This window comes from Melopsittacus undulatus, chromosome 1 (genome assembly GCF_012275295.1).
Source record: "Melopsittacus undulatus isolate bMelUnd1 chromosome 1, bMelUnd1.mat.Z, whole genome shotgun sequence".
NCBI lineage: Eukaryota > Metazoa > Chordata > Aves > Psittaciformes > Psittaculidae > Melopsittacus > Melopsittacus undulatus.
This window is the reverse complement of record NC_047527.1, coordinates 123,026,972-123,234,527: the sequence shown is the minus strand read 5'-3', so window position 1 is coordinate 123,234,527 and position 207,556 is coordinate 123,026,972. Positions and strand designations below refer to the sequence as shown.

The window sequence follows — 207,556 nt, the reverse complement described above, 5'->3', positions numbered from 1 at the left end:
GCTTGGCAGGGGGTGGAATAGATGATCTCCAGAGGTCTGTTCCAACCCTAACAATTCTGGGACTCTGTGACCTTCACTTCTGGGGGGAGGTTGATGTGTTATGAACGGTCTGACTACCTGGTCAGTTGAAAACAATGCTGGGTGTCTCCTGTGATACCTCTTACAACCAGGAAGAATTTGGTTTTGCTGGTCTTCTTGCAGTGAGTGGTGGGTGCCTTCAGCAGTGGCTATAAACTGAGGGAATGGATAGATGCAGTGTCTTTGCAGAAGAATGAGTGAGGTATGCAGTGTCGAATTGTTGTACTATGACTTGTAGAAATACTGAAGTGGAAATCCCTGTGTTACTCTATTTGTGTTTGGCTCATCATGAAAATGATTCCCTTGGGCCAGTTCACATTTTGAAGTTACGAGTGAAGTGGAATCGTGGCAGGATTAGCATCTGCGGAACATGAGTGCAAGGGGAGAAGATGACATCTGCCTGCAGCTGCATCTTGGGTCTGTCTAAGCCAGTGTGCAGAAGCTGTGCCAGGCTCTGACAGCTGCTGGCTTCCACCTCCCAACCTTGTATATCTGAATCTCCCTAGATGACAGCTCCTTCGTTTCAGAAATAAGGAAAAAAAGCCGACCCTTATATTACTCCAGAATTAACTCAGATTTTTGGTTTTGGCTTGTCATAAAAGTTAAGCTTTCTGACTAGGAGATGCCTGTGCTTGACACCTGAAATTTCAGGCTATTTAAGAGCTGGTTTTACACTTCTTCCCTCACTTTTGCCTGATGTGCCTTGTCAGGGGTTTCTGTGGCAGCTCAGGGAAGTCATCAGAGTGCTGTGCCACACATCCGGGGTTGCCGCACATCCTCCCCGACCTGAGACAGGAGGTTCCTGGCCATAAGCATGGGTTCAGCCAGCAGCTGCTACCTCCGTCAGAGCAGGACACCGGCCATCCTGGCTAGAGCAAGCTCCAGTGCTACCGGACCACAGCACATCTGATGCCTCACAGCCACCAACAGGACAGGGAGTGGAGCTGGGTTATTGTCAGACTTGCACAACTTCTTGGCTCATGTGACAAAGACCATTACTTACCAAAGACAGAAGAAATCACAACTCAGTGCAGTTCATTCCCTGCTTACCAGTGCCCTCTCTTTCCCAGGCCTTGCAGTATGCCTGTGATTTATCCTTTGTTCTAGGGGTGAAGGGACAACGCTGTCAGCACAGAGAGAAATCTCTCCTGTGGCAGGTCCACTTCAGAAGGCCACACAGCCTTTATCTTCTCCCTGGCAGGCAAGATGAGCAAGGCCAGACTGACATCCCCCACCACAACCCATGGTGGATCTCCTCTCCCCATTAACTGTCTTCTGGGGGGTGGTTCTGTCCTTCTGCCCTCCTTTTCAGGGCCAGCAGATGATGGAGGCAGGGGCAGAACAGTTGAAGAGCCAGTGACTGCTTTATTATCATGCAACTCAAGTTTAAAATGTTTCAAAGCACGCTACAGCACTGCCCAGAGATCTTGGAGATGATCTGTGCCCACAGTCGGCTTCCTCCAGACACAAAAGGATGCATTCCTGCTCTGAAAAGCTCACAGGCCAAGAAGTTGTCAGATTGCCTTGCAAACAAACAAAAGGCCCCAAGGACAATGTTCAGTGTTTAGATGTTTGTCATCTTCGTGTTTCTGGGCAAGTTATGCAAGTGTGGGAGGACTGGTATAAAATGTAACTGTGCTTGCTTCCTGCAGGCCAGATAAGTCCCCATGACAGCACTTCCAGGCAAAAGAAATGTTCCAGTATTGGTGATGTTACCTACTGCCATAAGAAGCAGGGTAGGGGGGGTGCCTCTGAAGCAGTTACCCGCTGCTTGTTTTTCTCAGCCCAGCAGAAGCTGAGGGATGCTTTTCTGCCTGGTCCCTGGGGAATGGGTTGGGTTTAAGCTGACTTTATATTGACAGTTTTCAGGGACGTGTTTGTGAGCAAACATACCACAGGCTTCAAAAATAACACAGGCAGGTTTTACTAAACCTGCTAAAAATACAAAACCTGACAGACTGCTCTGCATCTTCCTCAGGAGGGGACAGCCTGCTCAGGAGTGACCTGCTGCACACCCATGGTGTGCACACACATCACGCTGCTTGCTACTGAGCCGCTCGGCTCACCAGTGCACACGTGGCAGAGGGACGAGCAGGAATCTGCCAATCTGCATGTTCGAACACCACTGTGAAATTCAAACTTTGCGGTTCAAATATTTCAGGGATCGGTGTTGGGACTGGTCTTGTTCAAGATGTTTGTTGGTGACATGGACAGTGGGATTGAGTGTGCCCTCAGCAAGTTTGCCGATGACACCAAGCTGTGTGGTTCGGTTGATACGCTGGAGGGAAGGAATGCCATTCAGAGGGACCTTGACATGCCTGTGAGGTGGGCTGATGCCAACCTTATGAAGTTTAACCATGCCAAGTGTAAGGTGCTACACAAACATAAGTATATGCTGGGCAGAGACTGCACTGAGAGCAGCCCTGTGGAAAAGGACTTGGGGATGTTGGTTAATGAGAAAATGAACATGAGCCGGCTTCAATGTGTGCTCGCAACCCAGAAAGCCAACCATATCAAGGGCTGCATTAAAAGAATGACCAGCAGGTCAAAGGAGGTGATTCCTCCCCTCTACTCTGGTAAGACCCCACCTGCAGAACTGTGCTCAGCTTTGGGCCCTCAATACAAGAGGAATGTGGACCTGTTGGAGCGAGTCCAGAGGAGGCCACAAAGAAGCTCCAAGGGTTGGAGCACCTCACCCATGAAGTCAGGCAGAGAGAGTTGGGTTGTTCAGCCTGGAGGCTGAAGGCTGTAGGGAGACCTTAGAGCAACCTTCCAGTGCTTAAAGGGAGCCTACAAGAATTCTGAAGAGGGACTTTTGACAAGGGTATGTAGTGATAGAACCGGGGGTCATGGCTTTACACTGAAGGAGGGGAGATTTAGATCAGACATTAAGAAGTTCTTCCCTGTGAGGGTGATAAGGCACTGGCACAAGTTGCCTAGAGAAGCTGTGGCTGCCCCACCCCTGGCAGTGTTAAAGGCCAGGTTGGATGGGGCTTCCAGTATCAAGACTTTGCTGAAAAAACAAGATTTCCTGAAAATAGAGGGTAATTTTGTCTTTACTTCCCTACCGGGCAGATCTTGAGGAACATCTGTCATGCAGGCTCTTTTGGAAAGCCAGTGATGGGGGAGCGATTTGTTTAGCAGGGGGAAAATCAATCATGCAAACAAAAACTGCTGGAGATTCCTGGGAAGGTGCAACAAGGGCTGGTCAGAAACTGCGCTGAAGAGCAGCCACGACCAACAGAAGGGGAGTAAGTGCCTCTTGTTCTTATTGGGTGCTCTTCCCTCTGCTTCAGCTGCTTGTAATGATTCTTTCATATTGTTTTCTGTGGAAATATGGATCTTTTCATTGTTCCTTCTGTGTACTGCTGAACCGCTCTCAAAAAGGAGAGAATAAAAAGAGGGACTTAGTCGTATTCATTTGCACACAGCAGCAAATGCTGAAGGTCTTCTGAGGCTGCTCTTAAAACCATTTTACAAGCTGTTAATTCCATAAAATAGGGAGAATTGGAAGGCGAACATGCAGAACATGCAATCCCCCCCTTAGGTTCCAAAACCTGAACGGCAATATGGAAAAAGTGGAAGCACATTTGCCAACCATTTCCACTGCACTGGTTATAGTGTATGGGAGACACCGTAAGTCAAACACCCTTCCCTTTACAACCCTCAGTGTCCCCGCATTTTCAGATGTGTGTGTACCATAGGGGCAGAAGGGCAGCAAGTGTCCCACCCCTCCTCATCAGCCACATGAGTTTGCTGTGTGTGCATCTGCACTCTGTGTGTTCCTAACCTTGTGTTCCATTAATGGCCAATGTGCATCTCCCACCCCCTTCCCCTTTGTGCTATGGTGCCTGCATACATAGATGACACTTACATGTGCCTTTGGAAAGGAAAACAGATAGAAATTGCACAAAAACAACCCAGAGATGATGTCTAAGCTGCTGCTTCACAAGTGTCTCACCTGGTTGCTGCTTAGCATTCACTTTTAAGATACAACAGTGCTGAGTGCTACATTGGTTTTTCAGGACAGCTCCCAAAGTACCCAGGGAAGCAGGAGGAACACAAGGCTCCCTCGTGTGTGGCTCTGCTCTCAGAGCTACCAATGACAAAGGTACCTATGCTCTGTAAACTAGTTCATCTGATGGAAGACACCGCATACCATAACCTCTGTCCACAGGCACTGGGATGTATCTTCAGGTCCCACTATGAAGAAGAAATTAGCCTGTACCCTCTCACTGGGAGTTATTCCTAACCATTGAGAGGATAGGAGAAATCCACCTTCTCCATAGGATTGATTTTCTTAGCCTACTCTGGCTTTTGGCAATGGAGAAGTTTGGCCATAGCTCTGAAGAGCATTAGATGAGACATTCCTGAGCATGACTGCCCAAAGACGAGATGTGGTTCCCTCCAGATTTACGTACAAAATCTTTGCTGCTGTCTGACTTCCATATGTCTTGCCGTAATGGTTCACCTGCCTGCCAAGGGACTGTGAGCCACTGCCTAACCCATGTGCCAGAGCCATGCTCTACCTCAGCACAATGGTGAGATGTGAACACAACCAGCAGCCTCACCACCAAGGTGTGCCTCTGGGCACTTGGTGAGGTTAGGCTGCACACGTTTCTTTGCTCAAGCCACAAGAGTTTGTCATAAAGGAGAATATCCCCTTGTTCCCTGCCCCAGCCTGTCTCTTCATACAGTTTAGGAGGTCTTGTCCTTCCCATTCCTTTTCTTTTAGTGCATATGGTAGCTTGGTGCTGCTTTGCATGTGCACAGCCAATGATAGAGGGAAAAGCCAGACATGAATCTAGCCTGGAAGCTGACGTGGATCACTGTCTGCTCATGTAAGATCTGTAGCAGGATCCAATGTATTTGAGGCCATTGCTGAGCAGTCCCTGTAGCAAAGGTATCTATTCCCATGGCAGCTGCATGAGCATTCTGTGAGTCAGGGCAGTCACATTATCCCAGTGACCAGTAATAAACACGCTGAGTGCTAGTGGCAAGGAAAGATGAACCACACTGCAACAGGATGGGCTCCATACATTTTATTGGCAATACTAGTGTCATACTTGGGAACCACAACCCTTTGTCAGACTGTTAGTGTTAACTTGCATGACAAGTATCAGTGACCAACTGTATTTGAAATATAGTTAAAGTGCCTAGAAATAATAGGCATCTTGAAAGAAAAAAAAGGAAAGGAAACTCATTCCATCCACTCAAGCCAACCTTTATAGATCTTACATCTTAAGCACAACTGATGTACTGTAATTGTTATGTGGACTTTAACGTAACCTCTACAGCAGCACACAGACAATGCAGTTCTCTCATTACGCACATGCTTTAGGATCATTTATTTTAATGCTTTCAAATAAATATGTTCCATGCAGCACACCGCAATAAATAAGGAGCAGCAACTTTCGCATAGTACATCCATTCATAATGTAAGTCACCATGTGAAACACCACATCTAAAGTCTTTGGCCCAGTCCCATACAGTGAAGCACACCACATCTGCACATAATCATATCTGGCTTCATATGGATTTAATAGGACTATGCCAGAAGGGCAATGTGAGCACAAGTTTAACCAGGGGTTCCTAGCTATTAAATACAGCTACTAAGTAGTTAAAAGGCAACAACTAAACCCATAAAGGGTTGATTTGTCTTTTCTTTCTTACTTTTCAGACAGAAATATAAAGTATGAAAATGCTCTGGATATTTTCAGCCTCGTGTAAAGCAGTGTGATTAATACGGAATGCTTTGAGCAATACTGGCACAGACACTGGCATCGAAAGCCACAGCAGGACTGACTCTGACACTGAACACCGGTGTACTCAGCGGGGGGAAGCTGCTGTTCTGGTGGTGGCGGACGCTGCTCCTTGTCCTCCTCTAGGCAGACAGCTCCACTGCGCCTTCCTCCTCGCTGTCTGCCCGGTTGGCACGGATCTCCACCAGGGTCCGGGCGAAGCGGGTCCACTCATCATTGTGTGGGACAGCCAGCTGAGGAGAGACCACAGGGAATTAGGGTACATGGGGAGGCTGCTCAGCATCTCCCCAGCCCCAAACTGAGGCACCTCCATGAGCAGGGCTCCTACTGCAGTCAGTGTGGTTGTGCTTGGTGAGGGACAGGCATGGGCCTCCCAAACCCAGCTCCAGGATAAACCCGGCAGCTTCCAATTCAGCACCAGCCAGGAGCTTCTGCATCAGTGCTGCACAAAAAAGCTCTATCATCTGCTTGATTTTGAAGCAAAGTTTCTCTCTGGCGTGCTGTTGCAAAACCTGCCTCTTGGTTAAAGTATTTCAGATTTAAGGTGAGGCCTTGATCTCTACAAGCATACACCCGTCTGTTTAACCTTCAAATGTGAGCTGGCCATTTGAAGTCAGCGAGGCTGTGCCCAAGTGTAATTGTTTGCAGGACCAAGGTCAAGGTGCAGAAGGTAACAGCTTTTACAGCTCTGTATTGAAACTGTTTTCCTGAAGTACATGAAAGTTCTTACTAGTAAAATAAATAAATATGTTATTTTAGTTACCCTCCTCTATGGGAAGGAATTAACAATTACAAGAATGCATTACAGCGGAAATGTTATACCAACTGGGTACTGCATTACTGGTCTGATTTTTTATATCATCATGCAAAATCCATTTCCATTTAATACCACTGATGTTTCTAATGAAGAGCTCTTGAACATTAGGCTTCAAGAGGGATGTGTAATATAAATAGCTAAACTTCCAGACAAAATGCTTTAGTGCTATGGCAAAATAGTACTGCAGTCATTTCCAGCTGGATTCAATACTGCAATTTCTGGAAGATAAAGCAAGCTGGGATTCAGATCATTAAAACAAACCAAAAAAGAAAAAAAAAAGGCAGTTTTCTCAAAGTTTGTTTTCATTAACTCAGATTCCAGAAAACAGCAACAAGCACCCAGATGAATGATGCCCATTTTTACTGCCCCACTGAAGCCCTGTCATCATGTCCTGAATACAGTATGAAAAAATAGCTGTTCCAATATATTGTGCAGTGCTTGGTACTGAAGAAGGCAACTGTTTGGTAACTACAGGGCAGATAATAAATTAGCAAATGAATGCCTTTAGACTGAACAGTGAGCATGACTTTAGCTAATCCAGTTTGTGGTACCTGATATCCAGCCTTACTGACTTACTTCTTTTAAAACACTGCCAAAATGCAATGCAGATGGCTGGCTGCCTATGTCCCTTTGGCACTAGCAGGTTAGAGCTGCACACAAGGCTGTATGGTACACTGTACTGGAATACAGTGCATATTCTCCTCTCCTTCCATCTCCACAGTGATACATGTAACTGGAGACCAAGAGGAGGATTCATTACATGAACTAGCAAGCCCAGCTGGGGAAAGAGCCTGCACATATGCCCAGTGTTAACCACGTGTGAAAGCTCCATGCTCACTGCTCCAAGTCCAGTGTTAATTATATGGACAGGAATTCATAATATTGGATCTAAACATCTCCTCCAAATTTCAATGGCATCGAACAGTTTTTCAACTATTTTGTACCTGGTTTTACCTCTACGTCCAATATTTTGGGGAATGTAGCACACTTCAAGCTTCCCATGTACAGTGCATTTATCAGTGACTCGGTTACATTATGAAGGGCTGAGGTATAACAAGTTTGGGGTTTTGCCTGTTGGAATACTGAATATAACATAGTTCAGCACTTACTGAGGCTACAGACTGAGAAATGCAACCTGTGTGAAAGCCATCTCAGCCCCCCACAACGAGTGTCGCTGCTGCATTTTGATCCTTTACTTTTCCCAGGAACAGAGACCAGACTTTGAGGAGTAAAACATTGGGACAGCTGCCTCTCACACTCACATGCGCTGATGTGGATCTGTTGTGCCCTTTATCTGAACGACAGCTCAGTTCTCTCAAAAACCTTCAGCAGAAGGAAATGTAACACCAGACTGGAGGTCGGTGCACCAACACGCACGTACCCGTAGCACAGGTTTTCGGATAGCCACACACCTACACAAGCTACTGTACATTACCTTAAGGGGCAGCACAGAGATCCTTCTATCACAGACACAACCAAAACCAACTGTATTGCAATTTCCCTGTTACTATTGCTTGTGTCCTAAAAGATTTTTTTTGTTGCTATATCTACAGCACTATTGTTAATCAAGCTCTAGAATAGAAACATAAAATGATATTCACTTATTTCAAGTAGTGAAATAAGTGATTTTAATGACTTTAAAATCACTAAAGTGCAACAACATCCTAGGCAAAGAATTTATTGAAGGTTCATTTCTCCTTGTCTTTTAAAGCCCTAAACTGCATTACATTGTATTAAATAGCTAAAGAAGCAGTATGTCATTCTAAAGAAAAAAATGAAGTAAATTTGTGACACTGAGATAATTTCATTTCCTTTACTCCACAGCATGGACACAGACAAATAAAATCAAGGTCCAGCCTATTAAAATAAATGGTATTTCAAACTTGAATAGTCTCCCCACAAATGCATGCATTAAGGGCATTATTGTCAGCTGACAGAGCTAGCAAGGCCTGGTTTTTATTGACTCAGTTCACAAACCAATTAATAATTGAAGTGAATACCTTCAGCACAGATATGAAAACATTCAGTGCCCACACATGATTTAATTCTTTAGAATTTCATCTGATTTTACCTTATTTAATCTCATGGACTGCATCATGCTTTCAATGAGGGGCCAATCCTGCTAATAGACTGTTAGTAGAATAAACCTCTCTAATGGAAATTCCTCAGAGAAGCAGAGGGAAACCTTGGCAATAATGAAGTCAAAGGAAAAACTGAGCTTTATTCCCCCTCCCCTTCTTCCTGTGAAGGCCCTAGTACTACAACAGTTATACAGCAAAAGGCCTCAAATAAAAACAAAAGTATCCACCAACTCCAATTCAAATTCTCTGAATTAATGCTCCCCTTCCAGTCATTTTCCGTTAGAGTTCCTTCAGCCGGGCACACGGATACCCCCACATGCTGGAGGCCTGGCTCTGCCTGTGCAATCTCCCTTTCAGCTTCCCCACACAAGTTTTTTCTGTGAATAGTAGGGCAGGGATGGAAGCAGCCAAGGGACACTTCATAGAGGAAGGGCAGAGGTTTAGTGTTATCCGGATGTTCCTCATCTGTTCAACGTTTTTGCCATTTTTCTGTCCACTTCCAGACACCATAAAGCAGCACCTGTGGAGCTCCAGCAGTCACGATCTTGATGCAGGTTAGAAACGTTCACCAAAGCGTAATAAGTTGATGTAATAACTTGCAGTAACATTTGGGTCAGAAGGTTATTTGAATAAACTGACACTAAGGTATGGAGTCCAACAAGACAATAAATGCTATTGTGTTCTCCTTTGATCCCTTGACAATGGAAGGTAAGTGCTACCCACATCTAATTAATTGACTGAATTACTCACACTGCTTTAAATTAAATACCATGGAACATTTAGGTTGCATCAGATAGCAATTCTAATGGGGAGAACCAGTATTATCAAAGCAAGGTGGTGACTTCAGCTAAACTTTGTCTGTTAAGCTGTTGGAAGAAGGGTACTTTTGTCTTCTGTCTGGCTTTTAAAATATCAAAAGAGTTCAGTTTGCAAGCTGCTGACCTGCAAGTGTGACTACAAGTTTACGCATCCACAGAAACCTGCTTCAGCTTGTAAAGTTACACATGCTCAGCTGGTTACAGGAGTGAGAATTTAGCATAGAAAAACATCTTCTCCAGATGTTAGAATGGTCATCCATTGTTAACTGGGGAATACATTTAAGTCAGGACAACTGGGGTCTCCTCTTTCTCAAGAAACCCAATAATAATAAAAGTTTTCTTGATATCATCCTTTTAGATCTTCTCCCATAATTCACTTTCATAAAATATTGCTCAAAAATCACCCATTATCTGTAAGGGCCTCCTGCATGATCAGTAATGTACACAAATAGCAAAGGCATGTAACATACTAAATACTAGACATCTGTGAGATTTTACCTAGCTCACAAGCCCTTTTTCTTGCTTATTAAAAAAATGATTTACGTGATGCAAACTCTCAGAATCATTTTTCCCACGACCTCCATTACTATGATCTTATAAACAGATTTTGGATAAGAAAAGGTAACTCACCAGCGCACGCCTCCTGACAGAAAAGTGCAGCACAAGTAAAGTGGCTGGAAAGGGAAGCCCCCTTGGGCAGCACTGTCCAGCCAGCAGCCTTCAGAACCCCAGGCAAAATGGGTTTAGCTGAGCCCCAAGACTGCGACTGGCTGTGTGCTGCACAAAAGGGGGGATACACATCAACCACAATTAATAGGCACTAGAGAGGTGGATTAATAATGTCAACAAGCGCAGAGCAGCCTCAGATAGTAACATGAAATAGATTTCTGCCTATTCCTGCAAGGCATTACAGTTATCAGTTAATCTTATTATAGATAAAAGACATTACACATACGCTAATCTTTCCCAGCCTGTGCTTCCCCAGTCCACCGTCTACATGCATATACCAAGGGGAGGCAATGTTTGATTGAACAGAAGAGAATACAAAGGGCCTAAAAACTGAGACAATGGGATGCAACAGCAAAAGGATTGTAAATTAGGAGCTGAGATCTCTTTGTCCCCTTGTTCTTCTCCTTCCTATCTGCTAGAGGTAGCTGGTTCCTGGCCAGCTAGAAGCCACTTGCCCGTAGTAACATTCTCACCCTCTTCTGTTTTGGGTGATAATGTATTGAGCTGTACTTTCAAGACTGGAGAGGATCTAAACAACATTTGGATTTGAAAAGAAGGGATTTGTCTAGCTGTGTGGCATAGGTCAACCACAGTAGGTCATCTGGTTCATTTTTCAGTCATGGGGTTACAGCAGACTTTGAAGGAACAGGGCTTGTGAAGTTTTAAGGTAAGATTGTTCCAACTTGTGCCTATTTGCCACTGTAGATAAAGAAAACCACCAGACCCAACAGAAATGACTGCTAGGATCTTCCTGAGCTTCCACTTGGCTTTGTCCTGTTGATGTGTCACAATTCTACACAATTTAAGTAGTGATAAGATTATATCTTGTGGTTCCACCACAGAGCCCTTGGATTTCTGAACCTTCTGAAGCTTCTCTGTTTCCTGGGTGATCACTCTGGCCAAGCACTTCACTTACCTGTTAGCTTTCCAGCCCTGAAGCACAAACATGTGCCCCCCTTGATGCTTGTACTGACCAAGGAGAAGGTTTATGTGTATCTGCTAAGAGAGAAGAGCCCACTGCCCCAAGGCTTACCAGGCCAGCCACAGGCAGCAGCGTGAAGGGGAGTTTCACCAGGAGCAGCCTCCTCCATCTTCTTGTCTAGGCACAGATTTCCTCTGTGTCCAGAGATTCCAATCCATACACCAGAGATCTTACAAATACACACTATTTCCCATGTTTTCCCACAAACTGTGCTGTTAGCAACTGCACTGAACACTGCTATTCTTAAAACTGCAAGAAAGAACTCATGAAAAGGAGGCGCTCTGATCAGACAATTCTTGATGCTGACAGTTGTGTCTGCTTGTGGTGGGCTCTCCAAGCACGCAGAAAAAGCAACAAAAACCAATGCCTGAAGACATAAATCAACATAAATTTATCTTCATGATAAATGTATGATTTTCAGATCACTTAATACCTCCTGGTAACATTTGCTCTTTTAAGTTAGGTCTACTGAAAAAAGAAAAAAAGGAAGGAAAAATAAAGAATTGAGAAAAAAATCCAAAAGCTTTGAATGTGCCTTTTAAAGGAATCTATCCAGAAGGTTGAAATGACATATTACAATGTATTTCAAGATTTTTGTATATTCCCCTCCTATCCATCTTTTTTATGGCTGAGAGTGTTTCAGCTCAATTTGTCCAAATCTCTGTATAGCTTCAGTTTCCCTGAAAACCACTTTCCAGCAAATGAATTATTCATTGAGGATATTCCACTTTATTCCTGGCTGCTCGCCTTCCCTGGAGCCTGTAAATCTTTGGGATGGAAGTGAACAAACTCTTCCTGCCTTCATCCCTCCATGCTCTTCTCTAGCACAGCTCTACTCTGAGGGCTGGGCATTCTTGAGAAGGAGATAAATGCAATTTCAGCAGCAGCCTTCACTTTGGAAGAATGAATGTCCCATAGGCTCAAAGCAAGCACAGTCGTAGAATCACAGACTGGTTTGGGTTGGAAGTGACCTTAAAGCTCATCCAGTTCCAGCCCCCTGCCATGGGCAGGGACACCTTCCACTAGAACAGGTTGCTCAAAGCCTGTCCAGCCTTGAACACTGCCAGGGATGGAGCTGCCACTTCTCTGAGCAACCTGGTCCAGTGCCTCACCACCCTCACAGGGAAAAGCGTTTTCCTAATGTCAAATCTAAATCTACCCTGTTTCAGTTTAAAGCCATTCCCCCTTGTCCTGTTGTTGAAAAAAATCCTCTCCAGATTTCTTGTAGGTCCCCTTTAGATACTGGGAGGCTGTCACAAGGTCTCCCTGAAGCCTTCTTTTCTCCAGGATACCAAGCCCAACTCTCAGCCTGTCTCCATGGGAGAGGTGCTCCAGCTCTCGGATCACCTTCGTGGCCCTCCTCTGGACTCATCCACATTCAGCCTATTGTGTTTCCTTTCAGTGACTGTACCTCAGAGGCCACTCTACCTGGCACCAGTTCATAACCTGCAGCACTGATGCCTGGTGAAAGCATTGTGTAATCCCAAACACCAGGTAAATAATCACTTTTTTTCCTCATCTTCACCTAGATTTCAGATGTTTCAAAGCAAAGCCAGCCATGGGAAGAACCTCCTCAGTGCCGTCTCTGACCGAGGGGCTGTTGAGAAGGGTGAATTTTTCCAACCAGAAGGGTCTATAATCGCTTCTAACACACATGTCCCATGGACACAGGTGTAAAAAGAGAATCTGAAAATGAACCGTTACACCACGACTTGGAATGAGCTGCCGGAGTATGTGGTCTGCAGTTGGCCTACGCAACTGTGCTGGCACACACTGTTTTCAATTAGATGGCTGCAGACGAGCCTGCATGGTGGTCCAAGATACGCTCTAGGGGTGACAGCAGTTCCCCATTCAAAAACCTGTGGCTCTTTCAAACATTTCGAAGAAGCAGAATGCTTTCTTATTTTTGTATATAGAAAACCTTGTTCTGACCTAAGCTGATGGGTTTCTAAAGCTACTCACCATGCTCCTATGATCAGAAACTTTCTGATTAATGCACACCTTCTATTAGCTGCATTTGGGTCTGTTGCTGTTAAGAGGCAAAGGCTGATCTTATTTTAGACAATCATGTTTACTTGTCTCCGCTTCAGCACAGCTGTATTTGTAAAAAAAGCTTTATATCCAGCAGGGAAAAGAAAAACTGTATGAAAATTGATATTCCCTTAATCTCTAAAATACTCTGTTGCTTTCGAGAAGGGCAAGACAAACACTCTTTGAAGAGATAGCTAATTAGAGCTTAGGAAATATACAGATTAACTTGAGTTTGTAGGAAACAGCAAGTCTGGTAAACTAATGACTAAAATCTCAGACTTCACACCAAGTTATTTGTGTATGTGGTTTATCGCCATTTTTATATTCTTTCAATTTAACAGCATCATCAAATAAATGTAGCTTCAGGCAAATTTCATTTTAGCTATTTTCTCTAAGCAGAAGTTTTGTCAACCTATATTGTCCATATCACCCTCAAAAATTAAGCACTGTATTGAAATCTGCTGCAAATACTTTGTGCAATGGATTAACATCTGAATGCACTAATGACATTGTAGATATAAATATTTTTAATTATGATAAAACATAACTACTTCAGCTCAATGTTCTCTCAGAAGTAGAACAGACAACCAGTCTCATTTTCTGGGTGAAAAAGAGCACTTGCAGAATGAGGACTGTAATACTTGCAAGTGAAAACCAAGAAATACAGTTCTGCTTTAAGCCACTGATCCTATCTTCTGGAGTGCAACAGATGTCTTATCACTATCACTGAGGTGAAAACAGATAGGTAAATGTAAATATTAAGTATCTTGATATGCACACACAAAGCAGGCAGGCATGCACCTATTCTGGCTCTGGTCTTGCCCCCCAGAATCAATTACAGACCGCCTTTGATATTTTTCTCAACCTATATGGATTTTTTTTCCTGAAAAAGCCTGTATTTTTCCAGGCAACACCCTATGCCACACACATGGATGGAAACAAAGTGGGAGGTAATATGCAACGAAATGGCCACCAAAGTAACCAAGAGCACCCTTTCCACATAACTATAGTACCACTGTATTTAACTCTTGGGAGAGCCGAGCATCACTGTGAACAATGGATGAAACCACTGGCAGGAACTCAAACCCCACATACTGCATGCAGATGATTTTAATAAGATACAGTGTTTAGACCACAAAGGATACACTCCAGAGTAGCTCTATATATATTTGTTTACTTAATTGAAGGGGTGGAATACCATAGGCAGCCTAAATACTGCATTTATTCTACGCACAGCAGTCAGTCTAGTGTCACAGACACAGTATACACCACCCTTCTATGAAGTTAATTACTTAGCCCTCATCTAGATTAATGTCTGTTGTGATTTATTTCTTTGCAATTCACCAGCAGGGTCTGATTTAACTAGTGCTGCCATAGTAAAAAGAAGACAAAATATTAGCTTATATGACAAAAAAAAACCTCTTAATCTCAAACAGAAACTGAATCCATTTTCAGCAAACTTTGACTTTTTCTCCTAAGGAGAACAGTAGCTGCTGAATTGTTACACATTTGATGGTAAATTATGTTTTGAATACCAAGCAAACAATGGTGTTATTTTAATAATTTATAAGTAATGTGCAAAGATACACTGTATAAATGGCCTACATAGGAACTCAAGCATTTGAATGCCCATTAATTCTTTTCTAAACTTAGTCCTCTTTGTCTGCAGCAGTCATCTTGATGCCAGTCTAACAAGAGAACAGACCAAAATGTAGTCCATAAATTACACATGCATGACACACAAATGCATGTTAACAGAACATTAAGATTGCAGACTGTAACACTTCAAAGATAGGAAATTTCAGAGTTGAGGCTAACTCCCTCAATTTGAGCATGTTACTCATTTTGTGTTATGATATTGTCTTTAATCTTTAAAGGAAAAAAAGAAAAAAGTAAGAAAGAACAAAACCTGTTCTGGAAGCAAACACCAGTAATGGAAACTTCAGCCTGAGGATTAAAACTTGATGGGACATATGGAAAAGAAAACAAGGAAGTTGAAAGTATCTTAAATTGTAGACAGTGTTACAGTTCCACCTATAATATCAGAGTTGGCTCAGGCTCTCCTCAATTAACCAGAAAAAATGATGTCCGAGCTATCAAACACATTAACCTTCCCTCAATTAATGTGTACTATTGCTGCACTTGATATTGACTACAGAGGATAAAATAATAATTACCAGTCATCTTGAAAGAGATAACTGAAAATTGAAATGTAGGTTACTTTTGCTTCCTTAGATCATCTCTTATTTTTAAATTACAAATGTTAAGCTTTAATCTTCTATCCTGTGCTTTAAGCACACCAGAATGCTTTTCACAAGCCATGTTATGGGGATCCTCTCCTACATATCCCCTTGAGCTTCAGAAAAGCTCACAATTTTGTTTCAAAAAAGGTGGTGCCCTATGCGGCATCTTGCGGCTCCTAACTTCCCACCGCTTCTGCAATGCCATCAGTTTATGGGTTAAGACAAACATTGATGCATTCTGCCTGCTATTTGTCTCCCATGAGGATCTCAGTCCTGCTCAGTCCTGCTTTGATTGCCATTTCTCAAGGTCATTGAAAACTCCTGGATTTTTTTTTTGCACGAGTTTCAGGACATTTAACACGTGGAGGTAAGGGATCAGGAGAATTCTTCCTCTACTAAATTATGTTATCAGCTCTCACCATTGAACTAGAAAGCCTAAATATACCAAATGGAACAAAACTAGAAGGTAAGGAGCCTTTAACCTAGTGTTCCTGCCCATATCTACGTTTTCTTTCTTTTTTTACTGACAGCTACATGGACTGGAAGAACTGTCCCACCACTTCCACTTGAAATAGCAGATATTCAGCCTCTGACACTGGCAAAGGTGCTTCCCTGAAAGTCCAGCTGAGTGAAGGATTGTTGCCTCAGGGAAGAAATAAATCATGGTGTCTTCAGCTCAGACTGCTTCGTTTCCAAACCAAGTCAGTCATGTCCACGCTGTGATTCATGCCCAGAAACGTGGCAGAACAAGAACTGTACAGGACTTTTGTCACAGCTTTCCGGCTTCCAGCTGGCAAGTGGACACTGACCAAAAGTAGCATATGAACTGCTCAAAGATTTTGGTTTGCGGGACAGTTGCTGCCTTTCCTGAGATTTTGCACACATTCCATTACCTGCAAAAGCTCATCCATGGAACAGCAGCTTGGCTGTTGTCTTTTTAAATTACAGACATGGTCTTTTCCCTTGCTCTATACACTGAAGGATTACCTTTCACATTTAAATTAAACACTGAAGATGGAATTTTAGCTGCTTAACAGGATGTATTAAGGCCCAGAGTTCTCCTCAATTGATCTTTTAGGTTCAACTGTTACTTTCCAAGTCAAATTAAATAAATTAGATATTTTTTCTTGTGTTCAAATACAGACCACTTTGCAAACCATAAAAAAAGACTGAAAACATAGTTCAGGATTCTCAACATGAAAACTGCTACTGAATGTGGCAGGTTGAAACCACAGAAGCGTCATGAAGAAAATTAATTATACAAAGCATCTGTAACACCACAATGATAACACATGAATTTCAATGGAATTTGCAAACTGCTGCACACAGACTAAGGTTAAACTGAATTTTGCATTTGGTACTTTTTTTCCTTCCATACTTTCTGTATTTAAAAGCAATGAACATTTTTCAGTAACACATCTTTTTGTGTATCTTTTTGGGATAAAAACTATCAGAGAAAATACCACCCAACAAGCTTAACTAGTGTTAGTCTGGGACTTTTATACATACATTGACATACTCTGGGACTTTATTACATGCATTGACTTCAGTTTTGTCTCTCACTGGTGTTCCAGGTTGCAGGGCCAGAATGGGGAAGACTAGCTAAAACACTCGCTCAGCTTCTGCTGCCTCACCTTCAACTTCCACGGAAAGCCTGGACTCAGATTACCTTTTCCACTAAAACTCTTGAAAGGTTTGCAGGAGAAGCAGTAACCGACAAGCTGGTAATGAAGCCATTGGTAGTGCTGATGTGCTAAACACAAAGTGGATGGACAAGTATGTCCTATCTGGAGCCTGCCTTTCTCCTTTCTTGCCCTTTACCATGTTGCCCAGCCCAGCAGGAAAAAAAGTGCAGGAAGATTGTCACAGACAGCTCTCCCTCCTCCCCCTCCTGCACGCTTTACTATGTAGAAAGGGAATGATCTCTTACAGCTTCTCTTCTGCCACTCTCATCACTTTGTTATCTGAGTGCCTTCTAATAGTGCATTAAGCTACATGATTAACTCCTGTCACATGTGGCTTGTTCTCTCTGATCCTCTCCGCAGGGGGAGGATCCAGGCCTTCGCAAGGGAAAAGGAAACATACATTCGCTTTAAAAGTAGTGTGTAAATGAATAAAAAAGGACTGGAGCCAGATTTTTGTTGGTTGGTTGACCGGCTTTCTTCAGCTTTTTATTTCATGTGAGGAGGAGATGAGGAATCCTCATAAAAGATATTTGTATCATATTGGAAGCTCATGTCGTTTTACCCCATGAAATTCTCTGGGGAGCTAGTAAGCCATCTCAGGAGAACTACTGAAATATTTCACCATAAGCAACTGGAAGGTAAGGATAAAGAATCAACTGAATTTTTATGATGACTATTTAACCCACCCTCTCTACCTTGCTTTCTGTCTGTTTTCACTAATTCCCATTTAATTCCACTGTCTATCAACAACAGAAAGTTTTTTTTGTTACAAATCTGGTACTTCCTCCCTTAGTTTTAACAAGTAATATTCTGGCAGTAAAATTATAGTGGAATTTGATGTTCATATATATGTATATATACACACATACATACATATATATGTAAAAACAGAAGAAACTCTGTTGTTACCAAGAACAAGCATACAACAGCAGCCTTCCAGTATCTGAAGGGAGCCTACAAGGATGCCAGAGAGGAACTCTTCATCAGGGACTGTAGAAACAGGACAAGGGATAATGGGTTCAAACTTAAACAGAGGAAGTTTAGATTGGATATAAGGAAGAAGTTTTTTACTGTGAGGGTGGCGAGGCACTGAAACATGGTGCCCAAGGAAGCTGTGAATGTTCCATCCCTGGCAGTGTTCAAGGACAGGTTGGACGCAGTTTTGGTCTAGCATGAGGTGTCCCTGCCATGGGCTGGAACTGGATAATCTTAGGTCCTTTCCAACCTAAAAGATTCTGTTATTTTATGATTCTATGATCATGGCATAGGCAGGAGTATGCCAGGTGTGACCCATTGCTGTATCACACAGAAGCACATCACAAAATCCTGTTGTCAGGCTCCACTTCAAGAGGCTGTTTGTTCCACTGTTCTATCTGTTCTGTAACTTATGCCTTCTGATAGTTAAAAATAGTCTTCTAATTTTTGACTCGGATAGATGGCCGACTTGCTGCTACATGTGCTGGTGGCAGCATGTCCTCAGCTCCACTAGTTTTCCCTCTCTGGCTCCAAGCACTCCTACTTCTGCAAATACATGAACCATCTATGTTGCCACCAGACTTCCTTGGATAGTCATACCAAGTTCTTCAGCCTCTTTCTACAGGCTACTCTTCTCTCCCAGTAGCCTAGGTCCACATCTCTCTCTGATACACTTCAAGTGTTCTTTTTTTTCAAAAAAAAAGAGGGGAAATGATTTAGAAGTAGTTTTTTAAATAACATTGATTTTATGAAGCTACTTTGAAGTCAAAAGGCCACAACGAAGGACGGAGAAGGGCAGAGAGGTAGTGGTGCCACATGATATGCAAGACGTGGCAGGGAAAGGGAAGTGCAAAGCCCAGGACTGGCACTGGAGATAAACAGCTCCAACCCACAACAACCAGCCTTGGGTAAATCAGATTAGTTAGATCATGGCCCAGTCTTCCCTCTTGAAATGTACTTCTCTAATAAAGATTGTTATTAGTAACACAAGCCTCCAATCCAGCTTATTTATGTACCAAAACAGACTGAAAGAAAAAGGTAACTCATACCCTTTTCCATTCCTTATCAGACTAGTACAACCTTACTAACAAGTACACAGCCAGGGATAGGAGTGTATAGGAGTACTCACAGACATAAATGTATATATTTCTATGCCTATATGTAGCCAAGCCTTCCTTTAAACCATAAAAGTATATAAATGCTTGATTTTAACTTATCAACATGAACAACATTGTTTTTCTAACAGAAGAATAAACCAGTGCTTACATAAAGCCCTCAAAGCATTCACAATAACCTAAAGTAATGAATATTGTAATGAGAAACACAAGTATTTAGGGTGATAATGACTGGACTTTGCTCTACTTAGATCGGCTCACCCCCTATGGAGGCTACCAAAGCTTAAAGATTTTATCACCCTAGTAATCAGCAATGGGTAATGGCCTTCATAAAACACAGTAATTAAATTGACTGATTTCAAACTAGTGCATTTTTTTCATTAGGGAGTTCTTATTTAACCTACTTCAAAAATCCCTTTGTGAATACTGGCTGTATTAGTCAAAATTCAAATGACAAGGGACGAAGAGCTTGTTCTGCTCAGTGTTTCAGAAGCAGAGGGGAAGCAAATCAAAACCTTAGCTCTTGACATTTTCCAACAACGCAAGAGATTCTGCTTTGTTAAAACATGCTTTTAAAATTCTCTGAGGCCAGTGTTCCAACCTCCCTAGCAAAAAATATCAATGCTGAAATTCAGGCACCGCCTCACAATCCATTTAATTATCCTTTATGCCTGGATTGTGCATGTTCTTGTAACTACTGTATCTTTGTAACTTGTATCTTGTAACTACTTGATCTTTGAATGCTTTTGAATAAAACTGGGTTGTATGTACAGCCCCTTATTATTGCTCAAATTTGCCTTCACGATACGTGCGTGAGCCATTTATCTGTGTTCCAAAAATACTTGTAACTCAACACAGATTTTAAGTAAAGTATTTTACAGCGAGTCTCAACTCTGCTTTTGTTGCAAAAACATTTCCTAGCTGAATATACGCTCTACAGGAGCTTTATGATAGCAAAAGTAAACCTACTGGAAAATCTACCTGGATAACTACATGACACAAAACCTAGTTTCATGTTTCTCTCTCTGGCTTACAGCAGCTTTTGACTGCATGAAAGAGATGCTGGATATATTTTCTGTATGAAATCTACAGTGGAACACAGGGATCTGAAGATAGGAGCACAAGTACCAACCCTTCCCTACTTTACCCAGAAAACAAAGTAACTCAGTGGCTATGCTGAAATGTGAGAGGTGGTCACAAGTACTCATTTTTCTCTGTCTATAACCCTAAGAATCTCAGAGCAGCTGTTAAAGGCTGTTGAAATCCAAGGTAATTATTTTATAGGCATCAGTGGGATATTCCTTACTGTACTACTTAATCTACATATTTCAGGCTCTTGCCAGCTCTTCCATCACTGGTCACGTACTTGAAAATGTGATACAGGACTAACATCCAACATGGAGTAAATGGGGAAGTACACAAACAACCTAATGCAGCAGCCGTGAAACAGCTTAAGGAGATACTAACTCCAAAACATAACAAAGTCACAAAAAGATCAATATGATTCCAATCCTACTGTAAGGAAACATGGAAAGAGGTAGCAACTGTGTAAAGAATTCCAGGTAACTGCTTTCTTTGGCAGAGCCATCTTTCCTGAGTGGTGTAGGTAACAATCATTCCATACTTCTCTCCAGTTCCACCTGTCCTTCTAGTTGCCCTTTAAAAGCATGACCAAAATCAACCATCTGAAAGATCAACAAACAGATACAATCGTTTGTCCTGTAAACTAGTTTAACAAAATAACGGAGAGTAATCAGCTCCTTGTGACTACAGCTTCAAACTCTTCAATCTTGTGCTGCAAAACTTACTTTACATTTTATTACAATCAAAGAATAAATAATTGAATTACAATTTCTATCTATTTATTCACAGTGCAAGCAGAATATGACCTGGAAGAGATTAATGGAAAACAAAATAAACAATGGAAGGTGGATGAGAAGCTGCTTCTTTCACAAAGGTGCAAATAGCATTCTCAATAAGCCGGGTAAGCAACAAACGTGGTTGTTAGAGAATATTTATGACAGCGGCAACTGTGTAACATCACTGAAGCATGCACAATGGGAGCAAGCTTTCTAGAAAATATATCTACAAAAGAGACATGCAGTTATGTCTAACTATCAATCATCCAGACATGTGAATAAATCTATAGTCAGTGGTCCATGTTCTGTTAAAATCAACTTCTACCGTACAGAAAACTTTCTGACCAGTAATTAAGACATATGACCACAGAAGCTAAAATATGTTATACATACTATCCCACTATCCCAACTACTAGACCAACAAAGGTTTGAATATTTAGGTCTCACAGAAAGTAAAGTGTATTTACGACTCATTCTATTCTCTGGATAAGTTCTATAGGTTTAAGATCCCATCACACTCAAACAATCAGATTTTTGTGTGCTTGTTTGGAGTTTTATCTCATTTTATAATTCACGTTCTTTAAATCAAGGGTTACTGATCCACAAGAGCACATCTATACGGACTATTTAAGTCTCCTCTCCCCTGGAAGTGTGTGTATAACTCCCATTAATGCTAATGGGCATAAAGCACACGCATTGAGGAGAAAATAGACCCCTCACTGTGAAAATAAATGTGTTCAGTTATTTTCAGACACGATGCTGAAATCAAACAACTAAAAGTACATACTGTAAGGAGATAACATTATATAGCCTAACTGAAAATGTCACCATTATTTTTAACACCTTGGTTATAGACCCTGACACATTCTTCATGTTTCTGCCATTTCTCATGTCATAAAGACTATGACTGGCCAACACAGCAAAAAGGGTCAAATTCTAAATACTTATGCAAGCAAAACCAGACCTGATCTCACTCTCCTTACCTTCACAAAGGATGCAAGGTTAGGCCTTGTGTCTTATGTTTTTACCTAGGCAATAAAATGTTTTATTTTTACACCATGGGTTAATAGCAGCAGTAAACTTTACTGTTGTCTAGTTTCATAAAACTGTGATGAACCTAACAAAGTAAAAATCATTATTACTTCAATTGTTTCCTTAATGATTTGATACTCGGTGTTTTCTGCTTTGATCAAAATTCATGGAGTCAATTCTGTGCTCAAACAGGTGAGAAGAACTGCCTATACAGCAGTGTGAAATTCAGAGACACTGTGCTTTATTATAACACAAATATAATCACAATTTTTTAATGATGAATCCAATGTTTTATGAATTTACAGCTGACCTAATGTGATACTTAGAACAGTCATGAGAGAAGAAAGGTTTTAAAAAGGGTGCAGTATAAGTGGAGCATTAATGGTTTCAGTGAGTATATTTAGGGTCTTTACAAAGTGTCCTGCCAACTTTCTAATGCGAGTAATCACACTCATCTTCCCAAATCAGAGAGATGCACCTTCAAACAAGTGAATGCTACTGAGTTATCAGCCAGGCAGGGGTGAATTCTTCCAGTGACGTGACCTTTTCAGAAGTTGATGCTGTAGGAGAGGGGTTGAGTGCTATTGCTGAAAAGTCAACTGTTGCTGGGTCAAATATGAAAGTGAGGTGCTGCCAGGCGCTTATGGCCTGGCTCCCAACCCCTCGCCCCCAGCCACATGCTCACTCATCTATTCTCACACTGAGTTAGTCCATGGAGAAAAATACCCCTAGGAAAACAAAACCAAACAATGACTAAAACAATACATCTCTGCTGATCTATCTCCCTCTCACAATGTGGGTGGTGACAAGTACTGCTACCACCACAAAAACTGGGTAGTGAGGGGTTTGGCTGGGGATGGCTGGCAGACGGGGGGAGAAAGACTGCCGCTTTTAAACTGTCAGCCCAGCTCCATCATATCCCAGAATCAAACCATACAAAAAGAACAGTCAAAGGAGGACCCCAGCCAAGCCATGGAACTGTCTGGTGTCTGCACACTGAAGTAAAGAGAGAGCCTTAAAGGCTGCCACATTTCTGAAAGACACTTCCAAAAGTGCATGGGCATGCTGTGAATCCCCCATGTGTCATGCCTGAGGACAGCCAAGCATGGAATAACTCATCAGAGAGTTCTTTACGGGCAGGCACAGAGGGTTAATGACTGAAGAGGCTGCTATTCACTTTACGAGCCCTCGATTCCAGGCTCTTGAGCTGCAAAGTATTTCTGCATCTCACATAAGGCTTTATAGTGAGAAGAATTGTGCTGGAGGATATATGAGCACTCTTCTTTTTTAAAGCAGAAAAAGCCACTAACAACACAGCAGCCCTGCTAGCATCTGAAGCTGTTGCAGCCCAGACCAGCTCTCCTAAATTCGGTATAGGATTTACTGCAGCCTGCCAAAATGATCCAGCCAACAAATTAATTAGCTCCTTCATTCGTTACTGAAGAGGAGGAGCAATGGCAATGGCCTGTGACCTGTCAGCAACTGTGTGGATGGACACCCATCTGTCTGTGTAAGTGTGTACGGAGCTGGAGCTGGAGGCACTGGGACTCTGCACGGGCAGGGCATGCAACATCCATGGCAGAACACTTTATATAACACTGATCTGGACTCACACAAATAAATACTGTTGAATGACTCTCTTTTTTTCCTTTTCAAGTAATAGAAGCCTGTCTTTCTTTTTGATCCAAGTCTATCACTGTGACTCATTTTGCAAGCTGAAGATTATACAGAGGAAAGGCCAAAACCTTACACGTTACTGCTTCTGCACAGAACACTAAATCTATGTCTTCTGGGTGAGCTTGCAGGGATAAACAATCCTAAGAATGATTTGGTGCATGATATGCAAAAAGAGTCAATTCTACAGCCTGTCTAGACTCCCAGACAAGATCAGACTGTGCTGTCATCAAAGACATTTCCACAGCTTGTTGCATTATTTGTAAGACAGAAAAACCACCTTTTCGGAACTGGCATGCAAAAATGAAAAATAAGTAAAAACAGCCTGACCTGCCAGTGTCATAGTGGGAATCTGCATGTGGTAACCTTAGAGAATTTAGAGATTATGTTAACAATACGGCAAGAAGTTTCAGCAAACATTTGTGAGGAAAGGCAACTCCTGCACAAGTGAATGCAATCCAAAAACATGAGTCATGCACAAGCAATTTTGCTATGGGCCATAAAATCACTTTATGGGAGTTACAGATAATTCTGTATGTATTCTATAATGTTTCCCTACTGTGTAGAGATGTATATCTCAGTATCCTATCACAGATAATGATGGAAAACAAATTCTCTACATAAAAGCTGATTGCTCAGAGATTCACCCTTAACTGTTCCAAGGGATTGTAATACCGACAGAACACTTTATACCATATTCATCAACAAAGAAGTAGATTCCATCAGTGCCAAACACACTGCAGTTTGAATGGTTTTTATAAGATGTAGCAGGGTGAATTCAGAGCAGCCTTAGACACAGAATATGCACCCTGCTATTTCTCAGCACCTACATACTCTTTATCACACATGCACTTACCATCATCCACAATGACACCTCTCACTTCCTGGCTTATTCTTTGGAATAAGCCAGGTCCTATTAATGTGTAAAAATACATGATCTTTTTCCAAACTTGGATGTAGCATTCTCCAGAAGCCAAGCTTTAAGAAAACCCCAAATCAATAATAATACCTCTCCAACATCATAGATCCATATGCGGCCTTCTGAATCACCAACAGCTACCTCCTTCCCAGCCTGGGCCCAGCGGACACGGTTGAGGGCAGAAGCTCCTTCTATGGTGACACTGGCTGTGGGAACCTGTTGAAACAATAGGAACAGGAAGGACAATACAATCACACTGCCTGCGAACGCGGGGGTCAGTTCTGAATGTCCTGTGTAGCTGGGTGAGTCATAAGTCCCTTGGCATTGCTGGAAGTAACATACAACCCTCATGGTAGGGGGAGGAAAAAAAAAGGGTTCATTGTTTCTTCAATCACATGTGCTAAAAAGAGGAAAGAATAAGAGATTGCTTGGAATGAGCAGGGAAGACTTTTCTGCACTAATGGGCAGTAAATGAAACAGATTTTTCCCTTTAACCTCAGTGCCATGTGAAACCACACTCCTTCTTTCTCAAAAGTCACAGACTTATGACCAAGAACCAATTGAGGGTAGGCTTTGGCTTCAGTCCTGCCCTGCCTTCTGGCCTCTGACTTGGGCCCAGATAACCTGATGGTCAGCAGACACATCCTTGTATTCATGCTGACACAGCCTTTAAATCCATACTCACCTCTGTGGCTAGATGCAGAGGCTGAAACTTAGGTACTATGTCAGAAAAGTCCTGAGGTAATCACTTCAGAGTGAGGACACTGCAGCAGTGAGAAGAGCTGAACTGACATTTAGGAACTCCTACAGCATGTTCCCACAATTCTCTTTTACATCCCCAGGAGACTTCTTCTGTTTTAAATACAGCTGGATGCTGTCTAATTTCCAAACCCCCTCCCTGCTCCAAGTCAACCAACTTAACAGGTGATCCACAAAATACATGAAGATTCTGGTTAATGTGTGGGACGAATAAAGCAATGAACACGATCTTAGGAGAAGTATTTGTAATCTACGCTGGAATGAGGGCATCAAAAGATGCTGCAGGAGGAAGGAACTGTGTGGGTGTTTGTCCCACATAGGTAGATCACTCAGCTGATTTAGGTCACCTCACAAGACCAGGGATGGCAACCTGCAAGTCTGCTGGTGCTCCACCCTGCCGCCTTTAATAGGAGAACCTGCCTGAGCAAGGAGCCTGTAGCTTGGCATGAAGGTCTTCCAGAAAAGGCTTTTTTTGGCTTTAATACTTTTTAGCGCTAATGCTTTCTACGTCAGGGCAAATGGGACAGGATAGGTGCAAAAACAGCTCCTCCACCAGATCCATCTGCGGGAACAGGTCTCAGTCACCGGGTGTGATGGGGACAAGGGGGTGTCCCAGGATCTATAAATGGACATTGAATTGGAGAGCAGTTCTGGCAAGAAGAGTTAGCTGGACAGGAACTAGGGTCACTGCCTCTGAGGGAGTGACAGGTACTCCTGTCCTCGCTGTGGGCACAATATCACAGAAGCAGGAAGAAGGCATTTTGAAGGTGGTATTAAAGCCTGGTCTGAACATGGACAAACTGACAAACTAACAAAACCAGTATTTTGCTGACTTCATCTCAGTTTTCCAGCTGCAGATTTATACTGTAATTGCAAGATCGGTCAGAAGATACAGGAGAAAAATAACTTTAAAACACTGTATATCTCCCATGCCAATCTCCTCCTCTGCTCTAACACCTTCATTGTGTCCCATAAGATGAGGGACAGTGGGAAGCTGAACCTTTGCAGACCTCCCAAGACCCCTGTTATGGCTGCAGCATGTGCACAGCCATGTCAGCAGCAGGACCAGGATGGGGAAGCAGGCCTGCTTGCCTTGCCTCTCTCCCCATGGAGACTCCCTGATCCTCCTCACTGACCCTGACACAAGGCTGCAAAACCAAATTGGCACCTCTAGCATAAGCCTGCAAAGCTAAAGTGTCACCTCCACAAAGGACTTCATGGTAGTGTCCTGAGCCCAGCATGTGAAACACAAGAGGATTTTGTTTGCAGAATGATGTAGAAATAATGCTGGATAACAGTCACAAAGGAGATACCATCCTCCCTCCTCCTTTAAGAAATCATTCAAATGCAAATAAGTTACTGGACTCAAGGCCTAGGTCCTGTCCAAGGCAGTGTTATCCAAAAAAGCTGGCATACTGTAACTCTTAGACCCAAGCCTGTTACTGCTTGGCTGGGCAAGAGTTAAAGGCCTAATTCTGACATAGGTTCATTGATCCATGATAAAATCACAGTAGAAAACAAACAAGTTTTGCTCCTGTGATCACTGATTTCTAAAAAAAAAAAAGAAAAAGAAAGGAGAGAAAAAAATTAAAAAAAGGAAAACAAAAAATTATCTTAATTCCAGGCAAAACTAATTTCATACCATTTGGAAATGGGTTTCTTCAAAGAACAACTAAATGCCACATTTTAAAGAACTAATCCACTAACCAGCTATGTTTCTCAGAAAAATGTAGATCAAAGATATTTGTTTCATATACAAATATACACAACGTATATTTATGGCACTGAATTTTCACTATGTCTTTCAGAGGGCTGAAATACATAACTCTAGAGCTGCTTTTTTTGTTAATACAGCATTCTTCCAGTGTTTCACATAAAAGCAAGCAGTGTGCATGCCACACACGGCACAACCCATGCTTTATTTCAAAACCCGATGGTTTTGTAAAATCCTGCTACTATTCCACAAAGCTATCTAACATAATAAAATGCAATAATGAAACAGTCCTTAAAAATCTAAATAAAAAAACTTTTCTCTGGTGATATGGAGAGAAGTATAGTCAAACTATAGTATTTTAAAATAGATTTGTCTGCTCTCAGTAGTGATAGGTTAAATTACACATGCTTATTTTAGATTTCAAAGATAAGAGTTTATTTTATAATGGTAGCATTATGTTTTTAAAATCACATTTGAAATACTATATAAATTCTCTGAGGTCGGTGCTTGTCAGATTTTTCAAGATTTAAAATGAGATTTTAGCAGGTAACAGATTAAGAAAGGTGCAGTCAGAAAAACCTGCATGGTTAGAATACACTTTTTATTTTTCTACTTTTATTGCTTATGTACTGTCAAAACCTGCTTGCAAATACATCTGTTAGCTGTTTCAAGAAACAGACACCATCCTCATACTTTCAGAGCTGAGGTACGGCATGCAAAAAAAAAAAAAACACCCCAAAACATCTGAATGGGGTATAACACAGCAGGAATAAGCAGTTTTGTAAGTCAGTTTAATATCAGTCCATAGGTAAGTAAGATTCATCAACAAACTAGAGACCTCCAATCTTGATGAGAAATGTTATGGACATGTTGGTAGGAAATCGGCTTTTGGTATCTGAAACTATCTTCAAACCCCACTGTATTAATCCCTAAAAAATAATAATCAGTTTGCAAAAGAATGAAGGAGTGGATAGGATTTTTTTCTTTTCTTTTTAAAAACAGGTTTTTTTTTTATTCATTTATCAAATGTAAAATAAAATGTGATGACTTTCATTATTCTTACAAGAACAATTTCTGGTATCCACAGATCAACATGAAGCACACAAATACCCTTGTTACTTTACAGTGAGATTTTGAGAATATTTAGATTGGTTAAATCTGTGGTGGTCAAATGATCTTAGTTATTTTGATCAGAAAGCATCTAGCTCTCAGAAGAAATGTCTTTAATAAATACGGGGAGCAACACTAGTGGAAACTGTGTTAGAGTTCAGAAATTTAAAGATAGAATACTGTAACTCAATCCAGGTATTTTCCTAATTGGCTTCACAAAATACCTAAATAATAATGTGGCTTATTTCCCAAATTAAACAAAACCAGCCCTCATTAATAACAATCATATCTACCTCTTACACAGAGATTTTTATCAATAGCTAGCAGTTCAACACATTAATATACCTGTCACTTTCTGCCGTCTTCACAAATACTTTGACATCATGTATCTGACATCTGAAAGTAATAAAGTTCTAAAAAATAGGTGCTTCGAGATTCCTTATTACAAAGGCAAAAGTGCTGACAAGGACTTTTCTGAGCAAACGGCAGTGACGACTACAGCGGTGTAATCGATGGCAGGAATCTTGGAAATTATAAACTAATTATGAGCTACCAGATAGAGGGTAACAGCAAACAGACAATCACTTTCAGTTTAAAAGAAGTGCTCACAGTTCTCTTTCAGAGGTACTTTTGCTGCTGTTCGTGCATACCAAAACCTCACATCTATCCAGAATCTGATGGTTTATCACTTATCGAGATTTTTTAATTTGTTTCCTCAGTGCTCAGTAAGGAAACCAAATGGTATTTCTGCCTCCAGAGACCCAAATTTGATTTGCATAAAAATACAAAGCTCGGGAATAATTCCAGTCTGATCCTTACATGAGAACTGATTTTGACTTCTCAGAATGGAAATCATTTGTGAAGTCAGGGGTGGCCTTGCACACAGAAGAAAAGCAGGATTGAGCTTGAAATTATTTTTTTTCTGATGTTCCTTTGTATTTATATGTAAACACGCTGAAAATATATCAGCAGTTTTCCATGTACAGCCTTATTATTGATGGGAATGGGATCAAGCGGTCCATACTAATTTTTTGGAAACAAATTATGGTCTCATTGAGTCAAATGGCAAAACATCAGTTGATTTCAAACAGAGCAGGATTTCAGCCCTAAAATTAGGGGGGAAAGGGTTATTTTTTTTTCTTCTTAAAATGCTGGGTTTTATGCTCTGTGTTTAAGCCTGCATTAATGAGAACACCTGAAGGATATGTCCCTCCCTTCCCAAAATAAATTCCGAGAAGACTCCTCCTGTATATCCTCCAGCTGTATGTGCTCTAATTAAAAAGGCTGCACTACTTCCTGCTCAGAGCACTTCAAAAGGCCTTGCTACTCCCCTTGACAATGCAGTGCCCGGTGCTGGTTCCTCTTACCTGTCCATGCTTATTTATGGCAAGCACCACTCACTAGAAGCCATAAACTGTTCCTGTATTTTACTCTGTCTGAAATGTACAGCATGTTTATGGGAAAGGGGTATTAATGGTCAACTAGTCCTAAGAAAAAAGTAAATAAATAGGGTACATGGGGGAAATCCTGCTGCTTCTCTTTGGTCTTCTTTTTTGGAAATAAAAATAAACCATGAGTTAATATGTGACCTTTTGTTTTACAGTCTGTTTGTTCTTAATTTCACATGGAATTAAGTAAAAATATGCAAGATGTCAGTTGTGAAGAAGATGTTGTCGACTCATTGTGATTCCTTCGTGCTGAATACTGGTTGTTGGCCATCTGCAACTGACCTCAAGTGACCTGACAGGTTTGCTCAAAACCATTTTAGGAGGAAACTCAAATCCAGAAAAACCCCAGTACCAGCAACAGTCTGCAGCATTTTTAAAAATATAGTAAGAGGAAAAAGGGGTTTTTGGCATGTTTAGAAAATGACTTTTAAAAAAATATTTACAACTCTCGATCTTTGCAGAAAGGTCTTTGATTAATCCTTTCTTGTCAGCAAAATACAAAGTTGCAATGCTTCCTCCCCAGTGGTCCGCAATGTTTACTTAATAGCAATGTAAGGAAAAGTAGTTACTTTTCATTTGGATTTGTTCCCTTAAGTTTCACAGCAAATATTTAAAAAAGAAAAAAAGGTGAGGTATAAAACCACAAATACCATGTGACACAGATGCCTTGTGCTTCGAAGACTGAAGCTGGATACCCAGCAGCTCAGTGAGGTGAGGGCAGGCACAGTGGCACGCAGGGTTTCCAGCACGCTGGTGGCACTAGTACCGGGCTGGCAAGTTATCATCTCCAGAGGATGTGGAGCGGTGCAGAAGCAAGAAGGGAAGTGAGGACTCCCACCCGAACACGAAGCACCTCCGTACCGGGGAAGGCAAGCAAAGAGCTGCCCGACAGGCCTGTGGCCCCCGTGCCCAAGTTGTGACCACCTCAGTGAGGGCATGCTGCTGTTTCTGTGTGCCAGAAACGGGGGCGGGGATGATAAAAACACTATGGAACGGGAGCGGTTTCGGAGCGCACCTTAAAATAACATTGATGGGAAGGAGTCTCCTTCCCGAGCCGGCACCGCGGCTACGTATTTGCGTTGGCTTCCCGCCGGGGTGCTGCAGCGGGCCCTACCCACCCGTGGCAGGTACCCGAGAGCAGCAGCCCCGCCGCAGGGGAGGGAGGCGGGCGGGGAGGAGGGCGGTCAGGAGCCCCCAGCAGCGGGACCCGCCCGCCCCACGCACCCCCAGGGCTTGGGCGGCGGCCGACGCCGGGCTCCCCGCACCCCGGGGAGGGCCCTGCACCCCCGCAGACCCCCGTTGGAGGACGGGGGGTGCTCGGCAGCGCCGCGCCGCCGGCTCTCACAGGGTTAAGGACCCGCACGGCGCCCCGCCGCCCGCCCGTCCGCCCGCCCTCGCGTTCCCAGCGCAGGCCGCCGTCGAGCCGCCGCGCCGCCTCACCTCGGTGTCGTTATTCAGGTTCCACAGATCCAGGCGCCCCATCCCGTCCACACAGGCGAAGAGAGCGGGATGCACTGGCGACCACATGACATCGTAGACATAGTCGGCATTGTCTTCAAAGGAGTAGAGCGGCTTGTTGTGCTGTAAAGCAGAGAGCAGCATGAAGACTTCGTGGCGCTAGTGCTGCCTGGGGCTGTCTGGCGAGTCTAATTAAAAACTTTGCACATTTACAAACTGTCATAAAACTTCCCCAGATGAAAGGTCCTCGCGAAGGGTGGGACTGCGCTTTAATGGGGCAACAACTGTCCGGTGGGATAAATGAGATGCCCGGCGTGAGGGGTGCGGGACGCGCGGGTGACGGGGCGGGGGGAGCGCCCGCGGCCTCTCCCGCTCCCGGCCGGCACCCCGGCGGGGGGTGCGGGAGGCGGTGGGCAGGCACCGGGCAGGCATCGGGCAGGCATCGTCGCGCCCGCCCGAGCCAACCACGTTTGCGGTCGCACCCGATAATAAGGATGGTGAGATCGGCGCGGAGCCGCGCGGCACCCTCCGCGCTCCTCCGCGCACCGCGGGTGGCGCCTGCCACCTAGCGGCAGGCGGGGCGAGCGCACGCACCGCACCCGCCGCCCCGAGAGCCGGGTGGGCCGGGAGGGAAGGCTGCCGTCTGCGGCAGGCGGGAAGTCGAGGGGGAAGTTAGGAAGTGCACCAGGAATAAAGTGTAATTGTCCGTCATGAATTATTCATCGCATCTGGCTTGTCTAATTTTTGCATAATGGCTCCGCTAATCCCCGATCAATTAATGGAAAATGAAATTTGAATGATAATGAAAACTCCAGAGATGAAAGAAATTAAGTATTCTCATGGCTGGTGACAGGAATCTCAACAATGGGACTGCTCTGAGGGTCTCCCTCCCTCCCCTGCCAGCTGCCTGCGGCGGCCCCCCTGCTGCTCACGAACACTTCTGCGGGAAATGAGGTGTCACACGGGGTGCCTCGGTCAATGTCTGAACCTCATCCATAGGGTGTCTGGGTCACATCCCTCTAGAACACACCCCAGTCCCCTTTACAAAGGAAACCATCTCGTGAACAACGCAGTACATAGCCCTGTGATATTTTCCGAACAGCAAAGCGGCTGATTGTAATATTATATCAATTTCATTTAGTGTTTTATTACTTTGGAACCATGAAGCAGGCGGTTTAATCTCTATGTGCAGCTGGGTCCCTGCCAGTTTTGGTTCTGGTCCTCCTGTGCTACATGGTGCTTCTTTGGGTGTGGGGCTGGAAGCACACAGATCTCTATACTGTTGCGCTTGTGAGTATTCACATGGCATGTTGCTATTGCAGTACTGTATGGTAAAGAATTCAGAAATACTTCTGTTCATCACAGGTGTTAAAAAAATATGAGATGTAATTACATGAGTTTGTTTTTTTAAAAAAATACTGGAAATACAAAGGGATTGATTCTATAGGTTAGTTTTAACTCTGCTTAAATTCATGAAAGACACTTGGAATGATTACAGGATCAGGGCCCAGATTTCCACGAGCGACCTAATGTTTTTGTGCATTTCATAAGATTAGTAAACATACTCGTTTTGTGTGGAAATAAAATGAAATTAGAGCCTAGGCTTTAGTACCTCAAATTTATACAACATTTTTATTGCTTTTCCAAAGCTGGAGTCTTGCAAAAAGAAAAGGAAAAAAATTACAAGAATATTTTCTTACCTAAAGAAGGTCTTGTTCTCCAAACACATATATATCTCCTTCATACATTATCAGTACCAGTGAAATTACTTACATGTGTTAACGGAATTACTTACATGCTTGTGCTAAAGCATTTTGAGGGGTTGAGGGCCAAATGAAGACAGCTTATTTCTAGAGGAAATATCAAAGTGAATCTACAGCTGTGAGCTGGGAAATAGTATTTAGAGTAGGCCATGTAGATCCACAATGTCTACCTGCTGTATTTTGTATTTTCACTGGAAACATCTAATTTAGTTTCAAATACATCAACCATCTAAATGCAAGAAAAATGGGCTTTGAACACAATAGTATTGTTGAAGGGAAAGGAAATCTGGTCAACTGCTAGGTGGCTGGTATTTTTCTTATTCCTGGCAAATGTACTGCACATGTAGCACTTTAACATTTAATGTCACAGGAGAAGTAATAAAATTCCACAGAAGAGGACTATTAAGGTATCAGTCAATTCAGGGCGTATTTCAATCAGCATTTTCTTTTTGTCAACAAATTCTTAGAGTGTGACAGTTTTTTAATGCTCTTTTTAGTTCTACCAGTTTATCTATCTTCCAATTCATGCCTATAGACCAAGGCGTTAGAAGGAAGGGCCAGGAGTTTTGAGTCTAGTCTGTATCTTGCTGTTTACATGCTGTATAGTCTCTGGCAAATAGCTTTAGCTGATGTGCCTCAGTTTCCCTGTTTGGAGTGCTGGAATTTGAAATGAAAAGCATATGCAGCATATATTGCCTTTACCGTAACAGTGGAAATATTCAGTTAGATCCAAAGTCAGAGGGAAAATCTGGACAACAGGAATAACAAGTCTTGAGAAAGATCTCCAACATGTAAGGAATGACACACAAATGAATGTCAATGAACAGGGAGTGGAGCACTGGAAGGAGTGAAAAGGAAGTGAGAAACTGCAGCCATGTCAGCAGCCCAACCAAAAGGCAAGATCAACTGCTGTGCAGTTGGGAAAACCAGGCGGTGGTAGTGGAGCTGAGCTACAGCCTTCATATTGCCCCCAGTATCTCTGTCCTCCCAGCCTGACTAGCCCCAGTGGAGAAAACAAAAGTATTTCCCATACTGTGTCTTGTTGTCTTGCACTGTTTAACTAGGGAAGAGCCTAACAACTGCATCAGGTCGGGCTGGAGGTCCATGTTGCTTAGCATCCTGTCTTAATAGTCAGAGCAAGTGGCCCTTTCGTAAAAGCTGATATTTCATCCTGGTATGATTTTCCCCACTGAGTGCAGTTATGTTAATTTCATTGCTGTATTTGTAAGGTTAAGTGTGTATATAAATGTTTGCAGGACTTATTTACTGTAAGCCTGTTAACCAAGGACCTGGGCCTACAGATTCTTTTAATGTAAGGATTTATGAGTAAGGACCAATACCACCCACTTTTAGAAAATGTTGAAATGTGGAACCCTGTAAAGGTCACTTTAAAGCAGTTTTAAATTACCAAAACTTCAGACTTACACAACCTATAACCAACATATGGCTATTATTATAAAACAACTGAAATTTAAACTTGATGAGCTTTCATTCTTAAATATCAGCCCATACTGTTATTCAATAGAACTGAAAAAATAGTTTAAAGCAGTATCTTCAGACAAACTTGGGCCAAATCTACTTATTACTGAAAATAAAATGGGGTGAAAAAATAAATTGGGGTGAAAACGTGGCCCTGCTGAATTGATGGAGTTCTGTCATTGATTTCAACAGGACAGAATTTGAGCATTTAGTGGAAAAAGCCAATTCCAAGACACGTGGTTTTGTCTCATTTATTTAAGCATGTCTTCAAAATCTATTGTTCATCCTCAGTGTTTGTATACAAGGCATTGTTTAAAAGAACAATGCAGAGTGAACATTTCAAATACCTGGGAGCTGTCTAGGAATTAGCACTTGTCTATGAAATAAGAAACTCACCTAAATAAATACTACATATTTATATAGAACAGGTCTTTTTTTTCCACATATAAATCTGACCAGTCTATTCCACTTCTTATTTACATAGAAGAATTTTCTTTAATCCAGGAGGCGCCACACATAAAGTAGTTAATTATCCATACAGCTAATTATCCATATAAAGGAATGTATACATATTCACAGGTTTTAACTAGCATCTGACTTCTGAAAAGCCATGGAGAAAGCTACTGGCTTTGCCTCTTTCATGAAGGGAGCATTTTACACGTTGGCACAATTTCTGTGGGTGTCAGCTCCACTTAAAGGTACTTCCCTAGACTGTACCTTCCCCAGCACAGCTGTATGGTGACACTACATACTCTCTTCTCTCCCCTTCTTTCTTCCCACTCCATTGTCTTCCGTTCCAAAACCAATAAGCCAAACCTGTACTTCTGGCTCACGCTGGATTAACAGCAGCCATGTGTGTTGTGCGGTATTATAAGCTGATTCAAGCTAATTTGATTTTTCTAGGTGTGCAGCAAATATGACAGATTAGTCTTTGGCATAGAAACTTTCCGAACAAGCTGATGTGTTTGTTTAGGCTCAAGCTCTGGCTTTTGAGCACTTGGAAAGAGCAGAGCCAGGGCGGTCCTGAGCAGAGTGGCTGCTCGTGTGTCTGGCAATTGAACAAACCAGGGGATAAGGGGTTGGAACTAGATGATGTTTAAGGTCCTTTCCAACCTAAACCATTCTATGACTATGAATTTGCCCCCTATGGGACCAAATATTGTATAAGTAGCCTTTTCATTAAAAAAAAACAAACCCAAACTTACAAAATGGTGTCACAGAAAAACATCTGGCATAGGTAACACACAGGGAAGTGAAACTCTTCTGCCTTTATTTAAAGCAAGTATTACAGTACCATATTGAGCAGAGGGATACAAAAAAACCACAGTAATCCCACATAGCTTGTGGGACTTCCACTCAGGTTAGGATCTGAGCTCTTTCACTGTTTTATAAACCCCAGCTGCCAGGCCTACTCTTCACCTTGAGGGAGACCTCTTACTGCTTTTCTGAATCCAGGCTCTTCCTTTCCATTCTGACTCTGCCAAGGGTTAGACAGGCCAACCCAAAAGATGCAGACAGCATATGTAGAAACTAAAAGCTGTTAGGAATTTTGAGGCAAATACTCCTCAAATCAGCTTTACTCTGATCTTGACCTTTCCTTCTTCAGTTGTGTCCTTCCCAGGATACCAGGTGATAGCTATTTGGGGTTACTTGCATATACTTTTTGTACTGGTGAGTATGTCTTCCACTGTGTATAAGGCTCTACTACTCTTCTAAGCCTTCACATTCTCCATTTGTATGGGATCAAAGAGGCCCATTTTTTTAATCAGGCTGATTGATCTCCATGGGATTTTTGCCAATTATGAACTACTGTGTTTCTCTCAAATCTGTTTTCTAGCAGTTCAGGTAATTTAGGATAATCCAATAGTTCCTACTTTAATACTATAGTTACGGGACTTGACTTAGTTCAGATTATGCTAGTTTTTAAAAGCTACAGCAATCCCAGGAACTGTTATGAAATGCCATAAATCAGAGGTGCTAGTTACAGGTACATCCCTGATGCCTCAGCAAAGCCTGCCTGCATTCTTCCTGAAGGGTATCATTATCCCACGGACCCCAATACTATACAATTAACAACTTGTAGTCTGCTCCACCTTTTCCAGGGCTAGCCTGACCTTCAAGGATGGCAATGGGAAAGCGAAAGGGGGATGTTTGTGCTCTTCAACTTTATTCAGACAGTGTCACTGCTTAACCAAGGTGCCCTAGATTGAATTACAGGAATAATAGCCCCTCTACCTGTCTTTAAATTCCTTCTGTCAGTCAGATTCAGTGTTGAATCACAGATGAGCCTCTAGGGCTCAATGGACATTTCACTGGGCTATGACCTATGAACATGTTGTGTCATCTCACTGTCAGATGACTACTAGAAAACTGAATCTAGTCTAAACTACATTTCTGGGCAAGGGAACAGGCTTCATTTTTAGATTCAGTAGCAACAGGGTGAAAGAAATGAGTGTGGAAATAACCCCTACACTCTTCAGAGCCCTGTTTTAAGTGCTGTAGTTCTACGCTGATTGGTTTTTGGCATCCTAGAAGTTTCAGACTGTCAAGGCATAACACTGTTTCCTTTTAGAAATGATTGCTCTTGCAGAGATGCTGAACTGTTGCCTTTCTTAATTGCCAATAATAAAATAAAGTCCAATATTTTTTGCATAAACATGTGGGAATTATTATAGATGGAGGAGGGGACAAGGGTGAGACAGAAAGGAAAGGGGCTGTGAGAGCAGACCAAGTCTGGAGATAACATGATGATTACATTTTTGTGGTTTCCTTCAAAGTCAAAGCGTCACGGGTGAGCATACAAGAAGGAAGCAAAGGAAAAAAGGTTTAATGATGGGCACAGGCGGTTTTAATGGGAACTGTTCTTAATGTCCAATACTGTGGCATGAAGGAAAAAAACCCCAAAAGATACCACTTGACTTTCAGAAGCATCAGAAAGTCAAACAGCAGAGCTGCTGGTGTCTGTGGAGATAGCCTGGAAGCTATACTGACAGGTGAACTGTTTATATGGTTAATCCTCCATAGCTATTTTAAGTCCTCTGTAGAGGTGTGACACATTCAGGCTGTGCTGCTAGACTTCAGCTGTTCTCTTCTATCCTGCCTTTTCACTTACTCAATGGAAAAAGACCTTTCTATTTTCTGAAGGAAAAAAGCAAAAAGCATGGCATTCCTCTTCACCACTGCATATAGCTGAGGAACTAATTTCTGTTTTTATATAAATCACAGAATCATAGAATAGTTAGGGTTGGAAAGGACCTTAAGATCATCTAGTTCCAACCCCCCTGCCATGTGCAGGGACACCTCACACTAAACCATGTCACCCAAGGCTCTGTCCAACCTGGCCTTGGACACTGTCAGGGATAGAGCATTCACAGCTTCCCTGGGCAGCCCATTCCAGTGTCTCACCACCTTTACAGTAAAGAACTTCCTCCTTATATCCAACCTGAACTTCCCCCATTTAAATAAATAACAAATGTGTGTTACTTGATGTCTGTGGTAAATTTAAATGAATTACTGATATCTGCTTTCAGTGGATGAACTTTACAAACATCAGAATGTGTTGAAACATCACATTACAACACTAGCAGGCTTTGAAACTCTACAAAACAGACTTAAGAAAGATTTTATGAAGAAGCTAATGCAGACTGGGTTATAGTGAGGCACCAGGGAGAGATGTGTTCTGCAGCTCACTTTTGTCCCTATTTCCTACTGGCATACTGGTGTATGCTTTTCACTGCATTTTAGATCATCCAGTTTCATTCCCATTCTGGAACCTCTCTTACTCCACACTTACAAGAGTTTTGCCTATAGGTTTCCACTGCTTGAGGTTTAATACCTTCTGCTCCACTTGCCCACATCAAGCTGGATGGAGTGTGGATGGCAACAGTGGAGAAGCCTGTACAGGTATTTGCCATTTGTACTGTATTTCCTCAGACTGCTGACTTCACCGTTAAATGTTAATCGAGTTTTCCACCTTTTATTTAAAACATGCTTTAACCAAGCCAGCACTTTTTCCTGTGCTACTAACTATGCATTTCAATCATGAAATGCCTTTATTATAAATACTTTCATTGTCTTTTGGAATTTCTACTTACTTCTAAAGGTGGCTCAACTTCTTCTTTTAAGAAGCTCAAAACACTAAAGTTCTTATTGTCCCTGCCTAGCAAACTGATTCACAGTTTCTGTAGCTCATATTCCTCCCTTCATACTACTGTTTTCCTATTGTTGTTTTATTTTTTTTTTCCAGAGAAGCATCATAGACTGATGGAATCACCAAATCCTGGTCAGAGAAAACACTGAACACAGTAAAACACTGAAGGAGGACAGATTTGGTTTTTACCTCCAGTTTTCACCCTCTGTATGCCACATAGGTGGGATAAGGAAGCCGGGCTGGAGAGTGAGTGGCAGCTTTTGGAAGAAGCTGGATCACTGTGCTAAGTGCTTTCCTGTTGTACAGGAGAAGCAGCAGCACGCATTCAAGTCCTGAACCTGAGTCCTGTTGCAGTCAGTGGAACTGGTCTTTTCAGGCCTCAAGTTGTTAGAGAGGTAGTTCAGCTCAAATTGCGAGGCAAGGAGGCTGAGACGGATAATGTAACTGTGGTTTCAGGGGTTGTTTCCCACTCCTGTGATTCTGATGGAAACATTCAGTATGAGGTCCCTAAAAATTCAATTTTTCTTTTTAATGGAAAATGCTGCTTCATCACAGGGTACCTGGCCTGGCACTGCATGTGGACTTGGTGAATTACAAGGCTTTCAAGGGACTCTGCTGCTGCAGTTCCAGCTGCCAGGAAGCGCAGGCAAGAGCATGAAGAAGATAGAAGGACAGCTGATGCAGTTTGATGTTACAGCACCGTCTGCTGAACAGTCAATATTAGTATTTGTAGCTGCTGCCACCAGGATGCCCACAGAGCTTTCATGGGTCAGCAAACAATGATTTTGAGGCTAATTATTATTGAGGAGAACTCCATCCCAGGATTCTGGATGCAGTTCCTTTTTTCTACTGATAACAAAAGTCCCTCACATAGCAGAGAAAGGACAGCTGCATGAAGCAGGTGGGAGAAAATTTCCATTAGTTCTGGGTTTTACATATTGATAGTTTTCCTGAAGTGTTTAACTATTATACGCAAGCCTGATCCTCCAGTGTAATTCTGCAACAGAACAGTCAGTGGGAGGTTTGCATTTTGATTTCAGGGGGAAAAAGGAATGACAACTTTGTTTTGTACATATTATATAAGCTCCTGAAACCCAGTTCTGCTTTCCACGTGTGAATAAAGCTTTCACTGCTACACCTGGATTCATGTTAGGGCCTTCTGACATAGAGTTTAGCTCACTGAGTTTTTCAGAACAGACTCAGTACTTTAGATTACTTTTATTTTTATGTGTGCCATTCTTCATGAAATGTTTCACAAAGAGGCAGCCCGGTTCACATGAGTAAATGAAGCATGTTGGCCAGCTGAAGGATATTTTCCTATCACTTTCAAATATGGCTAGACTGAAAACCAAAATCATGAGAAACATTTCATGTGAAGAACTTGGGGCTGATTTCAAGCCACCTGACTTCACTTTGGTTTTGCTTTTTAAAACTACCTGGAAAATAGCATAATCTTCTTTTTTGTACAGCTGGATGAGAGCCAGACCTCTGGCTCCAGAGGTAAAGGGCAAAAACTAAAAAAATCCTGTCTGAACAGGCAACTCCACCCTCTTCCCCAAGTCAGCTTGGCCTTCTGACAGAAAGTGAGCTCTGAAGCAAATTCATTCATTGCCTTTTTCTTGGACAAAACTCGGAATTCTGGACTCACACCACAGAGAGACCATTTCCATGAAATCCAGCACACTATTTTATCATCCTTTGTCTTCTCTATAATCAGATGGAATTAGCATTTGGACAGTGATCAATCATTTTAATTGCTTTTATCAAAGAGAAAAGCCTGCACTGGAAATGCAGTTTTGTCAAAGGAAAGTGTCTACCTCATGAGTGGAGTAAAAAAGGAGCTCTGTGTTGTGATGCAGCAGCAAGGGGTACCATCTGAGCCAGGTATGCAAAACATGAGTGAAATTGTCCCCTGACATAGACATTTGAGTGCACAAAATCAGTGGGAGAGAGATGCAGTAAAGGACACAGAGAGAAGAAAATAAGGAGAACTGTCTGTATTTAGTCCACCAACTCGCAAAATAGACTGAAGTGTTGGTCTCCCTCACAGTACGTTGTTTCTTTTCCTCCTTTTCTTCACAATGCTATTTCTTATGCCTCCCTAAACTTTCTGGGCCCTTTTGAGATCACCCACCATGATACTAGAGACAAATGCAGATTTCATCCAGATTCAGTGGGGTGGCAGGTACAGAAAGCCAGAGGTCCTGACACCACTGTAGTTTGACTTAACATCTGGTTAGAACATACCCTGGCTTTCTTCTGCTCGTATCTTAGCTTTTGCAGCTGCAGAATCAAGGTATAGCTCTGTGTGTGGCATGGGATGAAGAGGCAGATTCCTTCCTGACAGTGGTTTGGGGGAAGCCAGAACAAGAAGACAGATGCAGGAGCTCAGAAGTGCTGCACATCTGCTGGTTCAGATATGACCCGAGGCTGTTCAGATGCAGGAAAGCCATCAAAAGCTACAACAATGAACTATCTGCCAGACTTGGCCTCCTGCATTGTCAGTGGTGGGAAGTAATGGTGGTACCTCCAAGAGACGTCTGATGTATGCATTACAAATTCTTCTTTCCAGTAGCTGCATAAGAAACTAAAGTATGGAAACCCTAAATAATAAAGGATCCAGGAGGATCAAACTTCACATGCAGTAAGTCATCTAAAATGCTTCATGTGCTAATGTGAGAAGACTGAATATGGACTAAAGGATTTAGGAAAGTTTAGAAAATAATGTTAAGAATGAACAGGTTCTAGACTGAAAATAATGATACTTTTGAAATTTCATTAAGTCCAGCTCTCATCTGCACTTAGGTGTATGCAAGAGAAGGTACATGAGTAACCCCAGCATTTCATCAGTCCATTTTGCTGTCACAGACCTGTCTGATCCTGTTACAAACTGGAAGAGTAGTGCTGGCCCCAAGTAGACAAAACTGGTTTTCATCAGGTGTCAGCATATTAAAATCAAAGCTTCACTCTGAGAATATCCTACTTTCAGTGAAACCAGAGTTGTTCTTAGGCATAAGATACAGCTCAGAGAAAAACTGTAAGATCATTCCAGCACTTCCTTCACTTAGGGAAGACACATGTCCAAGTCCCACTCAGGAAGACCTTTGCAACATGCCTTGGTGTCCAAACCACTGGCTTAGGGGTTGCTCTCATGGAGTTCCATCACTCTTCATACATAACTGTATATTTGCTGTAATAGCAACATCTTCCATTAGGCATAGAATGCTATATACCATTAACCACTAATATCGGTATCTCTAATCTGTGAGCCACCGATCCACTCTGATCATCTGCCACAGGACTTCACTAAATCAAGTAATTGAGTCCAGCATTTCCAATTGCGGTTAATTTTCATGAGGGAGAATTCACCAAGCTTTTGTAATCATTCACTAGGTTTACTGTCCTTTTATCGTGACTACATGCTTGATTACATTTCTATTTGGATCTTTAACTTCAGGCAATACTATCTATAACACAAGAGGTTCTCACTCATCCACTTAAAGTGATTGAAATCATGCTAGAAAAAAATCTGAGGCAGTAACCAGATACCTTGGTACATGGTATTTGTAATGTAAAAATAGTAATTCTTTATCTTAAAAAAGTGACAACCTGACCCTGTTATTTTAGTAAACTCTAAAAATTGCTCATTTTTAAGTGCTTGTTTTCTTGGTGACTAATCCACACAATCACGCATTGATCTGATTCATTCTACAATACCATTTTCCAACACAGTAAATTTGGTCTATCAATCAAGTTGATGCTATCTGATCCTATCAGCCAGCTTTTGAGGATGAGGATAGGAGGGTAGAGGTACCTATCTTTGGCAACGCCACTACGTGCTTGTTTGCATTGTCCTAGTGCCAGACTTCAGCTTGACCTCTGAGGAGACAGTGTTCAACCTCTAAACTGAATTAAAAACAGTGGAGTTTGAAGTTATACGCTGGTAGGAAGATATGAAAGTGCAAGGTAAAATAATTTACTCCAAGAGTCAAGAGGATTGGGTCATACCAACATAATCAGCAAATGGGGGCATAAGAAACTGAATGTACAGCAATGTACGTGAAGGCACATAGCATAGAAATGTGAATTTTTGCTGTTTAAAATGTGCTTTCCCAAAAAAGCACAACAGATTGCAGCCTAGAACAACACAGGACACCAAAAGAGAAGAGCAGCATGTGAAGAGCATAAGAAAGATAAGACCATTGATGCACACACTAGTGAGGCAAAACAGCATGGTCACAAAAAGTAGTCTTGTCACCAAAAGCACACAGGTCTTTTGGCTCAGTCCTTCCTAATGGTTATGTGGTGGTCCTACTACCAATTTGCCCACCTCTGTCCCTTCTTCTGATTATATCATTCACCACCGCCCACCACCTTTACTTAAACATTAGCCAAAGAGAGAGATAAGCATGCATGGGAATATAGCAGTTATTCTGATCTCTAGTCAGCTGCCCATCTGAGCATGATTTAGGTAAAGGTGCAAGAGAAAAACAGTCAATAGCATCTTCCCTTAATGGAAACATAGGAGATAAAGGAGACATGTGAACGATGAAAGAGCTAACAAAATTTAGCTCTCTATCCAGACCTTTATTTACTCCCTCAGCAGCAAACAAGCCATCTTCTAAGCTTTAGCTGAAACTCACTTGTTTTGCTATGCTTCAACAATTTCAATCTAGCTCCTGTCCCTTGACACAACACGTAAAAATTCACACTCCAAACAGCAATTGCTGTAATAATAACAATACTTACATTTCATTATTTAACCTCATGCTATTTGTTCATGAAGATTAGTGCTTAATTAATTAACAACACTTAGCATTTCCACTTAGCACTTTACCTCTTCAAAGCATCATACAGACAGTACCTTATTAAGGGCACAGCTCCACAGACACTTCACATCAGGACTTCCCTTTGACATCTCTGCACCCAAGACTTGCTCATGTGGCAGCATGAATTTAAGTTGAAAGCCCTGTTGCCTTCACCAGGAATCAGGTAATGCCCTGGTTACAAAGTGACTATCTTTGAAAATTCCTTTTCTTTTAATGCTGATTCTGATTGCTTACTATTCACCCAGGGATCTAATTACTGGCTAATGTGATGGGTGATAATTTGAACCTTCTGTTAGTGTTATCTACAAAACCTTCATTCTTCCTGTTAGTGAAAACCTTATTCTGAGTCACCTGCTTCAACTGCCTTTGGGTAGAAAATGTGTTAACCACAAAAACAGATTATAAAATGTCAAGCCACAGTTTTAAGGGAGATGGTTCTTTCAATCCATCAGTCAAATGTCTGATGCACATATCAAAGCACCTCTCTTGTAAGCACCCCAGGGTGCTACACAACATCAGTAAGCAATATAAACACAGTGCTTTTATGGTTCACTTTAAAATTGGACATTGACTCTGAACGTGTGAAACAGAAAGGAGCTGAATTTCATGACCAAAGAGGATAACGTACACAGGATTAAGTATACAACACTGGTAGAAGCAGGAAAGCAATAAGGCATTGGCTGCTGTTAGAAAGATAAAATTTGCAAATAAGAAACCAAAGGAATGAAACAATTCTGAGTAAATTCTCATAAATCAGCAGTAGCATTCAATGCTTCGTATAAATTCACTATAATTTTTCAGAGAATCAAACATGCTGATGAGTTTATTCAAAGCCCACTGATTGACTGGGCCCTGACTATGGGAACTAAACAGAGAGAGCCCTAAATGTGCAATAGCTCCAGCCAAGAGAATTATCCAGACAGTATGGAAATAAACTTCTGTCAGAGTCAAATGGGAAGAAAAGGAAAACATTCCTTACAGTTCAAGAACTTGTCTAGCGTCTTAGAGGATGTCTCCACAGGGCAGTGGCTGGCATCACAGCAGCCTGGGGCTGCTGCTGCTCAAACCTGCTCCAGAAGCAAGCAAGCGATCCAATACAACAACACAGCTTCCAGCTCTGAGTGGTGCTGTGGTGTCTCACGTGTGCCTCACAGCTCACAGCAGCTAGGTCAAACAGCTTTCTCAGGAAGCCCCTCTTGCCAGATGAGCCACAGCTTGATAGATATTAGAAATTTAAATGGTTTGGTTTGTTGAACACTGACTGTATTGAGCAGAATTTGACCTAACCATTTTGGCACTGAATTACTCCACAAGGATAACTGCGTACTGCTAACTGCAGTGTCTTTGTACCCAAAATATGCTGTTACTGCCAACTTCTAAAATCCTCCAGGAGTTCAAAATAAAACCCAGGCCTTATGATCCCTTAGTATAATTTCATTTAAGCTGACAATGGATGAGACCCTTATTGCCAGATTCAACCTCAAGCTGAGGCTCAGATACTCATCCTAGATTTTTCTGGACATGTATGTTTGGAATTCAGTACCTGTCTTTCATCTTCCTTTTAGTCCCCACAAATTATTTTCACCTTACTTAGCTTCAGCTTCAATGCTCCAATATTCCCTTGACACCAGTTACCACTGCCTAGGCCTCCCTTATCTCAGACACCCATCAGCCTAGCCAGCCCCAACCAGGTAACAACTAAGCTCTCTATCATTTGGTCATCCTGCAGCCCTCTCTAACATCTACCACCTTGGACCTATCCCAGACCCAGCCCAGCCTGTGCATGACCACTCCCCTGAACCACCTCTGCATTGGTTAAGGCTAGGTCCACTGATGTATGTGGTTAAATGTGAATTAGGTAAATCATGTGCCTTTGTATAACCAGTTCCCCAAAATGACAGAAGACAAAACCACCAGCTGTTAGTTATTGCTGATTAGGAAAAGATACCTGTTAATTAGCATGCACATTGGATCAAGCCATTAACAAATGGATTGTGAAGCTACTATAGAAGATGATTCAAGTTATCATCTAGGTAACTGTGCTTCCGTTCCCAGTACAAGGCTGTCACATGAGCCCTTCTGATCACTTCTGTATTTACATTTGTTGTGCATCTGTTTTAGCATCTCCAGGCCCTGATGTTTTGGAGGAACACATGCTGAGATACTTCCTGACAGGGGTGAGCTTCCAGTACTGGAAGCCTGCTGGGTGCAGCTCAAGATGTGAACCCAAAGCAAGCATAAAACCGTGATTAAGACAAAAGCCTGGCATTTGGAAGTCAGTTCTCTACTCTGGTGCATGACAAAAATAACTGTCTAGATGACTCATATAATTAGAATTTTACCTCTCATTCTCCTGCTTTACTCAGCCCGTACAAAGAAATAGGTTGGTCTGTTTAATCTGTCACGAAGTTTCCACTCATGCTGTCATTACCCTATAATGTAATAAAGGGTAATATAGTACTGTTCTATGACAGAAAGCTTCAGAGGAACGTGTATCCATTTCTGTTTTTCATAGTGCTCCCCTGTAAAAGGTCATGGGGACATGTCCGTAGCGCAGTCAGCAACAGATCCATTGTGGTCATGAATGTGAGTTCCAGCATGTATTTCTTCCCTGCTTCCAGTCATCGGTGTCTGATGTCATTGGGACAAATTATACTTTCTGGCTATCACAACCGCCTACAGCAATGAATTTCACAAGTGGTATTGATTGCATTAAGTCATACATGTGCTTCCCCTATTGCTTCATCAGAAGAAAGTGTTCCTGCTGCTGCACCACCATGGTGCATAGTATCAGCCTTACAATTTAGTCTGCACAGGGAGTGCTGAATGGATTGTTTGATGCCTTGCAGTACAAGACATCCTAATCTCCTTGCCTAGTGAAATTGCTCAGCACCACGGTTAATACTGAAGTGCAGGGCAGCTGAAGCTACCTTTAAAGGGCAGGGTACACTCCAAAGTAAATATGGTTGACACAGGTACATATTTTACTTAGAATTTTATCACTATGTCTATTGTAAGCACAACTTTTCTTTAAATAATTCCTAGTATTTGCTATAGACAATATTGAAATGTTTCTAACAGCATTTTCACAGTAGCATTACCCATTCCACCCTGCTTGGATTTCTTACCTTTGTGGTCCACAATTTGACTGTCCAGTCAAACGATGATGTGACAAAGAGATGGGAAAAGTCAATTGGACCCACTGCCATGTGGCAATTGATTCCTGTGACGGGTCCTTGGTGGCCTTCAAAAATTTCACCAATGCCAGCTTTACTACAGGAAGAAGAGACATTTGCAGTTAGTGAGTGATATAACATCTGGTGATTTAACATCAGTTTTCTTTACTCTCAGGTGCCTATTTCCTTTTAAAGTTTCACTTAATCTGTAAGTTTCTCTCCATTCAGTAAGGTCTTTGCCTACAGAGATTTACTCCTTTGGGCACAATTAATGAACAGAATCTAGCACAGGGAGACTTTCTCTTCCTTCAGAAAACTTGTCTTACTCACTTTTACATACACGGTCTACTACTGTAGCTTAAAATAATATTTATGTATAATCATAAAATAATTCTAAATTATAATTATATTATCACTTATGCCTGTGAGTAAGCCATTATCACTAGGAATAACCATTAAAATAAAAATGCAAATACGTTAATGACTTATCATGAGCAATTCTTTTTCTCTTACACATCTAAAATAACTTTCCACAGCAGTCAATCAAGTCACTAGGAAGCAAATCCTTTTTCACAAAAAGTGAAGGAACTGTTCCTGTGATCAGGTATCATAGAGTCATTACTTGGAACAAGGGGAGATGTGCATTTCATCAGCCTGAGGCTAGAATAGCTATTAGGAAAGAAAAATACAATGCTGTGTAAGAGAGAATGTGCGCAGTTTTCTTCTTCCTGGAAGCAAATGACACCAGATCAGTTGTCAGGGCTGTTTCACAGTGTATACAGAAAGGGGGATCATGAAATTACCCTTTTAGTTACATTATATAAAAATTGCCAGTGGAAAAAAATACATTAAAAATAGCCACAGCTGTGACAAGGCCTCCAGCCCTGTGTCAATGTGAGTACAGCATACCCAAAGAGATAGGAGCTGCACTGGAGCAAATTGGTTCCTTATATTGCTAGTGTGGTCCCCTCACCTCTCCTGTTGACCACCATCACAGTGTGGCCTCACTTAGGCTTCCCTGCCAGACCCTGCAGCTTGTGCTGGAGCAGGGACTAAGCTCTGCAGTGCCTCTGCAGTGCTGGGTACAAAGTCCACCTCTTATTTTATCCCCACCTGTCTGTCATATAGTCAGCGGGATAAGGACAGTTCTGGAGCACTGAGAACACCTTGGGTATCTCCTGTGCTTTGAAACACCTTTTTCCAGAATAACATATGGCTCTCCACTGTGCTGGGCTGAAGGACACAGGAGCCTCTGCAAATAAAATGGGGATGATAGCAAAAAGCTCTAGGAAAGGCAGGCAGGAGCAGAAAAGGAGTGCATTTTTTGTTGGTCAGCTGAAGGTTTGCTAAAAGTTGTGCTAACAAGAGGATCTGGCACCTTCCTCCTCTTGTGAGGAATAAACCAGGCATGTCTGAAAGATCAGAAGTGAGAAATGCCCTTGGGCATGCTTCATTTATCCTAGCAGCCTAAGATTAATTCAAACCATCAACTGCCACAGCCTGTAAGTATGCCTAAATAGACACAATTTTGCAATACTGTCAGTGGTCAGGCTAAAATAAAAATAGTTTGAAATAAAAATTATATGGAGAAAAGTATACGTAAAACTATTTATACAATATTAGGAATGTGTAATAGAAGCCTTATAATCTTAGACCGGTGTATTGATGTCTATTTGGTCAACAGAAACACAGAGTATGACAAAATACGAATTCAGAGAATACTGCAAACTATTGGTGGGGGTGAGCTTTAAATCTGTCAGTGAAAAAGGTTTCCTTACAAAAGCCTTTCAGGTATCTCAGAGGATGAAACTACCACCAGAAGCCAGCAGAGCACTCTAGCATCCTGAAGATTTACAGGGTACAAAATAAGGAACTTGCAGTATTAAACTACAGCCTGGGTTATGTGAGGAAGGGATATGACCTGGTATTTCTGAGGTCACACTCATCTGTTCTTCAGGCAGATGTCTTAAAAAGGTAAAGGAAAGCAAACCTAGGAGTAGTCATTCCCCCCTACCCACTATGCAGGGAGCAGTACAACAGGCAGTAGCACAGATGCTCAAAGTCAGGTGACTCCTGTCCTAACCATGCAAAGTAGAACTGTACAGACACTGTGATACACCATTAAAACCATGAAACACTCTCCACACACACTTGACTATCTCGTGCTGACACAGGCACACAGTATCAAAGTACAAAATGCTGAACATCACCTTCCATGACGACAGGCTGTGTAGACTGTTCCCTCTTCACTGCCAACAACAAAGTTATTGACATCTCCAGTTGGGAAAGCCATTCCTGTAACCGCCACTGGTTTGGACTTATTGTAAACCAGCTCCATGCTCTCCTACCAAAACAGGTCTTTGTTATTATTCTGCAAATTTGATATTATTCTGCAACATCCTTTTGGTTGGCTGTTTTTTTTCCTGCTATCTCTGCTGCTGTCTATCACACATCTGAGAGTGGCTGAAAGGCACTGGTCTTTGCTACATCATCTTAAATCAGGCAGAGATGACAGGAGAGAATTTAAAATCTAATGGTGCAGAAATTAAAGATAATACCTTAATGCTTACACTTGCCAGCCCCGGGCTCTAATAAAACATACAATACCCTTCTATTTACAAACATTTTTTATACCAGTTGTCTGTCAAGAAACACATGCAGTATCCTGTGCACCTGAGGCGTTTATCAGACTGTGCTGTTTGTGCCTTTGCAGAACAAAATTAAAAGGTTGGGGTCCTCACTACCACCATTCTAAGCATTGCTTCTGAGGGATTTTCTGAGGTAACCCTAAACACTGCCCCTGGACTCCACCATCAAGCTATCAACCAGCAGTCCTTTGGTAGTGACCTTTTGAAGTAAACCAGCATGCCCATCTTTGCCATTGTAAGTCCAACCAGCATGAACAGATTGCAGCCATTGCAAGATGTGTACTCTTTGAGCAGATCTGGCACAACTTTTTGGTTCTTCAGCCTAAATGCTGTAACCCAAGAATCCACAAAGGAGCTGATTGATTTAACAATTTTCATTTTTATCTATTTAAGTGGGTATGTTTTCTATGTTTAAAATGTCTAAGCTGCTGTTCTTCTAGGGCCAAAACCTGTAGCATTTTTCTCAGAAGGTCTTTTTCTTGCTGTAGCTAAGGAAAGTGGGCATCCCTGTGAGAAGAGAGGGCTGCAAATCCATAGAGAAATACTTCTGCTTGGTTTATACTTTTCTTTGAAATACATTTGGTTCTACCAAAAAGAAGCAGAACTAGATCTGGTAAATGAATTGGCGGGGCACCTATATTTCTGTGAAAAACTTCTGGGGTGAGATCACCATTTAATATCTCTGTGGAGACACAGCCAGATACTGTGGTGGACTCTCTCCTCCCATCGCCTACACCGTGGCTGTATGGCTGTACATGAGTGCTCTGAATCAGTGTCTTTGGAAAGTTTCAGACTGACACACATCAGCAACACTCCTCCGAATGTAAAGCTATGGCTTGACGTCAAATCCTGTGCGTTCATCACCATGATCCACATGCCAAACTTCAGCGTAATGTGGGGTGTGTTCCCATCCTTGTTGAAAGCCAGTTTGGAGCAGGGAAATTCCATCTGAATGATGAAGTACTGGAACTGAGATGTTCACAAATCTCTGCTTCAGAATTTAGCATTTCAGTAAGTGAATACGTAAAGGTGGGATTTATCTTCTTGATTTTTAACTGAGAAACTGGGGAAAGGATTCAGTTGCCTAAACATAGATGTCTGGGGCTTTTTAGATGCCTTCACTTCTGTTCTGGAAGAGCATTGGTTTCCATATTGTTGCCTCAGATGAACACAGTCTAACTGTGAAGTTGGCTGCAATTTGAATAGGAAAATAGATGGGATGACTTCCAAAAGCCCCTTCCATCCTAAGATTTGACAGTTCTGTACCTTAGGGTGGGTATCTGAAATGGTATTTCACACTGGGCTGGGAGAGTCCTCCCAGCCTCCAGAAGTGCCCAGTCTCTCTACATTACCTGTAAAGGGAACTAAAATTACTAGCTTAGACTTGACATGGACCTAGCTTCTAGATAGCTAAGATTGGGACAGAGGATTCCCACCTCCTTTGTAAACCCTGAAAAGTAAATAATTCAATAGTAATTGCACATTAATGCATGATTAATAGATGATTAATGGAATCATGAAGAGGAGTTTCTATGCAGCATTTTGAAACAGGATCAAATCCCAAGATGCTTAGTAAAAATGATATGGGTTTTTTTCCTAAGAAATTACATATTATAAATGAGTGATATGTTAGAATAGAAAATGTACTACTCAAGAAGAAAACACTTAAAAGATGCTTTCAATTGGCCTTTTTCAGCATCATATTCTTTGTTTAGTTTTCATTATTATAATCACTAACGGTTTGGACAATTTTCCTGGATTTCCTTTCATTTCTGATACAAAGCGGGGATTGGTGGGGTGTGTGTGGGGGAAGACAATGGCAGCAAAGATTCCAGAGGGGGGAAATCAGTTTTAAAACTTTTGATTTACATTGTTTGTTCCTTTGGCTACTGAAGGCAGGCAGCAAAGTAAGCTTTCTGTGTGCCTTGGAAACCCATAGTGCCTAGGGTGTGTTCAGCAACAGTGCAATCTAGTCTGTATTTGTTAAACAATGCTGTAGAGTAAGTACAATTTATACCACAGGCGACTTCTGTAATTACCATTATTTAAAATGGATTATTTCATTTTCACTTGAAACTGACCTATGTATTAACGTATTACAATAATTACATGATTTGTGGTAAAGGAAATGGGTTTTGGCTCTTAGCAAAGACTGCTGGAAGCAAGCTGTACTCTTTCAAGTACATCCATTGGTTTTAGTTTGTATAGGACATGAGGTTTTGGCTTTTAGGTTCCATTAAGCAGGTATCCTGCTCTACTGAGGATGTTTTTTTCCCTGTATATGTAAAAGCAAACCCACCTGTGGAGTTGAGAGCATGTCCAGGCTCCAGGAGCACATTTTGCCATCTGTAGAGACGGTAATGAGATTGTGCGCATTCTGTGTTCCAACTACATTCACACAATACACGGGATGCTGAAAACACAGTAACACTGGAAATCAGACAGTCATTCTCACATTGTTATGAACAGATTACTAATGTCATATGTTGTTTTAAAAAATGATTAAGTAGTCACATAATGCCTGGAAAATACAGGAGTCAACTTTTGCCAGATAGGAATTGGTTTTTTTGAGGGGGGGGTTTAGATTTAAATTTAAGAGATATGTTATGGAGGTGGAAATGTTTTCAAAGTTTCATTTTCCTCTTAATAAAATGACCCAGCTGAGTAATGCTGTGAAAATACTGAATTATGTGAATGAGATTTCACCCATGGGGACATGTATCACTCTGCTGATGGCTTTTGACACTGAAAATAACTGGCAAAAAGAGGCAAATGGTCCAAATGGAATGAAAATTAAAACTTTATTCAAGAAAACAGCTGCATAAAACTTGAACTTTTCCAGAATTTGGCTTGCATGCTTAACATTTGCAAATGTACTCCACTTGAAAAACATGAACAAATCCATCAACATTTTCCAGCACTGGCCAATATATCTTTTTCAATCTGTCATCATAAATGTGTAGTGACTAAATTTAGGGTGTTACACCTGGTTCACCATAGAACAGTCATTCCATGGAGGCTGAATTCCACTTTGAATGCAATATGAAACTTGGCCTATTCCTTTTTCGAGGAACCTGGTGATAATTGGAGCCTAAAGTGTCATCTGGTATCTGATGGTGACATATAAGGATGGTTCAAGCTCAGCAATCTCTAGAGTGAAAAGTCAGTCAGACTAAACAATAAGATTTAATTTCTTTTGACCAGTACAAGTGATCCTGCTGAATTAAGTGTAGGACATATACACAAGTCAAGCAAAGAAGTACGGTATTCATCTGCCTCTTTTGCTGATGAATAGAAGACCTGCATCTCCAGGAAGAAAACATACTTTTCACTAATACTTTCAGTACTTAAAGAAAATTAGGACCAACTTAAGAAAAGATCCCTATAGAGCTTCTAAGCCAACTCCATGTAGGGTTAGAAACCTAGCACTTGCTCTTACTGAAACGAATGGCTGAACTACCACTTATTTCAGACAACTTTAAGATCCAGCTGCAGGTCACCTACCCAGTGAGTAGGGAAAGGCAGAAACCTTCAGAACACTGGAAATCTCTGAGGTTTGATACCTGAGAAGACCCATTAAATGCCCCCTGCCTAAGTGCAAAAAGGGCAGCATCTGAAAGCACAGTGTGTGTGCGTGCACCCACACCAAAGATGGACTCGGCCATTGCTGCTGAAATGGTACCTTGTGCTCAGAGGCCACCTGTACACACCAGCAAGTCACAAGGTCTGTTATGATGCTGACTTTTCTCTTTCTCTCAAGCTTGTCAGGCACCTCATTTTCCCCGGATCATCAAAAGGATGCCAAATCTGTCCCTCACACTAGTACCCTTCTATGGTGGACCTTCTTGATGCTTAGTGGTGAGCTAATGAGCCCAGTGCTAAACATGATTAGTGCATGCTGATGTGTGAAATAAGCATAGGCCTGATTTTTCATGGGTGTCTGACCTTTGTCCAAGCAGACAGGGACAGAGTGGGTGGGAGGAAGCTGAAGCAAGCAGTGGAGTAGCTAGAATATTTAGGCTTGAGGGAGAAAGCAAGTCCTGTCTTTCCAGCAGCACCTCAGTGTGACATGCCTGGCTTTAATCAGGGCTACTAGGCATCAATTTCACGCATAATAAAACTCACTACATAAATGAAAAGACGTAAGGAAAATGGATGAAAAAGACAACCAACTGTACACAGAAGAAAGTCTAAACAGGCTACTTCCTTTCAAAGGTTGCTGCCAGCTTGCTTTTATTTATTTTGGAAATTAAATCATCATGCAAAAGGATTTTGTCTTAATTAAAATTTCCTGTTGTCCCAAGTGCAGATGTGTGGTGGGTGTGAAAGGAAATTAGTGAGTAAGCTGTGGGTAAAATTCTCTTCCCTGGTGAATCCAGGCGGTAATCAGTGACACTAAACTTCAGGGAAGGTTTAAGTCAGTGATAACTCTATATCTGTTTCAAATAAGCTAAGTGAGAGAAAGAACAGAGAAAAGTTCTTTTTTCACATCTGGCATAAGTTCAAATTAAAAAATTACTATTAATTTGACTAAAAAAATTACTATTCACGTATGTAGCAGTACATAAAGTAACACTGCTACAGTAGAGTCCTCTTAATTTAATCCTTTTTTCTTTTTTTCTTGGCAGTGAGAATTCAAGCCAGCCTTTTGCAACCAAGATTTATTTACGTTTTATGTGATTCTTATATATGAACATACAGCACCCTTATTGTAAAATCTGATCACTCCTTAAAAACATCATGCTTCCTCATGTTAGACTGTGTAAACACTTATTTATACCAATCCATGACAGCACATAAAGTGCCCATCCACAACTGAAAGTCATTTATTTACGTTTGTTAAAAGCAAAACATCACATATTGTTCTATTGCTATAATAAAACTAGTTTAATATATAATTCCAGGAGGGACAATTTTGTCTTAAACATTTTGTGATTGTAAACAAATTACTTCCCATTAATCTTTTCTTTTCCACTAGATTTTGAGTCCCAGTTGTTCAATTTTCAGTGATAGTCAGCTTTTTGCCACCAGTTTTCTGGTCTGCTACATCTCTAAATTGCACTTCCAAGAGAGAGTGTTTCTCTTCATGCAGATTGAACAACATTAACTGGCGACAAAATGAGCAAAAACATTAGGGAAATGAAAAGCAATATTGAAGTTGTAACCCATGGCACAGATCATTAGATTATTACATCAACATTCATGATAGTGGAAATTTAGGGAACAATATTTGTACTGCCTGGCCCGTTAAGCATGTCTGTGGCACACCTGTCGTTTTTTAATATAAGAGACTTGCTATCATAATACTGGCCTGATGCTGAATCTTTTGCATTAATTCACATGGCATGGCTTCTAGAGCTGTCTTTTAACTTCAAGGATTGTGTTGTCACAGCCAACTAAAAGCTGAACCTTGATCTGCAAATTCCAAAGAGAAGAATCATAGGATCGTAAAAGCTGGAGTTGCAAAAGACCTATGACTTAATCTGATCTTTCTCTCCGCTATAACGAAATTATTATCTCATCTCTCAGAGTGCTTTGTGAAGTTCAGTTTCTTATGTTTCAGGAAATCTGCATTTCTCTGCATTCTTATATCATACTATTACATTTTTCTCTTCCATTTTGCCTGTATTTTCTTTTCTGCTTCCCACTCAAGAATGGTGCCAGGCTCACTCCCAGCATGGGATGTGTTTATCATCCCATGAGTACACCTTCCAGCTCTTATGAACAGGCTGCTTGAGCCCAAACTCTGGAAGAGGAGAGCTCAAGAATGCATAACATTTTAGTGCAGGATGGACTGGAGGTCAGTGCCATAGCAGAGTGAGAACACTTTACCAGGCAATACAGGCTTGTTTCTTCCTCCAGCACAATATGAGTACTTTGAAATGTGAGAGAGTCATCTACCACAGACATCATCTTTGTGGGACAAAGAAACTCTCTTCTTTTTCAGTCATTTTGTGTTGCTGATCTGCCTGTATATCTCCCAGACAACACCAGAACCCCGTGCCACTATCACTGTATCTATCTGCAAGTATTACTGTGTAACAGCAAAATGCTCTTCCACACAGTTCAATTGAAACAAGCTCCCCCTCATTGTGCAAGCTCTGCCTTATGGCCCTGTCCGGATTAGGAAACCATGACAGACATATACATATTCTTGTATGGGAAAACAGAAGCAAACTGCCCCACTCTTTACAAGGGTACCAGTGTCTATTTACAGGACTTCACTGAGACCACTGTGGGTGCCTAATCTGGTTCAAAAGAGAAACTTGTGTAAAAGACAACAATAAGTGATTCAAATTGCCTGCCATGCTGGACTGACAGACACAGTCTCTATATTAACCTGACAGGCAATAAAGAGCAAGAGTTGCAGTGCCACTGTGCTGGCACAAAGGTGCCTTGCTCAAGTGTTGCAATTGATCCTGCTTTCCTTCTTGGAAAGGAGGATAATCTCCTGACCTGACCATACGAAGTGTGATGGTTAAGCACTTACAGGAGGTGGTTGTACATCTTTCTTACTTATTTCTTTCCCTTCAATGACAACACTTATGTTGCCACACACATCTGTGTGGCAACCATTATTGTAGACACACTAGACAGCTTCACTTCCCTGCTGACTGTTTCCCCTAAAAAAACCCAAAGAGGTGATTTTTATCCTTACCGTGTGAGCAGCAGCAGATAACGGAGTTCTCTGAACCGGAGTGCGCCTGTGACTACGATTATCCCACAAGACAATTTGGCCAGAGTATGTTCCACCAACGACCAGGTTTGGGTGAAAGCGGGCAAAACAGACAGACATCACGGAGGACTGGAGTAAAACAGGTAGAGGAGGAGAGAAGGGTTTCATGGTCAAACACCTTCAATTTTTTCCTTAAGGAAGCATATTGTAATTATCATTTTGTATTTTAGAAATCACAACATGAGCTCTATTCATATTCCTTGCACACCAGAAATCCTGCTAAAGCCAACAGGACACATGCGAAGAGATAATTTTGACACTAAAATATGTAGTTCCATTGGTCCTAGGGAAAAAAGGCACCACAGGGTGAGTCTTAGCATGATCCTAAAAATCTGAGATAACCTCTCCATGACAGTGATGGGACATTGCTTAATATCATTTCCAAAACTGAGAACTTCAAGTAACCAAATGCCAGCCCACCAGAGTCTGGCGTCCTGGCCCATGATTTTCCATCAGGGAGAGCTCTTCCCTATTGCACTTGTCCCATAAACCATAACGGAGATGGATATCTATTCCAACTACCACCTTCCAGTCTCTTTAACATAACATACAACATATGAAGTCCTCAAGGGAACAGTCCCCAGAACCTTCATATGCCAACAAGCTACAGTCAACAGAACAAGCTGTAATTCCTCTGGGTCCTTCATCCTCTTTTTAAGGAATTATTTCCCATATTTATATAATTGGTCCTGGATGCTATGTCTTTGTTTCATGCACATTGGAAACCAAAAGTTACAGCATTCATATAATTTCCTGAGAATTCACATAGTAATAAAGACTTTTTGCAAACAGAAGCAAATGTCATTTTTCCACGGGCAGTTTTAGTGATGCTTACAAGCCACAGAGCAAGACTTAAACTGCTGCAGCAATTACAGTCAGAAAGTTAAATTCACTTTTAGTGGCTGCATTCTTAAAAATTGATTTTTTTGGCTCTTTCAGATGAATTTTTGTAACAAACCTTTCTTACAGTTTAATGACTGGGTACTTTGAAGTTGTGATGTTCCCATATGTGAACCCATTATACTCAATGACAAAGGGTTAACTAAATTACCATATTTCAGATGCATAAAAAGCATTGCCGACATTTAAGTAAACTTTGTTGAATTCAAAATATTAGAGTTGCCAAGCTGAACTAGACCCAGTGTCTACCTAGCTGACAACCCTGTCTCTGGCAGGAATGGATCGAGTTTTAAAATCCTTGATGTGGGTAGATACGTTAGTTATCTTTCCTTACTGCTCCTGCTCCTCATCCTGATTTCTACTGGCTAGAGGCTGGTTTGAACTTTCACACCAGAGATTTATAAACCCTTTCTGATAGGGCCTGAATTAATTATGCTAACTCTTGATGTCTATAACTAGGTTAATGAGAATAAAGCAAAATGTGAAGTTTAAATAGTTTTTATAGAATTCATGTGGCTGCCTGCTATTACTGTTTAAAGCCAGATTACATGCTAAGTTAGCTCAGCAGACGTAGCATACAGCAGTACATTCAATATTGGGTTTTTTTACTAAGTAAGATCACCAAGGCAATGAAATAAGCAGCCACTACCTTTTTTTTTCTCCATTCTCTCCAGATTCTCATGGCTGTTCACTTGACATCTTTGATCCCTTCCCTTCTTGACTAAAGCTTTTGCTGATGACTAGATGATTAGTATACATAATTGCCCATCTTAGTCCATATCTATCTAAGTGTTTGAGCATAATAATTACACTATGGTCAGTCATAGCAACAAAAGGTAGGTTTCAAACACCATTTCCAAAGGACCTATTAGCTTTACAGATAAGAAATCCCACTTTTGAGTAACAGGACTTTGGAACTGCTAAGAGGAGCTTAAAACTCAGCTACAATGCAGCTGCCATCCAGTTTCCACAGATCCCCCATACATTATAATTAAAACGATCCTACAGCACATGTTCTATGTTTTATCTCTTTGTTTAATGGCTTCGTGAGTTGTTTTAATCATCCCCTCTCATTCCTTATAACTAAGCTGACAGATATTCTTACATGAAGTGAAATAGACAGAAGATTTTAAAACAGTACAGCTCCACCACTGTGTACACCCTGCAGCAGCTACAAGGCTCCACATGTATTTTAAGAAACCCCAGTTCAAACAGTCAATCCACAACAAAGTTCTCAGTTTGTCCGAAACAAACTTGAGTGACTCTGAAGCAGGGCAAAGCAGCCAAGTGGACAGTGTATTTTTAAATGTTGTGTTTTCATGGTTAGCATGTTTTTGAATTCAGAATGCCAGAACACAGTTGAATGGTCAGGATATAAACTGCTAAAGTGTGTTTTTTCATGAAGTTCAAAAATAACCTACAGACGTGACACGGACTCAAGTCCTTTGCGCTGCTTCTAGTTTTACGTATTGCTCCAAAGCAACTTGTGTTCTTCAGCTGATGAAATGTTCAGATCCTTTTAATTATGTCAATATTATTTTTCTACTGAGAAAAAAACTTCTGTCAAATATTAGATTTTAACAATTTAAGGACTCCACTCCAGAGCACTTAATATAGTGATTATTTTCTTAAAGTTAATGGCAGTACTCAGATGAGTAAGGGCTCTAAGATCCAGCCCATTCATTTAACAACTTTAAAAGCATTCACTTCTTAGCCTTAATGGGAGAGAGCGGCAGACAGGTCTCCAGTCTGTCTGAACAGCTCTCTGCTCAAGGAGAGCAGCAGAAACCATTCCCTGTAAGCCTCTTCTGCCTTCAGGCTGCCTCTTGTTTGCCGATTCAAGCAGTCTTGCTTCTCTAAAACAGTTTTGCCACTGACTTCAAAGGGAGAGGAAAGAACACATGGTCGGGTTTAAAAATAACAGCATATTCCCTCTTTGCACTTCTACCACACCTTTCTAGGGAAATCTCACGGCACTATCCAATAATGATGGCAAAGCTTCCCAGTTTTTCAGTTAGGTACATTTTATATGCTGCAGGTGCATAGTTAAGCATCACAGAGAACAGAAGCAGCTAGTTTCATAGTATATGGCAAGAATGCACAGAGAGGGATCATGTCAGAAGACAATTCCACAGGAAGGTTAGTGTCCATAGCAGAAAAGCAGTATTTAGAATAGGAAGTTCCCAGTGTTATCTTTTTATGGGTGCCACAGAGCATCTGTGTCTGCAAGCTGTCAGGACCCACAAGAGACAGGCAAACCCAAGTGTTCAGTCACCTTCATTTCTCTGCATTGTGCTGTGTGGTGAATCATTTCATTATTCACTTTAACTTAATGCCCTAGTGTTTTCTCCCTCTGTGCAAACACAGTCAACTGATTTAGCTTTCTCTGCCTCTGCCTCTCTTTAGGTTTCTCCCAACCTTACTGAAGTATTTCTGGTACTCCTGGCTTTGAGATCTTCCACCAGATTTTCTGCTCCTCGTGGGTACCACCATGCTGGTGTTGCCGCCTCATCCCTTGTGTTCTGCAGCGATGAAGAGTTAAGGGGCGAGCCCAAAGCAGCTCCAGGTGGGAACACTGCCCAAGCAAATGGGAGAGCCAGGCCCAGGCTGGCAAACCTGAGATCTTTTGTGTGGAAAATGGGCAGTCCCTCTTCCTGAATGCTAAAGCTTCTGCTCCCAGCTGTTACAAGAACTGTGCTGAAAACATAATGAAGAAAAAAAGCATGAAATGTCTGTGCTCTTGTCACGGCCTCAGAAACAGAAGTGCTGCCCAGCCCATGGAGGGGCCTGCAGTCAGAGGGATGAATGCAGAACACACCGGCCCCCCATTTTGGTCGTCTCAGTCCATATGGAAAGATGAGCTACAGGGGTGGGGAGGTGGTGACTTTGCTCAGCTGCCTCTGCCTCCTCCTCCTCCTTCTCCTCCCTCCCTTCCCACTGATGCACTCGATTCAAACAAGCCCCGAGCCCTCTTCAAGTGGCTGGCAGAGCTGTTTTTTATTTTAGATGCTTAATCCAGGCCAGATTTGGAATACTGATGGCATATCCCTTCAACCACAGATACACATGCTAGGGACAGCCAGTCATTTAGATTCTCCTTACTGAGAAGCCTGACCTCAGTACCCACATCTGATGCGTGTAAGGCCTCAGAGACTCAGCTGTCTGTGCTCATGTCCATAGATTTGGATGGCACTCTGCCCAGCCACCAGTCAAACAAGTTCACAAAGACCTGGGTGCTAAACAATAATGACTTTCAATAGGCTATGACTACTGCATTCAGCAAGACCTCTTCTGCAGGAAACCACCTCTATAGGCAGTGCTGCCATACTGGTACCATATGCCTACACTTGACACCAGATGTATCTCAAAACAATACTCTGTCAGTGGGAAGATGCGATCTGAGGAGTTCACAGGCATTTCTAGGCTCCAAAATACCAGGTTATATTGCAGCAGGCACTCAGGAAACTCCTGGGTAGCTTTTCTAGCTGAGCAAACATATGCAAAAAAGCACCAAAGTCTGTGGCATGCTACTATAGGTCAGTCTAAGAGAGACAACAGTGGGCAATAAAATTAACTGCAGCTGAGATGAGGAGGCAGGTCATTCTCCGTGCTTGACAGAATTGACTTAGAGGGACTGACAGCAGCGGGACAGAGCTGTTCTACTGTTGCTTAGCTAGAAACATGAAAAGGTGCCAAATTCTTAGTTCTTTATCCATAGGAACTGAGGAATAGGGACTGGACCTCTGACCAATTATGCCTGCCATCCTGAGAAATAAATAAATAAAGACAAAGGCCAAAAGTATACATGCAGTTTACTTATAACCTTTTGCTCTCAGTCGTGCTCATGAAGAACAGCATTCAAAGAGTCTAAGCACTCCTATTCCCTCTGAGAACTGCCCTACCTTCTTTTGGCCAGTCAATCAGGAGACCATCTTCTCATGCTTGCATTGCTATACACACTTACATGAGGTCCCAGAACACATATGGATGATACTGCTCAACTGCAAGGGTGGATTAAAATCATCATCTAGAAAAAAAACAGCAACTGAGTTACTAAATAAAGCCCTTTTTTTCCCTGCCAGGCCAAGGACTAGTAACTGAGAACCAGCGTGGAAAGTAGTGTATCATATCTGAACAGTAGATTGTCTGGTTTAGTGCCCTATTACATCCTTCTTGCACCATAAAAGAAGGTGTGGGGTACCTTGAAAGAGGCAATTCTAGGGTGACTTTGCCTTGGCTAATGAAATACCTGAAAGAGAGACTATGTTCCTTCCAAGAGTCTTGCTTGCTTTTCTTTCTTTAGTATCAGCTATTATGAACCTGTGTTTCACATAAATGTCTAGGTATAATTAATATTAATAAGCAAACAGCAGAGAAGATAATGACAGAATTACAACTGTTTTTCCCAGCTGAATTTGAAAAGGTACCCAATACACAATTTATCTGTACTGAAACGTTTACCAAAGAGGTTAGCTCTTAATTCTAAAAGCTTTAAATGCCAAGACTTCTGTATTGCGTCCTCAACTGGCTGCCTATTCAACTATGAAACAACATCTGAAAGATTTTGCACTAGAGATTGTGGTACCATACAAAATTCATCTTCTACTAAAAATAAAAGAAAAGCAGTTGACATCCTTCACGTGTTTAGAAAAATAAATAAATCCAAGCAAACACTTCTTCAAAACAAATGTCAGAATCCTGTTTAATTAAAAAAAGGAAGTTTATACTTGGTTATGGTGTGTGTCGACATCTACCCCTTTGATTTACAAGAGTATGGACTGGAAAGAACAGATTGCTTTATTCAAGAGAAAGAAAGGAGGGAGGGGGGCCCAGTGTGACAGGAAAGAGTGTAGGCTGTATTAACTTCAGTGCTTGTTAAAACATGAAGGATTAATGGTAGAAAGGGAGGGAAGAATTGTGAATGTCTCCAGTTTAGGATCTTCAAAAATGTTTGGGGATTCTAAGAATGTCTCACCCGACCACATGAAAGCTGCACAGAGAGACTCAGCCACACGACTGCTCTAAATCCAAAACTGGTATTGCTCCACTTATACCATCAAACCAATGGAGCTGAAATGGAGCCACAAATTAAATTTATTTTTATTGAAAAAGTACTAGAGTCCTTAAAAAGAAGGAAAAGAGTATGTCAGGAAACGCAGCTCTTTCTTAGCCAAGTTTACAGGGTAGGTAACTGACATCTAACCTCAGTGCTGACATCTGAGCATTGCAGCAGAATCAGAAAGCTCTGCCCAAGTCTGCAGAAAGGCAATATCCAGCGTCATGCCTTCATTTTAATCAGGGCAGAAAGCTGAAGCTTTCTACTTTCATCTCTGTAACTGCAGGTTCAGCCCATGTAACTACAAGAGTAAAATAATCAAAAGAAAGTCCACAAGCTGCCTTGCCAGAAGGGAATCTGTACTTCAGCCCTTTTGGAAAGTGCATTTGCTAATATTATTAATTCAGTGGTGTTGTGATGACTCAGAAAAGCAGCAAAACTGCTTGCTCTACAGCAAAACCAGATAAACACGATACTTCACAAATGCAATACAGGGAAATCCTGCCTGCCTTTATCCATGACTGCAACAATCAATCAATTTGGTAACCTTGAATTACTACAGATACATGCAAGCCTAAGAATATAGTCTTTGCTGAATATCACACTTTCTTTGTTAGACTGATGAGGAGAGAATTAAAGCCTGGAGAAATAAGGAGCAATTTCATAACTTCATGCACACCAAAATCAAGTTTTCTTTCCACCCTATTACTTACATGCTAAGTACCCAAATTTGTCTGTTTTCTCTGATTAGGATCTGGCTGCTTATTAAATTGCAGGTACAAATCCTTGTGCCTGCATGTTGGAGAAGCAAGTACTTCCTTTGTTTGTTTGTTTTGTTTAGATCACGACACTCTAACATGAGCACCCTTAATTGTTTTGATTAAATTATTCACAAGCCTAAAGTGACAGATCTGCACCATCCTTGCAGACCAAGAGCCTTGGGGCGTGTGTCTGCAGGAGGAGTGTGGAGACCTTCTGCTATCCCTGCTCATATCACAGGCTGGAGCAGATGGTAGGTGTCATCCTGAGCCTGGCATTCTGGCACTCTGCTTGCATGCAGCAGGGCTCACTAGTTTCAGCACAGTATTAGCCAATGACTTCTGAACCAGAGCTGCTATACACACAGCCAGTTTAGCACATGGGTGATGGTGCTGCTGCCTGCCACCACAAATAACCATAGCTTCAAGTTCTGTGGGACAAAGACTGCATTGTTATGATAGGTTTGTAACCGATTTCTTTCAAAGGTATCTCAGTCTGATGAAGGCTTCTAGAGTTGACCAAATAACATTATATGAAAAATATACTTGGTGGAGTGATCAGAAATGGCTTATGGCAAGAAGCAGTTCTAAAACTGAAGAGTGTTCTGTTGCTTTCTGAAAATACAGGGCTGGTGGCAGGACATCCCTATCAACTATGAGAAATCCTTTAGAAATCAGTCATCCCTACATGAGACGTGGCAAAAAAAGAAGCTGTTTCTACCGACACTTTAGGTTCTGTTAAGTAAAATTAACAGTTTTCATACGGAGGGAAATTCCAAGAGATTTTAGAAGTTACATTTGGTGAATTGTAGCCTGAATAGATTTCTAGTGATGAAACCTCCTTAACATTCTGCACACATTTACCTGCAGTCCCTGTTTTAAGAAGCACTCAAAACCTAAAGCTGCCCATGTATGCATAGCTATCTATGCACCAGCGAGTTGGGTAAACAGAGGTAGTTAGGTACTGCAAAGTGCACTGGTAAATCCATTGCCTGCCTTTCTCTTCTTCTTTAGGAACCTAACCACATCTGTAAATCTAGCTAAAATCATTGGAACATAAATGAATGTCTTAACAGTTTTGGTATGCCAGCAGCCAAAACTCAGATTCAGCAACAATTAATTCCCAACAGAATTTTTTGTTGTTGTTTTTGGGTTTGTTTTGTTTTTAAATTGAATATAGGATGAGTTTCCAAAAGCCATCTCTGTTTGCATAGCCTCCAAGCACTGTTTGTATTCCATGCACTATTATCAATACATGAGGATAGCAGAATAGAGATAAAAAGATTATAGAATCTATAGTAAAAAAAGAAGAGGAAGAGCTCAGTTCAGCCTGTTTTGGTTACTATAATTATCATTGTATCTCTTTGCATTCCCACAGTTTTGGGTTGGCTTTTTTTTTTGGGGGGGGGGGGGGGTGGGTTAATATTATAAGCACTGCCAAATGAAATACAGCTCTTGAGAAGCACATGCTCAAAACATTGCACAAACCAAAGCCTTTTCTAAGTGCTGTGTTAGGCAACTCCAGGCAAAAGCATCTATGAGGGTGAAGCCACTCCTATCCAGCAAATGCTTGTGGAACCTGGCTGGGAAGGAGAAGTTCAGGAGTTCTGGTCACTTTTCCTGAATTACTTCTGCCTATTCTCTGATATTATCAAATATAAAACACAGACCTAGTCTTGGCAGCTCCGCCACATGCTCATAAAGTGCCCCAGCTACTGGGATAAAGACTTAAGCTTCTTGTTGCTGCACATCTCTTCTCCAGGCAGAGTCTGCTTTCTGCTGGAACCATGACCTGGCATCAGCAGCTCAAGAGTCCCTATCCAGGGTGGCTCCCATCTAACACTATGCAAAAGCAGAAGAGATCCCTCAGAGAGGGAGGTATGGGCTAGGCTTGCCTGGCATTTTGGTGCCCTGGTCTCCTCAAAAAGAAAGCACAACTAAGATCACTTAATGGCAAGTTCTGGAAATACTAGAATTAGACTTTACAGAGCATACAGAGATAGCAAATTCCAGACCTGGAGAACAGGAATAGAAACACAAGTTGTTCTTGAGCTGCAGTGGTAGCTTGGTGGTTTCTATGGCAGCAGTTCTTCAAACCACGCATTTGATCAATCAAACTATGTGAAGCCACAGACGAATTAGAAGTCAGTACAGATGCTGCAAGGATAATTATTTACAGCTCAGCCTGTGAAATTGGGCATAGTAGTCACAGTTGCTTATAAGGGAGTTGCAGATATATCTGAAGTGTAGTACTCAGTCCAATCCCCCCCAATAAATGCATGGGCCATGAGAACTCAGGCATGGTCATCAGTTTGAACAAATCAGACCAAGAACACTTTAAAGCCCCAGGTGAGGAAAAAACTTATCTATATGCTTAAGTCCATCTTTTCTCAGAAGTTCATTTGCTTAACTGTAGTTAATTCCCATGACTTCAGAGACTCAAAAGCCTGCTCACAGTCCAGCAAATTGGTAAGTACTTTTCCTCAACAGGCAGTTTCTTTATTCAGGGCTTCTGAGAGCCAGTGATCTCCTTTCAGGGAGGAGGAAAGAAACCCTGATGTTCAGTTAGTCCTGGGAAGCCTCTGTAGAATTAGACAGTCATGGTCCAGCTGACTTCTGCATAACCTCAGAGACAGGGAAGAGAAAAGGAGTATAAAGCGTCAGAGACAGGCTCATTGAACAGCCAAGATTGGAAGGCACATCTAGAGGTTGTCTATTGCAATCCCTGGCTCAGAGCAGGGTCAGGTAGAGCAGATTGCTGTTGACTATGTGTAGTTTGGGTTTTGAGTACCTCCATGAATGAAGACCCCATGATCTCTCTGGGCAACCTGTGCCAGTAGTCAGTCATCCTCACAGTAAAAGAGTTTTTTTCCTATGCTTAAACGCAACTTCCTGTATTTCAGTTTGTGCCCAGTGTCTCATGACCTAGCACTGGATGTCACTGAGAAGAGCCTGACCCCTTCCTCTTTTCTTTCCCGTCAGATAAGACCCCCTTGAGTCTTCTTGACGTCCAGCTCTCTGATCCCTAAATTATCTTAGATATCCTTTGCTGGACTTGCTCTAGGATGTCCAAGTCTCTCTTTCCCTGGTAAGCTCAGAAATTGAGGAATCTCTACTTACTGGACCCCTCTACTTAACAAAGAGCCTACAGGTCCTTGGCTAAATGGAGTTCTGCCTGATCCTGGAGATAGGTCACTTAGTTCCCCAGATTAAGGCTAGGGAGCAAAGGGATGACAGTATATCTTATTTTAATTGTTTCTAAGCAATTGGCTTTTTGTACTCTGTAGTCTTGTGTCACTTGGGCAAACTTCTACCAGTTCACTGTCATAATAATTACAGTAATCTTTTCTTATCTTTTTGATTTAATTGTAGCTTCTAGTGAAGACTGACAGTCTATTATATTTGCCCAAATCCATCACTTTTACTGATGTATCACTTGTAAGTAGTGTCACTATATAATTGGAAATAATTGAAAATTAATTAAACATTGCACATAGATATGAGGATTGAGAGACTGAGAGGCAAAACCAGCTTTCTAGTGTAAATGAAGAATATACCACAGGCAAGCCTGTATTTATGAATGAGGGCGGGAACATGGCTTGCCTCTGCACTGCCTGTCTCCTATCAAAAATTACTGTACAAATTCTGCAAGAGTAGCCTGGCTCCACACGCATAGAGCATTAGGGAGCAGTTAAAGTCATACAGGAATAGACGACTACTTCCCATTACAGACCCAATCTTTTATTCCCCTTTCTCCAAACAAACCTTAATTTCTTGAAATTGCACATCCTGCTTTCCTCAACTGCAAGGTTCTGCTGCTTGGCTTCTGCTATTTTTTTCCATGAGTATTCCGGTAGAGGAGGAAGGAATGAAACAAGTGGTTTTCTAGTCTCAGGGTTAAAGCCTTAGTTAAAATAAATCAGCATAGTTATGCCAGCTTACATTTGCTGACCTCTGGAGTAACATCTTTCTTGAAAAACAGCTTGCCCAGGTCATCCATGGACCTGCACATGTGAGTCCAGGAGGAGGGCCATGAAGATGATCAGAGGGCTAGAGCAGCTCTCCTATGAAGACAGAGAGAGTTGGGCATGTTCAGCCTGGAGAAGAGAAGGCTCCAGGAAGACCTTAGAGCACCCTTCCAATACCTAAAGGGAGCCTACAACAAAGCTGGAGAAGGACTTTTTACAAAGATATGTATTAACAGGACAAGGAGCAATGGATTTAAGCTGAAAGAGGGGAGATTTAGATCAAACATTAGGAAGAAATTTTTACTATGAGGGTGGTGAGGCACTGGCACAGGGTGCTCAGAGAAGCTGTGGGTGCCCCATCCCTGGAAGTGTTCAAGGCCAGGTTGGATGGGGCTTAGAGCAACCTGGTCCAGTGGAAGGTGGCAGGGGGTTGGAACTGGATGGTCTTTAAGGTCTGTTCCAAGTCAAACCATTCTATGATTCTACAATCCACTCCCATCAGTGATGGGACCTTTTCTAATGCATCATCATTCTGAAAGGAAAAGTGGATTTACCTCAGACAACTCATGGCAAACAGCAGTTCTGCACAACTCCTATATGTTTTTAACTCAGTCCAAATTGGGCTTAGTCTATTTATTTACAGATGTAAACATGAGGTAGCAAATGTTAAGTATGTTCTCCCTATGAAAAGACTGGTGGTTCAGTACATGTTCATGGACAACATGGAACTGAAGCAGAATCAGTATTTATCTTTGCTACAAAAAATACTAAATTTTGTTATAAGAGCAATAAAAATGAATTACTCACAGACCCTAATGCACCCTCGCACATTTTATTGTAGAGATAATGAAAACACTCTGATCCCTTCAACATGACAAGTTTTTAAAAGCATATTGCTTCTTGCACATAGGACATTTGCTTGTCATCTCATGCTAAAATAATTGCACTTTTTCTTTCTCTCTGCCCCATGGGAAACACCTTCCAAGGATAATATCAGTATCTCAGCCAGTCAGCATGTGCCTCTGCTTTCCCTTTGTGGGAAGCAGGGAGCTTAAATCATCATTACATCAATGTTGCCCATATACAAAAGTTCTTTTCAGGGAAGTGCTTGTCAGTCATCCAGCCATGGGGGTAGAGGACAACCTAAAGCATGCCCTTTAGGTTAACCTAAAGCAGAGGACAGTTGTATCCTGGAGTGTAGTGATGGATTTCTTGGTTTCTGGGGCCTTTACAGCACTTCAGAAGAGTAACTGTTTCACATTTTATGCCAGGTAACAGAGAAAGAGGCTTCACTCCTCACATAGAGCTCCCACAGAGATGAAAATCATGAGGTGAAATAATTTTCTCGAATTTGGACCAAATGCACTCACCATTGCAAGTAGCTTGCTCTGAGAACAGTTACATAACCCAAACAGAAAAGTCATGCCTGTAGCTGTTTATCCATCATTTTCAGTGCAGCTAGGGAATTGCATGGTTTTATATCTTTTATGGAAAAAAATTCTGTGGAAGAACCCAGTGACTTGTTGATTTCACATCTGATGCCGCATTTCTTGTTCACCCAAAACTCTTTAGCAGTGGGAGTTTCAGATATACAAGAAAAATTATAAAACACAACGTTCACATCAGCAAAGGAAAGTTATATTAGTTTTTCCTTTCCTTCCTCTCTTTCTCTGAAATGCAACCAAATCAGCAACTAGTAAATTACTGAACATGCTCAGGAACAATTGCAGGATTTGGTGCTGTTTTTTCTCTGCAATTTTGGGATAGTGTGACAAATCAGCATTTTTTATCAACACAGTTTTTAAAAATTCTGAGTTGAAAGAATAATGTCATGTGCTTATAAGTATCAATAATCTAAGCCATCTGCAAAGGAATGGTTTTACAAAGGCATCTCTTTCAGGACACTGTGGATTTTGTCACTGCTTGAGGTTTTGGCAAACCATCAATATCACTATAATTTTCTCTTATGAAATATAGTTTTTGACTGAGGTATTTTTTTTCTTAGCTAGCTGAAGTTTAAAAACACTGCATGTCTAATGCCACAAATTCAAATGCTGGGTTTTTTGCAAAATGCATTATTTGCATATTGCTTATTAGATGCCAGCAATGCAGAAAGGTAAAATGAAAGTTATTAGTGAAAACAAAGAAACTTCAAAATAAAAAAGAACGCCTGCCGTATCAGTGGTCAATGTAATATTTATATTTGGTCTGAAAGGAGGACTATGTGAACTTTAAGAAGAGAACAGCGTCAGTAAGTACAGATTCATTACGAATCACAATACCTACAAAAAGCACGTTGCTATTGCTAGTGGTGACAGCATATCATTTAAGTATATAATAATCTACCCCTTCCAAAAAAAGCTTTGAAGCAGGAGCCACCTAAAATTTTCCATGTAAGAAAGACAAGCAAATTTGTCACTTCCTAATTCTTTGATTCATAATTGAAATCTCAGTTTCAAATGAGGAAGATGATCGATGTTAAGCATTGCTCTAAGCAACAGAGCATTATGTTGCTAGCAGACTTTGTTTTTATAAACACAGTCCTCAAGTAATTCAGAATGTTAATTACTAATAGGGAAACTGCACCCACCTACATTTTACAGTCATTTTACAGGCTGATGGGCTATGGCATACAATTATGCTGTTATAATGCACACATTGGCTTTGATGGGTGTGTTGCTCTTCAAGGTTCTGCACAAGACAGCAATAGATCCAAGTCATCACAGAAAAATCTTTGCTAAGCATTGGGAAAGATACAGCTAAATGCAAGGGAAGGCATGCAACTGTGAATCCAACTGACATCCTTTTAGTCTGCATAATGATGCTTAATTTTCTCTCCAACCTTGCCTGGAAGAAGGTTACCTCTCTTACTTTTGCTATGAAAAAATACCATGACTTGATTTTGTGTGGAAATAAGGTCAGTTTTTTAGAGGTTTTAGGACTAAAAGGCTGTGTGGAACATGTAGTTTCTTTTCTTGAACTGCAGATGCTGGCAGATTCCGCATTAACAGCAGTAAAGCAGGCCTTGGGGCATCTCATACTGGTGATCTCAGGACAGGTTAAGACACTGTGGCAGCTAAGACAGAATATGCATTTGCACATTTCCAGTGCCTTTTCTGTCCTCCCTCATTGATGCCTTAAATTTTAGTACTATCTGGGAGACAGGAGGCTCTGCCTCTTCTATATTTTGTTGTCTTTGGCTCCCTGTACAAATCTGATGGATGCAGGTCTCTTCTCTTGCCTAAGACACTGGAAAACTTTTTCCGAATACTACATCCAATCGTTGGGTGTTTGGGTGTAACTTCTACTGACTCATACACAATCTCTCCACAAGTATTAGAGCACTAAATCTAGGCCAAATGATTGTTATTTTTAATCACAAAATGCTAAAAGTGGTATAGGCTCCAATACAAAAAAAAGGAGCAAAAAAAAAGAAGCTGTTATCCACTGGGAACAGGAGGGAGAACCTAAAACAAAGACCTAAGAGGCAAGACATGGGCTCTTGTTTACTGAAATCCTCACAGCACAAACTGCTCTGTGCTTCTATGTTCCAGTCTGGACAAACACAACAGAACAGAGGAAAAAAATGCTAAAAAAAGAACAGGATGAGTATGCCCCTGTCACAAGCCATAGCTTGTGAAACAATTTCAACTGTTCTCTTCCCCCAGTGGCATAGTTACAAGTTCCCCCAAATTTTAATTCAAAATACTGCACCTCTGCATCTGCATGAATTATTACAGTGTGCAAATGACCAGTCACAAACGTCATAGCAACAGTGTGTCCCGGAGAACAGGCACAGCAGAGGTCTACACAGCTGCACAAAGATCATCCTACCAACAACGCACAGCAGGAAATGAAACAGAAATGAAGACAAAACAACCCCTTTATCTCTGAAGAAGCCCTACTTCAGTCAGTTTTACAACATTTTGGTATATGTAACAAAAATTCTGCAACAAATTTGAGTCCCTGGGTAGGTATTGGAGCATTCCCACTATGGGAGCTGCCTCAGCATCTTCACAGGCATCCACAAACATTCAGAGGTCCACTTGCTGAAGAACTACTATGAAAATGGGTAGAATCTGATTCATGTTTACGATCATAGGGTCACAGGATAATTCAAGTTGGAAAAGACTTTCTCTTTCAAATAAAGATTTTGTTTTGTTTTAAATTTGCAGTCAGCTCAGAGCCATGTGTCTTCTCTGAGATTTGCAGTATTTAAAGACTGATCACAGATGTCCTCTCTTACAAGACACCGAGACTGATTTTACTTCGGAAATTCTGGGAAGCTTGGACGGAGTTTAGGGTATGTCACTTCTTCTGTGGCTCTGAAGAACAGGATCCTTATTTGAAGCTTAGATAGCAGCAACAAAGTGAGGAATCCTTTGTGGAGAAGCACCAATATAATTGTCAGAGAAATTTTTCTTTATTATTTAAGTATTCCAGCCATACTTTCTTGAGAATTAAACTTGTTGTAGTACTTCTTTTCTTCTAAAGTTCTGGAGGGACTGAGCTCTGGTCTGGCGTAGAGAAGGAAACTCAAGGACAAGAAGAAAAAGAGGAGAGTAGTCATTCATGCTGTTACCTCAGCCTGTTCTGCACACAAGTCTCATGGATCTGGGTGCTCAGCACCTTCAGAAGACAGGCTGCTGGATCAAAAAGCACATCTGAAGGAATTTATGTTGATTTTGAAAGTGCAGACAACAACAAAGGAACCAAATCAGGAAAAAAAGTCAACTCTGGCCAACATCAGCCACTAAATATAGGCCTTCACTTACCTCAGAGCATCTAATTCTAAGATATGCATTTCTGACTCCATCCATTTAGTTGAAAAGGGAAAGACCACACCAGGATAAGCAATGAAGAGTGGTCAAACACATAACTTAATGGCAGTGTAGAGAAGCCACTACAAAAAAGCTAGGGGAGAATGAAACATTTTGTGGTGTGGCTGAGTGGCTGATTTCTGTACCCAATCCACCAATATTTTCCAAGCATGGACAGCTTTTCTTGAAATTAAAATAGAAAACACAAGTCCCATATCCCACAAAAAAAAACCTGACAGACTGGTAAAGAGATGGAACCAGCCAAGTAAATGTGACTGCATGGCACTTTAGGAAAAGGACAGAAATAGCTGCAGCTATTAAAAGTGATATACTGCTGGAATCTTTTTGTGATTATGCTAAAAGTCATTCTGACTCCTTGAAAGAACTCTTAAATGGTTACTGCTTCCTCAAATAAAAGCTACTTCACATGTGCTCTCCTTCCTTAAAAATACCCTGAATGGTATTACTTCTAAGTGTCAGATCTGTACTTCTCACTGCCCGTTTGAGACAGTTGAAAAAGATGTAGTTGAGAAAGAGGAAATTAATAGATCAGAAATAATCTCTAATAAATCAAAATGCAGTCAATGTAGTCATTCTTTCTGTTGCTGCTATCATTAAATTGGGTGTAGTAAAGCAGAATTCATCAAACTTCTCAAACACAATGCAGAGGCCTCCAAAAAAGAAAGTAACATTCAATTTGGTTTATTTGCATGAAACTAATATCTTTAGCTGTCTTCCCCCATGCCTCCTTTCCTGAAATGATGGATGCTTGAAGCTGAGATCCAGATACCTCAACCAACTTTAATAACCCCTCTTTAGTTCCAGAAGAAAGGAAATGGTTTGTAATATCCCCAAGTCCACTACGTTATCTTTTTCTTGTGACTTCTGTCTTGCAGATCAGCTCTAACCCAAAAGCTATGAGATCTGGTATAAGAGCAGTGCTGCAGCCATGCTAACAGGCCCTGCTGAAAGGAAGGGTATGATAGCTCAGACTTAAACTAGCCAATTTATTGCAAACACAGTCTGAGTTCTCACTTGCCTCACTCAACCAGAAATGTTAGTGCAAAGTTTCACATACTTCTTCAGGTCACTTTGGCTTAGAAAGCTTAGATCATACCACCAGGAAACAGAGGCAATATTGTGAGCAGAGATGATTAGCAGCACATAAACAATGGGCATTGCATTACAAATAATCCTCATAATTAACAGGTAATGTAGATTTTATTTTTTTTGTTCAGCAAAAAAGCACATAATGGACATTTCTTTCTAAGAAAGACTGAGAAATATTGTTGGTGCTACTCTAACAATTAGTAGTTCAGGCCAGCTCCATGCATTGCATAAACTGATATAGGATTGAGCTCATGTTGAGTCATATAATCAATAACCATGCCATACCATTTTAGGTTTTGCCATCCCCACCAAAATGCAGACCAACAGTAGCTGAGAGAAGCAGTGTGAACCACTGCTTAAAATTCTCCCACCAAACCAAGGGAAAGTCAATGTGATTTCCATGTTGTTGCTGGAATTCATTCCCTCTCTGGATACTGCCAAACCAACCCAACCAGGGATGACTCATCCAAGGCCTCATAAAGTACTTCTGAAAGTCTTGGGTTTTCTCTTTGGAATGCACTGGATTACAGCAAGAGTTTGTGATGCTCCAGGGTGCGGGCAGAGGACATCCCTGATTCTTCCCTGCAAAGACATTCCCAGTCTGCACTCTGCAGTATTAACTGCATGCTAAATTTATCCCTCACTACCTAAGGAAAGTATTGAGTGTTCATTCCTTTGGCGAATGGTATCACCTTTCCACTTTGATTTTGCTTGAGACAACATTTTTTTTTTTGCTTGCATAGGAAAATAAATGAGCAAATTGCCCACTATTCTTTGCTTTCCCATTTCTAACCCTGTGGTAAAGAGATGTATGATGAGCTATAGAGGAAAAAATCTGCTAGAGTCCCAGCTAAAATACTGTCAGCACATCACTGAATAAAGCAGAAGTATAAAAACCCAAAGAAGGGCAAAAATAAAACAAGTAGAAGAAAAGAAATATTCCACAGGAGGAAAGAGTAGAAGCCAGTTTTGTTTAGAAAAGACTTGATAGATCACATGGCGGTTCATATGAATTAATAAATAAACAAGTCCACTTGGCTGATAGTTATTTTCTCCTTTAATGGATATTAACTAAAATTGAACCCAGAATTTGTAGCAAAACATATTCTATGAATAAGCTATGAAATTTATTATGACCTACAAAAAAGCAAATAACTTAATATAATTTTAAACTGGGCAAGAATGTCGTATTTCCAGAATGCATAATACCTCATGTTTGAGGACTTAATCAATTGTTTTGCTGACTGAAATTAGGAAAAAACATTGCTGGTAGATATTTGCATCATTATCTACCATGGCTGATAGACAACTTTAGTTGAAGCCTGTGGGTTCTGCCAGCTTTCAATGAAGGCACTGGGAAAGCCTCTTCTGATTATGACAATTTCAATGATCCCGTGTAAGATTACAAAAAGTCATAGAAAGACATAAAGAAAATTAAGACATTCCACCATAATTATCTCACTTAATTCTGTATAATATATCAGGAAAGACAGAAAAACATTACAGTTCTAAGCTTCAAGAATTTACCAGATATGCACAAGAGGTATCTGAAGTTCTGTCTCCTGAAGTTCAGTCAGCTCTTCAGCTGTCCAGAGACGTTTCATGTATCTATTTTTATTGATGTTATCTGAACTTCTGAGGTAAAATTTCTTAGAAGTTCCTCAGAAATGGCTTTTAAACCTATTTATTAATTTGGCTTCTCAGAAGTGGCTTGCATGAGTTCCTTGGCAGTCACATCTGAAATGAGTTTCTACTTGCTTGTATCTCACTCTGTGAGACCACGCATTGAAAGGCAAAAGGTCTGTCAGTCTGCACCATATAGTATTTATTAAGACCCATGTTTTTATAGAAAGTCTTTGGAAAGGAAAAGAGAAGTCTATGAGGAAAAGACCCTCAAAGTACTGTGTGTGTCATATCTGGGCAACCAGGCTGTAAGGATAAGGTGTGTGGTCACCACTAGATACTGGGCTAGACTGTTATAAAGTCATGTATTGCAGAATTAAAACTGGGCCTGTCTTACAGAAGACCTAGAGAACTGACTGAATCAGAACTGAATAAGGGAATGTTTCCCTTGCAAAAATGGTAATAAAAATTACATGAGGCTGACTAATAATAATACACTTGGCTTCCACTAACAGAATAACATGATGATCTACAGAACTGAATCCCAGACTATGAGCTAAGATAATTTTTTTTCTTATTTTCCATCTGAGTCAGGACAAAACCTGTGCTCAAAAGACCAAATCTCATGCTTTTTGCTTCCCTATTTAATCCCATGTGGGTATCCCCATCTGACCTGAGATGCAGAAGATATTCTGCATGTCAGAAGCCCCATAATGGTGGTTCAAACATGGTTCCAACTTGTAATGGACTTATATTGCAAACTATCTGTGGACAGCTTGACCAAGAAAATAAGTACTTCCCATGGACAGAAGAACTGATTTCATTTTACTAGATAATGAGTCCAGGATGCATGTGAAAGCACAATGTTTTATGTGTCTTTCAGTTCCCAGTTTTTAAGATTCCAGTTCTAAAAACGTGGCCATCCAATTTAATGGAAGAATTAGAAGCATAGCCAGGACAAATCTCTCGCCCTGACTTTGTATTTTTCCAATGGAGATTATAGCCTGCCTCAAAACTTCCAATTCAGTGAATGATACCTCCCATGCTTAAGTGTACCTGCTTTTAAAACTAGATAGAATTTTTAGTTAGCAGAGCTCATTGTTACATCTGTAGTCAATCTCCCCTTTGTGTACTCTGAAGGGCTACCATGAATCTGGTTATTATCTTGCAAAATCAATCTAGTTGAAGGACGATGGGCAATCTCTCCTCTTGAGTATTTTTTGTTTAATATTAAGCTGCATGTGCGCCCTAGAAGAATTTGAACATGGGATCTGAGCTAACATTTTAAGCAGGCTGAAAGAACACATCAGTCTGCTGAATATGATATCCAGAAAAATACAAGTTCTCATTTCAAAGGTAGTACACACACACACACATACATATATATGTATATAAATCTGTATGGCATATTTGCTGCGCAGGCCTAGATTCCTTGTGAAGTTGTTTTTCAGTATAGCAAATTAGAAAAACATGCCCAGAATTAAAGGTTACTTAATCGGGTTGAAGCGGTAACTTCAATTCCAGCAACTCCCTCCCACTATGTTACATCTGATAATGTACCCAAGCCCAAACATAAGTTTAGTTCAAAAAGATGTTTGGTCCTTGAATGTAAAATGACACTTAGCTTACACAATTAGCCAGGTAATACATATCCTTCCAAGAGAAGCAATTTTTTACCGCAGAATAATCTGCATTTTACTAATCTCTGATTGTTAAGTTCTACTTGCTGAAACTTTTCCATATGGCTTTTTGAATACCACTTCCTGTATTTAATTACCACAAAAGGATATTAATGAAGAGGTTGGAAATTTGGCCCAAGCTCTGTTCCACAGTTTGGACAGTTTGATGGAGATAGAGCCAATGAGAAACTGACATTTCTGCCAATACAAGGCTCTGCCACTTCACACACAAAAGCAGAGGCAAAAGAGGAGTAAACAGACCTACGGAAATAAAACACCCACCTATTTCTGAGCTGCCCATAAACCTCTAAAATAGCATGATCATAAAGTAGCCCTGAGTCAAGTGAACCACTGGTTTGATAACCTAAAGGACAGTCAAACAGTAACTGGTGGAGTAGTCCTTGTAACAGACCATTTTTATGGTGCTGTTAGTAAGACACATGCCCTGTAATGCAAAGTTTTAAAGGCAAACATGATATTGAGCAGAACCAAAGCAAGGGTAGGCAGCGTGGAGTGCAAAAGGATGCAAGGAAGCTAACGTGGGTGGGAAAGCATATGTTGCTGCCTGGATGAGGAAGTGGTACACCACAGTTACTTCATAAGTGCAAGGGCTTTATAAACTAAATCTCCTAGGGACTGTTTTAAATAGACAAAGAATGACATGCAGCCCTGACAGGCTTTCAGTATTGTTTGAGAAGGCTGGTTGCCTTCTAAAACCATTGGATTGCCACTTGTACTTTTTCCAAAAATGCCAGTTTTTAATCTCAACCCCTTCATATAAACATCGGGAAGATGCACCATGTAGTAAACTGTTTCATCTAGCATGAAATTAATGGCTTCCTCAGGCTTACCTGACAATGGAAAACATATTCTGGTGTGGTCTTCTTGAACTTCATGTTCCATACCAAGGCTACCCCATCAGGCTCATGTGGAGCATCTTCATTATTGTTATAAGATGCAACCATCAACTCAGGGTACTAGAAAGAAAAAGCAAATGGAATAAGATAGATGGCGAAGAATCTATGGAAAATCAGATGAGACAGAAATAATCTACACTAAATGTGCAATATCTGGTTTTAATTATAATACACACTAGTCCAATCATAGTATTCAGCTTCATTTTCATTTCATATTTTACTTGTCCCTGGCATCCTTAAAGGCCCTGCTCCTTGGTTTCTAGCAGTTATTCTCATATACCACAAAGGCAATGTTATTTTCTGCAGGTAATTCTCGGAAAAAACATCAAGCAGGATATTCATAAATAGAATGCAAAGCAAAGAAGAGGAAAAATCTGAAAGCTTGAGTAATTCTAATGTATTTACTTAACCATTTCTTTAGGGACAAACCATCGTCTTAATTGATTTTGATAATGAAAAAAACTATGACCACAGCATTCACTTGCTTTTATTTTGAAATTCACAGGTTTTTTTTCAGCATTCCTGAAAACTATTCTCTCTCATTTCATTATGCACCCTTCCTTTTCGCTTATGCATAGAATAAACTTGAAAGCTCTTCTTGATGATTCAAATAGCAAACAAAACATTTTCTTCACAGAAGCTCAATTTTGCAAGATGCTGAGGTCATCTTGTAAAGCACAAGGTGACCTCAAATTCCACTGACTCAGTAAGATTGATGCAATGAGCACTCTAAAATCAGATCCATATTTTCTTGTACACCCATGATCCACTGTTTAAAAGTTGATATGCAACACACACATGTATTTGTTCTGTTTATACATATATCTATATAGAACCATAGAACAGTTCAGGTTGGAAGGGACCTTCAAAGGTCATCTAGTCCAACCCTCATAACACACAATACCATAAATCAAATATTCACATTCTGTTGATGACCTTATATAATTCCAACACACCATGAGAAGTAACAATTTGCCCACAAAACACAAATTACTTTCTGCCTGTGCAATAGCACACAGTTACCCACACTCTGTGTCTGACACTAGGCACCTCTGTTAGCCTCTGTCCTCTGAACAGTCAAAGTAAGGCAGAGGAGCTGATGGAATTCTTTCCCTCAAAATTTCTCAATGACCTCTGCAAATCGTTGTCATTTTTTTGCCTTTTCCAGGTAAATTCCTGCCAAACCCTTCATCACTTTATATGGGGACAATGCAACTGGTAGATGTAAAAGAAGTGGGACAAAGAAACTGTCAATAGTGCTATTGGGAGCTGTGAATTTGGTCTACAACAGGCATTTTACCAATTATAACCCCCCTGCCTCCCCCTTATTAGTATTGGGGTTTGAACCTCTCTGCTCTCAAAATCAATTTGGAAGAAATAATGTGTGCAGCTATAACTTTTACCATCAGCAGCTGTTCTTCACCACTTTGTGCACACTTCCATGGATAACACATCATGGAGCTGATGATTTTACTATTTAAGTTCACCACTCCAAGTGAGCCTGTACCCACATGTGGGAAAACTAGCAATGACATGTGGCTACCACAGCCACTTCTTTCCCATTCTGAAGCAGCTCTGACTGAGTTGTACCTACAAAGCAGCAGACCCAGGCTGCTAGTACAGCTTGCAAGGGCAGTTTAGTACCTACATCTTGCACAGGATTTAGACCATGCAGCAGACCAACCACCTTTTCTCCCTCTTCAAACACTGAGAGATACCTAAGAGTGGTTTAATGCCACACCTGAGACATCACCTCTCTGGACACAAGCTGTGCTGGCACAGGTTGTGTCAGCCTGCCCTCCACTGCTCTCATCCATCTCACCCACTTCTCTCTCTCATGGCAGAGATTACAACCACCTCTGAACAGTGAGCTCAGCTTCTTCCCTGAACCTTTTCATCCTGTGTTGGTGTAGGTCCAAGTAAACAGCATATGCAGTAGGCTTTTGTCAGGGCATCTTGTTTTGGCTGAACAGGTTTAGGTACCATTCACGTGAGCAGCTAAGCCTGCAGCCATGAAGGTTAGATACCTTGGCAGGTAGAAGCAACAAGCCCTTCCACCAGAATGATTGCAGCCAGGTAGGGTGGGTGACCAAGTCTGAAGCACAAATTTAGAAACATCTTGGGGTTGGTTCTTGCTCCTGGAAATTTAGCAAGCATGTTCTGATTGGCAGCATGTCTGGCCATAAACAAACACTGGCTCAAATCTTGCTGGTCTATACATAGGTTTTGCAATCACAGTTTATGCATCTTACTGTAAATACAGTTTCAAGTTTACACAGATGCTGGGGTCATACCTTGCTGGGCAACACCATTATGAGGTTTTTTGACTTTAAAGAAACCAGAGGTAAGAGCAGCACCCTAATGCCATGCTGGTGTTGCATGCTCACTGCTTCAATCAAGCTACTCGTATTTACAGAGTTTCAGTCCTCACCAGGTGCCTAGCTGTCCTGTGAATACAACTGAAAACAATACGGAAGTGGTGCTGTGGGAAGTGGAATTCAAGGCTGCTGCCTTGAGTATCCCTGAGACTGTGGTTTTCTTAGCTTTAGACAAGCTAAGATTACCTCCTCATGGCCAGAGCAAGGTGATCTCGCTCTCCCTGTTTACACTGTTCAGTCTTTCCCTTAGATCATTATTGAAGCATCTAAGCCATTTTCCCTTTTCTCTGCAAAAGAATCAGGGGGCTAGTGGGTTAGCTTTAACAGTATGAATGATCCCGTAAGTTTGGGAATGTATTTTACATGTGACTGAGAACAGAATAACTTGTTTTATCAACGCATCAAGGTCCTTTGTTTGATCAAGCTTCTATCTGACTCCAGGCTGTTTTGCAGCAACAGCTTTATCACAGACAATTGAGCAATGTGTTCTGCAGTTCCCATGATTATTCAAGTCGTCCTTCAACATATGGGACAGTGCCATGTCCTGAAGCATGGGAGTGAAGCGGTGCTAGCGGTTAGGTGAAATACCTCTGTCCAGCTCCAGCTCCTGCCATGTGATACACCTCAAAGCAGGCAAGAGAGGAGGCTAATCCCTACTCCCAAGCTATCCCAGGGTGACATGCAGAAGCCCCACAGCATAGAGAAGCTGCCGGGGTGGAGGAGCCCCTGCTGGGTGCCAGGGAGCTGAGCATGAGGAGTTAACAGAGGGGAAGGCAGGAGGGGCCACCCTGGAACAAAGAGGTGGTAAGCAGAACATGCCTTTGAGCCCCAGGGGCTGAACAATTACATTTGGCAGTGTTCTTCTGAGGCGGCTTTTTTCTTGCTGCCCTGGGAATACAGTAAGAGCTGCCTGTTAGGAAAATATCAGATAAGAATTCCATGTAATTTCCAGCCCCTGAACAAGTGAACAACCTAAGATAAGTGTTTCCTCAGGCTTATATTTGATTTCCGTGGAAATCCATATGTGCTTAAAGGCCACCCACGTCATGGCAGTGCATACCTGTTGTTAAGCTGATATTGTGTATGAAAGCAAAGATTTAAATCCTTCATTTCGCACATGGGGTGCAAGCTGGATATTATAAGAAGCCTCTCTGTAGCTTACTGTTGTGCACCACACCTGGCCAGACAGCCAGACCTGCCAGTGCCTATCAGTGATGCTTGGTGGGACCCTCCAGCTCCTCTCCTCCCTGCAGCCTGCCATGTCCTGCATGGTCAGTGGCCACCTTACCTGAAAAATACTCAGAGGGATGAAAGCAGCCCTGCTGCCATTTCAAGAGGAAAGAGAGAAGGATGGATGTGAGAGTCAATGCATTCCTTATCCGCTGCCGCTCCAGCCTGCACCCACCATTTACATACTTAGCCTAAAACACAAACTATGCCCACATGCAGATCTAACCTGGTGCAGAAACTGCAGCTACTTCTAAGGTTAGGCTAAGCAAAGCTTGCTGTTAGCACTGGGCTGAGCTACATCTATAACATCTTTGCTACCCACACCAGGGCACACCTCGTGCTGGGCTGGGGACCAACTAATCAGAATGGCTTGAATTCACATTTTTCAAGTCTATGCCCTCCTGCATTGTGGAACTCAGAACAGTCTCCCTGTTTCCTCCCCAGGGAAACCAGCTGCTTTGCTCCAGGCTGGAACCTAGGAATAGGCTAACAGGGACAAAGCAGAGAGGATGACGGGTGCTGGAGCAAAACTGGGACCAAATGAATTTGACAGGACCTGTGATGATCTCTGTGTGTGTGCTAATCACAGCTCTCCAATGGAGTAACTAATTAACCTAGTTTCTGTGCTGTGCTAATGTGGCTGTATTGGTTTTGGGAAGCTTAAGCAAGTCTATCATCAGTTTTATTTTGCAATATGTCAATGGTTTGCTGTGCACAGGAACTGGATCCATTCCAGGCATGCTGCTTTAGCAAGCCCCTTGCCCCCCAGCTGCAGTCTCTTCTTCCATTGCTTAAAGAGAGGACCCAGCATTTTTCTAAAGACCTCTTTTCAAGTTGTTCACATACTTTCACATTTTGAGATTTATTATATTAGAAAAAGAAATTTTATTCCTATTATTAAATTTTACATTATACATTATTATGTGTAATTCTTTATTAAATCAATTGCTACATATTTAATAAATTATTTTAATTAGTTTAATTTTAAACCTTTTGTCCTAAAAAAAATCCATGTGGTGAAGGAGTCGAGGGGGAGGAAAAGTCAAGACTCCATCTTAGTAGGTTGGTTAACCTATAGTTTTAGTACAACATCCTGGCTTTGATACAAAGTAGCATATGCAAAATAATGACAGCTTCATTATTGTCCACGACTCTTCTTCATGGAGAAACACGCATTTGCTCATCCAGGGCCCTGCTGTTAGCTAAAACATAACATCATACTCTGCAGAACAAAGGGCAAACCGAGGCTGGCTGTGTTTTGTTAGGGAGAAGTTGGAAGGGATATGGAAACATATGTCCCACCTTCACATCTTACCTGAAGAGACCAATCCATACAGGTGACAACACGATGCTTTGACCAGTGCTCATCATAAAATTGACGGTTAAAGGAAAGGTTGGCTCCTGCTTGAACATCTCTGTGTGAATGCAAACAAAGTGACAGTTTTTGAAGTACCATGGATCAAATGCTGTGAAAAGCAATGCAAAAGTTTTTGACCACTTCTCAGACCTGTGTCCAGCCTGAGGAATTCTGTCACCTTGATTTAACTGCTCTCACTGGCTGTTCTTCTGGTAACGAATCTGCACCAAGGAACAGATTTTGCATTTGTTTTACAAAAGCACATTTCATAATTTTCCACTTCTTTCCTGACTCTTCTGGATCACCCTGGGCCACCTCTGCCACCTTTGTTTCTTAGAACTGAACCTGGCCCTGGCATTCAGCTCCCCCTTTTCTGAGTTTTTACCTCCAAACTATAACCAAATCTCTCTTATTTCTGACTCCATAAATCTTAAAAGGACAGCACCTCCTCCCAGCAATGGGGATAGTGGATGCCTTCTGGCACCATTAGGTCAGGCTGAAGCTCAGTGCTGATCTACCGCTACCACACTGATGCATTTAGCCAGTCCACAGGGGCGATGTTCTATAGTAACCTCCAGTAAGTAACTTCAGTGTGACACAGCTACTGATTTGCCATGAGGCTCAAACAGATACACAGCTGTTGAAACCTAAATACTTCCTCTCCTACTGACAAGTTTTGCTGCTTCTACTCCCCTATCTATTGCTGGATACACAACCTGTCACCTCTTGTCTTAAGCGTTTAGATTGCAAACACTTTGGGGGATCATTATTTTCATCCACACAATGCACAGTATAGTGGGATCCATTACAGACCTGAGGCAGTAATAGAATATAAACAACAGTAATTTGAATTTGTAAAAATACTATGATATAAGCACACAGATGTACACCACTGGAATGTACGCATACACATGCACATATACATCTGTATACACACATTTATGTATTTCAATTATTTCTTCAGAATTTGAAATTTCATCCCAAAAATGAAACAAAAAAAAAATTTAACCCTCTGCATAATACATCAAAGAAAAAAAAAAACCCAGAGCAATTAAGCATGAAGCTATTTTACAAAATAATTTTGGTTAACAAAGTGATGCAGGCCTTCACAAAGAGATCTTTACCTTTCCATAGCTATAAAAATATTTAATTTAGTTTTAAAATTTACTCTTCCTGGCATTGGAATTCTTTTGTGAAAATTTAATTTACAAAAGAAAAAAAAAACCAAACCCCCCCCCCCCCAAACCAACCACAAACTGACCCATCTTTCTCTTCTACATCTCTGCCACTGTAGTCAAAAAAGATGTCTGAATCTTCAGCCAAAGCTCGCTCAATTACACGTATTGTCCGGTCAAAAAATATCAGGAATTCTTCTGAATGGAGAACTTGCTGTTTTTCTTCTTCTGTCAGTTCTCTAGGAGGAGCTTGGAAAATTAAAAGATGTAGTTAAGAGTATGACATTTCACCCCTTTTCCAATGAATCAACATCTTCAGTGGGTTTCTTTTGACATCAAAGCTTGCCGTAGAAATGTCAGGACAAAAATCAAAGCTTTACTCTTAAAATCATGAGTAAGATTTTTTCAGGATAGCTAAACATACTCTTGTATATTCCCAGGATGTAGTATTTACATAGAAGAGATCCCATATCTTATATATTTATTATTCTGAAATGGAAAATACTTAAACCCCCAAATGAAATAAACTCAGCGTTCCTATTTCAGGAAATGGCTGTGACTGACATTTAGGCAATACCTAACTCAAAAAAGCAGAACACTTATGTAACAGGGGACCTGTCAGAGGAGCCAAAGATAAAATAATCTTCTTAACTTATACTACAGTTCTTTGTATTAAAAGGGCTCACATAATCTCTCCCTTTACTTCTTCCCATTTCTCCTTGGTGTCACTGATAAATTCTGTCATTGTTTTATAGCTTTTGCAAAGAGATGAAATAAATAATCAAAGATACTCTCCGAGGCACCAAAAATGAAAGCAAATGGCCAAACACCAGTCTTTTTAAGGCAGTTTTATTCCTTGCAGAGGAATCCTGACAGACAGAGCAACAAATGCAACTGAGCTGTGGCCAAAGCTGCCCTGAGAGGGGCAGAAGCCATCTCAGGCACCAGTCAGGATAGCCTGGTCATCTTGTTGCTTCTGTAGTCACACACAGATGCTAAACCTTTACTTCCAGACCAGTATTTCCAGGAGAGACTTTCATCTGAAAAATACTGTCTTTGCAGGATCCACCAAAGTTATGTCTCCATCAGTTTAATCACCTGTTGGTAAATTCCAACTCAAACATGAGCACCAGAGGGAAACTGGGATACTGCTGTTCCTACAGTGCAAAATTCTCTTCTTAGTTACACTGTCAGGGTCATATTCATATTGTGGCCAGTGCTGTAATTCAATTATGCCTTTTCCCACATGTACTTTTAAACTATCATTTTAGTTACATTTCAGAATTACTTGTATTTCAAAAAACGCCATTCATAGCTTCACAGTTATACCAAACCAATCTTTCAACTAGCTTAAATTCCCAGGATGAAAAGCTCTGTTGACACCATAGGAGGATGCCAACAGAGAATTTTGTTCCAAATTTACGCACACAAAGAACATATAATAGGCAGATTTACTGCAAAATTTCAGAGGCTCATACTTAGTACTTAACTGGTGATCAAAGGTCTTCTGCATTTGGCTTTACACTACAGATATGAGGTGTTTACTTCTGAAAAGTCTCCCTAGGCCATATTGGGTTAAACTACCAGCAGCCAGAAAAGATATTTCAGCACAGTGCCTCAGAGAACACCCAGTATACATCAAAGTTTAACTCCAAGCCCTGTCATACATATCTGAATGTTTAATTAAACAACAAGTGACACAGGTTAAAGTTGTAGTTCAAAATTATTTTCCAGTTGCTGTGCCACACCACACAGCTTCTTTCAGCTATCAGGGAGATGTAGCCCTTGCTCGCCATCTGATTCGTGAGCTCTTGTGCCCAAGTATGATACTACCACCAGCTGCGGGGGCAAGGATGGACTGAAAGGCACAACAGCAGGCAAGCAGTAGTGACATGGTCAGCGTTACTGCAGTACTCGGCTCACTAATTTTCAGTGTACTTGCTTTCTGAGCACACCCTGTGGCTGGGAGAGGTTGTTATCATCATGCTTAGGTTTGCCTCAACTGGTCAGAGCATTAGCTCTGGAAGACAGAATCTCCGCACCACACCTCAGCTAAATATAGAGGGTAGGAAAAATGCAAAAGGTGAAGGAGCAATTTGGCCCTCGGGAGACAAAGCAGCTAAAAAGTTAGAAACTTTAGCCTTTGATGATCTCCTATAGCCTTGGTCCTAAGCCCCCTACCACCAGGTTAGTGGTCCCTGTGGAGCTCCACACATCTAGAGAATATCTACATCCCCCTGCATGGTTGCCCCTGAATAGCAGAGGGACAATTACCAGGCAGGAGCACAATTTGCCTCTAAGAAGTGCTTTAGACAGAAGCAATGCATGTGAAAAAAAAAGAATGACTAGCAAAAAGTACAGGTTGACCTATTGCAGCGTCCACTGCTGAATAGTAATTGGCACTAAGGGAACTCATCTGGCAAGGAAGCCTGTAATGAGGCAATATCCCACTGTCACCACTAAAGCATTGCTTTCCGAGAATCAAAGACAACAAGCACGACAATGCAGCAAAGCAGCATAAACGGGGAGAAATCAGCTGCAAAAGCAACTGGAAAACTAATTTTAAACTGCTCCAAATGGTAAAAATAATTTTCTAAATCAAATCCTCTCTACAGCTTGGAAATACAAATCTATTACTTGGCCATTTGCTGACTATCACTGGCAAAGAAAATACAACCAAAAATCAATAGAAAGGGAAAAGGCAAAAAATAAACAGCCTGAGAGCTGTGGAGTGTTCACAAGCAGTGGAGACACACATGACTGCCATTCTGCCTCAGCAAAATCTCCCTTGCAGTCAGCAATGATCTGTGGGAGGCCAGCAGTCTATTAAACCATCAGGAACACCTTGGCTAAAGTTTGTAGGGCATAAATCAGCTTACCTCATTCATCTGACTGACACCAGATGCCCCCTGGCGATATTAAGCTTCATATTTTAACCTTATTTTCTTCTTTCATTCGGCTGCCTCTGAAGTTTTATTTGAAGCAATCTTTTCTTACAAGAATGTTAACATCATTACTTTTTTTCCAGTGTAAAACATCACTGTAACTACTGCAAATACACGAAGTATAAGCAAAAAACACCAAACAGACAGGCTTGTTCTTTCAAATATGAAGATTTTCTAACCATGTATCTTTCAGAGCCACTTCCACTTTCCCCTTGTTCCTTTTCACTGGCTGTCCATTACCTCAAATAAAATAAAAAGAACCTATGTCATTTTCTGTGATTTTTTTTCCCCCCTGTCTGGAAGCTTACAGTTACTTTGATCTAAGCTTTCAAGAGACACAGGCTCTCTTCAAGGAAAACTCTGAGAAACTTAAGTAGCTGATCAAAGTATTTTTGTCTTGTTTTGTCACAGACCTGTGCGATGTGACAATACCTTCAGAAATTCCCTGTAAGAACACAACATTTGCCTTCAAGTATCTGCTCTCCCTGGCATAAACCCCAAACAAACCACATCTAACCTTCCATGTCTAACAAAGCCTAGTGTGATGCTTAGCTAGCCCTAAAAATTACGTGCTTATTGCCTGGAGTGCAATGAAAGCTCCTGCAAAGGAAGACCCATACTTCGCTTTTGTTTCTATACCATAGCTTTGTAAAGAACTACTGTGCCTGTGTCTTGCTTTCCAACCAGAAGAGCTGAGCCCATCTGTGAACCTGCACAGCTCACAGCAGGAGGACCCATGGAGCAGCCACCAAGTTCTGCTTAACAGGGTCACTAGGCATGTCCATGAACCCACTGAAACATCAATGGGATTGCGTACCCACAAGCAGAGTGCTGTCTAGGTGGCTCTGGGGTAACGAGATGAACACCATGCATCAAATAAGCCCTGTACTCATGTTAACATATAATACTGTGCAAAATAAAATGAAATTTACATTTAAAATTAAAACATTATGCAGTTATGTATGCACGGAGGACACTGCAGGGGAGGAAAATGCAAGGTATACCTTTAATGAAAGACATTGTACACTTGTGCATGGACAAAAAGGTCTAAAATATGTAACAAAAATTGAATGTGACAGGAAAACAACTGATTTATTCATACTTATGAAAAATAAGAGCATTTATTTCACATGATTTAACATGATCCTCAGCAATACCGTATTTCCCATCAAGTCCTTTGTCCACACATTTCTCTGGACAAGAGGAAAAATAAATTATAAACATTTCCTTGGATCTTGAGGAACTAAGATAAAAAATGCTGCAGACTTGTTATCTAGCAGAGGCAGGTTTGTAGCAAACACAAATAGTTGTGATAACAGCCCAGAATAAAATTCACAAATATGTAAATACTAGGATCCAAGTCTTCACCCAAGAGAGCCAAAAAGATATTAAAAAGAAAAAATCAACACCCCCCCCCCCCCCCCAGAAAAAAAGACCCATATTTAAATAAGTATAATAGAATATTAAATCTATGCTCCCGGAACCTCAGCAAGTGTGAAAACCTGACAAGAGAAATTAATTCTATTAGAGGCAAAAAAAAATGAGAAAAAGGAATAAAAGTAGCAAGTGAATGAAAGAAAGGGTGAACTAATAAAAACAGTAAAGCAGGAAGCAGCCTTGTTATGAGCCCAGAGAGACAGAAGGAGATTAGTAAAACCCTTTTAAGAGCTGCACTATTTCTTTCAATGTATATTTAAAGCCATGTAAACTTTAGACGTGCTGATGACCAAGAATGGTAGAAATGTACAGCATGAAAACCGCAAGGTGCTAAGTGGCTCTCAGCAGCTTTTAGTCCTTGCCTGCTGATAGCTTGTGATCCTCTTCTTTTTGTTGTGTTTCTCACTTCCATGTCAGGCTTGATATATGCCATATCCTGGCTCAAATGCACCATATCATGACTGTGTTGAATTTAAAACGCAAGCCCCAGCATGGCATAATTGCTGAAGATATAAAGGGGAGGTTTCAAGGTACATTTGGGGATTTTTTGGTTCTGGAGTAGCAGGGTCCAAAGCCTTAAATTTGAATCTATGCCAGGCATGGCTGCTCCTATTGATTGTGCTTCTCAGGGCCTGTGCTGAGCACCATCCCTGAGAATGCCTGAGCTGGGCTGCCAGGATGGGTCAGCATACCCAAACTTACTATGGTGTTGGTTGCAGTTAAACCATGGAGTTACAGGCTATTACAAACCGCAGTGCAACCTGTCCTGCTTCCCTGATACTGATGCCTGAGCTGCTGAGAGTTAAACCATTTCTCCCACCACAGCCTACAGTGTGGTCATCCAAGCCCCATGCACAGGGCCAGGGTGAGACTGGGGCAGAGCAGGTCTTTGAAGCTACAGATCCCAGCCTATTCCCCATCACAGTCTTTCATGCAAGTTTCTGTGGATACATCCATGGCTTCAGATAAATGAAGGTTGAGGCCCACTTTCAAGACCCAGCCTGTCCCTCTGTTCATGTGGTTTCTACTGACACAAAGAGGCGCCTTAGGTGGAGCTCCAGAGCTCTTTGGTGATGGAAAGCCCCAACCCACTTGATGCCACAGTTTGGGACCAGTCTCTTGTTTATGTGGTCAGGAGAGGCAGAGCCCAGCCCAGCTCACCGGCAGGTATCCCACACTCGGCTCTTCCAGGAATGATGGGGAGGCTGTGCACCTGAGACATGGGTGATACAGGCAGCCCCATGGAAGACACACAAGAGGCTCCCAAGGCTTCATATGCTTCAACTGGTCAACATGCCAGGTTTTCACCTCCCACTGCAGAAACACTTTGAGGGCTCCAGCTGTTCCTCTGCCCTTAGCATCTCCATGGCATTGAAGTGCTGCAGAAGGTTTTGTGTCAGACAGGCTGCCTTACTACAGGTGCACTGTGTGCCTTATGGTGATGCTGAGACAGCTTGAGAACTAGGATCAGACAAAGAGCCATGACTGCTGAATAATACCCCAAACCCCACAGAGCAACTCTGGGGTGTGTGAGGGCAAGACAAGGAAATTAAGCCTGCAATAAATGTCTAGAATTAAATTGGACTACCTATAAACCACAGAGGGGGGAAAAAAATCACATTTCCTCTTAAAATACCATTATAAAAATAGACCACTCCTGCCCTGTTGGCTTGGGGAGAGGGAGACGGAACAGACTGGATCCAAGCTTTATTTTTTATCCTGACCTATTTTCGAGTTACATTCATGAAAACATTGTCTGCCTTTCTCTCCCTGCACTTCCCTCTCCCATGGGTTTCTTTTTTCTTACACTCCTGTAACTCAAAAAAGGCCACTCTGATTTTTTTTTAATCTGTTAAAAAATGTGCTCCCTGAGCTAAAACCAAATTTCAGCCCAGAGCAAATTTTTACGGTTGGGTTATAAATCCCTGAAAAACAGGATTCATAATGGAAGTGCTGACACAGCCTTAACTACTATATAGCAGTGTGAATGGCGCCACTATAATATCTATTAGAGATTCTTTAAAAAGTTTGCAAAATATTGTCTTGCCTTGCAGAGAAAAAGAAGCCAGAGTACTTAATGCCAACATAAACATGCTTTTAACCCATTATGTGCTAATTTGCAGAAAAGCTATTAATTCTAAGAGCAGCACTGTGCAGCACTGACAGGAAATGTTGTTCTAAACTCCTGTTTGACTTGTAACATGGTTTTAATCACTTCCATGAAACACAGACGATGGCTTCAAACTCTGAATGTTGCTCAGAACATGAAAAGGGTGATTACAACAGAGAAGAAAATAGGATTTTATTGGCAAAAGGGCTAAAGCCAACAGGGAGAGAATGACACCAAAAGCTAAAAAATGGGACTCTGTTCCCTGTCAATTTGGGGACGAATGCTTCATTTGATTTCACAGCATTTAATATCCGTCATCAGCATGCCACTATTTTATCGAACAAAACACATACTGCAGGTGAAGTTCACTTTCTATCAGGTAACGCGAATGTCTTCTTCTTCCTTGAACCAAGTCAAGTGTTAGCACCTCACAAAGCCGGTTCTGCTAAAACAAGCTGTGCCTTGCTGTTTCAGCCTGCAGTTTGTGTGTCTGAGACTAGTGCTATTTTAGCCCAGCTGATCTACTGTTCCTGGGGGTCTGCTAAGCAGGGAAGGGGAACATGGCCCTGGGACTTAAAACACAACAAAGAAATAAAAGATGTTGGCAGTGGTGCTTGCTCAGCAACATACATAAAAGGCTAACTTGAAAGCACACAAAAAAGTGAAGTAAATCAGTTCAGGAATGTGCTTAGATTTTTTTTCTTCTCGTGCAGGAGTTTGTGCTTTCTCCCCATGTATGAGTGCTAGCTTTACTTTTATGGGGAAGTAAATGGGGATGGGATCAGCTCTAAGCTGAATATTAGGGGGACATTCAGCAACTCAGGACAGTGCTTACACATGGGCTACAGTGGTAGTGGATTTTTTTGTTTCTACTGTTGTCATCATTAGAAGAGATACATGCTATGTCCAGTGGCCGCTAGATTATGCAAGCTGGCCCCACAGTTTTTGGGAGGAAATGTAATTTTCAGGAAAAAGTAAGTTTTTCTATGTTGCCATGTTTCTTCATAGAATCATAGAATTTTAGGGTTGGAAAGTCATATCTTCAGTTCTGCTTTTGCAGACTCTTGTGTTATTCCTCTTCCTGCTGCGACCACTGTTCATGCTCTCCCCTCTGTCCATGGCAGTGGTGGCTGGAGGCAGTGGGAGAAAGGATGAGGAGTGGGAGGAGTGAGTTCCTCCCTCGTGTTTCTACAAGGACATAAAGAGCAATGGACACTGCACTGGGTGATTTCTGTGATGCTCTTAAGAGGGAAGAAAGATCAATCTATAATCAAACCAGCATGACTGGTACTGCAACTCACTTCAGTGTGCTAGTTCATGTAGGCACTATACACCAGACTCATATTTTTTTGGCACTGATGTAAATCACACCAGACTCACTTGGATGAGAATGGAGTTAACAAGTCACAGTTAACAATTTCATGTGATTCTCTGTAAAATAACCCTATGTTTTTCCCCTAATGAGATTATCTCGTGAAAAACAAAGCCAGGGTCACAGAATCATCCTGATAATAATCACTATAGCAAGAAAGGACTTAGGTTCCACCTTAGGAAGCAAGTTAACTTTCAAGATGATAAACAGCATTGTGAGCAATCCTGGCAATATAGAGCTAAGAAATGCTGGAGAAGACACTAATTTCCTCTCACACTGGAACTGCTGATGTTTCAGCTCTTTTCCCCCACTTCACATGGGGTAAACACTGACTGTTCAAAGTAACACAGCAGAACAGACAATACTCCAGCAAATTCCAATGAGGAAGATGAAATTTCACATCCCTCTTCTAATTACGAAAGCTAAAAAAGGTCCAAGAGAAGCAAATGAAAGACACTCAGAATATGACATGCAAGACTTTGGCAAATTTGTTATGTCTGCACAAGGAAGAAGCAGTAACCTGAATTTGTGCCTCTTGTAAACCTGGCGAGTCTCAATCCAGAGGAATGGACAGAAGGGCTGGACCTACCCATCTTTCAGTTTTGACCTTAAGTTCCCATGGGGCAGCTGCCACAAGAAGTTTTCATTTTGACAGTCAACATTTTCCAGTGAAATGGTTTTCTGCTAGAGGATTCCTGATCACCACTAGGTTTAAGTTTGGCCTTCTCAAGCAGACAGTTATGGGCTCTAAGTAACTTTGAAGACCAATGAACTTTAAGGAGCCACTGGAATGCCTGGCATTCACACTTTAAATTTTTTACGTAAGCAGGCTATTTGAGCCAGAGAACAAGTAAGCACCAGTCTGGAATCCAAGAATCTCTACTTTGTTCCCAAATTATGAGGACATGTAGCTTCTAAACAGCCAAAGTCTTGTGCCTTTCACAAGCTTCTCAGACCTACCAGCTGGGTTGGTGGGACATAATTTTCTGCTCTTATGCCATTCACATGGTTCTGAATCAGTAAAACTGGTGACTGTTTCAGTTTTGCAGTGTTCTCAATAATCAAATCCACCTATGAAAATAACTAGTTGCAGGATTCAGTCCTTTCAAAGCTGTAGCAAATAAAAATACTTTTCATTTCTTAAAGTACCTTCTTTCACTTCCTGCTTCTGGTCTTGATTTTCCGTCTCCAAGTCATCCTGTTCTTTTGGCTCCACCATCTCTTCATCATCTTCATCCTCTAGAAAAAAAGGAAGAAAAAGATTTGTGAGATTCTCCTCTTTAAAAGGGATGGAAGTTGTATCTTCTTCACAATTATAAACTGGTAGTAAACACAGGTAAAGCAAAGTGCACAATGAATGGAAATGTCTACATTTATTCTCAGGGTGATACTCTCAGACATTTTCCCCCAAGAGAGCAAGATAATCTGTTAACACAGGGCACCTGCCACTTCTGTTCCCTGTAGCAACTTCCCATCTCGGATGTCTGCTGAATATCTCCTGACCTCGGAGATGACTTCTTGGATGGCATAAGAACAGATGCAAACATGTTTCAGCCTGGCAGTTATTCCACGGTTGGGACACCTGCTCTCCAGACACCTCATTTCCAATTCAATTCTCACCAGATTAATTTGTCTTTTGACCTACAGGAAGGGGTTAAATAGAATTCTGACCTCAGGTCAGATGCCACTAGCAAGCAAACAAGCATCGTACAGTTCTGAAAAGTCATCACCATCAGCTGGGGGAATACAGCAACCAAAAGTGGCATTTGGAGCTTAGGAACCATTCTTGCATTAATACAAATTTAATGAACACTAAAATTTGACACATGTCAGTTACCACTACCAGATGTTTTAATGACCTTTCCTGACCTATGCAAATGGCTCTTTCTCTTCCTCTCTCTCCCAACACTCACATGTTCTCATTTTATTCAGGAGGGCAAACCATTCATTCCTTGATGTCTGTCTGAAGTTACAAGGGTTCTGATTGTCCAGACCAAAACATAATACCAGCAGAGATAGAAAGATAGCGATGCTACAAAATGGCTCAGAGCCTACCTAACCCTAATTTCTTGTTCTCAGCTACAGCAATGTTATTCATTTCCAGTGCCCAGGGCCAAGACCCAACCCACTCATACTCTTGAGAGGGCAGTGATGCTAAGCCTTCTAGAGTCAGTGAACTACAGAGACTGAAAATAGAGCTGGTCCTAAAAGAGTGAGTTACAGTAATTAACAATTATGATAAGCAAATCTGTGGTCTATGGTGGAATTATTTTGGAGTGATTCTGGAGTTTGATGTGCCATCAAGGCATAGCAAACACCACTGAGCCCTTGATCAGGCCGTTGCATGACAGAACATAAGTTGTCCTGGCCTAGGGCATTCAGCCATCAGCAAAACCACTTAAGTTCCTTCAGGGCTTCCTGAGCAATCTGCCTGTCACCACACAGCTCCTCATGACAAGGCACTTCTCCAGGCACACTCTCTGCTCTAATACTGCCATGTTAACACGGCCTGGAAGTGGGCAGGGCGCAACATATGCAACATGTCATGCTTCTCCAACTGCTTGGCTACTGGCACCTTCTGAAAACGCTGGCTACAATCAGTCCTGGCTTCTTGGGCAGATGCTGGTGCTGACAGGTTGCAGTAACACGCAGCTGCATTTTGTTTTCAATAATGTAATAGGCCCCATACTATTTCCACTGCATTACCAACCAAAGGACTTCCCTCCCCAGAAGACCAGAGAATGCATGTTGCTAGATGACACCTTGGCTGGAGAGTATGGCTTAGTCACATTCTGTAAAGAAGTATTTCAGCATGGACAAATATGCTTTTCCCTCTTGGGAAAATGAGGAAATTTTGGCTTAAGTTCTGCTTTCGCTTCCCGTACTGCTAGCAACTGCAGCAAGGAGAAAGGGAAAGCTCTGCTTCCCCACCATCAGGGAGGAGTGATAACCACGTATTCCCTGGCTGGGAAGGAAGAAGGAACCCAGCATGGATGGGGAAGCATTTCCAGAATTAAAAGCACTACTAATGAATGCCACCCCTTTATCAGGGCTTTTTCAGACCATGAAACTCAGAGTGGGAAAAGGCAGGGTGTTCACAATGACTTCCTTTCGTGCCTCACTTGATAATTACATTTCCCTAGGCACCTTATACAGAAGGGCTATAGAGAAGAGCTTTTAGAGAGCAAGTGAGGTTGTTTCAGTTCATCAGGGTAACACATTGCCCTGTTCACTGGCTGAAAGGCAGATAACATCTGATGCAGTCAGCATAGAGTCAGTGAGAAGAGCTCTCCCACTGTACATACACAGGAGGGGTAAAAAAGTTCCTTCTGCCATTGGTCTGTGGCACTAGGGGAGATTGGGATGTATGAAAAAGAGAGGCACTCCCAGTTTCAAAGAACAGATGAGAAGTGTGAGAAGAGAGAGAGGAATGACTAGTGCAGCAGGGAGTGAATACTCTGCTAACCTCAGGTACATACGCACACACAGATAGGATCGCAGTGGTGTACAGATGCATGCACATGGACATGCTTATGGTAGATACCTAATGAAGCCAACTCCCACAAGAGTTTTGTGAGTCTTGCATTACAAGTTTTCATTCCCTAGAGCACCAGCTCTTGGAGCCAGCTGTTTACATATGGATTTCAGGTTCCATTTTTAACTGCTTTCCAGCCTGCCAGCGGGTGCAGGGAAGTTTCAGAAAGGGAAGGGTTTGAGAAAACTCACAGGCAGCAAACAAAAAGTAAAACAATACCTAAGTGCAAATCCTGGGATTTTTAAGGCAGTATGCTATGCTTTCTAATGACTCACTTGTAATTTGGTAATGGATAGGGATGTTGTAGCAAAGGTAGAACTTGAGATTTAATAGCGGTTTTCAGATTTAAGCGAAGCCAATTTAACCCTGTCCACTTAACCAATTTAACCAAGTCTTTGACCCTCTTGATTTTGGGTGTCAAATTATTAGCCTTCCTGTAGCCCGTTCCTGTTGCTAAAGCAGAATAGGACTGCATGGCTGAGGTGCAGCTGGAGCAGGGAGATGTGTTGATACTTCAGCACCTATTAAGGTAGATCTCTATTTCCCTTCTTTCCTCTTCTGGGAACAATCAAAGCCAAGTTTCCCTAGATTTCCCTAGATTTGATTGCAGCAGGAAAAATAAGAAAGCTTACAACAACATATATCATGCCTTTTTCCAAGGGCCCACACATCCATAAATTAGTTTTACTGTGAAGGCAGTGCACAAGTTTTTTAGCAGATTAGACACAGTTCAGATGTCCTTATTTATTTACAGAGAAACATACACACATACGCAGAGAAACTCAGCTACAAGAGTAATAGAGTTGTGAGCCAAATGCTAAAATGTTAGCAAATGCCAGAATTTGGATTGCCTGGGCATGATTAGCTCCTTCCCCCTCCCCAAGTGTAGGCATGATGACATCATTCTGGAATTTCCTCCCTCTTGAGTGCTTGGCCTCATTTCTGGGTGCTCAACAAGAGACACCTGGGGCCTGAAATGCAGAAGTGCTGAGAGCTGGAGTCAACTGGCCCCATGCTTTGAGTGGAGAAAGTGCTAGGGAAACGCTATGCATGCGAAAGCTCCCACATGGCTCTCTCAGCTTTCACTGAAAGCTGTCAGTCCAACATTTTTGCCCTTTCTTCCTCTGTGCTTCAGTGCTTTTGCATGATGGCAATAATACTGTGAAGATAATAGTATTCTCTCCCTGCACAGATGTGTTGCAGAGCTATTTTCATCAGGATTTGGTGTATATTAAGATACTGTCATGGAAGCAGCAGAAAAACAAAGGCTTGAAAGGGGATTAATGTTTTCTGTGTTCAGTGTAACACTTGGATCATGTGCATTAACATGAGACTTGAGGCCAGAGCACAAAATGGAAGAAGATAAAAATCAGAAGGGGTAAAAAACTGCCTCCCATTGACTGGATGAAACAAAAATCTGTTAAGGCAAAAACCCCTACACATTACCATGTAATTAAAACTGTATCATCATACATATTCAAAAGAGCTAATTAAGGATGCCCAGGAAACCTGCATTTTGGAATATCCAATGTTGCTTGGCTTTGCAACCTGAATGTTTACTCGACATAGTTATTTTAATATTGCATGCTATTTAATGCCAATGTATGCATACTTACACATGTTCATAAGTATGTTTGCTGTCATGCCTAAGTATGGTTATGGATTTATACATTTGACTGTGCTCATACACATACATTACAGGGTAATGGAAAATGCTTCAGCATTCATTTTCCTGTGTTTTACTTAAGTATGAAAAAGGTAACATTAATTGTACATTTACTAGAGAATCAGTGAGTGTCTACATGGTTACTTGTTTTCATGATGTTTTCCACATCAAGTACCTACTCAATTGAATGTGCCACTGCAGTAGTTGTCCAGGGAGGTTAAGACACTTGTATTTACTGAACAAAAATAGCCTTTCCCTATTTAAAAGCTTATCTGGCATTGGGAAGTTTAGAGAAATAAATTTTTAACTGCTTACATCACAATAGTAGTCTTCTGCAAACATTTGGCAGACGCAGAGGTACTACTAGCACCAGCAGTGCTGCACCTTGTTCAGAAGATCTAAATCAGAACTTAAATGTCTATTAAAGGAACCACATGAAAAAGAGCTAGTAATGAAGAAGTGTATAGCTGCTGTGTAACACTTCTCCTTTGTAGAGCTTAAAGGACTTTGTGAGGAGGCCAGCTGTATTACTCCCATCTACCACACAGAAGCTGATGGACAGACCCACTCAGTAGATCAGAAGCTGAGTGAAGACTAGAGAGCTGGCCTCTGAGTTTCAGGCTAGAGTCATGCCTGCTAAGGCAACCCTCCCTTTTACTGTAAATAAATAATTCCTCAATGAAATGATCATTAAATGTTTAGGTTAAAGATGTTTGATGAAGCCGGTGGAGCCAGCATAGCTGGACCATTTCTTCTTAACTCAGAGCCTGATGACTCTCCAGGCTCTAGGAGATGGTCAATCAGTCCAAACACTGCTTTGTTTAACATGATGAACTAAAAGCAGAGCAATTGTTCTCAGCATGGACTTAGCTTGAAGACTCCTGCTTCTGTTCCAGACCAGAAGTGGTGTTGTCTGTCTAAAAGAAGTTGCTCTAATAAAAAAGTATGACCTCTCCCTACAAACCTGGTTTTGTTTAAGCTGCATGTAAACTACTAATTTTTGAACTTTACCCAACTACTAGCTCCAAATCAGCCTTCTCTATGCCTGGCCTTTGCCCTGGCCTCCACAAGGATGGGTCATCACTTTGCAATCACAATAAATGGAGAGGGAAGCCCTGTAAACACGTGGCTAATTCCCTGGAACCTGCAGAAGAAATACCCAGATGTGCTGAATTGGATCAGATGTTCACAGAGAGCACAGATGATCTCAGAAAGTCAGACCCTGCATTTCTACAGAGCTGGACTATTTATTACCTACTTGGACTTTTGAGGGTTTTACAGCATATAAAAACATACAATGCACATTCAGGACAAACTAGAATACAGTAATTACATTTAAGAGGACTGCACATGACACTGGCATAGGGTTTTAACTTGAGATGAATACTGTTTTGCTTGGGTCAACATTTTCTTTGTTGGTTGTCAGAGTTTTGGATTGCCAGTTTTAGGCAGTTAGCACTGGTGCTGCTCAAATATTTTATTGAATAGCTAATTTTTTTGAGGATATATATGTAATTATAGGCCTCTGCCCTGCTAATATATGTGCCACCAGTTAAACAGCAGGCAGCATGTTGTGCATTCTTCTTGGGTGGAGGATTTACACTTCCTCAGATCTGCACCTCTGAGACTAGCTAAGATGTTGCAGCTTCTGTGTATTGTGTTTAGTATTGACAGCTACACTAAATTAGATTGACAGCTCTGGTTTTAATTACAGGTAGGTACAAACAACCCCTTTATTAAAGACACGTCTTTAAAATAGCAATTTAATTAGCATCACAATGATATATTTTATTGCCTGAGTCACTGATATATGAGAAGCCAGTGGGTTATTATATGGGGTTTTATATCAGCATCAACATCACTGCATGAGAAATATCAGCTGTGCATATGACATATTCAATAAAATCAAGTGTCTTCACAAGACGCAGGCTTGATATTTGCAACTATGAAATACCAGAAACTGTTGTATCAATTTTATATTTACAACTGTTCAAACTAATTTTGCTGTTTCTGTTATGAAAGAATTACAAACTCAGGATGAACAAATGCATAATTTTTATATTGACATAAGCCTGGATCAAACAAGTTGAATATTGTTGGCATTAGCCTGAGAAGGAGTTAAAAGGCTCTCTTTCATTTCTGAATACATTATTTCCATCTCTAGCAAAATATGCAACAAGCAAGAGAACACATGCTTTTTCAAATAGGACTGCTTGACATTTCACATTTTTGAAAATCCATGATTTGCAATTTGGCAGAATGACCTATTTTTCATCTAATGTAATTTTTTGAAATATGTCCAGTTTTTCACTTTCATCTTTTGACTGCCCTTTGAAGCAAGAAGAGAATTAATTCATCAGTGGATTTTTTTTTTGCAGAGTGGGATGTGAAACTGGACGTACACTGGGCACATGTTAGTCATCCCAGATGGAAATATTCTTGCACGCGGGCTCTTCTTGGTAATAGGCAGCTGCCTTCTAAAACGTATTTGGGTACCCCAAATCTGGGATGACTACTCACTGCTGAATACCAAAAATCCCCCAAAAAAACCCAGAAGTGAAAAGATCTTGGCCGAAGCTTTGCGCAACAGGCAACAAATTTCAGATGAGAATTTCATGTGAGCCTGAGCCTGCAAGAATATTTGCATACAAGATTGGTATGTATGCAAGGCATCTCTGCCCCCTATCCAAAAGGATACTTAAATGTGCTTTGCAGGAACATTAAAAAGTTCTGTTTTATCCTTCTAGAGTTCCCCATCCTGATATGGCATATTCCCAACGTATCATCTTGTTCTTATGAACTAATACAGAGAAGTTGTGCCTTCTAATGGCCATCAGGTGAAAAGAGAACATTAGGAAAAGAAAGGGTAAAATTGGATGAATGAATGCCTGGAACTATAATTTGGCCACAACACCACAAAAAGACTTGAACAGAAGCATGTGATTTTCTTCCTTCACTTTCCACCTATACATTTTTTAATCCTCTGAAGAAAATGGTCTGTGTATATTTTTTGACTGACATTCTGCAAGAGCTAGAATAAAGCACAGCACTATAAGAACAGACTGCCTAGCATCTCCAAGCTCCTTTGATTTCATTCTTCTTTTGAAAAGCTGTGATGCTCTCGGAAAAGAGAGGCTTCACATGTTGATAAAATACAGGCTGTATGAGTCATGCTACTTTTACCAGACTCAAGTATATTGACTCACTCTTTCTTTCTGAAGAAAATATTGTTTTAAAATGTAATCATAAAATAATACAATGTTTAACACATATATTGCTTTAATCCAGAAGATTACAGGGCACTCTTCCTGGAATTAACATATTTAGCCTAATATTTTTCAGAGCCAGTAGACTGGTAACAACACACTAGTTTTAAAAGTGCAGGACTAAGAGAAAAAGCACTAAGGTTTCTTGCAAAATGAAGTACTACTCACATCTGCCGGGCACACCTAACAAGCATTTTCTGATCACATCCTTTGTTCCACAACGCAAATCTCTGCAAAGATTCCCCCCTCATCTCATAAGAGGCAGGTGGTGTTGCCAGGCATTACGACCAGATCCCTAGAGTCCTCCTCTCAGGCTTCAGCAACTCCTTTACCAGCGCAATGAAGGAAATACATATTTCACCCCCAAAACAAACACTGTAGCCCAGCTGACTGAGAGCAGTCATTTAGCTCAGAAAATTTATTTTGCCTACAGCATAGGCTGTGCCTGTATTATTGCCACTTAAAAATTTTGTCCTGAAATTTACTACACTTCCCTCTTAAAACAAGCACCCTGTAAGTAATTTTTACTCAACATTTCTTTTTAAAGCTCGCCTTAACAATTACTGCATTCAATTACTTCTGGTAGGGGGATTCTCAGGTCTCCTGGTATATCATTTCTCATAACCATCTCCTGGTCTAGGGTTTCACCACTTTGTTCAGTCCCTATGCCTCTTCCTGACTTGTGTTTGCAGTCAGACTTCTTTTTGGTACAGTATGAAGACAGATCTTATTTTTTCCATTTTGTGACAAATGATAGACTACCATGGCCAAGTGGCAAGAAAATGTCCCAGAAAAAATTGTTTTACTGTAGCATTTCAATAAGCTGCATGTGAAAGTACCCAAATCTCTTCACAGCCCTGATTGCAAACCTTTGCACTGGTTCAAGTGTTCGAATCAGTGCCTCAGAATACAATAATTTCTTTACCAATTAAAATGGAAAGCTGCCTTTGATTCTTCAGGGAAGCATTTCTCTAACCCAAGAAACTGATTTTCCAGTTACTTGGCCTGAGCACAGTTTTCAGTTGTGGTGAGAGTCTCAGAATTCAAAGTGTCCCTTGTTTTTAGTTTCTGGTCGGTCTAGACCAGACATGGATTTTTCTCTCCTCTTTTGGACTGTTGCAACATCTCACTGGTTGAAAGCATTTTTCAGTCCCCAGAGAACTAAACTGCAGAGTACCCCATTGGAGTCATCATCTCTTCTAGCTGATTGACTCCCTTTTCTCCTCTTCCTCCCTCCTCAAAGCTCATGTTCAATTCTACTGTGCTTGAAAATATTCCAGTTGGAAGATATAACACAGAAAGAAAAGTACAGAAGCTTCCTTTTCTTGGCCATGGTTGGGCCTTCACATAAAAATGCCAACATGAAATAATGATTGAACAGCAGAAGCCTTACTGCAGCATTTACAGACCTCTAGCTCCGAAACCAAATAGCATAAATTTAAAATAACCTGTTACAGCATAACTGCTGTGGTATTATCCTTGAGGAATAAAGCCATGGAGACCCTTCATTTTTGTGGATGAAGAAGGCATTGCTAAACCATGCAGGTTTTCACAGCCTCTGAAACTTGTGAGGATTTCTTTCTGCTGTGCTGCTGGAAGAAATCACAGTGTGCCAGCAGTGTGGAACAACTCCTGCCCTGGGAAAGGGCACGGAGACATGTGGCAGACTGTGGATTGTGCCTGCTCAAGTCATTTTCAAGCACTCAGATCATGTAATAGTGTTAAATCACAAAAGCCTAAGTATGTTAATGAAAACCAGTCCCCACAACCTATGGCACTAGCAGCAACTGTAAAACAAAAGCTGCTTTCATATTAAACACACACATACACACACATACACACGGATGATGTATCTGGCATTTACAGAGAGCCTGTTCTGGAGGTCAGTCATGGAAGACAGTTGCCCCAGCTGGGCACTATATACTTAAAACTTTAAGTTCAGTGTAGACCAAGCAAATTCTGTGAGACTTTTACTGCTGACATACAGGCACTGACTTCACTCATATACACCCATTTATTCCAGGTGCAAATGACTTTATACTTCACAGGCCATCTCTCCTATTTTCCACTGTGCTTTTGCTTGAGCAATATTACAAAATCTTGCTACTGTGGAAGAAATCAATTCTCCACAGACACACTGTATCTCTGTATGTGAAGGCACACTAATAGGCTTTAGGTCAAATTCTCCAGCCCTGACTCTGGACTTCAGTTCTCCTGCAGGCATTAGCATGAGTTCTGGCCTTTCAAAGTTTCTCCTTTATTTTTTTGACATAAAATAACATTTTGGCCCTGAAATTAGCTGTATGGCCACATAGCTGTTTGCATGACCGTGGTTTAACTTTTAATTCCATTTTCCCTACAAATCTCTCTCTTGCTGTTCTATGCCACTTTAGGAATAAAAGAACCAGTGCTTAAGATGCAGCATATACTCTTGTAACTTAAACATCTGAGAGCACAAATCCCTACGTTTATACGCAAACCTCAACAGAGAGAAATGGAGACAAAACTGCTGATGCATTACAATTGCAAAGGATAATTGGGAAAAACAACTATAGTCATAAACAATTACCACAGCAAATACACAAAGACTCCCTCTCTTTGTCCCCCTGACACACACATGCATACCCTTCGCTCAGTGCTTTAAACATAACCGTTAGTCATATGGCAAATACATTTTACAGGAGCAAAGGTTCATTTCAACATTTGTCTTAAAAAAGATGAGCAAAAAAATGGTTTATTAAAAAAAATAAACTACAGAAGGATAGTTGGGTCAGGGCTCAGTAAGTGTGTGCTTATTACTTATATAGATGCAGAACAGATTCCGTTTAATTTTGTTTCCCACTGACGCCACTTCACCTTAGTCCCTGATGTTAGCCCTGATTTGCATCAGGGCATGTGAAAAAGGAGTCCTCTCTGACAGTTTAGAACTTGCCATGTTTTAATTTCACTGGTTTTGTCCTACTGCACTGGGAGAGGAGAGGCTTCCGCTTCTAGTGTCTCAGTTTCAGGGGTATCAAGGTGAGCAACACCTTTCGGTGATGGGGAAATCAAGGTGAATGCATATCAGCCTGAAATCACTCCTGAAATAGCTGCAGATGATGGAATAAAATCCTTGTCTCCTGATTCCGAGGCTGATACTTCAGCCACTGCTTCCCCCGAGGCATGCGATTAGGGCTGCTTTGGAGGCTCCTTCATGTCAAACCAGCTGTTAAAAAACACAGCCGGTTTCCCCCAACTGCTTGTTGCAACCTGCCTGGAGAGCACCCAGCTCCGGGGATGCTGTCCCCATTGCTGGGAGCCTCCCTGCCCGCACGCCCTCCTGCCTGACCCTTGCCTTCATTCCCCTGCCTCCACAGCCACTGCACTGTGCTGCCCCTCGCCTCCACTCCCACCCCGGTTCTGCTCAGGGTCACACTTCAAAGCCTCCTGCCCCCCCGAAGGCCTCTTCCTTCCTCCTGGCCCCTCTCCAGCCTCCCTGGCATCAGTCTTCCTGAAGCAGATACTAAAAATCCCCTACTTGCAATGCGGGCGGTTGTGCACGCCGAGAGCCATACCCACCTGCAGATACCTGCTTGACACAGAAATGCCCTCTGGTTTGGATTTTCAGGTGAACACTTCAAGGTTTTTCTGAGAACTCCGGTTGTAAGACACTAATTAAAAAACCCCAAACAACCAAAAAAAAACCAGCCCCCACCCCCAAGTTCCCAATAGCTATGGTTAAGCCCCAGCTTATCCACTGCAGCTCAGAGGATCAGATATGCTTTTCTGTGCTTAAGCTCAACAGACTTCAGTAGCTTCAGATGTCTGAAGAGGCAGACTGCATCTGCAGTTGGGGGTACATGTGAAGATTAAACTGTGCCACAGTTTATGCTTCCCTTTTCCCACTTCACAGTTCAGACTCACCAGGAAAATCATTTCTGTGGCTCATTTATATCTGACACACTTTGGAAAATGGGTGCTTTGAAGTGCTGCACAACAAGCTGTCTGTAAATCAAAATCCGTCTTTTTCTGCTCGAACACCGTAAAGACCCTCTATTCCACCAGCTTTCTGGAGCTCTTGGCTACAGACAGGAGTGTTAAGTCAAGACAGCCACGTGAAAATGAGATAAAATAAACTGGGTTATGTTCCCTCAGTCTTTCACTTGAAGAAGTATCTTTGCACAGACTTTTTTTTTAAGAGGAAAACAAAGAAAGAAGTTGCTGGCTTCATCCCCGACATCCTTTCTATTGTAACACAGCTCACAGCTGCGAAGTTTACATGTGTTAACTTGGGATGCCACAAGCCAACCAGCAATGAGGTTGTCATCCTGATCTGAGGAAACACAACGTGCATACATGCCAATGAATTTACCACAAGTGAAGCGTTTTGCTGAGATAATTCAAAGCACATTCTATTTCATCAGTTGACTCTTCCATCTACAGCCAATCACAAAAGACAGCAACACTGGAGCCATATTCCATCAAAAAGGTGCAGCTCCATAAAACCTTAGTCTTTTGCAAAATGGTGCCACTCTCTTTGTGGACCAGGGAGATAAAAAAAAAACAGATGAAGAAACAGTTCTGGCAATACCAAAATGGCTTGTTTTCATATTTTCTGAATGGATTTTTGGGGGGCTTTCCACTAAAAAATGTTTCTCATCTTTTACCTTCAGACTATTTTTACAATATGAGATGAAGCAAATCAAAACGAAAATATTTCAGTTTTGTTAAAACATACATGTTGTGAGTTGCCAGACTGGAATACAATGCAAAGTTTTACTTGAGGTGGAGTTCCAGTACATTGCAGTCCTCTTTCAACCTGGAATGAAATTGCATTCTGAAATACGCAGTTTCACAGCACTGCATGAAGAAGGGATTATTTCTGCGCCTGACTTTAATGCTGTCACTGCCCAAGGGATACAGTCTTAACTGAGTTGGGATTTTTAAAGCAACACAGAAGCACAAGCTGGGTTGGGGGTAAGGGTGGCTCTCACCACAGCAATGACAAAATCTCTTTTCCTATGATCTGAGGTTCTCTCCTACAACTTCAGGTTAATTTCTTTTAGACAGGACAAACTTAAAGTCATGCTTCCAGTACTGAGTGTCTGAAGGTAAATTTCACAACCGTGTCCTAAGAGCAAGGTAACAGGCACCAGTGACAAATTACTTGGTGCATATTTGAAACACAGCCCAGTACACCAGATGGTGCCAATATTTGGAGGAAATATGCAAACAGGCATTTTTATCAGGCATGATCCTGGTTTTGGCTGGAGTTTCTTTTCGTGCAGAACACCAAGTGAATGGGACAAATGCATTCTGAAGTCAGAGAAGTACTACTGATCTCTCTTGTTTGCCCTTGCACGGAGAAAGAACTGCCCAAGCAACTCTGACGAGCTTCTTGGGAACACTGTCTTAGTGGCCTGTACTGTTATATAGTTGAATAAAAAAGGAAAAATCACCACAGCAGAGGTGTTTTCTTTGGGGGTGAGCACTGGGGTCAGTGCTAAATTCAGCAGCCACAGCAGAACAAATACAAACTGTGAGCTTTCCACCACATTAATGAAACTTCATTCAAAAGGTGGAGTGTAATGTTCTTCAAGATGGATAATTCACATAAGCTGTGTGATTCAAACACTCATGTCTCCACACTGGCTCCATATTACCTCGGGATTTATGTTTTATTTCAGTTTTCATCGGACTGCTCGTGAATGACCGACGACAAAAGAGCATGTGTGTATTTTTCTTTTTCACAGGTCCCCATTAATGAGGACTCTGTTGCATTAAGACAGTCGAGATTGTCTCTGGCAAAACGTGTTGAACTAAGGTGTTTGTGCCTGCATAAAATTAAGCCACAAGTAAAGCACTTATTTCTGACAGCAGATTTATAATAGGAAAATCCCAGCAGGAATGAAGAGTTAGAAACCCCTGTTGTAGCCTTTTTCATAAACTTCACCTTGATTTAGTATCTCAAACAAGTAGCAGGAAAGGCTAACAGCAGAGGTAATCCTATCATCTTTTCTCCAACAGCACCATTCCATCTTCTTGACTTCCTCATGCTGCTAACACGAATTCAAATCATCTGTGTTTAAAGTTAAATGCAGTGATTGACAGATCTTTGTAGTCTCAGTCCATACTGATGATTATTCTAGATACCTATCGGTTATTACTACAAGCCCTGTCTGATATTCAATACCTACAGGGAAAATTGTTTTTAACGGTGTAATGTCTGATCTATTTTGAAAGCTATTTTAAAATAAGAAACTAACTATAACCAGGTGGCTAAAATCCAGACAGGTTTTTTATGGGTTGATTTCTGGGGGGGAGAAGGTGGAAGATAACAGCAAAACTCTGTTATGCTGCAGGAACAACCGTGATTCAGAGCTAAACACGGACAAAGAAAGGAAGCACTTTGCTTTGATTCCATGACATCAATTTCTGTAAAAAACACCTATTGTAATAACATAGGATACAGGGATGTTTAAAGGTTTGCTCCTGGTTCTTAGTACAGACTCATGATAGTATATGCTGCTCTGAAATAATTGCTTGCTTCCATGAACATAAGTCTCTTCAAAGACCAGTTGCTATGCTAGAAAACTGAAATGATGGAATAGACCTCTCGGTGTACTACATTTCTTACTGTGGACACAAATGCAAAATGAAATAGCGAATGTAGTGGTCAGACCATCCACTGTGCTCAAGGGCAAGTAGTGCAGAAAAGCAGAAGGATGTCCTCTTTAATTAATAATCCCTGAGCTCAGCTCTGCAAACCCCACTGCTGTGATGTAGCTAGAGCCTTGCTGCATGCAGAATAGGCTGGCTTTAGGCACAAGAAGATCAGGCAGTTGGATAGGAATGCACTGCAGTCAGTGACCCTGTACTCATGGGGAGTAAAGTGGAATCACTGCCTCCTCACACAGACAGTCCAGGAAAGTTGGAAGATGGAGGAATGATGGTGGGGCAATGCCAGCTGGTGCCTTTCTTCAGTGCCCTGAGCTGATCACCTCACTCTGAGACAAACCCTTCCCTCAGCCAGTCCCACCTTCTCCACCACTTGTTTTTGCTGCTGAAAGATCTTGAATCAGTTCTGACTAACAGACTCATGCTCTCAGTGCTTTCCCCTACAGCGCTGAAATGTTATGGCAGGGAAAGAAGAGAAGCAGCTTGGCATAAACAGCAGGCAGGACATTGCCCTCAAACTCCACCACTTTCCAGAGCTCCTATTAACATGACTGAGATCACACCCAGATCTCTGGGAAATGTGATTAACTTTATGCTTACAGTTAAATGAATCTGAAACTGTTAGACAAGAGCTTAACAGTCCTCTCAGTTCAAGAAAGTCTTTCCTGGTTTTGTGATTGGGATATGAGGAGCAAGCACGGCTAGTGTGTTTTGGCTGTAAATCATGGTACGAAAAGTATAAACAAAACTGGGGAATGAAGCTTGTGTGTCTTGGGTTAGATGGGATGGTTGAGGCTGCTGAATTCCTGGTGGCTTTTTCAAGATTGAATTTATCCCTGGTTGTTACTCTGTGCACTTAGCAATGAAAAAAGCAGTACAAAAGAGATGAAAATACAAACGTTACAAAGCCAGACTCAGCCCCCTAAAATCAAAGGCACTAAAGGCATCAGTAAATGCCAAATTAGAAAGCCATGAAGATGGGCAAATTCCATCAGCAGAATGACAGCTAAAAATAACCTCACACAGAAATGTTCACGGAAGTTCATTTTTCATATGCTGAGCAAATAAAATCTGAACGTTTTTTGCATTCTCAGTATTACCCCATTACATTACATGGGAGCCTGAAAGAAGATGATGATTATTTAAATAAAAAGATCCTCCCCTGTTTGTCAAGTTGTCATTTTTCCATCTGCAAATAATGAAACATAAACTACTCTGAAAGGGAGAGAGATGGAAGGGAATGTGTTCCATGGATCTGTAGAGAACCACATAGAAACACATACAGAAAAAGAAGCTGCAGCACGGAGCACTTCCTGACCTCCTCTTGGCTAGAAGTCTAAAAGAAGTCTCCAAGGCAAGAAGCATGAAAGAGCTTAAACAAGAAACCCTTCAGAAGTACAGCTCTTTGCTGCATGAATACCACAACACAGGGAAAATCTGCTGTGTAGGAGTACAGTCCTCCCACTTGAAAAGAGCTGGTAATGCCATCATGTCACGGAAAGATTTTCTTCATGGCTTTTGTGCATTGAAGGCATTAGCAAAGTGGGAAAAGTGTGCGCTGACAATCGTGTGAAAAGAAGGTTTTCTTAATTACATTGTAAAGCATGTCTCATTTAAAAATGCATCAGAATTAATGTTATAAATACATGTCTTCCCATATAAATGGATGAAAAATCAGTGCAGGTTAATCTAGCAGTTTGTGTGCTCCAGAGCTCTTTACAAATGTTAAGGAGATAAGCTTCCTCAACAGCACATAAATATCATTACCACCCCGACTTCCTCCTGTAGTATTTGCTGCAGTACTCACAGTTACTCACTATACAAGTCGGTACATATACAAGTAATATAAGTCAGTCCATGCCTCAGCATTTGGCCTAATGCTTTGTCTGTCCTGTCTGTTTCTCATTTCCCACTTCATAAATCCCCAGTTCAGGATGTTGTTGACCCTTTCCTATTTAGCCATGTCTGGATGTCTGCTCACATTCCCTGTGCCATGTGGCTTCAACCAGTTACATCTATACGGCTTGTGAAGCTGAGATTTGAGCTCAGATCAGTGTCTTGCTGTGTTACCACCCAACTGAGTTTCTGCACCTGGAGATCACAGCTGGCTCACAGTTGTGCCAGATTGCAAGTCAACAGTCAGGCAATATGCAGCATCAAGGCATTCAGCCTGGAGCAGAGACTCAAACTGTGAATCCTCATGACAACAGAAAGACATAGCCCAAGTGTCAGAGCTGACAATTGAAACCAGGGCTCTGTATTTTCATCTGATACCTTACACAGAAGTCTGTGTAAGTGACCAAATCAAAGTCTTTAGCACCAGGAATGCAAGATCTGCTGGGATTTGAACCAGAACCTTGGCCCAAAGACTACACCAGGATGATGGCAGCTTTGCTGTTAGTGCCAAGCTTCCTGGGAATGCTGAATATGAACATGCTTATTCATGCTATTTCCTCTTGTTACATATTGGTGAACAGCAACCTTCATCTCTATCCATGTCATTTTTCTCATTTCAACTGGTGACTGTTATCAGTCACCCTGCTGAGCCTGACTAACACTGTAAGGACCAAAACATATTCTATACAAATGAGTGACACAAACCACTTGTAGAGTAAGAAATCCTTACATGAAATGAATACCAGAGATACACTTCCCTCCCTGTCCTGTTCATGGAATTCAGAATTAAAGGCCAGACTTGCTTTCTTTCCCAGCCCTTTTAAAACTCTAAATAGCATTATTCTCCTTCTGCTCACTGACCCTTCATTGGCATTTTCTTCAACTGGCATGTTTTTTAATTCAGGAAGCATTTTTTTCTTTTATTTGCCTTGGAAGTCCTCTGTAACACATGGAGCATGGGCTCTGGTTCTTGTGCTATGTTTGCACAAGGTCTAATGTGCATGTGCAAGCATACACATGCACATCCTAACAGACAGTGCTAACATGCACTGGTGCAGCTCAGTACTTCACCTTGCTTTGGGCTATGCTTTAATAGAAAAGGCATCAGGGCCCTGAAGCGTGGCAGTAACAAGCTGTTCCAAACATGCTTTGTGTTTTGTTTTCAGAGGAGGTGTGGTGGGGGCACAAAGGATACTTAATCATAAAAACCCTGAATATCTAAGCCTTTTCCCCCTTCCAGTACTCCATTTAAATCAGCAATGCAGTTGGAATGAAATACAACTCGGCTTTCAAACATTTTCGTATTTAATTCAATTTACTTCTAGATTGATAGGTAAACTCAAAACAGATTTTACCCCTTTTCTCCTCGATGGGGAAATGGAGATGACCAAGTTCCCTTTGAACTTGGTTTAGAATGTTTCTGGGGTTTTTTCCCTGTTAACTAAAAACAAACAAACAAAAGAAAGGAATTATTAGAGTGGTCCATAATCTATTCCCAGCAGAAGATTGCAATGAAATGGGGTGAAGACCTGAGTCTCTCTCCAAGCCTAAGGGACAGGTGTTTCCAGTAGCAGACACATGGGTTGGTTATCTCAGAAAAATAACAAGGTCTTGAATTGGCCTTTTTAGAAGCTAGCTTTTCCTAAAGTTAAGGTGCTTCTGTGGAGTGCTTTGCATGGTAGGAGCTGTGATTTTGGGGGCAGGTGGCTCCAACAACCACCTACATATCTGAGGAGAAGAAGCCATTGGTGTAGATCACGGGAGGTCAGACTGAGAGATGAAACTACTCAGTCACCATGTGTATTGTACCAGTTGACTTCTGGGAGGTATGACACCAAAGTAATAACTCAATCATCTATTTTTGGAAAGACATGAGTCACGGAGAATGGAGTTGATACAAAATCACAATTCCCATTGATGTAAATGAAGCTAGACATTTCTAACACTCTAAACTGGGAATTTTGAGACTTTTTTTGAAGAGATCCATCAGCGGAACGGAAGAATTAAAAGCTTGTGGATATGGGGCACACAGTTCACTTGAGGAAAAGCACTACCTCAGCCCAGCCCCAACTGAACCCATGCTGCCAATAGCTCTGTTCTTAAGCAGAGATCTTTGATCTCCACAGATGTCAATCTTGCCTCTTTCATAAACATACATTGCATTTTAATACTCTCTTTTATTGTTTTAAGTCTGGTTTTGGTGTCTATCCCAGAGTTCAGATGTTTCTCCAAAGTTTGGAGGACTTCATTCCAACATCTATTTTTTTTCTGCAAGTACACTGGAAATTTCACAAGAAAATCTTTTCATTCTCAAATCTCCACATCATTCACGTTTCATCCAAACCTCCAAAGAAAAATTTGCTCAGAGACAAATTTTGCAGCTTGATCACATTTTTGTTTCACATGTTCACTCAAGCCCCAAAAGTAATAGAGGAAAATGATGAGATGATGACCTCCAGATGTCTCTTCCAGCGTCAACCATTCTGTCATTCTCTGAAAACTGACTAAAAATGAGTTAACTGGGTCTTCAAAGTATGAGTTCTTTGAATTTTGGACAGAGGATGAATTTGTGGGACTTTTTATTTGAATATTCCTATTCCCAGTACTTCCTAATAAAATGTGAAATGCATTTCTGAACAAACAACTATCCTCACAGTGTTTGTAGCTGAGATTTCTGTCTCATCCTTTTTGATAGCCTGAGAACAATGTCCTCTCACTGGAGTTGCAGCTACCTGTATCTAGTAGGAGGAAAGTGAAAAGGGCCGTTCAATTACTTCCATAATTCTTCCAGACCCTACAATAATGAAACACATCTAGAACCTTCTTCTACACTTCATTTCCATTCAGAGGCCTATTTTACACACCACAAGCACAGCTCTGTTTCACACCTCTCAATTTCAGTGAGTGCAAGTTCAGGCACAAAGCCAGCCCTGCTTCTGAAGGGCTCAGCTCTGCAAAGTCTGTTCACGCACACATCTCCTCTGATGTTTAAAAGGGCCCAGCCTCCCTTTAAGAAGCCTTTAACAATTAAAAAGTGAGGGTGAACTGTTTTCTGTTCAGAAAACTTTGCTCTGGCCTTGCTAGCTGACACAGACTTTCCATGTGCACAGGAATCCAGTAAACACACAGAAGAAAAAGATCTGTGAGGAAAATCGTTTAGAAATCAAAGGGTCATAATATACTACTTAAAGTATTTTGTGGATTAAATTACTGAATAATAAAGAAAGATCAGAGATTAATGGTAACCTAGTCCCAAAGCCCTCTATTTATTCCCAGAGCAAATAAAATGGTAGGCAGGTGCACTGTATCTCTGACTCTATGGAGGACTTCTGCCTGCTTCTCACTTTTCAACCCGATTACAGTTACTATACACACTTTTGTAAAAAGACAAAAAATATTTCCCGAAGTTATATATTTTATCTTTAGTATTTACCTCCATCAGTTCTATTTTTTTGGCAGTACTATAAAACAATGCTGAGTTTGAACTGAGCAGAGTTCCCTCCAAAATTACTTTCATCTTTGTTTAGAGGCAGTCCAGACAAACTATTAAAATATCTTATTTCTTAAATTATTTTATTTTTTTTCCTGGCACTGGAATTATCTGAGATTTTTTTTAGTCTTTTAAGAATTTCAGGAATTTTTATTTTGTTCTCACTCTTTATTTTGCCACTGCAGTGCCATCATAAAATTGCCAGAACAGAAAACTCTAACACAACAGCAAATGATTTCTAAAGAGAATAAAACATTTATTTCCTTCTTCCAAAGTGCTTTAAAAAGTCAATCCACAGATGAGGTCATGTTAATGCCTTCTATAGCTCCTGCTCCAAAAGCTCTTCCACTTTTACACAACTTTTAGTTGCACATTTGTACTTTGTTCTGTAACAAAAAAAGCTGAACAAACCAATTTTCTTGCAACAAGTTTGCTCATTTATGAAGCCTTTTAAAAAGGGGGGGGGGGAGAAAGATATTCTGTTAGAAGTTTATGGTATCAGATACTTATTTTATTTCCCCTAAGTTAAGGTTCTTTGTGATAAAGAACCACAACAAGCAGCATCAACAAAGATCAGAAGACTGAATATAATGGACTTTTAATGATAAATCATAAAGAACAGAGCATTTATTGCAGTGTTTAAGTTATAAGGAAAAGTAATTACTGGAGAAACAAATGATACAAAGAAATGGTCTTGAGGAACATTCATTTCTCTGGATCAAATTCTGTCTGATGGCAAGAAGGAATGGCTAACTGAAAGCTGTTCATCAGGCTATGCAAAGTAAGAAGGTGAACATAGTCTAATTCCCAACAGACAAACACCAAAAGCATATACCGATTACAAGCTATATATTGAAGGTATAGAATAAGGTACAGACAAAGGGTAGCAGTGGTTTAGCTAAAAAAATGTGGTTGTCAAATAATTTTGCTGAAATGAAGCTTTTGTTACAGAAAGAGCATCATATTCTGGCAGTTGCAGGACACCTGCAATTTCAAACTCTGCATGCAGTGTATTTTAGTGATTCGCTTTGCAAGTGATAGACAGGAAATGCAGCAGACATGACTGCAAAGTGAAGCCCTATAGAGAGGAACACAGTTTAAACCACTAAAAAGTGTGGGAGGAAAGGAAAGAATGGGAGCTCAGCTCTATAAGCCTTTTTTTAGGCCAAACCCTAGAAAATCAACCGGAAAGGCTGAGTGCTCAGCACTTTGGGTAACCAGGCTATTTGTTTAACTGCCTGTATACAGATTTATGAGCCAAAGTTCCAGCTCTTTATAAATCCTTAAGCACAAAGGCAGCAGGTTAATATTTCAGGAGTGCTCAGTCCTTAATTACATTAAAAAAGATTAGGTGCAAATCTGTGTTGTAGAGATTTTCAGAAGACCTCGTTACCAAAGAACTCCCGGTGTGACCACCTTGAGGCTCACAGAAAATCAAAGTCTGCTTATCTTAGACCTAAATAAGGCCTAAATGTATTTACAGACACGACCATAGGTATCTATGCATAAATACACTAAACCAGTTAATTCTTGTGACTAATAGTATTAGACGCACTTTGAAAGATTTGCCCCATCTCTGTGGCCTCAGCTCTGTCCTTTCATCTCCAACAAATTTCCCTGACACACGGTGCTTCTACAATTCTTATTCCACTGCAAAACTTCCATGAGGACGTGAGGGCAGGAAGAGCTGCAGAAGACATGGGTGCATCAAAGGTGACCTGAGTGGGTTGCTCCTCCCCAGATCTGCCACTTGTCCACTAGACTACCCCAACTGTGTGAATCAGTGGTTTCCCACACATCCCCAATTCAGGGCAAAGATCAGAGTGTGGTGCTGCTTCCATGGCATATCTGAGAGGAGGCTGCATCACCATTTTCCTAAGGACCACTACTGCTTTTGAACAACAAATACGTCACTGAAAGAAATCTAGAGGAGAGAGATGGAGAAAGGAACTGAGGGGAAGAAAAAATTAGAAGATGAGGGGAACTGACTAAAACCAACCTAAGGAATATTTTTCTTATTCCAGCATGAAATGTTGACAGAATTAAATGTGGGATTAAAAAAACCAACCTTCTAACGCACAGTTTCATGTTACCTCCGCAAGAGTTTTGATTCCACTTATGAGACTTCCCGAATGAAAATGCTGGCTGTGTGCCTGCCTCAAAAATACATTTTTTCCTCTGCAGAGTGGATATGCCAGTTGTCAATGCCATTTCTTTGCTAGCCAGCAAAATATGTTCATACTCACAGCAGGCAATTACCATTCTTTTCTCTACTGGTAAGGGGCATGACTTCACTCCTAGGCCTAAGATCCCTAGATCCTTTCCTTATTGCATATAGTTATCCAGCGTAATTAACCCTTAAAGCAAAAGGAACAATTATTTCCTTTCTTTTTAAAGTAAGTTTAAATGGTTTCATCTGAGAATGGTTTTGTAAACAGGCAAATATATTCTATACATACACAGCCTGTTCCAAGGGGCATGGGTTGTTGGGAATGCCATTGGAGCTACACTGCCTTGCACCACAGCTTGAAAACTGCACTTACAGTCAGCCCTCTGCAAACAAAAACACTGGGGATCAGATCCAAAAGTTCCTGAAGTTAAAGGGAGCCTTTTAATTAGTTTCAGTGTCTTTAGGGAAGGCCCTTAGGACAAATATTCCTTTTTGAAACTTGTTCTCCAACTCGTGGGGCTGGGAGGTGGTATTTTTTATGCATACACAACAGTGCTGCAAATGCTCCCAAGCGCTCTTATTACAAGCCCCAAACCATACTGGGGAAGAAAAAAAAAGGAAAAAGGAGAACAGGTATCTGGATTATGAATCTGATTTGCTTTCTCTGATAAGAGCAACAATATTCAAGGGAACACTGAATGTAATAGTGCTAACAGATCTGGGCATCTCACTCACTGCAAGCAGACAGGGGAAATTACTCTGTGAGTACAGGATAACACACTAACAACTGAAAGGTGCCACAGTTTAACAGAGAACAAAAAAGATAAAACCCCCAAAGGTCAGGACCCTTATATAAAAGCAGTTGTGAATTCAGCTGTATAAAGCAGTTGCTTAAAAATGCTAAGCACAGAGATTTACTATGGTCAGTGACATCTTCCATAGCACAGCTGGGAAGTTTGGAGACCAATTACTAGACATCTATGTTCATTTCTAGAAAACATGGATTTTCACATTATTCCTTGTCCAATGGAAGCACTATCACTGATTTCTGCCAGTGCACAACACACACTCCAAAGCTGGCATTGCGCTGGAGATAGAAAGACAGCTATTGGTCAGCCTCTGACATGCATGTAACAGCTCCTTGCTCAAAGGAGCAAAGTTAACCTAGCTTTATCCCATGTTTACACCACAAAAAAAGGAATCTGAATCTACACCACAATACATAGGGTGCGACTTCCCAGCCCAAATACGGTCTTGAACCGGAGTTACGTAAAACAACCTGTCTGTACCAGAAAATGCAGACAGCTTCTTAAGGGTTACATTTCCTTTTTACATACTTCTACATCAAAACCATATTGCAGCATAGCCTCAGATTCAAACACATCCTACAAAAACAGGCAGCATAATTCTGATATTGAACTTCAGCCCAGTTTTAATTGACTGCCAGCTTTCAGCCACTTCCTAAAGCTCCAGATAGCCAATACCAATGTTGTAATTTCTCAAATGTGTGCTTCTCTCAGCTGGAGACCAAACTTAAGGGCTTCAGCCCACCTTCTTAAAATACAAGTATGATATCTTAACTCCAACAGTGGACCCCCACGTTAGACACCTTTCTGAAGGGGGAAAAAACCAACTAAGAAGGGTGGCAGGCAAGCAGTTGCTTATTAAGAGGATATTCCTGAAGTGTAAGCAATCCAGTATTTTCATCATTCACTGACAAATAATTCACAGTGCTGCTTGTGAAAGCCCTTAGAAACCTCTTCAGGCACTGGCAACAGGATAGACTGATAAGTATTTTTAATAAAAGCCACTGTAATCATGTGTTCCATGCACACAGGATGGTGTTTTCATGCCAATGGTTAATAGCAAAATGGCTTTTAGTGCATGCTACTGTTCCTAAAACCATGAGTCTACAAAACTTAGAAGTAGCAGTCTTGGGCAAGAGAGTGTTTAATCATGGGAATGTAGGTGAAAACTACACACTGCACAGGACTGGCTGAGAGTGCGGAGATGTTTTGTCCTAGCTAGGCAGCCTCACTAACATTTCTAGGCTTACCATGCCAGATAGTGTTGATGGAGGAAGTCATTTGATGAAGTAATTTGGGGGCTTGTGAGCCCATCCCTTCTTCAGATAGCTACTCCTCATTTTGAATGTCCATATTTTCCCAGTTCTGTTGTATTCACTGTTGCCTCCAAACACCTTCTGAGAAATCATTTCCTCTGCAGAACCTTCCCTGGGGAACAGCCAGTGATGGTTTGTCCTTTCCTTTCAAGTCAGAGTAAATTTTTAGGCAGAGGCCAGGGACTGAGACAGCTATGTCAAGATCTGGAGGGCTCTCATCTTCCTAGCAATAGCCCACAACAAGAAGCAGCACCAGTTTTGTTTATTTATAGCATTGAAAGGTTTCAAAAGTGCAGTGAAAAACATACTGTCACTACCTGAAGCAGGCATAAAGACATATGAAAACGTGTTCTCCAGCCAGCCAGAGAATGTAGTTTGGTAGCAGTAGGAAGGTCATCTCTGTCACTCTGGTAAATGCACTTAAACCAAAGCTGAGTTCCAGCCCTGCCTCCCAGTGCAAGGGGAGGAATGATTTAGTAATTATTTCTCTTGTTCATTATAGCATCTCGTGCCTGCAAAGCTTGCAGAATACTGGCACTATCCCAAAATATCTCCAGCGCTGATACAACATCACAAAGCCCCAGAGTGCGATGATGTATCACCACCTCCCCACACAGCAACATGACACGAACAGCTCTAAAGAACAAGACAGTGACTTTATCACTGAGTAACTTAATTGATGACTTGAGCTCTAAATAGCCACTTCCCTTCACCTCCTCAGCTGCATCCCTCCTTCTAAAGATGTCATCCACACTAAACTAGCATTTACTGTTGTGATCCTGATTGACGCTTCATGGCAGCAAGTAACAGGAAAGCGCTAGCGAAAGTTCATTAACTTTAAGCTAATGCATTTCATGATAAACAAAAACCTGAATCACTAGCGGAGGGAGAACAGCTTTGATTAACATAAGATGACCTGTAAAACACCAGGCATGCCCAAAAGCCAGATGGAGCAAAGGGTGAAACAGAGGCAGATGGAGGAAGCTAGAAGAAGAATGGAAGAGAATACTGTCTCTGAGCATGGACCGGCAATACAAAAACCCCCAAGATGTAGGTTCCCTAAATGTTATTAGACAAAGTAGGATCTCTGTCCCAAAAGATGTTGAGAGAGTTAATTTATTTTATTCTCTTTCAGAAAAAAAATAAAAAAAAATAAAAGGAGAAAATGGATATTAACCCATGTCAGTTGATGACTGATCCACATACTTCAAATGGTCTTTGCTGGACAACAGCAGTTTCAAGATAACTTGAGTGATCAGGTTTCTGTTTGGATTGCAAAGAAGCTGGGAACCCACCTCACAGTTGCACTGAACTCCATGGCTATATTGGAGGCAGGCCAGAGGTTTCTTCAGGAGCACATACACTGATGGAGCTACTCTGCCTTTCCCACTCAGCCCCTTCTTCCTTTTTACTCCAAAACTTCTTTCTCTGCTCATACCTTGAACCCACTATGTCCCTTTGCGTGTATATTGTCTACATCCTGTGTTCAAACAGTTGGTTGTAAGATTCCTGGAGGGTCAAGACAGAAACCAAACTTGTGACCCTCTCTATATTTCTGGTCATCACATAGTAAGACTAAGGTTTCTTAAATCTCCTGGAGCAAAGGGATGCGGGCAAATTCCCGTAGCTGGGCAACTCAGAATTGCACAGGCTTCTAAAATTCCTCCAAATTTCTTCATTCAGCCTCTAAATGGGGTAGGGATGTGGGACATGTCGGTACTTGAAGATTAGAACTACCACTTGGTTAATTATATAGCTGATTATGTAGGGCTCTGTTGGCTGACTTACACACAAAAGCTTGGGCATTTCAGTAAAAAAAAGTAAAATAAATAGAAAGACCTACTGCCACAATGTGGCAGGAGCTAGAAATGATGAGAAACAAGGTCCTCTGGCTTCATGTGTGGCATTTCCAATATGGAAAACTCAATGCCACACATGAAGTACAGTAAAAGTAACAGAAACAACAAAGTAGCTCTTGGTTTCCTTATTTAAACACTTCAACTACAGCTGGAAGTTCCCCTTCTGCAAAAGCAACTCAGTCAGCACAAGCCCTCTGAACTTTTTCACCCAAGTTGCCTTGTAGAAAAAAAATAGCTTCTTGCTTCTCAGTGACTGAATTTTTAAGAGTACATGTGTATATTTAGTGAGGTTGTTGAATTACAGAAACCAGAGCTACACCCGGCAGATACTCCTTGAAAAAATAAAAGCCTTTTGTGCATTTTGATTGGGATGACTGCTAAAAATACTTCAATGCAGCTGTTTAATTTGCTGTAGCTTGACTGCTAGTTTTATACTTTTAATTGCTACTATACAAAATTCTTTGATTGCATTTGATGAAATTAGGATTTTCAGTGTTTAATGATTAAACCTGGGGAAAAAATGTAACCACAAGCTAGTTAAAATGTAAATTGTCTCTGCTGGGAAACCTAGGTAAATCTTTTCAGCTAGTTGTCACAGATCTAGTTATACCTGTCTTGATAAACTTCTCAAAACCTGATCATTCTACAGTCTCCTAAGGGGCAAAAAAGGTGTTCTCATATTAGAAAACCTAGGTACCTCTGCAGTCACATCATTTCTACACTTATTTCTGAGAATAAAACACATCCCTGTAGCAGCAAATGTCACATTTTCAAAGACAGCCTGGTTCAGATACACATAATTTTGTGGGTACGTTTTTTAAAGACTGTCCCTCAGGCATGCAAACACTGGGATTCACCTAGAAGAAATCTATGCACTGGGAGTGTGCAAACACATGTATAAATAAAGGAGATGTTGACAAAAGCACACAGAGCTTAGTGTTTGAGGTGTTTTGCTATGCATATAGAGACACAGGTTTTGAGTTCTTCTGGACTGATGCTGAAAGCCATGCACAATTAACCACATACTCTTTTGTGTGTTGTACCTTGACACTGTCAACACAATGGCCTTCTGGGCAGAAAGCAGAGTTTCTACCTTAAAACATCTGATCCCTCAATACACAATCACTGTTCAACCACTTATTCCTTGTAAAGGATGCATCCCACGGCCCTTTCTCTCTATAAATTTTGGAGTGCTCAGACTGTTTAGTCTTACTGTAAAGCTGCCGTAAGGGCTGTGCACTTCATCTAACGTATTTCCTTTATCTAGGATAGATGACTGTTGGGTCAGCCTCTGGGATAATGAGGCTGATTATCCTCTGGAAATTCAAGTTTACCACCCCAGACAGCATTACTCAAGCATAGCTCTGGCAACAAAATAAATATATATTGTTCTTTTAAACAAGAGCAAGCCATATGAAAGGGAAAGTTGAAGTGTCAAGGAAAAAATACAGTGGGTGTTATTAGAAGCATGTACCACAGAAGCATTTGTTCTCACAAACATTTTAAGAAATACAGCAACTGGTATCTGTACAATATAGCATGCTGGTATCTATTGCAGAATCTGAGTCTTCAGGTAACTGCACCACAGGTACTGGACTTTGCTGCTAAATAAAAATTGTGCACCTACTTGCCAAGCTGCACAGGGACACCAGGAATTTAACAGCAGCCTCTGCTCCTATGCATGTATGCAGTAGGCTGTATTTAATTCAGACACGCCATTTTTTTCTTACGCTGTTACATTTTTACCTAGTAATTATATTACAAAAGCACGTAGGCAAAGGACAAGCACGCAAAGCACACTCTCTTTCCATTTTCTTCCTCCCTGCAGAAAATGCCAGGATTTGAGATTATCTCTCTGCCTGATTCTTACAGTACCAAATTCTGCCTCCATTTAGCAATCTAGTATATTTTCCATCATCAAAATTTTAATTAAGTTAAATATTTGAAGTCAGGTACAATTGGTTATGCCTCCTGGGACAATACACTTTGCTCTGGCACAGTGAACTCTTGTCGTACATATATACTGTAATACTGAAAAAGCTTTATAAAGTCAATTCTTATAGTACCCCAAATGAAAGCAATATGAAATACCATCTTCACGTCAGTTGTGCACCTCCCACAGACTACAGTAAATGTGGCACGTACATGGATGCATCTGGAGTTTTCTGGTTTGGGATTTTTTTTTCTTTGGTGGGGGCGGGGGAGTGTTGGGTTTTTTTTCTTATAGTGGGCAACAAAGGAAAAGCTGTTGTATTAATGGGGTGCAGGAAGAACTGAACTAGTCTTCTAGCCCAGAAATCAAAAGGAGATGCTGTTACAAGGACTTGCAGCAAGATTGGGGTCAAAACAGAAGACAAGTAAACTCTGTCTCTGGCAAGGAGTTGATCATGGTATGCCTACATATTACTAAGGGCAGGCAGGATATAAACGTGGGACGAGAGCTCCTGTGTCTGCCCAAATTCTCTATACAGCCAACTGACCATGCATGATCCATGCTGCAATGTGTGCTTGTGTATGAACCAGAACATGTAAGAGGCGAGACCAGAGGTCCCACAACTCTGTAACATACCTGCCCTAAATATGTCCCATGGTGCACAATATGGACAGTGGGAGCAGAGGTCAGGGAGAGAGCTGTGCTTTTATCTCAGCCTCTGCTCCATGTGCCTACAAAGAGCACACATAGTTTCAGAGAAGTCTCACATTTTATTTCCATTGCTTTCCCTGCTGCAGAGTATACAGGAAAATCTTGACTTGTCTGATTTCTGAGTGTGTAGCCATGGCTAGAGTATTTTCACAACAGAAATATTTCCCCTGTATGTTAATAGAAATGGCACCTGCATTAGGCAGTACATACCCTCACAGTGATTGCGCTACATCCTCTGGCGCTGATGCATTTAGGTCCTTAAAGGCTCATCATGACTTAAGTGAGTCCACTCCTATCCTGCTAAATATATGGTTGCAAAAGTTAAACAAATGTCATTAAGAAAGCTGTGATCTTCCCTCCGTCATCTCAGGCATTTGCTAAATCTGCCCTTTTCTATGGTGTTTTCTGTGATCATTATGATGCCTGCAGCTCCAACAGAGGTAGTAACAACAGGAGCACTTGTTTATACAAGCCACAAAGAGCTGTCTACATTTGAGTACTGTTCTCTTTTGATCTCACACACACTTACAATTTTACCTATTGAGTCCATCTTTTTAGCTATAGCTGCTTTTCCCATTGTTTCCAGAAATCTCAGCTCATGAATGTGAAAATCAAATTTCTTCTAGTAGACTGATTTGTGTGTGTGTGTGCCAATGAATACAGAAAAATTTCATGGTTTTAGTTTCATGTTTCTAGTTTCATGTTTCATGTTTCAAGTCAAATACTAAAGATTGTATTAATGGCACAGGCTTGTTTTAATGACAGACAATATTTTTTGATACAAAGCCAAAATAATAATCTGGCAAGATCCTCTCTCATTACCCAAAAGTCTGAAAACAAGCCAAACTGTAAAGTGGATACTGTGGAACCTAGAAAGATATAGGCCATCTTTTTGTTTACTGATTTTTACCAGAAATAAAGAGTAAAAACTATTCCAGTGTTTTCTCCTAGTCTTTGCATTAAAGATAGAGGCTTATTCAAATTATAGTGAGCAGCAAAACCCATCTACCATGAGGCATGACTCATGTTTTTTTCTTTTGAACTCCCAGCCCAAAAGCAGCACGCGTGGTAAAAGGCATGGGTTCATTTGCCAACGCATGACATTTTTCATGCTGTCACAATATGTCTTATGACAGCTAATCAGCCAGCCAAGAGTGGCACCCACCAGCTGCAAAGGATGCTCATCACCTCCATTCCCAGCTGGTGGGAAAGCACCATGTAGGGAAAAGTTCGGACACATGGAGAAAAGTTGTTTCTAATAAGTAATTTGTAAAAAAGCAAACAAAACCCAAACCCTTATGGCAACGCTGTAAAAGATAATAAAGCAGTGTCACAGAGTCTTTCAGAAACAATTCATTAGACTATAAATATTTATAATTCATAAATATTTAAATATTCTTATTTAAATATAAATATTTAAATATTCTTATGCAAGCTCTGGCACAAAAAGACTGCAAAGTCTGTATAACCAAAGTAAAAGGTGATGAAATATCCTGTACAACCTACAATTCCTCCTCCCTATCCCTCCCCTGAATACTGAAGTTGCCAGGGTTTCACAGATGTTTTGAGATCATAACACAGGGTCAGAGGATAACTGGTAAGGTCAGCTGGAAAAGGGGGAATGTAAACATGTTTTTTTAGACCTCCGTGAATGGGACTCTCAGAATAGGAACTTCAGGCTGAAAGAAAAATGAGATAATCTGACTCCATTGCTCTCCAATACTGCACTTCTCGCTTGGGATTCACAGTGTTTTCTACATGACTCAAAGTTGGCTTACCTGCTGATTTTGTGGGTGACACTCCAGCAAACGTGATGGTAAAGGGATACAAATTCTAATGCGGCAAGAATAATTTTACATTAAGGAATAATAATAAGAAAAGATATTCAGGAGGTTTTAAGTAACTTAAATTATTTTTTCATTTCATCATAAGAGAGCAGCACACTCTACTGGCTGTTTCCTTGCAGTTTTTTAGATAACCCCCTACACATTACTGTAAATCAGTATCTTTTGCTGTTTCACTGATACAATCAGAGACATAGTCTAGTTGGAAAAAAAAAGAAAACTGAAGGACATGGATGGCAAGTTCTGCTTCTGCACCGGCTCATGTTACTCAAGGCAAATGAGTTGATTTGCAGGACTGCATTTTCCATGTTAGAAGAGTAAGGAGAATGACACCAACCACTGCAAAGCACATGAACACTCACAGCTTACAGGCAGAGAGAGAGAGTATTATTACTGATATTACTATATTAACAATGAAAATACAATGACAGAAGTTTAAATTTCATCATGCATACCAGCCCAGTCATTCAAGATTCTTCCATATGTGACTGTGTGCACAGCGGAGTCTCAGGAGAATGCACATCTGTATACTTATCAAGATGTCTGTGGTTAAAGTTTGTCCGTTCTTTAGTTTTGTGTGTCCGTGCAAATACACGATTTTGCCTGAAAGTATACAACTGATGAAACTGAAGACTGCTATTTTGCTGATTTTGCATGGAGCACATTACAAAGAGATGTCATTCACTCTCATGAAAAGCCCATCTCGAAGGCATATGCCCCACATGCCAAGTTGTGTGTTAGACCACAAGAAACAGTTGAACTGATGCTCCAGTGTTGTGTGAGGTTTCTGCTGTTAGCACCCACTGCACAGAATCCAGCTTCATGTAACTCATTGGTTTAACGTGGTTTTCCTTCCAAAATACACCAATTCAGTACGTTCCAAAAATGTTACTCTTAAAAAACCAACTTGCATACTCCAACATCCCTGAATGTCATATACAAGGAACTGTTCTTTCAGGTTAAAATAAACTAGTTTTGTTTTTGTTTTGTTTTTTAAAGAAACCCAGCTCCTAAAGCAAAAACACTGGCTTCACAAACAACTATCAGAAGTCATCAGTGCACTACAATAGTTTGAATAAAACCTGTAACTTGCATTTTATGCAACTATCTGCAGTATTTCACTACTATAGACATTTTCATTTCCTTATCACAGTTCTACACTAGCCTCTCTAACTCAAAAGAACCTATCTGCATTCCCCAACTGCAGCTTTGCAGCTGTATTAAATAAATATGAAATTAATAAGTATTAAAAGAAACTTTCTAACTGGAAACTGGAAACATGGGATTGTGAGAAGAAATAAAAAAACAAAGTAACAAAACCCCAGATCTTAAAAATATTTTTGTTCATATTCATACAGAAGCAGTTTTAAGAATAACCTATTTCTTTAGTATAAATTGACTTAATGTGATTTTTGCCTTTTTTTGGTTTCTGGTAAAGAAATAGAGCCAAACTCTTAAAGAGTCTACAAACATGATTGCATGAGACTTCCAGGTTTTTCTTCTACAGAGAAAGAGATAATTCCCTGGGGTCACTGAAAGTCAAACTGGCTCTTATGTGCAGCTGTAATTTTTAGTTTATATGAAAACAAATCAATACCGCCTCCACAAAACTCTGACTCTTTATAATGGCACTAAACCGAACTCCTCTTTATCAATTTCTCAACACAATTTCAAGTTTATTTGTCTATGTTTACAGGAGATTACATTCAACAAATTGCACCTATGGAGAGAGCACACAGCCCTTTATTGAGAAAACTGAACAAGAGCTTGCTTCATGAAGCTGCTTCACTGTGTACAATAGAATATACAATCATATACAGTATCACAGGAAAACAGGTAAGATAGTTTTCAGAAAATGGCATCTTTGGGGCAGCTGGCACATTTCACACACTTCTTTTTGTCTCACAGCTACAGAGGGATGAAATTTAACCCTGTAAGCGAATCTAAATCCTTCTGGTATTATAATTCAACCAGTCAAACTTCAGTTCCTTCATCCTTAGGGCTTGATTCAAAACCTTTTGAAGTCAATAGAAAGACTTCCCCTGACTGCAGTAACTTTGGCTCAGATCCTAAACCATGTTCCTACACCTTTCACTCACCCTTATGCCTTTCCTCCTTCCCAAACCCTGGAATCAGTGTGCATGTCATTGCTTAGATGAGCCTCGGGGCTGCTTTAAATTACTTCAGCTAATATTATCTCCCAAAGAACTAACACAGGGGGATACAGCATCAATCTATTGTACCTTCTCCTCTGGTGTATCTCCATAATGGGCTCAGAAGAATGGTTGGCTTGAGAGAGCTAAGATTTTTAGTGTGCCAAGGGAATTCATATCCAGAAACTAATTCAGCTGGTTTTATTTTACTGGCAGAAAATAAGGCCAGGTTCTGGCTGGAAATAACTACAATTCATCTCAGAAAACAACTTTCTCCCAGCCCTGCATTCCTTCCCAGCAAAGGGGACCCACTCAGAGCCCTTCACTGCAGGGGAGTGTGCATGGCATAAGGCTCTCCACATCCCAATGGCACCAATTAACAGAACAGACATTTATAAATGTAATAGTAAGGGTCAGATGCACAAGGACTCTCCTTTCATATGGCGATTACAATCAGTCTAAATTTACAAAGGCAGAAGTCACAGTGCCCATTACATGTGTTTTAAGTGTCTCTAAATCTGGCTGAGTCCTAGCAGAATGCCATCCAGAACCCCGGGTTCCTCTCAGAGAGGTGCTGCCTCTCTCTTTTTTTATTCTGTAATCTGCAGCTCCATGGTACTCCAGCAACCATGCATTATTCAGTAGAGCACTGAGTAGTGTGAATGACGTCTGTGGTCCTTTCCCCCTTCATATTCTCACCAGAAAGAATTATATTTCATTGTTATCAGGCCCAATATGACGGTCAGATGGCATAGACTGCTGGCAGAGCCACTTGCTAGAAACAGCTCTCCCATGTCAAGTACATTTGTCAAAGCCATTTTGACCATATAATCACTTCCTGAAATCACACTGCATCTTACTGCTACTGAAATTAAGGTACATTGCTTCAGTCTAAATGACCAACACAAAGGAGCTGACTGCTGAATTCCATAAAAATGCAGTCAATGCTATTATGATTGAGGGTCTAATGATGGAAAAAAAAAAGGATAAAATAATACAGAAGGTTTTTGAAGAACAGAAATAATGTGATAAGGATCAAATGCACTCAGTTTATACATCTGGAGAAAAATTAGCTTTATTAATTTATCGAACTCTTTTTCATATCCAGAAAAAGTGTGCAACTTTCTAGCAAAATAAGAAGTGCAGAGCTGTTGGAAGGAAGATTTTGCATTTGGTTCAGTACTGCAGAGAATGCAATGTGCAAATATATCATTCTCTACAGCAGAACCAGAAGGGTATAACACGCACAGTCACTCTATAAAGCTACACAACCACCAAAGCCACTGTCCTTTTTTTATTTGCTAGTTTCTGCTCACTAATTTTCTTCTTCTAAGTGCAATAATAAATTGCCTGGGTCCATTTTATTTACTTACCTCCTTTAGTATAATGTGACAGCCTAGCAATCTGTCTGCATGCTTATACCTTTTCCATTGTCATTAATGGATGCCTGAACCACATGAAAACGAGAAGCTATGTGCGCTCTGCACTGTTTGTACCTTTTATTGCTTCTTTACCAAATTTGTTCAAATAACTTCTTCTGTAATCACTGAACGAAATTCGGGAATACACACAGTCACAAAACTCCCCTTCAAGACTTTAAAAAATATACCAGTGTAGAGAAGAAATCTAATTATCACATCAGCTCATCATCAAACACACACACACATATTCTTCTAAAATAGATTCAGAATTACATACTATTAGCTGTCTAAAACGTGTGGAGTTATTTCTGTCTTGTGACCTAGTATTTTTGAAAGCTTGATGAAACATAAGCACAGCAAAAGCGAAATGCTGCTCCAACCTGCAATTGTATGAAATAGGAAGTAATCAGGAGGCTCTCTAGCATTACTTGAATCATCAGAATGTGGAAGAAAACTTTGACCACTGGAAATTGATTACTAAGCAAATAGTCAGCTGCACAGATACATTCCTTCTCTTTCCAAAGCATGTTTAAACACTCTGTCTGCTGCAGAGTCTGCCAGAAAATGTGTGACAGATACATGATTGTGTTGGTGGGCCAGTGACCACTGCTGTGTTCTCCACAGTTGCTGCCAGCTGATACAGGTCTGCTCTTACCTAAATTTAGTCCAGGTTAAGCAAGCTATCTGAGCTCTCCATGTGGTCAACAGGCTAAAATAGGGATCTCCTGAAGGCAACTCACCCACTTTAGAGTCTTATGTTACTGCTCTCTAGATACATCCCTGACTATGTAGGCAAACCAAACAAGTAACATAAACAAGGTGCTTCCTAGCAATCTGAGTAAGACGGATGCTGTATCCAGTGAATAGGCTGCAGCTGGGGTCTCAAAGGGGCTAGATCAAAGAGCAATAAACACAGCATCCCTTGAAGTCTTCACCAGGAGCATCCAGAACACCATTAGGAGAGCACATTCTCCTAACTAACCATTGGCCTAGTGAATACTCCCCGCTTGCATCATCATTCTTACTGTCTCCTTATGAGTGTTGGGTTTAATCTCTTGCTGCTTTTATCTACATGGATTTGAACTGATGAATATAAGAAAAGCTTATAATACCTGGAGGGCCAAATGATGATTGGGGCAGGTTTCAGGCACTGGTGTGTCTGCAACACAGAGCTGCTAAGCTGCAGCTTGAAATTCCTATTGCGCTGCACAAGAACAAGAGAACAGTCTGCAACTGAACAGGAGCAAATTCAAGCTTAAAAGGAGGAAATACTTTTTTCAAATAAGGTGTAATTGGACCTTGGAGCTCATTATAACAGGATGTTGCTGGGGTTATGGTCTTACGAGAGTGTAGGCATGTACTGAAACAGTAGTAATATCCAGGGTTGTAATAGCTAATGCTAACAGGAAGAGTATGGGAATAAAAATGAAACCTTATGCTTCAGGATTTAAAGCAATCTCAGTTTACTAAGAGAGATGCCTTCTAAGTGTGATGAAAAGCAGGAAGAATTATCCATCTCTGCCTGCTCTGAGTTGCTGAAACCTTTCTCTGAAATACCTCATTCTGGATGCTGTTGAAAATAAAAGTAGTACACTGGATGGCTCTCAGACTTCATCCAAACTGGCATTTATGTTATCAAATATCTCCTGTATGTTGTATTGTTGATTGTATACTACAATAAGACAGTACTGTAGACAAGGTATTTCTCTTTCAGGGCAGACATGCAGATGGACTAATTATTTGTTTGTTTGTTTGTTTACTTTAGTGTCAGAGATGTATTTTCAAGCCAAGTATATATTAATTTCACACAAAGTGTAATTAGATATTATCACATGATCTCCCTGTGGTATTTGTATGTAAGAAAAGATTCTGCATTTTTAGCTGTCTCTGAGGACCACAGACATCACGGTTCAGACAGTTTAGGCAAGGATATCCCTCTGGGAAAATGGTAGGATGTGAACAACTCCCACTGACACTGGCAGAGACGGCACATACAAAGTAAGGGCACACAAAATGAGCCCAAAAGAAAACGCCAAGGGCAACAAGGGATGGTTGTACATACCCACAGAGAAAGTCTCAGCTATGCTAAAATAAGATGGGTTATTGTTTGTATGAGGTGAGAAATTTTCCCCTCGCCAATTAATAGAAGGCCTGGAATACAGGACATGCTGACTTATGTATTTTTCTGGGGAAATAATTGGAAATATTTTCTTATTGAAAAGGAGACAAGTGGATTTAAAACATATCGTGTTTTCAGATGACTAAGTTTCCTCTGTATGGAAGAAGAGGTATAAATATTGCATTTGAAAAATGTCATGTTGATAAAAAAGCTACAGTTTCACCAAAGTAAAATATGAATGTAAACAACATGTCTGTCAGACATAGCTATAACATACTGCTTAACACTGCTAACTTATAATATGCACCTATTATTGTTAGTTCTCTTAATGAAAGAAAGACACTGCATAAATTCTTGAACACATGTTTCACTTTTCCAGCTGCCTTGTGCTGTAGAACATCATGTTAACAAGAAGTGATGCTAACAAGAAGCTAAAACCAGTGTAGCAAATGGGGCATTTAAATATATATAAACATACAGACATTCATATATAAATAGAAACTGGCTATTTTGGGGAAATGAATGGATCCCTAGACAGACATATTTCAGTTTAATATTACCTATATTTTCCTACGTGGTAACCATTACAGTCCTGCTTAATCAGAAAAAAGAAATAGTTATGCCCACTGCTAAAGTGGAAAGTCAATAGTCAGCTATCATCTCTTTTAGGCTCAATATGAAATTTTGTCTGTCAAGCACAGGGAGCAGGAAGAATATGAATTCTGACATTTTTCCTCAGTCACTTTAAATTGAGACCTGACACCTCTACCTGCTAGCTAAAGGTGTGTGTTCATGTTCAGATCATTCCCATACAGACTGCCGACATGCAATGCCACTGACAGTGTCAGAAAACCCAAATATTTAACATTAACAAAAACATATTTTAATATCATCTCCAAATACACTGTACTTGCACTGTCACAAAGATATTGTGTTCTTTCCTGCACCAAACCCCCCTGTTTTCTGCTGTGATTTTCAACCTCCACCATTTCAAGTACAAATCATCTACAACATTATCTACTAAAAACTTTGGCTCAATGTTGCATCAGAGTGGCATACATATATCTAACCACCATAGCATAAAAATGGTGTCCTATTTGCACTTCACACTAAACAGACTACAAAGTCACATGAAAGCATTAAGTTATTCACTTTCTTTCGAAACAGAAACAAACTTAAATGAAGCCAAAGGGACTGCATGAAACAGGTTCAGATGTTAAATACTAGATGATGATTACTAAGAAGTCTGTAGGTTTGAGTATCTGACTAAACAGAGAGAGAAAAATGACCCTGTGAACTTGTAACCTACTGGGGGTGGTTTCTACTGCAATAACACCCCGTTTAAACCCTATGGCTACAGTACATCTGCGGTTCACTGGCTATAATTACAGTTTTAATACTGTAACTGTAGGAAACAAGTCCCATGGTGTATTAGACTAAACACATGAGGCATTTTGTCCTCTTGACTACAGCCTGTTTAATGGCATTTCAGGCTCCAGCACATAAGTCTGTTCTTGGCTATGGACTTCCAAGCAGTTAAAGTTGGCCTGAGCTGGTTCCAGAGGAGCACCGATCCAGCCCAAGTGGGCATTGGACAATTACTTGAGAATATCATTTAGGGTTGAAACTGATATTTATCTAGTGATTGAAATCAGTTGGGAACTCAGTTACTGTTGTGTCAGCATTATGTCTTTCCTGGAGCCTTCGGCACTGTTGGTTTGGCTCGTTCCTACACTGGGCATTTACAGCTGGGCTGACGTGGCAGCAGAAGCAGCAGCATACCAAGTGTGTTTGTTTGTGTTTTTTATTATACTTCAGTCTTTATCCTGGCCCCCTCCTGAAAAAAAACAACACAACCCACATCAAGAGAACTGAACTCATTTTGACTATACTTTCCCTTCCTTTTCAGAAGTCTGCTTGTGCTCTCTCCTTGTCATGTATCACAGGCAGGAGTCCAGCCTGGAGCCAGGAACTCACTTTGAGCCTGTTGTCAAGCACATTGCAATGTGCAGCCTCATCTCTATAGTTTCTCAAATAGAAGTAGGGTGAATGACTATTGAAACTCATTAAATGTGATGTTTCCCTCTGCCTTGATCAGATGTCCTGGCTTTAACTCTGCTGTTGAGGACTGGCCAGTGGAACTCCTCCTTCTGTCACAACTCATGATGCATTTATGTGGACCTCTGTAGTCTCTTCTTTAGTGGGAGGTTTCATCTATACAGCCCTGACCAAAAAAGATCAACCTTTGAACAGCCTGGGTCTCCTTAAATCCTGTACTAAAATGAGTCATTAGCAGTCATTAACTTTGTCCTGACCCTCAAAGTAGGAGCCAATTTCTATTTTTTTATTTCCAATTAGGATTTTACTTTTTCAATCCTTCAGTAAAATATAAATTTTGCAGTTTTCTGACAGTATCACTTGGGCAGAGAAAAACCTCATGGTCCTGCTAATGCTCCTGCCTCGTATAGTTTTCTTACTGACTTTGTACCTTTCTTTTTGACATCTTCTTTCAAACCTCTTAATCAGTATTTTCTCCTACATACCTGGTTTACTTAAATGTGGAGTGATCCTGGATACAAAGACCTGACATTCTGTCTGTGGGGTGGAGATAGGCACTGGTCTTTAAAGCAAGGCCATGCCTCTGTTTCCCCACTGTCCGTTCCTGAACCTCTCTTCCCCTGTAGCACACTCCCTTCCACAGCTCCTACTCAGTAACTGTACTTTCCTATCTCCATGAAATACCTGCATCCCCATTCCCTCTTTTTCAGCTGGAAAGCCAAGAGACATTATGCTGTTCCTGCGGCACTGCAGAGGCATAAAGGGGCACGCTGTTTCCTTGCCTCTGTGTTAAGTAAAAAGAGCAAGTTCTTTACCACAAGGAAAACATAATGAATATAAGACAAGTATGTTCCTAGGGCAACTATCTGGAAAATAAATAACTAAATAAAATCTTGTTCTTTGTTTTTGTTTTGTAATGTAGGAAAAATGTTAGATTTTACAAATACCCATCAGCAGTTTACAGCACCAACTACAGTTTAGTGGGAGCTGTTTCCACTAGCTGCAGGTACACTGCAAATCACATGCAGAGACTTATGATCTCGTACCATAGCTACCAGCCAAAATAGTCACGGTCATTTCCTTAAAATATTGGAACAGTACTTGGCACACAGTTTGGGCAAGGAAAGGAGACTGTACATGAATATTTACATTCCCACTACATCCTCAAAATAATGTAGGTTAGAACTTTAAAAATAATATATTGCCCCTAATAATAATAGTAATACTTCACAGGGTTGTAAGTACCTTTCAACCTAGGTTATCAAAACACTTTACAAAGGCAGTTAAGTAAGTATCATTATATCTATTCTACTCTGAGGTGACAACGACTTTGTCAGTTATAACTGAAGAACAATCCAATACTTATCCATTATTCAGCTTCCCAAAATAACCTGTAATTCTCTAAGCAACTCTATTAGGAGAACGAAGTTACAAATGGGGCAACTGAATGATTCATCCAACAGTGGATTTAAGGGCTTATTCTCCTTAAGGGCAGAATTACCACTTACGCTGCAAATAATAACGACTTGCACCTATACAGCATTTTCACCCTGAATGATCCCAATGCACGGGACAAACTCTGCAGCAGCAGCTGAGGACTGCCACATGGCAGCATAATGCAGCCACCTCTGGGAAGGAATGCAGATAGCATACTGAAGCAGAAAATTAAAGGAAAAAACCACAGAAATGTTAGCTTTTTTAAAGAAAAGCTGGAAAAGGGCATAAATTCTGCTCAGTGTAGAAATACAGCAGAGCTCTTTTTGGTAGGCAACACAAAAGTTATGGTGAGACAATCAGTTGAAAAACTCTGTGGGGTTTCCTAAATAAACACAAAAGCCAGGGCCCCAGCAGGTGGCCAAGTTTGATATTCAAATCATTAACATTTTACATGTGGAGTTTTCATTAGGACAAGGTTACTGCATGATGGACAATCTGTATATATTTGCAGATGTGGCATGCAGGGAAGTCAAACCTGGGCAAGGAGCATAATTCACAGCAATCCCTCTGCCCGAGAATAGCTGAAGGCAATGTCCAATCAAAGTACTGTCAGTGCAGCGCTCAGCGAATAAATGAGTTGCTTTGACAGGAAATTCCAACAGCAATTTTAATTCTGATCAGGCTTCAGGAAGTGGAAAGAATAAAAACACATCAATTATAGTGACAGGAAGTTTTAAATCACATGGCAAGCAGCTGCTGCCAAAGGACACGTCTGCCAGCTTTGTTAAGAAGTATGGTATTTTGGTGCGACCAAAATTTTACACCAAAATTTTACAGGCTGACATCAGTCCCTAATTGTATGTTATCCCACTACAAGGGTAAAGAAAATGACACAGTGCAGACAGCACACCGTTATTACAACAAATCAGAGAGACCACTGTTTTTTTTAAATCCTGACCCAAAACAATCATATATATATATATATATATATATATATATATCACAACTCCAGAACACATCACCAACTAATGATATGAAGCCCATGCAAATCTACCTCAATAAAGGAGATCCCAGCAGCAAGGCAGAGAGACCATCATTTCCTGAGTTGGCCTTAGGCTTCAGAACGAGCAGCACTTTAATCATTTTACATACATTGCCTTTTTTCATTAATCTGTGTTGTAAAAATGGTGACCACTGAGATGAATCAGTGGTGCACTGGGAGGAAGCCTGAAGAGCTGTTTGATACCAGGTTCTTACTGTATGGTGCAGACTCAGAATCTACCAAACAGCTTCCTTCAGTTTTAGGGTTGGATGCTTTTCCACATTCCCTATGCAGTACCATATCTAACATGAATGAATTCTAGGCTAAATTTCTTAAGGCAGAACCTAATTTAAGCTGTCCTGGGAATAGGATGATGTGGCAGGGATGGGAAGGGGGAGGAAGTCTCAGGCTAAACTGCGGATTTTCCTCTATTCAAACGGTTATCACTTCAGGGCAAATAATTCAAATGGATGCAAACTGTTCTGATTTCACTTTCAGGTGCAGTGAAGCTGTTTTATACAGCACTGGGACTGGAGAAGGGCATTAAAGCTAATGTAAATATGATGTATAGTCTGACACAATGTTGTAAAGCAGCCCAACTGTGCAGGAGATTTAGATCCCTAGAGGAAAACCTTGATCTCACCTTTGTCAATGGAGATCTAGTAGTAATTGGCTTCAGTGAGCATTTCTGCCCTAATGTCCAAGAAGGGAATGGCTATCACTGGCTATATGACATACTCCTATAGCAGGTTAGTCAGATGTGGCAAGTGCCATTCAAGGCAAAGTGACCAAAGACATGTGTTGAACTGCCAAACAGTGATTGAGTCATATACTACATGGCTAGTTGACTTATATCCTCCACAACTGAATTACACCCTCTGCGACACAGCTTCCTGGCCTGAATAACTCCTCCTGTCCCTCCACTGAAATGACCAAGAGTGTCAAATGGCTCAAGGCTGAAGACTGTTTTTTTTCAGATGGTTGGTTAAGTGCAGGACAGAAAAATTTGCCCTCAGAAAAGGAGGCACTCATGAGTTTTCCTAATCACATAGATATAGAAAGTACAGATTTCCTGAACTGCAGGAAAAATACTCAACCAAAAGTGACAGAAATATTTATGCAGCTTTAGCAAAGGTCACCAAAAATGTGTCATTTTGACAATACTGGCAAGCTTTGTATAAAGTTTTGCTTTTCAAAGAGAGTATTTTTCAATAAAAAGACTACTGGAAGAAAGATTTAAACTAATTCTACATAAAATTTTTCATTATGTCTTTGGAGACAGTGTGAATATCGGATTCCAAAACAAAGGAAAAAAACCTGTCAAGATAAGACATGATACATCTTTTTATTTCATTTTAACTTCTACTTAAATAGTAAATGAAGCTAAAACATGAAAGTGCTCATAGTTTCCTGCATAATTATCCACATTCAAATCTCTCCTCAGGAGAGATTCTGTGGGCTTTGATCCAGGGATTTTCAAGCATTTAAGGAAGATACAGGAGCCAAATCTTATACTTCTGAAGAAAATATGGTATAATTTCCTTATGCTTTTAAGGACATTCCATACATGGACAATCTGGCCTGAAGCCAGAGACAAAGGAAAATACAGGCAGACTTCTTAAATGTCCATTATTTTTGTAAGTCTGTTTTGATTATTTTTTATCTTTATAAGGTTCTCTGTACATTCTGATACAATCAACGTTCCCAATCCAAGAACACTTAAATAATATCTATCTTACTAATTGTCCATATTTTTCATCAAAATTATGCTGTTTCACCCTAAAATGACACATCAGTCTATGTACATACAGATACATATCTTTTCCAACAATCATGCAATATTTCAACTGCAAAGCCATGAAGCAATGCACCAAAAATCACTTAACTCACACCATATGCTGCCGCTCTATATATTTGGCAGTGATAGCAGGCTTAGAAGAGTGTGAGAAACTCATCTTTAAAGAGTAGGGCTGAGTCCTAAGAGACTTTTAAAGCAAGCAAAACAAAAGAAATGGACATTTGTATATACAGACAGATGTGTAAAATAACTCGTAATGACTGCTCTAGCACCACATCACTTTGTGCTTCGGCGAGTCCCTAAAATGGGTGAAAGAGTGAGCGGCAGACATTTCTGTCCTGCCAACAGTTACTATGAACATACACACACAGATTTGCTTCCCAAATCCAGCACTGGCCAAAATAATCTAGGAGTTTCCCTAGGAAACCTAGGACACCTAGACGTGCACCTTGAAGGATAAACGTCTCCTGTGGCACATCTTTACATGTGCACCTTGGCTGTACCTTGACTGCCCACCGCAATGCTCTTGGCAGCACCATTTTTGTACAATGCCTTGTTTTGCATAAGGGCTCTGTCAGAATGCACTGCTGAACTGAGAAAGCACCTCTTTTTCAAACTAAGTTTATTCTTCAGTCCTCAGTGCTGCTGTGACAGTTTCATGTGCCAATAAAACCTGGTATAAATTAGACTCTCATGCATCTTCCTCCTTTGTTAGTAAGCCACTTTGTGCAAAGTAGCTACAAACCATGGAAATTAATATTTGGTTTCAGTGGGTTTACTTCTTTCCTGCTTAATTTCTTCTCTGTCTGCTTTTAATGGTAAGACTACAACCAACACCTGAACTCCAACACTTTTTTATGGCCCTGCCTTTCTGCTTATGCCCGCAAAGGTCCACTGTCAAGACTGCGTTCACAGGCTGATGAAATACTAGCAGTGTGTCATGGGCACAGGCAGCTGAAACTCAACTCCCTTAGTCCCAGGCCTTAGTCCTTCTCCAGCTTCTTTTACTTTGGCCCCAACATTGCTTGCCAAAAGTAACTCCAGGAACAAAGGCACTAGTTAAACATAATGTTGTTTTAGCGCTGGAAACCACAGGAATATAGACAGGATCCCCAAAGTTTGACCACTTGACAACATTAACCAAAGGCAAAGAGCAGCACTGGTCTACCAGGAGGTGAGTTATAGAGCCTTTCATGTCCTGACTGATACTTAGTGAAGTGCACACCTCTGTGTTGCATGATGAAATGATTAGTTATAGCTGTGTGATCTTCCCTTCCATCTGGTTCTACCCACCTCCAGAGACAGACTTCCCAGGCTGGGATGCACAGGATTGCAGTTCTGAGACTTGTCACCTTCACTCCCAGCCATGGTTGTTCTGAATAATACTGCACAGCATCTAGTCCACCAGCTGACAACAGACCCACAAAGACAGAATGTGACCAGACACTCAGCTGCTGCTACATTTAGTCCAAGAGCAATCTGTGTTGACTGAGAGAAGCCTTACGTTCTCTAAAGAGCATGCTGCAGCTGGTCAGACCAAGTTTATTTCTCATTTATTCTAAAGAGCAAAACTGCAGTGGACACTGCAATCACAGCATGTGGAATAAGAAGCAACACAAGTTGACTCGCTAGTTCATGGTCAGACTTCTTCCAGTGCAGAATGTCAGCTTCTCACATCTTTTCCCTCTGCCACCTCCAGCAGCATCCTCTTAATTTCTTAGAAAAATAAAAATATATTTCTGTCGTTTTCAGTACGTCTTCATTCTTAGCAACTTCTTCTTCATTCACTTGCTTGTTCTGTTCTGGATTTCTTGTCCAGCCCTGTCTCCAGGAGTTATTCTTCAGCTTATGATGCCCCTGCATGTCTTCAGCTCTTTGTCATTCCACCAGGTGTCAAATGTCATCTTCCGCAGTATTTTCTCCAAACTTTTTCTGATTTAGCCTATGACCAATCCTCTCACCTATCGTTTTGTTTCTTCATCAGTTGGGGAACACAGCATACAGCAATTTACTTTAGTTATTACTATTGGCTAATGCTTAGAAAAATGTGTTAAAAATCAGAGGTGGATTCAAAAACTGAAATTTCTCCCCCCAGGAAAAAGGTCTCATCTCCAGATAACCACTGATTATTGGTTTCCAGCTGATACAGTGGAAATTCACCTCCTGGAAAGCTTCTCCTCTTAGTCACCTTCCAATGAGGCCATATAAAGGGCTCTCCCCACTTCAATGAGTTGGTCGATGATATATAAAAGGGTGACGCTGGCACATGGTGATTTTGTAACCAGTTTCCTATCCAGTTCCTCACAACCATTAGAACAGGAGGAACGGTTTATGATGATGCCTTTCAACATTCATCTAAGTTTTTCCGGTCCCTGCAAAACCACTGCAAGTTTGTAGATTCCACTATTGAGACTTCTCCAGAGATCACGCTACTCCCTGTAGAGATGTGAGTTCTTCCTAAGTCTTCTTCGTTTGGTCCAAGACATCTTGCTTCATTCATTCCTTCCCTGAGGAACATGCTCAAGATTCTTGCACAACTGAGATCTCAGCATCCAAAGAACCGCAAAAAGCCAGCTCTGTATTCCAGCTTGGCCACACCCAGACTCAAGAGTTTGAAAAGCAAGTGCTTAAAACCAATCAAGGACTTACCTCTTTGAGCATGACCTTGTTTCTCCACAGAAGAAATACTGACTGAACAGAGCTTGCAGGAAAGGAAAATGGGTCATTGCCATTTTTAGAGACCCTGCATGAAAGCCACACCAGCACAAGAGACTCAGAAGACTGGAACTGAACTAGCTCTAACCAGACATAGGAATGACCCAGCTTGTTGCAGTGTCTCAGTGTGTCTCATACAATGCACTGAAGCATTTGCTAACAGCACTATCTCCATGTTATTGTTCCTTTTTATTACAGCAGAACTAGGAGTGCCCATCAATATCAGGACATTATGCCTGGTACAGATGTCAATTTTCACTGTGTTAACCAAAGAAGACCAGATATTCAACTTCCTACTGCCAATATAAGCAGTCAGATAACAAGACCCTTTCACGTCAATGTGCTATTTGCACAGACAAACGCTCAGCACCATAGGCTATAAAAGCCAGCCCACCAGGACTCTTTCTGGGAAAATAAAAAAAAAAAAGATTCTCAAACTTGTTTTAGGATTCATATCTATGCATTCATGTATGTGCATTTAACCATATACATAATTCACTTACTTAAGTTTAAGAGACCTGCTTTTAAATACTTCACCACTGTGTCATACCATGGAAACTACCTCAGGGCTACTAGGAAGGGGTTTCAAACATCCCTCATATAAAACACATCATTATGCGTTAGAGGAAACTTCATTCACCAGAGAAGAATGGCACACCAGCTGGAGGTGAACACCATAAACCACATAAAGTTTTAATTAAATTCATTAAAAATTCTTTGTCTCTCACTGTGTTTGGAGGCAGATAGAACCCTTTAACAACAGCCAGCATACAATCAGGTTTGTCAAAACTAATAATAATACAAAAGCATTTGCTTACCCTGGGACATTCTGAAAAAGTCTGAGTAAGTGAATTATTTTTAATATGGGGCATTTATAAATTATTGCAAGATGTGGCCGGTCTTGGAGCAGAGTTGCTGTTTCTATTGCTCATTGGATTGATAAAAGGTGTTAATAATAAAAGGCACATTTTTAGCAGTTGACAAAGTGAATCAACCTGGAATACAGGAGAGAAGCATATTTTCCCTTTAAAACATGCCTATATATGTTATACATACATATGTTTAGTAAGGCCTGCTGCAACAGAAGAAGTAGTAATGGTTTTAAACTAGAAGAGGAGAGATTCAGACTGGACATGAGGAAGAAATTTTTTACAGTGAGGTGAAACACTGAAACAGGTTGTCCAGAGAAGTTGTGGATGCCCCATCCTCGGAAACATTCAAGGTCAGGTTGTACAGGGCACTGAGCAACCTGACCTAATGGAAAATGGCCCTGCTCATTGCAGGGGGGTTGGACTGGATGTCCTTTAGAGGTACCTTCCCACTCAAACTATTCTATGATTCTACGATATACAAAACCATTTTTCATTATGAGCATTTCTTTGCAATATATCTTCTATATCCCAGACTAATAAGTACAATATACAATTACACTGTCCTTCAGAGCTTGCAGTCTACCAGCAAAGCAGGATTCAACAAATGACTGTTACAGCACTAGACCTCCTCCTGCAAATACATACATGCCTGATGTCAGACAATCAAATATGCTAGGGGACTAATCATGAGCACATGCATAAATGTTTGCAGGATTAAACCTACTAACAGGGTAAAAGAGGATAGCTATGTGGTTGCTGAGCTCTTATGTAAATGACTTTGTTTTTCAAAGCTGGAAGGCCTTGCAAAATACTTTTATGTTTAATCAAATCCAAATAAAATGATTCTGCAATGTACTGAAGAGCTTCACATGATGAATCAGTGACAATGTCAGCTATTTAGACTCATGGCAAGCACTTAATTTTGGTCCTGGTCCAGGTCCCACTTTAGTCAGTAGGAGTCCTTTCCCTGATTGCAACATGAACCTTTGTTACTAAATTATCTCAAGCTGATGAAATGTGAAACAGAAAAGTTACTTTTACTAACCATTCCTAATCCAGACTTATTAAGGATAATTGTAAACTAGCACTAACTAATTCAGTAATTAGATCTGAAAACACACTCACTGCATAGCTAACACAAAAGGGTTGAGTATTCATTTTTCATAATTCTTCAAGACGTTCTGACACAAGAAATATCACAGGTCAAATGAACAGTCCCACAACCTGCATGATAGGGTTGAAAGTGGGGAAAGAGCAGACATGAGTGAATAATCCTCCACCTCAGCAGACTTATGAGTTTGTCCATTTCATAGTCAGGGTGCTATAAATTTTAGATTTAGATCTGTATCCACTTGATGCTCAGTGCTTTTTGGGGTAAGAATTCAATGGGCTGTAGTTCTACTTTTACTGTAAGGCATATATCTTGAGCAAAAGGTGACAGAAACATGCATTTGAACGGCTATACAATACAAAAATTAATTTGGTAGATCAAAATCAATGTTAACACATAAAGTGTAGTATTGAGTCTACAAAACCAAGTATTCTGACTAGTATAAAAACACTATTTAATTGAAGAAACGAAACAGCAAAGTAATTTTTCTGGTTTTAATCTGTCTCATTGCCTTTAAATATCAGCTGTAGAAGTGCTGTGCTCAATTACATGTTTAAGAGGAAAATAACATGACTGCTTTTTCACTTTGCTTTCACACAGGCACAACAAGCAACTTCAAAGAAAACTAGCTAAGAGATGAAGGAGATGAAGAAATAGCAGTAAGAATAGTCCCAGAACTTTTTCATGGGTTGACAGAAAAACACTGCAGAACACATCTGCCCATATTCCCATCACAAACCAGTGGGAATGAAATTATCTAACCTCAATCATCTAAAAATGAAGCTTAGAATTTAAATGTATTTGCCACGTCCTGCAGGCAATGGAGAAAAGCACAAATAGAAGAGAATTCAGTGTTATGACAAATATAATAGGTAGGCTAAATTGCCTTCTTGAAAGGCCTGTCTTGCTCTTTTGACCATAGAAACACAAATAGACCAGGCCCCTCAAGGTAGAGCTGTTGCATATGATTACACCAAATATTGAAGTATCTCAATAAAGATGTAACTAGTCAGCTTGGATACTAGTTTGAGTCATGTTGCCAAATCAGGTACCTCTGTGACAACTAAAATACCCTAGTAAGTTTTGCTGCTGTGAGTTCACTCAGTTCATGTTTAAACTGCTAGTGGTCTCCCCTATGGGTGAATGAAGAGATACATCTATGTCTCTGTGGTGACTGTAACTGTGATTTGCTCTTACACATACAGGTTATAACAAAGATAAGACTGCTGACATTCACTCCATTGCTCTGTCCCCAAGGATATCACTTGCTAGGTGGTGAAGTCTTGTAGTGGTCAGTTTCATAAATATATCTACAAGTTTCTGTACACCTATAGATATAATACAGATAATACATCATCTGAACATTGTATCTATAGCTATACCTATAGGTAAACACTTAAATAACTATATAAATATATGAACAACTTTTCAACACAGTTCAGTCCATAAGCTAGAAACAAAAAGAGAAAAGGGAGACCAGATTTATCTCTTGTTCACTCTCTGCCTCCATAATGTTACAACCTAAGAATTGCAGAACAGATGTCTCCCAAGGATACAGTTAGTGCACTCATGCCTGCACACTCAACCTTAATCCTATTCAAGGCCTTCCTGAAAATGGGTGCTCACTTTGCTCACTGGACATCTTTCCATGCATCAGCACTACTGAGGCTGACGTAAATCTATTGTATCTTAACCTAAACAGCAACTCTTTCATCCTTAAAATGTGCCCAAAGACTTCAGTGCCTAGGAAATCTACTCCTATTTGGAAATCCACAGCCCTGAATTCAAGCCTTCTGCATTACCCAATCTAGCAAAAAAGTAAAATGCAGACAAGAAGCGATCCTTATTCCTCATCAGTCCAAACTGTTGGCATGTTGTATCATGCCCAGTTCACATATGGGCCAAATCAAGTAGTTCCATTGGTCACAGACTGAAGAACAGTCTGGGCTAGGGTCCATATCCTCCCTCATAAGGCTGTGTTGGGTTCAGCTTTCTTGGTCTCAACATCCCTCTAAGTGAATCCTAACACATCTCACACTCACAGTAAGAAGTCTGTGAAATGCATACAAGTTTGTGCTGTATCATCACATAACATGATGGGGTATCTACCACAGTACACTATAAAGGTGACAAAAAGCAATATGGGTACAACTGACTACTCCAAGAGATTCTGAGGTTTTAACATTGGAGGTGAGATGGCCCAATCCATACTATTTGGCACAGGTATCATAGATCATTCTCTGGGATCACCAGCAGAAACACATAGCCTGTGTAGATGGACTGACAAGAGCTGAACTCCTGCCTCTGGTCTGGCAAGCATCTACCACTTCTCAGCATCCTCAGCAATGCATCTCCTCCAAAATTAATTTTGCCTAAGCCAAATCTGTTTTGCCTGTGATGGTAACTGGTAAGTGATCTTCTGTCCTTATTTCAACTCATGAGCTTTATCATCTTATTTCCTCCCCCATGTTGGTCATGAAAGGGGAGTGAGAGAGCAGCTGGCTGGGCAACCAGCATCAATCCACTACAATGTATATGTCCCCCAGCTTCCATATATGAAGACAATGGGCCAAGGCAATTTTGAGACTCCATTCTGAAAGGCTGGCCTGAGCTGTGTTTTCAACCTGCACATTATGTGTGAGGCAGTACCAGTGCATGGAGAGTTCTTCACGCAGTCACAGGCAAAATCTTCAGTGCTTTCCGTTTCACAGCAGATGAGCATGTTGCTGCTGAGTAACTGGTGCCTAGGAGAGGGAGAGTAAGACCTGAACGTTTGGTGGAGATGACAAAATAAAATATAAACCAACCATGATTAAGGGCTAAAATTACAAAAACTCATTTCTGCAGTCGGGGCCAGACCTTTAGGAAAAGTTCGTCTCCAAATCAAGGAGTGAGATCTGAGAGAGTCTTCAAAACCCAGCAGCTACTACTGAGACCAGTGAGGCTATTCATAAGTGCAGGGATCTGCTTGTGCCAAACTTAGAGGAGCTGGACCCATTTTGAGTTCTGATGTCGCAAACTTTACAAGGCAAGTGGGGCAAGGGGGAAAACCAAAAAGAGTATCCAGAGCAACAACGTGCAATTACAGACTCACAGTAAGTGTGAAACTTCATGGTTTGAGTGTAACACATTTTAGAAAAATAATGATTATATTGTCCCTTCCTGTGGGCTTTAAGTAGGATATCAACTTGCAGGGAGAGCATGCACTGTTTTGGAGGCTTAGGGCTACAACATACATCTAAGTCAATTGTGGCTCAGAGTGAATTTATGCTAAGTTTATTTAGAATAAAATAGATGTGCAAGTGGCAGCCAGGGTCTGGTTGAAAAGTGACATTATTTGTGGAGACAGGCTATTGTATTGCAGCAAAAGAGAATTCCATCTTGTATTAATAGTGGCCAGTAGGAATCCACACTGAGACACTTACTTCACTGACATATCCCTTTCATTAAAAATTTCTTCATCCAGATCCTTTCTTCAGTTTTCATAGTAACTCTTCATGTGTGAGCAAGCAAAAGGATTCCCTGGAAAGGATCCAGCTACTACTGATTTCAAATGAGGGATTCTCAAGTAGTCCATACGAGACCTCCGATTCATCATTGCAATACCTACAGCATGGCGCTACACAACCTTGGAAGCAGCTCTTGGGAGGGAGAAGTGGGGACCAGGGTTGCCTTTGGAAGGCTCCGACCAGGTCCTTGGGCCAGGCTGTGAAGATCCACCTGGTGAACAAAGACCCAGTTTGGGGTGCATCCCCATTAATCTTTATGGAGGGTAACAACGAGGGGTATGGCAAACCCTCCCCATTCTACCCAACACAGGCTCTTGGCTCCCTCTCCAGTTAGTCTGAGGGTAAGCAGCTGACACTCTAGCCAAGGCAGGTGGCCTCTCCTGTGGAAATGAGCCAATAAAGGAGGCTATAGAGGGGCACAATTGGCCAGCTTCTGAAACTGTGGCTCAGCTATAGAACTGGGGGTAGAGGTGATGAACAGGAGAATTTTCAGCTGCATTATTTTGGACTCAGTACATTAGGAGCATGGGTTAAAACAGAGGAGGGGATTTTGGCATGTGAATCTTTTTCCTTCCTTTGAGTCACAAGTGCCAAGAAACAAATTGAGAAGTGTGAAGTAACACAACAGTGGTTTCTTTTCTGTACGTCTTTTTAACACTGCTAATGAAGGGCTTTCCACATTATGGCCTGTGTCTATTTCAGCCCTGATTTTGTATCTACTTACAGGATTAGAAAGATTAAGTGCTTATTAGAGCGCTGAAGAATAATAACTATTACTTCTGCAATATACATTTTTGTTAATCTTGGCTTTAATTCCAGGGGAGATTGGTCCATGTTACAAAGCCAGAGTTTGCCAATGGTTACTAACCACGCAATAGTATTAGTTTTCTTGTATATACTAAATAGGCATCATCCATAAGGCTAAAGGAGGAATTACAGGGATGGTAGGAAAAAGCATGCTTTGTTTCTGAAGAAAAAACAAACCTGTGTCTTCATTGTTCTCTTGGAAGCACTGTTAACCCAACTTTCCCCCTTTTTATATTTTTCATATCTATGACTTCTAATCTGAGCACTGTAATATGCACAACACTTTGTTAATTTAAAGTATATTCAAATATAACTGAAATTATATGTAAAGTGAGAACCATAAACTATAAAAATAGAGAAAAATTGGCCACTGTCTTTTCACTGACTGTTGACTGCAGAAATCATCATTCATTAGTGGGAGTTTCCTTCTGTTCTCATATTAAAGCTCAGTTGTAACATGCTGACAGTCATATATTCGCAAATTAGTTCAGAACTATTTGGTTACTTGAGGGGAACACAACAAATCAGCTCACTATGGCAGTTGTTCATGTGTAAAACATGGCTAGTATGGTTTTCATTTCCAGGAAACAAAGGATTCAATTTGCATACAGGTATTACAGTGTTCTTTCTGGATTCATGGATCACTGCTAGTTTTAGATGTCAGGACACAAGGATGGGCCAAAGGCACTGTAAGATGACTTGTGGCTAGTTACATGAGTTTGAGGTCAAGGCTGCTAATATCAGAGTTCTTGTTTTCCACCAAGCGACGCCAGATGTACCATGATCATTCAATTACATATTTCCCACTGGAACTAAAGGAGCAGGTTGAGTTCTTCATAAGGGAGCTGACTACAACAGGTTTTGTTTATTCTAGGATTCAGCAGCCTCCCACCTCTTGGGTGGAGGATGGGATCCGCTTGTTAAAAGCAGAGCAAGGACCATCAGTGTGGTAGAGCATGGTCCTTCTCCATGGTGTCTGTGGAGGCTTTGAAGCAGTATTCCTTCCATGCACAGAATGACAGCTGCACAACAGCCCTCTCAGAGGCAGCCACAGCCTAAAAAGTGGTTCCCTGTTTCACTGAGAAGGCAGTTAAGCGTTCAGATTTGTTCCTCATTTTCTGGAGCCTGAATGGTTTAGAGAAGGTGCAAGCACATTTGTGACAAGTCTGTTGTTCTACTTCAACCCTTGTAAAGGATTATTAGATGCGTTTCTTGGGCTTGCATTTAATGCAGAGGTACCACATGCAAGAGAACTAGGATCTGCAGAAGGCCTGGGCCCCTCTGGAGCAGGAAGCTCCCATGCATGTTTGACTGGTTTTCAGAAGACCTTCCCAGGATTTTGTTAGGATTGTGAAGGAGCTGCAAAGAGCCAGATTACTCTGTCCCTGTGTAATGAAGTGATCAGGGACAAAGTCTAAGATCCCTAAGGAGTTTTCCTTCCTCAGACCTCCTACTGTGTGTGACCAGAGCCAATCTTCTCTCTGACAAATCAGTTCTTAGTAGATAACTCCCAGAGAACTATTGATGCATAATAAATTCTCACATCTGCATGTTCAAAACAGTTTAATACTGAGAGGGTTCTCTGATGAAAACTACCTGAAAAACATCTTGAGTATAAGAAAAACCCTTCTCCATAAATCTTTAGAGAGGACCTGGAAGGAGAGACAGGAAATAGGAGCAAATACTGCAGCAATGATCACTGACAAATACACCAATGAAGTATGGATGTAACCGACCACCTTTTAGAAATGGAGTGGGACTGACAGAAATCCTATTTTAGCCTATATGTGCTACATATGTCAGGAGATGAGACATCTGATTTCTCCCCCTGCCCTCAAACACCAAACTGCATGACCACAGGGTACACCCTCTTCATTCTTCCTCCCACAAGAAACTTTGTCAGTGTCAAATATATTATTCTGCACAAAAAAAAAAACCACACAACACAGAAAAACATTTTCCAAAGCCAAGCCCTTATCGTAATTCTCTACTACATAAAATTATCATGAGCTAGTTGGTGATGAAAGCCTTTAGTGGCATACACCTAATGTCTGTAGCTTGCTAGGAGTGGAACACAGACCCACTACAACTGGTACCTGCCTGATGTGGCTGTCCTGGAGAATATGTATTGTAGCAAACTGTACTTTACACATTGTACTTCAGGGAAGGACTGGCAAGAGCAAAAGACTGCAGTTGATTTCACTAGTGTCTTACTCCCCTGGATTTTTGTTACAATGCCTATAACTGAATTTTTAAGGCTTTATTTACTTTTTTTTTAATATACACATATTTCTAGATAATAGCTTTCTAGGGCTCCTCTCCCAGCACTTACATTAATAGAGCTTTCTAGTCATACAATTCTTGCCTCAGGAGAAAACATAAGGCGAGTGTTTTTCGCAGGTAACACCAGCCTCCCTTCTTCCCTCCCTCTCCTCCATCACCCCTTAAGAACGACGCGTCGGTTCATCGTTTCACCAGCAGAGAGCGCAGCCTGAATGCCTGTGAAAGATTTTTATTACTGATTTAAATGAAATAAATATTCCACCTTTGAAATCCTGTTATTTAGAAAAGGGATGCAGTTGTGACAGGCATAAAATGGAATTATTGAAAGACTGTTTTCCAGTGCAATGCCTCAAATCTTTGCTCCGCTTCGTTCTAGTCTCATCCAATCTTGCACGGTCTGGTACAACAGTACAAAATAAGCTTTGTTGATTTAACCAAACAAAGCAGTCTTGAATTAGGATGTTTATGCCAGCTATTGAGATCCACAGTATGACTCTGATGGACTGAGATTAGAGAAGAAAAGGGAAACTAGATTTTTGTAGAAACAAAAAACACAGATGCAGGGTACTGCCTAGAATAGACAAATAGAGCACATTTCTCACAAAATTAGTGTCCATTAGTACTAAGGCTATGTCTGTTTAAAACCAGAACTTTTGCTTCAACACTGATTCATCTTTAGGTTGTCCCCTCTGTTTAGCAGTGATTTCTATCCCAGTTCTGCTCTGCTTTCCAACACTACCATTTGTTTACAGAAGAAGGCCTCTGCTTCCCCCCTCCCCCACGTTATGTCCAATACGTTTCTATCACACATACTTTCATGTATCCTGACACATGTGTTGCATGCATGGTGATGCACAAATGTGCATCTGCATTTCCCATTAAATAAAGGGTTCAAGGCTTGTCTTCTCCTCCTCAAAGGGAGGTGAGCTCTAAGATTCTCCGGAACAGAAAAGCCAAAGTAAGCTCTTTAACTTAACCCCCAGCTTCTGATCCATGAGCCCTAGACAGATTGGGCATGGGAAAGCTCAAGTATGATTTTGCTTAATTCTGAGACTGGATTTTTTTAAGTACAGCATGCACTCACAAAGCTAGGGCTGCACTACAGTCAGAAATGGGAAGGCACAACAGGCCTGGTGCAGAATTTGCCATGCTAGAGGTTTGTTGCACATTATCTGACAGGATAAACAGAATCCGAGCTCCACAATGATTAAACCTGAAAATCTCAGCCCCTAATAGTGAAACATAAAAATAACTTTGTCTATGGATTTTATCATGGAACTTCCAGAAGCTTGACTTGTTTTCATAACACCGGGGCTTGTCAGTCCTAGTCACAGGAAACTCCTCATCCGACTATCAAAACTCAAGAGTAGGACAGAGCCTTCACACAGAACCAGTGTATGACACTTTCAGTCATACGCAGACTACTCGATAATGAGAAACCTACATTAATATGCCTACATGAAGTGCTCTGCTGTCAAGCTAGTCAGTGAAGAACTACTCAGTGCAGTCAGTGGCACCTAGAGGAAGTCTTGGTTCACCCTGCAGTAGACACTTGCACTTGGTATCACACAGAGATTCCTAAACACATGTGTTTTAGTTTCATGAGTCTCAGACTGTGTGCAGAATTCCCCTCTCCTCCATCTGTGCTTTAAAAAAGGTTAGCTTTGAGGAACCTCAGTTCAGAGAATTACAGTCAGAGAAATGCAGAACCCAACCCAGCCCCTGGAGTTTCACCTCTTTCGGTGTTTCACCTCTGTTTTTGAGTTTCACCTCTGTTTTGCCACTCCATTCATGTCAACTTCCAAACGGAGTAAAAATCTTATTTTTCCCTCTTCCCCTAATAGCCCAAACATCCTCAGTGTTTAAATACAGCAAAGAAACAGATGGAGCATGGTCCTGAATTGCATTCTCTGCCAGAATTGGGCAAACAGTTGTGAGGTAGGATGAGGTTATCCTGCTCAGGGGGTGAGTATGCTAACGCATTTATTTCCCCCATATGAACAACCATCTGTTGAAGGTGATAAACAGGTGAAGTACAGAGGATCTCCCTTGTTCTAGAAAGTAAAATCTTCCCCCTGTATATGGGATCCACATTTTCAGAAATGCATTTCAGAACAACCTATTCACAGTGACAGTCTGGCAAGACAGAAAAGTGAAACCATCTCATTTTACCAATGAAGAAGTAGTTTGTACTTCGTGAAAGAGGAATAACAACATTCCTGAGAATGGCCAGCAAAGCCAGAGAGCTCACAGACCCTCATCTTCTTACTGCCCCTGTGTTTTGGGGGGAGACAGATAAGAGGATTATCCCCCTTCCCAGTGCAGGAGCAGTGTGACGTTTTCCTCACTGAGATTCTACCTCCTGGCCCATTAGCAAGCAGGAGAACAGTAAGCTGGAGCTGAGGCAGGCACCCAACAGAGCTTGAATGTGCAAACTGTTTTCCTATCTGAAAAGGTAGCTTGCAGGTAGACATACAGATCTCCTTCCACTGGTGTATGGCAGTGAAGGATTCATTCTGGGCAGATGTCAGGCCATGGCTTTTCTGTTGCTGCTTTCTCCTAGGTGTCATTCAGCAAAGGGCCTTTGTGCAGTGCTTTGGAGGGTCCGACAATCGAAGGCTACATGGGGCAATGTGAGAGTCTCTGTACTGTGAAGGAATGTGTCCCACAGGCCTCTCAGAAAACACTTGGCATAATCTAGATCTTAATCAACTCCAGAATGGAAAAAGCAGCACAAGTGAAACGTCTCTCAATGCCTATGAATACCTAAATTCAAATTCAATTATAGAAGGAGAAGGGGAAAAGTAATTAGCTTTTATTATTTTCTCAGGCTCCAGAGCCAAGATCTGGGTGTTTTGCAGTCATCCTAGAAGAAAGAAAAGGCTGAAGCTTACTGTGACCTAAATAAAGCAAAAGAATTAGGTACTTGTGATCAAAGGGTTGAATGATGCATATACACATCTCCCTAAATAATAGAGCTGGTGGGGGAAATGACATGTCATTGTTCCTCTGAAATAAAGTGAATTACCTGTTCTGAAAAAAAGGAGTTAATCTGTTTGTATACAGTGAAGAATAATGCCACGTTATTTCTCCTAAAATTAGAAGCTGACAAGCTGAGACTCCAGTGCCCATAGCACCTAGCTCTCTGGCACCACATTGCACTTGCCACAGTGAAACTTTCCTTTACTGGTTTTATGAGTTTTGGTGCGGAATAACCATTTCCACAAAGGCCTATATCCACTGAGCTCCAGAACACCAGTAGGTCTAAGACATCTCAGAGTGTCTTTCTTTCTAGAGAACCAATGTGCAGAAAAACTGATACTGACATTTCAAAAAGGTTGCAGAACTTTGAAGGGACTCCAAGTCCTCTTTTAGGGGCCTAATTGTACAGGAAAGACCTTTCCAGACAGTGCTGTATCCCTTTATTAGTTGTCTTCCAAACCAGAAGCAAGCATGTGACAGTCTCATCCTAAACTTCTGCATTTTGATATTTCCAGTGTCCAAGGCATGCAGCAAAGACTGAATTTTGAAAGCTCAGACTCATCTGAGGAAAATAGGGGTTTCTTTTTCTTGTTTTCTCAAACTGCAGGGTTTCAGTATCTGAATAACCGGTCACATACCCATAGTAATGGCTGAACAATTTATTTTGAACAGATAATGGCTATATTTTATCACGTGAATGCATAGGAACAGCATAGAGACTTCTCTTCAAACCTGTTCTACCGAGGAATTCCCCTCTGTTCACCGTTCATGTTCAGAGTGACAGTGTGAAGGGCTCAGCATTCATAAAGAGGTATAGGAGATTGGAAACCTGACAATTCATCTCCATCAGACCTGGGAGACAAAAATCATCAAGTTTATTTATCCCCTAGAGAGTTTCAATTAAATACTACTCTGATGAATTAACCAAGTTTTTCTGACTCTCCTTTATCAATACAGGGCCATATTCATGTCCAAGTTAATGTTATTCCCCAGCAACAAATTGGAAAGGAAATATAAGTTAAATTTTCTCTCCCCCACACATTTGAGGGAACTGATCAGGTGATATTGCTGGAGAGGTTGGCCTGTTCACATACGTGCTGCAGTTGAGGGCCCGAATGAGGTAAACACATCAAAGCCATCTTCAAATCCCCATATCCATGGGGTTTTGTACTGGATAAAGGCCCTTTGTCAGGGAGGATGGGCATCCTCTCCATCTAATCTAATGATGACTCCATGATACTGCCAAAGGGTTGAGCACCTACTGGTCTTTACCCAGGAAATCAACACCTCAAGGGAAATCTCACATATTTTTGAGGATTCAGCAGCCCTCAGATAGATGAGCAAAGATGAAATGGATCGAACTAGGGAGGCTTCTAAGGCAGCACCTCCCTCCAAGAAGGCAAAGCTGCCAGGACATGCTGCTCAAGAAGCAGCATTCAAGCAACAAGGTTGCCTATGCTTGCAGATACTATGTGAGACAACAGATGACTAGGGTAAACTTGTGGTCTGGGACAGTAGAATCTGAGTATCTAACTCAGCAGTTTTCATTTGCGGTTTCTTGAAGACAGACCTGGAAACCTAGTTGCTGAAAAAAAGCAGCCTATGTTTATCACTGTATCCTCCCTGACAGCAACTTATATTTAGAAAGATTTAGTTGCACACCTTTTTCAACCTACTTAATTCTTGTTCTGTATGGAGCCTGGTGAAGTTCTACAATATCTGCTGCATGAAAGCACCTAATTGGTAAACTTTCTTTTTGTTGTTAACAGCAAAAATTGCTGTCAAGACAGCCTTCAATTTTACTTCTGCTACTTGTTTTGTAATAGTGTGTAAATTACATCAAGCTAATAAACAGCTTTACATTAAGTTTAAATGGTTTCAACAGACCTGCAATCAGTGTTCTGCAGTACAACACTGGCAAGTGTGTAGTCTAGGGAAAAGATAGAACAGCACTCCCCTATTAACTACTTCACGTATTTACCTGTCAACAGGAAAGCCAAACAACTAATAAATAGCTCCATGAGTACAGATAATGTATCTGTCAGCAGACAGAAAGCAAGACCATCCACATCGAAGTAGTTAAGCCTCCTTTTTCAGCACATAGATCTAAAATGTAACTTCTAAGACTCACCTACTGGAGTAAGACACAATTACACTTTCCATCACTGCCTATTTACGAAACACAGAAAATAACTTCCTTGGGAAAGCAAGAACATTGGAATAAAGCACTGTTTTAATTATATTCATAATGATTTATTTGAAAATATGTTCTCATTAAACTCTTATCTAAGCACAACCCATTGTAAGGTAGAAGTAGTTTGGTTCCACCTGAATTTAAAGTCATTATTATAATTATTCTCACTAGAACAGCCATTAATCACATAAACAAAACCTGTCTTGCAGAAAATATGTGATAAGTAGCTATATTATAATTTACTATTATTTTTCTTACATTCTTTAACTCTTACTTGAATAGTTATTTTTTACAAAAAATTATTTTGAAAAAAATAGTAATAAATCTTACCTTCAGATTGATGTGTGGCAAGAGGTGTCTGTGTCTCCTTGGAGTATGATACCACCTCCCGAGGTAAGAAATCAACCTGGGTAATCTTTGACACCCCTAGTTTGTGCAGTCTGCGTCTAAGATGGAATACATGACATCAAAAGGTTAGTCACGTTAAATGTAAACCAGCAGCAGGAACAAGACTGTTTACTTTTATGAACTAGGTTACAAAAACTACCTCAATGCTTGCTAAGATGAAACACAATGCACTATGCATGAGAAGTACCTAATTGCAGTGAATAAAATTAACCTGGGAACCACTAGCCATAACAGAGTTACTGAACTCATCTGATCATGCTGCAGAGAGTGATCGTAAATGGGAGAGAAATGACCTGCTTGTGCCCCTTGTAACAACAAAAATCTGCTTCGTACCATCATTACTACAATGTTCTGCCTGCTCAAAAGAGTTAGTCATCAGTCTGAAATATACAATAGCAGAAAGGGCTCAGTGAGTGTAAACTGGATTAGGACTGTCAGATATTCACCTGAGAGCAGTAATAGAGCCTTTAATTGGCAAGGTAGGTAATTTCCATTAAAAAAAAAAGGAGATTCTCCATTCCACAGGAGTTATTAGTAGTGGAATTGGTATAGGTTTATGATCAGTAGAATTCTAATGCAGAGATTGGAGAGAAGCTCCAAGACACAACTGGAACAGGGCAACTATAGCCTTCTTCTTCTACTCCTTCCCTTACTTTAAATAATCCATACAAAATGAATCAGTAAAGCCAACTAACTGTGATTGGCTAAAGGAAAAGGAAGGACAGCTGAACACAGTCATGAACACTTTTAGTCATACACAGTTCACTCAACAGTGTGGGGAAAAAAATTTATTTCCTGACTATTAACTGACTGTAGGGAGGAAAGAATAAACAAATTATTACTTTCAAGTACTTTACTGAAAAAAAATGCCAACTTTCAGCAGAGAAAAGAGTATCTTATTATGTGTACATCTTAGGCATACAATAAACAAATCAACTACGTAAGTCCAGTTGCCTGCATCAACAATGGAAGCACGATTCTGCATTTATGGGGAACAAATTCATGGATACAGCATTTCTGAACTGCCATGTCATACAGAAAGCAGTGTGGAAAAGTAGAAAATTCACACACATTATCCATATCTGCTGTATTTTACAGATTGTCAGAAGAACAGAGGTCAAAGGGGTTTTGATCTAATAAATTTACAATGGTTTAGGTATTCAGTTAAGATTAAGATGGATGTCTGTAAAGGAAACGAGTGTCTCAAAAGGAAATTGTTATCCTTGGGTGACACCTACTGAACTCTTCAGCAGCACTAATGCTACATCAGCTATATATTGTTATAACTTACTGGCTGAGTTATTAAGATGAATTCAATTAGATTCAGCAGGTAATCAGTATAAGTCAACTGTAACACATAGAAACAGAAATAGTTGTCACAATTCTGAGTCTTCTCAGACTCTTTTAAACATCTGTGACTTTGTTGGAATGAAGAAAAGCTATTACTGCCTGAAAATCCTACAGAAAGAAAATCTCTACGCCCTCACCTGGGACAGAAAAGCTTCTATAGCTTGTATTATATTTCACCTAACAGAATTCTTAGTAGCACTACATTTCTGTAGCTACTTTAACTGAAGGTTTATGTAAATTCAAGCTTTGATAAATATCTCACCCCAGCAAAATCTCACATGCTTTTCCCTCCTTCAGCACCAGATGTGCAATCGCTTGTGGCCCACTTGTTCAGTTAGACTTTCCTATGTAACTAGGTCCCTGCTACTGACTCCACTTACTGAGATTCTTAAGCCTTCTGCATTGAAAGAGCTTCTTGATCGTGGTCTTGGTTAAGTATAATCTCTAATTAATTATATGTTTAATCTGGGCCTAATTAGAGCCTCACCTAATTCTAGCAGCAGTTTCACATGAGGTCACTCCATATCTCCTCAACTGCCTGAGGATGTGGAACATCAATCCTAATAGACAGCTGGATTTAACTGCTAGTTGGGTTAACCTCTTTGTAGACTGCTAACCAAGAAGTGAGATATATCCCAGAGTGCTGTGCTGAAAATACATCTCCTAAAACATTTCTTATTCAGGAATTGCTGGTGCCTGTACAAATGCCTGGTGTCACCCATATCCTGGTTAATTACTTATGAAGACAGGGAGAACTTTCTTCATCTGAAGGAATGTGGTCTCTTAGCTATTTTTTTGTCCCTGTTAAGGAACCTGTAATAGTTCTTGTGTAACTAAAAGTTGGCCTAGCCCTTTGTCCCAAACACTCAGGTATGACTGGAGCATCCTATCTGGACTCTACCAAATATGGACCGTAATGTTCCAGTCTCTAGTTCTTTTTAGGGCAGCACTAAACTATCTATGGCTTTTCCATCCCCATTTTTCATCTGAGGTGCTCATAATTCTTGTAATTTACAGTTTGCTGAATATTCATCTTGGAGAGCATGTAAGCTTTGAAGGATTCCTTTCAAAGCTGCCTATGGGACGTCAGTAGGACTGTAACTGAAGTCCACACATTAAAATTGATTCCTCTGTCTGTAAGTGCCCTAAGAAAGACATATCAGCTAGAATTGCTTTGCTACACACATAATTTAATTGTTGACTGCAGGATTTCTTTTGCATTGGTATCTTTTTTTTAATCTAGTCTCATGACATCAGAGGAAAGTCTGGTCCTCTCTCTAGTTCTGCCTTGCTTTTGAAGACAGTTTTCTTTCAAAAGGAGTGGGAATTCTATTACAGAGTATACCTGGGGATTTACTCCTTGGCACACTGCTTTGCTGTCTTTGCACTGACTGCTCATAAATGATTGAAATCTTGTGGCTAAACAGAGGGCTATCTTGCTGCAAACCAAATAAAGGAACTTGCTCCTGGGAGTGCTCATATTTTAATTCAAACTACTGGGAAAGGGCAGCTGAGATTTCTAAAGTATTTCTGTATATTAAAACAGCTCAAAAAAACTCTATCATTTTGGTGTGGTCCAGGTAAAGTTCTAGAAGTTTTATCTATTTGAAGGCACACTCAGGTGAAAATTACAAACACTTCTAAAAGTTCTGGTTGTGAAGAAACCCTGTTTAGAAAGCTCTCTGGATACTTTCCACTCCCTCTGATATTTCATGGTGAATAACCCTAACACCCCTTGGTGCATCTGGGAGCACCCGCAATTAGGAGTTAACGGGAAATTGTTGTTTTTCTTATAGAATGGTGAATGAATTTCACGAGCCAGTAAGAGCATAAGAACCTTGCCTGCAGACTCAGGCAGGCAAGCTCATAAGCTCATAGGTAACATCTTCAGCATGGAGATTTGGTTTTGCCTATGACTGAAGTTCTGAAGAATGTGAGGGACTTCCACCTATCCCTTTTAGGGAACAGTTTAAATATCTCTACAGGTAGGCATTTATAAGTTATTTAGCTATTTTTTTTCAGATGTCTGGGGTAGAAGAGTTCCATCCTAAACTAGAAAATATTAATATATCTCTAGTACAATTTTAAAAGATGCTTTATTAGACTGAACTCAATTAAGATGGCAATTACTGTTGGAGTATGATTATATTTAAGTGCACAGTTATAAGTACATATACAGCTTATATGGAGAAGGGAGGAAATCACTACTAGATGTGGAAACAGCGTAACTATGGAAGACAGGAAGGAGGGGAAAAAGTAGCTTGCAAATGATTCAGAGAGAAAACTGAATCAACAGGTACAAGCGAGGCCAATGTAAGTGCACATGCACATAAGTGCCACAATAATAACATTTCATCTGTAATGAAATAGTTATTTGTATTGTGTTTCAGGCAACAGAAAGAGCAGCTTTTCACAAGCTTCTTTAAATAGTTGGGTTTTTTTCCCACAAAGATGGCTTTTGCTGAAGCTTCTTATTGATTAAACTAAAAAAAAGGACACTTAAATTATGGTCTTTTTGAACCAACAAAGCAAATGAAAATCACATAAAACCAGCTCAACTGAGAAGCATTTTCAACATAATTATTGCAAAGAAATAATAAATGAGTAACAAAAAGAGCTGACATATACCCAAGTTCAGAGTCAGACTGGAGCTGCAGCACTGAGGGGTCTGTGTCCCATTGCAAGGTCCTAGGGTGGTAATCAGCCGTGCAGCACAAAGGGAAGGGGAAAAAAGAACACACAGAATTAACTGAAAGGATGAACAAAACCCCATCTTATTAGTTACATGCTCTACCTAGTACGTTCCACCTCCAAGTGCAAGGGGCAGCTGCAGTATGTTAAACAAGGTCTGTATGTCAAACTTTGACAGAGCAAGCAACATTAAAATTACAGCTTATTGGTAAAAAAAAAAAGGAAGAAACTGTGTTTCCTTTCAAATATTGGTTAATGCAACTTTTTTTTTTTTTCCTTTTTTTCAGAACGATTTCTAACTCTGTAACTATGGTTAACATATTCACAATATTCTGTAAAATCTGCAGGCACAATTTATTATAATCGTATCTATGATAAGGTGTAATGGCCATGAACTCCACTGAAGAGCCTAGCCCTTTGCACAGTAAGCCATCCTGTAAACAGTGCTCTGGGCACGAACATCACATAGTGCGTATGCCAGCAAATGGCACACTGACACAAGATTGACATGTTCTGGGTGCATCTGGGACAAACAAATTTTTCTTCTTTTCCTCCAGGTAAAATTTTTGGGGAAGACAGGAACGATACATCTGGGGAAACCAGATTGATGGAGCTTTTTAATAATAGACTGCTGTCATATGGGACTGTCACCAAATGCATGAGTGCTCCTTAGATGTATTCTGAAGTGAAGATGTTCCTTGCATTGCAGTGCAACTTGCCATGCTATCATCTCTGAAACACTTTGCAAAACACTCACAGAGCCTTGCTGGAGTCCTGTAAAATACTTACAAATCCCTTAGTTTAGAAATACACATACTGACATATTGAGGCCAACGTTTCCAAAAGTGCCCACTCATTCCTTGGCTCTCAATTTTACTTTAACTTCCTTGAGAAGCCACATCTCCTACGCCAGAAAACCGCCAGAGTCTGTGACAGCATCAGGAACACAAGTTTGGCTCCTGAGCACCTTTTCCAGTAGTATGAACACTAGATTATGCATAGCTCTCACTATCAGAGGCCAAAGCAAAGGAAAACACTCCTGCACTAAAGCCAGCAAGTCATGCAGACATGCTGATAGTCCTCAGAATTAAAAATGCCCCTTATTTCTTCTGAATACAAATTTTGAGGATACAGAGAACACAATATTATCAGGCTCAGCCAAAAACAGCCATGTAACCAGTCATACTCAATTTACACAAGCTTGTCTGCAACAATAGAAACCTCTGCCAATGAATCACTCATATAAACTAGCAAGTTATTAAATTATGGTAGAAATAGATATCTTAAAGCCATCTAATTATGCTACCTCTTACACTTAGTAAACTCACCCATTCTATTACCAGTGTTAACTCACTCTCTGGAGTAACAGACAAGGGCATGTGCTGCACTTTGTTGTGTCAGAGTGAAAGAGAATCAATCCCAACACCATGTACGTACAAAAGTAACAAAGGATTGTAATTCGAAGGTGCTTTCCCATGCAGTGTAAGGGCACTTATTCCCCTCAGCTTTTTATGATCCATAGCGATGTGTATTGGCATGAAAGACTTTACAGTGATACAGAAAGGACTCTCCAGAAAGGGTCAGAGACAGCACAACACAGTAATAAAGAACAGATTTTTAACTTGTAACTTGACTGTAGCTCAAGTATAGTGGAAAGTGGACATAAGGATCTGAATGCCTGATGCAAAGCAAAGGCATCAGTGACTAATGCATTATAGGTACTCCAATAAAAATGCTACCTGTGTGAAAATTACTCTTGTAAATATCACCAAGGTCAGCAGCATATATTAGGACTTAATATATAAATGCTGGTTCCTAATCTTATAGCCACATAGGGGCTACTTATACATACATATCCAGGTTACCCAAACACTTAAAAGAAAACATACAGAACTAATTTCTTATCCACTTTCAAACCTACAGAATCTCCCAAGGTATAAATACTGTTCTGCCAGAAAGAACTCATCATCTGATTAAAACAAGAGCTTGCAACACGTCTCTAAAGAGGTACAGCCCTTACATTCCACCTCAAAGAACCCAGACCAGGTTACAGGAGAGGGCACATTCACCCAGCTGAATGCCTAAACAAAATAAATTTGGAGATCTCACACACTCAAGATAGCACTCAAATCCCCCCCAAAAAAATTTGAGAATTCCCACAATATAGAACCTATGGTTAGGGGGCCATCATTTGTTATATGCAGACCATACATTTTAATAGCAATCCTCCATGACTCCTGTTTTCAACAGTTTTAGTGCAACTGCAAAAATATTTCCTGCATTTGTGCTCCAGGTATTAATTGTTCTCTCCTCATCATTGTGTTACAACTTGCAAAGCCTTGAAAAATACATAAGGAAGCAACCTGCAGTGTTGCCCTCTCAAGGTTGGCTAAGCAATGTCATCACAGAAAATGAGGTTGCAGGTAGCAGATCTTCAGGTTTCAAGTCTCTTGCCCTAGGAGACACAAAACTCAAGTGTCTACACTTACATATAGGAGGCTAGATAGCACAGTGACTATATGTTTCAAGGAGCAATATTGATTTGCTCTTTGCCTCTACCTGACACCTGAAGAGGGTCTGCAGATCAAAATGAAAGTGAGTGAAGAGCAAAGGTGTAATCTGGACCTGCAGTTTAGCCAGTTTCCATGGCAATAACACTGGAAAAGAAACAGATTCTTTGAGGATTAGCAACCAAAAGATGATGTTGACTAGCCTGTGCTGTCATCCAGACTCGGAAATCAAATGTAATCTGTGATGAGTAGACATAGTTGATGATGTTCCTTGATCATCTGGATGAACACCACAGTTATGCTTGCTCTCCTGTGGACAGTTCTCAGTGGGGATTGTGAAATGCCATCAGATCTCAATGAAACTGTGGTGCTGATCTTTTTCAGATCTACTGCAGGAGTTCTTTCTCCAGAGTTCTTCAGGAAGAACTGCTCCTCTTTTTCCTTTCTTCTTCATAAAAGAAAACTGAAATTAGCTTTGGGACTTCGAGTCACTCAAAGACAGGGGCAGATGGAATAACATTACAGACCCTGAAGACAAGAGCTTGGCATAGGAGAACTGTTTGACTGGTAAGTCAGTGATTAGGCATACATGCTCCCACTCTGGGCCCTTTCAGAAAGCACGAGCTGACAGTCCCTCTGAATGGATTCAGTGGATTTTGGAACAGATCTATATAGAAGAGATACAAAATATTTTACCTTAATATTTTTTCCAGGCAAAAGAGATGAGCATTAGACCAAGCCAGGAAAAGTATTGTTCCCTTGCACTTTACAGTATTCCACAACTCTCCCAGAGACCATGTGAGCCGAGCCTCCTCCAGTGGGGAAAGTGAGTGCATATGGCATTGAAAGGGACCCTGGAAACCCACTGAGTGTGAGCAGCACAGGCAGGACTGAACTGATCAGCCTGTTCCCACCACCCGCACAGCACAGACAATGCTTTAATCAGAACTACCCGACTTTGTTTCAAAGCTGGTTGCTCTATCAGTCTCCCACATAGTGCCAAACAATAGCCCTGCTATCAATCTTCCTTTTACACATTTGGTGCACAGTGTCTGCCCTTGGCTGACTGTACGATAAAAAGCTGTAGCTATTATCGAATAACAGATTGTTCTAAGGCAGCATGAATGGAATGAGGGCTTCTAGATCATGCATTAAGTAGACAAGGTATTTAGGACAGTATTAATGCTGGTGCTGTTTCAGCGCTTAGCACTGAAGAAGTACCAGCTAATTTATGACACAATGCATCTTTTTCCCCCAGTCAGTAGGGGAATAACATACAGAAAGAAACCCATGGGAAAAAGAGACCCAGATGTCATACATTTATTAAAGCATTGGATGGTAAAGCAACTTGTTAGATTTTTCTGTTCTGAATTCCTGCCCAAAGCATTAGGGAGATATTCAGAACACAGTTTTAAGAGGACAGAGGCCATTGCAAAATTTGAGGCTGGAGGTGAAAGGAATCTGAAAAGAAGTATTCCCTTTTCTGTATTATTATTACCATGGAAAACCAGGCACTGTGCCATCTGTTACGATGGCCTGTGGAACCTCACTTCCAGAAGATTTTATTCTGATTGCACAATGTCAATTATGTAGATTAAAAATGTGGAAAAGACTAAAATAAATAAACTAAAATTAAAATAAAATACTTGAACTCTTTTGTAATGTTCCTAACCTCAGAATGTATTAATGAACCATGGAGCCTGACATCTAAAACCATCTGGAATCCATGAGAACTTCTCAGCTGATTTAAGCAACTTTGGGTCTGGCCTCAATGACAGTACATGAAACACATACGGCATCAGTGCCAATACATATACTTATTAAGTCACCATCATAAAAAGATATTTAATATCTAGAATCATGTTCAGACTGCAGTACAACTTGGGTCTGATAAGTGCCCCAGTCCAACACTTTTCGTTCAACCAGTGTGCGACATGTTGGCAGCTTAATTCTGACTTTGCCTTTTTGAAGCTAAAATCAAATACTCCCTCATCTGTTGCTGATGCTGCAGCACATGTGTTCTGCATGACTTCTTTTCTCCTCCCACTCTCCCTTCTCAGGTCAAAGCATTCAGGCCTGGAAATCCACACTTTTGGAAAAGGCTACTCACAGCAATAAAAGCCAACCCTGCTTTCCCAAGGGCCTCTTGCAGGGTAGAAATGTCTTTGCAACATTGCAAATCACACCTTCAAGCAGAACTGGAGGGAAGCAGACACGACATTCTGGCACCTCCTGTCACCAGGTGCTGTTGTGGTTTTCAGACCAGCAGAAAACAACACTGACAGTGTACTGAGTCTTGAGGTACTTCTGAGCTGAGATATCCGCATATGTCCCAGATGAAACACCATTACACCTGATGGGTCCCAAACTCAGAATCTTCCATTGCAGCAGTGTCCTAAACTGACCCTTAGTGTGGAAAATATGCCACTTCTATGCCTTTCTAACCCTAAATTACAGTGAAGGAGTGTGTCATGACTCCACAGATTAAACTACACTGAGGTTTTCAGAGATCGAAGGCCAATCCCATTAAGCAGGGCACAGAATGTCATTACTAGAAAGAGAGAGACCGGAAATGAAGGAGTATCTCACCCAGGGCATATGGACTCACCCACAGCATATTATTAAGTCTCAAAGCACCTTGCTTACCAGAGTAATGCTTCTAAGATTATGCCAATGTGACTAGTCTCATTTTCCCCATCTGTGATAGCAGGGGGTCCTGACTTTGCAGTGGGTATTTATACTGTCTTCAAACACTTAAATCAATTGTCCAACGGTGAAACAGGTCACCAAGGGCTCTCTGCATACAAACAGACAGATAGGAGATTGTTTCACGCAACAGTTCTGAGCATCCAACTTAAACTCCAGCTGTGAGAAGGTTGTCCACAAAGAATTTGGGGTGGATAGCCTAAGTAATTTGGGTGGGTGACTTGGGAGGGTGAATAAAGAAGACTCTTCTTGCTGATGCCCAGTAACAGGACAAGAGGCAATGGACACAAACTGAGAAAAGGAAATTCCACTTAAACATAGGAAGAAACATCTTTACTGTGAGGGTAATCAAACACTGGAGCAGGTTGATTGGGGAGTTCATGGAGTCTCCATCCTCAAAATCCAACTGGAAACAGTCTCAGCAACCTGCTCTAGGTGACCCTGCACAGGGGAGATTGATGAGATGATCTCCAGAGGTGCCTTCCCACCTCAGCCACTCCTGGTTGTGTGAGTCTGTGCTCCCCCTGTCATCTCCCTGCTAGCACCTGATGGAGAGCCAAGGGCCTATCTGCATTGACAGGAGAGGGACTTGAGAACCTGCCAGCTTCAGTCTGCTTCTTGTTTTCTTTTCTTGTAACTTCAAATGAAACTAGCAAAATATGTGAATTAGGAAAAAAAGAGCTAACAAAAAAGCCCAATATTATGAAGAATAACAGGATTCTTGGTTTTGACTTCAATGCAAGGAGGAGCCCCATGCTTAAAATGCAGGCTTGGATTACAATTTCCAAAGATGGAGAGCTGCTTACATTAAGAACTGTGACCCTTCACATTTTAAAATCATCAGTAGAATACAATGCTTAAGATGTGTTTGAATGCCTTTTTCAATATGATATCAAATACTGTCACCAAGTATTGTCATTGAATTGCAATCCAGTATTATTTACAATTTCAATATATAATCCATCATGTAACTAGTCAGTCTTTTTTATTATTATTTTTAATGTCTAAATATTGCCACAATTAATTTACGGCTGCATCATTTTTAAATGACAAAATTTTGGGCAGGAGTTCTAGCAATTTTGTTGTGTCAGTTTCTCCAAAGCTCCCACTTTCCTCTTGATTAATGAAAATATCTGAACTAAGAAACTGTTGGTGAGAAATTACTTCCCATGTTTAAAATAGACGTGTATAGAAGAGCTGCTTGGTTTTATTCATTTCCTTCTAGACTTTCACAATCTTAATTTTATCCACTATAATTTTAACTTTCTGATATCTGTTGTAGTATTGAAGTGTGTTCTCAAAACAAAATACATCAAGAAAAGAAGATTCAAGTCTACTACTCAGAGATGGAAAAGTACCACTTGCCTCAATTGATGTTTTGCATTTAAGCCACTATTCTGCTGCCATCTGTGCTCTGCTCTGCAGATCTGTTCCACTTTGAAAGGATTGGCAAAAAGAAAATACCCTCCTTGTGCTACTTGTTTTCTGAAGCACATTATAAGCAAGATGGCTATCAGCAGCTAGGGAGGATTTGTGCCTCTCACCAAGACACTCACTTATGCTTTAGAGCAGTATGCTCTGTGTCCAGAGCTGGGGTGCTAATCATAAAATAAAATATCATGATACATTCAGTGAACATGGAGTTTGGTACCACTTTGGAGCACAGACAGATACTTGGGTTTTGCATTTACACTTCCAAGCAGGCTGACACCTCTGACTTTCAGTCTTCACCAACAAAAAGAGCAACTATGACCTCCCTGAGAGCAGAGCACTATCTTTCAGCTGCCTGGCAACCATAACAGCCTTTCTCAGAAGGGCATGAGTTTAAAATTCCCCCCTTTTTTAAAAGGTATATTTATAAAAAGCCATGGACAAATAATATTTAAACCGCATGTGTATTTCAAAATTAAAATCAAGGCTATGCTGCCGAATGTATTTAATGGTTTTCAAAATCCACCTGACTTTTAAATCAGAATGAGCAATTCTGGAATGCCTTTAATTGTAAAGACATAGCACAGGACCAATATACCTTGTTGACTTACACTTCACAGAATCCCACAAATTAAATCAGCAGTGAAATCCATCCAGTTTGCTGAACTTATTTGGTATATTTAAAGTCTGTCTTTTGACTCAGGTCTACGTTATAGAATATAGTCTCACGACAAAGTAATGAGCCTCGTCATTCTCTCAATGTATATACTATAGCTACAGAAATCTTAGTCTGCAAATTTATGCTGGTTTACCACAGGTCACTGTGAGCAGCAGGCTGGATCTGAGAGGAATGAAGGTCAAATAGTTAGAAGCTTCTCCTCAGCCCATGAACTGACACAGATTTACTGTAAGTGCTGGATAGCATGAACTGCCATTATGAAACTGCAGTAATAAAAAACACATTCAAGAGGGGGAAAGGCACAAGTTCTTTGTTCTTGTAGCAAACCCTGAAAATTCTTTTTTAAAACAGTATTTTCATCTTGGTTTTTATACAAAGAGTAAGTCTATGCAACAAAATAGAACTCAGATGAACACAAATGTAAAGCAAGAACTTGGCAGGAAAAGTCTTTACATATTAACATCTCCTGCAGATGCTTTAAAGGAATCACAGTACTCACGTTAGGACACTTTGATCCAGAGTTGATGGACACGCATATAAAGGAAAGCTTTGGATAAAACTGCGTAAAAGACAGTCACATTTATTAGTCAAATCTAGAAAAGGCAATCCATACCCTTTCAGAGGAGCTAACATGAAGGCTGGAACCTACAATTTTTAGGTCTTGTATTATTCAGCTGATGAAGAAGTTGATAGATTTCAGTAAATTTTCATTTTTGCTTCAGTGCTAAAATCCAGTAACTACTAGCTGGAAAAAGAGTTTTGTTTATAGAATTAATTTGGTGCTAGAAACAGCAGAATCATTCCAGAGGGGATGAAATTTTTGCTACAAATAGGTTGAAACAAGAGGTCACTGTATGAGAGTTAATGACGTTTTTTCACATCAACAGTAAAAATGTTAAAAGTTTTCATGACCCAATTACCTGACTTTCAATAGACCAGATCAGAAATTTTATTCTGATTTTGAATTACTAAAGTAAATAAGTAAAACTAAAATTTCAGAATCAAAATCAGTTTTAAATGGAAAAAAAAATGTTCTGCTTCTGAAGAAAAAAACCACAGCTTTGGAGAAAATCCCCCCCCCCCAAAAAAAAAAGGAGTTACTGAAATAGCTCCTCAGAGCCTCCTTTTATTTTTCTAGATTAAACATAAAATTCTGAATAGGGATATCTTAAAGTGCTTTTTAATAGGCTAGCGAAGAAAAAACCATCTACATGCACAAACTGTACCAGTTCAACTATGTTAAACAGTTTAACATAGGAGGTGATCACACATAATTTAATTAAATCAAGATGAAATTCTATGCAAGAGAGCTATTTAAGCTGAGCTGACTTTAGCAAGTGAGTTGTTTTGTTTTAAGAGGATTAGTGTTTTAGTCCTTAAAATCATCTGATTGTCTGACTAAATACATTCATGATATGTCTGGAAATAACTACAGAGAAGTAACTACAGCTGGTCTGATAACCTAAATGGTTAAGTGGGGCTTTATACATTAGTATTATTTTCTTCTGGATGCAGCTGAGGCTCAGATTTCCAAGGCACTTTACGAAGCACCTTGGGAATGGCAATCTTTCCTTCTCCTTTAATTTATAGTATGGAGATGCTTGCTAATGAGAAAAATAATCAAAGATATGGAGCAATGAACTCTATCCATCCTTCAGGAATGAAAGCATGAAAATCCTTAACGATGCCACAGGCTCACATGGTAAAAGGATTGCAGATGATTCTAATTAATACAGACCATTCTGACTTTGTAACTGGCATGCAGTGAAAAACACTCCCTACTTTCTAGGTCAGACATACAGACACTTGAAAGCAACTGCCAAATATCATTCCCTAAGGTGTCTGCTTATGTTTAGAGGCTAAAGAAAATTGGCAGGGAAAGCCTTCAGATATCTAGGGCTAAATATAAATTGAATATAAAGGAGAAGGGTTGTGGTTCTTCTTGTGCAGGGACAAAAGGAGGGAAAAGAGTGCAAGAAATCTGCCTTCCTCCACCCTTGTATACTAACTTATGCAGGGGAAGCAATGATGTTCACAAGCAGGCACTCATCCTGAGCAGCCCATGCTCATGGGAGGAGGACAGGCCTACCCTGTAGTTCCGTAGTAGTAGTTCTGTGAATGGGCTGGGGGTAGAAAGTGTGAGAGATTTGCGGCATTGCTTTAAAAGGTAGGATAAAGATAGCTGAGGGTCTCCCCAGGCAGGGGGAGGCAGCTGGCACTGTCACTCCTTCACAGATGCTAGCATGATTCAGGTCAAGAAGGCTTAAGGCACGATTTGGCCTCTAACACTGTTGGAAGCTGTAAGATAAAACATGTGTGCCAAGAGATACTGACAATGGTGTCATGCTAAATTATATTGGAAAAAAAATAACAGCTGAGGTGCGTGTATTTCTGCCTTACCGTGTAACGGCAACATCCCATATCGAGGTCAAAGCTGCTAAAGAATAGCAACACCAACACCCCATGGGTTATGCCATTTACCTCAAGCCACCAAACAACTTCTCTTAACTCTCCACTGTGAAAGACTCATGTCTGCACTGGACAGTGGTCCCTAGGGTTAGAATTGTTTTTTTTTTTTCTGAATAAAACACCATTCAAGTGAAAGTCATCATGATGTAGATATTTTCCCAGTCTTTCCTGTTGCTCTCTCTGAGTTGTTACACTGTTCTGTGCTTCCCTTTGGCTCAGCCCATTTATGAAACACACATGTTAAAACAGCCATTTAAAGGCCATTCTGTACGTATAAGATGATCTTAAAAAGAAAAAGATACCATAAAAAACCCCTGCTACTGTTTTGGCTGCTTCTCCTGAGGCAACTCAACACAAGCCCACTTGTACTGGTCACAGCTGAAGAAGGATCCATATCATTTGTGAACACGGTAACACATGAAATGCTGGTAATGCAAAGCTGAGCAGCAGTGACAAAACAGCATCATTGCACAGAACCTGTCAAATACATTTACTTAATGATGAAGTAGCTAAGCCCTAGGCAATAACGTTTCATTTAGCAGATCTTACAGAAATATGGTTTTGTTAATGGCTATGAGAGATGTTTTCTAGAGTTAAAGAGAAGACAGGAAATAATGCTGCATGGACTGTAAAAGATCATCTACTAGAATAATTCAACCTTCCTGTATAAATGAAATAGAGACCAGGACCCACCTCCTTCTTTTGACTTCCTCATTTGTCTAATTAAACAACAAAGCAAATATTTAAAAGGGAGAATGGCATTCTGATACCCTTTCTTCAGCTTGTCACTGTGTTACATTACTGTACTAGGTAAGTAACTGTTTAAAAGTAAACCAGTGAAAATAAAAGCTGAGTTGCCCAGTCTGATTTTGCAGGCAAAAAGCCTAAAAAGCACAGAACTTAAAGACTTTGGTGACATTTAGACATGCTCATGAGAGATTAGCAAACAAAATCTTTGTGATTTAAAATATTATGTGGTAACAACACAACTACAGATGCCTTTTTTACTTTAAAAAACCCAACAAACTTGACTGATAGTAAGCAAGATTAAATACAAAGCTGTAAAAGGGTGAATATAATAATGGCATGCTCTGACCCACTCAGTGCCCAGGTGCTCCAGAACTATCTACTTCCTTTCGTCTGAGAAGCAAGAAATGTTTGTATTTGAGTCAGACGTGAAGCAGTGCAGGAGTAACATGTCTCGTGTGTGTGTTTAGATATTGCATTATAAAGCAGAACACCTAATAACAATACAAAATGAGTAAATAATATGCTGCAGATAAAAAAAACCCCTGGAATTACATCTGTTTCTCCCTGTAGTGGACCAATACAAACAGGGTGGACATCAACACAGTGAAAGATAACACATCCTAATCTATTTCTTTTTACATCCAAATGCTTCAAAATGGGCATGGTAAATGGAAGCAACTCATATCACATCTGATGAAAACATACATGAATGCAGACTAATATTATCAGCAAACTTCAAAATAGAATGCAAGAGAAGAAGACGTGCTCTTAACTATCTGTAAGGACACCCAACCTAATGTGACAGCTGCTATTGTGTTCTCTGGAACACAGCAGGGAACACACTCAGAGGTCACACTAACTGCAAGATGAACTGACGTACTGGACAAAACGTTATGCCAACAGCCAAAGCCAGAGGTGATACTGCTCCTCAGAGGAAAGCTCTCCAGCACTACAGGCAGCTGTTCTGCTTCCCATGTACTGTATTTTATCTAGAGATAAAAACCATAGTGATGATGAGGCAATCATGATTACAGAGTGGTCTAACTTCTATGGCATACTACTGCTACAAAACCAGTGTATTACTGCTACAAAACCTCTTTGAGAAATTATTTCCCTTTTTCTTTTGTCTTTTATTCGCCTTTTCTTTTATCTGCTACCTGATGCTATGCTCAAACTCATTCTCACTGGAACTTTCATTAAATATTTACAGCTTCATCTAAGTAAGGGCTGACCCTGCTTTACTGCAAGTAAACTTCTTACACTGAAGGCAGCTAATCCATTTCAGCACAATTTCAAACACATCTCTGTGCTTGAAGCTGTGATATCATTAATTAATCCAAGTAAGAACAATAATTATGGAATGAGTAGCTGTAGCCAGACAAATGCACCAAAACCAGTGGACTGCAAGAGAAATGGTACAAAATAATCCACCTTGCCTTATTTCACAGCAGATAAAGCACCACACTGAAATAACTATCCTCTGATAGAAGGTAGCAAAAGATGAAGAATGCTTCCTATCAATCATTTTTTGTCTTTATGGGAGCCCACAAAATAATCAGGTATCTAAATATATGTGCAGCAAAATATGCAAGAAGTTAGAAAGTGAAAGGGCACAGATGAAGCTGTTGCAGAAAGACAGGCAACCATTAACCTTTACACATCCAAGACAGCTGAGCCTGGTGCATTTTACTGAGCAGATGGAAACCTTATACTCAGCTAATGGGATTCTCATGTTTCAAAATGCAGAGAAGTGCTGCATGCATGGGACTTCACTGCATGCACACACACACAACCCAGCACAACAATAAATGGAATGCTACCATGCAAACCTACCACCGTAGGGTAAAAAAGCTAACTGGGAATGTATAAAAGTAGTGAAGGATACAGGGAGAAAATGGGCCACACAGATAAATCACACCTTGGTCCACAAACAGAACTCCTCAAAGTGTGCAGTATACCAGGGTGAACACATGGACACCCTTGGGTAATACAAGAATACATACCAGAACAAGCTAGTCTTAGCACATGAAAACTACCCAGCCACAGGAGTCCACCTTTCCAGCACGGATGTATTCCTGCTATTTTATGTTTAGCTGTCATGCAAAGTGCAGACCAACCCTAGGGCTCTCGCCCTACCTGTATCAGGGTATTGGGGCTTTTGTAGAGAGCTGCTCAGCCCACAAGACGTGGTATTGCGCTGCTTGGCTCTGAAGCACTGTACAAGTTTTATCCTTGTGTACTCCCTGCGAGGACACAAATATACAGTTCATGGCTGTGAGTGATGGGAAGATGAAATTTATGAATGTCTTAGGCATATTGAGTAGTAAAGCATACATCTCCATGGGCACTGTTTCTTGGCAGATGTACTATAATAGTACATCCTCTCCCGCACACTAAGGTAGCAAAAATCCACAGTATCTGCTGGGGAGGGCTGAGATGCGTACAGTTGTCATGAAGAAGCTGCATATTAATAGCCCCAAAGAGGCAAATTTGTTCTTCACACCATGCTACAGCACAGGAGCTCTCAGCCGCTTTCTTTACATTTACTCAGATCTAGTTAGTTGGAATCTGCATTTCAGTTGTGCATATCTCTATCAGGTGACCATCAGCAACAGGACACTGGGCATTAGCAAAATGCATACAAAATACTAAACCAAACAAAATACTGATCCTCAAGGAGCCTAGCATACTCTGGGCCAAGGAGAATCTTCATGGGATCCTGCAACATTGTCTTGTGGAAAACGAGCCATGGCTGAATACATGGTAACAGAAAACACTGTGAATCAATAACCCACGTCCAGAGACAGATATCAGTTCAGGCTGCAATGTAGTTTCCCTGTTCTATCTGTGTAGCACAAACAGTCAGAGAAGTGAAGGGGGATGTGTGAAGCAACAGGGAGACAGGCAAATTGCTCCACGTGCAACAACAGGGCTCTAATTCGTTCAGATCAGCCTGCTGGTAGCTAAGAGCAGCACATACCAATCCCATTCCTTAAGCATACAGTTACGGTACAATCTTCCAGCATCAAAGCATGAGGCACCTCTGCCTTCCCAGAACTGATACTCAAACCCACCAAAAAAAAAACCCCAAAAGTTGTCTCCCTTGTTTAACTGAAATCACTCAAAGAAAGCTGTCATCTGTTTCTAGCACAGTTACTCACCCAACATCTGCTCATCCTTACAGTTGTTGTTACGGCTCAGAGGAAAGCTTGAACGCTCCTGAAACCCAGCACTACCCCTAGTGAAAAGGCTAAGACAAATAGCAATGTGCTACTAAAGATTAAGCAGCTAAAAAAACCCTTATAGAAGCCTGGGCTGCAAGGACAGAAATGGTTCCATAATTTAGTGCCATTACACAGCTGGCCCCATACCTTCTAATAAGTTTAATGGCAACAGGGAAAGGACAATGCTGCCCTAGCTATTGTGCTGGAGATAATGGACAATAGCAGCACTACTGGTCCATAGATCATATGGCAGAAGGGATCATTGTGACTGTGCAGCTTTTCTTTCTGTGCAACAAAAAAGCTGTATGACTTTTCTGAATGAATTCTTGTTTGACCTGTCATTTACCTGTTGGGCAGGCACATTATCCTGAGAATGAGCAATGTCCGGTGACAGAAGATACAATAAACTCTTCAGGTAAATTGCCTTAGTGTTTTATTTGCCTCACTATTAAAATTTCTGGGTCCATATTTGTCCAGCTTCAATGATGAACACTTTGCTGCTCACACACATTGGCTGCTGGAGACCTTCTGCTCACCTATTACACTTGGTGAGCAAGTTGCCAGTTAGTTTTGATCTTGCAAAGTAAGATTGAGTGAAGTCTGTGCTTCCAGGATGATCGCTCCTTGACGTTGTCCAATCTCTCTAATTTATCAGTTGTCCTTCCTGAAAAGTGGATGTCAGAAACCTGGATTTCTGGATAACTACACTCACTCTTCCGTAAGGAACCACAGGTGCTTCCCAATAAAAACATGCCTCAGATAAACATACTTCATGATATTGCAGCAAACAGATTAAGTCTGACAACTACCAGAAGTGCCAACAACCCACAGAATTATGAACCCAACCTAGTTCTGCACCAGAAATTGCTGCCTCAAATGGGAACATACAAAGATCTGTTGCTTTCTTCGAAGCTTTCAACAGGGCCTCTCTCCTGCAGCGATCCAAAACCTATGACTTCACAGATCTCCTTTTTTCTTTTAATATCCTTATCTTCCTCTGGAGAACACATAAGCAATGAATAATCAGACTGCATGCGGAATTTCTGTCAGGCTCTGTGAGCTTGTTATTTTTGCAGCAGCGCTAGCAGCAATAACAACAGACGAGCTGTGATCTCTGAGACGGGGGCATTAGCAGCTTTGGAACTAATCTGCTCTCCTCTAATGCCTGTGCTCAGTCTACTGTTATACAGCAAATTTGTAGCAGAATGAGGAAAATGGGAAGATCTTTCAAACACAATGGCATGACAAGGGATCTGTCAAGAGTGCCCTCTATCATAGAGACTGAAATGGAAGGATACATTAAAATGAAGCAGAATAACCTTGCTTTTAGAGACAAACAGGCATTCATACATGCTGTACTCAAAATAAGTCAGAAGTACGGTCTAGGCATCTCAGAAAACAGCTGAGGTGGTTTCAACCTGTTTACCCACGCTGATGACAGGTCTACCAACATCCTTCTCACCAAGGTGGTCTACCAACAGCCTTTTCACCAAGTTTGACTGCTCTACCACACATATGCTTGAGTGCACTCATTCACACAAACACGCACTGAGAGCACTTTCCTGCACCCTGTGGCAAACTAACCAAACTAATTGCCACAGCTTACAGAGATTCACCAATGCCTGCACCAGACATTGCTGAATTACCACAAACCAATCACTCCAGGCAAACATGTGCAAGAGGCCTTTGTGGCATACAGCTCGCCCTTTCAACACCAGAGAGGATGGCAAGCAAACTGGTGGAATACAAGCAAGGTCTTGGGAAATCCACTGAATTCCTAGTATGGCCACAACTAGCCAGAAAATGGATCTAAATCAAAAGTTCACAATGCAGTATATCGTGAGCTTTGAAGAGGACCAACTCACTCTCCTCCATAGGAACACATGGTTATGTGCTTTCATTGCTTGTTATTGACAAAGTGTGAGCATATGTCCCAGCAAAATGAATCCTTCGAAGGGCATTTCACTACCTTAACAGTAAAGAAGTTACACCATTAAAGTTCAGAAGAAAACCAGGAATTTAGAAGTCTTCAGCCAGTGTCGTCATAACTTCATGTAGGGCTGTGGGAAATAACTTTATGGTGAGCAGCAAGCTATACTTCACTTAAAACCAATTTTTGTTTGCTCAAAGTACTTTGCTCTGCTGAAATTTACTGCATTTATTTATGAATGTAGCATTACATTATACTATTTTCTACATTTTGAACAGCTGTATGAGACAGGCTGGGGGTTTTCTACTTAGCAACCTGTTTCTTCTAGAGGGCAGACCTGGGAGAAGGGCTGCGGAGATTTCAGCAGCAGCTGCGAAACCTGCACATCACAACTGATGGTGTATGTATCTGGCTGAAGGGGAACACAACTTACTTTCAAATTACAGAAATGGATTTTTTCTAAACAGAAGGCTGGTGTGGTACAAAATCTGGTGACCCGAAGCTCTGTCACATTACTGTTCGTGTCTGTAGAGATATGGTGTCTACTCCTGAGCACTGTTAACTGCAGAGAGCAATCATTGTGTTTTCAAGCCATTAGCAGAGTCCTGGCTCACAGATTTGGGCACACTGGCAGCTCAGGTTGATGTTGAATTAGTTTGATACATAAAGAGCTCATAGGAACAATATGTTACATTTCTCAAAACATACATTAAAGTTTGTTGCACCTCTTCTTGAACATATGCTCCTTTACCAGCAGCATCATCCTTTCTTTCCTACTCCAGAGAAATTATTTTGGCCATTTCATTTCCTATTTCAGCCATACAAACAAAGGTAAGAAGGTTGCTCTTGTGCCCATGCCTTATACACTCCCCATAACCCCTTTCTAACAAGAAGAGAGCTGCTTCCTTCCCATTCTCCATTAAACTCTCGCCACAGTTTCCAAGGCAGAATTGCCAGTGTGGCCCAGGCTGTTTCAGCTTGTTTCTGTACAAGCTCTTCCCTAACACTGTCAGTGGCACACATTGCGATGAGCAACCACACAAGAACCCAAGGCATTATGCCTGGGAGCACTTCAAAGGGCAGTAGTTACATGAACAAAGATAACTCACATGAGTAACAGGTTCTACCCCTGGACACTTCCTCCTGGTCTTACTGTATTTCCACACAGTATGACAGCTTTCTCTAGGCCATTTTAGAAGCATAGATTCACCTTTTGCTTCCAATATGAGGTTTGGGGCTCATGGCGTAAGACCTACTTGCTGCATGCATTTATTTCCCTGACATATGAGAACAGTCTTACTGAATGGTAACATACAGTGGAAAATAAAAAAACAAAAGTTTCAGATACAGCACATTCTCATTTACAGAAGCAAAGGTAAAAATGGGGAAGTAAGAGCAAAGTGAAAAAAAAAACAACCCACATTTATTCAACACTATTGACTCTGTGTCTTACCTTCCAATGGGTCCCAGATCTCCTGAGTCCTGGCTGCCTGCGTCACTGGGTGTGCTCACTGATTTCGAAGAGGGAGACATAGGGGTTGGGACTAAATAATGAAAATAACAGGTATCCCATGTTAACACATGCAGCGACTGCACTGATGAAGAGCAGTGTCAGACAAATCAAAACCGATGGACCAAAATGATAGTGGATGAATGAGTGGGAGAGTTTGAAATGGTGAAAGCAAATAAGGAAGGAAAGAAAAAGAAAAGGAAGAAAGTCAAGTGAATTTTAAGTCTTTTGGAAGTGTTAAAATTGACATGAATTTAGACAGGACTGAAAGCCCAAAGGGAATCTACAGCTAATCAATGGAGGAGTTCCCTGTGAAAATAAAATAGCAATTTTTTTCTTGGGTATAGTTTAAAGTTGGCTTGCAAAAGATTTTAAAGGTACGAAGAAATATCAGGGGCTTGTCAAAAAACTAAGTGAACTCTTCTGGTAAAGCCAGATAGGCAATAGAGCAAGCATACTTTCCAAATTTTTAATATAATCAAAAGCCAGTGTCCATTAGAGATGGTCTAAGGCTGCAGTGTGGAAATGACATAAAAAATAAAAGCTAAATAAGGAAATTCAGCTAAGTTAAAATCATTTCCCAAAAATGGTGAGAACACACATTAGTTTGCTTAATGATTGCATTTTTTTAAGTAATTTAGGTGATATAAAGGTTCCATTTTGGGTGGGACATGATTTCAACACTCAGGGAAGTTTCCCTTTAGATACTATTTGCCCAAGCTCTAGAAATGATTTTCGCTTTGGTTTGCCAGGGCTTTTGAAGCATATTTCATGCAAAGGCAGTTTTATTTCCTGAAACAGGAAAGGAAGTTCATTGCTCAAGGTCAGCCCATATTAAAGCTCTTCAGCAAGGAAACGATAAATAAAAAAGTAAAAATACCCAGATTTCTTTTAAAATGGTTTATCAAAAACGCAAAGGTGGCTCCAGTCAGTACTCAATCAAGTATTCTTCAAAGAAGCCACATTGAATAAAACACAAAAAGGGGGGTTAATGCAAGAGCAAAGTTTCCCATTTGGTTTAAATCATGTGCATTTCCCTTTATAGATTTAATGGAGTAAAACTTTAAACTATTTTGTTATGCTCTATAATATATAATGACAGACCTGCCAAGAGATTTGGATTTTCCATGTGGTCAAACATTTCACGCAGATTCTCACTGGAGACTGTCACAGAAACGACTGCAGCATGAAAAGTGAATTCATCTTTTTGACAGCCCTTTGGCAGGTCACAGGTATGTCATGGCTGTTTATGTATTCCACATTCACAATGGGATCTAGGTATCACATGCATTTGTGAAGGCAGAATTAAGGCCTCTTTTGTATATTAATTGTGAGTGTATATACAGGGAATTTATAGAGGACAAAATACTATTGTTTAACTAAATTGTTTCATCTCACAGGTGGATTTTCAGGTAGTTTTGACAGTATCAACCACTAAATAATTAACTAAGATAAGAATTGATAATTTGCAACACAAATATATGTGTTTAGTTAATAATAAGTAAATGCATCTTCGTTTTTAGATAAAAATGAGCTTTAAATGACAGAACATTAAAAATGTATCTGATTTTACAATATCACAATAAAATCGTATTTTATGACACAAAAAAATAATCTAACCATTGCTGTTAGAAAATTCTTCCGAGAAGTGGTATTTAAAAGTTTCAGTCACTATGTCATAACTTACAAAAATAGTATCTTTTCTCAATAAATATTCAACATTGACTGATACAAGCTATTAACCGAAATTCCAATTCAGAATGTCACAATCTACTTGTATACATACCCAAGCATCTCTATAAGGTGCTTCCCTAAATCAAGGCTTCAGTATTTTGTCAAATTTGGAGTCCTTCCTAAATATTACAGGCAAGAATGTTTAGGGGTAAAATCCTAGATTCACCCTCAGTGAATTTAATGTCAAGGCTTGATACCTCCAGAGAAGCCAATATTTTAGCTAATACAGTGAGAGTGATTCTGGATTCAAGGGAGAAGGCGGCACAGGAAGGAAGGCAGGAAGGCATGAAGGCAGGAGGGAAATTCCTCACTTTTTAATGGGAATTCCCACATGACTACGTTCTTCCTTCCTTAGCAAATCCTTAACCTAAATTTTTGGAACAAAACTTGGGACTAATGAACTGCAGCATTTATAATAATATTTCATGGGTCATCAGACAAATGTGATTGAAGACAATAAAGTCCATCAGAAAAGAAATCACTGCTGGTATGCAAACCTGATCTGCATTATGTTCACAAAAAATTCTTGAAGAAAAGAAACAGATGTTTTAGGCAATGACAAGTACTCAAAAAATGCCATGAGCTGGTACATGTGTATGATATGGCAGGCATTCAAACAGAAGAGTTCACTTCACTACTACAGCCAGAACTCAAAAAAGCCAAGCATGCTTTAAGAGAAAGAATGCATTCATTGTGGCAGAGCTGAATGCTTTACAGTGTGCTTCTCTTAAATACCTAGAGGTGGTTCGGGGGATATACCAATGCTCTGTAACAAAGCTTCTGTTTCTCTTCTTTTGCGGTCTAGGTCAGAATCTTCCTGAGCTGGCTCCTTCTTTTGCTGTAGATCAGCCTGAGTTAAAACAAAGCAAAGCAAAACAAAACAAAACAATACAGAAAAGTTTCATCCACGTATAATCAGCTCTAGCAATTACGTGTGGAAAATACATGCACCACTGCTTAGGTGCCCTTTGAAATTTGTTTAGATAGGTTTAGATAATTCATAATTTCAATAATTTATGCTGTACATATGCTCTAACAAAATTTTCCCCTGAATGAATGGAAAAACTGATCTTTGTAAGGATATTTGCAAGGATTTTTACAGCAAACCAATGGAAATCTTCTGCCTCTCACTCATCAGATGCAACTCATTCAGCTAACGTAAAAGTTGACCGTAAAATAAGAGATATCATTACCTTGAATAAAAATGGCCCCTTCCTGCTTCCTCCAAGATCAAGAAATAAAATTTCATTGGGTTTCAGTGTTGTAGCTTAAGGGCCCACATTTGCTCCCAAGCACTCGTTAACTATAAAAATACTTTCTCATAAACTTCAACATCTAACAGAAGCAAAGGAAAGGACTAATGTGTCTGAAATGTGATTTTGGCAGCTCTGGGCACCAACAGCCAAAACTAATGGTTCACAAGACCCCTCCCTCTTCAGTATCTGTACCTCCTTGGAGCTTCCACACATTAGACTCCTCCCGCTCTGGTCTACTGGGACCTAGAAACAGGAGGAGCAACATCTGCATTAGCCAGAATCCCTTATATTTGATTCATCCTTCCCCAATTTAGTAGAATGGAACAAAACCACCAATACTCCTGCCTAGTGGTTAGAACATTCCTTTTTAAAAAGCAGGCTTGTGGCCCTTCTCCCAAGCAGATGAGGGAACTGAACCCATGTCTCACTTTGTCAGTCTAGCGCGATAATCAGTAATGTAAGTAAAACAAAATGCAAGTGGTCATGTCTATCATTTTATCATGTCTCAAATGCAGCAATCCCAGCATAGTTCTTACAGAGAATGTTGGAGGCATCTGCCTTTGTACTGTGGAACCTACATTGGATAGCATCAGCTTCTAAATCAGCTCATCCTACCCAACCTCCACACAGAAAGGTTTTCTGTTCTGCTGAAACCAGAGTGTGGGGCACAGAGGACTCTCACAGTGCATCAAACTAGAGCTGATGTTGGTGCAGGCACAACAGAAAACCTTGAATTTCAGAAGCATCCCCACGTAGTCCAGTTTGAACATGGCCAGGATGCAGAAGAACACTGCTTTTACAGAAAAAATTCAGGCTTATCACTGTGCTCAGCTCTTCCCATGAACTAGCCTGAAGTATCTCAGTACACAGCGAGGTAGATAACTCTTCTGCACCAGCATGCATGGCTAAGCACTTAAGTGAATTAGACTTCACTCCTGGAGTCCATTAGACATCCCAGTGCACCCCATTTACGATGCCACAGTTAGGCACTGCAGCATAACCTGCAGAGCTGGGTGTCCCAAGCTGGATCTGGCTACTGGGGCCAGTGCAAAGTTCCAGCTACCACAGGATCTCCATGAGGCATAAAATCAGAGGAGGAGAACAAAGGAAAGGACTTAATAGCTTCCTTGATCCATTAGCTTGTCTCCTTTCCCTCTAATTCATTAACAGGCTAGTAATGAACACTGAAAATGTTAATGTTTAAAGTTCTGCTTACAGAGGACTCCCAGGAGTCTCAGGGGGGGTGGGCTGGTAATTGCACACAAATGGCTCAAATGAGCAAAGATTAAGAAGACAGCCAAAACTGGAACACTGATTTCTTGGATCACATCACATTTTCACAGTAATTCTATGAAATTCATGTACAATATTAAAGTGTCAGTTTAAAAGGAAACCAGTTATTAGTAAAGGATAACAGGTGCTTTAAACTATAGTAAGTGTTGACATTTGAAGGAAAGGAAACATAATCACTTAATGCTTCTCTGACTTTGCATGAAAATGAATATCCACTCCCTGTCAATTCTCACCTCTGTTCCACTAAGTGACTGAATAAAAAGAAGCACAAATCCCTTAATGAAAAACCTAATGCATATTGTCAAGGACAAATAAACTAATATGTCAATCAAACTTTAACAGAACTGAAAGGTGCACCCATGCCAGAAGATGAAAATGCGATTGCAATTATGTTTTACTTTGCTGGAGAACAATAATTGTAAATCTGTTACCTTAGCTAGTAATCAAACTAGTCTTCAAAAATACACACTTAGATTGTAATGGCATGAAATAAAACGTGAGCCCTCTTTATGTCTTTCCTTACTCTCCACTCCCTTCCCATTGAAGAAGAGGCCAGGAAAAAGCACCGTGGTAAATCAATTTTTCTTTCTACCCAGACATACACATCATGCTGTCTAAGCTGTTGTCATCTGACAGTCCGTTGGTTTTAAAAGCAATTCCCTCACCCCAACTTTCTTGACTGAAAATAAGCATTTTGATTTTAAGGCTAGACTGATGCGGGTTTGAGGATCTCATTCCACATGACAGATACCTTGGGGTATAAAATACTGAGAAGTCAAAACTTCAGCAATCCCCCTCTGCAAGCATGAGCTATCTAAAAGACACTTCTGCATATTTACCTCTTTCTTCTTCCTTTCCTCCTCCTTCCGTTTCTTCTCTTCTCTTATCTGAGCCAAGCGCTGCTTTTTGCGCTCAAGTTCTGCTTTTAAATCACTTTTGTCTGACATTTTGACTCTGCTGGAAAGAAAATTACAGAAACCAAGGTGAAAACAGAAATAAATGTTTTCCTTATTTACTGAAAAAAACAAATAATTATATCAAAACCAGCATTTCTAAAATTCCTACAAATATATTTTTATAGAAATACTGGCCTTTGGACTATACTTACATCGTAGAAAGCAGAATATTTGTTCCAAAATTCTTATTTCAAGAAATTAGACCAGAATATCACCAAACATGGAATATTTTCAAATGAACTTTATTAGAAAACTACCTATGTGAAGCAAACCCATTTTTGTCTGCTGTTCAGAATAATGTTTTAATGCTTTTACACACTGAAGCTAAAGCCTTTTGATTTTCGTCAGTTCTGCCAGACTGCAGGGCCCAGATCCACAAAAGGATTTCAATTTGAAGTACAAGAACCGGATCTGCCCCAAACAGCCCCCATACATCTTAGACAAGTAATAACTGTCCTTGCAAAATTGGAAACATGATAGCTTTTGCTTCTGCAGGTGCCTTGAATGGCTGCCATGCCAGGATTCCCCCAGTTCCACTGGTACATCCCCACAGAGACCATCAGCTCAGTCCCAGTATCCTTCATATATTCACCCCTCTGGGGAGCACCCTCACCAAGCTAGGGGATATTCTGCTCAGGAATCTCCTCCACCCTTTCCACGGAAAGCTGGGCCATTGCCCCATAAAGCTGCAGACTAGGTACAAAACCAGAGAACCCAGGAAACCTGAGCTCTTTAACACAGCCATGCATTGCTCTGCCAACAGTCTCATGGTCAGATCATCTTTCCAAGAGGCAGGAGAAATGCCCAATATTCCTGATTTGACTCCAACCACACAAACTTGGCAAAAGCATTTCTTCTGTTCTTCTGAGCTGGCTGCCCCTCTATTTAGTCTTAAACACAATTCTCTGTAGCATAGTGACGTGAAGCCATGTACACTCTGTTTTAAATCTGTCAACCTAGCTACTGCTATGTGAGCCTTGAAAAATGACAAGTAAAGAGATAAAAAGTCACATAATACAGAAATGCAACCAGATCTCTAAAGAACACAGGATACCAAACTTTTTCTACAGTTTTAAAACCCCAGTCATGTACAAATCTGCAATTTAAGTCACAGATATTTCTTTTCTAACTTCATAATCATTACAGGCTGTCATCTAACTCTATCAATACTGATTAGCACTTTATTTCAAAGATAGTCCTGACTAACAAAGACATTCATGAAAAGAGTTAACTGCCTTTCTTATTAATTCACACATCACTGACCACATGCAACCCAAAATCAGTCAGATCAATGGCAGTGCCATGTATACATAATGGGAGTCTATTTTTGGCTTGATGCACGGGAAATTTAAACGGCAACTCTCTGCTAATATGATGAGAACTCCACCCACATTACTGAATGGGTGGGTGGATGACCAGAGAGTGAATTTATATGCTAAAAATTATACAGTGCTTTCACCCATCATGAATTCCTCTGCAGTCATCAGCTTTCTCCCCAAAATGATAAAAGCACAGTGCTTTGCTGTCCTTGCAAGCATTTTCATTTAATGGAAGAATAGTATTTGAAATCAGAAAAGGACACCAGTCAATGAAAATGTCAGAAATAAGAGCAGCATGAGGGATGCCAGCACACCTGTATTTGTGTGTGGACTAGACCACAGATGCTAACACTTCCCAGTTGAACTCCTAGCTGAAGCCCTCACGCAGGAATTAAACCAGTCCAGCTCACATTGTCATAGATCCTGCACTTCAACAGAGCTGCCCTTCCTGGCTATGTGCCCTGCAGTCCTTCCAAGGCCCAAGGACTCTTGGTTCAACCCACAACAATTCATAGTAAATGGTATAGCTAGGAAGGACATGAAACTAGGAAACTGGACCACTGGGTGCACTGGCTGTATGAGGAGGCAGATAATTCCTTATTTCTCTCTTACTCTGGTTCTATTCATGATCATTTGTTTTCAATTTGAGAAAGAGAAATCAAAACTGCCAGAAAAAAAAGTGCATTTGATACCAAGAAAACTAAGCAGTAGCACCTTAAGATTAATCTGTGTGATCTGTTGACGTCACTGAGCTATTTTCACATAAGAAATGCCTGGAGAAGAAAACAAGCTTTTTAATGGCAGGCAGATTTTCCTTACCAATCTGCTCAGGATTTGCAGGTCTCTCTCAGATACGGCAGAAATCCCTTTTGGGGGATCCCTATGGCAGAAGTAATTTTCCTAATCTGTTGCACACATTTGAATTCTGATTATGAAGTTCCCCCTCACAGCCCGTTGGACTAGGTAGGGATTTTGCATCCTTTTAGTTCTGCAGTTTGGCAGCAGAGAGCTCACTCCTGTTTCTATGCAAAAAATATGCAAATATGTTTTAAGGCTTATGACAGAAACCCTGAGGGTTTGGCATCCCTTTCAAGCTGTTTGTCAGATATCCATGAATGGCTTTCTAAAAATTCATTCCCTTGATGTCAGGGAAGCTAACTAGCTTCCCCCCTGATTTGAGCATCAGCAGTTTTGTGCCTGTCCCCTTCTTTACAATACTCCAGTCAGGGTGATCAAATCCTATTATAACTTTGCCCTATTTTTAACAAAACAGATATTACATACAACAAAGATGATGTATTAAATTTTCTTCAAAGAATGCTGCCAGAGATGAGTTATAAGAAGAAATTAATCTCAAGTTACTTTCATCCTGCATATATTACAGTCATGCCCTAGCCCCCCAAACAGCTTACCAACCTACAAACTGGCTAGTCAACAGTTTTAGCACAAATTGAACACTGAGGATATGTAACCACCTTTTTCAGGTGTCAGCAAGTCAGGAGTGAGCAAGGAGGCAAACATACTTGGCACTCAGCATTAACCATGGTGCTAACACTATTAATTACTGGGAATAAATTTCTAATAATTGCCATTCTGAGTGCCAAAAGGCATGTCCCACCAAGAGAGATAAAGGCAAACAGTAAAAAAGATTTACTTTTAGCATTCTCTGCGGTGCAGAATGACAGCCTGAGGCTTATGTACAACCTAATCTTCTCCAGCCTGTGAGAAAGCATTGGTCAGAGGGAAAGAGTAAGGAGCACATTTTGTAGTGAAGCAATTAAATTTTGTAGGTGGGAAAAGGAACACATTGGAACAAACACACTGAACATTGCATTTGATGTAGAAACAGTTCTTATGTCAGGGCAGCAGCGTAGGGCTCTCCTCAGCAAGAGAGGTTCAGAATCTTAGATCAAATTTTATTTTGTTTGGCCCAGTTTACTGTCAAGTGACACAGTTTTAAGAGTCCTCCCACTGCAGGAGAGCTTACCACCCACATGCAGATGCAGGATACGTGGATGTGAACCACCTTACACAGAGTATTCATCTGCACTCCTAATACTCTGAGGAATTCTCCTTTCTAGAGACAGAAGCCTGCTCCTTTTGACTTCTAATGAAACAGACTGCTCTATGTCAAGATGTCAGTTTTCCCTGTATTCATTAAACATGCCTCAGAGTCCCCTCTTAGGCTTGGAAATACAGCCAATTCCACTCCCACATCAGAGGGTCACCAGATCCACCAGGATAGCAGCCACCCAGGTGTGTGCAAAGGTAGAGCTGAGCCTTCTGAGGACTGCATTACAGGACCTCACCATCTACGGGGCTTATCTCACTAAATCTGGATGTTTACATTGTAGATGGAGAGTTATTCTTACCATCAATGCAGGTAAAATCAAAAGAGTCCAGGTAACCTAGGATGTGACTCCACTTTTCCAAAAGCAGTTAAGAATAAGCATACCCCAAAGCCATCAGTTCCTCTCCAATGATATTAAAGGGTCCTGGGTGATCAGTTAAGCTCTAAAAGTTTCCATTGTAAATGTCTCAGACGGGGTAAGAAGAATCCTGACCTTAACGTGCTCCTAGCAGTTACTTTTAGCTTGTCAGTATGTAAATAAAGATCTTTGAAAGACCATTTACATTAATCTTAAAATAATAATAGTATTTGCACAACCTTCTCTGCTGTCCAGAACATACACAGAACTACACCACTAAACTTATCACACAGGTACTAATATCTTATGACCATTTCATTAGTTGCAGCTCTAAGCACATGAGCATGGAAGATGCAAACAGCATTTTACCCTCAACTGGACTAAAAAGCCATGCAAGCACTTTTACAAGTACAAGCCAGTAGACTTGTTACAGTTTTATAATAAGCTACAAGGTCTTTAATAATGACTGTGTCACAATATTTGAGCAGACATTTATACTATTTATGTGAGCTCATAACAGCAAAAACAGTCACAGGCATCCAAAAAGGTTTATTACAATTGCAGAATTGATTGAGAAATTGATACTTTGCCATAGTAGTAAAACCACAGAGATAGAGGAACAAAGAGTGGCAACACATGTATATAGCTTGGACTAAATGTAAGAAAAAAAAAGCATGAAGTGCCCAATGTATGATGAATAAAATAAAATCAAGGAAACTTATGACATTGCACACTTTTTATAAGCAGAAAAAGAAAATAAGATACAACAACTCCCTCCTCTTAGAGCCTGTTCATTATATCTCCTAGAACAGCATCTTGTCTGTATGCTATCACCAAGCTCATCTAAAAAGAAACCTAAATTTCCAGCTCTGGTAGGAGATATAAAAGCCTATATATTTTACTGCTTTTTGGTGTGTGGGGGATTTTTACATGCTGTCCATTCAGTAGGCATTACTACAGTAGAACATGACAATGTCTTTCCTGCTTTGTGACTTATGATGTTGCCCTTTTCATAATTATTATCATTAAGGCGTTCATTAAGTAATGTTACATATGGCATTAGTCATCCTATACAACTAATTATAAATAATTGATTCATTAATATACTTTTGTAAAATAAATAGGCAGCATCCAGTACTTGTGGATGCTGTACATATATTATTTATATGCCTTCATAAAAAGGCAGATAGTCTTGAGTCCAAAACTGCAAAATGTCTTTAGTTGAAATGCAGAGGAAGTTGCACAATAAAATACATTACTCAATGATTTTTGGCTTTAAAGAATGGGTTTACAGAGTGGGAGTACTATTACTATTGAAACAGGCTGGGTGGATAACGGTTTGAGAGCAGCCCTGAGAAGAAGGACTTGGGGTGTTGGCTGCTGAGAACCTCAATATAAGCCACCTTCAGTGCGTGTTTGCAGCCCAGAAACCAATCGTACCCTGGACTGCAGCAAAAGGAGCATGACCAGCAGGTGGAAGGAGGTGATCCTTCCCCTCTACTCTGCTCTCGTGAGATCTCACCTGCAGTACTGTGGTCAGCTCTGGGGCCCCCAACACAAAAGGGAAGGGGACCTGCTGGAGTGAGTCAAGAGGAAGGCCAGGAAGATGTTCAGACAGCTGGAGCAGTTTTAAACTGAAAGCAGGTAGATTTAGATTAGATATTAAAAAGAAATTCTTTACTGTGGGGGTGGTGGGACACTGCAACAGGTTGTCCTAGAGCAGCTGTGGCTGCCCCACCCCTGGCAGTGCTCAAGGCCAGGTTGGACACAGGGGCTTGGACCAACCTGTTCCAGTGAAAGATGTCCCTGCCCATGGCAGTGGTTTGGAACTGGAGGAGCTTTAAGGTCCCTTTCCAACCCAAACTGTTCTATGATTCTGTGAAACTATTACATACGGAATTTTCTACTGAAAAAAAGAAAATATTATTAATTTCTACTATACACCATATTTTTCTCTATTTTGTACAAACTAACACATTTCCTACAGTTAGGAATATTATACATTTTCATAACACAAAAAAATTCCCATGGGCTCTACCTATAACTTTTACAAGTCTGAAGTGTGCATGCAAAGTATGAAATTGAACAAAGCAGTTGAATATCTTTGGTCTGTAAGAAACCACAGGGGAGCTGTTGCCCTAGAATAAATGCATTCTAATACATGCCATTCATTTGAAAATAATGATTGAAACACACTTCAATTGGGCAAGAGGGGCTGGAATCATCTTCTTGACAGCAATTTCTAAGTAAACATATGAGTACCTCTTTTCATCATGCATCAGAATTTGTACTTGACTTCAGTCAAATAACATAAATACTTTTGCTAAATAAGCATATAAATATTTACAAGATCACAACAATGGGCAAATATTGCAGCTGCAAAAACTTTGCTTTTTCAGTATCTTAAGGAATCTCCTGTGTGATGAACTCAGGGAAACGCTAAGTAAAATTGGAAAGACTAAGTATTTTTTTCTACATAACCTTGAGGCAAAACAGTCAGGCTTTTTACACTGCATCTGTGTATTTATCTATAAATAAAAATGGTTGTTAAGTGTTAAGATTCCAGGGAATGTACCATTTTTATCCTTCAGCTTCTGAACATTTCTAGCAGACGGGCAAAGGTCTTTTATTTTGTTCTGTAAAGGTTTACAAATCACAGTATCCAGAGATTTGGTTCTGTGCTTCCTTCTGGTTGCTATGCAACAGGTCAATGCATCTCTAGCCTATTTATTTTGAGGCTGACATGGTATAAGATACGTACCTACAACTGCTCAATTATACATCCCTTACAATCTGCTACCATTTAATCTTTTCACTCTTGTTCTTCCATAATGGCCCTTCAAAATGAACTGAGTTACAGCAGAATTACAGGGTGCCTACAAATAGCATATGAGCAAAGCTCTACTACTGCCCATTCTTCCACCACCACGCACAGTGTCAATGAAGCATCACCTTCTTATCATCCCATTCTCTCATGTCCCCTTAAGCCTCTTAAATTTACCATGATCTTTTCAATTCCAACAAGCATAGTGGAAGAGCCAGCAGGGTTGGAGAGAACAAGTTCCTTGCAACAACTTGCTGGAGATAGATAAGTAAGGACTAAATGACATTCCAGCTAGGATTAGAATGAATATAAGTACTATGTCCTAACAGATCAGGTCACTCTAGCAAAGCTGTTGCACATCTCTGCCCAAATACGCTCTTTTTATATTGAGTTCCACAGAACGGGCTGCATGCATCACCTCGAAGAAAACTAAATTTTCAATAGGCCTTTTTGACTGTCTTGGATTTTCCCCTCAATAAGCATTACTGAGTACAGTTATAACTGCACAATGACCTCACGTGGTGCTGGGAGTTGACTTTCAGTGATGCATCCAATAATGATTCATAGCTGCTCAGGATCTGATTCCACAATTATGCCCCTGTTGCAGAGTGGATGATTTTAACAAAACAACCAGCTGCATGCCTGACCACATTCTGATCTTGTGGAATACAGGATTTCTAGGTCTTCTCAGTCAGTTCCCCCTCTATCAGCTTCTGGTTTTGTTATCTTTTACTGTTCGGCTGCAGTCACAGTTCTGAAGCATTGTGACTCTAGATTGCCCACGCGTTAACTGGCCTTACTTCTTGTGCTGTGCTATCTTCTGTGAATTTCCCTGCTTGCTCCTGAGTGGAACTGCAGGATAGTTTAAAAAAGTTTTCTGACATTCAAAGAGAACCAAATGCAAGCTATAAACTGTTAAGATTTTAGAGATGGATAATGTGAGCAAGATGACAGAATCTAACCCTCAATCTGCAGGTCACTTATCTACAAAAAAAAGAGCCCTGCATTTCATGTTTCTGATTTAAATTTCTTTTATATATGTCTTATATAATGCTTAGACTTCAATGATATCTGCTGCTGCCACTGATATCACCACTTCTTCAAAACCTATATAAAATAGCTGGTTCATCAGAAGAGTACCAAAGTGCCTCCCAGGAGTACAGTTAATGACTTTCTGAGACCTAATGTAGAATTCTATTTCAAGATGTTTGCTAGTCTCTCCTGAAGTGGCACAAAGACTCATTCTCTCCATCCTGCAAACATTTCAGACATTAAAACATGTACTTCTACTCCCTGTGGGGGTGAAACTGACCCCTCTGACTTTTCTACCTTTCTCTTGAGATAACCCCAGTGGTATATGGCCAGAAAACTGATACTTCAAGCCATTTACCCAAACATGAAAAATGCATGTTCTAGTGTCTGCTTCGTAACCCAGTTATGACAACTGCCAGACAGACATCAAAGAGAAAGCTATGCTGCCGACATACAGGTTTTGCTGGAAGACTTATACAGATATCACTTCCTTCTTAAAACAAAAATATACTTTGCTTTGTGGCTGATGTTTGTAAGGATGTAATTAGGCTAAAAATATTACACATTGACTTTATCTCTGAAGTCAATACACCTAAAGATTTAGAAACCAGGTAGGAGCCCTGGCTGTAGGAAATCTGCAGGGCATCTCATATGAGTTCTCATGATTTTTAAGGAACTAAATGGAAAAAATAGCACTACCATTCCCTTTGTACTTCTCAGGGCTTCTTCAGCTGTACTAACAAAGCACAAGGAATGATCAGAGCTAGCCTTAGCCAGTCATCCCTTTTGATTTACATAGTGGAACAAGATATGCCAAGATAAAAAAGCAAGATGATAAATGCAGACGTCTAACAGTATAATTTAATGGACATATAAAAAACTGCAAAGAATTTGAATATGAGAGAGGACTGAGAAACAAGAAGTCTGTGTCTTCCACTTATATTCTCTGTGGTTAAAGTATTCCACTAAAATGGTATGAACATGTTTTTTTTGTGGTGTTTTTTGTGTTTTGTTTTGGGGCTTTGGATTTTTTTGTTTGTCTTGAGAGGACTGAAACCCACCTCCCTAGGGTTACTGTTGGCTAATGGGTGAGAAAAACTAGGGGAATGGAGATTGCATTCTTAACCATTGAAGCTATTTCCTATTAATTTCTTTTCTGCAAAAATTCATTGGACCACAAGAAGCAGATGCAAGAGAGAGAACATTAGTCCCTAACTGAGGCCCCTGGGTTCTAGCCTTTATTTCAGAGTTAGTTTATATTATATGCAATGACTGTTTAGTTTAAAGTATAGTGCTGTATTTAGTATCTGGAGCCAAAGAGTCCATTCTCTTGCTGAGTGGTTGAAGCAAGGTGCGGAAGAGTCTTTTCTCTTTTTCCCACATGCTTTGTGGCATCCAAAGAATCTTTAATACCTTATACTTATGTGGAGCAGCTTCAGTGGGAAAGACTGGGACAGCATCTACTACAGAAGACATGTAGCTTGCTGAATAATGCATAAATGAAGGCAAATACGTCTTTAAGCAATGGGAAAAAAAATTCCTGAGACCCCTTTACCTTAGGCAAGTCCTGTTAAAACCAGAGTGCACTAAAAGAGGGAGCACATGCTACCAGTTTGGTATGGAGCATGCAGTCTCACAGATGGGCTCAAAAAATGAAAACCAGATGCAGCAGCCCAGGTAGACAGACAGCAGACATGCAGGCTATTGAGCCTGGGGATTCAAAGGTAAGAACACATCCAGAAGCAGAGCTCTAAGGTGAAAAAGGGAGTTTTTAGAGACTGCATGTTCTTTGGGAGCTAGGGGACCAAGCAAGCAGAGGTTTTTGAGTACTGCAATGTGGGTTTCTGCTTCCATACCATTTCGCCAGTCTAGATTTATGTGAGCTTCCCAAGCAAGATAAGAACTTCAAGTCTGGGGAATTCAGGCATGTGGCCTGGGTTCAAGATGTGGGCATGCTCTGTACCTTAATCACTGCCTCCTACCAAGACAAGGCTGGCTGCACCTGAACTGTTCTCTCCCATACACATATGTACCCCTCAAGTGCCCTGGCTGCTGCTAGGAAGAAACGTGGCAAATGGGCTGACTGAGAACAGAAGCAAACAAGTCCCCAGCTTAAATGCTGGGGCAATCATGTCTGGAGTGCACTGCAGGACTCTTCCAGCAATAAGCCTCACTACATGCCTCATACTGCCTGGACCTCAGCTTCAGAATTTGAGACCAGGACACCAGTCAGATGCCCCCAGCTCTCTTCAAATGAGGAAAGTTCTCTTCAAATGAGGAACTCAATGCTATAAATATTAAAAGAAAAAAATCAACTTTTACTAGTGGTTCTCAAAATTTGGGACTACTGATGGTGCACAAAGCAATTAGAAATGGTCCGCATCTGGTTTCCAGCCACATTAAATTGTACAATGTACAGGCTTATTGGTTTCAACAGAAAGTCTTGAGTATTAAGAGGGGAACATAGTTAAGAAAGTCTACAAATCATTGCAGTATCACAAGAGAGAACTGAGTAGAATCCAGGAGTAAGCAGATAACAGCCCTTTAGAAAAATAGACATTATCTGATACAAGAAAGCACAGCAGTCTTATTGCTTTATATGTATATACAGTGTTTTAAGAAAAATAATGCAAATATGGGAGGCCACTGGCTTTAATTACACTTACACCTAATTCATCACTTACTGAGATCAGAAACTTTCTTGGGAAAAGCTTGTAATTAAACTTTGACAACTTCAATTTAAATTTTACTGAATCAACACTGGTGAGGCATGACCTTCATCCAAAGACTTCAAAATCAATAGTAGTATGGTGTAAGATTAATATTGCATTATATTTTAATTTTGTTTGAAAAGACTCATACGTTTCTATGGCAATGTGGCTGTCCACAGTTTTCTATTTCCCTCTTCTCTGATTCATTGATAAGTAAACAATAAAACCCAGTAAGTGTTCTGCACATAAAGTAAGGGCTGCTGTAAAAGGTCTGGAGAACATTAGTAGTATGTTTGCAACACCTTCCATCTTAGCCCCTTCCAGTGAATATAATTTACTGTCATTTTCTTAGTTCTACGCTTTAGACTTACAAGATAAAATTAAAGATCTATAATTTACAACTATCAGATAAAAATACTGACTTTGCAGAGGGAGTTTTAATACATTTGAAGGGCCCATAAAGGCTGAGAAACTCGGCTTTCCTGTGTTTCCTTGCTATCGCTATTCAACTTTCTGTGAAAAACAAAATATTGTGGGAAATAATGGGACAGTTTTCCCACGGGCTCTTCCAGTACAGACAGAGAATGGCATCACTGTTTTGTTTCGGTTTTTTGTCTCCAGTACAATACCCTCCTATCCCATCAGCACTATTTTTTTTGCATTATTATTACTCCTGTGGAGATAGTGAAAGGCAGGGATACAGCATTCACAGGCTCTGCCAAGTGCAGCAGATTACGTACATGAATAGCTAACAGCACACTAGGGGGTATGATTTAGGTCAAATTTCTTGTTTCATTCCAAAAGGTTATAGATTTTTTTAAGCCATTCATTGTTTAATGCACCACACAGCTTAAACCCATACATACATATAACATGAACTATCTTTTCCCAGTTTTATGCAGAATTAATCTGTGTTCCTGGGCAATAAAGGCTGGCAGAAGTTGATAGTCTGTAACAAACTGCTAAGAGTGCGTAACAAAGCTCTATGAGCGCTCAGAGCTAAAAAAGGACAAAGAATAATTCATTTAGGGGTGACCAGATCTGAAATCCTTCAGGATTATGATACAAACCAACTTCTGGTTCAGCAACTGATCCAAATGTAACTAGAAACAAACTGATGGGGAAAAAAACGGCATCATATGTGACTTTGAATAGTGTGATTAATGAAAATGCTGATATTTTATGTTAAAGCGAAGACAAGCATTATGAAGCAAGTCACATGAGTTTAGACAGTCCTCAACTTTGTGCTGTGAGAATCAGAGAAGAAATTCTTCTAAATGCTCAGTCATCGGCACAGTCCTTAAACCAGGGCAGAGAGGTTCAAATATAAAAAACCACATTAGACAGCAGTCAGTTTGGGGTTTTTTTGGTTATTTAGGTTTGTTTGGGTTTTTTTTCTGTGACCTGGTTTTGTAAATATTTTAATTTCTGAAAATATACAATAGCAATCATTTCCAATGTCTTTGCCCCAATTACCAAGTGACCTGGTAACCACTCTGGTCCTAACAGTGGTTGTCTAATGTGCACAAAACAAGGCATGCCTTGAATAGTACAGATTTAATACTGCTGTCTATGCACTTTAAGAGCTATGATCTGTGTTAATGGATACAGAACGGAAGGGCTGAACAGTTTAAAGCAAGAGAGATCCATATTTACCCTGAATGTGGTCTAGGAGCTACAGTGATTAACTTTCAATACTAAGATAATGTAACTTGGGGGATAGCTTTTTCTGTCAAATTCAGCCTGAGAATATTAGAATCAAGCATTAGAAAAGGCTTGAAGATACTGATATAAACAGATAAACAATTTATCTTCCATTATATTTATTTATATCTAATCATACTAGGCAGTATTATATGTTTGCCTTATTACAACTCCCTGTTGTCTGAACACAAAACACGCCATGTCCAATTTTTCACTTCAGTCCAGCTTTTTGCTGGACTGATACGAAAAATTAATAACTGAGGATCAGGATTTGGAATTACTTGTACCACACCACATGGCAGGGGGGAAAGAACATGGAACCAAAACCAGTTCTATCCCAGGGAGAGAAGACAAAAGGGAAGGGAAGACTGCGAGGAGGGAACATTGCATTAAGACTAGTATTGCAGAAGAGAGAAAAGCATAGGCTTCGGAAGACAACAGCAAGAAGGAAAAGAAATGTGAAGAGAAGATATCACTGGAAAGAAAATTCTATGTCCTTAAAAGACTCCCTCTGTTGTTTTCTGCCAAGTGGCAGTAAATGCACTGAATTGCTCATTAATTATTCTAGGGAGAATCAGCGATTGTCAGCCAGCACCTGGTGAATACACATGGTAGAACTGCACTGGTCCAGAAGGCTTATTCCTCAGGTTGATGTAATCTGTCTCTCCAGGTCAGACAAGCTGATCCACACACATGGGAGCAGTATTAAAATATGATAACATGTACTTTAAGATTAACAGCCAAGGAACACAAGAGTCATCTGAGCAGTGATTATTCAACAGGTGGCACAGGTGTCTGAATGCAGGTCAAAGCAGCAGTTACACAGGACCTCATCAAAGTCAATACAAAGACTCTCATTGACTTCAGTAGAGTCTGGCGACGTTTCACAGCTTTCAAGCAATATACAAAGCTGTCACAGTTTCAGCTGGAATACAGTTAATTTTCTTCCTAGTTGTTGCTGGGGTTAAACTGTGACAATAGCTGACTCCTGCCATCACTCTAGAGGCTAGATTCACCACCACAGAAACCGCAGAGAAACTCCTGTTACTATCAGCAGCAATAGGGCTGAGAGCTCTGCACTTAATACTTCAGCACAGAGTTAGCGTGTTGCCCACAAAACACTTCTACAACTGCCATTCCTGCTCTGTGCCTTCTGCTGTTGCAAAGCACTCCCAGGCACTCACCAGAATGCTTCTGCTTCAAATGGGAAAACAAAAAGTGCTGAAGAAGCACAGTAAAAAGACAGAGGGGGTATAGTCTTAAGCTCAGGAGGAGTTGGGACAAATGGTCAGAGGTGTCTTCTGCCTATGAGATCTATTGGTTCCCACATCAGCCTTCTTCACAGCTTCCTGCAGCTCCTGCCATCTGCCTGGAAGTAGCAATTTCCCAGAAAATTTGGCAAGATGATGCTACCTGAAAAGAATGGCACTGGAGAAGCAAGCTCACGTATACTGTATACTGCCTTAATTTGAGGGCTTGCAGATGGCCAAGTGAACAACAGCTCCCAATGTCATGTCTGACTAAAAAGAGTTAGCACGGTTTTAGATGGATAATTACCAAGTAGCAAAAGGGACATATTGTGTCTCTCTGAGACTTAGACTGAGCCAGGGTCTCTGGCTGCCACTGCAGCTTTTTCAGACACTTCTTTTCAGATTATTCAAATTTTCTGTTTTGTTTTTTTTTTTTTTTAAGCAGCATCATTCCTGCACTACCATTTCTGCCTGCTTATATAGGTCAGCCAAATAGAACATGATACTATACCTCATCTGGAAATCAACCCCCCTTATGGACACATAGATGTGTATTCACCTGTATAACTTGTGTTGCTCAAATGAACTAAAATAATCTGCGCTGACAAAAGCACAGTTTTACCAATACAAGAAGCATCTGTACTAAGGGCACTTTGCCAGCATACTCGATCAGTATTCCTGCCAGAAAATGCCCCCTTTACACATAGATTATGTCTATAGCCATTATGTCTTGTTTCATTTAAGGTTTTAAAACAAAAACATGAAAATATCATATGTGTACTACACTGAAGTCATGATGTTTGGCTACGGCTTCAGAAAGGCTGAGACTGTATGAATATGAATTTCCATGGGCACCTCAGTGGTGATTGCAGTGTTAGCTTCCTCTAACTTCCCTGCAAATTAAAGCCGATGGGTAGGACAGGGAGGATCTTTCTCTTAACATCCCACCACCACCTCCAAGTGGCATCTCGTTTTGGCACTAGGCATTAATAGCTCTGAAACATTCTTAATTACTACTTCTGTTGTTGGTCAAGGCAAACAGGAGCTCAACAGGGCACTCAAGGCATCTCACTAGTTAATGAGCCTGAGTAGTCCTAAAAGGAGACCATGAATATATTTAAACCTTTATGAGAAGTCAAGTGTGAGGAGCAGAAAGATACCCCATGATTACCTGAATCATTAGCAGGAGTTGGTGAAGCTTTGAAAAACAACAATGCCTTTCTGTACCCTTATGTTCTATTTTGTTTCCTTACCTTCCCACCTCCACCCCCCTCCCAGTCCATTTCACCTCCTTGTCCAGTATCCTGCAACAGAGGAACCTCTATCACAACCCACTACACCCAGCTCTGTCTAATATTCCCTTTCCCTCTCCCTGCAGGTTGGAAAACTGACCATAGCAAGGAATGAATCTTAAAAACTGTCTTACAAAAGAAAAGGAGACCAAGAGACTTGATCTGTTAATTTATTTGAATAAAGCAGGTAAGTTCTTGCTGCATCATTTAGAGTACCTACACTGAAGACATCTGCTAAAGCAAGGCTTTAATCTGTGAGAGTCATAGCAGGAACCAGGAACCTGAAGCTGGAAAAACACAAGCTGGAAAACAAACAAATGCATGTCAATAATGAAAAAAAAGGCACTGAAAGGCATCACAAAGGAGGGCAGCTCACTGCCCTTCCTCCTATAGAAAGAGTTGGAAGGTCAGCTTCTTAATTTAATATCTGCAGGGTACAAAAGAGTATTTGCCTGACTATTTGAGTCACCAGATTTCCAAATTCTGAATAATGACTGTACACGTAGGGTGTGGTTTATTGCTGCTCCCTTAAAGATAACCTCTCCTAAACGGTGGATGAGGCAGCACTGCAGTTAATACATTGTTAGGGAAGCCTAATTTGAGGCAGAGGTGTTTAGAGATAGGAGAAATCTAGCTAATCCAACTCTAAACAATCTCTTGGACCACTATATACCTGGCCTTCAGAAGTCTTTCATATGTCAAGGAAAAGGATAGCCAGCCCCAGTTCTCAAAGGAGTCTGTGCACAGAGAAGAAGGTGCAACAGGGACAACACATTTTGTATTTTCATGGACTGTAAATGCATGGTTTGGGGAAAACAAAATGAAGCAGAGGATAATTATCAGAGTGAGCACTCCCGGGAGAAAAGACCTGGGTGCAGCCCCAAGGTTTGTGTTGAAGAAACCCATTCTTGCTGAGAAATGCTACACATAAATCACAGAAGGAGTTTTATCCACCTTCACTAAGCATGGAGACTGTTACTAGAGATGTTCTCTAAAATGAAAGAAAGTAAAAAGAGGAAGTTAAAAGAATCAGAAAACATCTAACTTCTCATTAACTGCTTCATTAACGTAGCAAGAACAAATGAGGCACTTCAACAAAGTACATTGGTATTAACAGAAATGAAATTCCTTAGTGGCCCTGATGATACCATCTCTCAGGAGACAGATGGTCTCAGGACCTGGATTTCCATTCTGAGACAGGTTTTGCAGCAGTCTGCTTCATGATGTTTAGAGCAATTTCAGGGGTAATTTAACGTCCTCATACAGAAGCAAAGAGCTGACAAACCCCTGGGTGTCAGGATAAATTACCAGGTGCAAGTGCCAAAGCCACACTCCAACTTCATGTCAGGTCCTTCCATCTTGTCCCCCCTATAATACCAGGTTAGGTTGTTTGTTCTGCTGAGAATCCTTATTTTGTATGTATTTATAGTTGAAATTTTTACTTTCTGTCAATGCCAGTATTGACAGAGAAACACTGCTTATTCCAGTCAATAAAACAGGGGCTTTGTCTCAGAAATGTCTAGGGACCATATGGTCTCTGCTGACCTAGGGGGATTCCCAGCTCAGTGTAATCGTAATAACATCCTTCTGAAAATATAATTCAATGGACTGTTAGTGAAAAAGGCCTCTCATTGATTCCCTCCTTCTCTCACCCTTCCAGGGAATTACCTTAGGAACGGGAAAAGATCTAATTGTCTGCTGTCGTCATGGACTTGAGCAAACCCGCTGTTGCTCCCGCTGTGCGAAGAATTTAAGACAGGAAACTTTTTCCCACCCAACCCCTTTGCATTAAGGCTGCTCGGCGCTGAGACACCAGCCGGGGAGCCTGCGGCAGTTCCTGCTGCGGAGCGGGGTATCACTGTGCCGGTGCCGCTGCCGGGAGGAGCCCCAGGGACTGGAGCAGGTGCCGCTGAGGCCGACGGGGCTCTCCGCAGCCTTCCCAGCCGCTCCCGCCGCGGCGAGGCTGGAAAAGCCCACCCCGGAGAGGGCCGGCCGGTGCCTGCGGGGCAGCCGGGGATGCCCGATGAGCATCTTCGCCTACCGGTTTGCATCCCGAGGAGCGCCCGCCGCGCCGCCCTCCCAGGGGAGTCCCCACTCGTCCCCTCCGCCGCGGCGCAGCACGTCCCGGCCCCGCCGCGGTGCCTTACCTCCCGGAGGGGCTCCCGGCGCCGTGCAGCCCTCACCGACCCCCGCCGGCAGAGCGGAGGGACGCGCCGCTGCCCGAACGGCTGCTGCCGGCGGCGCTGCGCCGCACCGTGCAGTGCCGTGCTGCGCCGTGCCGTGCCGCTGCAGCAGGACCGCCGCCGCCGGCTGAATGTGCTGTCTCACGCTGGACAGGCTCCTCCCGAGAGCTGCTGCTGCCGCCTTCCTCCTCCCGCCTCTTCTCCTCTTCCTCCGCCCGCACGCCCCCGGTAGCGACACCCCCCCCCCCCCGCCGCCCGGCAGCCCAGCAGCACCCGGCGGAACCGGGGCGGGGCCGCGGGGCAGGTGGCGGCTGCGGGGCCTGCGGGGGTAGTGATGTTCCTGCCCGGCCTGGACCCACTCTCCTGCCCATCCCCCCCCCCGGCAGCCCCGGCCTGAAATGCATTCCCCTGGCTCCTCCAAGGGCCCCTCGCTGTCATCCCCACTCTGGCGCAGGTTTCCCCCTTGCAGCTGCACGGCTGGCGATCAGCCCAACCACGGCATCACCATCACCCCCCGCAACAGCATAGACATCACCCACCACAGCATCCTTGACACTATCCCCATGCAGCAGCTGTCAGCCCCGCAATGGCTTAGCCATCACCCTCAAAGCTGCCTAGATTTATTCCCAATGCCTGCCTCAACGTCAATCTCACAGCAACCTCACCATCACCTCACAGCAACCCAGCCATCATCCCTACAATGGTTTGGCCATCAGCCCCGCAGCAGCCTGGTCAAATGTCATGAGGGCAGCAGAACCCTGCTGATGCCCTATCCTTTTGGAGAATAGGGAGAGCTCCAGAGCAGGTGAATGATACCCAGTTTTCACAGTTAGACAGGGGTAAGGCTGCCCAAAGGCAGAGGTTTTTTTTTTCCCCTGTTCCCTCAGAGCACTCCTGTGAGGACAGGTACCATTAAGGAGGGCCAGACTTCTAGCAGCAAGCCTACTCCTCTTCCCACACCATCATGTCCTCCTGGGGAAAGCAGCCAAGCAGAGCTGTTGGAGGTAGTCCATGTTCCTGCAGATAACATCCATCTCCGGTGTAGATAACCCAGCTTTCCTCTCCCTCTTGTTGCACATGGGTATATTGCCTTACACAGGAAGAAAACACACACCCTTTGGTACCATGGTTTGCTCTTTAAAAACATAATGTCCTGGACATATGACTCACAACCCTCCAGCCCTCTGGTCCAAGAGACCAGGAGAGGCACCCTTCTGAAACCTGTACCTGGAGCCATGTTTGGTCACCACCATTCCAGGTCCAGGGCCTGTCCTGGGAAGAGTGAGGTATACCCAAACCACTGAAAAGCCATTCACATCACCTCCAGCTCCTGTCAGATCCAGCTGGAGTACACCTGGCCATGGGACAAAGAACCCTGAGGAGGAGCAGCACCCATTGAGGGTAATGAAATAACAGTTTCACAATTTAATTGGAGTATAAGCAGGGAAGATTTGTATCTTGCTCTCCTTTAAGAACCCTTAAAGAGCAACCTCTGCTTGTGCAGGCTAGAGCATGTGGGAAAGAGCCTGTGGGTTTAAATGCACAGTTTGGAAAGTTTCACATTTGGGGCACTCATTTTGCAACTCTTTATTAAAATAAGGCCCTTTCAAAATCAGACACTCAAAAATGAGCTTCAGAAAGTGCTGTTTCCTTTTGGAAGTGTTGGCCTTTCTCTCAGCTTTAGCACAAATCCCACAGGGTTTGTTTAGGTTTGTTTCGATTGTGCATCATTTGCAAATTCCCTGCAAACTCAGCAGATGCCTTTAAGTTGTTCCTGACCTAAGAGGGCCTTGAGGTCATTTAGTATTCCTGAATCGACAGATCAGACTGGCTCTCCACAGTGCCTGAGGTTCTTGAGTGCTTGAGTGTGATGGGGTTCTGCTATCATATACATATGACCATGATGACATCTTGTACATGTAACATTGTATCAGAGACTATATGTATCATGCCATCACACTGTATGATAATCATAGAATCACAGGATCACAGAATGGTTTGGGTTGGAAGCGACCTTAAAGCTCATCCAGTTCTCCCTGCCATGGGCAGGGACCCCTCCCATTAGAGCAGGTTGCTCAAACCCCCATCCAGCCTGGCTTTGAACACTGCCAGGGATGGGGCAGCCGCAGCTTCTCTGGGATAACCTGTGCCAGTGTCCCACCACCCTCAGAGGGAAGATTGTTTCCCTCATGCCTAATTTAAATCTATACTCTGTCAGTTTGAAGCCATCTCCTCTCATCCTATCACTACATGCCCCTGTAAAAGTCCCTGTCCCCGATATGTCATTAATAAGCCTTCAAAGCTTATTAAATCCTACATTTTTTGTTACAACATAGTGCTATTTTATGTTCTACCAATAACTCACATAGGATGTTTTTTTAAAAAGCATCCTAAACCACAGTTCAATGTGACACAGTTTCAATGTTTGTTATATTCATAGAGCAGAGGTGATCCACTCTTTTCAAGGTATAAAAACAAAGCACCAAAATGGAAATGCCAAGGAAAAACTGTAAAAAAAACCCATCATGAAACACAGTGACAGATGTGGTAAAAGTTATTATTGAGTAATGGGAAGCCCTATATAGAAAAGTTTGTAAAGAACTTCAGTGGCTGGGGCAGTATAAAATATACATAATGTCTTCTCAGAATCAACTGTTGTAAGGATATTTGGAGAGAAGCAAGTCTTGCTTTATATTCTTAACAGACAATCCTAGGACTGACAAGCTTTGGGAATGCAAGAAAAATACACAGCCAGCCCATTTTAGGAGTTCTCTGAAGGAATAAACTAACTTCCCTACAAGTGATACCCTGTTCTCTTTGACCTCATGCTTAGCATTGTCTTTAATCTTCCACAACACAAGCTGTTACCATTTTTGCAATTCTCTAGGGATGCAAACTGTATCATCACTAATATTACAAGGGTAAAATCTTTATATTGCAGGAAGATGTGATATTAATTCTCACAAAAAAAAAAATCTCATGATCAATAATGTCTCTTCAACAGATTATAATGAAAGCATCCTGATATATGCCAGGATGAGTACTTATTTTACATTTTCCCATTAAAAACAAATCCATTTCCATTAAACACAAATCCATAGAATTATCCAACTCCTTATATTCTGCCAGTAGGCATTCTCTGACTATATCTGTCTTAATTACCAGGTGAATGTGCAGCAGGGCAGAGTAAAGATTATTTTCAAAACCTTTATGTGCTCATTCTGTGAAATGAGGAGGTAGTTACTGAACCTTGGACTGCTTTATTAGATCAACAGAGGGCAAACTTGTCAGCAGCCACAGACATGGGACAGCATGTACATTCTGTACAGCAGAGGTCAGTTGTCCATGGACATACAGCATCCATGATGGCATCTGAAAAGAAATCAAAGATTGAGGGAAAGTTTGAGGCTCATCACAGCCAGGGATTGTGTGGAGTAAAGTCTATGGATAAAATTACACAGATTCAATGTCTGCCTGTCTCTCCTCTTCTATCTTACAGACACACATGTAAAATGTAGAGGTTTCTATGGACATCTGTAAGTACAGTATGTGGTTGATTACTAGATTGGTGAAGTTCAAGAGAACAAATTTCACATCATTTATTTTTGAAGTTACTTTATATAGAGTTGTTCACATGTAAGTTACTAATGAAGACTGGCATAAGCTACTCTGACAAGCTAATAACCATTTATGATGCAACATGAGACAAATAATTAGTAGCGAATTGCATTTCCCTGCCTTAGGCACCAGAAACTCCTAGTTCACAAAAGGCAGTAACAAATAAGCAAACCCTCTTCGAAGTTTGTGCCACTGGGAGATTAGAAATGAATTTCAAAGTACACAGTTCTAAGGCTTAATGGAAATGGCAGCACCTTTTAGACACTTTGCATGATAGGCGTCACCTGGGCTCTGCAAATAACAAAGGATGTTACAAAATGCCTTCCAGCTTTTCAAAGGCAATGATTTAAACAAAGGATCAAAAGGCAGAATGCAATATGAAAGCAAGCTTTAGAAAAGTGTGGAATATCACTTCTGAAGTCAGGTTTATTGCCATGGCAGTAAAGTCACTATAGTGCACTATTCCACATGGCATTAGAAATCTTTTCTTCATAAATGAACTAGTTAGTTAGTCTTGGAAGAAATGCATGGGTGGCTACTTGGTTATGGAAAAGTTAAGCAGAAAGTGTTGGAGGGTTTTTCTTACTGCTTGCTAAAACCAGATATTTTTCCAGGCAGAACATTGAACTGAAATTTCTGCAAGCCTGAATATTCACAGTAGGTGCCAGAATATAAATGAAGACTTTAAATGTATCTGGTAGATAGTCACTAATAGTTCCTCTGACAATTGATTTGCTATTGGTAGATTGCCAGTTTCAAGGTAATTGTACAAACACATGTACAAAGCTAAAAAAGCATGTATCTTAGAAAGGACAAATTATTTCTCAGAATGAATATAAGAGATGTGGTATACAAGCAGAATGTAAAGGGAGATCTGTGGCACGTAGGTGAGTTCCATATTGTTACAGATTCAGGTTAGTCTTCAAAGATACTGCAACCATGTGCTCTTAGAAACAATTATTTTAGTGACAGGCTCACTGAGTCTATTAATCTGAGTCTATTTTGTTGCTTAGTTCCTCACTTTCCAATAACTCTGGCACCAAAGGGATTAGTTGGAAGGCTAGAAAACAAAAGTTCTATGGGACCATGTGTAACTATGGAACTTAGAAGATATGAGGTACTGGTTTCAGGATTTGAAAATCAGTCAAATTGCAGTGGCCCACATGATGCCTGGAGCATCCACAGAAGCAGCACAAGGCTGTAGCAGTGTATTTCATTTTGCTGCTATTCAGGCAACAGAAACAGAAATTAAAGGAGGGGCAAAAAAAAACATTGGTATTTGCAATACAGGAAAAAGTGTTCATGTTCAAACTGAGCAGCATTGGACGTTTTAATCTGGGGGGGTGGGAGGGGTGGGGTGTGTGTTAATTTAGTTTGGTTTCGTTTTTCCCAGAAAGTCTCAGCTCCATACTTGCTGTTCCTACAACTGTCCCTCTGTAGCCTGTACTTGTCTCCTCTGACAGCTTCACTTCACCTTGAAAGCTCTCTCAGCTTGTTTGTCTTGTGGAGATGCAAATATGGATAATGTATGGCCTGTTACCCTATAGAGGAATCCTAGTTCAGGTTAAGAGAAAGAGGAATAGCAGCATGCCCTCCTTTCCATCCTACTTTCAAAAAATAACAAAACTAACTTCATTCACAAAGTTAACTATACATTGTGATTGATGTACTCGCTTTATTTCCTGATTTTATGAGACTATAAATTCTTCAGCCAGTCTGCATATACAATAGTTAGTAGATTAATGTGTCAACTGTGATTGAAAAAGCTTGGTGAGCTGTAGTATAAATGTTAACAGATAATAATAAGCACCAACTAAAATAGCAATTAGCTGGAAGTTGGAAGGTAGCTCTCTACATTTCTGCAAATTGATCAAATTTTAGCAGAGCAGCTCTAAGCAGGATGTCTGTGGATTCAACCTGGTCCTTAGGGTAGAAGTCATTCCAAGGTATCCTAGACTTTCCATAAAAGATAACCATTCTCCAAGAATCTGTCTTTTTTGTGTTGTCCTAAAACTTAACAGTATTGTACATCTGACATAGGAATCATGAACATGACTTCACATTTGAGAGACTGTCCATTAAAACACATCATTACCCAGATTTCTGGTTTTGCACTTTTAACTCAGGTACAGAAATGGCACTCAAGAAAGACAACCTCCGGAAATTTTGTTCCTGCCTTTGTAAATAGCAGAGGCTTGCCACATAAAACAACTGGTTCCTTTTATTTGAAAAGGTTCAGTGTACTGTGAAGGGCTTGGAAATATAACAGCAAAGCAGCCAACTTGGGAAGGAACTGGAAGGTTCTGGGAGGTACTTCCCAAGCTTCCTGTCAATACATACTGAGTGCCCTGTAGAGGACTTTAGGCTTGAAGGGTTTTACTGTGCTTTGCTACTGTGCTTATTCTGAATTACTAAGGAAGCTGTGAAAGGAAAGCTCCACAACTTGTATGGTAGCGAAATGGGCTTGGGGCAGGACTGGATGAGTGGCTTCAGGAGCATAGACTTACCGTCTTAGAAACTATACTAAATAGTTGTCTCCATTCAGCTCTGTTTTGAGTTCCTGATGATTTAGGAACTTCATTGAATGCAACAAAAGAAATTGCTCAGTTTATAGAATTACTACCAGCACTCAGATCTTCAGAATCATCAGGTCCTTTTTTACATAAAGCTGTCTCATTTCTCCATACCACTTTTAGTTTGAAATCCAGTCACTCATGCTTGATTTAAAACAACAACAATTTTCATTTTTACAAACATTAAAGGATGCTACATTTCTTTATTGGATTTCTGAAACCTCTGAAATATTAACTTTAAACTTGGCTTTACCTGTCAAAGTTAAAATCAACTGTACATACAAGGTGATCCATGAATTAAGTGTATCATGAAGAAGTACTAAAATGTATGAAACCAACTAAGTGCTGGTTTTGACAATAAATTGGACCTTATGTCAGATTATTAATATGCTTGAGAGTAAAAATGCATTATGGAGAGAAAATCCTAAAAGAAATGTCTTTTTGCTATGTCCATTACTTTTCATACTTTGTGCTGCCCAAGACAGTCATCTTTGCTGGCCTCTCCGTTATGCCTTAACCATGAATTGGATGGACTAATTGGTGTAAATTAATAGGAAATTGTGGCCTTAATGTCCCATCTACAGAAACAATAAGAATAGGTACTATTTATAGTAGTGATCTGGATCTCTTTGGAAGTTGCTATCAAGGTGTCAGTGCACAACAAAAGTTTCTAAGTGTCCTACCTCTGGGTTTATGCTGCAGTCCTAGAAAACCACTTGTCTGAGGCCTGAGACATCCAGTCCTGGCCATGGATTCCATTCTTTAATATACTCTTCTTATATATACCCATTGCTTGTTGATAAATAGGCCTGTATTTTTGCTTTCTCTCCCTCATTTCTCCTGACTTGAAGTCTCTAGATGAGGATAAGCAGCTATGCTTGCCTGGAGGTCTGGATGACACTCACAGAGGGAAGATGAAAGCAGAAGCAGAGAAATATAACAATTTAATCTTCTTAAAAAGGGATAGCTGATAAAACAGTTCTGGGGTAGGACTTGTTCCACTGCTTTGAACTGCTGCTTTGTTAAGGGAATTTAATGTTGCAGTGTGTGAGCATTATTTCAGCATTGCTTCTGATCCCAAATCGCTGTCAGTGCCTGGAGTTGTGTATGCTTTTTTTCTCATTGAAATCTAAAAATAAATGCTGAAGGAACTGGGGAAAATTACTAGTGAATGTGATGAGCTTTCAGACACAGCAACCATCTTAGTAAGAAAGCCTAAGGGAAAGATATGGTAGCACAGACTGTTCCACCAAGACAATGTACATTAAAATTCAGCAGACAAGTGGCCTTTATACCCAGGCTTTTGGAAAATCAAATCACTTATGCCTTTCAGTGTAGAGTTAGGAGGCTGCCTCCATGTAGCCAGAATGAATAGGGTTGCTTAGAAATGACTTGAGCAGAGCTACCTGTCCTTACTTCATGCCTGAACTGTGTATCTGTGGCATAAAGAAGGTAAGGTGATTTGGGATCCCTCAGCTCACAGGACACTGAGATTATGATTTGGGACTAAAAGCAGGCAGGCATCTAATGTCATTTTAGATGCTGTGGGGCATGATGATGATGATTTATCTTGACTACTTCCCCACAATTTTTAACACACCCATTTCCTGCACTGAGATGTCTGTGCTTGGTAGGCAGCTCAGTTCTGACATTTTTGCTTTGAGGGATGCCTATGTCACTCTCACATATATAAAACTGACACATCCCCACTAATCCATCCCCTGTGATGTAGGCATTTCATAGCCAGTGACTTTCTCGAGGTCTGCTCGTCTGCTCTCTCCAGGCATAACAGAACTTTGTTTGTACCAAAGAGGCATTTCTAGAATAAGGTGCCAGGGGCAGGAATAAATCTTGTCCACTGGTAATAAAAATCTGGCCCCACTGTGGTTAGCCTAGAGCTTAGTGAAGACAGCAGAAGAAACAGAGGCAGAAGGCTCCTCTAAGAAATTGTACACTAGATGGGTTTACAGCCAGTCAATTAGAGGCCTGGGATGAAATTTAGGTCTGGCTGGGTTCAGAACAAGCAGTTCTGCAAGATACAGGTGACGGTTCAAGAGCAATAGTGTTAAGGATTGATGAGGGTCTAAAAGGGATCACTGCCCCATCCCCTGTCTCCTAAAATTGTGGTGGAGGAACTCACCCCTAAGCCTTTTGAGGAAGGAGGTTCTGGTAGGAGCTGCAGAGGCTGAGGTGATGGTAGTTCCAGGAGTAGTTCTCTGTGAATTATTGACAGCCATCACAGCACAATCATTCCCTGAGCCAAGATGGGAGAGGGGATAATAGTCAAAGACGTTGCAGCTGTGATTACAAGTTTAGGAATCCATCTAGCACAGCCCAGATGATGTAGAGACAGAGATGGAAGGAGGAAATACTCTGTGTCTGTGTCTCCACCCAACAAAAAGGCGATAACTGCATGAAATTCATGTCCTCAAGCAGTGGCAACTTGTCTTACCTCTGGGACTGTGACCATCAGGTACAGCAGGGCCTCACTTGGATGGCCTTCCTTCTGTACACCATCCTGAGAGAGTTAATTATTAAGAAGGTGCTGGGTTAGTAGTTGACAGTGGGAAATATATCTATAAGGGACCATACGGTTGCAATAGTGCTGTGGTAAAGTGCCTTATCACATCTTAACGTGAAATAGTTGCTGGCTTTGTGTTCTGGAGCACAATGCACATCTTCAGAAGGCATCCCAAAATCTGAGATGCTGACCAAGAACGTAAGACCAAGGTCATATTTGAAGAAGAGTTATTTCTGCTGGAAAGCTGTGTGCTGGGAGTGATGGGCTTCAGTGGATACTAGGGAGAGGAGGGGTGTATTAAGGAGATCAAAGTCTGCATACATAAATCTCTCTTACCTCTTGGACTGCTGAAAGTGGCCAGAGTCTGGGATGGCCAAATCATGTAAGCACCCATCCACAGACCATATTCACATGCAGCTTCTGAGATAACTAGCAATGGTCCATACAGAGAAAAGAAAAATGTATCGTCTGGTCACGAGCACTGTTCATTGGCTTGTGGTGTTTGAGGGATGAAAAATCAGTATCAAGATGTCTTTAGTAGACAGCTTGTGTCTGCATTGAAACCTTACTGCTAGTCTTGCTGGAAGTAACCGGTTGTATTAAATTCCTTTTTTCCTACCTTATGGACCTACTCCCAAACTGCTGCAATTCAACCACATCCCAGACCCCTGTATTTACAAAGAAGCTGCAGAGTGGAGCATCAGTTAGGTGCCACAGTGGGAAACCCACATTTCTTGTGGGACCACATGAGCACAATATAGGGAATGTGAGAATTCCCAAAGTGTCTGTCTATTCATGATACCCAGTGTGGAGGAGGAAATGGAGTTCTTGGCAGATTTATGTCATCTCAGAGGCACCACACCACACTATTGTCATTCTGGAAAGGGTTGTTTCCTTGTGGAGGAGGCAGAAGCCATGCTTTCAAATGGCGAAGACAAGCACTGATTTCCTGTGTGTCAGTTGGACATGCTTGCAGCAGGGCTATTTGGCACCATTCACCAGGGCTGATGCAGAGCTGACATGGGTCTTGTTGCCTGCATGGTGCCCTGAGTCTGGGGAAGACAGGGACCTCTCAACCCAAACTGAGGATCTTTTTTTCTTTTTTTGCCCATGAAATGTTGTGTCAGCAGAGAAATCTGTCAGCATTGTCTTGACCTTGCTGCAGTATTTGTCCAAGGTACTGCTGTGCCTCACTGTGATCCCACCCTACCCCAGCCTTTCCCAAGATAAGGTGTTTCTTCTTGCTGCTCATGTAGCTGGCAGAAGGCAGTGATGGACTGAGGTGTGCATGTGAAGCTGGAGATCTGCTGTTGCTAATGGTGCTGCTGCCCTCCATCCCTGCAGTGATGCTGGCATTTCTGAGACCTTGTGTTACACAGGGGTCTCATCTGTTGGGGAGGAGCATAAGCTTCCAAGGCCTTTTTCCGCTGGGGAAAACAATGTGTGGTACATGGGAGAGAGGGTGAGGGGTCTCTCAGCAGCTGCCTCAAAGCCACCTTGGCAAACATCTCAGGTATGCTGGAGCACTGCACAGCTCCATCTGCAGCCTTTGATACCTCTAGCCTTCCCTCTGAATGAGTAGGGGAGTAAGATACCTGCTGCATGACTGAACACATGCCCCAGCTTTGGGAGATGCCTGTAGCCTAAATCTGGATGACATCTTCTAGTCAGATGAGCTACACATCAACTATCCCCATCCGTTGTAAAATATCATGTAAATGCATGTTGTGAGAGATTCAGACCCTGCTCCTGTGGAGTTGTAGCTAACACCAAGGTAAAGGTTTTACTGCAGCCTTGGGACTGCGTATTTCATAGGGCAGACATGATTCATATTATACCTCAGCAATCCTTCCTATTTCTATGTCAGTGGCTAGTGTTGCCTCTTCCTCATGGGGCTGCACCTGCTGTGCAGTGTTTTCTATAATACCTTCTTGCTCATAATTGCCTGTCAGCTGCCTGCAGTCCGTATGTGCTTCCTGGATCTCGCAACCTCCCAGCAGCACAGCTGGCAGGTCTGGCACATATTGTTAATGCCTCTCCAAAGGCATCCAGGAGTTGCAACTCATTAGCAGGAACTCGTTTTTGAAAATTAACTGTCAGACTTTGCAGTACAGTACAGATATAAACCCCTGCTCACTAGCAGAAGCTTTTTTTAATGTCCTATTAATACAACCAAGCAACGCAAAATGATGATAACTTGGAATTATGTTGAAAGCATTGTAAGCAGCTTAGGAGTCAAAAGTTTATGAAGGTGCTGTAATTGTGCCCCAGTCTATTACACATCGAAGAAATCCTGTTCCAGGCTTACAGAGGAAAAAACCCCAGATCACACAAATATGTAGAAGGCTGCTGCCAATTTTACACTATAACAATATTACTATAACAGAATTTTGTGTTTGTAACCACTAATTAGAGTAGACAGATTTATAACAGCATATTGCTTTTCCTCCTGGTGCCCTAAAAAATACCCTTATGGTATTGTTACTATAATGAAACACAGAGTTAATAGAAAAGTAAATATCTGTGAAAAATGGCAAACTCTTCAAGAGGAACTATTTATTACCTACATGTCACACTCCACACTAGGAAGATGAATCTATCCCCACCTTGGCATGACTATGATGAACATAAAACCAGTTCTGTGTATGTGCCTAGACAGTACACATACAACTCTCTCCAATAAATATAAATACCTTTTGGAGGCACAGCCGGATACTCTGCCTTCCACTGGTTCATCCTATATATGTGCTTTTTGCTGGGACTATCCTAAAAAATGACAGCTGATGTTCTACTTAGGCTTTATTATAGCCTTTATATGTAAAGGCTTTACTATAATATCTTCTTCCTTTACCTGAAGAATTTCAATGCATGCTGAGATGGTTCTAGTCTTTTAACATACAAATTTTTATTTGCATGGGTTTCCTTCATATTTGGGAAGTATTCTATCCTTGTCTCAAAACCCCTAACATACAGATAGGCTGTGAAACAGACTGTGCAAAAAGTCTCAGTGAGTTCCATGGGACACGTAAGCATGCAACACTGCAGTGACAAAGCCAGGGCCTATGTCTGTGTATAGCAGACAATGCTGATTACACAGAATTCAGTGCCAAAATCCCCCTTGCTCAGAATGCATACAATGTGCGTTGTGAAAAACTTCACACCAAACAGATATATAGCATTACCATGTAAATGTGATCTTGAAGAAGAAGCATTATATACCACTGTCATGCCTCAGCATTTATTTCAGACTACCACTCTCCTTCAAGATAAGCTGAGTTACACACAGAGTGACTCTTGAGTTGTGGAATCAGTCTGGCATGGCCATTCACAAAGCAAATGGATCATCAGGCTCATGCCATCAATATCAGTCCTGTGCTCTGCTACCCAAAGCTGCAGCCTCTCATTTTGTGATCTCTGCCCATAGAGATGCCCAATGTAAGTCTTTCACTCTAAGTGCTTTTGCTACCTCAGTCTAAATAGTGCATTTTCATAATCATCCCCTTCTTCAGGTAAGTGAGGATGAATCACATCAGTTGATGGGAAGCACTTGGATGTTCAGTCTCCAGATGAAGTGGCTGGGAACTTTCAGAAGAGTGAGCTGCTCCATGCCACCCCCCTGAAAAGTCAGTATCTTATCCAGTTTTCTGTCATTCAGAAATTGATTGTCCCTGTGACACTTAATGGGTGTAATTGATTCTGTCCCTGTGAACTTAAATTATGATTACTTCTTTAGCCTATGAATGCTTCCCTTCAATTCTTATGGAAGAAAACATTTCACTGCACGTTGTATCATTAACCGTCATACTTTCCAGGAAGATATGACAGGTGAGTAGGAGGGTATGAGTATATTCCACAGTAGAACATATACATGGTATAACAGTGACTGGAACAACCACCATTCTTTGTTGTTTGGGAGGTTTTTTGTTTGTTTGGTGTTTGGTGTTTGGGGGGGGGGGGGATGTTTTGGAGAGGAGGTTGTCATTTAATTTCTTGTTTAAGCAGGAACATTTATGTCATTTAGGAGATAAAACTAACAGACCTAAATGACTTATTATGAAAACACTACTCTCCTCTGTATTTTGAGTTTGCTCAAGTATTGGTATTTTGAAGTGTTTAATACACTGCTAATAAGATACAGCTATTCAGTAGTCTTGATCCTCCTATTTGTTCAGGGTCCTCATTACATATAAGAATTTTCATTAAGATTCTTAACACTGATTGATGCTTGACCTTCCATTAGTACAAACGGGTTTAATGCATAGAAAAGAAAAACAAAACACCTCATAGAACTGTGAGAATCATCGTAAAGCTAACATCATAAATGGACTTAATTACTACTATGCAGTGACATATTGCCACTAGGTGGCAGGGCAACAAGGCACTCCTGCAGGGCAACGCGTTAGCAAACTGAACTCCTACTTTTTTTTCTAGACATTGTAATAAAGTAATCTCCAAAGTAATTACAGACTTTCCACACCCTGTAGGGCTGTCTGTTGGTTATATAAAATGATGCAATGATAGGTTGCTTTTTGTATATCTACCTGGTGACACAGTGCAGGAATGTAAAGAGCAAAAGTAAGGGATTTTTAAAGCAGCTTGAAGGTTTTTCTTGAAAATTTGTCATTTCTGCTCAGAAATCTGCAATTAC

At 40.9% G+C, this 207,556-nt stretch overlaps 1 protein-coding gene and 1 long non-coding RNA gene across 4 annotated transcripts; one reads left to right on the top strand and one right to left on the bottom strand.

Moving 5' to 3' along the window:
* Positions 1 to 5,105: 5,105 nt before the first annotated feature.
* On the bottom strand, positions 5,106 to 194,296 carry DYNC1I1 (dynein cytoplasmic 1 intermediate chain 1). Of its 3 annotated transcripts, none has more exons than XM_034061953.1 (18): positions 194,161 to 194,296; positions 177,336 to 177,453; positions 175,396 to 175,446; positions 174,683 to 174,797; positions 172,157 to 172,247; positions 154,942 to 155,001; positions 150,886 to 151,001; positions 92,055 to 92,144; positions 83,128 to 83,290; positions 81,825 to 81,924; positions 76,836 to 76,961; positions 55,993 to 56,139; positions 51,634 to 51,747; positions 48,897 to 49,030; positions 46,639 to 46,783; positions 31,272 to 31,412; positions 24,891 to 25,016; positions 5,106 to 6,073 (listed from the first exon to the last, which is right to left on the bottom strand). In XM_034061953.1, the coding sequence occupies exons 2-18, from the start codon at positions 177,441 to 177,443 to the stop codon at positions 5,963 to 5,965; spliced, it is 1,938 nt and encodes a 645-aa protein (XP_033917844.1). In that variant the 5' UTR covers positions 177,444 to 177,453; positions 194,161 to 194,296; the 3' UTR covers positions 5,106 to 5,962. The 3 variants fall into 3 exon arrangements, with proteins under 3 accessions (XP_033917844.1, XP_033917848.1, XP_033917850.1); XM_034061957.1 differs by having other exon boundaries at positions 177,336 to 177,450; positions 194,161 to 194,271; XM_034061959.1 differs by lacking the exon at positions 175,396 to 175,446.
* On the top strand, positions 17,520 to 30,338 carry LOC115947133 (uncharacterized). Its single transcript, XR_004081090.2, has 3 exons — positions 17,520 to 17,864; positions 21,189 to 21,300; positions 29,987 to 30,338. It is a non-coding gene; the product is annotated as an uncharacterized lncRNA (long non-coding RNA).
* Positions 194,297 to 207,556: the final 13,260 nt, after the last annotated feature.

Coding starts and splice junctions, on each gene's coding strand:
- DYNC1I1 (XM_034061953.1), bottom strand. CDS start 177,443: ATGTCAGACAAAAGTGATTTAAAAGCAGAACTTGAGCGCAAAAAGCAG. Junction 56,140..76,835: donor AATATGTTTTCCATTGTCAG/GTAAGCCTGAGG, acceptor GTTTTACTCCAG/TCCTCCGTGATGTCTGTCTG. Junction 31,413..46,638: donor TCAAATTGTGGACCACAAAG/GTAAGAAATCCA, acceptor TCTGCTTTACAG/CACAACAAGCCGCTCTACTC.